This window comes from Tripterygium wilfordii, chromosome 10, assembly GCF_013401445.1.
Source record: "Tripterygium wilfordii isolate XIE 37 chromosome 10, ASM1340144v1, whole genome shotgun sequence".
Taxonomy (NCBI): domain Eukaryota; kingdom Viridiplantae; phylum Streptophyta; class Magnoliopsida; order Celastrales; family Celastraceae; genus Tripterygium; species Tripterygium wilfordii.
This window is the reverse complement of record NC_052241.1, coordinates 10,006,630-10,246,806: the sequence shown is the minus strand read 5'-3', so window position 1 is coordinate 10,246,806 and position 240,177 is coordinate 10,006,630. Positions and strand designations below refer to the sequence as shown.

Here is a 240,177-nt window from a genome sequence, read left to right as displayed (position 1 = left end):
CCAGTTCAAGTTATACTAAACTTTTACGTAAACCTAAGCAGTCAAACTTAGCATTTGCTTTCCCACATATACGTATACACACACAAACACAGAGATATATATATATATATATGCAGTATTTATGGAGAGATTAAATGGTCCTGAGAACAAGATTAAGGTTCGATATGAGTATAGATTTGTCCTAATTAAGAATATGTAAACACATATTAGTGTAACGCACGCCATCGCTAAACTTACCCACAACGAGGTCATCATGAGAGAGAGATGGAGGGAGACAGCTAGTATGTATATACATGTCCACCACTGATGAAATTAAATTCAATTAATTAAGAGTTAACGTGCGCATTATATATATATACAAAATAATAGAATGATTAAGGATGTGATATGAGACTAATTAAGAAAACATTAATAATCAAACATATGACACATCCTTGGCATATCACACACACAAGGGTAGATGTATAGGTAGATGAAATCACGAGAGTATTTGATGCGGATTAGGTGGCTGCATGTTTCATGAAAAATATATGATCGCAATCATGAACTCGGATTTACTTGAAAATCGATTGGTTGACTCGTTTCGACGTAGGTTTCAAGACCAATATAAGTCTCGTGATTTTAATCTAATTTTGACGTTTAGGGCCTCAAATTGAACTTTTAACCTTTATTTCGTTATTAGGCTTTCTTTATGTTTGGGCCTATTTCGTGTTAAGCTTTCTTTGTGTTGGGGCTATATCATGTTGGGTTTGTTTCTTTGTGAAAACCTTAGGTCCTTTAACCCTCTTAATCCTTGATATTCCGTGAGAATCAACAAGATTTGAAGCTATCCGCCGCATCAATATCCAATTGGATTCATATCATAATTTTGGAATTAAATAGGAATGAAATTACAACGAAATATTACTCGAGCATGCACCAGTGGCTACGGGGAAGGACACAAAACCTGTTTAATTTATCTTAATTTCTTATTGATGATGCAATTAATTGATGTAAACTTTTTCAATGCGTGGATCGAAGAACATCTGTATGCAGTTTGCACCAACGAGAGGTGGCTTGGTTGACAATCGATTAAATTAGGTATATGTGTGCTCAAAATTAGATTTTAACGAGAAACATATTTTTAAACAGTATTTAAAAAAAAACATTTGTTTACCAATTTTGGAAGGTAATGTAATGATATTATGATATATTCAATTCCTTTTAATTAAATTTAAAAACAATAGAAAAATGACGCCAAAATCGTCATCCAGGTTGAGAATGAGAGAGGCATATTCTACTGAGGCTTAGTTAAATATCCTCTGGCAGAGATCCCTTTGCCCCACTTGATTGAGGCATTACATTAGTTTTCACTTTTAATTTGTATGTCATTTTCCCTTCTTTTCTTTTCTTTTATTTTCCTTCTCAATCTTCCCTTCATCAAGAAAATGATTCCATGAGCTCAGCCCGGTTTGAAAATCATTCCGACATGGAAGTTTTGTTCCATGAATAAGATTTATAACTCCAAAATAAAACTAGGGTTCACTCTTATCTATGATTATCTACGTTACATTATACCATAATGTGAGAATTCTTCATATATATATATATATATAGAAGTATGTATATGTTTGTTTACAAGAAACCATTTTACAATTGAGAAATATATCTGCATTTCTAGACCACTTGAGAGTTGAGAGATGCAACAATATCAAATTATATGCTATAGTTTTTCTTTGTACTGTGAATCCTTGTATAGGCCAAAATCCGTATGAAGCCCTTAAGAGATGAAACAAGAGCTAGAAGACGCCTAACAGGGCCACGGCCTGGGCTAAAAGATTTACAGGCCCACTGTTTAAAAATGCTCAACAAGCGTATGGATTGCGCCATAAGACTTACAAGCCCACAGCCTAAAGCAGACCTCCATTCTCTCAAGTTCCTCCAAAAGGCTCAAGGCCTCCTCAACTCCTCCAAACGGGACCATAACCCCGATGGACAGACATGGGCCTAAAGCTCCATCAAGCTCAGTACCCACGTGTCATTGATGGGTAATGTTAGTCAAACGCCTATAAATCTACAGTCCCGCCACCTCGCACGACATCAATTCTCTAGGAGGCATTAATTTCTCTCTCTAGAATCACAGTTTCTCTCACTAAAAGCTCTCAGCCATTTTGCTAACTTGATCGTCGGAGTTCCCCCGACCGACATCACACCGATGACAAGCTTTCACTACAATTCTTTTCATGATCTCTACAAATTGTTGGTGGCCTCGATCGTCATTGTATTGATTATAGATTCCACGTCTACAGCCCTAATGGCCTTACAAATGATAGAGCAAGTGAAAGAAAATTGATGGTTGTTTTTGTTCAACTTTACTTTCATAAACATGTTCATAGCAAAGTAAAAACACCCAAAACAACATATAACATATATCTTGGTGAACTCCAAGGAATTGATTAGGTGGTAAGTTGTGAGGATTAATTATTATCAAAGGCAAAGGTCCTAAGATAGGATTAACTCTACATCCAACAAATTTACTATTGCTCGTTTTGGTGAAACGGATTCGCTTTTACTGACCGACTCACCAAACACTATGTGGGTGTTTGGCAGTGCGTTTGCACTGCGTTCAGTTGCAACACACCTCACAGCACCACAGTTTTTTGTGACATGCCAAACAGTTTTTGCGTTTCAACTCACTTCACAGCACCACGGCTTTTTACCTCACAGCACCTCATCACACCTCACAGCACTCCCAAACGCTTACAATGTATGTTGAATTGTCCTACGTAATCAAATTAGGCAAATTATTTTATTTTTGATTAATGTACAATATAAACATTAAGTTATTTTATATTAATATTATTAGTCATCTAATATAACCGTAATTTAGATACGCCAAATGCACCTCACAGCACCACAGTTTTATAATTCACAGCACCACATCACAGCTCACAACATTCCCAAACAAGCCCTATGATACTGTTGGGCAGTACCAACCGCAAAACGCAAAACGGAGTGGTACCGCCCTCCCAAAAATAAGCTTTTGGGAGCTTATTATGGGGTTTGAAAAAATGGCGTGGGTCCCATGCCTTTTTTGCATGTGCATGGGTCCCACGCCAAGAGATACTTTTTATATTTTTGTTAAAATTTTTTTAGGTTGTGGGTCCCATGCCTTTTTGCATGGGTCCCACGCCAAATATGACGTTTCTATTTTTTTAAAAATATATTTTTATGTGGGTCATAATAAATTATTAGATATATTTATATATTTAAATATTGTATATTTATATTATACGTATTAAATATATTAATTTATTAAAATGAAATAAATTATTTAAAATATATTTATATTGAAATAAAATAAATAAAATTAAAAATATACAAACATATATTTTACACAACTTATCCGCTAACAACGGTTAACAGCTCTACCAAACATCTCACAGTTTATTTCAAAGCTTTAAACTCAGTTTTTTTTTTTTTTTTTACAACTTAACAATTAGTGTTGAAAATCAACACATGTCCCAGGTTGGATCAGCCCTTAATTAAGGATAAGGTGTGGCCCATCAATTGGCCCATGATGTGACTGTTCATCTTCGGTTAAGGCCCATCAAGTGGTTTATTATGGATTTTTGGGGCTAGATCGTAATTGGGCCTCCATGGTCCTGTAATATTCGTTGAGGCCTAGATGGATCTGAATGTAAATTGGGCCAAGACCCATTAAAATGCTAGAATTTTGGGCTCAGGTTAAGACCCATCAAGTGTGTATTATCAGTTTATCACTATTATGTACGTAGATCGTAATTGGGCCCCCACGGTCCCTCAACATTCTTATGACCTTGATGGATGTGAATATAAATTAGGCCACATTAATTGGGCTCGGCCCAACCCTTCTTTTTTCACCCCACTTCATTTCTCCCAACATCCTCCGAGCCTTTCATTTGACCAATTTTGCGCGGAAAACCCAAGTTTTTTTCTTTTTTTTTTCAAAGAAAAATCACGAAACAATAACATTGATACAAATTACAAGCAAAGCAAACAAATTTTAAGAAAAATAAGACCAAAATTTAGAGAGCAGGGTAGAAGTAGAACCGATTCATACAGTATATTTCAGCCTGCAACTAGCACACTACAAAATAGAGGCCGCATAGATAAATATACCCAAATTCGGTCACATGATGGAAATACTTTAGAACACTCCTTGGCATGCAATGGGAAGCTCCATATTCATAAAAGCTCCTAAACAATGCCGGCCACGATTTTGAAGCATAGTCATTAGTTCAATACTTGGGTGGCGGCTGCTGGGTTGGCAACAACCCAAATCTTTTCTTCAGGAGAACTCTTTGCCTAGAGTACTTGTCATCTGGAGAAAAGCGAGCTGTACGTAGAAATAAAGGAAACATGCAAAGCACAATAGGAATTAGGATGTGCCTATAGAAAAAAATATAATGTAATTAAAGAGAAGCTAAAAGGAGAGGCCAAGGATTTTCCCCTTCATTATCACTCTCTAAAAACACAATCCATTCTAGAGAATCTTTCGTTTAAAAGCTAAACGAAAAAAGGAACCCTTTCATCAAGCCTAATAACCAATTATCCATATCTTGACCACTAGGAAACTTGAAAAAAAAAAAAAAAAAGCCAGTAAGACAAAGAAGTGGTGGAGGGGAGACTTCTATGGTGACATTAAACAAAATTGACCATGAGAAAATTGTAGAACGCTTATATAACTACAACAGCTGATGAATAAGAAAAAAAAATCAGAAACCAATTACCTGGATGTGCAGATTCGGTTGCCAATCCCAGTGGTGATTCTTTCTGCACATAAAGATCCAATCAAACATGGAAAAAAAAAAAAAAAAAAAGAACCACAAAATGAAAACAATATGCTACATGGTGATGAAGAGAAAACAATAGGGTAAATAGTGAAAATTAGAAATGCAAATACTATATGTGGGATAAACACAGTATGATTTTATATATATATATATAAAACACAACTGAGGATTACCTTTGCATATGGCTTAAAAACTACTCCAAGCCAACATTGCATGACTGGACTGTTCAACAAGTTCTATCTTACAGGGGGGACTAAAACTAGATTTTAAACAACTAAGGAAAACGTGTGATAACCAGCTCAGTATATTTTTCTCATAGGGTAATATGATTCTGTCTGAATAAGCTACTAGGCGCATGTTCGCTTTGGAATTTGGATTTGTGACAAGAAATGTACATATTGCGGTGTTGCATGAATGCTCACCAAAGTATATGCAGTTGTTGAAAACGCATCAGCGGGTGTTACTGGAAACGGCATATAAGCTTCTGATTTCGGACCGGTTTATTCTTAAGGGACACACAATTGTCCTTTGAATAAGATCTAGATGCAGCTAAGCACACATTTCTAATGGATTAACAGAGCATCGAGAGATAAGTATCATGACAAAAATTAGTCTTGCCATCAATATCAGATAATCCTAGATATGTCATCAAAATTGACCTACAAAAGGCACGGGACAGAATATACAGCCAAAGTTGCAATTTAACAAATATTCATCAAATTTAATAGACTTAGAAAGGATTGTAAGAAGCAAACTCTTCAATATGTACACCTTTTATTTTCTAAATATTTCAATACTTATACTTAGTATCTGACTTCTGAGAATATTACTTCTAAACAAATTATCAATATTTAGCCTTTATAAGTTCAGGTCTGAAAAGAAAACCAAATCCATTCCATGACAAAATCCCGACACGTTGATCATGCTTTCAAACCTTTCACTCTTAAGATTATAAAGAAGGAACCGTTCACACAGACACAATCCCACTCATAACAAGTTTAAGTGGCGGTGTTGGTGGGATGTATGGATGATTTTTAAAGGGGAGTAAGTGAGTAACTTAGTAAGGCAAGGGGTAAGAAAACATCTTGTTTGGCAAGTAGGCCAAAGGGTAGAATAAGTTTCCAAACCTTCTCCATCAAAGGTTATATTCCAAACCCCAAAACGGAGATTCGGACGCCATACAAATTACTCAAAACCCCTTAAACCCCCCTTCTTCCTTAACAAGGTTACTCTCTTTTTTATTCCCTTCCTCTATCTCAAAACAGTGTTAATAGCCCTCCTCTTCCCTCACTCTAAAGACAACCAAATCCCTTCCCAATTCCTCAAAAAACACAGCTGAAAGGATCAATTACAACACAATACATCAAATAACAATTCGAAATTCGAAACTACAACTAGTAGTAGTAGTAGCAGCAGGTGCCAACAACATACCTTGGTAGTGTAGACTTTGTCGCCGTTCTCGTTTATATAAAACTGAAGATACATTGTAACTAGTTTTCCAACCCTGCGTCAGATCAGAGAAACTTCAATCATCCTCCAGCAAAAAATAAGCGAAGGCTCCACAAGAAAACCTTCAAACGACTGGGAAAACACTATAAACACAAAACGAAAACGACACTGAAGCATGAAGAAAATTTTCTCACCTGTTTCGATTGGTAGTCTGAATCTGGTTCGGTTTGAGATCGAAGACGAGCCAGTCAACGTGATCTGCTAGGGTTTAACGAACGACAATTATAAGCAGAAAAGCAAAGTTGATCACCTATGGGCTTTCCATTTCATGGCCCAGTCTCAAACCCAAAAGTTACATGGGCTTTGTTTTAGCCCAGCTAGGATTTCCTTGGGCTTTTTTATGGCCCAAGCCCAAACCCTAAAGGAGCAAGGGCAATAACGCAAATACATCAATTGCCACCTTTCTCTGCATCTCTTCGAACTCACGTTTCTGCAACTTCCATTGACACCTTCACCATACCTTACTCGAAAACGCTAAGTTATACCTAACAAAGATCACAGTTTTATCATATCTGAACGTGAATTTCCTTTGACTTCACTTCCAAATGATGTCGTTCGAGGAGGACGAGGAATCTCTGGAGCAAACCCTCCTTGTGGTTCGTGAGGTCGCCGTCTACAAAATCCCTCCCCGATCCACCTCCGGCGGATATAAATGCGGCGATTGGCTGCAATCCGACAAGATCTGGTCGGGTCGGCTCCGGGTTGTCTCGTGCAAGGACCGGTGCGAGATCCGGCTGGAGGACCCAAACTCCGCGGAGCTATTCGCTGCGTGCTTCGTGAAGCCCGGGCAGCGAGAGAACTCCGTGGAGACGGTCCTTGACTCGTCGAGATACTTCGTGCTAAAGGTGGAGGACGGCCAGGGGAAGCACGCGTTTCTTGGGCTCGGATTCGCGGAGAGGAACGAGGCCTTCGATTTCAATGTCGCGTTGTCGGATCATGAGAAATACGTACGGCGAGAGAACGAAAATGAGACCGGAGAGACTAGTGACGCTGACAACCTCATTGATATTCATCCGGCGGTCAATCAACGGTTGAAGGTACTTCGTCAAACGTAAATCTTGTTCCATTTTCAATTTCTGTTGGAGAATTTACATCATTTACTGGTTTGGGTAATATCAAATGTGTGAAGAATGCAAATAGTCAAATCATATATGGTGGATGATGTTTGAAATCGGGGATTGGATCTCATATGTGTAACTACACTGCTGTTAATATCAATCCCATTGGTAGAGCTTATATTTGGAAAAAAGAAAGAAAAGAAAGCTAGCTGTCAGATCATATGTGGTGGATGATGTTGGAAACCCGGGATTGGAGTTCATATATGTAACTACACTGCTGTTAATATCAATCCCATTGGTAGAGCTTATATTTGGAAAAAATAAGCTAGCTGTCAAACAAGTTGTCGGGTGTATTATGGGGTGACACTGGCTTATATTGATAATTTTACCATAAGCTAGCGAATTTATGGTGCGTTTGGTAAAGTTGTCTATGCTAGTGTCTACATATAAGCAGTGAAGCTGGTTTTTTTTTTCCTTATTGTTGAATTCTTTTTTTTAGTGGGTTCTTTTTGGTGTCGCTAGTTGGTAGAAGAAGGTTTTGTTTTTGGTTGCATACTTGCATCACTGCTTGGTTGGGGTTCTTGCTTTTTGTTGGCTGGCTTCTGTCGCTTCCTCTCATTATTGCTGATTTGTTGTTATATTTGTTGCTATTATCTCCCTTCATCAAAGGGGGTAATGATAGTGTTCATTTTGTTTCTGTCAAAAGGAAGGAGAAACCATTCGGATAAATGTAAAGCCCAAACCCTCTAGTGGAACTGGCATGCTTTCGGCTGCCGGCCTATCTGGAGGAGCTTCAGGAAGTGGAAATCCAAAGGCTTTGGCCCTTGCTCCACCGCTGGGTGGGGCTGGAAAGATTAGGACTCCTCTTCCGCCCCCTCCTAATGATCCTGCTGCTGTTAGGAAGACTTCTGCTAGTCGTGGTGCTGCTCCCAGTGCACCAAGTGAAAACACGAGAAGAGCTGATCCTTTGTCAGATTTTTCTAAACTTGAGGTTCGCCTCCTTGATCATCTTGCATCCTCCTTTTAAACTTGAAGACTCAGCTTGTTATTCTATAATCTTTTCAATCTCTAAATGGCTGGTGGTTATCTGTTATACCTTTTTTTTTTTCTTCCAAGAAACAATGTGCTTTTGAGAATAATTGGCATGAACTTGATTTTGGCGAGTCCAAATGGGTTACCTGAAGAGTGTTGCTAAGGTTTTTACTTTTACTTCGGGGATCATTCGCTTTTCAGTTGAAAGATATTGATGTCTTATCCAAAGGAACTTAAAGCTGTTTCCTTAGTGTTTCCATCCTGATTGTGCTACGCAGAACAAGATACTATTTCTACCCAAAAAAAATCTTCTTGGAAGTTGCAATCATTGATGTTTATTCACCAGAGAGCTTGGATCTGTTTCCTGCATATTTTCCATCCTGATTAAGCTGGGTTAAAAAAAGTTAATTTACTTCTGTTTCATATATAAATCATGAGATTTTTGATTGTTGCAGTCAATCTGGAACCCCTTTCCTTCTTCCTGTCTTGTCCCGGACTTTTCAGTTTCCACCAAAATGTTATGCTTCCCTGCTTGTGTGCTTGCAGCAATATTTGTGCTTGTATGCAGATAAGGCTTATGCTTAGTGGGAGATCACTTGAATAGACGTTTGTAAGCAACATCTTTATACCATTTACTTGTTTTATTTTGTAGAGGAATCTCCCTTCGGGATCAACGTCAGGATCGGCCAAAATAGCGGCATCTGGATGGGCAGCTTTCTAATTGTGTGTGCACTCATCTAACTGAGGTCTTTGTTTTCTTATTTATTCAATAGCGGGAAAAAAAAAAGAGTATTGAGAAAGCATAGGTTCCAAAGTGCTTCACTATTTGGTTAAAATTGTCATGGAGTATATTGATATGCTTCTATTGTCATACTTGAACTCATAAGCATTTTGGCATCTATATTAGGGAAATCAATTATGTGGCTGAGTTGGCTTTTTATAGATTGGCATCTGAATATCTGATACAGTGATATATCATATCATCTTCAATCCATTAAAATACTTATTATCTTCAGTCCATCTTTAGCATGATCAAAAACTCTGCTTTACTTGCTTATCATATGAATTGTGTAATGTGACAATAAGATTGATGGAAAGTTTTCGGGCGTATTGATTTTCGGTATATTTTTAATTTATATTGAGGACTTGAGGTCATGGAAGGGCACCCCTATGGGGGGATTATACTACTGGGTTCATTCCCAAATTCTGGATGTGGCATAATATTTGAAGTGGTGGTGGTGGTTGCAAGTTTGAGTTTGTATGAACATGTGCTGTGTCGCATTTGAACTAATCCTTTTATCAATTGTGGTTTTTTCTTATAAATTACCTCCAATGTTCAAGATCAGTAATTAATCTTTGATTTTCTTTAATGGTGGTGGGAGCTGCACTATTGCCCTTTATGGTTTCCTTGTGTGTATATATTCTGCGAACATCGAATGCTGGATGTATCTCCTTTTTTTTTTTTTGGTTAAGTAACCGGGATGGGGGGGACTCGAATTTGGGTAAAATCGAGTTGAATATATGTTTTAACCACCTCAGCTGAGAGGTTGTTGGCTAGATATATCTCGTGTTGCTGCTAAAATCATATTGAGAATGGATGGAAAGATATGTGCTCTCTGTGCTGATGAGGTGTGATTAATGGAAGAATTAAGTACTCTCATTTCAGATAGTTCGGGCATTGGAATTCACTTGTACCACACTCACAATTACATCAAAATCAAATACTGGGTTTAATCTCTATTACATAAAAATCAAACCAACAAATTTAAACTTTGTATCAATATATTTTGTTGATTCAGTTATATCCACAAACACATTTTTCAATACGGTTTGTTCGCCTCGGTAAAAATTTACTATTAGAGCATTCGCTCAAGGCCCAAACTCTATCTGTGGAGCCCACGTAGTACCCTTTTCTACATCAACAATGGGCCATTCTGGAGTTGGTCCAAGGTTTAAATATTCTTCCACAAAAGTTTCGAACAGGCTGTCAAAGGCTTGGAAATGGTCACAAAGAGGAAAGGGCAGCCTGCCACCTACTTTGGATAGCATTTCAAACCCGTCATATGTATGGGAGTACGTGTGAAATGCTCGGTTTGAGTAATAACTATTGTCTAAAGGATAAATTGATAATAATCAATAGGGATCTCAATCGTTGATATGTCAATTATGTAGTATAAGATTTTATATGCATCACGTAAGACAAATGAATTGTGGAGTCCATGAATTCATTCAAATCCTATGCATTCAATTCGGCTGATTGAGATAACTGAGATATCAATGGTTGAGATAATAATATTTTCGGGCAATAACTCTTCCAACTCTCACCTACATTTGACATTCCATTTTCTACCACATCCCATTCTCTCTTTTCAAGTGTCCATGTGCCTATGCCTATGCCTATGCCTATGCCATCCATAAATTGCTTTCTTTGACCAACTCTTCCAATAACTTGTTCATACCTCATACACACGACACGGCTATTTCCTTTATTTTAAATAACCAAAGTCGACTCCTTTACTCACGTCTATGTATTACTTGGTCCACATCTAAAGATTTGGATAGCTTTGACGGGTGATCTTGATCTGTAAACACAGTTGAATTCCACAGCAATGGATGAGCAACAATCTAACCCATCTCAAGAAAGAAGAGACGAAAGAGGATCTCCTTCTCTCCCTAAACCAGGGACTCCTCCTAGTTTCCTTGGAAAGCATCGGATGGCAGCTGCCATTTCTTACCTCAATAGCCAGATTAACATAATTCAAGTAAGCCATCAGCTCTCTTTGTTCCTCAACTTCCTCCACCCAAGAGAAATCTTTTCAACTCTTTCGTTTTTTTTCCTGGTACAGGGAGAGGTGGACCAGCTGGAGACAATGGCTGAATCGTCTCTTGTTTGCAAAGAGTAAGCCAAAAAAAGTTCTTTCTCAAACTCAAAAAACTATGCACGAGGGTTCATTCATTCCATTTTCAATGCTAAAGATTATTAATTTATCCTACAGACTCGCACAAACTGTTGAATCCGTCCCCGACCCGCTGCTTCCGGTGTAAGAAATATACTCCCATCACCAGGCTTGTAAATCTTGAACTGATTCATGATTATGTATTTTGGCTAATAATGGCTGATATAACACAGGACTAAAGGACCAACAGACGTTACCTGGGACAAGTGGTTCAAAGGAGCCTCTGGTGGACGGAATCACAAGCGCTGGATCTGAAAGTTTCAGACAACATTTTCAAAGCATTGGCAGCACCAGGATGAGGGGGGAGGGGGAGTAAGCTACATTACACTCAATGTATCATATATCTGAACTAGGTATGCAATGGCATTCCAACACTTGAGAGAAAAACCTAGTCACAACCCACATGGGACATGGTTAGATGCTTGTAGTTCCTGTTGAAATAAAAGCCATAGCTACGATTGAACATATAGATGATCTCCCCATGTTTTCATCAAACAATTGCACATATAGATGATCTAGAGAAGAAACAGCACAAATGAAGGCCATATGGGTCAATCCAATCTCACCCTTCACTCACCATTGTGCCGCATTGGTCATATCCAGCCAGCATTTAGCTGCTAGTCAGATGCTTATATTCGTTTCCCAACATTTGGTTTAATAAATTTTACCTCTAATGCTAATATGCAAGAGTTAAGAGGAAACCTCGAGTCTTGATAAACTCTTATGCATCATATACACGTAATGTGTAGCCGATGGAGCAATCATAATTCACCTAATGCCTTGACAGCCCAGAACAAACCAACCAGAGAAAAAAAGCTCAACTTCGACTTCAAGGAAGCACAACCTGGACCTGAGCATAACAAATGCAACCCAAGTTACACGTTCCATATTGACATCACCCAGTGGCTTCAAAAGAATAAGCCACTGAAAACTAATCAAAAAATAAGTCTGATTGTTTTTACAGTATTAGATTAGCCAAAAGGAAATCCGATCTGACTTGATAAATTAAACAACAAATTTCACAACACAAGCATTGTGAAATCACCTGTCAGCTGCTGTTAAAGTAGCTGTAGCACCATAAGGAAACAGCGTATCCACTTCAATAAATTCAGCCTTCCCTCCGTGAAGCTCTGGTGAACATCTCTTTGATGTTCTGTGACTCTGTCTCTACCTTTCCCTTTTTACCTCGCTTTCCACTACTCTTCACTTTACTATCATCCCCCCTCTTCTTCTAATAGAAGTAACAACATCAAGAAATCAGTTACTAGAAAATTGCATAATTATAAAATTTACAACTAAAAAATGTATTTGGATTCCATGCATAATTTTTCTTATTCACTAAAAATGTGTCGATATTAGCATCAGCATGCCTCACTTGGCACGCAAGCCCTCATTAAATATTTCATCTAGTAATCCTTGATTCTTGCAGTGGTAAAGTTGCTCCATTGCAAATTACACATCATAGGTTCAAATCACAGAAACAGCCTCCCCGAATTGTGGGGGCAAGGCTGCATATATATGCCCTCCCCAAACCTCAGAGACAGTGAGAACCTTATAAACAAGGTTTCACATTTTTTTTCCAAACATTTGTTTTTGCAAGGTTTGGGACTCAGGCATTGCATTCCCAGAAAGGGGATGAGAAATAAAATGGTAATGGTTTCTAAGAAAAGTCACAAACACTAATGGCATAAAATTTATGTAAACACGCAAACACTCTCTCATAGAAAGTATCGTTAAGAAAAAATAATTATAGGCCATTATATGACATGGGAGAAGAGTAAAAAGTAATGGGTTTATGAGCAGCCAATAATATGTTTCCAGGGAGGGGTTATTAGACATAACTACTCATACCTGTGAGAGACTCGAAGACCCCCCACTATCTACCATAGCAGTTAAAGCGCTTTCAAAATCCGGTGCTTTTCCTGTTACCTCTGGTATTTTTAATCTACAATCATATGCAGTAACTTAGACATTGTCAGGCATCCGAAAGGAAACCATTATAAGCATAAGTAGTTGAAGTCATACTACTTCATAAAGAGAATTTGGAGGTTCTTAAGGTTTCAGAACATACTTCATATGGCTGCATAAAAGCTTTAGCCAAGGCTCATCTTTCATGTACTCTCCTAATATTGTAACTGCATCAGCCACTGCACCAAATAAAGATGTGATTTAGTGAAGAGAACATCAATTTGACATAGGTAAATGAAATTACTGTGAAAAATATAACAAGAAACAAAAAAAAATGACTTTGACTAACTTGACAAGGAAACTAACATTAACATCAAGTTCTTAGAGGGTAACTACTATGATGCAAGACAAACAAACAACACAACCGACATGCTTATTAATGTTGCCACAGATCTTACAAGATTACTTGCTCCTCTCACATATGGCCAGCAAACATGTGCACATACAGGCAAGTACACCTGCCCACAAAAATTCCACCCCCACAATCCCTAATCAGACTCCTTCCACATCCACAATCCATCAACCTTATCCTCTCAAACTCAAAATTGTTTATTAAGCTAAATCATATCTTATGTCTGTACCAGTGACCCTTATCTTTTTAGCGAAAAAAAGTTCACCACTTAGCTATTTTATGCGTATACATACAGACAAGTGCACACACATAAAAAATTGTTTCTCATTGAAAGTTTACGTGTGTCTCTCTCGTCTTGAGCAGCACAGTTCTTGTCCAATGTTGCTAAAGTCCGTTTTATTTGGATTACCTGCAATTGAATAAACGTGAAGTTATGCCGCAAGTAGGTGTTCTCATTAAAAAAGAGAGGAAAAAACACAGCAGTTACATTCTCGTTCATAAGATGGCTATAACAATTTGCAGAAGGGAAAGATTGAATAGTTAAATGTGATGATATGTAGCATCAAGAGATGAAAAATTAGAGAGCCACTTTGCTTCAGGACAATAATATACCATGGTAAAGTTATAAGTTAAGCATAACCAGAAACTTATTCAATGTAAGATTAATTCTTTTCCACAAACTGAAAAATATATCCTAATGGATCAACATCAGTTTTTCAATGGGTTAAGTGAGACCTTAGAGTACAACCAAGTTAAAACCTTGGAATCATCAAGCCTGTAGAACTTTGACATTCCAATTTCTGCACAGAAAGGTAGGGGGAAGAAGTTTAAAAAAAACATTAGTCAAAGGGAGGGAAAAAAATAACAGACGTTGTCAACAAGAATAGAAGCTGTCAACTAATATTTGCCAAACACGTATCCAAAAGACCCAGTTGTCATAATTGGCAAATTAGAAAACTAACACCAAAATTAATATCATGGTTCAGCCTTTCAGAGAAAAACTTCACAAGGTAAGAATCTCCATTAAACTTTCTAGACAGCCAAACAGCTAAATTGCAAGAGTAACTATAAATGTAGGTTCCCAAGTGACCTTTAAAGTTCTTAACCAGAAATGATACTGATCTTAATATTTTTTTTTAAAGTTCGCTGACTAAAAGAAGAAGTCAAAACCATTTAAATAGGTGCAGACCATTTGTCCTAATTACATGCCGTGTATATAAATAGGAATTTGACAGACTGATTGTAGCAACTAAGTTCTGAAACACAAAAAACAACACAGATGGCAGGAAACCTTTGATCTCGCAAACCACTTGCATACATTTCTCCGCAATTGAGAACATGTGTTGATATCCAGGATAGCCATTGACAAAGACAATCTCGTCTAGCTGTCTGAACTTCCCTTGGTCATCCCCTTTCTGCATTCATATAACAGGTATGTCACTACCAGTAAAAGAATTAAGTTCACATACTGCAAGGATAATAAGCACTCTGCTAAAAGGCAGCATTTATTAAGTTTTCTGTCATAGATGTAGATTCCAAAATGACCAAGAAGAGAAGCCCTGCAAATCCATTACCAGAGACATTCATTTCCTAATCTTCTGTCAACATTCCAAAAAAATCTTAGCTCATGTATCTCAAACTAATGGTCAGATATGGCAATCACCTTAGTCTTCCATGTTTCAATGCAAATGATAGCACATGATTGAAAGGGGACAAAAAAATTGGGAAAGTGAAAGTGAAATAGTTGTTTAAGTAATTGAAACCAAATAAGAATTCGGGTTCCTGGTCCCCCAATGGGGCTAATGACTCAAAAAACATGACTGTACCTTCATTCTAGCTTCTTCAAAAATGGGCAACAAAATGAAGACAGGATCAACTGGAGTGGCAGTATATAGGCTCCCATCTGAACAGAAAAGAAACTATTATGCAGATGGAATGAAATAAAAATGAACAAGACAAAGCCAAATCAACCCAGTAACATATTTTTGAGGATACATATGTCGGATAAGATATGAAAAAATATGTTTGTTTGAACAAATACAAAAAATATTGATTGAAAACTTAGAAAGACAAATAACCAAGGCATGGAAGATAGCTCCATTCAGGTCAAACATATATCAAGCAGCTTCCAAGTTCCAAGTGGAGAAAGCAATTCTACGCAAAGTTTCAGGTTTCCAAATGCTCACCTCACAAATTCTTACAGGAGTGTCTCGAAGTAAGTATCAATTTACTTGCAGAAGAGTATTAGGGACTATAAATTGATATTTTTTGTGTCCAGAAAACTCCTGTCTGTTTTGAGGAGGTGGGAACTTGGAAGCCATAAGTCTAAACCCAAACAGAAATTAAAACAAAAAAAGAGGAAGATTGACTTTGACTTTGTAGAAATATGCACCTCGGCACCCACGGCCTCAAAGTTGAAAGATAGTTCCAGTTTATTTCTTCATTGACTACTATAAAATTTTCATATGCCAAAGCTTCTTTGTTCCTAGCAATCAAATAAGAAACCAGGAGTTGAATCATCCAAGGCTCATATCCAACCAAGAGTCACGCAGAACAACCCACAGCAAGAAACAAAATGATACCAGTCTTCCGGCTCTTGCCAAAATTCTAATAGTTTCCCAAATGCCAGGCTCATGTGGTGCTCTACTCAACTTTGAGGTCCATCTACAATATTCCAAATGATATTTTGCCAAAACTATTCTTCTTTGTAGTAAGTTGATTCAATTAGGAGTCTCCAAAAACCATTTCGTAGGTATTGCCTCCTCTTTCCAGCAGTTGTTACGATCCCCTGATGTACCAATGGTATTCCCATGATCATGACGTATCAACTCCAACATGGTGGACAGGGGAAAAATGAAGTAGACCAGAAGGCTTAATAGAGTGCTTTGATGTATAAGTCTTCCAATTTAAGAAATGTAATATTATGTTTCGTCCACCTTTTCTTGAATTTTCTGATGATAGGATTCCACATTTCTCTCTTATGAGAAAGTTCCATCTTCGACCTCAGTAATAATTAGCACAAGATTATGCTGTCACATCAAGGTTGATGGCAGTACAACTGTACAAGGTATATGCATGAATGATGTCACACAAGAAGGCAACAGAGAGAGATTTAAATAATATCAAGATTGCTGGGCCGCTGGCAGTGTATGGCACATTCTTGAAACTAACAATGGTAAATGCATCACATTTCAAATATTGACAGTTCTAATAAGTAAATAGTCAACAAACAAAGACCATGTAAAAAGATCTACCTTCACAAACATAGTTTCCAAGAAACCAAGACCCATAAGATTGTTTGAACCAGTTGAGTTCATGAAGCACCTCATTAATAGAGAGATAGCGCATTGTGTTTCCTGTACATAAAAGAATGCTACTCAAGTTTTGACTAAATCACAATTGTAGGAAAAGAAAAGGAAATAAGACGTAGAATACATGTTACAGGAACAATTAATTGGTAGGCAACCAAGATAAAACCTAAGATTCCTTATCTTCATGTTTTTCCTTTCTTATGAAGAATAGCATACTCTTAAAACAGGCAGTGGTAGCGTTGTTGATTGTAACCTATAAGAAACTTGAAGTATCTAGTCTTCACATATATTGAAATCAACTTAATTTAGTTTTAACAATACCTATCAAACAAAGACTCTAACCAGGAAACTGACAGAAATAACCAAAATTAACTCAATTCCATGAGATTTCAAGTATTAAAAGGTAAAATATTTCAACTTGGTTCAAATTCACTAAATCCAAGACAAATAATACTAATAAATACTCCAAGGCTTGACTACATATTGATTGCTCAACTAACAAGGCAACTAAAGAATGAAAAAAAAATGACGAGCAATCAATTGGTGGTCAATCATTCAAGCTTAGGGGTGTGAGCTATAGTCTATCATGGAAGTGTACGACTCGTTTCGAAAAATTAAGAAACATCAACATAATTAAAAAAAATTACCCGATTTTGGATGACGAAGAGATAAAAAATTTCCCAAGCCATTTCCAGTCACATCAACATCTGCATTCATGAGCCAATGACTTCAGGCAGTCAAAAAAGCTTCAGAAATAGCAACCTAAAAATCATATTGCTTGATTACAAATAAGCAATTTCTAAGCATACACACAAAGCCAGAGCCACATAAAAGGTTAGAGAGCCATCAAAATTAACATCAAATTGTAAAGAACTCCATATTAGTGCGTTAGTATTACCCTTGTAGGTCTAAATCAGCACTTGTATACATATAAATTTGTTCAAATTGCGCAATATCCTAAACATTCTACGCCTGAAACCATTTTCGAGCGTGAATTTGCCAACACTCCATACATTGCACTACGAAGAAAAAAGAAGCTACAAAAATGCTAGGATGTTGGATTTAAATCAATGAGGAGCTACCAGGTGCAATGAGAACATGAGTTCTGTTAACGTCCGGCGATTCCATGACACCTTTCTGCACTAAGAAAAATAAAATTGAGTATGGTATTAATTTCAACAATTTTGCTTCGTTATTCGCGTCTTGATAGGTACAACAAGCACTTTGATTCTGAGGCAAACAACCCAAATCAATGACAAGTACTATAAATCACTGAACAAGTGATAGCAAGTTCTTTCCTACAGATATACTGACGAATCAATACATTGTCTAAATTCGTTGAATCAAATTGCACACTAATCGGAATATCTGGTCACTTTCGAGAAGGATATGGATGTATGGATTTAGAGAGAGAGAGAGAGAGAGAGTGAGAGGGAGATATGGAGTGAGAGCACCGCTGCTAGTCAGAGAAAAATAGTAGAGATCGGTTGCTCACCTCCTAGGAGTCAACGGCAGATACGCAGAGAGAGAACGGAGGAGTCGCAGACGCAGAGGACGCGCGAAAGAAATCCAAGGACGGGCGGGAGAAGATGCAAGACTGTCTACGAATACTGCTCTTGGGTGAATTTCCCGAAATATAAAAGCCTGTTTTTAACGTTTTACTGTGCAGTTACTCTGCTAGGGTTTCGGAGAAACTTTAGTCATGCTTCGGTTTTTATTAAATACACCCCCTGTTAATAATAATAATCCATAAAAACTCTAAACTTTTATAAATACACCTAAATTATATAAATCTGACATATTTTATAAACACATCCCATAATCAGAGCTACCATTGCCGGTCATATTGTTGTCTATTGGGGGTCATTCTCGAGTTGAAGTTTGTCGAAAACGTGAAATTTCGGCTTATACTTATCCTAGAGTCGGTATTCAGTACCAAAATCATCCAAAACACATCTTGTTTGGGATCAAACTTAGGTCGTCAATTTCGGGCAACGTCTTGACAAGAAAATGGGTGGAATTGAAGCATCTTGCCACGAGGAGTCCAAAGGTGGTGTCGGTTTCCTCCAATAGTAGCCAAATTGTCTGGATCGAACGACTTTTCTCATGGTGGCCATAGACTTTCGAACGTGATTTCGGCAATTATGATGAATGAAACTCATCGGGGTTGATCGGGTTTAGTTCGTGGTGACTTGTACTTCAATTTGGTGGTATTGGTTACCGAATTGGTGCTCGGACAATGACAACACCATGGTTGGCCGTGGGTGCTCATGAGGAAGAAAAAAGAGATGGTGAAAAGGTGGGGTACAAAGAGCATAGGTATTAAAAAATACAAAGTTAAAGTAAAGTCAACAAAGTCAGGTACACTCACTAAAAATCAGGGTGTGATTAAAACTCCCCTTGAAATAGAGGCAGGCCTTGGGCCCAAGTTGATTATCAAGGATAGGCCCAAATCAGTAGAAGAATTATAAACCGAAGTTAATGGTTGATTGGTTGGTTGTTACTTGTTAGATAACCCTCTCTTCCGAGCCCTGACGCCTCCTCCCCTGTAGCCGGCGATCACTCTTTGTCGAGATGGAAGGAGACGACATGGAAAAACCCATTTTCAGAGACATCAGACGATATTACTGTGATTATTGTGGCATTTGCAGATCTAAGAAGTCTCTTATCACCTCTCACGTGATCGCTCACCACAAGGTTGTTTCTTTGATCCATTCCGGCGTTTGTGATCTATATACATCTACGTAGACGTGGTTACTGTTTCCGATATAGTGGTTCGTTCTTTCGGTTTCTATAGATAACAATTAGGGTTTCACAGTTTTTGCGAAAACTGTACTTTTCTTTAATCATGGTTGGCCTAATTTCCAGTAGATGTCGAAGTAATTGATTTCGCGTTTTCCATCTTTGTTAGGAAGAGATGGATGATGAAAGTGTAAATGGAGATGGGAAATCAGAGGGTGTGAAGTCCAATACTTGTGACGAATGCGGTGCTAGTTTTAAGAAGCCTGCTTACCTTAAACAACATATGCAAAGCCATTCGCTCGAGGTATATATACGTTCTTTATTGTGTAATTTAACTGTCTCGGAGTATTGGTAATCTTAAATTAAACTTATGAGAATTGACTGCGTAGGAGCCAACAACCAACAACTGTTAAGCTGCATTCATTTCTAATTTGGCGTCATGGTGTTGTAATATACCCTTGAATACTTGGCTATTGATTTGTTCAATGAAAACTGATTGTGTCTGCAACTCCGAGTATCTTTACATTAACATGTTATTTATTTGCATTTGCATATTCTGGGGATTGATGATTCTGCAGGAATTAATGGTCTTTGTCAATAAACAGTATATGTAATAGCGTGAAGCATTGGATCCCACCGAAAGAACTCCAAAATGCGGAGGCTGTAAATTCTTACTTGAATGGACCAGTATCAGGTGGGAGACCTCCTGAAAAGCTCCTTCAAGTGTGCCTCGATCACGCCTGGTTCAATTTGAGGTTTGGATTATTTCTTGATGCGTTTACCGAAAGTTTGCATTAATGTATGAGATTATAGTTTCATACCCTTGTTTTACAATTGGAATTAGTGCTCTTTGTCAGTAAACAGTAGATGTTATAGCGTGAAGCATTGGATCCCACAGAAAGAACTCCAAAATGCGGAGGCTGTAAATTCTTACTTGAATGGACTAGTATCAGGTGGGAGACCTCCTGAAAAGCTCCTTCAAGGGTGCCTCAATCACGCCTGGTTCAATTTGAGGTTTGGATTAATGCATTTACCGAAATTGTTTGCATTAATGTATGAGATTATAGTTTCAAGCTCTTGTGTTACGATTGTATTTGTCGCAGAGGCCATACACATGTTTGGTTGCAGATTGCCATGCTAGCTACAGAAGAAAAGATCACTTGACGCGCCACCTTCTTGTGCACCAAGGGAAGCTCTTTGATTGCCCAATTGAGAACTGTAACAATAAATTTTCTTTACAAGGGAACATGACAAGGCACGTCAGAGAATTTCATAGCGAGAATTCTCCCTTAGTTGATGTTGGGTGTCAAAAGCAGTATGTCTGTCAGGAGCCTGGGTGTGGAAAGGTGTTCCAATTTGCATCAAAGTTGCGTAAGCATGAGGATTCCCATGGTAACTTCCGCTTTCCAATTGTATTGTTATAGTTATTTTAGAAGTTATGCTTTATACTATATTACTATACATTGGTTTTAACTCATCCAGTTGTCCCCAAGTTAGGAGAACAGTTCTTTTGGTTTAGAGTATTGGTAAGTTATCACTTAACACTTTTCTTAATCTTCAATGATGTTTTGCTACTGCAGTTAAGTTGGAGTCAGTGGAGGCATTATGTTTGGAACCAGGTTGTATGAAATATTTCTCAAACAGTCGATGCCTTAAAGCCCATGTCCAGTCCTGCCACCAGTATATTATTTGTGACATATGTGGTACAAAGCAGCTAAAAAAGAACATCAAGAGACATCTCCGCACGCACGAGGGTGGTGTATCACCAGTGAGAATAAAATGCGATTTCAATGGTTGTCTCCATACATTTTCTACGGTAAGATGCACTATATCTTATTGCTTCAAGACATGGAGTGTCTTTATCGACACAAATCAACTAGAGAACATTGTTTTTGATTACTGTGTCAGTTGTTTACTGTGCCCTCTTCTTATTTTCAGAAAACCAACCTTGCCCAGCATGTGAAGGCTGTCCACCATAAAATCAAACCTTTTGCCTGTAGCTTTCCAGATTGCGGCATGAGATTTTCGTACAAGCATGTCAGAGACAACCATGAGAAAACTTCGCTCCATGTTTATACTCCTGTAAGTTTATTAGGCACGTTACATCTTAGTGTCTCATTACTGTTAGTATCTATTTTCAGAGTAGCTATTATATGAATTCATCCTCAGACCAGTAATTCCTCTTGGTTCAGGGTGATTTTGAAGAGACTGATGTGCAATTTTGGTCAAGACCAAGGGGAGGGCGTAAGAGAAAGTTCCCAACTGTGGAATCACTGATTCGGAAAAGGGTTGCTCCTCCAAGTCATCTCGATCCTATATTGAATCATTTTGCTCTTTAGAGACCGGACAGACACGAATATAGCTCTGATGGCGCATTAGAATAGATAGGTTGATGCCTTGTATATTATGTGTGAATTGAGTTATCTATTATCTTTCTGAGACTCGCTATTTCTCAAGAATGCAGATTTCGGTTTGTATGTGGATTTTGGGGATAATGTAAACCTCAGAATTAGAGGAGTTAGCTTACTGTTTATACCCTATTTATCTTTCTCCCCCTCCAAAATATTGTATATTTGAGATGATATAAAGAGACTCTGTTTACCCTTGGATAGCAAGAGGAAGTCCAAATTCTTAAAATTGACCGTTAGATGTCTGACAATAAAATTTTGAATTTAGCTCCAAAGTCAGGTACTGAGGTCCCTCATGAATCAAGAGATCGTATATTTAAATTAGTATCATTGACACCAAACACTTGTTAGTGTTAGAAAATTTAATCCAAACACATGAAATTGATTTTATCTGTTGTTGACCAAAGGTCTGCATGGATTGTTCTCCTGTGCCATCTTCGAAGTACTTAGATTTAGAAATTTCGTCACTTGTGTGATATGTCTTGAACGTTTGCTTAGATTACAAGTCTTGACATTCCCTTGTATTTATGGATCCGGTTATGCAAGGTTTAACAAGTGGACACGGGTAGAGGTCACATCTAAATGGATCGACTCTTTAGTTCCGATACCATGTTATAAAATTCAATCCAAACACATCAAAGTGATATTGTCCGTTCTGGACTAAATATCCATACGAATTTGTTGTCTTAAACCGTCTACAAAGTACTTAAATTAAGAAAACACGTAATTTGTGTGAGAAGAGCTGAACATTTGGTTATATACTCTCTCTTGACAATTAGATAGGATCAACAAATCTTTATCAACGAACCAAAATGCCAAAAATGGTGATGACTTGACAGGCACTCAACGTGCAAGGTGCAACATTTGTTATATTACATGATTTTGGATTAATATGTATTTGCTATTAAACCCGTTATTTTTCTATTTTGGTGTTAATTTATACGATAAATAAAAGATCGAATCTCTAGAAATCGAAGTCCAGATACGACAACGTTTCGAAGATCAACGTAAGTACTTAAAACATGCCGCAATATGCAACGAAATGACAATTATATCCTCACTCGGTTAGCTTTGTTGACTGACACGTGGCTTCTGTTATTTTGATTTAAGCGCGGGCATAAACGGCGCATCTCGGTCGTAACGGCGAGCCCTAGCAGAGGTTTTTTGGCCTTTTTCCATTAAATTCAGTCTAGGCAGCGTTACTTGATCACAGCTAAAATTATTCTCTATAAATTCTAAAATTCGCAAGAGAGCAGAAACAATGGCGATGGCGGGTTTGTTCAGACGACTCCTGCCTTCCCCTCCTGCTATCGATTTTGCCTCTTCTGAGGGAAAGGTAATCATTGCTATTTTTTATCATCACGATTTTGTTATTTTTTTTAAGGCTTCTAGTGTTAGTTCTGAGTATTTTAAGATCAGGTGATTTTTTCAATGTCTTGTTGATTGTAGTTAAGATTAACTGGAAAATTGTACAATGACTGTTCTTAAGTCTTATTGAAGTGATGTGATTCTAGAGTTATAACAACTGTTGAATTTTTTGGATTGCAGCAACTCTTTATTGAAGCCATTCAGGGAGGGACAATGGAAGGATTCTACAGGTTGATTTCTTACTTTCAGACACAATCAGAACCGGCTTATTGTGGATTGGCCAGCCTTTCCATGGTACTAAATGCTCTAGCAATTGACCCCGGAAGAAAATGGAAGGGTAACTTCTGAAACTTTTTCATTCGTTTCAGCTTGTAAAGCAAGAAATTGAGAATCCTTACATGTTTCCTTTGTTGTGTGAATGTTATTGGAGGTATTGTGTTAAGATTCTGTTCGCTTTACTTTTCTGTTTTCTTTATGCTAACATTACGTACCCTTATTCTTTTACTTTGATTTAAAAACTTACCCTTATGATATAAGATTTAGGTACTGGGAAATTCTGAAGTTTTTTGAGATGAAAGTTTATTTTAACTTTGTTAAGTTTATTGTGTCTTTCTGTCTTCTGGCACTGAGATTCTCAGTTTACTTTCCATGTTTCTAGTTTGAGAAATTGAATAATTAAGTTGTTGATGCGTGATGTGTCACATAGCAGCTCCATCCCAATGGGAATTTTAATTTATTCAAATGTGCTAAGGAGTGTATGATTCTCCGAAACCCCTTGATTTAGAACTGTATAGCCAGATAAAAGGTTACATATTGCTCTATAGTCTCTTCTCATAATTATTGTCATTCTGTTTCTCTTGTCAGATCACAAGAGGCTCAAATCATGCAATTATTCTAAATATTTACAATTTTCTTCCAGTTTAATGCAAATAGCTATGTAACAATGTATGCCTTTTATAGGACTTGATGATGTTAGAAACTAGTTGAACTTTTTAGAAGTACGTGCTAAACCATTGTCCAATTTTCTTGTAGGGCCTTGGAGGTGGTTTGATGAATCGATTCTCGACTGCTGTGAGCCTCTAGAAAAGATTAAAGCCAAGGGCATCTCATTTGGGAAGCTTGTATGCTTGGCTCACTGTGCTGGAGCAAAAGTCGAATCTTTCCGTACAAGTCAAAGCACCATAGATGATTTTCGTAAGCATGTCATGAGGTGTTCGGCTTCTGATGATTGTCATGTGATCTCATCGTATAACAGAGCGACATTTAGACAGGTATTTTTTTTTATGTTTATTGAATCTTCTTCTAGTCCTTTGTGTTGTCATGGTAGTTGTAGTTAGTCGAGTTGGTGTTACATTCCTAGCCTATTCCCAGTGTGATTAATAGCTGGAGACTGGAGAGGCTTACTTACTATGAAAGAAAACTTTATGCTTCACTAACATGGACATGGAAGTACTGAACAAAGAAGTATCAGAGTACATCTAAGAGTGTTGCTTGAACTACTTTAGCAGGCAACTTAGTATGCAGCATTCAGTTCATACAAAGGAGTTTGATGGTAGCATTAATTGATTGCAGACAGGAAGTGGTCATTTTTCACCTATTGGGGGTTATCATGCTGGAAGGGATATGGCATTGATCTTGGACGTTGCACGTTTCAAGTATCCTCCTCATTGGGTACCACTAAAGCTTCTTTGGGAAGCCATGAATAATTATGATGAAACAACTGGACAGCGCAGAGGGTAAGTATTATTTGCTTATTCATTCTTCTCTGAAGTAATTCTGATGTTGCGATATGATGCTCTTTATCAGCTATATGTTTCTTTTTGCTGAGAAACTGCATTAGTTTGCTTACTGGGTGAAGGTTGCCAATTCAGCTTTTGAAGCAGTTGACTGTAGAAAGAATTGGATGTATACTTTTGATGCCAATAGATTTTTTGCCACTGAGTTGGAAGCCTTTTTAGTTTAATTGATTTGATAACCCATGGAACAGTCAATTCCCTGTAATTGGGAAAAAAATTATGAGTATTTTAGACTTTTCATTGGTGCAGTTAGCCTGTCACCATTGCATTAGGAGGTATCATTATGTCAAAGCTGTAAAGTATTATGGATGGAACATAATGAAATAGGGTAACTTCGAGGTTCTCCATGAATTAAGGAGCACAAATGCTTCATTCTTAGTTTTCTAACGAATCAGTGCCTTTAAGCAGTATTCATACTCTCAGATTTTAGGAGCTTCAAGTATCTTTTTAAGCATCTAAGATATTTTTAGACATATCATACACCCTTTTCCAATCATTTTCAGTTGATCACTTTCACTTCTTGAATCTTGACTGTGGTACTCCATTAATACACAAGAAAAAAATAAAATCTTGCTCAGGAAACATAAAAGAGTTAGAATACATGAGTTTCTCTGGGTATATATATTGCAAACAAACAAAAGATTTGACAGAAAAGTGAAAACCTTGCTCAGGAAACTTATAAGAGTGAGAATACATAAGTTTCTCTGGGTATGTATGATTGTACTCCCAAACAAGCAAAAGATGTGATGGATAATCCTGGTGAAGTCATTTGGTGCGACTCTTCTAGAAAGTCTGCTATTGATTTTTAATAATTTAGGTTAGGTTCATTAGAATTAAATACTTGATTGTGTACATAAGCTTGTTGCTTTTACATTCCTGTAGCTGAATGCCCAAAAGCTGGATTGCCATTCAGCTACATTTGAGCAAAATATCTTATGGTGTGTTTATATTCTAAAATGATGAATATGATGACTTAAAAATTACTTTGTTCCCTCAACATGCATTTGAATGGTGATTTTCCTTTTGTGCTTCTAAATTTATTCACTCATTTCTACAGGTTCATGCTTATATCAAGGCCTCACCGAGAGCCAGGATGTCTTTATACTCTGGTATGGTTCTAGTTCCACGTGATTCATTTGGATTCACTTCTCTATTGATGCTTTAAGGTCTTAATCTTTGCTTTTATGTTATGTGACCTTGCCTACTACAACCCATTTTATTTGGGGCAGTTTCTAGTTTTGATTGATGATACATCTATACAGAAAATTTGGATTATTAAAAATCTTTTCATGATGTTGACCTTTTCTGTTATATTGCTGCTTTGATGAGATTCTGAAACTGTTAAAAGTTGGTGTTTGACATAGCGCCTTAGAGCATCCACAATGGGATGATTTTGAAGTGCTTGAGATGATACTTTCTTGATAAATTAAGCGCTAGATGTTCACAATGGGTACTTGAGATGATACTTTCTTGATAAGTTAAGCACTACATGCACACTTGTGATAAAAAATGACACTTGAAAAATTAGTTCATACTTGATCTTTGAAGTGTATGATAATTGATGAATAGTGAAGAGAGAGGTGATGAAAAAGGAAGAGAGATGTGATGAAAAGTAAGAGAGAGATGATGGAAAGAGAGAGAGAGAAGATAAAAAGGAAGAGAGAGGTGATGAAAAATAAGAGAGAGATGATGAAAAAGAAGAGAGAGAAAATAAAGAAAATGAATATAGAGTGTTGGAATGTATGGAGTGTTGATGAATAGTATAGATTGTGGGACCCAATCACCCAATTAAATTGTGCCACCTAAGAGAAATGAGAAGAGAGAGAATATAATTTAGTGAAATTTGGAGTGTGTGCACAAGTAGCACCATTGTGGATGCTCTTACCTTTTTTCAGCTCTAGCTGCATTTAGTTAGTGTTGAATTTCTTTTATTACGATTTACCACTAAATGTATGCGCCTTCTTTATTCTACGAAGCAAACTCGGCTATATTTTTCCATGTCATAGAATTTCTCTCTTTGATGAACATTTGTATACTAATGATCAAGGCATGTGAGTCTGTCATGGAGTTTTGGGAATTTCTCTATGGTAATAGAACAATATGCCATTTCTGCTCTTTCTCGAGCTTGAACTACTAGAGTTATTAAGGATGAACAATCTCCATTGACTACTCGTGAGAATAGGATGAAGGTATTGAGTTTTCCTTTTAGAATCCACAAGCTCAAAGCACAATAAAATTTCATTTCCTCTGGAAGCAAGTCTGTGGTGGTAGCTAGATATAGTATATGTTTGGTAGTGTGTTTCAAGTGTGTTCAGGTGCACCACACCTCACAACACCACAGTTTTTTGTGACACGCCAAACAGCTTTTGCGTTCCAACTCACCTCACAGCACCACAGTTTTTTACCTCACATCACCTCACCACATCTAACAACACTGCCAAACGTTTACAATATATGTTGAATTGTCCTACGTAATCAAATTAAGTCAATTATTTTATTTTAGATTAATGTACAACATAAACGTTAAGTGATTTTATATTAATATTATTAGTCATCTAATATATAACCGTAATTTAGATACGCCAAACGCACCTCACAGCACAACACCACAGTTTTAAAAGTGATGCTCCAAACAGCTTTTTTCGTTCCAACTCACCTCACAGCACTACAGTTTTATAACTCACAGCACCGCACAACACCTCACAGCAGTTGATAGCACTCCCAAACAGAACCGTAGTGTTTGAGAAAAATTCTCTCTCCTTGAACTTTTTCAAAAAAATTTCATCTGCAATTTTGAATTGATCAAGTAGTTAAAATTCTTATGCTGATGAAGGATATTTCCTGCACCTCTTGCAGAGTTGTCGGCATGAGAGTTGGGCCAGAATTGCTAAATATCTAATAGATGATGTTCCCCTCCTCTTAAGATCAGAGTTGGTGAAAGATATTGAGAAAGTTCTCTCTGTTATTTTTGTTTCACTCCCATCAAATTTTGAGGAGTTTATCAAGTGGGTTGCAGAAATTCGGAGGCAAGAGGATAGTGGTCATAATCTAAGTCAGGAGGAGAAACAAAGGCTATCTATCAAGGTGTTGTAGGCCATTGTCTCACATTTTTGTTGCTTCTTTTCCTCTATGGTACCATGCTAATTTTGACCAGTTAATAATACTTTCCCGTAGAGTATCAAAGGTTAGCTTTTGATTTGCAGGAAGAGATATTGAAACAAGTGCAGGAAACGGGTCTTTTTAAGCATGTTACTGCTTTCTGTTCATCAGCAAATTCATGCCGCAGAAACGTGTTGAGATTTGGTCTTGAACGCAGTCTTCCTGACATTGCTGCTAGTGTCTGTTGTCAAGGGGCAGAAATTTTGGGTGGTAAGGCTGGCTCGTCAGATGGGTACTGCTGTCGGGAAACATGTGTGAGATGCTTAAAGGCTAATGGTGACAAGCCCGTTACATTGGTGTCTGGGACAGTCGCAGATGGTGGCAGTGAACAAGGACTGGATGTGCTAATTCCTTCGTCCCAGATGAAACTTGCGCGCTGTCGCTGTGGCCCTAGTGATTCCGTAGGGATGTACCCGGCAAGTGCTGATGTTCTTACAGTATTGTTGCTGGCCCTTCCTCCAGATACATGGTCTGGAATTAGGGAGGAGAAGCTCTTGCAGGAAATAGATAGACTTGTGTCGGCAGAGAATCTTCCGTCTTTGCTTCAGGAAGAGGTAACAATTATTTTTGTTTGATCATAATGCAACTTATCAGGTTTATAGATGTAATAAGAGCTACAGAAAACATAAATTCTTCTTTTAGGTGCCTACATGTTACATGACGTTCATATGTTACTGCTGCTAGCGCTAAGTAAACCCTATTTTCATAATTGAATACTCATCTGCAGGTTTTGCACTTAAGACGTCAGCTCCATATTTTGAAGAGATGTCAGGAGAACAAGTTGGATGACCTTGGTCCATCTCTTCTCTAGCCTCTCTACCTTCCCTATTCTGTCCTCTCTCGTCTCATTTTCTAGCTGTAGGTATTATTGTGGGTCAATCTATTGGAGAGCTGGGTACACAACTAACATTAGGAACTTTTCATACCGGCGGAGTATTCACAGGGGAATATATTTAGCGTCTGCTACGACTCAAGTGAGGGGCAACTTATTACTGTATTTTTCCACACCAGCAGCTGGTTTTCAAAGCATGTGTATTCCCTCACTTGTTTCTTTGTGAATACATGTTTACATGGTTATATCTCCTTGTCGTCTATTAGGGCACTGGCTTATGCACAAATGATCTCCCACAAGGAGTCTGTCTTCTCTGCTCTGGAGGAGGTGGGTTAGATTTCTTTCCGAATCTTGTACATGAAATTTGTATGCATTATCTTGGCACGAGTGGTTTGCGGATTATTATGTGAATCCATTGGACACTCAAAAAATAGTAGTTACCAAAATGAGAGGTGGCTCGGTTGAGTAAACATATTTTTGTACATTATTTTTTAAAAAAAATTAGTTGAACAATCCAATAACAGTGGAATAATTTGAGTGAGGAGGCTTTGAAGTTTGAACTCATGACCTTCTAGGATAATTGTGGTCAATTAACTACTTGAAATTTGTACAATAATCAAGAAGTAATGTTGTGGCATGTGAAATAGCTATTGATTATAAACACACATGAGGCCACTTAACATCTAACACTTCTCGCGGTTGGTAACACTTAACGGGATTGGTTAAATTGGAAAAAGGGTTGTAATTAGTTTAGCTGTAACTAGCCCCCCAAATCTCCTCGAATAATATTTTTTAAAATTTTTTTTTGTTATTAGGACTTAGTAGATAGAGTTTAGAGTTTCAAACTTATGATTTAGGGTTTAGAATTTGACGTTTAGGGTTTTAACTTTTAGGATTTTTTTTTTCAAAATCATCTATATTCTAACATTATGAAAACCAAAATACTTAATAACAAAAAAAACTAAAATATATATACTTTTGGTGGCGAGGGATTTGGGATAGTTACAGTTAATTATAGCTAAAGTAATTAAAGCCCCATATCCTAGTGAGATGAGAGTTATATTTTGAGAATCTCAAGCATTATTCAATCAAAGAATAGAACATCAATTTACATATTATGAGATTTTCTCTCACAAAGAACCATATTTTCTCGTTTGCCGTTTAGGTTTCTTTTGAGGACTGTAAATCATAAAGATCACATTAGTAATAAGGACTGATTATAGCTGGTCTAGTATTTGGATCTACTAAAGCTATGGCCAATTTAATAAGGCCTATCTAGTTGGGCCTAGGCCCATTGTATCTTACCCAAAACAAAAGTGAGTTGTGGGCCCTACATATCTTGTCTGTTTTGGAAAGCCCGTACGGATTTGTCCCTGATAGCTGATACAATCTTCCAATAATTAAATAATAATTTAGGAAGATAAAAAAAGTCATCAAAGACTTGGACAAAGAAAATAAAACAACGGTCAACAAGGATGCGGGGTCCATTAATGTGGACAGTTTTTTTTTTTTCCCCCTTTCATTTATGAATTTTGAATAATAGACTAATAAGTGGAAATTCAATTGGTGGAATTAGTAATCTTTATATAGACCCAAATCCAACTTCCAAATGATTGTAATTTGAAAACGTAAACTGCAATGCAGGCCATTGGATTTTTTGCAAATAAATAAATATATTTGGAAGTTTCGTAATACTTTATTTTATACACGTAATTACGTGTTTTTAGTGTAAATTCAAAACCCATAAATTCCTACCAACTTATAATAGGATCCACAAATCCCAACAAGTTTTGAGTATTGGAAATTGAAACAGCTTTGTAATCTATAATTAATGGTATTTCTATAATTTTGAAAATACTCTCCCCAACAAGAGTATAGTGTTTTAAGTCAAGTAAATCCTATTTTTATAAGCAATACTTGAAACTTCCAATTTTATTTTACCATCAATTTTATGCGGTAGATGTGATAGTCATTAATTAAAAAGATATGTGTAGAACCTACTTAACATTAGGAGTGTAAACGATTGTTTTTTTTTTTACATGAATTTAACTGATTATTGCGGTTATTGATCGGTCGACTCTAATAAAAACATGTAATTTTTTTTGAAAATAACTAACCTTTCAATTTGGTTACAGTGGGTTCGGTTATTCAATAATTCTTTTATTGTCCTACTTAACATCCCACAATTCATATGGATGGGAGGGGTAAAATGAGAATAATAAATTGGGGGTCTAAAGTATTTTTTTTCTATTTTTATTTATCTGATTTAATTTCATAATAAATATTATGTAATGCGACAACCGACTCATCTAGGAATTAGGACTCTATAGTAGAGTCCGAGTTATTCAATTCAACTCAGCTTTATATAAAAGCAGGAGACAAGCTGAGTCAATAACGAAAGTAAAGTAAGCAACACAAACACACAACAATGGAGGAGAAACGAGAGAATTGTCACCCTCTACTGAGAGGAGGAAGGAGAGACTACATATACAGCCATGGCTTCTCTTCATTGCAAATCCAAACACTCTCTGCCATCTGCGAGACTCTGATTCCTCCCTTGCCACATCACACAATTGACCAACCAAGACTTCATTCCTTCTACAGCTCTTCTGGGTCTCAACCTCCAATCCCTGATGAGGTCAAATTCCTATCAATTCTTTGTCTTCCTTCATGGGTTTCTTGTTTTCTACTTTTTGATGGTAGTTTTTGTTATTGGGTTGTTAACAATTTTTTGAAAACAGGTTGCAGAAGTCATGGTGAGGAGGGCTAAACCAGATGCTGTGTTCATTGTGGGTTTAGTTTTAAGGGTTTTGTCTTTCAGATTGGGAACTTTATTGCTATGTGGGTTTCGTTGTCTTGATTGGAAATGGCCATTTATTCACAAGTTCTCTGAGATTCCATTGGAGAGAAGAGAAGAAATTCTCAAGCAATGGTCAAAGGAGAAATATCTGAAGCCTCTGAGGCTTCTATTTGCAGTTACCAAAATGTTTTGCTTGTACACCTTCTTCTCCAGGGTAATGATTATGGTTTTTGTATTTTTATCTGTGACTGATGTTGTTCTTCATGTGATTCCTGCTATTTTGATTGAATGATTAATTCGCTTTGATGCTCCATAACCTAACTTTGAAAGTTTGATTGATTGTCTTCTGCATGATAAGCCTTTATCATATAGAACAGGACGAAAAGATGGATTTGAGACAGAAATTAGCAAAGATCGAGATTGAATCTTTTTACAGTTTCTACTTCTGATTTGTTGAATTTCTCCATTTGATGCAGACTGATGAAAATTCGAGGAACCCAGCATGGGAAGCAATTGGATACCAGGCAGACACAAGGAAGAAGTTGCAAAAAAACCAGGAGAGGCCGCTTGATAAGGGGATCATTGAAACAATGAGTGAAAATGATTCCACCCTTGTTCAATCTCTTGCTGAAAAAGGCTTACAAGTCTCAGAAGATCCGGAAAAGGGAATTTGCAGGATCAAGTGTGATGTTGTAATTGTTGGTTCTGGTTCCGGAGGAGGGGTTGCAGCTGCAGTTCTTGCAGGAACTGGCCAGAAAGTACTTGTCCTTGAGAAGGGAAACTATTTTACACCTGCAGATTATTCGTCACTGGAAGGGCCTTCCTTGTCTGAGCTATATGAGTCTGGTGCATTGCTCTCCTCCACCAACGGTAAATTCATGATTTTGGCTGGATCAACTGTTGGTGGAGGTTCTGCTGTAAACTGGTCTGCATCCATCAAAACTCCAAAGCATGTTCTCAGGGAATGGTCTGTGGATCACAAGATTCGGCTCTTCGGTAGCTGTGACTATGAATATGCCATGGATGCAGTATGTAAGAGGATTGGTGTCACAGAAAATTGTACCAAGGAAGGGTTCCAGAACCAAGTTCTTCGAAAAGGATGCGAGAAACTTGGTTTGAAAGTAGAGACTGTACCAAGGAATTCTTCAGAGGATCATTACTGCGGTTCTTGTGGATATGGTTGCAGAACTGGAGACAAGGGAGGGACTGATTCTACATGGTTAGTGGATGCTGTAAACAATGGTACAGTAATTCTAACAGGATGCAAAGCTGAGAGATTCATATTGGAGGATGCGATGAACACGAGAAAGAGAAAGAAATGTGTGGGAGTCACTGCTAAGATCTTAAACAGCAATGTCACATATAAACTGCAAATTGAAGCTAGAGTGACAATATCTGCATGTGGAGCTCTTTTGACACCCCCTCTAATGGTTTCCAGTGGCTTGCAGAATCCAAATATCGGCACAAACCTTCACCTTCATCCTGTTCTAATGACTTGGGGATACTTCCCAGAAGATAAATCCGAATTTGAAGGTAAAATGTTTGAAGGAGGAATCATCACTTCACTCCACAAGGTGGTTTCAGAGGATTCCAATGAAGTCCATGCCATTGTAGAAACTCCATTGATAGGGCCAGCCTCGTTCGCAACGGTTTTTCCTTGGGTTTCAGGGCTTGATATGAAGAACACAATGGTGAGATATCCAAGAACTGCTAATGCTTTTGCACTGATCAGAGATCAAGGATCAGGGGAAGTAAAGGCAGAAGGTAGGATCAAGTACAGATTACACAAGTCAGATAAAGAAAATCTGAAAATCGGGTTGAGACGGGTTTTGAGAATACTGATCGAGGCAGGAGCTGCTGAAGTTGGTACTTACAGGAGTGATGGCCAGAGAATCAAATGTGACGGTGCCAAGGGACAGGATTTGGAGGAGTTCTTGGACACCATTGATGTACCAGAAGGATTAATGTCAAAGGAAGAGAATTGGGGAGCCATGACTACTGCTCATCAGATGGGAAGTTGCAGGATGGGAAAAACAGAAGAGGAAGGTGGAGTTGATGAAAATGGTGAGAGTTGGGAGGCAAAGGACTTGTATGTATGCGATGGGAGTCTACTACCGACTGCCATTGGAATCAATCCCATGATCACCATCCAATCTACAGCTTACTGCATTTCAAAGAAGATTTCTGAGTCCTTGAAAAAGGAAAAGAGTGTTTAGAATGTTATGATTGACTTTTATTTATGAATATAATATTTGCAAAAATGATATTTTTCATATAATGAGATATTTATTTGATCAATTGATCATTCCCTCTTTAAACAGAAGGTCTAAACATATCCAAAACCTGTAAGAGGATTCCACCTAATTACATATATGAATAATGATAAAACCTGTGAAGGTCCATTCCAGACCTAAAACCATTGAGAGAATATCCAGAGATCCTAAAAACTGAACCCATTTCCCTGCTTCAATGTTACCAGGGTCCAATACATTCAATTTATCAAAACTTGTCGAGGGTTCAATAAAAAAAAAAGGAAGAACGCGAACAGGCTCAGGTCTTGATTTCGATTTCTCAATTTGATGCAGCTTTAACTGCTTTCTCTGCAGCATCGTCAAGATCTTCTGCAGTGATTAGAGTCATGCCACTTTCCTGCACATTTGTTAGCGGGCAACATAAATAACTGTTGGCGGCTCCATTCCAAAACGAACAAATCAAAAAAGTACTATGTTGGGTTTTTTTCTGTTATTGAATTTTACATTTACCTTCAAAATTCTCTTTCCTTGATCAACATTTGTGCCCTCAAGACGAACCACCACCGGTACTTTAAGTGCAACCTAGTACAAAAGGGATGGGAAAGTTCATGCTTACAAACAAAATAATCTTTTTACATACATTTACGTGTATGGGTAGAATAAACAATACTACTAAAATTTAATCATAAAAAAAAACAAAAGAACAAGGTTTTTTCTGTTAACTTGAACCAGAAACAATTCAATGCAAGCCTTACATGTTTGGCAGCATTGACAATTCCGCTGGCTATCACATCACATTTCATTATTCCTCCAAATATGTTCACCAAAATTGCTTTCACTTTCTCATCAGAGGTCAAAATCTTAAAAGCCTCCACCACCTGCTCACATAAATCATGAATGGAAAGAGAAAATAATCAAATTTAGCCTTTAATGGCATAATGTCATCTCCTACATGATATAGGCATGTCAGAAACTAGATTTTCCATCGGAAACAGAGAAGGTCTACAACTATGACCATCACCTCTTTCACTACCACCAAAACAAGAACCAACTAATAAAATATCAACATTGAAGCAAGCATGAAACAAGTATCGGGGTGTGGATGTCGGTGTACAATAAATGAAATCTAAATAGTCTATAGCAATATCAAGTCAACCACATCTACCAGATCCTTACCTGATTTTCAGAAGCATTCCCACCCACATCTAGGAAATTAGCAGGTGTTCCACCATGCAACTTAATTATATCCATTGTAGCCATGGCTAGACCCGCACCATTCACCATACAGCCAATTTCTCCATCTAAGCCAATATAGTTCAAATCTGCCTTAGCAGCAGCAACCTGCCAATATTTAAGACAGACAAAAGAAAACGTGAAATGATGTATCTCATCATTTTCAATTAGTCTGAATTCAAGCGCAGCTTAAAATCTGAAATTCACACCCCTCTGCCAAATATTTACATAGGTTGCTTTTCCATGTTATGACTACAATATATGAACAGAAAGTAGAGGGAGGAGAAGAGGAGAGAGAACAACACATCCTAGTCATGCCTAAGCAGAGCCATGCAAGGGATGATCTTTTAATAACGACCTAATCTACTTAAGTTTGCATGAAGAGTGGCCTCAAACCCATGCACTTGCAGTTGGCAACCTAGAGCATTCTATCGTACCAAAGGATGATCAACACAAACAATGACTTTAAGTAACATCAAACCTCCCGAGGATCCTCTTGCGTTGGATCACGAAGAGCAAATACTTCTTTCTGACGATAAGCAGCATTATCATCAAAGTTCAACTTAGCATCGGCTGCTACCAACTTTTTATCAGAAGTCTCCGCAATGGGATTGATCTGTCCAAAGAGAAAAAAGTCTCACACCAAAGTGTCCGTTTAATTAAAACAAAATACAAATATAATAATCACCAGGCAAGTTTCTTTTCTCCAGAACCCCAAGGTAAAACCAGGAACAACATTATTAACTGCATTTTGACCTACTCTGAGAGCTTAAGCAGTAGCGGCTATGCTATATTGAAAATTACGCTCACCTCCAACAGCGTGCAGTCACGCTCGCAAAAAAGCTTATATAATTTCTTCACTTGTTCAATTGCATCATTTCTGTCAGCCACCTTAGGAGACAAACCATCGACAACTTTTGCAGCATCTTCATCAGTAATTCCTTCGAAAACATCAATAGGTACCTACAGAAACAAAGTGAAAGGGGTACATAAAGAAAACTGGTAATATACAAATATACATTTCAATAGTCATGCTAAAAGGCAACTATGAAAAACAACAACCACCTTAACAATCAAGTCAGGGTGTTTTTCTGCAAGATCTTCAATGCTGGTTCCTCCCTTTCCACAGGAAATTATAAGCTGAAAAACAGAATGTGCATATCTTTCATTTGAAACTATCATTTCCAAAAGGATGATGACTCGTAAAAAAATCTCAGATACTTAAATAGAAAATATAAAGCAATGAACTCAGTTTGGAAACATACTGGACCAGCACTTTTACGATCCAGCATTATAGCAAAGTACATCTCATTAACAAGTGACAACTTTTGACACAAGTAAACCTGTCAAAAGAAAAGCAACAAAATGAATCATCAATCAACAACTTCTCATAGCTCTTTCAAATAGAAATTTCAAGATTAGAATCGCAGGAAAGTATAGTTGAAAATAATATAAACACTGTCAATCAAAATCTCTTCTGACCAATCAAAAATTATACTTATAGATAAAGGCTGAACACTTGCAAAATCTTATGTGACAATCTTATTCATTTAATATTTAACAACCTCCCTCAATCTACTATCCCTAACAGGGAACTAATCAACAGAATCTTGCCTAGGCCATATCCATCATCAAAGCCTTAGTTCCAAACAAATTTGGCGTTAGCTACACGAATACATAAGAAACCTAAAATGATCCACCAGCAGAGAAAGAACCCATGTTACTAATCGGCTAATCCTACATAAGATAGATACTTCCAAAATGATCACTGCTAAAACTATGCCTCTATAACTCCAACAACAAGGCATGAGACCAATTAATAATTGAAAAGGGGTCTTAATTTTTCAGCGAGCAATGCTACGGACCCCCAAAAATTGTCCCCCGTTTTAACCCCCAATCCATGTGGCACATGGAATTTCCATTGATTATGAACATAGATGTAGGGCCCCCCTAAACATTCAACACTTCAGATGGAAGGGGCTAAAATGGGGTGAGAAATTGGGGTACAAAGCATTTTCCTTTGTCTGCAATGGGGAGAAAAAATCAATTCAAACATATGAACTCCAGTCTGCAACAATAACCACGACTAAAAATACAGACATTGAGTTGAGGCATGGGCATGATCATAAAATAAGACTATTCAACATAAGTTCCAAATAAAATAAATAACCACTTCCAAACCTTGCTGACAACTTTGCCTTGAGAACCAGTTTGCTTGGTGACAAGTATCTGACCGAGCATCTTCCCTGTAAGCAATGGAAAATAAGAAAAGAGGAGTTAACTACTGAAAAAAAAAGGATCATAAAACCGAGAGAAGCCACAGCAGCCACTTCTCCATATCTAGACATACTTTTAACCATGCTGAACAAGTATTATAAGCTCAAAAAAGATTACTAATTAGTAGGGACACGGCAGTAATGGGAAGCTACAGCAAATAGCGATTGTGAACAGCATGAATATTCGTAAAGATACTAATGAGCAAACAAGAAACATTTAACCAAGGTCCTCCAGACAAGCATTGACCATACTCATTTTAAGTGTGCGCGTGTGTGTAACTACAAAAAGAGCCGCTAAATTTCAACCATTTTCTCAAGGAAATCAATCTTCAGTACCCGCAATTTCTTCGACCTGGTCAGTCTTAACAATGTGAACTCCACCCTGAAAGCCATTTTTAAATGTTCCTAAACCTCGTCCACCAGCCAAAACTTGACTTTTAACCACCACCTGCAACAAAATCAGACTTTGAGTTGCAAAATTGATCCTCCAGATAGTTAGTTCCCGAAAGACCCTAGTAAAAAAATCTTATAGAAGTGGCCAAATATGTTCATTCCAGCTCAATTAAATAAAAACAATCAGCATCTGTTCCAGAGAGAGCTAAACTTGTTCTTCTCTCCGTTTTTGTTAAATTCAATAACAAATTAAAAGATTATAAAATAAACAACATAAATTTCTTTTCCAGCTTCTGCAACAATCAGTGTAATAATCATTCTAATTGTCCACAAGGATGTTTGTACATTGTTTTAAATGCACACAACGATATTTGCACATTACCTCATTTTCATTAGGAAATACATCCTGAATTGCCTTCTTAACTTCATCAAGGGACGAAACTGCAACTCCTTTAGGAACATTGATTCCGTATTTGCTCATCAACTCAGCCCCCTGACTCAAAATAGCACGAAGTCATCAAAATATATCTAATAAGGAATCTGCATCTCATGTACTCAGAGCCACAAAGAAATAAAGAAAAACTATATCACACAAAATCTCCAAAAAACATAATTAAGTATTAGATCACCAAGTCCCTTGTGTATCATCAGTTCGCCTACCAAAATAACGGAGAAGATCCCAATTACAAAGAAAGATACAAGATCATTTTCCTCCATTTTTGTTGACAACTTAACATATGCATACAAAACATACAAGACTACAGTGTGAGGCAGAGATTTGCAGCAGTCGAATCAGACTCAAATTACGGGAGAAAAATCTGTATGTACGAAACAACAAGACAAAGAGGGGAGAACCTGATATTCATGGATGTTGAGGCGACGGAGTTGTTGCTGCTGCCATTTACCGGCAACCGATAGAGAGCGAGAGACCAGCTTGTTCAACAATCCTCTCATTATGCGTTTTGTCTCTCGCTGATTCCGCAAGACAAAAAAACCCTAAAAAATCAGAGAGAGTTGCGTTTGCCGGTAGCAGAGGTGATCCGGATCGGTGAGAAAAGTAAGACCTCCTTTTATTTTGATTTATTTCAATTTTTGACCCATTCATTTTTATGTATTTATTTTCCTCGGCCGAACATTTTGTTTTTTTATTTTCTAAATATAAAACCACCTTTTTTACAATTTTAAAGTCAAATTTTACGAAATGCTCTTTTTTTTTTTTTGCATGAAAAAAGAAAATTGAAAGTTTTTTAAAATCCATATATATGTATAGGCCAAAATCCATCATCACACCAATTCTCTTTTTAACAAGGCTCACGTGAGTTTCAATCGAGCTCACATGCTCCCTCCTCAATAAGGCCACGCGAGTCCCAACAAGGCCCAAGCAAGCCTCAATTGAGCCCACATGTCCATGACCTAGGCTCCCTCCTCAACAAAGCCCAAACGAGCCTCAATTGAGTCCACAAAGATTTTTCACTTGATGAAGAGATAAATTAGGCCAAAACTCAACGTATGACAAAGGTATTGCTCTCAAAAATTGAAAGTATTCCTTTAACGAATAAAAACATACAAGGTATTTTTACTTTTTAGACAAGTAGGCATTGTTGTTCCCGTTCATCTGTTCTAGATTCCAAGTTGTTTGGTTATTTTTAAGATTAGTATGCACTCAGGACAACATATTAGACTGTAATGTAAACCTTAACAAATGTGGTGAATTTTATAGCACCTTCATATCTCCTATGCAGACAAAATTCGTTTGTCCAAGCAAATTCATCAAATACAACTGGAATGGAAAGAGAACCAGATATGCATTCCACCATGAAAGCAAAGCCAGGGCTTGGCGTTTAGGGTTTAGGGCGCGACATCTACTACTGTGTCAAAAACAGACATAGAAGATGACAAGAATTAGTAACGAGCTATAGCAGCAGCGTCGACCCACGATGGCCTCTTGGCGTTATAATAGAAATGTGCGATCATCTGGACCAACTCATCTGAGGTTCGAAACTCTGCAAAGTCCAATGTTAAGCTTTAACATGGGAAAAAAAATATAAACTGGACATTCAGATTCTTATTTAGATAGCAACCGAAACACTTACCTTTCTCTCTGTACATGATCCTGTCTCCTCGTAAAAATAATATTTGCGGACATTGTTTAACTTTAAGAGCGTACGCCAAATCTCTCTCGATATTGATGTCTATCTTCACCGTCTGTTTCCAGAAAATTCAAAGATTATTCAGTTAATGCATACATGCGGTCACCAAAATATGAGAACTACGTTTACAATGTGTGGTACATATGGCCCAGAATTAGCGTAGATTCTTGAGTCCGATTAAACGGAAAAGGAACCAAATGTTTTCAAATTAAGCCTCCACTTGCTAGCTCTGTGCTATGCAAAGTTGCAATCAAACAGAGAAACTGAAAACTAAATCCCAAGACTTTCCTTACAAAACAAAAAACCTTTATTGTCAGCTATTTAGGGCAAATGCAATGGTGAATTGGTATTGGGCCAACAAAAATGTTGTCTTTTTGCTGATGTGGCTGTATTGTAAAATGTGTTTTGCTTATTTGATTGTATTGGGATAAGTGTTTTGTTGATGTGGATGTATTGATATTTGATGTTTTGGTGTAGTTTTGTTGTGGATAATATGGAGGAATGGAATGTTGTTGGGTTGGGTGGAAAGAGAAAGTGTGTGGGAAGAAAAAGTGTATAGAAATTTATGTTTTGCTGATGTGGCTGTATTAGAATACATGTTTGACTTGACTTTTTGTGTAATAGAGGTGGGATCGGGGCAACAAAAATGTTGGCCCAGTAAGTTGTTTCTCATTGCATTTGCCCTTAATGTACTGGAGTTGATATTTCACCTTTAAGACAGAAAGGTCGGCGTGAATTATGTTTTATCAGCAGCTCAATATGACAGCCAGTGAATAATATTTCAAATGTTCCATATAGAGTCACAATAAAAGTTTTTTTTTTTTTTCTATTTTGTCTTTTCAAATGATGAGTCACAATAGACATTAAGAGAGTCTATGGGATGGGGGAGATTAAATGAAAATTTAGAATTATAAATTACCCGAGGAGGCAATCGATCCTTGGCACTCCAATACACCTTGGCTGCTTTCTCTAGCTCTTTCAAGGTCTTCCAGTTATCAGTTGCCCTGTAAAATAATAATGATGTATGAATGGTTTTTCTTTCTTATACCAAATACTATACGTATCAAGTCCATATATCCATTACATCACATGTGATAAACCTAGGCATTCAAATAAAAACTCAAAGGGATCAAATTTTTATGGGAAAAAAAGATCAATAACTAACAAAAGAGGTTCATAACCCAGCTCATATTACAGTCAACCAAAATCAAACCACCAGTGCTCAAAAGACTAGAACTAGTGCTACACAACAGTACACAATGCACAAATTTCCAGCGATCCACTACACTAGAAATCAACACAACGCTGCAAAACATTAAACATGGCAACCATCTTCACAGGAAAACCAAATTACTCTAAACTCTAAAGACTTTCATCAACCACCATTTGAAATTCCATCTAGCAGGCAAACTCTAAACTCTGCAACAGACAGGCCTATCAAATTTGTGAGAGCATTCCCCGGTTTGCCTCATACACACCCCTAGACAAAATGACGTAGTTTTAAAACTACTGATGTAAATTTGTTTAGGATTGAGAGAACCACTAATCCCCCAAATTAATCCCAAAATAAATAACCCTCTATCAGAAATTTCCCAATTCCAAGGTTTTTAAAGCTGAAACAGAACAACCAGCAAACAGGAACCGTGGGTTCCTTTAATTTAGAACAATATTGCCCTGAATCTTTCCGATAGGGTCGAATAGACTCGCATTGTCCTCTCAGCCAAATCCCACAAAGACTCTTCCCCATTCAACTTTAAATGCCCCTTAAGGAGGAGAACAAGGGCTCTCCAAAACAGCTTTCTTTTTTATCTCACCAAAGGAAAACCCTTCAATATTCAAAATCGCGACGTTTATACTCCATTTAGCCTTCTACCTCCATGCAAGTCCGTTTATAACCATCCATTTAGTCGTGAAACGCATTTGTCCATTAGAAGCTAAATGGACCAAATTATCACAGAAAGAACTGCACATTAATTCACACCTTTTTCAATCAACTAATACATAGCAGTATTGCATTCTTTAGAATTTCTTTCTTCCCAATAAAAATATCATCTACCTTGCAAGGAATTTCAAGATGTCTAACACCAAAAATAATTACAGAAGATTTTATCTGATATCTCATACAGCAATTGCAAGTCTATAAACCATCGACACAAGCATGCAGTAGAGCATCGTTAGTAACAACATCTTTCGACACTTTAATCTCTCAAAAATTGTCCATAAAATATAATGCAATTGGCTAACAAACACTTTTTTGCTAAAAGACCAAAGTATAAGAAATACCTGTTGTATCTCTCAAAAACAAGAACAATCAATGGGCTTGGATGGAATGCCATGCTCTCCCACTCCAGACAGTTTATCTCACTCACCCAATTATCATCAATCTCACCTTCCCAATCAATTTCAAACCCATCTTCTCCCACAACATTCTTGATTGGATGCTTCTCAAAATACTCGGATGCCCTGATCCCCCACCCCACGTCAGCATCCAATGGCCAATCTTTACTTTCCTCCTCAACCACCATCTTCTTCTTCTTTCTTTTTCCATCACCAACACTCTCATCTTCTTCCTCCTCCTCCTCATCGTCACCATCTTCAGTATCCATCTCCTCAACAACCTCTTCCTTCATTAAACTTTCCTTATCATCCAAAACTTCAGGATTCTTCTGTCGTATCGATTCAAATGTCCGTGTGAGCGAGCCTCGTACAAAATCCTCAACTGCAACCGCTTCACTCCTACGACCACGCCTTGGCTTCCTGGGGATTATTAGCAGCGAATCTGTGCCAGAATCTTCGATTTCGTTCTGGGAAGCTTCAGTTTTTCTTCTGGCTTTGGATTGGCGCTTGGAGGTGGGTTTTGGGTGAGGTTTTGAATCAGAGCCTCCTGAAACAGCAAAACACGGAAATAGCTTTGAAGGACAACCACCATGACTGCGAAGATTGGAATTGAACAGAAATGGTCGATGATTGGAATCAGCGTCTGCTGCACAGAGCAGTGACAAGGGTTTTGAGAGGTTTAACGTTTGAAAGAGAATCATTTTTTCGCTCCAAGCAGTATTTTTTCGATCGGAAATAGTAAAAACTGAAGCAATGGAGCGAACTGAATTATCCGGTTTGGGCAACAATGGATCAGAGAGGAAGAAATGGGCCTTAAAAGGGGCCAAAGCCCAAAATATGATCCAGACAGATATGCCGTTGATCCAATGGGAATGTGGCTTGTTAGGTTACAATAAGCTACCCATTTGGCCAAGCATCGGCCCAGTATTGCGCACAGGATTTAAAAAAAAAAAGTATCATGACAATGATATATAGTGGTGTGAACGGTCGGTTTCGGTTAGTTTTTTGACAAAAATTTAACTGATTGATTGATTGGTCGGTTATCGACCATTACTTCTATCATTTTGGTTATTCGATCGGTTTTCACTATTTTTTATTTTGAAAATAATCGACTATTCAGTTGGTTAATTGTTCTGTTTGTTAACACATATATATATATATAAATTCAATTTCTAACCATCAATAATGCTTTTTTTTGGAGGTAAATATATTGTAATAACTCCACAATTAAGCGTGCTTTTGCGAGAATAATATTGGAATGGGTGACCTCCTAGGAAGGCAAAGTCATGCGGGCTTGATGTATCAATGGGAACCAAACAACTCAAAGCGGACAATATTATTGATGTGTATTGGGATGAAAATTCTAATATTGTTCTGTTTGATTTTTCGGATAATTTTCTTACATCCCTTAATGATACATTCATATTGCATTTGTAAAATTAGTATTTTATACATTCATATTGTCCTAGTATTCCAAGAATATTATAAAAATATTCCACAATATTAAATATTTCGCAAAGCATGAATCTTGTCTAAATAATAATCAAGACAAAAAAAAGTCATCAATTTGATCATGCAATTACTACCTACCAAAATATGCCAACTACCTTATTTTGTTTGTGTCATATCTTACATTCTCCATGCTTTCCTCCCATTTTTCGTGCTTCTATTTTTTTTTTATTATATTTTGTGAATGCTAATCTATTGCATATGCATGCAAGAAACACCTAGCCATAATCGAGTTCACAATAACAATAAACTCCTCATACATCTCAACCATTCTAAGTTGCCAATATTTTGCAATTTACACGTAAGGTCTTACTATGCCATAAATAGAATAGGGTTTCTCATCTGATATAAAGAACTAGGGCGGAGCCAGGAAGAAATGTTGGGATGGGCTAACATTTTGCTCTGTTTCGGTCTAGTCTGGTTGAAATGAACATACAAATATCCAATTGACTATGAAATTTTACGCGGAAAATTCAATACCTCATTAGAAAAAAAAAGAAATGTTGTATATAAACATAGTATCTATTTAGATAAGCTCAAATGATCATGCCTCATAATGAGAATGCATCTAACTCTATTCCGATCTTAGAGAAGCTTGGTTCTCATAAACAGGCACAACGCGTTCATTTATCCCCTTGTCCGAGATGAGGATTGGAGAAGAGGTAGGAGGATCCTTGAGAGGAGGATGAGTTTACACTGCGGCAAAAAGATGGTCAATTTCATCGTCTTCCTCAGCCTCCTCCTCAGAACTCTCCGCTAGAGGGGCCTTCATCCCCTCCTCCGCAATCCGGTGCTCTTCAAAGATTTCCTCTTTGGTCTCCTCTTTATCATCCTTCCCTTCCAAGGCAGGGCACAGGTCAGTGAGTATATCAACCTTCATCCCAGCCTGGATCAAACGTTTCCTCGACACTTTGATTCCTGCTCGGAAGGCAAAAAAGCCCTCCTGTCGAAAAGCATAGACGAACTCCTCGGATTGCCTAAACTCCTCGACACCAAGCTTTCGGCCCTCATCAACTTTTTGAGCAGCCACCACCTCAGCCTGGCTCTTGACCTTCTTTAGCTCAACCTTCATTCTTTTTTCCTTTGCCTTAAAATTGGAGGAAGCAATGTCAAGCTCGACTTTCATCTTCTCTTTCTCGGCCTCGGCAGCTGAGGCCTTTTGTAGAGTGACTATCTAGCTCCCTTGCAGCAACACTAGCTATACTCCGAGTAAGAACATCTACATGAGGGGAAAGAATCGTCCCGTTAAGGATCACCTCGGGGACCCCATAGCTTACCTTCTTTCTTGTGCAAGGCGACGAAGATCAACCGAACAATCAACTTGTTGACCACTAAATTGACGCATGTCAGCTAAACATCCCATAAAGAGTAAAAAACAGAGTGTGTGTACTGTGTAGTCTCTCGATAGGAATGAACAGAGAAAGAGATTGAATTCATTGGGCGATTCATTGATTTTCAATTTAGATGATCTAGAGTTACGTCAAAACTTGATATAACTTGATGGGTTCAGGACATCATAGATTAACTGGAACAAAAACTATAAGCTGCATGAATTTCAGATTGAATCCATGAAACAAACATCATCATCAATGCTCAAATACTCTTCTGAACAAGATTTTCTTAATGGAAGTAAAATTATTCATAGCCTATAAAAGATTGGATCTACTTGCATGCATGTATAATGCACACAAAATCTACAATTACAAAAAAAGGAAGAACAACAACAGAGTGATGTTTCTCTTTGTTCACCATGTACAGTTACGAGTCACATTCGGAGCTCCGATTTGATTGTTTGTGGAGTCCGATGAGTATTCGGAGCTCCACGTGTTGGGAGAAGAAGCTGCTGCCTTTCATGATTCATCCACAATCACATATGTAAGAAGCGAGCGAGCTGGGTTGGATTGACTATACCTTGTATGTGGGCCCCTTTTCCTCTCCTCAACAAATCAGATATCTCAACGTACCTCTCACACTTGTCCTTACTCGGCTCCACTCTTCCTCCTTCACTTCCTCCTCGGCTCGGCTCCGCTTTCCGGGAACTCATCACCTTCTCCTTCTTAGCCACAATCTCGGCTCGAGTCTCCGCCGGATCGAAAGGTTGACCGAAGAGCGTGCCTTTGGAGAGGAACTCGTGGGCCAGGTATCCGGCGAGTAACTGATTGGATTTAATCGGCTCTGGAGTCGTCGGCGTCGGCTTATCGAAGGAGACGTCTGTGGTTGGCTTGGGTAATTTGGAAGGAATTGTCGTTTGTGGTGGCGGTGAAGTTGTCGGAGTAAAAACTGACGGTTTAACGGAGTTAAAAAAACCGTCTCGCTCTTTGCGCTTACAGGGCGTCAAAAAACGACGGGGAGGCAGGCGCATGGTCTTGGTATTCATTGTCGTTTTGGTGCATGCCACGTCACCACTCGAAAAAAATTAAAAATAAATCTGAATCAAATCGGGTTTAACGGTTTTACCCCGATAAAAGAAATACTAAAAGAAGGTGAAAACCGAAAAAGGTCAAAAAAAGAAAAAATGGCTCCGAGAGAGGCAAAACGAACGATCGGAGAACAGTGGCCGGAATCTGGAATTTTTTTAATGGACGGCCAGAATTTTACGTTACCGGAGAGAGGGCGAGGGAGCGGGTGTAGAGGGAGAGAGAGTGAGAAAAAGCTAAAGAGAGAAATAAATACGGGGTGTGGAATTGTTAGGGGAGGAGTCGAATTTTATAGAGGCAGTGCTAAATAATTGCCCCTGTTTTTCCATAAAATTACACGATATCCCATTTTTATGAATTGACAAAAATACCCTTGTATTGGATTATTATATGACTTGGTTAACCCTTATTGCCTTATTTAATGGAGGGTGAGCAGCCAAGAGGATTTCCATGTCAAGAACGAAGAATGTGTGCCAGTGAGGCCAAATGAACTAATTACCAAGTATAGTTTGAATAAAAACAGAAAACATTCTTTTTCTTTTTGAAACGGGAACGGAGATTCGAATCTTGATCTTCAGGGTGATACACACCGTTTTTACCACTCCAATTAGTGGTTTCGGTGTAAAACATATATGATTCTGGTTTTGCCATAATGAATAAAGCTAATAAATTTTACCTAACTTTGTATTTTGATTGTTTTATTAATGCTACAATGAAAAATATTAAACCTAGACACAAACAACATTAGTACTAACTCTTCTAGGCCAATTTTAATCAGGGATTGGGCTCGAAATTCAATTGACTTGACCAAAATATTATTCGACTGTGTAAAATAATTACTTGAAATTTAAGGTTCAAACCTTAGGGTCTATTCGAAACCTTTTTAACTCTATTGGCTTACATAACCAATCATGAGCTCCGGCGGCTATGGGAAATATTATGATAGGTAAATTAATCGTTAGCGTAAAATTTTGTTAATATTCATGGGCATGAATCCAATGTAAAGAAAATTCCTAATTAATATCTCTTATTTATTTATAAATAATCGAGGTTAAACGAATTTTGTGATAGTGATAATAGTTATTTAAATTTGTTTAGATTGAAAATGTGCATCTCTTGAATGTATAAATCTTTTGCTTGAAAGTAATTTGATTAAAAATATATACATCTGTTCTTTATAATAGACAAGAACGTAATCTTTAAGCAGATTGACAAAAACATACCTCTATACCATACTTATTGATGCATACAAATATATGTAAATATGTAAATTTTCTATTGAAATTCTTGTGAACGTTCACCTAGTCAACCACCTCGAATTCTCATCTCAAACTTAAATTGTAATGTTTTAACGTGTCATGTTCATTTAAATAGGTTTTAAGGCTCCGTTTGAATGAGAGGATAAGACTCCGTATTATATAAAATTATCCTTTAATGATGTTAATTGGGGGGTAATCCAGACATATGACCACAAATCTTATACAATACAATTCTAATATCATATTCTTTCCAAACACCGGATATGATAAAATTATACATTGGATAAGAATATTATATTATCCTATACGGACTCCAAATATTCATACACAAATGACACATGATATGAATGTTTAATTTTGCTTTATGCTCATTGGATTTGACAACATATTTCATGAAAACAACAAATGCAATCAGATTGGGCGACTGGGCATATATAGATGCTAGTTTTTTTTTGCTAAAGTTAATTAAGCCAATCAGAATGACCCTTCAAATTTCTGCAGATCGATCGTGGATCAAGTGATTCTGGACAATTTCACAGTTGACTCAGATTCCCTCAACGTTGTTACTTGGCTTTCTAAATACTTTTTCATCCACTTCCTTCTGTGTTCTTCAAACATGTATGGAGGGAGGCGAATGTCGTTGCTGATTCCTTGGCTAAAAAGTTGCTGATTCCTTGACTAAAAAGGGGGGTGGAAAAGCAGGAAATGATGGTGGCTTGGTTGTTTGAGATGTAATTCTTCCGTATTTAATTTGTTTTCTCCTCCTCCTCTTGTTAAAAATATCCCATATCGGTTGGTAATCCTAAGAGCAACCACAATGATGGTTTTTTGTTGGGGCATGGATAATATGTGGAAATTTGTGTTTTGTTGATGTGGTTGTATTGGAAGACGTGTTTTATTGATGTGACTAAGAATGGAAATAAGATGGCTTTTGTATTGATACAATAATGTAAATTTGTTGGCTTAATTTTTGTGTAATAGAGGTGTGACCCAGTATTGATTTAAAGGTTAAAATGTGTGTAGAAGTGGGTCCCATTTTAAAGTGAGCCAACATATGGGCAAGACAAACAACATGTCCCCTCTTGGCCCCAACAAAAATGGGTCAACAAAATCAAACTATTGTATCATGAACAGTGTTTGCTGGCTCAATAAAGACAACTTTTTGTCATCAATGGGCAAGCAAAAATACCCCATTGTGGGCGCTCTAACCATGGGTGATTTATAAACTCAAGCTCACTCTTTAACAAACATTTAGGCATTTTCCTAGGCTTAAGTGAGTTGGGCTTGACCCACTTGCTGGGCCTACGAGGAACAAAGCAGTGCGAGCCCAATGAATTCCCGATAAATCTAAAACGGATAATATAATTGATTGTTTGGGTTGTGGATTTACAACACCTCTGGTTCTTGTGTTTACTGTTTAGTCTCTGTTGACCTCATTTGGAGAGTTAGGTGGCCACTTCTGTTTTTGTGCTTGTTGGAGTTTCTTGTTGCTGGTCTTTTAACTCCCTCTCTATAAATAATGTCTTGCTTTATGAAAAATAGAATAAATTGTAAATTTTTTTTTAATAACTTACAAATGCTTGAATGATTACGTTTTTCATTTGCTTGAAAAACATAATACATGATTTTTCATTAATTACAAATTTACAACTGACAATAGAAACTTAATATACATTCAAGCATATACATTTTAGTCATAATAACTTTGTCATGAGTTATATATATAACGAATACAATATTCAACAAGGAGGTCCAACATATACATTTTAATTTCAGATACAAAAATGAGATTACACTTATATAAATGTAGTTTCAAGGCACTTAGAGCATCTCCAACCATGCATTCCAAAATGGGGTACATGGTTTCTCCTATTTTAATCGAAAAGCTATTTTAGGGTATCTCTATTCTAATACCACTCCAACAACATTTATCATTTCAATATCATATTTTAAATATTTTTTAACATAATTACTTTTAATTATTTTCAACTTTAATTTTATTATTCAAATACAAATAATCTTGTTTTAATAATATATCATTTAACATTAATTTCAAAATGATATTAATATATATTTCAAAATGAATGTTTTTTAACATTATTTTGAATTTGTAAAAACTGTTATATATAGCTCCACAAGGAAATTTAAAGGTAATTCTTTACAAAAGCTTAAGAATCGGCTTGCTGGAAGAGATAATCAAGAGGAGAGAAAACATAAAATAATGATTTCCATCATTTTTGGAGACAGTGGATATACCCGAAATTTGGGGTATATAAGGTACAAAAACATATTTTAGGGTATCATTTTGGGGATGCGTTGAAAGAAATAAATACAAAAGTAATCCCAGAATAACATTTCCCCATTTTGGGAAATCTTTGGAGTTAAACCCTAAATTCGAAATCCTCTGATAACGTGAGTCTTATGGATTGAAATGGCATGATCTACATTATTGTAACCTAAGAATTAATTAATTAGTCAATTACTTGTGGTCCTATAGTTTTATTATCTATCGTTGAAATAAAAAATTGATGTAAAAAAGAATAATTGCATACGAATTAAGTCAAACAATAAGTCATGTCATAATCAATCTTAAAATCTTAATGTTTGAGTGAAAAAAAAGGCCCAAACGGTGCGCACTGATTTATAGTTAATAATTGAGAGTTGAACCAAACCCCATTAAGAATGATAAATATTATGAATTCCTTTATTAGAGATATGATAAGGATGGTTTTGTTGTTTTAAGTACATACATTTATCGGATAAGATAATACAAAAGGCTGTGCCATTATTTGCTTTGTGAGGTCCAAATTTCATTAGTGAATCAAATTATCAACGCATCTACAGTTCATTTAATATATATATATATATATATATAAAATACGAATTATTTTATGCGGATTTAAAGTGCGGATCATTTTTTGATGCGTATGGATGAATGAAATGACAAGTGAGACCCGCTATTTTGGGTGCCACATGTTTCAAATCGATGGTGAAAACATAGGTACGCATTTTAAATCTGCATGGGAGAATTCCTGATATATATATTAATCATGTATGAAAATTAACAAAATGACGCAAGATGGAGGGGAGGTATTTTAAATAGTATCAAAAATTAAAGGTTTTATGTATCCACATATATATTTAGTTTGATTCCTGACAAATCTAGCTCTTAGGGTATGTTTGGATAGGGGTTGGGAGGAGTTTAGTAGGGGTATAGTTGGGAGGGGTTGGATCGATCCTAACCTTTGTTCGACAACTACATGCGGGTGTTCGGTGGGGTTAGCGAATCCTTCCGAACCTCTCTCAACCACTCAAAACTGAACCCTTCACAATTTGTAGTAACTTTGTACCTTTTAAAAAATTCAAACCTCTCCCAAACGCCTCCTCCCAAACAAGTATTCAAATCCATTAACTCCAACACTACCCCTAAACACTTCCAACTACCATCCAAGCATAGCCTTAATGAGTGTTTGGACCTAACAAGAACTTCACACTAATAACTCCATGTGTGATAAAAAAAAAAAAATCGATCCAATAACCGAGTTATTATTTAAAAGTCGAAAAAATTGATCGTTTACACCTCCCAAAAAAAAGATCAACACTAGTGTGTTTTAAAAGGGTTAATGAGGTGTATTTGGTAAAAAATGGAGTGCAAATAATGTTCATTAAAAAAAATGGTGACTTTAACATTGACCGTGAGATATATATTCTATGGCCCCGTTTGGATCAGTATTTTTAGTAGCATTTATACTACTTGCTAATATAAATGTTATTTTCAATCCAAATGGGTTTTTTTACATGTAATCCGAGACATTTTTACCCAGTATTTTAGCTACTTTTGACATGCTACTTGTATGAAGCATTTTAGTAGCATTTCACTGTCAAAAGGCAATATTGTCCCCATTAATTTATTTTTTCCATTTATACCCTCATTTCATGTGTTATTATACATTAATTAATAAATAAATAAATTTATTGATATTATAAAATATTTATCATTTAATATATGCTACTCAGCAAAAATGTTACCAGCAAAAGTTCAACCAAACACTACACAGCATTCGAGCAGCTTTTCCGTTATTAAAATTCTCCAACATTTCTACTATCAACATATCTGTTATTTTCAAAATGTCTTACTAAACTAGGCCTATGACTCCAACTTGAAGTCTGAAATTTGCTTTGAATATCAGGGCCCCGGACCCCCTCTGCATGCCCGCTGGGCTTAATTCTCTTTATCAAACTTCGCTCTTGTGGGTCCAATAGTAAAAAAGCCCAGTCGTGTCTGAAATGCAGTTTTATTAGGATGCAAAACAGAATCGCAAGTGTCAAACCCACTCCCAAGTTGACAGTTGACACGTGTCCGTTCTTGGGCTTTTCTCGATCTGTTAAATGTCCCTTTCAATGCTTTCATGGGACAGGCAGTGTGTCAGTCAGCGGCTGCGGCTGCGGCGCATGGCTGTCGGCTTCTCAGGCTTAATGTCTGCTGACGCCGGCTTCAGCTCTTCTCTTATTTCACTGTCACCGAGCCACAAACAGACTTGTCGGCTTCTGGCCCATAAAGTTGGTTTGGTTTGGTTAAATCTCACTCGTTGGTAGTTTCGGCTATGAATGTGAACCGTACGATGTCAATGCGCATGAGCTTTATTGGGTTCTAAGCGACGGTGCTGGTAGGCTGGTAATTTGGTTCTGATTCTGACAGTTCTGTTTTTACATGCGAATTGTGAATCCGTACGGTCTATTTACAAAAGGCCGATATTGTCCCCCTAATTGATTAATAAATCTTTGGTCACATGAAAGACGTTGTGGCCAATGCAAAAGATAAAGCAGAGTGACATTAATACATGTGTACTGATTAGTAAACCCTCGATTACATGGAAGATGCTGAGTGACATTAGTATAGTCATTAGATTTGAACCCATGACCTCACTTTTGGACTAGGAGTTAACGGTTTAATGTGATCAAGTTCATCATCTTAGCTAACGACACGTTGTTTGTGGGGTCTAGCATGGTTCAACGGTAGAGTCCAACGCAAGGCTAATTTAGTAATTCAACAAAGTCTGCAACAAACCAGCCTCTCTTGGTCTTCGTAGAGTCAAAATTCTTTCGCCATTATAGACCAACAGCGCCCATTCGTCTCCCTCTTAACTCCCCGTTCGTTCCCATTCCACTGCACTTCCTCCATTAATACACTTTTCTATCTTTGTCTCGCTCTCTCTGTTACAATCTATTAACACCCATTTGTAAAAATTCTCTATTAGAGCTCCCTAGCAATGGCTCCAAAGTTTCCGATCATTTACCGGTTCTTCCTCTTTCTCGTGATGATTCAGTCATTTCTTCTCATTTCGCAGGGGCAACCGGTTCTAAACTCCGCCGAGCAAGAATCGGTCTACCAGGTCCTCGAGTCCATCAACCCAACAATACCCTGGCGTTCACTCTTCCCCGACGACCTCTGCTACTCCCCTCCGCACGGCGTCGTTTGCGACTTCTTTTCCGAGCCCAACGGATCTATTTCTGTGGTCCACATCACGGAGCTCAGTTTGGGGTATGTCTCGGACTTTAACCCGAATCCCCCTTGTTACGCGAACTCTACCTTTGACCCTATCCTCTTCACCTCCTTCAACTACCTTCGGAAGCTTTTCTTCTACAAATGCTTCACCGACTCGCCCGTTTCTGTTCCCACTGTTTCGCCGAGTTTTGCTTCGAGGCTCGAGCAGTTGGTGTTCATCGACAACCCGGCTCTCGTCGGATCTCTCAGTGGCTTTAATGGTAACTTCACGAACTTGAAGAGGATAGTCATCACCGGGAATGGGTTATCGGGCAACATTCCGGGTTGGGTCGGGGATTCGGCTAATCTCGTGGAGCTCACACTTTCTAGAAACCAGTTAACCAGTGCCGTATTGATGAGTTTTTCAAAACTGAAGAAGGTACGGATTCTTGATTTGAGTCAAAACCAGTTCAATGGAAATGTCCCTGATTCAATAGGCAATCTAACACAACTGTTGAAGCTGGATTTGAATTCAAATGCATTTTCTGGTGAAATCCCAAATGGATTGGTAAATCTGCAGAACATGGAGTTTCTAGACTTAAGTTACAACCATTTTGGTAATTCTGGAGTTCCTCTGTTCTTATCCCAGATGCCCAGATTGAGAGAGCTGCATCTAAGTGGAAACTCACTAGGAGGGAAAATCCCAGAAATATGGAAGAATCTTGGGGGAATAAAGGGAATAGGGTTTTCAAACATGGGACTAGTTGGGACTATTCCTGCTTCAATGGGGTTATATTTGAGAAATCTGAGTTATCTGGGTCTTGACAATAACCAGCTTGAAGGGACAGTACCAATGGAGTTAGGGTTCTTGGAATTTTCCAGTGAAATCAATTTGGAGAACAACAATCTGAGTGGAAGGGTCCCATTCACTGCCAGAGTTGGTGAGAAGTTGAAGTTGCAGGGAAACCCAGGACTGTGTGTTGATGGTGAGGATTTGGGGAAAGTTAAAAATGGCAGCTTGAAACTCTGTAACAATGCAAAACTTGCCAATCTTGTCAATCCTGTCCTAATCAGTGAGTCCTCATGTTCCTCATTAGGGTTCTTATTACCATCTGTGGTCCTGAAGTTTATTGGGTTTTTGGTTGTCTTTGTCTGAACAGAAGACATGGATCATGAACCAGGTATTGGAAATTAAGAGGAATATGTCTGACAGATAGAACAGTATAATAGGATTTACTTTTGATAGGAATTTTTGTTGTTTGTCTTTGTTTCTGGTGTGGTGGGGGCAGATCTGTAATTATGTTATTTGTCAAAGAGATTTGCACATAAAGTTGTTTCTTTTCTTCTTGTTGTCATGATAAGAACATATACATTTATGAACATACACACTAGAAACATTAAATCAATTTGATTAAAACAACATTGCCATGTAATGTACAATTTTTACTACAAATATTCCATCTAAGATAACTATAAATTAATAAATATTTTTTTGGTAATCGAGAATGAGACAATTCAAATTTATCCTTTTGGATATTAAATGTGTATCTAAAGTCTAAACTCGAGACATCACGCTTGTGCGTATTAGAAGTTTTTCACCTGACAATTGAGTAAATTGAAACAAAACTCGACACGTGACTATAAGGATATTGTTCCTAATAAGAATTGTACTTATGAACTTTAGAATTCTTATAATTTGACCTCAGAGAAATTAATCATGCTATGTCTGGTTTCATCTCCACACGACAGCGTTTTATTCCATTGGCTGTTGTTGAATACTGTCAATCTCAACGACGTCGTTTCTTTGTTTTGAAAGAGATGATGAAACGGTGACGTTTTCTAACATGCTCCAACACTCTTACATGCTTAGAGCTTTGAACAGCTTGGCGAACCACCGCCAAATCTTTGGTACCCAAAATCTTCACTCTCTGTATCCCCAAGTAATAAGAGTATAATACATTAATCAGTAAAAAAACACCATTGTTTCTACAAATTGAGACTCCTTTGCTGGTTTTAGGGAACCATTTCCAGTTCATGTTTAACAGCTCTGCACAATGAAGAACAAGTAGAAATAAGGAGGTTGGAGAATGATCAACAGTACTCTTCCCATGTAATCTGTCTTTTGGGACTAAAAAGAGTTCATAACAACACTACAATAAAGACATCAAGGAAAAACTATAGAGGGCACTGCAGTTCAAAGTATTATTCGCCGGGCCGCCTCCCTAATAAATAACGCTTAAAATCTTCCATAATGATCTTTAGTTTCAAAGCGCAATGAGTCGGGCACCTAAAGGGTCCTAGAAAGACAAAATCTTCAGTTTCCATGCATGTCAATTTATTGTCGAAAGCTTATTCATCAGTCTGCTCAGTCATCGGTTCTTGGACGCTTTGAGGGCTGGGAACTTGACTCAGAAACATCTGGGTCATGATCCTCAGGAGTTTCATTTTGTGGTGCCTTCTGCTTACCCCCTAAATCCTGCAAACTTATTTCTGGTGTAGAGGTGGCCTTGACACCATCAGTTCCAGTTTCCACATGGGCGGCATCCAGTCCATCTTTTGCAGAGGAATCTTGGATTGCATCTGAAGATGGAGCTGACGGATTCTCCAAAGCAGAGGACGATGCCCTCAGCTTATCAACGCCAGGCTTGCATTGCTTCTCAAACATCATTTGGAGGTACCTGCCTTGCTCTTCTATCCGTAACTGTAAATTTCGTTGGATCTGTTGAATAGAGAAATTCATCTATATTACACACCACAAATTTCACACCACATCTAATGTGCATGGCTGCATGCAAGTGTAGATCCCAGGTTCAAAGAGTGGAGATGAATAAAGGAAGATTCTATGATCAAATCTTACGACACCAAGAAGGGGTACCATTAAGCCTAGCTCCCCCTCCTCCCTTAGACTAGGTAGTTAGTACTCGAAAGGTGAAATCCAACATGATTATCTTACAAATAGTAAAGTATTAGCTCATAGAATTCTTAAATTGCTATGTTGCATGATGATAGTGTATCTGTTCATCCACTGTACCGATTTTCCCAATCTAAACAACTACTATTTCCCTTCAGCCATTGGTTAACAGTAAAAACGAAAAATCCACAAGACCAATAAAACGTGCATTAGACTTTGAAGGACCCAAAGGCTAATCTCCAGTGTCATGTAATGAGAGAACTATGAGTATCCTAGACGCTAACTTTATTCTCACCGTAAATTCTGATCACATCACACATCACATCAATGGGGAAAAGGTGTCGCCCCATTGATAGACATCTCTCCGTTCAATTTCTTCCCCTTTTTAACAGCGTGTTCATAAGGAGGTGTTTTGATAGCAGGAAAGGGAAGGGATTACTTCAAAAAGATTGTTTAGTGATTCATACCCACAGTTTTAGATGGTTAGATTCCAGCCCCCTAAAAAAAGGTTAGTAACTTGCTACATTCCCCTAAACTTTAAACTCCAAACATCTCCTCATGAACATACCCTAGAAGTTAATCCAATGCAATTCTCAAAAGAATTTCAGGGATTATCATTGTTAGCCACATAAAATATGGAACAAAGTATCTTTTACAACAACGACAGGCACAAACTGGATAGAAAAAAGGCTACAAAAGGGCTTTTCATGGGTGAAATAAAACTGCAACCAGCTCCAAGCAGGAAGATATCTAGGTAGAATTTTATACCTCAAGTTGTTCATGCAGTCTCTTTTGAACTTCCATCTGCAATCTCAAAGCTTCAGTTATCTCAATACCTCTGCTATCCACACAAAGATACAGTAAGTACAATAATTAAAATTGTAACTTCATGTAAAGTCATCTCAAATATAGCGCCTCCATGACCCAATCTAGAACCCTTGCTCGTTTTATATGCTTGCCCCATTTTATAATCTAAGGTATAACCATTGTCAAGTAAAAAAAAATTTCCAGTGCACAAGGTTTCCGCATTGATCGGGGACAAGTAGGATGTACACAGACCTTACCCTACATATTATGTGGAAAGGCAGTTTCAGGGAATTGAAGTTGTGACCTCTAGGTTACACGCGGAAACTCTACCATTGGGTCACATGTTTGCTTGTTATAACAGTTTTTAAGTATAAGAAAATTTTCAAACACTCATTTGGAACTATTTTACGTTTTCTCAAAGTCTGATGGAGTTCCTCATTCCCATTTGTATTGTTAGGTAAGAAGTCCAGAAAAAAGACAGATATTATCACGTCCTTTTTGTAGAAACGATAGGGGGGAGGAGAAATTTGAAATAATGACCGCATATATTAAAAAATAAAACAAAGTTTATGACATAAGCACTTTCTAACTTGTTTTTGAGAAGAACCATTAATATGCCATAATCTAATCAATAACAACTGACAATACTAGCCAAATAAACAAAGACACATCAATAGAACTAAAAACTTGCAGATGTCCACCAATAATAACCAATATGTGTAGAACAGTAAGATGTGAAAACTCCACCAGTATTCACAACGCTACAAAAATTTAGCTATTTGAAAATTCAAAGAATGAAGAAAACTTTAGTTTTCTATTCAACTTTTTTTCAGGAAGTAAATAATTACTTTTCTCATTCAAGGATAAATACTCTCATCTAAGGAAGAAATAATTCTCAAATCCACCAATCGATATAGTTTTTTAAAAATATCTAAGAACGGAAATTTTTTATCAATTACTGACTCAATAACTAGTAAATAGAGAGCCTTAATAACCCTACGACCCTAAAAAAAGAAATAATAAACTGTAACCCAGGGAAGACATTCCTGACTAGCAACTATCTATATGAAGCCCTGTCCAATCCTAATTGAAAAGTGTAAGCAGAAAGAACCTAATTTCGACTACAGTTACTAAAATAGACAATCAAGTAAAGTCTTAAAAATAGTGACCAAGAACCGCCATAAAGGATATATTACTATTGGACACCACTATCTCCTGTGTTATCACTCTTAAAAGTCTATGTGCTTTTCTGAATTTATCAAACATAAAAAGGAAACAAAATAATCAATATATCTTAGATTATTTTCTTCAGTTAAAACATATTCCAAATGCATAGCATTCCCAACATGACAAACATAAATGGAGGCCACAACCAAAAACAAATAAGCATCTCACCATATAAATAAGTCATACTCAAACCATTAATGAACTATTTTCTTACGTTTTCAAGTCAAGAGAAGATATATCGTCAATGGTTGTTGATTTCCTCTCTGAGGATCCTGCAATCAAGTGAGAAAAGTTGTTAATTTTTTTCAACAAGCAAAAGAGAATAGCTCATTATTCTAAATAAATGTACCTCATACAAATTCCTTAGGTATGCATACACAAAGTCCATGTAAAGCATAAAATCAGAAAGATGCTTAAAGCAACACTATCGGAGTTGATCTCTTCAGCAAAAATTCAAGCACAACGAGATGCGAACGAAAGGGTTATAAGAAACATCAATAATTTACATCCAGCTCTATTAGATGCCCATACGGACACATGAAAGTAGAGTATTGAATGAGGATTGAGCGGGAAAACATTCAAACAAAGATGTGCTAATAAGCAGTTGGAAGATTAATTATGGAGAAAAAAAGGAACCATATATGGAACTTGTAGTTTCTTTGGCATACCTTCTAATGAGTCTGGTCTATATCTGGCAGTCCTATATTTCTGCAATTCAAGGATCAAGATCCTCCATTAAAAAAGAAAAAAAAAATCCACCAGCGTGCATAAGTTTATTTGAGCAGATATCATGGTATATGGAATATAGTTGAACAAACCTGCAAGTGGCTTTTGACATGATAGATGGTCAAGCCTTCGACTTTCATGAGCTTTAGCACCCCCTTCGGAGTGGCTCCTGTTTTGGTTAAGAATGTAAAATTAATTGAAGCAGTAGCCTCATAAGCTAAGGATGGTAATTTGGTGAGGACAGGAGAATTTACATACTTTCACTACCACCGAGTTGACTGACAGCCCCCACAAAGGCCTCATGTAGTTCAGGTGTCCACCGCATACGTGGCTTTGCCAGGGAACTATTTGCAGATTGTGAGGGGTTGGCAACAGTATGGATTTCTGCAGATGGGGTAGGAAGCTGCTGATGAATGGGATGGGGAGCTAGAATAGTTGAAGATGATTTAGGCCCCTGGCACGTCCCCTGTAACAAAAAAAATGAGAAATGTAATCCATACAAACAATAACATAAATATTTAATTTCCTGGGAATGGTATCTTAGAGGATCCCACCTTTTGCTCCAGGTCTGCGACACTGTTGTCAACAAGAAGCTCATTCCAATTAGCATTCAAATCATCATCATCGTTGATTAGTTGGTCTGCCCATTCCTGCCAATCGTTTGGTTTATTATATTCCTCGGATGCCACAACCACAGTGTTGCTTTCAATTTGCCTATCCTGGACTGCGACGTTTATGGGAAAATCAGAAAAATCAGGAAGTGACTCCGTACACCAGGAATCACTGTTTTCTTTGGTGTAGGAACTTGATGTGGCAGACTGAGGCAACCCTCTAGGCAAAGCTGCTTGATTAGTTGATGAATGAGAAAAGAAGGGAGTGTTCCTTAAATGTTTTTCACCAGGGGAAACCGAAGAGTAATGAAGATCTGTTGAGAAGCCTGCAGATGACGAAAATATATGACCAACTACTCCACTGTTAGAAGTTGAGCGGACCAGAGGCCTTGCCATTATTTCCTTTTCCATGGAAATTTGTTGAGAGTCAGGCAACTTGGGATATGACTGTTCTCGAGGAGTTGGAAGTACTGGAAAAGATGAAGACAGTGGTCCGGACACTCCAAGGTCAGTTAACTGCTTTGCTCCTGATCTCTGAATGGATAAAGCAGGGTGTGCCTCCATAACCATTCTGAAATCAAAAAGGAGAGAAATATAAGTTGTGCTGTATTTAAGTTCTGACGGTAGTAAGATTACATGTAGCAAAAAAGTCAAATAATCTGCTGTTTGATAAGCATATTACTTCAGTGAAGGGTGAAAAGTTATAGGTCTACAGGCTTCTATAGGATAGCTTGTCCATCTGGAGCAAAATCCTAATAGTAAATTATGTTTTATTTTGTTTATTGAGGGGGAAAGAGTAAAGTACGTTACTTGGATTAAGAATGATCATGTACATGCAGAAAATAATCATAAAATTCACATTAAAGGAAAAAATAAAACAAAGAACCAAAGTTACGACAGGGCATTGAAGTTTAAGATAAACACCTCTCAGTTCCCTTTCACAGTTAAAAGGAAAGCGAAAAACATACATGCCTCAAAACACTGGGACAAGGAACTGCATCAACTCAATTATAGAGTCACAAGACATGAACTATATAAATGAGCTACACACATCACTTTGCACGGCCTTTCTCAATTGAATTTTTCTCATCACCATTAACTTCAGATATTAAGAAACCAACTTACTTTCCCTACACCTCAGGACTGTAAATGTCAACCCATTAATACACCAGCAAATACTACTAACTACCAAAAACAACAATAATCTAGCAAGCTACGCTTGGGATTAACTCCCAGTCATAAATGAAAAAAAGTTTACATTCTGGAATGGATCACTATCAATGCCCGGCAGTTGGACATCTAAAACTACCAAAGCTGCACATTCTATATCAATAAGAAAAAAAAATCTCAAACATTTAGAATTGGCCAAAAAAACTCTCATCACTGTACCTTGTCTTGCGCCACATCTTTAGCACAATCATATGCAACACTAAAGCCCCACGTTCTGAGAGAGGAATTCCCCCTCCTGATTCCAATCTATTTAGGATCGTATTTCGGTTATATCACAAGAGGCAAAATCTAATTCTAAGAACCGAAATTCTGAAAGTAATAGACGATAGGGTAAAATCACAGACCCTCAATGGAAACTAATCAGGAGAATATGAACAAGAATTCCGCCGTATCTTCCACCATTCGAGACAGTCACGTACAGATACCAAACCACGCAACAGAAGCATCAAAGGATTGATCCAAACCATATATTACTTATGTCCTAAACCAGAGCAAAAGCAACAGACTTCAACGATAAAGACAATCCAATTCGAAATTCTACCCAAAACAGATTAGAAAATCCAAAATTTGAAGTAAATCACAACTGGGTATTCGAAATCACAGCTGTACAGCCAAACGAATCTATCCAAAGCGTTATTTTACGAAAATCGCAAAAACAAAAGCAAAATTAGGAGCGGCCATGTCGAAGGTCTTACCTAAAACTTCATGACAATCTCCGTAACGCCGATACCCCAATAGAGAATTGAACCCACAAAGAGAACTAACGAACCGAATTCTGACACACAAAAGGTGGTGGGTTTGTTCTAAATTCCGTCACCGGCGTGCGATAGAAGTGAGCGGTGACGGGTACGCGTTGTCCCTCGTCATGGGGGAGGTTTTTATCTTTATTTTATTTTTCTAATAGGACAAATTCCTTGTAATCTGAGTCCTCATACGTAAAGAGAACTCCAGACGTATCCAGCGTATCATTGTCATCTAAGCTACTCGTACTTCTTAATTTATAATCCCAATTTTATCTCGAATTTATATATGACACACGAGATAATTATTAATTATAAATATACATATAAAGTCGATTTAACATTCAACACTTCTACATTAATTGAAATCATAAATTAAGAGTCTTAAACATTTTTTTTATCGAACCAGCTTATCATCTAATATTTTCACATACATCGGGATCATAAATTGAGAGTCTCAAATATTTTTTTTTATCGTAACAGCTAACTACAGGCCTTTTGGCTCATGATACGGCTTTAAATAAATTGTTTAACATAAGAGTTAAAATCATTTAACAAAGGTTAAGGGTCACTCGTGACAACTTTTGTCACCCAACCAAATTTCTTGTACTTGACCTTTTGGGAGTCGGCTGCGTGTCCATAAGGAACAGCGAAACTGTCCCACGCGCCCTTCAAAGTGTGTGGAGCACAAGAAGCATAGATGGTAGTGCGTCGCTTGTAGGGATGACAAAAAATGGGTTAAGAGTCATACAGCAATATCTGAATCCTAATCTGAATTGAATTTTGGACATCCTTAACTGACCAAATCCGAATTAATTTAAAATTGAACAACAACCTAATTCGGATTAGGGTCCGAACAAGTAGATTGGATAAGATTTATGTGTTTGAACTCGAACCCGATTTAAAATCAGACAAAAATTTTATGTTTGAATTCGGATTTCCAACATATAATTTATAGTCAAACTTAATTTATTTCAGATCAGACAAATTCGATTATTCGGATCGGAAAGAGTTTTGCCAGTACTAATCACGTGTGTGGGGCCAGGCCCTGATTGGCGAGTGGTGAAATATCTGATGGATCACACTTGAGAGGGTTCAAATTTCCGATTTTGCCATTTCTTAACAGATTTGTTCCTTCAGTTGCTTAAAAGGCCATAATATTTTTTTAATCCCATTGTTTTTTATTGAGTTAATTATTTTTAGACTTGTGTTTTTACTTTGTTGTCCTTTTCCCACCCACACAAATGGGCCCGTAAGGGAATCTGGTTGGACACGTGTCATGTCCAGTATTGAGAATAGCATGATATTATTTTTAAAATGGGGGTTCATTTTATCCAAGTGAGAGTTGACGGAATAAACGAGTGAAAGTAGAAAGATGAGACAAAATGGAATCTGCCTTCTTGAATTCTACCAACCAAGAATATTCCATCCCATTATTTAATTGTTTGGAAATAAAATAAAATGTATAAATAATCATCTACAAAAAGTGGCATAATTTTTACTTTCCTAGTTTCCTAATTTCACTTCTTATCAAGAAAAAAAATATCAACGAATAATATTGTGCATATCGTTGCAAGAAAATATTAAGTTCTAGATAACAAATTAGATCAAACTTCATTAATTTAGTTGCAAGTGAGCCGTTGGCGGTAATCACATTGCATGTAAATGATCACCTACCCATTAGGTTGTGGGTTCAAATCTTATCCCCTCCCAAAACCCCTGTTTAAAAAAAAAAAAACTTTATTAATTTGATGTGTGAGGACAAACAAAAATCATAAATATCCTAACAAAAAAGTGTCCCAAAGGATAACATATCATTATTGGGATGACTGAAATCCCATTTATTGAGACCCCTATCAATTCTGGAGGGCAAAGGTCTAATTTCATAACTTGTTATAATTTTTTAAAGTGGTCTACATTGGTCCAAGTCTAGCAGTATGTGTGTAATACTACTTTTACTTGGAACTTATCCAATATTCACATTTTAACACATGATATTGGATCATTAATTTCTCCAAACATTAATTAGTTATCAAAACAAAATTCATAACTACCCATGGGTAGTCGAGTTGGCTATGGATGAATTATTCTAGTTGGGGGACCCAAGTTTAACTGCACACTTCAATGCCCTACCACTTAGGGCAAATGCAATAAGAAACAATTTACTGGGCCAACATTTTTGTTGGCCCGATCCCACCTCTATTACACAAAAAGTCAAGTCAAACACGTATTCTAATACAGGCACATCAGCAAAACACAAATTTCTATACACTTTTTCTTCCCACACACTTTCTCTTTCCACCCAACCCAACAACATTCCATTCCTCCATATTATCCACAACAAAACTACACCAAAACATTAAATATCAATACATCCACATCAGCAAAACACTTATCCCAATACAGCCACATAAGCAAAACACATTTTACAATACAGCCACATCAGCAAAAGACAACATCTTTGTTGGCCCAATACCACTTCACCTTTGCATTTGCCCTTATCAAGTACTTTGGGAGAGTGGGACAATCCAATTGTCCGAGGTTTGCATGAGCCAAAAGGCCTATGGTTACTCATCATAACAAAAATTAAAAACAAAAATCATAAATAAAAAGGGTATTTAGGTAAATACATGCACAAATACATTGTGGGCCAAGAAATCATAAATTCGGATTCTCCAACTTGGTACAAATAAATAACAGCCAGCCCAGTAACGTTTAATGGAAAACGGAACCAGCTTGGGCTTAGATGTTTATAATTAGCTTTACATAGGCCCATGAACTGCAAGCATTTGAACCCAAAGAGCCCAACAGCAAATACATAATGCACCACTAGTTTGTCTATAACTTTATATGTAGACTAGATCCAACACTAGTTTTTTTTTTTTTGAAATGGGTGTGGAAGATTCGAATCCTGATCATTAGAGTTATATGCAATATCTTTATCACTCCAACTAGTGACTCGGGTGTGATCCAACACTAGTTGTTGAATACTTGAATCCAATACTAATGAATTCTTGGACCCAACACACATCAGATCAAGTTTTCTGGGTTTAGCATGCAAATGTGGGACACTTGCACGCATTCTCTCAAGACATGAAAACTATGACTTCAAAAAGAACTGAAATCTGAAAATGTTTTTCTTGAGATATTGATGACCATAATCAAAGAATTTAACATATAAATCTTAGTGAAATGGCCATAGTATGACTGCCAATAGAAGTACAGAACTATTCATGCACATAATGTTTCTAGCATGAAGATAGAGTGCAAAAAAGTGTAATGGGCCACATAGTAATGTGCGTAAAAACAGTGCTTACCAAAGACCATCAACATGCGACTCAACTGTCAAGCAACAGTGCCACCAGACTTTTGATGAGAGCTACAAACATTGAACACATAAAGGCACCAAATTCTCTCCGCCAGCTCACCTGGACATATGTGAGGCATTAAACAGTCATCATTATCCGAGCTTTTATCTCTAAAGTTCGAGAAAATCAACGGAAATCCACTACGTGTATTTTATTTCCATTCATTACTATCTAGGATCATACTATATCATCAACTCCTATTGAATTCAAATCCTTTTTTACTCATTCAAGCCATGTGTTTTTAAGTCTTCCTCTCCACTTCTTACTCTCTCCCATACAAGTTCTCTCAATTCTCCTCACCGTTGCACCGTTATCTCTACGTTGTACATGCAAATACCATCTTAAATGTTTTCTTGCAATTTATTTTCAATTAGTGCTACTCCTACCTTAGATCTAATAATCTCATTTCTTATCCTATCTTCCTTCATGTGGCCACACATCCAATGAAGCATTCACGTTGAAAGCCGGTGTTGCGATAGTAGAGTGTCATGGTTTAGGCACACTTTTTATCCAATAACGTTATAGTAGATTACATCCAGATCACACCAGAGCAGATAAAAACAGAACTATTTAAAAGTTTTGCACATGCAAGTGTATAGAGATATAATAAAGGCTGAGCACACTTACAGTCTTTGTGGTCCTCATCTTGAATGCAACTACAACATCTGCACAAGTATAAAACTGCTAGTTATGTGGAATCATTGTCCAAACAATTCTAATTTGTACCATGAAAACAAAGCATAAAGAATTACAGCTTCAAGACCTCAATTTTGAAAATTCCCCTTTTAGTAGAGTCTCAATCTCACTTATATATGATCCAAAGAGAGGCGACCTGCAACACCAATTATAGCAATCTTCAATTCTGAAACAAGGAAAATAGAAGCAGCAAATGTTTCCATTGAAGTTTAAAGTGCTGTTTAGCTGCATGATAAAATGAAAACAGACAGATGACAATGGATCACACGAAGATGTTTTAATCAGGCAAATGCAAAGTATCAATTACAGATTTCTTTTTTCATTTGTAAAGAGCTTATGTGTCAAAATTTATAAATGGAACATATCTTAACAAGTGCAAAAGAAAAGGGAAACAAGCAAAGAAGCTGATGATGATGGAATTCATCATAATTACTAGTGACTAAATGAACTTAATAATATTCTACAGCATGTCTGGAGAAAACACAGAAGAATTATAGGACTACCAGATTGGAATCGCAGCTGCAACGAGGGCAGGGGATAGTTTCAGCAACTGATGAAGATGACCACCCAGAAGTTCAGCCAAATACACAAGAATGCTGCTTTCCTAACCATTAACAAGTCTAAAAGTAACTTATCAAAAAAGACAAAATCATCCTAAAATTATTGAAATGTACGACATAAAGATAAGTGAAAAAGGAAAATAAATTTTTTGAACATAACAAATTGGTGTGTGATTTGAACATAACGATTTTCATTTCACCTCATACCGGAAGCTTAGAATGTATGTATAACTAGCCAAACAAAAAAAGCTTCAGTTAAGTTCATCAACAAGGCTATTTTCAAAGAGTGGCCCGAAATTCAGAAAGATGACAGTGATGTCTCAGCATGGCACCAAAGTAAGGCGAGTTGAAGTCGGTCATAAAGCCATGGAATTTGTCTTCTGATCCAGAAGGTGGTTAAGACGGAGAATTTTACAACCATCATGAACCTTTTATAGACCTCGTGATGACCCACCCAATTTTGTGATCATCCTTTATGTGATAACACACTTTGTAAAGTCCAAAAATATGACATACCTTTGAATTTGTTGTTTCCTTTAGAGAATGAAAACTTTGAGATCTTCCCAGCCGTAAATTGCACACTCCACGATACATTTCGGAGACAGTAATGGAATTATAAGAAACTGACATGAAATATTCAATTAGATGATTCCATCTGTCAAAGATGCATCCAAGTAATAAGAGCTCCTGCCAATTGGGAAAAGGATTTGTAAATATGGAACGTAAAGAAATCACAGTCTAATTTCGTAATGTGACAAGTACCATCAATTCAACTATAGCATCTGTGATATCAGGTTGTTTCAGAAAGTATGATGAAGAATAGGGCTTCAGACACAAGGCTAACAGCGTCATAAGCCTCCAGACACCTTAAAGAACATTAAATCCAAACACTTATCGACAACTTGCAAATAAACTTCAATTAAATTGAGAATTCTGGCAATATATGACATTTTTCTGCACTCATAATTTCATACCCATACAGTACCAACAAGAACAGCTTGCGATGTAAACACTGTTTTGATCAAATAAAGAGTGCAAGAAAAAGGTTGGCAATCTACACAGTGGATCTGCACATGCATAAAACACTTAACAGGTTCTCTAGACAAAGAGGGGTCTAACCCTTTAGCCCAAAAAACACTTAGCTTAAGAACCAATTGAAGCACTAAAAGAAATAAAAATTACTTGCAATATAATACATGACAATTGACAAGGTACTGTAAAGAACAACAGCACAGTCATTTATACCAAAAACTGTGTGGGGTAAATGTGTGTCATTTCTAAGTAGACATATATTGTAAAGGTCTGCAAAGAATTAGAAAGTAGGCAAGTATCAGAGCCTATAGTGCAATAACTACATCACTTATGTAGTTTGCATCCAGAAACCTGTATATACGAATGAAAATGACAAAACAGAATTCTAAAATAAAAGAAAATAAGTGATTGATGGAAATAATGTGCCTTTCAATGAATTTGTGTAACTATGACCACTATATCACTAAATTTCAAGAAATGAAAGTGACTTACAATTGTTTCAAGCAAAATAACGTCCTCAGTTTCTGGTGAGCTATTCACCCGTTCCAATACCTGGGCCCACTGAACATTAGGGGCAGAAAACATTAGGCTTGCACCTGAGACTAGTTTAACAGTTCTCTTGTCAAGGAAGTATGAGAGGTTTTTTGATTTCCAACGGTCCCATATGACAAAATCAACCAATTGATCCAAGCTGCAGAGTACAAAACCAAAGTTCAGTTTATGCCTTTGAACAGAATTGTGCAGACTAGTAGTAAAAAATATGGTAACTTAACCTGTCAACTGGACTCAGCGAGTCAGCGGTCAAAAGAAGATTCAACAAAGCGCATGGTCAGTTTTCTCAATAATTGGCGCTTACTCAAAAACTGATATTAAGAAATTGTGAATGAAAGGTTGCCATAAAAGGGTCACGTACCTCAAGTGAAATAAGGGTTTTGAAAAAGCAACAAACCGAAATATAAATGGCAGATGACAAGTTTAACAATCAGGTCACAAATAGTCGAATGCTTTAATTGTGCATAAGGTTTCCGCTTCTCCTTTCGTAAAATTGTGTTAAAAAACTACAATATTTTTTATTCAAACTACATTTTGCTACACAATTGCAGCAACATACAAAAAGTTAGCCTCCAATCAATTGCTTTCAGCATTTCAAAAGAAAAAAAAAGTGAATGTATGAGCAGCAAAATGTTTTTCATGCTTCAGTTGTTCTTCATATAATCCATTATCAAACTCAGGGCAACTGTTGTGTCTCATGGTTTTTGCAACTACATCCAAGCCTCTCTCGGTCATTGATAAACATGATACTGCGGACTGCCTCTTAAGTAGCTCGTGAATAGTAACTGTTGTTGAATCATTGTCCGACTCCATAATGAGACTTGGAGCAATTTTCTCTGCTAAACCTCTCATAGATGGAGCTGAGTCTACTGATGAGTTTTGCAGCCTTAACTTGTTTAGGTACACATCGAGGCAATCATGATCAGTTTTTGAAAGCTGATTAAGATCTGTCTCAATTGTGGCCAACAGAAAATCTCTCAGATGCATATCTCTCAAAGGTAGAGTATGGAACAAATGTTTTAATACAAACTTTCTGGCCCTACAAAGGGTAGCAGATGATAGATGAGCAAGACCCTGATTTCATCAAAAACAATCAATTCATGATGAATAATAGAATCCACTCAATTACTCAAAGCCTGTCTACCAAAAACAACAAAATGACCCACAACCTGAGGGAAATATGGATCGGATGTCATTTCAGAGATAGCCGCATCAAGTTCCTTCACTGAACTCTTGTAAACATCTGAGCTGCTCAAGTGCCCCAAGAACTAGACATTATTACCAAAGAAATATTATGTTTGCTACCCCACAAGGGAACAAAGGAATCAATGCATACTCTTCTTAATAAAATCAAACTGACTATAAAATCCACTTGAAACAGATAGCACTTGTGTGTAAAAATACAAAGGTATATCCACATATCAAATAAAAAGGACTACAAATATAAATTATACAATTTCTCACCATATTTACACGTTCAAGACAATCCATTACGAAAGTTTATATTAGAATTCTGCCTATTCGAAGAAAACATATGACCGTAATCCATAATCTGTATATCATCTTACAGCTTATATCCACACAATATGCTACTAAACATCATACACCATAGACTCCCGTAATCCACAAATTAAAGCCTATAAAAACAAATTGAAAACAGAACGATGGAGGAAATAACTCACATTCTCGAAGAAGGAACCCCACTGCAAGGCTTTCTTGATATTGTGAATATCCCAGTGGGCCTGAAGACCAGATGATTGATACCCAGATCCCAGAATCAGTATATCCACAAACCCTTTTATCAACTTAATCGTATCCTCCAAGGATATCTCTGGGTAGTTCCAGCCCATCTCTTCTTTCTCCCGCCAAGTAAATCAGAGAGAGAGAAAGCGGTCTGGATAGGAAACTCACAATAAAGATGATCGGAGCAAAATTTGATTTGTTCAGGAAGGAAGATCGATCATCGAAGCTGGTACGCGGGCAAGGAAAGAAATAAAATATTTGTAGTTGAATTGGGCCTTTGAAGTTTTCCCGCCGCAACTCGCACTTAGGGTTTTACTTTCAGACCAAAAGAAATTTGTTATTAGGCAAAAAGGGTTTCGAATACATATATAAATATTAATATAAAATATCATCATACAAAAAAAAATTTATTATCAGAATTTCAATGCTTGAGAAAACTGCTAGTGTTTGCGTCAGTTGGATCAAATCCAAACCTCGAGTCATCAATCCACTTTGACAATGGACCTAACTGGATTTGCCCATCATTTTCGTGATAGCCCTATGCCCCTATGAGAATATAGGGCTGAATGGCTGAAGGAGCCCGTAATGGAAGTAGAACTTGTGATCTTAGTAGAGTTGCGCACCTTGCCGCTCAATCAACTCAACTACCCATCTTTGGTAAAACTGCTAGCGTCATTAGACTTGACCTTGGGCCTTTGGGCTTCCCCACTAGTGGCTAGATAGGCTTCAGTTTGGTTGACAATCTTTAGCCCAATTTGGGTTGATCATCGTCGAATTCAAGATTGGAATAGAAACTAGTTCACATCATGGATCTAAATATTGATATACTGCAAGTCCACAACGCCAACAAAATTTTAAAAAAAATTATGAACACTGCATGCAATCCTGTATTGCTGCATGCAGATATGAGAAACTCAAGCTATAGATACATCATCCCTTGTATTCAAATACCACAAGGACTTACTCGGAATACAAAAATCAGAAGCATGAACCATAATTATAAAGAGAGATTGACGACAACGAAAATATTAGTTGTCTTCAAAGATATGAAGATATACTATCTGACAATCTAATCGTCTCCAAACATAAAATCCATCAGCAGCGTATATAAGACGGTGGACATTCCACTGTCCCTAACAAAACTACCATCAACCATTGCCTATAAAACTAAGTGCATAAAGCACTCACAATTGATCCTTACACAATAGCATTGGCAGCACTTGCAATTCTAGGCCAAAGATCAGCGCACTCCTTTCCAATGGGACCAGTAATAGCAGAACCTGCAGTTAAGAAATTGTCAACAGATTGAAACCATAACCAGAAGAGTAGATACTACATCAGAATCACTTCTCAAGTAAGTAGTCTGAAAGCACAGAACTTCATTATATTGTGTAACGTGTACAAACTCGGAACAATCAACCTGGCCACCATATTCTAGACAGGAGATAAGCTTTTTCTATAGTACCATGTATTGTGAATCCTAGGATCGAAAAGATTTTACCATTCCCTAATCGATGGATACAGATACTGCCTACCAATGCACAAAAAAAGAAAAAGAGAACAGAGAAAGTGAAGCATGGTACTTTCATCTGAGGGATTCATCTTTTTGGATAGGCGATAACTTCATTTAGAAATTTTCATATAGAGATAAGTAACACACTTCAGTCACAAGGTATATAAGAGTGTATGCCAGAACCAAAGAAAAAATTACTATAACACTATGCAAAAAGCAAGATAAAATCATTTTTTAATACGAGAATTTGGCCATCAGCTATTGCTTAAACCTGCCATGTATAGCTACTTATGGAATCTACATTCTCCATGCATTCTCATAGTGAATCATTAGGAAAGGAAATAATCCAGTAAATTCTAGCTTTCACTAATAAAGGATAAGAATAATAAAATTTCACAATGAATTTTGTATTATCCATATGCAAACATACAAGTTTTGACCATGAAGCATTCTTAAGAGCTCACATTAAGGACCCATTTCTTTATACACCCATACCAACACAACTCAATCCAAAGGACAGTGATAAACAGTTATCCAGGAAGCAAAATTTCTAGATGCATAATTTCATTGCAACATTACAATTCACTGAAAATAATACAAAAGAATTCACGTCTACATGGTGCCAAACAACTAGAATATAGCTTCAGTAACAGGTCGGGAGTACCTTTCATTTCTCCTTTAGGATTAACAATGACACCCGCATTATCTGCAAACACAACAAACAAGAACTTTGAGAAACTGAATTTGCACAATAAAACTTACAACCAATAAGGGAGTGATGCATGTACCAGCAGACAGGTAACAAGACGTCAATAAAGAAGAAAAAACATCATGCTGTTTAAAACTGGCATTTCACTTTCACTATATGCTTCTCCATTACGAGTAACCGCTGTCAAAAGCGAGGCGGCCACCCCATTATATCAAAGAAGCAACAACGAGAGCCAATGAACAAACAAAAGACGAAAGAAAGCATTATTAACCTTCAAAGTACATGAAGACACCATCCTTTCGGCGCCACGGCTTGCGTTGACGGACAATGACGGCGGGCATAACCTTCTTACGAAGATCAGGCTTGCCCTTCTTGACAGTAGCCATCACCATGTCGCCAACACAGGCTGAAGGGAGACGGTTTAAGCGGCCCTTTATTCCCTTCACGGATATTATGTAGAGATTCTTCGCTCCGGTGTTGTCGGCGCAATTCACAGTCGCCGCCACCGGCAGACCCAAGGACATCCTGAACTTGTTCCCCGCCGATCCACCCCTTCCTATCAAAAACTCATCATATCAAACTCATAACATTCAATTGTTGATCCAAAAAACGGTAATCAAAATACAGAACCATTAATCATACCTCGCTTCGACATGGTGAATCGGTAATCACCTCTCGCTGGTGTAAGCAGGACAAGAAGCGGCGCTCCATTACGTATATATACACTAGGTTTTGGGATTTTCACTTTTATAGTGTTTGGTTATAAGGATAAATTAAACCTGCCTTCGGTTTATGCGATTCCAGAATAAACACTGATTTTAAATTGAATCGAAATATTGTTTTTATTTCAATTAGGTCCCGGATACAGAACTGAACAACCGCTTCCTTTCTCTGTTTTTCTTTAATAACCGGGAAGCCACTAGCTCAACGACTCCTTCTCTTATGGTCTCACTAAAGGAGCAACCAGAGCTCCAGGACCAATATCACCTTGACCAAAAATCCAACACCTTCAACCTTTGAGACTTCTAACTCTTTCTTGGAAGTGGGCCGAAAACCCACAACCCTGAAAAATTCCAAAAACTCCTAACCTGAACAGCAGGCCGAAGCAACCATCCACCATAAACCTGGAGATATACAACGGATTGATTGATATACCCTCCCCAAGTGTCATAATCGGTCTCTCCTACAGATTCTTCGATTATAGTCAGTTGATTTACTATATATTGCCTTCTTGCAAACTAAACAGTAGGTAGAGAGATTCAAGGTTTCAAATTGTTTTTGTGAAACAAATAACAGATGTCAGGCCCTGGCCACACATATTCTGCACATTTGCCTTCTCAGGAACCAATGGGTATTCACAACTTCATATAATTATAACATTCCATCAGTAATAATTAAAAAAAAAAAAAACCAAGATCATCCACTAAAAAGGGTCACAAGCTAAACAAATTACTTACAATAGTGACCAAAAGCAAATCAATCACTGGTCTTGCCCAAAATTCACTACCAAATACTAATAACCAGCACAACTAATTCATTGGCTAAATGCTAATCCAAAACAATTGGAGTATCTGAAAAGAACGCAAATACCCCAATTTTCGGCTCCCTACCATATATGCAGCAAAAATTAGCGCGGAGATGAGTAGAACTACCCCAAAAGAAGGAAGATATCAAGCCTAGAGAATGTACAAGAATCTTTGTCTAGGTATGATTTATCATTCATCATCTGGAAATATACAGTCCTTCAGGAATATGGACCACATAAGGCTACGCATCCAGCATCATTCAAAAATATTAAGAAAGCTTACTAAGCTAAGAGGAACTGCACATTGGCCTAAGTAACGGAATAACAAAGCAGGGAAAGACCGGAGTACATTACTCTTTTCTTTCCCTGGACGAGGCGAATCCTAGCTACTTTCCTTGGGCAAAACAAGATACCCCGATACTCTTCGATCAAAGCAGATTAGTCCAACGTCAGTAAAATCCTCTTCACGGTGAAATTCTACAATCAAAATAGCAGTCATCCGACCTTGCATGTATGATCATCTTGCATTTGATAAAGACTTGGATCCTGCACCACAGAACACGATTATTAGAGCAGCATAAGTATTACATGGACTGACCCAAAATCACCCATTCAGATCAAACCTCACCATAATTAGTATTTGGATGAGTCACTCCAATCACACTGATAACAGTACACAAACAAAATGGTAGCAAGAAGAGAGATAAAAACACAAGAAAAAACTCAAAAAGGGAAACCAAATCGTAAAAATAAATAATGCAAGCTCATCTCAAAAGTGCAGAGGAGCACTAAATGCTACAATTGTTTTCACTAGATATTTGTTCAGAAAGAGAGATTCCTATAGCCAAGTTTGGGGACATTTGGTAGTTTTGTCCCAAATCCTCTAATGGCATGAGAATCCAGGCCCTCCTAAGCCAGGATTCATGTTTTAGTTGGGCAGTCAAAAACTAAGGGTCTGTTTGGTATCACTTTTGTTTCTTGTTTTTCGTTTTAGTTTTCAAAAAATAGAAAATAAAAACAAAAAAATATTGTTTGTTTGTATTTTCTGTTTTGGTTTTTACGAAAACGAAAAACAGGTTTTCAAACAAGAAAAAAAAGGTTTTTAAAAGTTTTTGAAACAGAACTAGTTACACTTATTATAGATTGCACTTTCTTTAAGATTTCAAATTGCAAATTGCATAGAGATATGAAGACAATGATCAAATATACTTTGGGTTATTGTTTTATTTTTATTTTTTTCCTTTCAGTTGATGTTTTCAATGGTGAAACACGACAAAGGCTGTAGTTATAAAAAATATAGTGATGTGGATATAATCCATTATTATAAAAATAAAAGCATAAACATATTATTTTTTTCAGTTTTATGCTTTCAGTTTTTGTTTTCAATTTTAAGTGTTCAACCAAACAGGTTTCAATTTTATGTTTTATGTTTTTGTTTTTTATTTTTGTTTTCAAAATTTTTGGAAGTGATACCAAACACAACCTAATAAAGTCCCAACTTAACTCCTGAGATTATTTCTACCTATAAACCAAGCACACAAAATAGTCATTCTCTAAGGAATACACTCAGAATTGAATCACCACTCTGCATCAAAAGGCATCTAGTTTCTTTTTTATTGACACATATTTGGTTTTTAACGCAATGAAAGAATTATTTTATATAAAAGCAAACGAGTATAAAAGCTGAGAAAAAACATAAATTAAATTGACTAAGAAAGCCGACCAACTTGTTCAGCAACATATATGCTGAGAATTGAGATGGATGCCACAAGTGTCTTTCAAAAATCAGATTCAGGAAAACCATACACTACTGTACCAACCATTGGCCTTTACCTCAAGAAAACTTTTCTAAACGATTAGCGTAAGTTGACACAAGTCTACTTTAACAGACACGATGGTTTCTGCATCACAATGATTTCTGCCTATTATTTCCAAGACACAAATACCAAACTCTGGCCATAAACTTAGTGAATTTACACTATAAACAGCAGATCCATGGAAAATGTCTTAGTACCAAAAGATGATAATAATGATAATAACATTATCAATAATAGCAATAAAGCAACATAGAAACATACGCAAACAAATTAAAATAATCTCTGAGGCAAGTTAAAAGAGTTTTTAAAAAAATCTTAAAGTACGAGTTCTAAAACATTTATCACACCTATATAATTCTTAGGGAGAAATAAAGAAAAGTTGTCTCAAAAAAATTGGAATCAGCTTACTGCTTGAACGCTTTATGTTCCTACAGAACGTGCTGCCACATTGGCATCGGAACGACTTTCCAGGCAGGCCATGGTCATCGAAGTCAACACCATAATCCTACACATACATAAAACACATATTAAGTGAGAAAAGATTAATCTATATAAATACAGCAGAAATGCATTAATATCAGGTTGGTTAAAAATGACTTTAATTGACCACAACCGTTACAATATGATCAAGTAAAGTTTCACATTCAAATACCCTTACACATCTAATGAGAATGTCAGTGCATGTGCATATATCACTCAAAACTCAAGACAAGTATTCAATCAAATGTCATGCAAGTTAAACCACTTTGACATCAAGGCCACCGGTAAAGCCAACAATGAAAAAATGGCAGTCACAGTTTAAAAGCTTGGGGAATCTTCCCTTGAAAACTAAAGAAGTTAAAACTCCCTGGCCTACATTACTAGGTCATAAATATCTGAACACTTTACAACCGCATCCTACTTATGATACTTGAAATATTGTCACCAAGTAATTGCACACAGCAAGGAAATAAGGTACTCAAATGCATTTCCATGTGTTAAAGTAAACAGTTGCTTTAGGCATCTCAAGGTCATCATATCTAATATCTAATATGACATTATATGGTACATTAAATTTTTCAGACGAATGTAAGAAGACATTATAAGGACAAACCACAGGCTTACGAAAAAATCTCAGGCGTACAATTGTAATACTGGAATGAACGAAATGGTGTGGCATATAATTAACCCCTATATTACTATGACATGGCAATGCACAAGCTTCCATAACAATCTCATGGATGATATTGCAACAAGTACAAAAACTGAAGATGTATCATCGGAACTAGAGATTCTCCCATATCGCATTTATGTACAAGTATACTATTATCTCTTCAATAAACATGAAAGTACTCATCTGAGTATACAGTATTACAATCAAAACTTTGGGTTTTCGATTGTTTACAAATGAAAAACATGAAGAATCGTAAAAATGCATGAATTACTATATACTACAGCACAAATGAACGTCTGATGGAAACAGAACTACTGACGCAAGTTGTATCTATTTCTATTGTCGTAAAAAAGCATGAATAACTAAATATACTACAGAACAAATGAACATCAGATGGAAACAGAACTACTGACCCAGGTTAGCTCTTCCAAGGCATCAACTTCTCTTGTTGTGAATAAAGCAAGCTACAAAAGAGTTAAAGTGCATGTCAGACTTGATTGTGTATAGAAATCACGTTCATAATTCACAAAAGAGCATGGGAATACAAACACATATTAGGATGCATACATGATAATAGTGATGCTCTGGCGTTTCCATCTCCACCGGAATTTCAATCAAGTTTGCATCCAAACATCTAGCAATGTAGGACATAAATTCATCAAATATTGTGCAAGTGTATTCAATAAAATGTGCCCAGATAAATGTCAAGCTCGCTGTTTGATTCAGTATCATCATCCATTGCGTGTAGAGATCATGAAGTTTCACTTTTACCCATCCGCTGTTTGGTTAGTTAATTATGCAACCGAAAACTGGGGATCCAACAATTTTGTGCACATTTACCATGCTTTTTGCATTTGTTTTTCAATCCATCCAACATGTAAATACTCAAGTGAAATGCATCTCAAGAAATAAATTCTTGCATCCAAACAAATTATTCAACTTTGTTTTTCAAATGCCTTGAAGATCAAGAAATTTAAAGCGACACCTGTGGTTGATGAATCTGGCAACATTCCCATAAAAGGATGCATCCAAACAGAGTGTTTCTTCTTCCTTTAAATCATCTATCAAATGCCAATATGCATCCAGTGGAACAGGATGCGTGAGCTTTTCTGCATGTCGACCCTGGATGTACCGCTCGAAGAACTCTCTGTTGGTGAGTATTTCTCCAACATACTCGCAGATAAAGGCACCCTTTGGCAGTTTCTGTAGAGTTCTAAGGCCCCACCCTTTCCCTTCAGGTGTAAAGAATACCTGACATGCAGTGCAAGTAAGAGAAAAGGAACACAATTTAGCAGATGATGGTGCATTACAAAAGCAAAAACTAAAAAAAATCTTCATTTGAGTGTCATGTTTTAAAGATAACTCAATGTTAAGAATTAATAAAACGTTTCGTGCCATAACAATTTTGATATTACCAATGGAACTAAAAAAATCCGAAATACAGAGGTTCCCTTTTCGATAAAGAACACATACCTGCAACTTGCAACTTATCCCTCGTTGCACCACTCGATTGCCACAAAGCTTATGACAACCACATTTGCTCCAACATTCTTTAATATATCGTCTTTTCAAATGACCTTTGCACCGTTCCAAGATGTCATCAATCTTCGGTCTTTCGGCCGGGCAATCTTGACAAAAGGAGAGGTTTTGTTGTTGAGGATCACGGGAAATAGAGATGCACTCTTCTAAGAACTCCTCCTTGATAAGGCCATCTGAATTGTAAGCAAAATTAAGACCAGTGTCATGCGCACAAGCACAAGAAATCGACGATGACAAACAATCACCGAAACAAGTTGGGCAACAGTCTTTCTCCCCAATTTTAGAAAGAGAGATAATGACGTGGGCATTTTGAAAAATTTGGTTCTGGGATATGTAGTGAAAGGATGGGGGACAGTTATTGCTGATTTCATTTATCCAAGGGATTTCAACTCTTTCTTCTCCCTTGGATATATCATTAACGTCATGCAGCAATCTCAATTCATCAGGAGTTAATTGATTTTGCTGAACAACCACCAAACTAAAAGCATCCGCCACCTCTGACTCTCTCAATTCCTTTACCTCCCCTCTAGCAGCACAACAATTGGCAGCCTCTGCAAAACACCGTTCATCAGTCATTCCATTTGAAGTATTGGCCACAGTGATGCAATTATTATATTCCTTGGACCCAATATCCAGTGCATCTCGTGCAGCAGATTTCTTCAAAATATCAATTGCAGGCCTTATATTCATTATCCTCTCCTGTGGCTGTGATTCATTAGATCTGTCAGTAGCCAATTCCAGGAAGGTCTCACACACATCTTTCATCAAATTCTTGACAGAAAAATTCGGGTCAATGATTTTATACGACCGAAGACATTTCTCCTCCAACGATTGTAGAAGTTCATCTATACTAGGCATATGAAAATCAGGCCTTCCAAGAACAGAGTCACAGCTCAGAGAAACCTTCACCTTTCCCATTGATGAAGAGGCAATCTCCAACTTAGATGGTGATTCCTTCAACACTGTTGCAGGCTCACAGGGAGTCATGGTCTCAGTTGATGGAGCTGGACCATCATTGCTTCCATTTTCTCTTGCTACTGACTCAGATGCTGGAGGTCCCTGCTTTGAAACAACCTGACCTGATGAATCTTCTTTACCTGACGAATCTAAAAAGTAAACAAAGCAAAAAAATTCAGCACAAAGGAAAAGCATTAATTCCAATTTAATATATCGCAATGGTTATTTAATTTAAATAGAAAGGAATAATTTTTTAGTGTATCATTATGGAGAAATAAAAGGTGGAAAATTGATCACACAAAAATACTGAAAAATATTGAGTATCATGTGCTACAATATTAACTAAATGGGTAAACTCCCCGCATGCATCACAGGGGCAAGAATACGGTGCTTACTGACTTGAAAACAGAAGGAAAAAAAGTGTCAACCAAGGGCCCATACTGATTGGCTCAAATCATGGAATTTCCAACAATGGAGTTTGATGTCCCCTGAAAAGTGTACAAAACTGTGCCAGCATGAAAAATGTTTTAGCCTACCATTTGACACAAGTTTAAATCCAATTCCCAATATTCATGCATTTATGAACACTACAGCAATGTCTAGGTTGCTTCCATCAGAATCTTAAAATGGATAAAACATCAAACATAATTACAATAATAGCAATTTAAAAGACAAATCATGTTATATTATACGGAGGTTCAAGGAATAACCTGGATGAATCACCGCAATTGGAACTTCATACTGTGGCATAACATCTGTAAATGGCTCATCTTTGGGCTTAAGTAGAGCATGGATACTCAGAACCTTCTGTTTGGGCAAAAGAAGAATTCCAGGTTCAGCCATACGCTCTTTCCTCTTTTTAGATAAATAAACTGATGCATTAGATGCTCTCCTGTCCGTAGGACCAACTTGAGATGAGAGCGGCTCCTTTCCTTTAACTCCAAGAGGTTGACGCATATCAGGTTCAAGCCAATTAGATGGAGAGAACAATCTAGGCATACTAGCACGAGGAGAAGACAAATCTACTCTACGGTCTACCACCAAAGCAGCAGGAGAAGTGGCATCTTGTACCACTTTAGGGGGAGAGGAGGAAGTCTGCCCTTCACGGCCTCTTAAGCGTGACCTTTTTAAAGGCCGGGGCTCATCATGCATCTCAGATTCTTCATCGAAATTCTCAACATCCTAGTTCAAATAGGCAAATGGCACATTAGTAGAGACAGGCAGTAGAGAACAAGAGCCAGAATACAGAATACCAACACAAAGCAAGATACGGCACATACATTGCCACCATTTGGGTTCTTCTCGCATTCCTGATCAATGAAATTAATGTCACAGAGAATGTTATTGGTGGAGTAGAAAAAAAGGAAAGCAACAAAAATAAAACACGAGTTTTGGGGTTTGGGAGGAGAAGAGAGCACTAAGCACCTTAGTATCATCCTCATCGAATATTGCATCTGCTAGAACTCTATAGTTCTCCTCTTCAATGAGCTCCCAATTTTTTTCGTACAATTTTAGAAGCTTTTTTAACACCGGCTTCACTTTCTCTTCAGCAATTCCAATAGCTTTCATAGCACGAAAGGCCTTTGTAACTCTAGGATTTGGCGCCATTAGCAGTCACTCACCAGATATCCTTAAAAAGGAAAGCCAAAGAATCAACTTTACCTACATGCACCCAAATTAAAGGAAACAAGCAAGATGAGTCTTGCATGCACATAAGGTCCCACCACCTATTTTTCGAGTAACCACCTATTTTTCGAGTAGAATTATATAGAAAGGGGCAGAACACAACGAAAAAAAATCCTGGTTTGCAACATTGAAGAACAGCCTCAGTCTAACAATAAAAATCTTTCAGTATAATACAAATAGCAGTGAAAATGAAAATTCAACGTTAAAAATGCTGGAAAATACAAAAGAATCTATTTCAACTGTGCAATAAGATCAGCTCTTAAACTGTGAATCCTCTGGCATAACAACACGTTGAAAATTCACATTGCTCCAACACATGTCAGCTTGAAAAAGAACGAAAGCAAAAACAAAATAAAACAAAATCTAAAGCCAAAAAAAGGAAGCCAAAGGTTGGATGGCTTCCTTTTTTCAAGGAGCCGCCTTCAAACCTGTCTGCTCATTCAAGCTCAAAAACATAAAAGTGCATGAAATAAGGGTCTAACAGCTATTTTACAGTACAGTTGGGTTCAGGCGATTTTGGACTTCAAAGTACGAAACCCAACCAACAAATTACATCTATTGGCGGCAACATACACATATGATGAGAGTTCTGCAGTTTCCTTTCTAAAATGTCGGTAAAAACAACCAAAAATAGTAAAATACACATAACAAAAGACGATAAATCAGTTTCAAATGATAGATTCCACTTCAAAAGTCTCGCCGTCTTCAAGTCAAAAACAAAAACCCACAAACCATAAAGCTTGCCAATAGCACTCCCATTAGCGAGCCCATAGTTATCAAAAATAAAATTAATGGCGCAGAAAACACAATCCAAACATCAGCAGTGACAGTGAGCACAGACTGTGTTCAGAATGACCTTACACATACCCAAAATTAGAAATGAACGGTCAATGAGAAATCAATATCGACTGCAAACAAATTTCGTAGTCACACCATGCATGCGTTCAAAAACGACTGTTTGAGAAACCCAAAGCGCAAGACGGTGGCATTTTACCAACAATGGCGAATCCCGAACCGAAAGACTCTCCACAGTGAGCTGAGCGATGAAGAGAGAGAGGCTCGTTCCACGGCGACGGACGAGATCTACGTAGACGACGATCGGACCGATCAGCTGGTAGAAGAGAGAAAAAGAAGGAGGTGAAGTGAGAGAGACAGAGAAGGAAGGTAGAGGGGGAAGAGAGACGTCTGTTTTTTTTTTAGTAAAATACACTAGAAAGACAGACAGAGAGAGGGAGAGTGAGCGCCAGTTCTGCCAGTGCCCTACGTGTCTGACAAGCGTGTCAAATCACTCAATGGGCTCTTTCTCCAAAGCCCAACTCCCAGTCCAGTCCACTTAATTTTGATGACCCAACAGAGTTTCCAAAGCCTAAATGCATATTTATTTATTTTTAAAATATGGAGAGAAAATATGCATATTCAGCAATTTATTATTATTTTTTTTAATTTGTAACAGAAGAAGAACTCAGCTGTCACTTAGTAGTGGTGTAAACGGTCTGTTTTTTGATAAAAATTTAACTGATCAATCGATCGATTATCGATGGTTATTTCGATTATTCAATGAGTTAGCCGTTTCATTAGTTAACCAATTGTTCGATTTTTTGAAAATAACCAATTGTTTGGTCGGTTAGTTTTTCAAATAATTTCTTATAGCCCTACCACTAATATGTTTACATGTCATTCGAATAGTTGAGTGAGCATAAATCTCGGCTCGTCAGAACATCTCGCACCACGCTAACAACATATAAGATTGAACCAAAATTCATGTGATCAGTAAAGGTCCGAAAGTGAGACAAGTCCACGGAACTAACATTTCACAAGTAAATATGGAGCAACAAAGTGTGCATATTGAGCATATTGTAATTGAAGATATGCTTGCTGATCCTTTTCACATAGAGACTATCAATCAAGGTGTTACAGAATCATGTAGCACTTATAGGGTTGACTACTTCCCTTGTTACTACTCTTGATTGAAGTCATATAATATCTAACTTGTGAATACACATCAGTCTAGTGGTTTAATGTATTGAAGTCTAGTTTTTATCTCTGTGTTTATGCCGATTAACCACTATGGTGCGTGATAGTTGAGTTCGGGTCAAACCGCATGGACTCATGAGATCTTGAGTTCGATTCTCACTTGGAGCAATACCGTTTGTAACCACGCGTTGAGTTTTGACCTAATTCACTATGTTGTAAGGTGAGAAATTTTTGTGCGTCACAAACCTAACGACTCGAATTTAGACTCATATTGGATATCTAAACACCAATTATGGTTAGTAATGATAAACATTGAAGAATGCTATTCATTGCGGCCACATTTCAGTTAGATCCAATATAAATATAGTTCAGTGGATCTTGTCCAATCCCCATGCACTCCAAGTGGGACACTGTTGTGTTTCTAACACCTAAACTGGGCTAGCATAGTTGATAAATAAGATTAAACTCTGGATTAGTGAATAATTAAGCATTATAAAGGCCGTGTTTATAAAGGAAAGTACATTAAGAGTGGTAATGACTAAATAGTAACAATATAGGCTTAATTTCTAAGCCATGCAGCTTCGTCAATAAGCGAGCATGGACTCTTTTTTTTTCCTAATTTGGCCTGGATTGGGTTTTTGGCTCAAATAAGGATAAGTATAGATATAGACACACACACACACACACACACACACCCCCCTAATGAAAGCACTCACTATCCTACTTCAGCAATTTGTGTGCGTGTGATTGAATCCTAATTCTTGCCTTTTGTTTATCAATCAAGGAATTGCAGGTTGGTTTTTTTCCCCTATGCATGAAATTCTTCTTCTTTTAAGTTCAAATATGATGATTATGTGCCTTGATTTGTAAACTTTTGCACTAAATTCTTAGGGTTTAAAGAGTTTTTGGATATTCTAGGTAAAGATTATCTGTTGTGGTCTATCAGATTGTGATCAGGTTCTTCTTTTGAGGAATCTAACCCTAATTATCAGTGATTATTAGTGTAACTTATCATCTCTTATAATATTCAAAGGGAAATAGATTTTAAAACAATCTCTGAAAATTTGTACGTAAAAGTAAATGACTTTAAACCCTAAATATGAGGAGAGACATCATCAGACTATTACTAGTGTGACTTCTCATCTCTAATTGATTCTTTCATGTGTTCTTAGCATAAAATAATGAACCTTTGTTTATGACATGTTATGCTTAATCTTGATTTTCTAATTATCTCAGCAATATGACAAGAAGGAATACTTGCTTTCTACCTTGTCTATCTGATTGAGGAGAAGCATATATGGATTCTAAGGTTGGACTTCAATGGAGCTACGACAACTTTTTTGATGGGATCGACAGCGGAATCGAAGGACAAAATCACCATGCGGACGACTTTGAAGGAATTGGATGGGACTGTCCTCCGATGGACGAAGCTTACTTCAAGTCCAAATCTAACTTCAGCTGGATTCTGGATGGCAAATTGTTTGAGGAGATCAATAATTGTGCAACTGAGGATTCAAAAGCAACCAAAGTAGACAACCAAAATAAGGGAATTCAGTGTAGGAAAGGGAAACCAAAAAGCCTCATTGTGCCTAGGTGTGCACCTGTGGATTCAAAAGGAATTCCTAGGTGTGCACCTGTGGAATCAAAAGCAACCAAATCAAACAACAAAGGTAAGGGAAGTCAGTGCAGGAAAGGGAAACCACAAAGCCTCATTGAGTTGAAAATGGAGTACACCAAAAGGAAACTCCAACAAGATTATGAACAATCTAAAAAGGTGAGAAAAGTTCAAGTGATTGGTGTAGCTGATTTGCCAAAGCCAGAAGAGCCAAAACCTCGCGACAAGTCAGTTCGGTGTTCTCCCAAAAGGATATGCAAGTCTTCAACCGTGAAACAACGGTTATCCCAAAAGCTTAAGAGAATGGGAAAGAAAGTATGCTAGCAGTGAAGATAGTATTGAAGATTGTAGTGTAGATAATAGTGAAGATAGTAGTGTAATCTATGATGTATTGGATGTTGGTCAGCACAAAGAACTGAAGAAGTAAGTAGTATTGAAATCAACAGAATTGTATCCATGTACATTGATTGATTCAACTTAAGATATATATAAAAGTCAGAGTTGCTGGACTTACAGATGAATGTCAAGATGATGCAGATAAGGGGGGAATTTGTTGAGGAAAGTGAATGCTTGGCTGCAATTGGGTTTGGGTTCGTTTAAATTGATTTATCAGTTGATCATGTAATTTATGTTATGTTGAGTTAAAGGTTACATGGGTAGTTTACTGGGAGCATTATTTGCATTGAAATTTTAGTTAGTACAGTTAGGCTCCTGTCATTTTTTCTGGAGCAGCAACTACTAATTAACTTTCTCCTGGCCATCCACAATATAACTAGAGAGCCAGTCAGCAGAAACTACATTAATAGTGAAAGGGTTGCGATGTTAAGATCTACTGATTCCCATTCAGAACTATAAGCTTTCCAAGAATCTCATATGCAAAATAATCATCAAACAAACACAAGTTTGCCATCCCATTCTAATAGTGCACCAAAAGAATTTGTAAAGATCTTCCAACAAATAATAAGTCTTACTGAAGAAGCATGTGCTTTCAATACAGCACGTCCATACAGTAAAAAGCGGAACCATGAAGCAATGGAAGCAAACATGATGACAAATTAGATATAAATAAATACCTCATTCTACAGTTCAATAACTTCCCGGGTGTAATTGTTTTCTTGGACTGCCTTCAGAAAACATGCTTGCAAGTTAAGGAGATCACAGTCTTCACGGAGTTCACATATGTATGTGAGCTAATAACATTGTATCTCAGATTTAGCCTTAAGGAATAACTAAAACACACAATAAAAGAAGAGGATATCATGTCAATATGAGCTGAAAACATGTCAGTCTCACAGAAGTCCTTGATGAAGTCACTGGACATGACCTCTGGGTACAGAAGAAGAACCGGCCAGTGAAGAATTTTATCTTTGTCCAGTAATGGCTTCCTTAGTCCAGTAAGTTCTCAGAACATTGCCATCCCCATTTTCAAGCCCCTGTCTTCAATTGCAGAGTGAAGGTTCTGTAAAGTTTCAACACCCAAATGTTCATCAATCTTCTGGGTCATGGTAAATAAAAAAAAATCATATTTTTAATGGCTTCCGATTATCAAACCTTAGCTTCTGCAACGGCCCTGTTAACTTCAGCCTCGCGTTGTTCCTCTTCAAGCTTTCTCAAATCAATTTGCTTTAATAGCTTCTTCAGCTCAAAATTATTTGGGTCATGCTCAAGCTCCTTCTCGCAATATGATTTTGCTTCCGTTAACAAATTCAAGGCCAAAACTGCTTTAGTAGCTCTGTACAGTGCCTAAATAATCCACAAAGGGACAACACTTTCAAATATTGAACAAACAAACAAGAAATTAAGAATGAAAATGCATCACAACCTTGACGTTAGTCGGGCAAAGCTTAATAGCCTCATCGGCATCGGTGAGAGCACGCCTGTAATTCCCCAGCAGCAGATTCACATGAGCTCTGTTCGCATAAAGTAGCGAATTTTCGGCTTCAGAGAGAACTTTCTGATTAATTGCTATGGTGTAACAATAGATAGCATCCGAATAATGCTTCTTACCCATCTTGACATACTCGTTTCCCTTCTCCTGCAAAGCAAAAAACCGTAAAGAACGCTAAGACCCAGAACATAAACTTCTGCACAGCACATGTTCGAAGAAATTCCTCCGAAAAGAAGAGGCCTTGAGTTCGAGAGCTATAGACTCTTTAATCGCGGCAATAGCTTCAAGGTCCGCAATCTCGCTTTCGGTTTTGGGTTCCGACCCCGGTTCCATCAATAGCGCCATTAGTGGCGGAGAGAGCGGGAGGGAGACGACTGAGAGGACGTTAATTTAGAAATCCTGTAGAAGAAACTAGACATCCAAATAACACAATTGGGTCGGATATATCCATAAACACACAAATCACCAATTGGGTCGGATATATCCATAGACATCCAACTCACCATAATGGTAGGGGCCTCCAATTTTAACTCTAATTTCTCTCCCAAAACCTATGTTAAATCATGTTTTAATATGTGTTATTGAGTATTTTGATGTTTTAAATATTATAATATATTTTAAAAGAATTCTAAATTATAAATCTCAAACCCTAAACATTAAAATCTAACCCATAAATTCTAAACCTTAAATAATAATTTCTAACTCCTAAACTCTAATATCTCATTTAAAAAAGAATAATCATAATTTAATATTTTTAGGATATTCGTAGCTAAAAATTATAGTAAGAATCGGAGCCCCTCATCACACAATTGGGTCGGATATATCCATAGACACCCAAATCTTAATTTTATCCGAAAGCTCAAAAATGGTGGAAAATAATATATTCAATTAATGCAACTATGAAAGAAAGCCAATCACATTGGACACTACAGCATATCTCTATCTCCACGTCTCTACATCTATCTATACATATATATAAAGCTGAAAAAAACTGAATCCTACTTACATATCATCCATGAATTTGGCAGCAACCATGACACATGTGATGAGCAAGCGATGGACATTGAAAGAGTTGATGGGGAGGGAGGGTTGACTCTGAGCAAACCTATCAAGGTAAACATAGGCAACAATGAAGCAAGAAGGGCTGCAATTTGCATACTTGAAGATCCTGTCAAGGTAGCTCTGGATTGATATAGAAGAGGCCTAGTTAGGCCATGGAAGACAGAGATTTTCTGGGTCTGGAATTGAGGGTTGAGATCGTTCGATTTGGCAAGTCTTTGGAGCAGAGATGAGAGGAATGTGATCAATTTGGACATCACATTTGGGCTCTCTAGCCTTGGATTGGACGTGGGCTCTACAACAATTGCTTAATAATTCTGGAGTCTATATTTTTACATCGAACGGTCAAACTAGTTGTATTACATGTCTCGCCTTTATCCAACAGTGAAAAAAAATAATGTCACGTCGTTTTCTTTCTTCACGGGGTTTTTTTTTTTACTTTAAAAGAGATGACTTGACATCATATGAGCCATCATATATTTTAAAATTTAAGGAGAATTGTACAGCCTCTAAATCCCTTTAGGTTAAGTGGGGGAGGAGGGACCTTTTGTCATATTAAATTTGTACAAAGCAAGTCTAAAACACAAAATATCTTATGTGCATATATACAAATACGACACCCATGTATTCACCGCTTAGGTTTAAATTTTGTTTGCGAATTCCCAATCAGCTTCTTCGCAAAATGATTCCAAGTTAATGAACAAGTTGTCAAGTTTGTATATTGTAGTGGCAAAAAATCATATGGGCTACTAATCTTGAAATATGGGTCCAAAAATAATTTTTGTATGTCTCACAGGCCCACGACCCATATGGCGTCAAGCCCACGATCTAACTGGAAATAGCAAACATCATCCTGTATGTCATTTCTGATTCCCGCAATGGGACATCACATTAGACATCACACCTTTTACAAACTAACAGCAAGGTATCTCCGTCTGATACAATCCAACTGCCACCTGACAACTACCAGTGTTGCGCTAATTAGCAACCCACTTGCCGCCAAGCGCTAGGCACCAACTTGACTTATGCTATGTCATCACTTACAAACCGGATTGTAATATGAATGGTACGTCATTAGCCCTGCTTGGGAGGTAAAACATTGTCAGGTAGATTACTTTCGCATATGATGTCAGATAAAGCTTGCTTGTACGTTTCACATGACAACTCTACATTCCACTCTCTACATGACACATGGCCTATCTACATGCCTTTTAAGTATCTAATCAGACAACACCCATCCTTTTGTCCTGACATACCATTTTGTATGTAACTTTTGTTAGATACTTTATCCAAATATTCGTTCAAAAGGACACAAGTTACTAGGCACCATTTCCAAGATAGATATACCATCTGTAAATAATCCTCCCCCATCTTTGTGCTCATTACAAACCTACATACTAAGCCTACCTCCGACCATTTTGACTACTAGACACTCAACCCAAACACCATCTCCTGTCGGTTTCCTTCCACAGTCTACTTCTTCATTTTGGTCACTAACTTAACCGTCAGAATCTCTACGACCAGCACCCCCTAATCCGATCCTGGAGTTTCTCACAGCTCTGTTCTTTGTGAAGTGTTACAGGGAATCAAGGTTGCAGACGACTCCCATGTCATCAGTATTTGACTATTCAACCATTGTGGATTTTAACTCTACGTGTGTATATATATATATATATATATATATATATATATATATATATTAACTTGTGGAGTGTAAATAGTCCCACTCGTCGATAATACCGATTCATGCCCTGCTGGCTCGGTTCCGAAGCGCCGACAAATAATAAATATATAGAGGCAGTCGCCTAATTAAACGGTTGGGATCAAATCTGTCACAGACATTTAAACCGCTCTGATTCAACAAAACTAAACCCCAAACGAAAAGAGCCGCCAACACCCGAACTTCCGTTTTTAAGATTCGTAAGCCCGAACATGGCTCGACATAATTCATAACCTCTATCTTCCAGGCTCTCACAAACCTCGGCGCGACTGCCTTTCGATTTTACTCCAAAAGCGACTCCATAGAAGAAGAAAAGAAGCGGAATCTTGAAGTTTCATACTCAGACTGTGACGACGCCTTCAAAATACTGGATTAGGTAAGCTCACTGCCATTGCTCTCACACAACAATTAGTTTTGCGTTCAATTAGGGGTAGGTAATGAAACCCTAGAGTTATGGTTCGAGTTATACTGTTTGCGACGAAAGCCTATAATTATGTTTTGTTGTTGGTGCTTTGAGCGGATTGTACGAGGTTGCGAAGTTCATCGTATGACATCTCGATCTGATGCTAATTTAGTGTCGGTTGTTGCGATGAGAGTATTTTAGAGCTTAGTTAATGTAGATTTTTGTTTATTTTCAGTATCCTCTTCGTGTTGTTACGATGCTTTGATTAGTTAACGCAGTGCGTCAAAGAATGATCAGGATCATTGTGATTTTGAAGAACTGACTGTTCAGCAGAGACTGTTTTGATTTGCTCTGAAATTATATAATTTTGTTGTTTCTATCATTACAGTGTATATTTTCGAGGTAATAGGTTTTGCTAAGTATGGGAGACAGTGAAACTGTAGTTGCTGAGGCATCTACTGTGACTGGGTATTCATCTTCGGCATTCACTTCCACTGGCTATACTGATGCCAATTCAAATGCTACTCCTGAAGCTCCAGCTTATGCAGGCTATGCAGTGCCTGCTGGAAATTCGTATAATATAGATGCTAATTCTGTTGGGCAAGAGGCTCATGCACCTATGGGATATGAGTCTAAGCAAGGTGTCGGAACAGATGGTGCTGCTGATTATGAACATGGGCCCACTGAGGCAACTCAACCTGCTGTCTACAATTATTCTGTAAATGGAACTATTGATACTGAAGCGGGAAAAGGCACGTCAGCTGAGAATGGAAATCCGGTTGATGCTGAGCAACAGTTTGTGGATGGTTCTGGTATGTTTCTATGGATGAAATTGGAGATGTGCATATTTCCTGTGAATTGGAAATGCTTTCCTCTTTGAGTACCATTTGCATAATTTTCATTTTTTTTCCTAATTTTCATCTGCTTCTTCTTTGGGTGTCGAGTATGGCTACATAAATTTGTATTGTTGATGCTATTTAATTGATTTGATGAATTTATGAATACAAAAAGTTCTGATGTTCAATTGATATTTGATAATTCTAAAATTTAAGAAGTTTTTGAGATTTTGCAATAGAATTTTTTTTTACCTTTAATTGGAGTTTAGGAATGTAATTGGACTGTTTTCTAGATGTGGCTGTGGAAGCAGTGTTGTACATCTTTGCTCCCTTGCCGTCGAACTGCTATAAAATTATATGCTGTATTCGCATTTAAGCAAAACTGATATATAATTTGGTGGTGAAATGTGATGCTTCATGTATATTGGAAATCCTTTCTCTAGTAAATGAGTTATTGTACGGTGGCTAGCAGTTCTGATGACTTCTATGATACTTGGGTGCAGTATTGATGAGGTTTTGGATAAATCTATAATTGCTGCAATATCGAGTGCCTTAATCCTCACTCAATGTGTTCAGAGCGCAATTCATTCATTAACTGAATGTGAAACACCATTCTTTTTTTTAAATGTATCATGTATGCCATCAACACTAGATTGTTGGCACTTTCAGAGCCTGTCTACAGGCCACGACCATCAATGTAGTCTTTGCTTTGCTTTAGTTTTTGCTCTAGAGAAAAAAATTTACACGCCAATTGCTAGGTTTAGATATTGATTGGGTATATGTAATGAGTTCATTTGTCATTTTGCTGTTACTTGTGTTTATTTATTTTCCTTCATGTTTTCTGTCCTACCCTTGGGTTTTGTTGAGCGGCTTTCAGGTGCTCTGTGTTCATGCTTTGCTTTTTTCTTTTTAGTTCCAGCTATGTCCACAGAAGAAGAACAATTATGGAGCATTGTGAGGGCTAATTCCTTGGATTTTAATGCTTGGACATCCTTGATTGAGGAGACAGAGAAAGTGGAGGTATATATTTTTAGATTGTGAGGAACTGATAGTGACTAGTTTATGTTTAATGTAGGAAGCTGTTATATTTGTATTGAAAAACACTTGTAAAGAGCAATATTATGCCCTTTTGGTGGAAACAGGTTTACCTTCTGCACTATGTTGTAATGTTATGAGAGATGTTTTGGATTGTTAACTTTGTGCCTGTATATGATTTGTCTAGTTTGGCCATGGCCAAGCATCTTAGGGTCTTACTAGGAATCTTTGCTGTTGTTTTTGAAAATTTTAGCTTGTAGCATTTCCGACTGTCAAAGAACCCAAGTTAGTGAAATAAGGCAAAGGATATTACCCTATATACAGATAACATTATTAGATGAGGAGTCCTGTGTGTGTATATTTATATATCCAGGGTGAGTTTGAAAAGGGAACTTAAATCTGTCGTGATTTAAAACCGTCAATGAAGCAGGTAGGACAGTTGTTTAACCAAGTTTTTTGGTGCCATATTTGTGTGAGTAGAGAAAAAGGATCTTGTATCTAAGAGAGCATCTTTTCCCAACAGACAAAAACCAATATATTAATCTAAAGAGGGGCGGAGCCTCTGTCCCTCGAATGGAGTATACATAAATAAAGAACGGATCAAAAAACAACTGTGGACCATGGAGGTCAGGAGGTGAAACTTACATCCCCAGAGAATTTGTCAACATTTCCCCTGTGTTTTTTTATGATACCCTCATTTTGTAGAGTTTTGAACAACATCTTTTTAAGCTTAGGCCCACCATTCTATATTAGCTGGCACATCTTTAATTCCTTTCACACTAAAGAGTCTGGACAAGCTGTTTTCCAGCCTTTCTTCCGGACTTCTCCTTCCACAGCTTGCATTTCAACACCCTAGAGAGCTCTAAAGACAACAGCTAGGAATGGTATGCAGATTGAGAGCTTTCTTGCTACTGGGCAGTGTCCTTACAAATGATTTATATTGTTCTCGACATAATTGATATGTAGCACAGACTGTGACACTTGACACTAGCAACACCTCTTTCGTATATTATGTTAAAAACTTAAAATGACCTCTCACAGAACAGTCAGGTAAAGAAAGCACGTTTAAAGGCGTAGTATATATCCACTCTACTACCATAGGGAACTCTTCCTCAGTTTTTAGACTCATTGCATCACACGTGCCTCTTGTTCTCCACTCTTCAAACCTGCCCAGACCATGGACTACGAACTTTGTATACTGGCGTTGTGTTATCTATTGTATAACACTTTGGATCACTCCTGAAAATAAGATTCTGATATTTGGATCAAGGAAACGAAAGTAGGATTTAAAAACATAGCACCACTGTCCTTAATCATACATGGTCTGCTGAAGCTAGCATTAGGAGTGTGGCCACTCCAGATTAGAGCCTCTTCACTACACCAGTGATCTAACAAGTATTGGACTCTACTTCCACCACCTGTCTATATGATGTGCTTCAGAAAAAAACATTCCAGTTCCTGGGAATTCCCTTTCATTACCCAACCATTTGTTGGCTATTATAGTTGACAGCTTACCAATTGCTCTAGCTGTAACCATATGTTGGCTGCTATAGTTTAATGTTATAGTGTTTTTTTTATGATTGCACTTATTGTAGTTCTGCTAATTGTAATTGTTTCCTGCATTTTCAGTTCTGAAGTTTGTGTGCTTGCTTGATTTCAAAGTTTCTTGACCATTTCCATGTCATTGCATTGAATCTCGGGGATTTTTATTTTGTGATAATTTTTTCATCCTCACAATATGTGCAGGACAACATAGTGAAAATTCGGAAGGTTTATGATGAATTTTTGGCCGAATTTCCTCTATGTTATGGTTACTGGAAGAAGTATGCTGATCATGAGGCACGGATTGGATCTATGGACAAAGTTGTTGAGGTTTATGAGCGAGCAGTTCTTGGAGTGACTTATTCAGTCGACATTTGGTTGCATTACTGCATATTTGCCATAAATACATATGGAGATCCAGACACAATCAGAAGGTAAGGGAAGTTCAATTGTCTCCGGTTGTTGTTAGCTTGCATGGGGAATCATAGTCGGATGACTTTCCCAGTCACAAGGATCTTGTAATTTTCTTGCTTTATTCTCGTGTCATAACAATGTTGTTTTTTTTTCCCCTGGTTTTGTCTGTATTCAGGCTTTTTGAACGAGGATTAGCTTATGTGGGAACAGATTACCTCTCATACCCCCTGTGGGATAAATACATTGAGTATGAATATGTGCGAGAGGAGTGGAGCCGCATTGCAGCAATTTACACGCGGATACTAGAGAATCCTAATCAACAGCTTGATCGGTATTTCACCAGGTGAATTTTTATTTTATTTTATTTATTGATATCATATGTCTAGATGTGCACTCAGCTTCTTATACCGTGTTTTGCTAAATAATATCATGAAGATGGAAGGATGTTTTTTCAACAGTTTGGGGATTCTTTCTTGTAACTTGTTACTGCTTCATTGGCTTGCATATGCATGTGAGAGAAAGATGCCACTTCATTTCATTCAGTTATGAAAAATGAATGATTGATAGAGAGCAATCAGCTCGAGTTAAAAGGTCTTTATGTAAATATGTACTAAGTTAAGATTTTTAAGAAATAGTTTTTATTGTCACTTAGTTTTTGTGCTTCGAAGAATCCATTCATGCCATTGTGTTAGAATTATGATTATGGCTTCTACATTTATCACAACATTTAGGAATAGATTCATGTATGTTCTTTGGAATTATGATTGAGATTGCTATAATTGATTGTTAGGCAATCACTGATATGGCAGACTTAAAAACTTATGCTGAAAGTTTATCTTGAATTAGACTCATGTATTTTGTTCTACAACATCAGTCTTGCTCTTGCATTTGAATTAAACTCACTTGTTAAGGACCAGCTTTGCAACAGTCATCTTGATTTTGCGAACTTTGGTACTGAACTGCATTCAAGAAACTTTTGTTGTAAACTTATGCTGTGTGACTGTTTGCTCTCAGCTCTCTGAGGCAGCATGTCTTGGTTAATCGCCTTTCTAATTGGTGTGATTTTATTTCACTTTTGTATTACTTGGAAGTGTCTCATAGTCCTTACCTACGAGTCACTGCATGCCTATACTGCCACCACGTTTATTCTTGGTGTTATTTCTGTCTCACTGTCTTTGTTTTATTCATGTGTATTGGTTTTGTATAATTATAATATTGTGGTAATACATTGTCAGGTATCGATTCTCTGTATATGTTACCTCTTGTTATTTTTGTGCAGTTTTATGCTTTTATGATGTGTCACTTTTTTCCTGCAGTTTCAAGGAGTTTGCTGCTAGTTATCCATTGTCAGAATTAAGGACCTATGAGGAAGCTGCTGCTGTAGCAGATGCACCTTCAGAGACTGGTGGCCATTTAAATGAAGGAGATATGCACCCTGATACTGCAGAGCCGACTTCTAAACCTGTAAGTGCTGGGTTAACAGAAGCAGAAGAGTTGGATAAGTATATTGCCATTAGAGAAGAGATGTATGAGAAAGCTAAAGAGTTCGACTCTAAGATCATTGGTTTTGAAGCAGCTATTAGAAGGCCTTACTTCCATGTGCGGCCCCTCAACGTTGCAGAGCTTGAAAATTGGCATAACTATTTGGATTTTATAGAAAGAGAAGGTGACCTCAACAAGGTACTTGAGTTTGCTCTTGATATTTGACAAATTTTACGGTTCCCATTCTTCTTGTACATTGACTCACTGCATCATATGCTTTATTGGCTAATCCGTTGGATGAAGCACCTATATTAACGGGATATTGAACTGAGACTAAAGGATGGGCCTTCGATTTGGTTAAGGCTAAGTATTTCAACCCTTGTTTGTCAGTGGACGTTCTAGGTTCGTCATGTGTTTTATAGTGATTTTTGTATTTTCTTTTTAAAAAACTTCAAATGTTATGCATGCAGGTGTCTTCTTCTGTTCCTAACCATCTGTCTGTCAGGCAAGGAGGTCCCTCTTTTCATATTTGAGGGGCCTCTGTGTTCCACTACCGGAGTATTTCTTGTGCATTTCTCCTTTGTGCTTTGTTTTAATCCTTTATTAAGCATATTGGCGTATCAAGACGTTCTTTGTAATCTGTGATGTTATGTTTTCTCAAAGCAGGTGGTCAAGTTATATGAACGATGCCTGATTACATGTGCCAACTATCCAGAGTACTGGATACGGCATGTCTTGTGCATGGAAGCCAGTGGAAGTATGGATCTCGCAAATAATGCACTGGCTCGTGCTTCCCAAGTCTTTGTCAAGGTATGGGATTATGCATTGTACTTGTTTTGGATTATTTTAAGGACCCTTGCAGTTTATTGTGCATCAAAGTGGACCATTGTACTTTATGCTCCGTCAAACCGTGAGTGGGTCATTTAGAAATGCAGAGTTACTATTTTTTCGCTGTGCATAGAAAGTGTTAAAGTTGGATACGAATTTAGAACTGAAACCATGAGGAATTATCTTTGCATGATATTTAACTCAGTTGTTTGAGTAAGGTGATATTACACTGAAGCATCATTTGGCTGGGACTTAAGGTTCTGTAAGTTAAAATATGGATTACCAACACAAGTTGTCCTCCCTGGCCTTCCTTCACCTCTGCCTCATTTTCTTCTGGCGGCGTAGCTTCGTTGTGAGAAATTGGTTATTCTTTGTGATTGTTTTTGGAATGTCTTGGTTAGCCTCTTGCTGTTTTGAAACTTGGGCAAACACTTCTCATTCTTTCATTAAATGCCAGACATGCTTGTTTGATGTTTGCAGCCTTAGTTATTGAAACATTAGACAATTACCTATTATATTTAAAGTTATGGAGAACACTCCAATAGGTAGGTTTTACGGGTGCCACACAGTGAAGAGGTGCAACAGTTGCCTACTTGCTTATCTTTTTCTGCAATTTTGTTATGGGGGAATATATGCACCTAGATCCCTAAGTTTGGTCTGATCGCATAAACACCCCTTTGTATTACCCTTTCCTTATGCATCACTTATTTTTATGTCTCTCTAAAATTCAACAGAGACAGCCTGAGATCCACATTTTTGCTGCTCGATTTAACGAGCAACATGGAGATATACCTGGTGCCCGAGCTGCATATCAACTTGTCCATACTGAAATCTCACCTGGACTTCTCGAAGCAACTATTAGGCATGCTAACATGGAGCACCGACTGGTGAGATAGTGTATCAGTGTTGCTGTCTATTCGTAATTGCAATTAACAAATTGCATTTTTTGTCATATCCAATTCTCTTCATGTTGCAGGGGAACCTTGAAGATGCCTTCTCTTTATATGAACAGGCCATTTCCATCGAAAAGGGAAAAGAACATTCACAGACATTACCTTTGTTATACGCTCAGTATTCGCGATTTGTTTACCTGGTACGTTGGGTAAATTGTATGTGTCTTGATGCCATTCATGGTTAAATTGTTATTTATTACATGCTTTTTTCCGATTCGTTTTTTTTTTCTCCATGTCTTATGGAAATGGAAAAGTTATGCAATGCGTGCACACAGACACGCATTCAGCAGGAGTAGTTGATAACAGTGTTTAGTTATTCTTCCTCTTTCACGGTTTCACCTTCGAGGAATGTGCCTATTTTGAACAAAAGGCTTTAGGGTAAATGATTCATAGGTAAATAGAAGGTTTTATCATCACCATGATCATCTAAGCCTTTATTTTGAACAATTTGGAATGGGTAGGCTACATGAATCCATCACGCGGATTTTTGTTTACCATTTATTATTTTATTCTGCTCTAAAGCTCCACTCTCAACTAATTTTATACACTCTAGAGCCTGATCACTTCCATCCATATCTTTTTCCTTTCTCTTCTCTTTTTTGCATTGTGCACTGCCGAACTAATGTGCCCCTATGTTGTACCTGTGCAGTGCATCTTAAATGGCTCTTTTGCATCTAAATGACTTGAGCAAGTTCATTTCTCGCATCTTTTATTGTTGTTATTTATGTTGTTTAATGGCAGGCCTTGGCACAATGGTAAAAAGTCACATTTATACTATAAAAAAACTCTTTGCAATTTGTTTTGTCTGTTATGTTTTATTTTTATAGATCATGTCCTTAATGACATGTTATACAAACTGGCTTTGTTATATCATGCAGTACAATGGCTAAATATCTGTGGACTAACTTCCGTTAGTTGTTGAACCTTAGAAGTATTTTGTATATTCTTGAAAATTGGGCAATTACATATGGACTAGCGCCACTAGGCTTTGAATTGACCCTTCTCATCGTAAGAGATCTAGTATTGCATTTGTTAGGAAGCTAGCACCTATGAAAAGCTTACCAAAGTATACCTCAGTTTTTAGCATTTTGAATTAAAGGGCTACTGACTACACATTCTATTAACGGTCATATTTTCTCTTGTTTTCCTTTTGAATACTGATTGTTCCATACTCATTGGTTTTCAGTACTCATGCATAAGGGGAAGTGTCATGTTTAATTAACGAAATACAACATTCTCATTCGATGTTGGATTTTAAAGCAATTAATTGGTTATTCATTCATGAATTTTAAGTTGTCGACTTTCTTTTTTCCCTTAAAAAATGTAGATTTGCCATGAAGTAGTTGTCATTTTATAACTGATTAAACTTGTCTTGTTTTTATTGGTTGGTAGGTTTCAGGTAATGCTGAGAAGGCTAGGGATATTCTTGTTAAGGCGACTGAGGATCTACAACTTTCAAAAGCCCTTTTAGAGGTCTTCTCTCTCTCTCTCTCTCTCTCACACACACACACACACACAGAGACGCACAGGCACGTGCGCACACCTGTATGCAAGATATTGGCCTCACTCCCACACCACATTTGACACTCCTACACCCATATTTTTAAGTTTTTTACAGGCTTTTTGGTTATTCATGCAGGCCTTGATACATTTTGAGTCGATCCAGCCATCATCAAAGCACATTGATTATTTAGATTCAATGGTTGATAAGTTCATATTGCCCAGCACAGATAGCTCCAATCTTGCAAGCGCTGTTGAGAAAGAAGAAATATCTAGCATCTTCATCGAGGTAATCACTTGGATAGAGAATATATTATTATTATTAAAGTACACATACATAGCTTATAACAGTTCTTAAATTTGATGGGTTGACTTAATATTTTTCTTCAGCATGTGGATTCCAAGACATCGGCATAATTTTTATTGGCTGGTTTTGATTATGCAAGTAGTGATATTGGTGCTCTTGTGCAAGAAAAAATGGAACGTTGTGGGTACTTTGGGAAGATCTGAGTGGGGGCTGATATCATCTTCATAGGATGAAATTGCACCAAGTCTAGATGGTCTTGTTGATTTTTCCCCCTTATAGGATTGTTTGCTCTTTATGATTACTTAATTGTGGAGTTTAGGGAGTTGTCTGGAACCAGTCAGAAATCCGTATACTGATGGCAATTAATCCTTTTGCAGTTTCCAATTTTCCAATGGACCCATTTTTTGCACGTTTAATAGAGCCTCATCTGCCACAATGTAGATTTTGATTACTATCATGTAATAGATTTCTTTAATTGAAGTTTGATTACGGGTCTGCCAGTATATGTAGCTGTGACAGTATGTACTGGTCGTTGTGCTTAAAATCGATTAAATGGATCTACTTTGGGCTTAAGGCTAAAGTCTTTTAACTGTAATGGAACTTATGTTTTACTCTGAGGAACTTATGTTCTGCCATATGGCATTTTATAGTTCTGCTGCTAACAAAAATATACAGCATTTGTCATTGTATTTCAAGTGTCCTATTCATGGTGGCTACTCTTGAATTGACTTTGGCACTTAAGTTGTCAATATATCATCGTCGAACTTATGCAATGCTTTCTGTTTTCAATTAAAATTGTATACCTGAAAGTCTCATGCTGCAATTATATCTGCAGTTCTTGGGTCTATATGGAGATGCACAGTCTATTAAGAGGGCTGAAGATCGGCATGCCAAGTTCTTCTTACCCCACAGAAGCACTTCAGAGTTTAGGAAACGCCACGCGGAGGATTATATGGCTTCAGAGAAAGCAAAGATGGCCAAACCTTACTCTGGTGCTCCTTCACCTGCCCAGTCTATGATGGGTGCATATCCTAGTGCACAAAATCAGTGGGCAGCTGATTATAATTTACAGACTCAAGCTTGGCCGCCAGCAACACAAGCTCAGGGACAACAATGGGCTCCTGGCTACAACCAACCGGTTAGTTGAACTCATGTGATAATAAACTTAAAGCTACACAATTGACTATGCATTTCCCCCTCCATGTTGGTAGAGATTCATTATAAGTGCTACAAGTTTTCCATCTGTTAGGGTACAATTTGCACATTAGCTTATATTTGTCTTCTAACTGAACTACCTCTTATCTTAGTTTGTGCTCGTCTTCTAACTGGATTACCTATATTTTTTTATTTTTGGTTTAAAGTGACATTTCACATTTTCTGCTGATAGGCTGCATACAGTGGATATAGTGGTTATGCAAGCAGCTACACTACCCCACAAGCACCAACATCACAGCCACAAACCGCTGCTTATGGTGCTTACCCTCCTACATATCCTGTGCAGGTACAATTTCTTTTTTCCTTTTTAAAGTTATTACCGTATTTTTGTGCATGCTCGTTTACATCGAAATACAATGGATCCTCGTTTACATCGAAATACAATGGATCGTGGAAGCAATATTATTCCATTTTGCTTTAACTCATGCTTTAATGTTTGAAGCTGATGCTTTTGTCATGGTTTCAGCCAGCCTTCCCTCAACAAAGTTATGCACAACCAACTGCTGCTGCGGCTGCTAGTGTCACTGCAGCTCAGCAACCTGCTTCAGTTCCTCAAGCGTATTACGGAAGTTACTACTGATGAGTTATTTTGTTTTAAAGTGAGTTTTAACACCCATGTAGTCTAGTTTCTCTGTTCTGTTCTTGACTGAAGTTGAGTTGTAACGCCTGGTTTTCTTCGTGCATTTAATAGCCTTTAGAATTTGATTATCTTAATAACAATGATCCGTATGATCATACCTGTCTGATATCAGCTCACCAGAAAACCTTCCGGAAACCCTAATCAGAGTGATAGAGGACACATACCACAAGGAAAGATGCAGAGAGATCCCTAATCTTATAGTAATTGCTTATATATGGATTTATTTATTTTTTTAGTTTGTTTTATGATAAACTGGCACCCCAGTGATAAACTGTTTGATGTCTAGTAGTTGTTAATTCCAACATTGAGTCTTGGCCTAAACCCTAAACGAGCTTGGAAATTGGACTTTAACTTTTAACTTCTCAAAAAGAAAAAATCCACATTTTCTGTTAGTAAATTTTTTTCCCATTTTCTAGCTTCTGTCGTGATGTGTTTGTGATTGCCATTATGTCCTAATTTGGGTTGGTCTGAAATTCCTTATTAGTCAATTTATTTCTGTTAAATCAATGTAGTAATGGTACTTTTGTGACACCTAATTTAGTATGATTGCCAGTACGCAGTCAGCCGCCCAGCAAGATTTATTCCTTCCCCTGTGCCAATTTTTGATCTCTATGATCCACTGATGGCGTGATTTTCCTCTGTCCAACTTTTCTAAAACTGTGTCGTCTCGTACATTTTTATGTACTTTTGTGTTTATTGCAAAAACAGCTGATTAGGTCAATGTGACATTTTATTTTCTTTCTCGAATATTTAGAATTTTAAAATAACAATAATAATATGTTTCTCTTATTTTCTTTCTCGAATATTTAAAATTTTAAATAATAATAATATGTTGCAAAAAATAGTGTGAACTTGTTGAGCTACTCGTGGACAACCTGTTAATGGCTCGGCTTATGTTCGACTTTTTTAATAAACGAGCCAAGTTTGAGCGTCTTTTTAAGCTCGTTTATTAACTTGAGCTTAAGCCCTACAAAGTTCTATAATTAAATAATTTTTTCAATTAATAATCAGAGCTCAGTTTTTTTTAAAGCCCTACAAATTTCATTTGAGCTTTGTTTGAACTCAACAAAACTATGACAAATCGAGCCTGAGTATCCCAAAACACGCATTGATTGGACTCATTTACACCCCTAGCTGAAAAGAATACGGTTGAAACATATTTTATGACTGATTTTTTTAAAAAAATTTTGAATTTTGGTTTCCTTATAAAGGTAAGAACTTTTTTTCTAAAAAAATTGAGAAATTTGCTTGGATGTTTTAGATAATCTCATTTGTCTTTACTTTTAGGGATTTTAGTCAAAATCTTTTGCCAAATGGAGAAAATATTAATAATGCATGATTGTAATTTATTAGTCAAATCCACAAAAAGGGTTCATTTACGTTTGTTTCATGATCCATTTTCGATTATGGTATGTGATTTTAAAAAATCATGCAATGATAAATAAGAGTAAAGAAAAAAATATTTTACAACATATATATTTATTTTTTACGAGATTTGCATATATTTATCTCATAATTGGGGATTGGTATTAATCATTTTTGAAAAAAAAATAGGGTAACCTCTTAAATTAAATTTTTTTTTTTTGCAAAGGCCGTAAAATGCAATAAATATATTCTATTAACAAAAAAAATGCAATTTAATTGATGTTTTATTATATATATATAGTATATTATTATTATTATTATTATTATTATATACAAAATGACGCAAGCCTATGATTGGGCCGTAAGTTAAAGAGGCCCACCACAGAGATCTAAACGGCTACGATTCCCTACAGTAATATCCACGTTATTACCAAATACCTAACTCGAAAGACTCAATACGATTTATACGCGAACATGTGGAGTAGACAGAGCGCTCTGTTTCCCTCTCTTTCATTTGCTCCCTTCACTTCCCTTCATAGATCTATCTAAAAGCTTCTCCTTCAATTCTCCTTTCTGATTCATTCCCCTCACTTTCTCTCTCTAGATTCTCTCTCTACAAACTCATCCACATTCCTCTGAAGAATCTGCAATCGCTTCAGTTACTGCTTTGACTTGGAGCTCCGTCTGATCCGTAAACCTCAACATCATAAACCCCTACTTTTTTTTTTTTTTGAGTTTTAGGGTTGCGGATACCTATTCTTGGTCTGCGGATCTGTGATCGTAGAATCGAGGAGGAGGAGGCGGAGGTGTGAGCTCGATCTTATTCTTTTGTCGCGATTATGGCATCCGCATATCCGGCTCCTTCAGTTAGTGCTGTTCAGGTGATACGCGTGAAAAAGGAGATTTGTGGTGTTGTTTTTTTGTGTCTTTAGGGATTTTCTGGTGGTAACGGTATTTGTTTGTTTCAGGTTGGCTCATACTTCGTTGGACAGTACTATCAAGTTTTGAAAAAACAGCCCGATCTTGTTCACCATTTCTATGGGGATCAGAGCAACATGACTCGTATCGATGGTGATTACATCGAGTCGGCTTCTTCTTTGCTGGTAATGTTTTTAATAGGGTTGGGTTTCTGGTTTTTGTCTTTTATAAACTGAAGTAGTTGCTTCTATGAAATACGTATTGATTGCCTCATGCCTTTTGTTTTCTTTGTTAGTTTGTTAGAAGAAAGCTGTATATTAGCTTCGTTGTAGTAATGATTGGCTGGTTGGTTCTTTATCCCTTTTGGCTGCTTGGTTGTTATGTTTTTGGTTTTATGTTCAAATTCGGACACTGAGGATTTGTAGCTAAAAAAATGGTAATTCACTGTAGGATTATGAAGCTTTCTTCTTGAAATTATTTTTTTTTTAAAAAAATAGCCTACACTTTGCATATCCAACTATTTCTTATGATCTCAATCTGAATAGGCAGCGAGTCTCCTTTTATATTTTTCTGTTTGGTTTTCATTCATTACCTGTTTGTTTGAATAGAGTGCATACATACCATGACAAGGTAATAGACTCACATGACTTTGTTAATTACGTAGCCACAATGAAAGGTTAGATTTCTTATTATGATGTCATCATTCTAGATTGCGCATCGGCTTGTTGACATTACTAAGATATGAGTGTGTCTCAGACTCTCAGTTGTATATCCTTATTTGTTCTTTAGTAACATGTAGTATGTTAATATAAGTTAATGAACTTAATCTTTTTTTTTTACTGACAGCAAATTCATAGGATTATCACGTCACTAAATTTTACTGCAATTGAGATCAAGACAATCAATTCTCTTGATTCTTGGAATGGAGGTGTACTGGTGATGCTTTCGGGTGTCGTCAAAACGGAGGATTTCCTGAGGATGTTTGTGCAGACCTTTTTCCTTGCTCCTCAGGAGAAGGGTTACTTTGTTCTTAATGACATCTTTCAATTTATGGATGAGCAAACAATCTACCAACAATATCCAGATCCCATATCATCTGAAAACATGCTTGAAAAGCATCTAAATGCTTCTAGCCCTCATCTAGATCCTCCAGGTAACATAATGACTGTAAAAAGAGAGTTCTTCTTTGATATTTGCTTATTTTAATCTCTCATGGATTGAGAACACATGACATAAAATTGGTCATTCTGTCATCAAGTATTAGTGTAGATGTCTATTAGTATTGCCATTGACAGTTTGCATGCCTAGGCCTTGCCTTTCTCCTAGACTTCGGTAGATTTTCCCTTTGTACTAACTCTCTCAAACATTGTCTTTTAGTCCATAATCCATTTGACAAGTAGTTCCATAGGATTATTTAATAGTAGACTTGTATTTCGTTTATTTATGCGGTCCTATGCGGTGTATTTTCAATTTTGTAGTGTCGGACTACGTTTTGGAGGAAGAGGCAAGGGAGTTTGTGAGCTCAATGCGTATTGAAGATGACCCAATTGACAAATATAGTCTGCCAGAGCAACAGCAGCCAGACTTTGATGCTGAAATTGTGGTGGAGGAAGCTCCCGTAGAAGAGATGCATGCTTCACTGCGAAGTGTTGTTAATGCTGTACAAGAACCAATGGCTCCTGCTGCAGAAGAACCTGTTGGGGAGCAGCCAAAGAGAACATACGCTTCTATTGTATGTTTCTAACCTTTCCATTGTGCATTTTGTGTGCATCCATATTTGCTTCTCTGCCAGTGTTTTAGGGATGATTTATTTTCAATTTTCCACTGACTTATTGGTACCTGATTTTGTTTGGAAGTCTGATTTATGGTTCATCCATTGCTTTTAAAAAAAGAGACCCAGCACCCAGCGAACCAAATTAAATATTTCTGGCCGGGCATATTTTTGAATGCAATTCAAAAATTGTGTAACTATTAATGATATGATGAGTAATGGGAATTGATCTAGTTGTGCAGCGATAGATTGAATCTAAGATACTGCATGTCTTGCTAAACTAATGAGCTTAACATGACACTGTATGTATAAGAAAGGCGGGGGGTTGGGGGGTAGGGTGGGCTATAACCTTTCCTAGATTCGTAATATTTTTGCATGTTGAATTTTATTTCGTTTTGTGAGTGGGGGAGGCAACGGTGGGGAATAGGGCATCTCCTTTTGAACTCGGTTCAAGTTGCTTTTGCTGTTGACCTGAGTGTTATTCAATCTGGACTAGTAAACTAATATTTTTTTTACATGATGACACAATCGTGGAAACAGTTGAGAGTGCCCAGGGAACATGCCGTATCGTCAGTTGCTAGTCAGGCAAATATCAACATGAATACCCCAAGTGCTTTTGATTGGAATGACGTACCGCCCCCTACTACTCAGCAGCTGGACTCTACCTCATCCTGGGTGCCTGAGTCTGGAGTTGAAACGGCTGATGAAGGTTTCTCACTAGACGAAGGTCAAGTTCTTTAATTTTTGTTTACTTTGTAGACGTGTCAACAGTAGCATGATTTTCAATATTGGTATAATAAATACAATTTTATTTGTTGGCGGCATATTCTGAGAGTCCTTCCTCAAGGAATGAACTATATTGACTATTATCAAACATTTTGATCTTTGAGCTCATATTTGGTTAAAACCTGGCTGGTATATTGGAAGCATTGTGTGCATGTACAAGATCATAAGTGATGATATTCTTGCTCCTTTCTGTGCTGCAAACAATCCATATATGACCTAGACTTGTTGAAGAATGTATTTTCAAATTGAAATATTTTAGTAAGCAAGCTAGTAATGAAAAAACCTTTTTCAATAAATCCATTTGTTGTAATTTTCTCTCAAATTTCAGCCTACTTTTGTTGCTCCCTATTTTAAATTTGACTTCCCTACAGATCCCTCATGCAACTGTAGCCCTGTGCACTAGATGTGAACTTTATGCGTTTGAAATTCTTGAACATTATTTTGATTCTTGTTCATAGTCCCTTTCAGGTGAACCAAAATCTGTCTATGTGAGAAATTTGCCCTCTGATGTTACTGCTGATGAGATTGAACAGGAGTTCAGGAATTTTGGAAATATCAAGCCTGATGGTGTGTTTGTCAGGAATCGCAAGGTGAGTTTCTTGTGTTCTCAGATTTTTTTTGAAAAATCATACTTGATGGTGGGTTCATGGGTTTCTTTATTTTTCATGTTCATAAAACATGAATTAGAACGTGTTGTATGCAGGATGCAATTGGCGTTTGCTATGCTTTTGTAGAGTTTGAAGATCTTGCAAGTGTTCAAAATGCAATCCAGGTAGGTTTGAGTTTTATCATCACTTATATTTTGTATTTTCAATAGAATTTACTCATGTTGGAGGAGTGCCATGATAGCTCTGCTGTTTGCTCCCCTAGTATTTTGATCTAATAACATTTTATTTTTTAAGATGTTTCTCATGCTACGAGATTTGCATTTGGATTTTCCTTAATTTAGGCCTGCTTAACTAATTTTTCTTTTTTTGTTATTGAAATTTCTTGTGCCTGTAAGAGTCCCAGAGTTGTATTTCTTATAATATTTTTGTACTTTCAAGTTTATATCTGTTGTAGCTTGATTTTATTAGTAATTGTGTTTGTGATGGTTTGCTATGAGGGCCATAGTTTACTACTTTACTTCAACAATACTGCGATTTGGAGATAATGCGGCGTTGCTCTCTAATAAGATCTATAGTAATGCTTGTGATGGTTGTACATAGTGTCATTGAGCAACTTACAATTTTGCAGGACTATCAAAGTATCCATTTTGCAAGTTAGATAACCTAATTACGAACAAAAAAACATTTGACACGCGATGAGTGGACATGGATAGCCAACAGATCAATGGAAATTGGTAGTCTCACAAACGGAAAGCAACAATGAAGCTTCTTTTAATTGTTTGTGTTTAATATAATTACTTATCTTTCACATTATTGGCTGGTGGTTTTAGAAGCATTTACATTTTAATTGTGATTGACGTATAGATTGTTCTTTATTTCTTCACAATGTATAAATTGTTGGTTTTGCCTAATTCATTGTCTCTACGCTCTAGGCTTCTCCTATACATTTGGCTGGAAGGCAAGTCTACATCGAGGAGCGGAGAGCAAATAGCAGCGGTGCTCGAGGAGGAAGTATGTACCCTATGCAGCTCCTTATTTAGCTTTGTTTGTGGTTTATTCAGCATTTTCCATTTTCTTTGTTTATTGAAGTGCAAATGTTCTTTTATGTGTTATTTTAATTTATGAGTTTAAACTATAATTTTGTCTTTTTAAGCAACATATATTACAATGAAGAAAGAACTGTAGTTGAACTTGATTGATTGGTTAAATGGTGAAATTGGCCCTCAGTATTATTCTTGACCAAAATAGACATGTAGCCACTGGTTTCAAAGCTGCTTGATAATCCTGGGGTGACCAAACTTTTTCCTGTTTACTGCAAATGGAGATATAGACTTTTATTTTTAGTAATTTATTCATGACCATGTTAATTTTGATGACCAGGGAGAGGAAGAGGCAGAGGCAGTTACCAAACGGAGGCCTCTAGGGGGCGATTTGGTGGACGAAGTTTGGGCAGGGGAAGCAACCAAGATATTGGAGACTATAGTAGACTAAGAGGCAATGGCTTTACCCAGCGTGGCTCGCGATAAACAAGGGATCTCGCTTTTACAGGCATTTAATCTGAGTTCTTCATCCAAGTGTGAGGTGGCTTTTTGGTTTGCTAATTCCATATTGTTCACCTACCTTTCACTGGTTGCAGAGAACACATATTTGGTACTGCTGTAGTTGTGACATTGTAAAAGGAATGTTGAGAGACATTTTTGTAGTCCCCTTGAATGGATTTTACTGCAATTCAAGAGGGATTTTTTTTTTTTTTTTTTAACCTTGTATTGTGAGTGTATGAGATGATGGAATGGTTCTTTGGTTAAGATTTTGAGGGTGTCTTGCATCCCTCTACATCTTATGCAAACTTAGGTAGGTTTGCTAGTAAAGTGTGGATATATGCTTCAACTTTGGATTGTGGATCTGCGGACTTATTGTTACTTTGATGATGTGGGCTTCTTTTATAAGTGCTCATGGGCTTTAATCAAACTATCTATATATAAGAGTGGTAAAATTTTGTTCAATCCGGATGATCGAATTTTCTAGATCCGGATTTAATCAAGTTTGGACATAAGTTCTATGTATGTAATCTGTGTCTAAAGACATAAATCTTGTCAGATTATTTGTTTAGATCTTAATCCAAATTAAATTATTTTTTGATTTATTTATTCAAATTTAAATTTATTCAAATTTAAATTAATTCAAATTTGATCAATTAAATATGTTTGAAATTCAATCCTCAATATGGTTTTGACATGTAAATATTTGATAAACACAAAGTTTTGTCCGCTTGTAATCGACCCGTAATCATTTTTTCCCACCGCGATATCTATCTATATAGGAGGTCTCTGTCTAGGCTTCTCACAATCAGTTGAGCGCAGGCGGTAGTTCACGGCACCTCCATGGGAATAGAGTCACGGCACCTCCATGTGGTTGTAGGCTTGCCACATTTACGTTTGGGCCTTTCGTGTTTATTATGCTTCTGGCCCACTACACCTGTATCAGCAAGGGTTTTTTGGAAAAGTAGCCCTTTTTAAAACTCAATTTTGAAAACTAACCCAATTTTTTAAAAACATGAAATCTAACACTTTTTTGAAAGGAAGTGTCCCAAATACCCTTATCCCACATGGTTTCATTCAAAACCCATTTTCCCTTCCCAGAACATCACTTTTCACCTTCGTTCTTCTTCTTCTTCGTCTTCGTTCTTCTTCACCTTCGCTCTTCTTCACCTTCGTTCTTTCATAGTATTCGATGCTGTTAATCTACGATTTTTGCCTCATTCGATCACCCCTCTGCACCTGGTTATTCATGGGTATGTTTTATTTAATTTTGTATTTGTGCTTCGAGTCTACAATGGTTAGGGTATGAATTTTTCAATCTAGTAATGCTTAGGGTTTCGAGTATTCATTCGAGCAGTTTAGGGTACTTTGTATGCTATGTTCCAGTATTTCATAATTGTTGTTTCGAGTATTTTGTTGTATCTGTTCAAATATTTCAGATTTGTTGTTCGAGTATTTCGCTTTATTGTTCGAGTATTTTGTTTTATATGTTCGAGTATTTTAGTTTTTCAACTTTGACCGCCCGTAACTTTTGATCCGCTCATGTGTTTCCTTATTATAATATGTTTTCGAGGACTGATTTTGAAGACCTGAAAGTCAATTTGGGGTTTACCCCAGCTGAGATTCGGGAAGAGATCGAAAAGGCGTTGTTTTGAATTACATGTTAGAGTAATTGTAATTATTTGTTCGAGTAATTGTAATTATCTGCTCGAGTATTTTAGATTTGTTGTTCGAGTATTTCATTTTATTGTTCGAGTATTTCAGATTTGTTGTTCGAGTATTTTGTTTTATATGTTCGAGTATTTTAGTTTTCCAACTTTGACCGTCCATAACTTTTGATCCGCTCGTGTATTTCGTTATTATAATATGTTTCCGAGGACTGATTTTGAAGACCTAAAAGTCTATTTGGGGTTTACCCCAGTTGAGATTCGAAAAGAGATCGAAAAGGCGTCATTTTGAATTACATGTTAGAGTAATTGTAATTATTTGTTCGAGGAGTATTTCATTTTATTGTTCGAGTATTTCAGATTTGTTGTTCGAGTATTTCATTTTATTGTTCGAGTATTTCAGATTTGTTGTTCGAGTATTTTGTTTTATATGTTCGAGTATTTCAGTTTTCCAACTTTGACCGTCCATAACTTTTGATCCGCTCATGTGTTTCCTTAATATAATATGTTTCCGAGGACTGATTTTGAAGACCTAAAAGTCAATTTGGGGTTTACCCTAGTTGAGATTCGAAAAGAGATCGAAAATGCGTCATTTTGAATTACATGTTAGAGTAATTGTAATTATTTGTTCGAGTAATTGTAATTATCTGGTTGAGTATTTCAGATTTGTTGTTCGAGTATTTCATTTTATTGTTCGAGTATTTCAGATTTGTTGTTCGAGTATTTCAGTTTTCCAACTTTAATCGTCAGTAACTTTTGATCTGCTCGTGTGTTTCCTTATTATAATATGTTTCCAATGACTGATTTTGAAGACCTAGAAGTCAATTTTGGGTTTACCCCAATTGAGACTCGGAAAGAGATCAAAAAAGCGTTGCTTTGAATTACAAGTTAGAGTAATTGTAATTATCTGTTCGAGTAATTATAATTATATGTTCGCGTATTTCAGATTTGTTGTTCGAGTATTTCATTTTATTGTTCGAGTATTTCAGATTTGTTGTTCGAGTGTTTTGTTTTATATGTTTAAGTATTTCAGTTTTCCAACTTTGACCGTCCGTAACTTTTGATCAACTCGTGTGTTTTCTTATTATAATATGTTTTCGAGGATTGATTTTGAAGACCTAAAATTCTATTTGGAGTTCACCCCAGTTGAGATTCTGAAGAAGATCGAAAAGGCATCATTTTGAAGTCTAACGGAGTTAATTAGAGATGTGAAGAACATTTTTTTGTTATACATTTTCTTGTTCGAGTAAATGATGTATATGTTGGAGTATTACAAATATTTGTTCGAGTAAATAGTTTATATGTTCGAGTAAAACATTTTTTTTTCTAAATGGAAATGGTGTATATGTTCGAGTAATACTATATTTGGTTCGAGTAATACAATCAACCGTTTCATATGGAAATGTGTGTTATAGAAAAATTTCATGACCACCTCATTCGAAGTTCGATCAATTCCTGTAATATTGTATATCTTCTCCAAAAAATCATCATAGAAAATTGACTCATTCACTACTAAACATTTCCTAGTAACACCAATGAATTTATAAATTCCTCCTGAAAATTCTCAGTATTCGCCGTATATAACAACAAGGTCAACAACACTCATTTCTGTAAAAGAAAATGTAAAATTCATTCAGAAACACTTTATAAATCAAAATACTCGAACAGATAATTACAATTACTCTAACAGATAATTCAAGACGCCGCCTTTTCGATCCGAATCTCAATTGGGGTGAATCCTAAATTGACTTTTAGGTCTTCAAAATCAGTCCTCGGAAACATATTATAATAAGGAAACACACGAGCGGATCAAAAGTTACGGACGATCAAAGTTGGAAAACTGAAATACTCGAACATATAAAACAAAATACTCGAACAACAAATCTGAAATACTCGAACAGATAATTACAATTACTTTAACATGTAATTCAAAATGACGCATTTTCGATCTCTTTTCGAATCTCAACTGGGGTAAACCCCAAATGACTTTTAGGTCTTCAAAATCAGTCCTCGGAAACATATTATAATAAGGAAACACACGAGCGGATCAAAAGTTATGAACGGTCAAAGTTGAAAAACTGAAATATTCGAACATATAAAACAAAATACTCGAACAACAAATCTGAAATACTCAAACAATAAAATGAAATACTCGAACAACAAATCTGAAATACTCGAACAGATAATTACAATTACTCGATAGATAATTACAATTACTCTAACATGTAATTCCAAACGATGCCTTTTCGATCTCTTTCCGAATCTCAATTGGCGTAAACCCTACATTAAATTTTAGGCCTTCAAAATCAGTCCTCGGAAACATATTATAATAAGAAAACACATGAGCGGATCAAAAGTTACGGACGGTCAAAGTTGGAAAACTTAAATACTCAAACATATAAAACAAAATACTCGAACAATAAAACGAAATACTCGAACAGATACAACAAAATACTCGAACAACAAGTATGAAATACTCGAACAGATAAAACAAAATACTCGAAACAACAAATATGAAATACTGGAACATAGCACACAAAGTATAGCACACAAAGTATCCTAAACTGCTTGAATGAAAACTCGAAACCTAAATCACAAATACAAAATTAAATAAAACATACCCATGAATAATTAGGTGCATAGGGGTGGTCGAATGAGACAAAAATCGTAGATTAACAGGGTTGAAGTGAAAGAAGAACGAAGAGAAAGAAGAACGAATTGAAAAGTGATGTTACAGGAAGAGGGGAAAAGGTTTTTGAATGAAAACATGTGGAATAAGGGTATTTGGGACAATTCCTTTCAAAAAAATGTTAGATTTCATGTTTTAAAAAAAGTGAGTTAGTTTTCAAAAATGAGTTTTGGAATGTGTTACTTTTCCAAAAAACCCTATCAGCAAATATGAAACCGACCGGAAAGCTGTTTTTTTCTGAGCCACAAAAATGAAAGAAACACCGGAGAAGTCGTCGGAGGTGGAATCCAGTTGGAATACGAGTAAGGTATACGATTCCTACGAGGACCCCACATGTCGACCACCGTCCAAGCTTTCACACTGGTGATTACACTTCTTATTTACAAGTCTCCAACATTCGATTTAATCATTGATTCTTGATCGTCTCCTTGTGGATTGGTAGAGAGGGAGAGGTAGAGATGTTTGGGTGCAAGTGCTTTTACTGGAACAGTATCGCCGATCAGTCCCCGTCGGAGCCCGAAACCTTCTCTCTTCCTGCTCCACTTCCCGATTGGCCTCCTGGTATGTCCATTTTTTCCTTCCTTATTTTGCTTTTCAAAATGTGGGGTTCCCTTAATTTCGTCGTTTGGTATCTTCGTTAGAGATGAATCATGGTTTTGTTCTATTTTGTTTTTGTTTTCTGATCGTAATTGGATCAGTTTCAATTTTGTTTTGATAAATTAAATTGCCAATTAAAGAAGAGGTAGGACAAAAGGAAAACCTAGATTGATTGGCAGACCAAGATTCATACTCTGCTAATGATAGTATGGAAAACAGTGTGGCTTGATAGCAATGATTACTGCCAATCAGCTAATATGCATGGAAGCGTGTGGGAGAGCATATAAGAAATTGTAGTAGCACATGGAGATGCATTTTTTTTTTGGGGTGACGGAGAACCTATTCAAGAGTTGACCCATCCCGGGATCCACTCTGCATGGGAAACTCCAGAGACAGCAGTACGTTCCAATACATGTCCCAGTTCAGTCGCATATACACGTGGAGATGCATGTTGAAACCTCAAATGTGAATCTCACAAACTCATGCTTGCATCTTCAGTAGATAATATAAATACCAGGATTGAACGTAAGTCGTTCTAGTCTTGTAGCTAGTTTGGCTCATTTATGGTAATGTGTGTTTCCTTCTCAGGTCAAGGATTTTCTTCTGGAAGAATAAATCTTGGAGAAATAGAAGTTCTTAGAATCTCTAGGTTCGAGTTCATTTGGAGTTTCAATCCTTCACAGGACAAGAAAAAAGGTGTTACATTTTATAAACCGGCAGGAATACCTGATGGATATTGTAGCCTAGGCCACTATTGCCAACCTAATGACAAGCCTTTGCGAGGTTTTGTTCTCGTAGCTAGGGAGTTGTCTTTGTTTGCAAAGGAAGCTACTCATATTTGCAGCACTGTGAACTCACCAGCTCTCCGGAAGCCCATTGATTATACATTAGTTTGGAGTTCAAATGATGGAAATGAAGAGACTTATGAAGGATATGGTTTCTTCTGGCTACCTCAGCCGCCTGATGGCTATAAGGCAATGGGTTATTTAGTTACTAAAACAGCAGAAAAACCTGAGTTGGATGAAGTACGATGTGTGCGGGCTGACCTGACAGATAATTGTGAAGCTTATCGCCTATTGCTCAATGTTGACTCTAAATTTTCAGAATTTCCATTTCGAGTTAGGAGCATGAGACCCTCCCATCGTGGCATGTGGGGAAGAGGTGTTTCCGTGGGTACTTTTTGCTGTAGTAGCCACTGGACCTCTGAAGAAATACATGTTACATGCTTGAAGAATTTAGATCCTGGGCTGCATGCAATGCCAAACACTGACCAGATTCATGCGCTCATTAAGCACTATGGACCCACGGTTTTCTTCCATCCTGATGAGGTATACCTGCCATCTTCTGTTTCATGGTTCTTCAAAAATGGAGCATTGTTGTACAAAAAAGGAGACTTGATTGGTGAGGCTATTGATGCTAGAGGTTCAAATTTGCCAGGCGGTGGGACAAATGATGGGGCATTCTGGATAGATTTGCCAGGTGGTGATCGAAGAGATGCTGTAATTCATGGAAATTTGGAAAGTACTAAACTTTATGTTCATGTGAAGCCTGCTCTAGGGGGGACTTTTACTGATATCGCAATGTGGGTCTTTTGTCCTTTTAATGGGCCAGGAACTCTTAAAATTGGAATTATGAATATTGCTATGAGCAAGATTGGTCAGCATGTCTGTGACTGGGAGCATTTCACCCTCCGTATATGCAATTTTACCGGAGAGCTGTGGAGTATATACTTCTCTCAGCACAGCGGTGGTGAATGGGTGGATGCATATGACTTGGAGTACATGGACGGAAACAAGGCTATCGTTTACTCATCAAAAAGTGGGCATGCAAGCTTTCCTCATCCTGGAACCTACATTCAGGGTTCCTCAAAACTGGGGATTGGAGTAAGGAATGATGCTGCCCGCAGTAACCTATTTGTGGATTCAAGCATTCATTATGAACTTGTCGCAGCAGAGTATCTAGGAGCGGAGGCTGTCGCTGAACCTTGCTGGTTGCAGTTTATGAGAGAGTGGGGTCCCACGATTATCTACGACTCAAAAACAGAACTAGATAAGATAATTAATCGTCTGCCTGTGATGCTTCGATACTCAGCGGAGAACATATTTGGCAAGTTTCCGGTGGAGCTGTATGGGGAGGAAGGACCAACTGGGCCAAAGGAGAAGAACAACTGGATTGGTGATGAAAGAGGCTAGGTTGTTTGTAGAATCCACTGTGATGGATCATTGTCCATCTTCTGCTGCTGCTGTTTATATATTACACGGCTTACTAATCAATTGATTTCGAAACTGGTCATGTAAAAATGTATGTAATATATATATATATGCTATTGTTGTCGAAGGTTGAGACAGTTTGGTAATGTTTTTCATACCCAGGGATCATGGGTTGAACTTATGTCTTGGGATGGGACCTGCGATGATGATGGGGATGGCTGCTCTGCATGACTCGGTTCAACCAGTAGACAAAGGGGAGGAAGCGCAGAAGAGATTGTACTTGTAGTTGTATAGAATTAGAGATATATACATACGAATTCTGATATTCGGACTTAAAATATGGCTAATTTTATGTGAGGGTTGGAAAAGTGAAATGATAAGCGAGTCCATATAGTTATGGATCGTACTCATTTATCGAAACAACTCACTTACCAAAACAACGTAGACTCTCTAGTCAGCATTTTAAGTCTGCACTCTAAGTCCGCATATATGTGTAATTAATTATGTATATTGATATTTTGGAATATTATAATATATGCTCTAGTTTTTTTAAAATAAATCAATTAATTGACGATTTCTCAGTCCCTATAATTACTTCCAAGTCGAAATCCGGAGAGTCAATCGTCTTGCAAATGTGTTCGAAATAAAAATTGAATTCATTATTATTGAAATATCGAATATTTTGAAGTTATATTTGACAGTATTAAATTTTCATACCCGATCGTGATAAATTTGATTTTTTATTTCAAACAAAAATGCATATATACCATTTGTAATTTTTATAAAATTTTTGAAAATATTTTTTAGGTAATGCAGTCGAAAGGCCCAATTACTTCACCCAGTCTGCTGATCTGAGTCGACCATTTTCGCATTTTGGTATAAAAGAAAAGAGAGGAAAAAACTTCTAAAACCCTTGAAAAAGGACAAGAAAGGATTTTGTGCGGGGAGAGATGTTGGCGAGGAGGTTTGTTTCCATCTTCAAGACTTCTCCGGCATCAAAGGCCTCCGGGTACAATCTCTTACGTTTCTCTGATTTCAATTTAATCTCCATCATATGAACCTTCACCCTCATTGTTTTTGAAATCAGTGTCATCATCATTCGGCTTCTACCTCTTTGTCTGAGTTTATTTTTACTCTTTAGCGCGTTGATTTACACTTTTACTCCATGCGGTTGCCGGAAATCTGAGGACGGTAACCACCGTTCAAATTGTAAGGTTTTGTGTTGTGTGTTGCTATTGCTTTTGGAAGAATAAGAAAACTTGGTAGAGTTTTTGTAATTAGGGCTTCCCATGTATCTGGAAATGTTGATTTTCTTCTAATCTAATAGTTCAAATCCTATTTTGTCAGTCCTTATTGTTGTCTTATCATTTTTCCTGCGTCAATTGCAGTCTGTGAAAATTAAAAGAGAAGATAGAATTGTTTTGATAGTCTCATTTTAACTAGTACAATGAGAATTGTATTAATGTCTCAAGTTAAGTAGTAGAACCAATTAGAATTGAAGCGATATCTTTCAATGGAAATAGAAGAGGGTAACAAATGTATTGATTTCTTATGTTCAATAGTACAAATATTTGAATAAGCTTCCCTTATGCTTAAGCCAACAGATAAATAAAACGAAACTTAAGACAGAAACATAATCACTTGGAAAACCTGAAAAAAAATTAGGAAATCAGACTAGAATAGTGTCTGTTTCCTGATAGAGCTATTTTGCCAAAAGTTCATTTGAAGGAAGGTGGAACTTTTTTCAATATCAAGACTGTGTGTGACTCTGTCGATCTTTTTTTCCAGTTCTGCGAAGCATGTAGATGACGGATTGAAGAAATCCATGGGTCGTAAGGCAGTTTCTTTTGTCTTAATTACCGTCACAGGCGGTGTTGCTTTGAGTGCTCTTGATGATCTTGCTATCTATCATGGATGCAGCAGGTTTTGTTCTTTCTATGTTAATACATTTACTGGATCTACTAAACTGTTATGTCCATTTTGTAATTTGTAGAACTTGCAAAGGTTGCATTTCTTAGATTGAGGAACCTTGTGTACATTTTTATAACTTAGGCTACAATGAATGCCTTGGCTGTTAAGATGTTCTCCTATTTTTACTATCAGAAGAGGGGGAAAGAAGAAAAGAAGATGATGATGATCTCTAATTATTAATGGTTTAGACGTTACAATTCTGCATGTTTGGACCATTATTTAGTGATGGCTTAATTAGGAATATCACATATCTTTTCTAGCAAGTAGAAGTCACGTCATCTGATACTTGAATCACAGCTTATTTTGATATGGAATCTAAATTAGGCTTTGTGCCTGACATGTGATAAATATATTCAAACATGAATAATGGACACAGATATATCCATATTTCTGATCACAGATATATTTATTACTTTGATACTTGTATGCATCGTACGTTTTACATGCACAACACACGCATGGACATGAGAAATTATATCCTCGAACCATCATGATAAGAAATTCGTTGGGATTCTATGGTTACTCCATGCTCCACAGTATTCTGTCTTCTAACTTATCAAAAAATTATAGACATGTTAAAGAAATATTCTCAATCAATTAATGATGGTGAGTTGGTGATTCTCTCACTCCTTTGGTGAGACGGATTTAACAATCCAATGCATGGAAGGTACCAAGTACGGCCCCTATCCCATGAGAAGTTCTTGGTGGTGTTAATTATTTTGATCATACCCAAACCTTGCAAGATGTTATTGTACTTGGTCTATTAGGCCTCATGGTGTTATCCCTTAAGGCACCAAGTAAGTTTAACTTCAAGTCTTCCATAGATATTAGAGAGCCAATTACCATATCTCCATTGTGATATTGGACTATAATAATGAAAACCAGAAAATGTTTTTTTGGTATACAAATTGTCCTTAGCCTGAGTAAATAGAGTATCTTGGGACTTGGGAGATGGTTACATATACACTTACCTATTCCAATTACTTCTCTTAAAGGGAATTTTGAATGCTGCTCCGTCACATTGATGTTCCTAAACTATAATTTCTTTATGGGGTCTCCGTTTGTGTGTACTTGTCGACATCTTCACTGTTTGCTCTAAAATCTTTCAGGAAGGCCATGGAGAAAGCCAGCACAAACCAGGCGATCAAAGATGCTATTGGGGATCCAATTGTTAAGGGTCCATGGTACAATGCGTCTCTTGCAGTTTCTCATAGAAGGAATTCTGTATCTTGTACATTTCCTGTGTCTGGACCACAAGGAAATGGGGTCGTACAATTGAAGGCAGTCCGCAATGGAGGTTTGTGTTGTATATCGTTACCTGAGCCACTTTACTTTTTCTGTCTGTCACCAATCTCATTAAGTTTGATTCGTGATTATGTGCCTGAAAATCATAATTCTAAAATGATCTCTGAAAAAGTGTATTTTAATAGAGAAATTACATAATGAACTTCAGATTTTCTTACGCAGAATAACCAGACTTACATGGACGATTCTATAAAGATATAATAATTTTAAATAGCACCTTTTTTGGAATTTGAAATGTTTTCTTTTAAGTAGCGTCGCATTCTTTTTACAGATGACAGCTGGTCTTCATACTTTCGGTCGCGGGATTGGGACATCCTTATCATGGATGCTCTCCTCCATGCTCCTGGAAACGAGGAAAAACAGCAAACATTGCGGATTAGTCTCTCTGACAACTTCCTACCAGAACCTTGTAAGTCCTGTACTGATTGCAATGCTCCAGCTCCTGAGAATCCAGAGAAGAAATGATGAGAAGCATTTACATTTTTTTTAAAATTTTTTCTCCCCAACTGAAAGTCCCTTTTATTCTTCTGTATCTGATTTGCACATCAGAATAAATTTTGCCAAAGCTAAACATGGTAATAGACTTGTTAGCTTTTTGTCATAGGCTGATAGATTATGCACATTTTGTCTCTTTGCTTGGATTTTCAATCCCAGGTTGTAGTCTATGATGGCTTTGTTAGTTTTTCTGGTCCATAGAATTTGTATGTTAAAAGGATTCAAGTTGCCTTTGATTGGTTTTCTCTTCATGGCTTGAAACTAGGGGTGGCCCAAAAAAATTGGTTTCGGGTTGGACAACATCACGTGTTTATGAAATATTTACATGTCCGAATTATAACTCGGATTGGATTTTGAACGTACTTAATTCATCAAACTTGGATTGTTTTAAATTTAGACAAGTAAATTGTACAAGATTTCAGTGTTTGGATTCATACTTGATTTTAAACCGGATAAAAGTTTTGTATTTAGATTTGGATTTTGGATATATAATTTATGTTTAAACTTGATTTAATTTGGGTTGGGTAATCTGGAGAACTCCTACCCAAAATCACGCCTTAAAAGAAAGTAGGTAAAATAACTGATTTGTGTGACGTGTCAGCTTTGCAGTAGGGGTGCGTCGAGCCGTGTGGGGTGGATGGGCCCCACATCTTGTCGGGTCGTCTGTTGGCAGAACATACGTTATGGTCCCGCTTCTAGAACTCTGTTACTTCTTCTTCTCCCGATACGAGAACTTGTAAATGATATATTAAGTGAAGAATCCATATTGGGCTTGCTTGTTCTCGTCTTGGCCCATATTGTCTGCCGGCCTATATACTGTCTTGTTACCTTTTTTTTTTATTATTTATTTATTCGAATTATATTTCTTGTTTCTTTTTTTTTTCCTCTCTTAATTTATATTCTCCTAATGGAGTTTTTTTTTTTTTTTTTACCAAAATATAAAAAATATAATTTATTTAGTTTTCTTATTTAAGTGAGTATTATCTTCTATAGGCTTTCATGATTATCCGTTATCATTGTAATCTCTGTATTTATTGTGATCGGCTTTTAGTGTGAATTTTTTTTATTTATGATATTTTATTGTGTTAATTTGCTTCCTTATTTAAAAAATTAAAATATATTTAGTTTCCTTATTAAGTTGTATGTTTGAAATTGAAATTTGGGTCCAAACACAAAATTTTTATCCAGTTTATAATAGGGTTCAGTTCCAAACACACTAGTTTACTTTTTCGGACCCTAATTCAGATTAGTTTATCATTCGGTTTACTTGTCCGGATTTAAATCAATTTGAGTTTGATCAATTAGGTACGTCCGAAATTCAATCCGGATTATGGTTCCGACATGTAAATATTTCGTAAACACATGATGTTGTTCAACCTAGAATGACTCAGAACTGATTTTTTTTGTCACCCTTAAACACTAATCTCTTATTATAATAAGTCTCCAATACTAAGAGATTAATATTCAAGATTGGTTGTATATAAGAGAAGCCAAAATCATATCCAAACTCAAACTTTATTAATAACTCAATCCAAATACATAACATATATAGGGTCTTCTTTGATTAATTAAATTTGTAATTTTCCCATGATGGTTTCAGCAGAGGAAGGGATCGATATGCTTTCATTGGCACAAACATAAATATTTCATAAACACGTGATGTTATCCGACTTGAAATCGATTTTTTGTCACCCGTAACCATCTCCTACTCGTACCCAGAGCGGACAATACCTTGGACAGTAAATCATCGCTAATAAGAGATAAATTAATATTAAAGCTTGGCACTTCTATATAATATTAGAGAACCAAAATCATCCAAACTCAAACTTTATTAATAACCCAATCCACATACCTAGCAATGCATACACTTGCTTTTTGTAATATTGGATCTTAATCTTTGACTGATTAATTAATTTATTGTAATTTTCCCATGATGGTTTCAGCAGAGGGAGGGACTGTCTCTCCCGGGCATAAACATAAGCCTCCATCACATCTGCATCCTGCTTCTGGGCAACCACACTTGAACTCGCAGTCTGCGTCTTTTTTGCAAGAAATAGTTACCACCCTTCTTCCTTCAACTCCCATCATCCACGAATCATCTGCAAACCCAATTCATCATAAATTAATCAGTTACGATAGGAATCCCAACAGTTATGATTTCATGTGCATCCCACGAATTCACTTGAATCCCGTGCGTCGAACTCAAATAACTGGGATACAAACAGCTGAGAGCTTTATCATTTTCGTAAATCAATGATGGACGCTGGTTGAAATAAACAGATCGAGCGTATATACATTAAAGAGAAAACTAATTACCCAATGATGCAGCGATGACCAAGAGTATGAGCAAGAAAGCTGGCTTGAATGCAGATCTCTCCATTGCAAAGAAGAAGAATTGTAGGGAGTTTTGATTTTTCAAATTGTGTACAGGTTGATTTCTTGATTAGTGTCGTCTGTGTATATATAGAGAGAGATATAGGGAATTGGAAAACTTGTTTTTTTATTACCAATTTTAGGTAGGTAATTGAGTCAAATTTTACATCATCTAAAATATTGTCTTTCTAATTAAGTTTGGATTTTTCTCTTTTTTAAATTTTAGTTAGTTGTAGATTTAATTACGTTCTATAAGAGTGGTTATGCACAATAATGCACCTTCTTTATACATCCAGATATGTTCCTTTTTTTTTTTTTTTTTTCATATACTTTTTGAATTTAGATATGACCTAACATTTGTGGAATTACATATTTGCAAACAATCCGTGTGTATATATGTGTCTATATATATATATATATATATATATACACGTATATTAATATGTACATGAATTATCCTATAAGGACTTAAAATGCAGACCTGTTGAAAAAGTGAAATGACAAGTGAATCCCACGGCTTGTGTCCCACTTGTTTGAAAAACAACATAAATTCTCTAATTCGCATTATAAATCTGCATAGGAAAATTCCTAAAATTTTTGTTTGATTTAAAACAAGGTGCGAGTCTAAACACAAAAATTTTCTTGGACTTTCTCACTCTATGATACTTGAGCGGACGAAAAATTGTCTTAGTATGATAGTGACATAGGCATACGTATATACCTATACATATACATATACGTATGTATATGTACATATGTATGTATATGTATGTATACATATACATATACATATACATATGTACATATATATCACACGGTTTGGTAATAGATGTGGTATTCTTGACACCCAATAAAAACAAACGTGGTTCGCCAACCAATCAGTAGCTATTGACAGCCGACTAGAATGATGTCCCAAAGCTGAGAACACGAGTGGAATTTTATTTTTCCAATGAAAAACTCATGGTAAATATGGTGGCTTTGAAAAATGAATATATAAATATTGAACATGTAAGTCTTTCATCCTATACAACTATGTGTGTGTGTGTATATATATATATATATATTGATGTTATCCCACCTCGAAAGATGTAGAGATTGATTCTTTATTTATATGGACACGTCCACACCTAACATTATAACCATGCCTTTTTCTAGACTCATATGAGTTGGGCTTAGCTCACTTGTTTGGGTTTAAGAAGAAACAAAATCATGCGGATCCATGTATCCATGGGAACCGGACAATACAAAACAAATAATATTGTTGGTGTGTATGGGGAGTGTGGATTTACAACAATTGATACATCGTTTTCCGTTTGTTAACAGATATGTATCTATAAAAAAACACATTTATATATATAAAATAAAAAGACAAACATATGCCATAAAAATGATAAATTGATGCAAATAAATTTTCACAGATATTAATTGCATGAATTTTATGATACAAAAATTAATTAATGGATCTATTGCAACATAATTTTCAAGTTTTGTTCTCGGTGGTAATTATCCCAAAAAAAATTTAAGAATCAAGCTACAAAAACCTTGAATTTGTCGAAGATAATAGACTCATTAGCCTTTTTTTTTATTATTTTATTATATCTTTGTTGTTTTGCCAATTATGAGTTTCAATTAGGATGGTAAAACTCTGTTGGCTTCCGGATGATCGAATTTGTCCTATCTAGATTAAATCAAGTTTGGACATAAGTTATATGTTCGAAATCTGGGTCCAAATATAAATTTTTTTCCCGATTTAAAACTAGGTCCAAACACAGAAATCTTATCTGATTTATTTGTCTGCATCATAACCTGAATTAGATTATTATTCGATTTATTTGTCCATATTTAAACCAATATAGATTTGATCAATTAAGTACGTACAAAATCTAATCCGGATTAGAGGCCGGATATGAAAATATTTCGTAAACATACCAAGTAATTCCATCGGAACCAAATTTTTTTTTTTGAAACACCTAGTTTCAATGTGGGGACTTGTTGACTTTTGAGTCCGCTATTTAACGAGATATATCATATCGTTCATAAAATCGGAGAGAAATACAAAATACGACAACAACAACGAGTATTGGAAACGGTGCGCATAAAGGGCCAGCAGAGCAGACAGGTGGGCCCCACGAAGTCACTATCATTCTTTCTCTTCCTCTTTCTTTCATTCATCCACCCCACCCACACACACCAAACAGCCAAACAAACATTTTCATCGCTAAAACCCTCCTCCCTCGCCCTTCTCTCTCTGCAATCTCTCAGTATTATTATTGTTCTGATTCTGATTTCAAGCTTTGAAAGAGAAAGATTTTCGTTATTTCATTCAATGCAAGGCGGTTTTGGTGGTGGTGGTGGAGCGGGGAGTGGGTCGATGTTGACGGTATCGAGGGAGGACAACGTTTTTTTGTCTTCGGAGGATTCTTCTAGTCCGGATGATGGTGAGATCGAGCTGGGCCTTGGATTGAGTCTTGGTGGTTTCAAGGCTCAACAGTTGATTCCTAGTAGAGGTCAATATGCTAGGATTCTGACTGCTAAGGATTTGCCTTCTGGAGTTTCGGGCTCTTCTTTGACTTCTACGTCGTCGTCGTCATCATCGTTGTCGTCTTCTTCTTCTTCTTCTTCTTTGAGCAGGGCAAGTGGCACGGCTGGGACCAAGAGGACTGCCGATTCTGTGGCTTCTCCTAATGGTTCTAGGTAATTTTTTATTTTCTCTGAATTCTGTTTACTTCTATTATTGAATGTTTGACTATTTTGCTTTTGATTCTACTTCTTGATCCAAGCGTATGTTTATGTGGTATTGAATTGAATAATCTCACTATCTCCATTAGGATTCTTACTCGCCCTTATTTTCTTTCCTTAATTAGACTCATTTGGACTGTTATCTTCTTTGTTGTTTGAAATTAAACATCTGATACCTTAGATTGAATAATTTTCTTAAAGAAGATAAGTCTGTTATGATTTATTTTTCTGTAAACTATTAGCTAATTGAGATTGTTTAGGTAAGTTTCTATCATGAGAAGTGATAAAATTGGGTCTCTTTTATTGCTATTTTTAGGGGGTCATTTTGGTTACTTCTTCTAGTACTTTGTTCATTCCCCCACATGGTACTTTTTGCACATTTCTTTTATATCTAAGACATGCTAATTGGATATGGGGTACTTAAATACTGGCTGTGACCTTTTTTCTCATTACTGATGAATTTACATTTAATTGTTTTTCTTAAATCTTGAAGCAATCAAGTTGTTGGTTGGCCTCCTATTAGAGCTTCTAGAATGAACAGCATGGCTAATCAAGTAAAGTCAGTGGCCACTGAAGAATTTGACTCTATGGTTGACAAAAGTAAAAGCAAGAACAGTGTTATGGAGAAGACTACCAACAGCGGCAACAGGAATAATAATAGCGTTTATGGCAGGACTTCTCGGTTTGTGAAGGTGAATATGGATGGATTCCCAATTGGAAGGAAGGTTGATTTGAGTGCTCATAGCTGCTATGAAACCTTGGCACAAACTCTGGAGGAGATGTTCCTCAAAGCTAACAATGCAGCTCGTGAGTATTTTGTCTCTTCCCACCCAATCATTAAAAAAAGGAGTGATTTAGTCACCTTAGAGCCCAAAAGCCCTGCCCCTTAAAATTGAATAGAATTCTTGTTCTTGCATGAATTCATTGTCAATTTGCTTGCCTGATTGGATTGCTGGCTTTGCTACTCAAAAATGGCATTTCTTGTTGTTTTATTGTGTTATCTTTGCTGATTCCAAGATTTGTATGGTTTAATTCTTTATGATTGATCCCATAAGAACATTAATTATGATTTTTGCATGATAATTTGATTGGCTTGTATATATGGGAACAAATATTAAGCTTCTGCTATGATTTTATGCGCTTAATGTTTATGTTGATTTCTCATTTTGAGTGTTTTATTAAGGGTATGATCATTAAATTGAAATTCTTGAATCGAGAGTATGATTTCTGTATTCCATTCAGGGTTAAGATTTTCAAGTTTTTTTTTTCCAATGTTAAAGAAATACTTTGAATCTTTATGAAAAAGGCGCCAAGGAGGTGCAGCCCACAGGGCATTAGGATTTTTAATTATCTGCATAATTTGAAACATAGATCTACTTGTGCTATGTAAATTTTGATTTATTGATGTCTTCTTGAGTGATGGTTGTTATATGTTTTTTCAGGACCAAGCATACAGGAGTATGACACAGAGGCAGAAGCGACAAGATCCTTAAAACTGCTGGACGAATCATCGGAGTTTGTCCTCACATACGAGGACAAAGAGGGAGATTGGATGCTTGTTGGAGATGTTCCTTGGGGGTATGCATCATTTACCTGAAATATGCATGAATGCAACTCACCATTTCTGCTAAATGTTCATTTAATGTGAAATCTATTTTATGTTTGTAAACATTCTCACAATAAGGTGGACATTTGCATCTGACATTGGGGCTCCAAACATGGGAACTGGGCACTATAATTTGTTCCGTGAACTTTCATAGCAATGTGGGGTCTAGCAAGACACCTGATTGATCACATGGTTTCTCTTGTCTACAATTTTTTTTTTCTAAATTTCTGTGTAAGTTTGGTTTAGCCTATTGATGCAAACTAAATGCGAAATACAAAAGTTCAGGATGAAGTAGAAGCTGGTCGAGAGACCTTTGTCAAAATGAACATTCAGTACAAATGTCATGTACATAAGTAAAATATAACTTTTACTACTTAAATTTATGTAAGGCCATATAACAGGCCGTTTGTAGTGCAAAATAGGAAACAACTCATCATGCCCTTGCTGAAGGAACAGAATGTGCTCTATATTTCAAATTCACTTACAAACTTTGACTTTTGAATGGAAAATATCATTGTTCATTATCGTCATTAGATGTTGTAACTTTAACAGAATCGGTTTCAACAATCTGGGCCTAACTTGTGATTGAGGCCCTCATGGTAGTCACGCTATCTCTGGAAGACAATGTATGTACTGATATATTTGACAAGCCAAATTCTCAAATTTTCTGATCCTATTTTTGACCCACATGGTCTCTTCAATGCATTAGGTTTTTTTCGTGACTCGTGAGGCTTATAGAAGTAATTTCTAGTCTGTTGGTGGTCTAATGCTGTCATGATGTGGTGTGTAATCTGTGTTGGTGTGCCTGATAAAAAAAAAAAAAGTTGTATTGGATGGTCCCGTGAACTTCCTTTTCAATTTTCATGCAGGATGTTCCTGTGCTCCGTAAGGAGGTTAAGAATCATGAAGACATCTGAGGCTACTGGACTTGGTATATAAATAATTAAAGAATAGTGTGATCCTGATTTTGAGTTTGCATTTGTTTTTAAACTAATTATCTTTCATTCGTTATGACTTTGCAGATCCACGATCACAAGAAAGTAATGGTATTCAGGGAAAGAAATCTATCTAAACCCATTTTTCTTTGAATTTCATCATGGTGAAGACTAGGCATGGCTTGAAAACGTAACACACACAAGAAAAGTGAGAGAGTAAATACAAGAATTGTTTGATATGTAACGAGTAATTGTCTGCGGCTTGTCTGTATGTTTTCAGTTGCTCTTGTTCCTTTTTTTTTTCCCTCTTTTATTACACTTGTTTATTCTTGTCACGCATACAACGATATATTTCCCATACCTAAAACTAAAAGTCTCATGCATCTGAGTTTTCCGTGTAATATGGTGCTGTTTTTCATCTGTAAATACTCACATATCTTATATTGCTATGGTTTTGAATTTTGCCCTTCCACCTTTCATCCCTCATTTTAAGCATTTCTCTGCACTATCTGGTCATGCTGTCTCTTATTTGAATGTTGGGATTTCCCAATTACAGGCTTATCATGAACTGGGAATTTTATTTGCAAAAATATTCTTTTTTTATATTGCATCAGTCTGCTGGACATAAAATCAACTGTGGATTACAAGCATCAACAAATGCACCTCTACATACATATTAAATGAAGAATCAAATACAGGTACAGGCTTTAGCCGGTGGAGAACTCTTTTACAGAAGGCCATTTACAGGTGATGTGCTAAAAACTGGCTTCTCTATGTTACTGTCATTTATGCTGCTAGTGTTGCTGCTTTTTCTCCTGGGTTTTGCCTCTCCAAGCATTGTAATGACATCTCTCATGGAAGGTCTGTCCCTGGGTAACTTGGCAGTGCAAAGAAGGGCAATTCTAAGGACTACTAGCATCTCTTCTTGAACATACTTGCAGTTTCCTATGTTAGGGTCTAGTGCTTCTTCCAAAGCTCTGTTGTCTCTAATCTTCATTCGAATCCATTCAACGATGTCAACAGATTCTCCGAATTCTGGCTCTAATGGCCGCTTTCCGGTTATAAGTTCTAGTAGAACTACTCCATAGCTGTAAATGTCAATCTTCTCATTCACCTTCAAGGTGTATCCATATTCTGCAAAACAACTATAGATAGTCAAGATGTTTGTCACAAACAATTAACTTCACATTCTTTCTTTTTTAAAGTAATTGAGAATTCCTTAGCCCAATATGTCCATTGGATAGGTGGACGAGTTCTAAACTCATACCCCCAACCTTCACGTTGAAGAAGCAGTATATAAAAGTGTAACTCACCAGGGGCTATGTATCCGTAGGATCCAGCGACCATTGAAACTGTCTCATTCTTCTGAACCATCATCCTTGCCAACCCAAAATCAGCAATCCTTGCCTCCAGATTTGCATCAAGAAGAATGTTATTCGACTTGATGTCGCGATGGATTACAGGTGGGTGACAATCATGGTGGAGATAAGCAAGTCCATGAGCAACTCCTAGGGCTATGTTGTATCTTGAAACCCAATCTACTAACAGCCTCCCTGCTTGCTTGCCATGCAAGGCTTCTCCAAGGTTACCATTCTGCATATACTCGTATACTATCATCATGTTGGAGTCATTGTGCAGAAATCCAAGCAGACGTACGACGTTTCGATGCCTTAACTTCCCCAGGAGATTCACTTCTCCGACGAATTCATCGCTGCTTCCACTTTCAATGTCTCTTCCTGGTCTCCATAGCTTCTTGACTGCCACAACTGTGTTTAGTCTCTGCATCTCAGCCTTGTAAACGACCCCGGTAGCTCCCATTCCTATCACATTTGATTCTTTGATGGAAGCTAGGATGTCGGAACTCGAAAAACCAAGCCTCTGGAATGCCATTAACCTCCAAGGCCACTCTCCATTCCCCATCCCATGTCTTTCTTCAAAGCAGCTTCCATTTGAGTACCATCTTTTGTACAGAGATCTAGCAGCTATTAGTGCAATTCCAAGTGCCAAAACTGATGAAACTCCAATGAACCATCCTGCAACAACGCGTTTCGCATGAGAGCTCCTCTGTTTTTTTGATTCAGTTGATGAATTTCTGGCACAAGGAGGGAGGACACCGCCACAGAGACCGGCATTGCCTACAAGATCATCTGTGTTTATTGTCCTTAGCACACCATTTGCTGGCACTGGACCTTCTAGCTTGTTGTATGAGACATTGAGCATCTCCAATGCTGGAGAGGTGCCAAAATCGTCTGGCACTCCACCGGTCAGAGAATTGTTGGATAGATCAAGAACGGCCAATGCAGGCATCATTGCAGTTTGTTTTGGGATTTCTCCAGTCAATTGATTGTTCCTAAGATTCAAGCTCACCAACCTCTCGCACGAAGCAATGCTTGCTGGAATGCTTCCAGTGAAACGGTTTGAGGAGAGATCAAGTACTGACATTGAAGGACAGTCTTGGAATTGATCTGGGATTTCGCCTTCTAAGTTATTGTTGGAGGCCATGAAGGTTTGCAGACTGGGAATGGAAAGAATGGTAGGTGGAAGAGAGGATCGGAGCTTGTTCCTAGATAGATCAATGAAAGAAAGCGATGCAGTAGAAGAAAGATCAAATGGAATTTGGCCTGTGAGACTATTGTTTGCCAGTTCTAATCTTTGAAGTTTTTCAAGTTTGCCAAACCCAACTGGAATTGTACCAGAAAGAAAATTATTCTGCATTCGAACCCGAACAAGTGACAGACAAGTTGATAGACTAGCTGGAATAGGACCTGAAAAGGCATTGTTGAAGAGGATGAGCTTTGTTAGATTGCCTCCATTGCACAGGCTTGTTGGAATCTCGCCAGAGATCGAGTTAGACGATATGTCTAACCTCTGCAATGACGAATTCTTGCCAAGATCAGGAGGTAATGGTCCGGACAAGGAGTTGTTCCAAAGCTCAAGATCCTCCAATTGTGTCAACTGTCCAAGTCCAGAAGGAACTGAACCAGACAATTGGTTGTTCATTAGATTCAAGAGCTGTAAATTCTTCAAGTTGGCAACTTCAGCAGGAATTTCTCCTGATAACATATTATCAGAGAGATCCAGAAATTTTAATGAAGTAATGGAGCCGATTTCTGGTGGAATCTTTCCTTCAAATTTGTTCTTATACAAGAAAGCTGTCTCGAGTACCTTAAGCCGCCCCAGTTGAGCCGGAATCTCGCCATGGAGATTGCCAACTGCCAAATCAAGATACTTCAGGTTGGTGAGATTTCCAAACTCAGCAGGAATTCCTCCTTCAAACTCATTGTATCCAAGAATCGCCGTCTCGAGCAATGAAAGCTGGCCAAGCTCTCGTGGTATCTGGCCAGTGAGATTGTTCCCAGATAATCCAAGAAACTTCAGCTTGTGAAGATTCTTGAGAGATCTTGGGATCGAGCTTTCGAAGAAATTTCCTCGGAGATCTAGAATCTCTAAAGAAGTAGCATTGCCAATATCTTCAGGAATAAAACCTACAAAACTGTTGCCTGATGCATTCAGTAGAGTAAGTCCAGCTGCACTTCCCAGACCAACTGGAAAGCTACCATCAAACAAGTTTTGGCTCACATCAAGACTCTTCAACGAGCCGATACTCACCACGAATTCTGGCAATGATGAAGAGAACCCATTGCAGCACAAGTTGAGAGAATCAAGACCCGGCAGCCGCTGGATTTCATCTGATATTATCCCACTGAGATTCATGTGGGAGAGATCAAGCTTCTCAATAGCTCCATTGGAGTTGCAGGACACTCCTGTCCAGTTACAATGTGCAGCAGCATTGTTGGACATCCTCCAATCATGAAGACTATTTAATGGATCTACAATTCCGGATTTTATCGACAGCAAAACCGAAACTTCATCATTCCAGGCAGAACCAGAAGAAAAGAAGAAACAAATGGAACAGTAAAAGAAGAACAAAAACAGTGTTTTGAGCTTCATATTCTTCTTCTTCACTGTCCTCAATCAATCTCTCAATTTTCCATGATTTTTCACTCTTTGAGGGAAGTAGAAAGAAACTGTGCAAGTGGGTTTACAGAGCTAAGAATGGAAAGAAGATTGATTAATGCATAAGAGTTGGGTATATAAATATGAAGGAAATGGAGATTAGTTTATAGTTATGGAGAGCTCATGACAGGTAATCTTTTGGAGTTATTGGAAGGTTCGCCGACATTAAGCATGGTGTGAGAATGTGTTGCTATAATATTGCAGAATAGTTGCTTCTTCTGTCATATGATCATAGTCAACTTATTTCAGTCATAATAAACCAGGAATTCTTCTCCTCCTTTTTTACTCCAATTATGTTAATCTTATACAAGTCTCTGATTAAGTAGATTGTCAATGTAAACACACCCGAGCCACTAATTAGAGTGATAGAGGATGGTGTGTATTACCCTGGTCACCAAGTTTCGAATCCCCACTCCCCATTTCAAAAAAAAAAATGTCAACGTAAGATTAGATGAGCTTAAATAGGCCTGGTTATCAATATTTTGTGTTAATATGGATCTCAGATTGGCTAACAACTTGGGTGATAGCGATAGCCTAGTTGGTCACTATATGGAGCCAAATCGTATGTACTTGCGAGATCCTGAGTTCAATTCCCACTGAGAATAATATCATTGTGACTACGCTCAGGATTTTAGCCTAACTTTTCCTGTCGTCAGTGGGAAACTTTTGTGCAAGCCGGTTTAACGGCCCGAGTTTAGGCACGTGTCAAAAAAATGAATCTCAGGTTAGTACACTCGAGTTTAAACCCATATTAGCTACCCAAAGAGTATATCGTTTTCGATTACCAAAAATTAAAAGGAATCCCAGATTGGTACATTTGGAAACTCTCTAAAGTACGTATTTTTTACCTGTAAAACCTGTGTAGTGTCTTGTGAAAAAGCTATTTTAGAAGGCTTACTTTGTTGAGGAACCCAATGGTGCATGCTTGAAAATGATTAAGGTTTGATCCTACATTGAAGGGTAACTTCTAAGTATGACAAGGATTTAGGAATCATTGTCCATGTGATACAAAAGCATAAAAAAAAAAAACATGTATTTATTTAATGAATTAAATTAGTAACCAAATTAAAACATACTTAGCTTACCCATTACGGGTTCCATAATATAGGAATTTCAACTTTTAAAAAAAAAATAAATGGTAATTAAACCTCATGAATGAAGATTTTTTTTCCCCTTTTGGTAACCGAGAACGACACAATATAAATTTGTCATTTGAACATATGATATGGGTTCTTGACACAATATAAGTCCGCCCTTTGGGCATTCGATATGACTCTAAAGAGAAGTTTTTCACCTGATGACAAGATAAGTTGGGCCAAAGCCCGAGGCGGGGCTAAGGATATTGCTCTCGCAATGAGAATCGAACTCAAGACCTCCCAAATCCATACAGTTTAGGGTTTTAGGGTTTAGGGTTTTAGGGTTTTAGAGATATTCACCTAATGACAGGGTAAATTGGGCAAAAACCCAACGTGTGATCACAAGGGTATTGCTCTCGTAGTGGGAATCAAACTCAAGACCTCCCGAATCATTACGATTTGACCTAAGAGAGATTCATCAACTGTACCATCACCCACATTGATTATACTTCATGAATGAAGAAGAATCCACATAGTCTAGAGATTATTTTAAAGCCATCAGATCAAGGACATAATCATGGTCTAATTAAATAATGAAATTTGGTTTAATCAACATTGTGAGTAGAGTAGGTTTGTTAATGATTGAGAGACAGAATCTTTCCATGTTATGGACCTAAAAACATACATGGAAACAAAGACAAATAAACCAAGTTTTTAAAGATTTAATGTAAGTGAAAGGAAGGAGGAGAGAATTAGACAAGAGAAGATGGAAGAGAAGTGATAGTACTATCAATCACGGACTACAACCGCCATTATCTTGTTAAAAATTATTAATTGAGCAAGCATATACAGTTTACTTTCACATGCTCACATGTGGGCCAGTTCAATTTTCTTCTTTAATTTGTTATAGTATGAAATTATGGCAATATTTTGATATAGACTTGTAGCTAGAGGGTCTCTTGTACAGTTGGGGTTCATGTGAAGCAAAATTGTATCTACTCTTGGTTCCTTCCATCCTATTATTGGAGTGAGAACATAATTGTGTATATATATAGAACTATTTGGGTGATAGTCAGTAAATCTCTCTGGGGTCAAAACATACGGACTCGGGAGGTGTTGAGTTCAAATCCCAATATGAGTAATACTCTTATTATCACGTGTTGGTTTTGACCCAACTTATCATGTCATAAAGTGAGAAACTTCTGTATACATGGGTCTAGCAATCCGAGTTTAAGCTCGAGATGGGTATGGTGAAGAAGATAATGGGAAGGAAAAATGTTCATGATAGACAATAATAATAATAAAACAATGTTAGAATATGTGGGGGCAAAAGTTCTGATAATGTTCCTTTTGTATAAAAATGTCATTAATCAATGAGAGCTTACGTGCCCTCACATGGCTTTATATATGCCAATAAACACCCAGACCAGCCTTTCAAGATCTAAAAAATAAAATAAAAATAAATAAATTTGACACAGATGTGATCACAGAAAGGGTGAATGCACATGTGGCACATGCACAACCTACATGGGAATCCATCCATCCATCCGTAAAAAGAAAAAAAAATTCAAACAACATCAACATTTTTTTGTTACGAGGAATCACCCAATCCAGCATACTCTTCAAATACTTGAATGAACATAAAGTTCGAACCGCCAAAATAGAATTCACCACACTAACGACATGAAAGACTGGGTTGAAACTCATGCGGGAGAAATGAGACTCTTAACCCCTCCCCAAAAGTGAGCAAACCCATGGAAATAGGAAAACCCTAGAGAAATACTTAGTTGATTCGAACTCCAGACTTTAACGTCATTCACCTTACATCCAAAGATAAAACCAACCGAGCTATTGCTCGTGAACAACAACAGCATTTGTATAGCTTGGATGCATGGAAAGATAAGCACACCATAAAAATTGCAGAAGAGATACTACTGTTGAACTACATAAACTTTATTCTCATCAATGAAGAATCCACAAATCATAAATGTTTTTTGTCTACAATGTCCATGCTGAAGTTCCAAGTTCTCATCTGATACACACTACTTGTTTGTATATAAGTACCTGATACACACATGTCCAGTTGGTTCAAATTGATGGAGACAGCAACCAAAGATCTATCAATGGAATGGGAAAAGTCTGCTAAAAAACATGATAAGATCAGACCATGTATGTCATTCCAACTTGCAAGATATTCATGTGAGGAACACTCATGTTTGCAGCACCAGCTCTGCAATTCCTCCTCAAGAATGCATAGAAGTAGTTTATAACCAATTTCTTGAGGAAGAAGGAATTTTTCTTTGCCCTAACGTCCCCGTGAGCAAGCAAATATGTAAATCCCGAATCCATTGCTTCTCGGAGTGCTGAAAGCTCGTACTCCAGGCTCGGGTCTTCATCTGATGACATCACACTGGATGGCAATTCTAGAGAAGCTTCATTGGATGTTGAAGTCCCTGCTTCTCCCAGTCTTTGATCAAGAATCAATGGAACCCTAAGCTCCTCGACCCCATTTCTGCCCCTCGCAGCAGAATCCCTAGACCTCACTGATACGCTATCGAAATCCACCTCGCTTGCATCAATCTCTAACGCGAGATCTTGAGCCTCCCTTCTCAAGAACTTCTCAAGGCTTTCAATTAGAAGCTGCTCAAATGCACGGTGATCTTCCTTCCGGACATCTTTGTAACCGTAGCGGGCAATGCAGCGGAACATATGGTAGTCTTTGGGGCAAACTCTTCGAAACAGAAATCTTTCCTCTTGCGGCACCACAGGGACAGGGACATACTTAATGCAAACAAACACTACAACAGAGTGGACTGCCGGAAGGCTCAGTAGAAACTGCCCAAAAATTGAGGGAATGCCTTGGACAAGCTCGTTGTATAGCAATCCAATACCCGGAACTCTTACAGTTCCCAAAGTGGAGCCAAGTTCATGTATGTAGTCCATCGAAATCTTCTCCCTGACCTCGCTCTGGTACTTCAACACGCTTCCATAGTTCCAAGTGTACATCACACAAAGAAAGAATGTAGCAAAAACAAGCGGAAGCCAACCACCCTCCAAGAGTTTAGATAGAACCGCAGACAAGTAGATGAGCTCAATTGATCCAAATACAAACGGAAAGCACAAAGCCAGAAATAAGTTGGTCTGCCATATTAGAAGCATGACAAGCGTCACCAATGTGGTGCTAACAATCATCACTCCAACCTCAGCTATACCTACAAGAAAAATTGGAATTGCACTTGATAAGTTGCAAAGTATAGGCCACTAGTCCCATTGAAGTCTCAATGGCAACAAAACTTGGATGTGTTTTCACAGCAATGACACAAAAGCAGTTGGCAATACAAAAAGAAGAGTGGATCAGAAAAATACCCAGAAATTATAGGCTAAACATTATTTTCATCAAAAGAACAATAATTATGGAGGCATTTCAGTTTGTACTAGTCCCATAGATGTCTCAATGGCAACAAAACATGGATGTGTTTTTTACACAGCAATAACACAAAAGCCAGTTCGCGATACAAAAAGAACAACAGATCAGAATAATACCCTGCATCCTGTATTTAGAGTACTGGAAAAGGAAAAGAAAAGGAAATGTTCAACATCAAGTGGTTAACGGATATCACATTCGTAGAATATTTTTTATATGATACTATCAGGAATTTAAACATAATCTACTCTACTTTTCATTTTAAGAAAAAAATTTAATAACGGCACCAAGGGGATAATAACTTACTCTACTTAAAAAGTGGCAAGCCATTATAACATACATCAAGGTAGTATATTGGAATTTATGACTCAATAGGGTGTTGGGTAGAAAGGAGGACGAGAAGGTGGAGAAGAAGATACTCACCATATGCATTGGCAATATCTGTGGTGCTTTGAAAGATGGAAACCACAATAATGCACATGATCATCAAAAACCAATTAATTACAGGGATATATATTTGGCCCATCCGCCTCTTTGAGGTGTGAACTATCTTCAGCCGTGGAAAGCATCCGAGAGCCATAGACTGCTTCACACATGAAAACGTAGCAGATATCATTGCTTGGCTGGCAATCATGGCTGCAATTGTGGCTACAACAAAGACTGGCCAGAAAAGACTCTCTGTTGTATGCAAGATTGAAAATTGAAAATGTGAAGATAAGAACTCCATAAAATCCAATGTTCTGGGTTATGATATGATGTGTTTTAAATAAAAAGTTGGACAGATGAACATAGTTTTATCCTGGAAAATGTTACCTGGAACAGAATCATAAAATATTCTTTCTGCAGAATCAGGGTGTTTCGTTAAATATGCAGCTTGGCCCAAGTAAGCCAACAGAAGGCAAGGGAACACCACGCAAGTAAAGGCCATCTGTGGAGGCAGTGCAGATCAATCACAAGAGGTTTTGCTAAAGCAAATCCATAATACAAACTTATATAATTGAGGTAATGCTGTAAGAACCTGAATCGCTTCTACGGAGAAATGCCCTAGATCGGCAAACATTGCTTCAGCTCCTGCAATGGTACTCAGTATTAGTTATGTGAATAGGTACGGGAATTAAAGGAAAATATAGATAAAAAGACTAGACATTACAATAAAAGATATGAACCACTTTTGGCATGCAACATCTTACTCAGAATGCTATTTTACAAGGCTCCTAATAGGATGTCCTCAAAACTGAAATAAAGAAAAATATGAACTAGTATTAGACTAAATCCTTTTTCCAATCTTTGTCAGTTGGAACTCCTAGCATTGTAAGTAATTGCTTATCCATGCAAATTATAGCAATTTTCAGGATTCTAATTCACACCCTAAATTTGATTCCTGAATCATAATAGGCAGAATTGCCTTCAAGCCATTGTCACAAAGACCGTACTAAATGCATCAGTCTTCCATTTACTTGTCAATAAGTAAAATATATGTGGCCCCTTTCAATTATTGAATCACAAACCAGTAATTCATTTAGAAACTTAAACAATGGAGGACGCAGACACCACACCACACTCGATGTCCAGGATTTAAAGAAGTTTCAGGGAGAAGTCCTTCTATGTTGCTTTTGTAGTTGCAGGTTCAACAACTATTGATATGTCATCAGACACTCACCAACCTTTTCTTTTCCCCCTTTTTTTGAGGATGGAAAAGACTTGGTTGATTTACCACAGGAAGTTCGGCTGTTCTTTACAGCTGACTCAGTCAGGAGACTCGAGCAACAATAATGCAGCAGGGGAAGTTTCTTAGCTCATTCATTAACAGCAGGCAGGAGCAATTGCAAAAGTAAGGTTATACAAGTATAAACTGAGAGAGAGAAGATAAGAACATAAGGGTTGTCTATCATAGATACATAGCAAGTTTATTATGGTTCAAGATTTGAGGCAAGAATTACCTGTAATGCATAGAACACAACCACCAAGAGCTGACCATGCATCACTGCTGTTCTTCTTGAAGAATAAATAGATATAAGCGGGATTAAATGCCCTCAAGACAGTGATGTCATACTTCACAAGATTATAAAGTCCGATAGAACCCAGAGAGAAGAACCACAAAGCTAATGCCGGGGCAAACAAGAAACCCACTTTACCAGTCCCAAATCTCTGTATGCTGAACAAACCCACAAGAATTACAATTGAAACAATGACGAGAGCGGCTGCAGAAAAATTGATAGACAAGTCATATGAATTGTTAATAGTAGAAAAAAAACATAATTATACAGAGCACATTTAGCATAAGCCAAAAAACGACCATAATTTTTATAAGGACTTCAGAATGTAAGACAAAAAGTGGATCTGATCAAGCTACATGAATGGTGTTACATCAATATGCATTAGGTACGACAGGCCGTAAATTTTAAAGATTCTGCCCAAAGAAATCTAATCCACCAAATGAATTCCAGCACAGATTTCACATTGAGGACTTTCTGGTTGGAAGAGTTGCCAGAAGGACAGACATGCAACACTGAAATAATTCAACAGCTTTCCCATCCACCATTCACAAACACTTTGATCCTTAAATCGTTCCAACGAGATCATGGCAATCAATTAATTTTCAAAAACTTGTAAAGGAGTACAAAGAAGAGAAACTCACTTGTCCCAAATCCCTTTATTTCTCCCTGCAGACCACTCACAGCAGACATCACTGAAACAAAAAAAGATATTTTTTTTAAGAAAACCACATATTAATTTATTACTGGCATTCTGTACTAAAGTGATTTATAATAGTCATCAGTATCAGATTGGTAATTGCACAATGCCACACTAGCAGGAAGGTGACACGACGGATGCCACCACAAAGTCAATAAAGTAGCAAGGACAAGGTGCCGAATTCACTTTAATCACGAACAGAAATTGGCAAGGCCTTCATCTTGACACCCCACTATAATGAAGTAGCTAGGAATATTTATCTATGGCTGTCACTTATTTGCTGCAACATATAAATGCCATCCACATACCTGAGATTGCTGGGGTCAGAATACCATCTCCAATAATCATGGAAGTTCCCATCAGGACCAGCAACAAGAGAAGGGTTTTCAAGGATGATCTCCTCTCCAAATTATCTTTTATGTTTAAAGCTCTTTCCAATTCTGGAGTGGGCAGTTGGAGCTTGAAACTTGAAATCAATTCATCAGCTGTCTGACGATTTGGCAACATATTAACCTTAGCATATCTACTAATCAGCGAGTACAATGCAAATGTCCCCCCTACAAGTGTATAAATGTGTTAGCAGTTCCTTTCTTAGATCAGTGATATGTTAACAATTACAAGGTCACGTGACTGTACAAACCAAAGAGATAAACTACAATGGGAATTCTTACCTTCCCCATTATCATTGGCTTTGAGAACGACAAAGACGTATTTCGCTAAAGGTATAAGAGCAATTGTGTACATGACTACTGATAAAGCACCCAAGACATCTACCTCTGACTCGATGGGTACTTTGCTGAACACATCGGCAAAGACATAAAGAGGGCTAGTACCCATGTCACCATATACCACACCAAGAGTTTGAAAGGCCAATGCAATGGTTGGCCAGAGGGACAGATCCTGATTAGATAAAGTAATATAGCTTAGCAGGGGAAGAAAATCACATTTTATTTATGTGTAATTACTTTCATTGCAGGGTCAAACAAAACACTTTTTTCAAGGATGCCTCAATGTTGTTAAGAGCACAAGCCAGCCACTAGCAGGAATAAAGTAAGGTGACAAAAAAATTAAAAATTATAAGAGAACAAAAGAAAATGAATGCTCCAATCATTCAATAACTCAACAACACAAAAAAATTTACATTACTCAAACAACTGAGGTATCAAGCATTGGAATTTTGAAAATCCTAAGGTGGTGTAGTTGTCATCGCTATCTACCTCATCATCATCTGCACCTTCATCAAACACATCAAAATAGCTATATAAGTAAAGGGAAGGATTGGAAATCAAATCAATTCCAGCCTTCAACAAGGATCCTATGTTTTACTTAAATTAATTTCTCTTCCTTCTCCTCATCCAGCTTTGGTGTCAATGTCTTGATGAACCTCTTAATGTATGTGACAAACTGCTTCTTCTCCAAAGCAGGTTGCTCCTGGAGCCTAAATGTGTCAACAATGTCGGCAATCTTGATAGCTTGGTCATCAACACCCTCATCATCTTCACCACCTTGAGCAGAAGGATTTGCACCAATGTCTACATCAATTGCTCCTTGAACAATCCACCTTCCCTCAACCTCCCAGAGCATCCCATTCTCAATCTCCTTAAATTAAAAAGAGTTAGGTAGGAGCTCATCACCGATGATCAGTAAACCTTAATTTCACTCGAGAGTAGTCAATCCAAGCCTAAATTTGTTGTTCTTGGAATTTATTCAGTGATGAAAATCACAAGCCAACATATAGCTTAGCCAGACTGCATCCTCTTGGCAACTATGCATAAATCTCTCACATCCCACGTATCCACTACATGACTACATGAGGATTCCACCACTACGGAATATGTTAGAAAAAATGGACACAATGGATCATGGAGTCTTTTTTAGATATTTCCACACAATCATCAATGAATCGACTTACCAGTATACCAGATTTTCTTCTGGCTCTTTTACAAACCCAAGGAACTAATTAGCGACGGAAAAAGAAAAAGGGCACATATCTTAAAACACAACAATCTCTAACAGGAAATTGGAGATTAGCAATGCTTGTGTCAGTTGTGTGCTACACTACAAGACACTCTAAGCTACTACCTGATATTCTTAGACTCTTAGTCACAAAATAACAAACGTGTTGAGAATCTTCTTCTGTTAATTTCACAGATCTAAAACTACATTGCTAACGGCTATAATACAGTCAAATCACAATACTAAAAAAGATATTATCAAATAAATAACCAAGGGTAAAATGAAGGCAACGTTATATTACAAAAATTCAACGAAAGTGATGAAATAATATTACCTTCTGGTGGTGTCCATGAGCACCAGCAATCTGCATAGCTTCAACATCAAAAGAATCAACTCTTTTGGGCTTCTTGACAAGTCTTCTCCTCATAGATCCATACCCTTCTCTGATATCATTCTCATCAAATAGAGAAAATGGAGGAGATTCGGAATCCACCTCACTTCCATCCACCCACCTTTGGTCACCACCACCACTGCTGCTGCTACCCAACAACCTCACACTGCTCTCTTCAATCCCATCTTTTTCCTCCATCCAAAACCCAGTAGCAGAAACTTCACTATTGTTACTTACTCAAACACTTCGCTCGATCCAATTATTCTATGCTTGCATACCCGGAATCAAAACTGTCAAAGCTTGAAACTTTGTACTGCAACAGATCTTGATTCAAAGTATGCGCTATGTTCTTGTTGTTTCAATCATTGCTGGGTTTGTCCAATGGATTTCACGTTTCAAATGCTCAGTCTGCGACCAAGGACCACGGCAATCAATACTTGAAAACAAATGAAATCGCAGAGGGGGATAATATTAAAAATTAAGGGCTTGCCCGTTTAGGGTGTGGGAGGTGTTAGGGAGGGTTGGGTTTGTACCGAACACCTTCCAACCTTTGACTGTTTGAGGCCTTCGGGATCGTTGGTACAAACACTTCTCAACACCTCTCAACCCAACACCCCCAACACCTCTAACCCAACACCTCCCAACACCCTAAACGGACAAGCCCTAAAAATATATATAAATGAATACCTACGTCTCGATAACGACAAAAATCAATATTGGGTGAGCTTGGGCTCCTTTTTTAAGGGCCGTCATTGGGCTTGATCTTGGGTTTAAATTGGGCCTGGGCTTGTAATTGGTCTTGGGCTTTCTGGTGCATGAGCGGAATCCATTAACGTACTGCAGCCTGCAGGTTCCTCGACGAGAAATCTGGATGAAAAGCTGTTCCTTCGAATCAAGAACCCAAAACCCTGCCTTTTTCTCTCCCCTGCAGTTGTGGTTGTGGAGATAGAAATGGCGTCGATCGCAATCCCAACCAGAAGCGAAACCCTAGGTCTTTATCGTGCTCTGCTACGCACAGCGCGACAGTTCCGCGACTATAACATCAGAGAGTACACCAAGCGGCGTACCATCGACGCCTTCCGCAACAACCAGAATCTGACGGACAGTTCTTCTGTCTCCGCTGCATACTCCGACGGAAAGGCCCAGCTCGAGGTAGCTAAACGACAGGCGATCGTTTACTCCATGTACGCCCCCAAAGTGAAAAGCGTCATGGAGATTAAACAGGCTTGATTGACCCTGCCTCTGTCAATTGCCATGGTATTTGCTCCATTTTTTGTAGCTCTTGATGAATTTTTGTTTTTCACGTTATAAGGTTGCGTTTGTTTGATTCTGTATTTTGATTGTTGGCTAAGAAACCCTTATTGAGCATGTTAAAATTCAAGAGCTTAACTTTAATAATATTTACGAATTTGGAGTTCCAAGTGGTTCTTTACTGAATTTGGATTCTTAACATTTACTAAAAGATGAACAGCACATTGGCTGCAGATTCAGTTCTGAATTTTTATGATTGCTGGTTTTTGAAGATGGAGATCGGCCTTGATGTTACCTTGGACTTGAACATGCTAAAACCGAAATTCAATTTGACAAGGAATTCAAACTTCTCTTTTTGCTTCATCTGCCATGAACTGATATAGTGATATCTAGTTATAAATTTTGTTCTTCCTAACTTAATGTAACTCCATAGATTATGCATGCTTAATTCCTACCATGTGAGATGGAAAGTGTCATGGAATGAATAGCAGTTGGTTTTAGTTGTTTATGTGGTAGAAAAATATTTTGAAGCATCCTTGTAACGAAGAAGAAAGCTAGTGAGATCGGATATGTGAACATTGTAACTTCATAGTTTCTATGAGTGTGAATGGTGTGTGCGTGTGTGTGTGTGAGAGAGAGAGAGAGAGAGAGCCCCCTGATAAAATAATTAATGAGAATGCAATGGAATGCCCTTGAAACACTTCCTAATGCAAAGACTGACTGAAGAAAAAGTAACTTCTATAAAAGATTTCAAAAATGCTATTTTAGTATCCTTTGGAAAGCTTTACCATCTTATTTTAGCTCTTCGATGTCTGAATTTTGAACATCATTGAAGATATATTCATTCTGTAGTTGGAACCATGAAAGCATCGGTGGATTGCCCTAGCTTTTGCGGACTTCTTTGTGGAGGTGGCATTGGAGTAGAATCATGTACCAATATTTCATTTTTGGGGCTGAGATTATACTTGTGCCGTATGGTAAAAATCAAATAATATGGTACCGCCTACTATTTGTGGAGATTATTCTACTCCGACGCTAAAAAATATGTCCTATTGTTGATTCTGTTTCCCGTGGATCATAATTTTCTTCGGTTTATGTAATACTTAGCTTGTTCTAGCATTACAGTGGAAGTTGGTTCTCAGTCATAAATCTTTTGATAAGCAGTTATCTTCACAACTTCGACTCTGATCATGCTGCGATATCCGCTGTCATTTTTTTGCTGTTGCCTTGAGAATTAGTATTTGATGTCATTATTGTGTTGCAATGAAGAGGCATAATGCAGTACGGGCGATGGAGAGATTACTAGGTACAGAAATTCCCCATGGAACAGCATTTCTTGAAAGGTTGTCAACCTATTTCACTATCTTGATGTTTCGTTACATGCACTTGTAATAATACAAACAGGAGTTTACATGCGTGTATATATATATATACACACACTCATGCATACAAAAGACACCTGTTTGTACGATTACAATTGTAATAATGGTTTGTAAATAGCTTCCAAGTGCTCTTTTAGCTAAATCGAATTCGTTTGTTAAGCCTTGGCTCTGAATCGAAATGTACAAGCAATGTTATTGAGGTGTTGACATATATATATATATGGGGTAGTCCGGTGCACCCCTCCTATATGGAACGTGGGTTTCGGTTTGGGTGTTAGGTGTGGATTGCGGCTTAAATAGCATCCCACATGGAATTCAGAATGTTGGAATTGAAACGTGTGCCGAGCGTCCACATGTGAGGATCGAAATTTCACTGAATATAAAAATCTCGCATCGGATAAAGTCGTGTGATCATTTACTAAAAGCCGGTGGTCAATGGAAGACGATCAAGAACTTAGGAGTCGGAGTCGAGTCATGAGTCATGACCCAGTCACTCTGTTACCGGGTGAAGATGGAGAAGCTGGCTGGCCTTGTCAAAGACAAGAGCCCATGTCGGAGAAAGAAGTGCCGACCTTATTGGACCAATTGTTTGGGCTAGATCAATAACAGGCCCATATACTAATGGCCACTGATGGCCCAATTCAGCTCATATTGATGCCCAGGGTGCCCATCTCTTCTCCACCAATCCACTTCAGAGACCAGAATGTTTTTGAGAAGTGAATGGCTATCATTGTTACACACCATCAATCCTAGCACCACACCCAGCTCTCTTTTATACATTCACATCGAAAGAGAAAAGACTGATACTTTCTCTCTTCCTTTCTCCACCCAATATGGCAACTCTGCAATCCATTGCATTGGCCTCTCCGGCCTCTCACAATTCTCTGCAACCACGCTCTTTCTCAGGTACTCTTCTTCTGCCTTTTATTCTCTTGAAGAGTCTTATCAGTAATACCCAATTTGTGTTTGTCTGCTTCATTGGAAGTTTAACTGCAGAGATGAAGTACATTTGGTGTTTTTATTGCTTCTGTGCATTTGGGTTCTCTTGTGACTTTAAATGTACATGTTCGACATTTAAGGATTGTTGTCCTGTTCGTGAAGTTGTCTGTGTTGGGACTTCGAGAATTTGAAGTGAAATTTCATGTTTGTGTTGCTTGAATATTTTTGAAATTCTAATAAGTAACTCCATTTAGGAAAGTAATTGGCTCTATCTTGATACTTCCCGGTACAAAAATGATAAGGATTCGCTACTTCTCTGGGGTTTGTTGTGTTGATTTTAACCTTTTAGCATAAACTATGTTTTCATAGTTGACAAACACAGGTAGATGCCCCATTTTCAAGGAAAATTGCTGGCCTTTTGCTTACTGGTGCTTAGAGTTCTAGATTGAGAGTTTTGTTGAGAGGTTGGAAATTGAATGTTTCTGAACAATTGGGCTTGTATTTGTTGGTCATTCTGTCTACCACATTTCCCAGTTGAAAGGACCGTTATTTTGGCATTGACCACATAATACTTCTTGCCACTAATGCGGAATTCAATTGATGGAGCTAGGAACTATGATTTAGCTTGTGTTTTGCAGGCCTTACATCTTCGGCTGCTTATCGAAGTGTCTTATCCCCATTCCATGGCCGATCGTTGCACCTGACTCGTCCACAATTGGCCTTAAGAGGACGGACTTTGCAGAAATTCAGTCCCATTTCAATGATGGTCAAGCCAACTATTCAATTTGTCCAAGGAACTGATGAACAGACGGTACCAGATGTGAGGCTTACCAAATCTAAAGATGGTACAAATGGTGTGGCTATTTTTTTGTTTGAGCAGCCATCCGTTTTTGATGCTTCTGGTAATGTTGGTGATATCACGGGCTTTTTCATGATTGATGAGGAAGGAGTTCTTCAATCTACTAATGTTAATGCCAAATTTATCAATGGGAAACCTTCAGGGATTGAAGCAAAGTACATAATGCGAACCCCCCGAGAGTGGGACAGATTCATGAGATTCATGGAGAGGTATGCGAATGCAAAGGGCTTATCATTTATCAAAAGTTGAGGCAATTTATATCCTTTCTTTGTTTGTTTTTAGTCATCTTCTTTTAACTGTCATTGCGGTGGTTTTTGTATAATTTAGTCAAGGAAAACTTGAAAAAATATTGTTCGACTCCTATCTAGGTTTCTTGCCAATGGCAATCTCTTCTACATATTTTGAGTTGTTCCTGATATTCAATTCATTTCCATCATGAATGATTGTGGTCATATGGTTCTTTTTTTTAACCTTGAGGTAACCCCTTTATCTAAAATTCACTTTTGAAAAGAAGTGTCAGAATTAGCTCATGACTAAATATTGTAGGGTCCTTCTCATTTTAAACGGATGTATTAAGTAGCTAAGCTCGGGTGCAAGATTTGACTAGAACTAGAACATAATATTATGAAATCAAACGGCATTAATCATATTTCTTCTACATAAATCATCTCTTTGTTGCTAACAATTTGGGACCAGACATGAGCTTTGCTGCATGAGCAATGCTAGTGCTCTCACTCTTCTATTACTTGTACTTCCAGGTAACTGAGATAGGGCTTCTAACCCTGTACTGACCATTGGGAGAGTGCACCCATGTTAAATGTCCTTGTGTGAAGCTAACCCTCATATTCTCTGATCTCTTACTTGATACAAACCATATTCTGTAACTCAGACTTTCATTTATGTGTTTGAATACCAGTCGTCGGGGTTTGACTCTAACTCTGACTCCCTCGGGAGCCTTTACTTCCACTGAGTAGATGGAATCAGGCCTACCGACATTTGTCAGTCGTCTCTTGATCATTTTTCGCATCATTCCATGCCTGAGAGTTACAGAAATGGACGGATAGTTGAGGCTGAAATCCCTGCTCATCTGTAATAGCTCACGGCAGCTGACATTCCGATGAGTGATGGTGAAAATCTCTGATCTTGTGTATCCGAGGGTGCACAGATGGGTGACGTAGTCCTCTGGCCGGATATCGTAGATCAATCCAGGATTGATTGCCCTTTCTGGGTTTACATGTCCTGCTCCAATTGCAAAAAGTCCTGCTGGTTTGTTACCGTCCATTATGGGATGGCCAGAACGATCAGTTGCATCTGCAGTTGTCACTATTGCAGATTTTACTGCCGCTGGGGACCATTTAGGATAAGCAGAACGGATCAGAGCAGTAATTCCACTGACATGGGGACAAGCCATGGATGTTCCTGACATGACAGTGAAATTCACTCTTCTAGAATCTTCTGGAAGTCCAGATGGGCCTAAATTCTGCGGCCAGGCAGCTATTATATTGACCCCGGGTGCAATCACATCAGGTTTGAGGATCGAAGGGTTGGATAAACTTGGTCCTCTTGCGGAAAACTGAGCTACTGCTGGTGCTCTGGATCTACCGATAACTGTTCCTCCAAATAATATTCGAGCTGTCGGATTCCTTGTTGAGTTTAGATAAGCCTTCAAGCGAACAGATTCTGAGAAACCGATTAATGTTGCAGGCAAGACATGGACATCAACAGAGTCTTCCTCAAGGTTGATCTCTGTATTGGTTAAGATCATTGCAGCCCCGCCGGACTCTTTTACGACTTGACCTTTCTCTGCCCTTCCGTTGACACCTCTGTCACAAACAACCATTTTGCCTTCTACTATTGCTCTGGGGAGAGATTCTTCGAAACAAAATTCACTTCCTTTATCTTTATCTCCTTCTGTCACGTAAACAAGTTCGAGCTTTTTTCCAGCACTTGGGAAATGGTTTCCGGGGTACAAGGATTCTCCGTAAAGGAGTTCTCCATTTCCCATTTTGACTACAGCTGGAAATCTGCGGTTAAGTGTGCTTGCTCCAATGGTGGCAATCCAAGGAGCTTCATTAGCAACTGAGCTTTGGATTGGACCATTGTTTCCTGCTGCACATACAACCAAGATTCCGTGCTCTGTAGCTCGAAAGCTTCCAATTGCGATGGTATCAGCAAAAAGTGGTAATGGGAAGCCGCCCAGCGAAAGAGAGAGGATGTCAACTCCATCTCTAATAGCAACATCCATTGCAGCAAGAATATCAGAGCTGTAACAGCCATATATCCAGCAAACTTTGTAGATAGCAATATGAGCACCGGGGGCCATCCCTCGAGCAACACCAGCTCCATTACCTAAAACACTTGCCAATGGAACTGAAGCTCCACCAGCAGTTGAAGATGTGTGAGTACCATGACCGTGAGAATCACGCGGTGACACATACTCCTGAAAGATGTTTGCTGAAGACGGCGTTGAGGCCACACGATGGCCTTTTGTGAAGAATCTGGCACCAATGAGCTTCCTGTTACAGTTTGAAGAATTGAATTCTTGCCCTTCTTGGCAAATCCCTCTCCATTTCTTAGGAACAGCAGGCATTCCACTGTCATCGAAGCTTGGACTCTCTGGCCAAACTCCAGTGTCAAGTACTCCAATTATAGTTCCACGACCAAAACCAGACTTATACCAAGCCCCTGAGCTTGTAGGGCTTAGTCCTAGGAATTTGTAGGAATAAGTTGTGTGAAGTTGGAACAGCTGATCGGGTCTAATTGCAATAACATCAGGCAACTTTTGCAAGAACTGGAGCTCAGTTTCAGACAACTGAGCTGCAAAACCTTCCATGGCGGAATGATAGGAGTATAGAAGACGAGAGGAAGGGTCGTCATCTAGGGGAACGGCTTGTTCAATAAATGAGAGATGCCACTGAGCCTTAGAAGTGAAGGAAGAACTGGTTACACCATGTGGGTGCAGCTGAACAATGTAAGTCTGAAGAGCACTTGCAGTGACATGGATGGTAACCAAGTACAAAAAACTGTAAAAGAACAGGTTTTTCATGATTGTCATGGCACTGTGAAGAGTCTATGAAACTGGGTTTTAGATTCTGAAGCATGAATTGGTGAAAGGAATGTCAGGATATTTGAAGGGTTGAAGGAGAATTCAAAACTGGGTTGAGGAGCCATTCCAGGCTCTCTGAGAAGAATATGAAGCTCGTGAAACTGCAGAGCTCTGCATCACGAGTATCCTTTGCTCACATACAGAGGAGCTTCTATATATATATTATACCCTCTGATTCACGAGAATTTCTGATCAAACTTTATTACCTATATGGACGTTAAGATTCAAAGCCTGCAAATGCAAAATCTTTGTTTCTCAATTGGCAATTAGGAGTCAAGAATATAATGAGATTTCTGCAATAAATGAGGGTTGTAGTGCATTTATGAGCACGCTCTATGTTTGTATTTTGTGGCTCCCTATCTCCCGTGCAGCTTGGGTATCTCTGCAGGTCTTAGTTTCTCATCATCACATGTGTAATAGAGTCATGAATATGGGGAGAAAGTCAGAAATGCGTCTTTCAGTAATTTAATATGCGTCAAACCGAGGGTGTATTTTGAGTAATTGAGTTTAGCAGACTCACTGTCCATTTATGGGGCTCAAAGGCTTTGAAACGTTTGGTGGTCTTGACCCCATGGGCCCAAGTCTCATGGGTTGTCTGGCATTTTGCTCTATTTTTTTTCAGGCACCAAATATGGAAGAAGTACATCATTTTGAAGTCATGTTCAGGCTCTATGATACCTAAACTCGGGTGCATGTGGCGAGTATGGATACATATCTGAGTGTCGGACTTTAATTTTAAAAGTGCTTGGACATACTCCAAAAACTATATGATAAAGGTACATAAACACCTTACAAAACTAGGCTACGGATATGTGGGTACGTCATCTTATATGTGTTAGGAATACTATATAAAAAATATTAATGTTATGTTCAATGTAATTTTGAAATGATTTTCTAATTTTTAATATATATTTTTATCGAATGAAGTTTAATAATCTTATCAACCAATAACTTAAATAATTTTCTTATATAATTAATGAATATATAATAACGGTTGGAAGAATTGGGACAAAGGCTTAAATTGTCTCTCTAATTGAGTTTTCACATTTAATGAGTAGAATCACAAGGAAAAAAAAAACAAAAAATGAAGTGTCCAAAAAAAAAAGTTTGAAGGAACTGACACGTATCCCATACCCACATCGAGCCGTGTCAACACCGGTATGGCGGAGTATATTGAAGAGTCCAAGTATATTAGTTGAGGCAGACAACAGAAAAAATTATGTTTTGCTTCAAAGTATCATATCAACAAAGAAGTTCACTATCACATATAAGTTGAAGCCAGTAAAACTAAAAGAAAAGGTAGACCTGATTAGTTTCTCCCCCGCTGGCCATGAAAACTCCAGTACATGTGGTCTTTATGTGTATACACACTTCAACGTATTTCTGGACCAAGTTCAGCAAATAAAACATGTATACATAAAGGAAATGATAGCAAGGATTCAAACAGTTCAAACATAACAGTTGTTGATGAATACAATGCCGGTATTCAAGTGAAGGAATCCGACTTCAATAGAATGTAGTCTTCAACCTGCTTCAAAATGTCAGTCAGCTGCCGATACACTTGACAGTGGACCTTGTTGTTAATTAAGGCTATACCATAGATTGCAGTTAGTGTCAATTGCCAGCAGAAGCTAGAAGTCTAGAACAGGATCCTGATTAAGGCAAAGCACGTATAGATGGTAAACTAAGCTTCTTGTTACAACTGTCATTGTTACCGATAAATGAACAGAGATGGCAAAAACATGAGGAAATCAAAGCAAAAACATGAGGGAATCAAACCACAGGTCCACACATTATTTTTCTCCAGAGTTAGTAGCTTGCTAAACCAAATTCACACGAGTAAAATCACCCTTATGTATTGGAAGCAGTACAAGAATTATCATAACTTGAGCCACATTACATGCCAAGGAATTTTTCTTTTTTGGAGGTAAAGTGACATGGATGATTCGTCCTTTCTTATATGTCAGACTCTTCAACAAGTTAAATGCATGCTAGCTAACGCCAAAGATGGCTTTTTTCTGAGAAGGATGGTGACTATGGCTTAGTTCCCCAATTTTTAACTTGAATAGAAGAAAAAAACTATGGTGCGTAGAAGAATTAACAGACTCGAAAGTCGAGAAACGGCTATTAATGCTCTATATTATTTCCCGTATCCATTTATTGAACAATAACATTAAGCAGAGGAAATGATGAATCTCAGCTAATATACACTACAAAGAATCGGTGACAAATAATCCATAATGCAAAAACTTCCAGAAAATTTCTATATAACTATATCAGAAACAGGATGATATGCATCTGTGTTATGTTTTAAACATGGATCTGGGCGCCTGTCAAACTTGATGAAAGATCATACCTTCAATTGATCCTTCAACACAAGCAGTCTTTGTTTTGAACCACTATCTTCAACATCTATACTGCTATATTTCTTTTTCATTCATGACTTCTCTGCTCATTCTTCCAAGAATTTTTAGCAGCTTCCGCAGATGACTCACCAGAATCACCACTGCCATCTTTTGGTTTTGAGAAGAAAGGATCCCACTCATGACCTCCCACCTCTCGCTGTCCTTCATCTAGTAAGGCATACTTCCAACTGTTCTCCTCTACAAAATTGTCATATTCTGTGCGGCCTTCCATAATGTTCTTACGCAACCTTGTAACTTTGTCAATGACAGACTGTACAGCGACATCAAAAGCATCTTTAAGAGTCTCCAATTTCGAGCGAGGATCTGCATATATCAATCGCGGAATGAGATTAATAACCTGCTCCCTCATGATCTTCACCTGCTCTGGAGCAATTTGACTAAGCCTCTCCTCTATGCTTACATTCCTTTTACGGATGTCATCCTCTGGAATAAACACTGAATATATACTGTAATTCTTTGGAAGATGCCACGTGTACTGCGTATATGCTGACCCTGGATGGAAGAAGACAGGTATACAGCCTGCTAACATTGAGTCAAAGGCAGATCTCCGTGTGTACGAATCACCTTGTGGCTGTAGACAGAAAAGGGAGCTTTGAAACATCTGCATTATACTGCTTGGAGAATGACACTTACTCTCCCCAAAATCACATTCCAACAGCTTTCCCACTTTCGAACTCTTGCACTGATCAATGATCGTCCCTCTAATAGATTTGGGGTTGTCAGGGCGTGGAGCACCAGCAAAAGAGAACAGCCATTTCCGCTCTAATTTCCGCATCCTGTCCTGCCAGATGAAGACATCAGAATCCCTTGCAGGATGGAAGTAAGTAGGATATGGAATGCCAAAATCATTGCCATTCCAGGGGCTGGACTCAACCACAAGCATTGACATATTCCTCCCAGCAGGTAGAAACAAAAGCTTGTTACCCCAGTCAGTCTCTTCATCTGAAAGTCTCCTAAAATCCCATGTTATCCGCCCTGCCACCAGAAAATGATCCCTGCCTCCCATGATATGCCACTCAGGCCTCTTCATGAGCCAATCAACCAAATCAAGTGAAGCTGCATCTCTGGTTCATATATTTTGCCCCCAAAGATACCTAGCTATATCAAAACCCGCATAAAATGGCAGAAATATAGCCACAGCAATTGAGGAATCATTTGTCAGGCACTCATACTGCTTCATTCGATTGCTGAATATCACATCTACAGCAAACTGACTCGTGGCATACCATCCTGTATTGGAAAACACCCCTTCAACATTCTCCAGTGGAGGCCCCAACCCAGCATTGGTGGTAAAGTTACACATATTGGTCCAAAGACTCAAACTCTTGCACTTCTTGAGCATGTCTGCATTGAACCTCGGAGGCAGATCGTGCACATAAATGTACCTTCCTCCACAATGATCACTCCTATTCTCTCCAGTTTTCAAGGCTCTCATAAAAGGGTATTCCTCAGTTCTTTGCTTAACATTCTGGGAAGTCTTGGGAGGGTTCTTGCTCAATGGGGCAGGGATGGATTGAGTGAAAACATGACCAGGCTCCACTCCAGCAGGAGTAGTGGATTGGGTGTTAATGGACCTGGGACCTAATTTAAGAGATTCATCAAGGGCACTACCTCCTAGAACAACAAAATGGAAGTAGAACAACAAAATCCAGAAAAATGCAGACAATGCAACCAAGAAGCAGAGGCGAGTGTGCTGATTTTTGGCACTTCCCTTCTCCATCATCTCTGAAGGGATGCTCGCCGTAGGACGACGTCTCATCAGATCGTTAATTTCAATCAATCATACAACCATCTCGTCGATTATAAAAACTAACGCACACCCAATTCAGTAAATCAAGTAAACAACAACACCAACAGCCAGACACCACCAATTGAACTGATTTAGCTTAAACCAAAGATGGAAACAGCTCACACAGTTAAAGCAGGATATCGCAACTTTATAATTCAATCTACAACTTGAACACTATTGCTATTTTAGGAGCTCGAATCACAAGGAACCGCTGAATTCGCTCGATCTGTAACTGATTTTTGTTGAGCACAATATGATTAGCTCAACAAAGCCAGATTTCAATCAACGAAGACCATATACAGAAAGAGAGAATGAGAGGACTTACAAGCCAATAGATTCAATCTGCAGAGAAAAATGGAGGAGATGAAACGAGTGAGAAATTCTGAGCTGGAAGACAGAAGATGCGCTGGGGGAGTTGTCCCATTGTCGGTAGCCGTTGAGATTGCGCCACGTATGAAGGAAGGTTTAGAAGCGTCTGCCCAAGAGTAAAGACGGTGATGGGCCGATGGCCTCCTTAAATTACGTTAACAGCATAAGCGGTGATGGAAAAGGATGTGCTGTTACTTCTCTCGATCATCTGTATGTGCAATTGTAGCTGTGGCTTTTATTTCAAGAGGAACTACAAACATCTAGCCATGTCCCATGTGACTTATGACTATGCTTTTCTCTCAAGTGTTGGGATGCCATTGCATACCTAGTTCAGATATATGATAAATCGTCCGTAATGTAATCAATGCTTTGAAAATGTGATCTGAAACTTTCAGATCCAGCGCTTGTGATTCCCTGCACCGGAGGCTCGTCTGAACCACTTGTTCGAGGTAATGTCTGTTGGTTCTTCAATCATGGGTTATATCAACCATTATTTCAACATTTACAAGCCTGGTGATGGGAAATTCTTTTCTTACACTAGAAGCAGCGGGGATGAATTCAACAATCTGTACGAGATTAATAATCTGAATTCAACAATCTGTACGAGTCTGTAGGATGAATTAATAATCTTTATTCTTTAGCATTGGAAACGGAATGAATGAACCCTCATGCATAGTGTTTTTGAGCTTGTGAGAAGCTTTTTGCAAACAAGAGACGATTCACCCAATATCTCCAGTTGGTCCAACTCTCCCTGCACCAAGAAAAAGTAGTTAAAAGAGTTCTCTCCTCTCCTGGTGACATGACTGAAATAAATAAAAACAAGATTAAATTCAAAGATGCACTCGAGGTGCACCGTTTCAACAAGCTATGTTATGTATATCACATGTGCCATTACAAAAGGCCGAGCCCGTAGAAAAAGCCCAATAATAATCTTCAATCTTTGACCTTGAGCCCATAACAAGATATAAGCCCTTTACTAACCTCCGTAAAGTCCATATGCATCACCATCTAGGACCAGGCAACACATCTCGAACCAAATAGAAACTCGGTGCAGAGACGACTTGGAGAAGCGGAACACGGTGCAGACTTGGAGAATCTGCAACAAGGTTTGTCAATAATGATCCCTGTTATCCTCATTGGTTTTGGGATGATATGTACAAAAATTTTCTCCCCATCATTTTCTATTAAGATAGTATTCTGTATTTGGTTGGTTGATCTGTTTTAGATTCTTTCCTAAGGTTTAGGGTTTATGTTAAGACACTATGTTTTCCATATATTGTCTGTCTTTCATATATCGTGTGTTCAATTAATGTGCATTTACCTGTTATCCTCATGGTTTATATGATTTATTGGTTTTGGGATGATTCTATATTTGGTTGGTTGGTCTATTTTAGATTCTTTCTTAAGGTTTAGAATTTATGTTAAGACACTGTGTTTTCCTCTATCTTTCATGTATTGTGTGTTCAATTAATATGCAATTAGTGTTAAGGGTTTAAGGTTTGGATTTAGAGGTTTAAGGTTTAGGGGACACTTACGGTTTTTCAATTTAAACCAAGTGTCTTATGCAGTTTAAGCTCACAGACCTGATCATGGCTACTGAAGGTAACAGGTAAACTGCCTCCCTCTCATTCTCATTAAAAAAATTACGATTTTAATGTTGTCTTCAATTAATTAGGGTTACTGTGTGCAGGTTACCCCTTCATGCTTTCAGCCACAATCAGCTGGCTATGTTTTCGAATAACTTCGCTAATGAAAACATAATCGGTCAAGGTGGCTCCGCAACTGTATATCGAGGGCGCATGCCCGAATGGTCACAGATTTTAGGACTTCCAATTGCAATCAAACACATCAGGCCATACAGGGCACGACAAAACGACACAGCAACCAAAATTGCCAGGGGAAATGAAATCACAAGACAACTCTACCAAGTGAGCACCACCTAAATCCTTTTTTTTTCTCCTAAAGTTTATCCTTCTTTCTCTTCCTAAAATTGTAGTCTGACTGATGTGTTACTCTATTTAACTCCTCACACTCCAACTACCTAGTGCATATGTTGAAATTATGACAAATTTTTTGGTTATACCTTACAACAGGCTGAGATTGATAGCCTTAGCCTCCCACAGTTGCAATCTCCCCACATATTGCGCCTCCTAGGACACGGAGTATCTGAGAACACCACAGAAGGCCACTACCTCGTTTATGAGATGCTTGATGGACAAACTTTGAATCAGAAGCTTGAAAACGGTAAACAATCATTTTAGTCATTAAAAAAATCATCATTGAATCTATCTAACAAATATATTTGGAAAACCTTGTTTTCCTTGCAGATGTTGATACCATGACATGGGAGAATGTTCTCACGATAATTAAAGGAGTGGCAAAGGGAATTTCTGTGATACACAGATCTAATTTCATACACGGGGATTTGAAGCCACACAACATCATAGTCAGAGAGGTTAAAAAAGCAACATATTAATACACCAATTTTCACACATATTGTTGATTTATTAGTATTACTAATTGATTTTAAATCAATTTTACAGGACTGTCATCCCGTCATAATTGACTTCGGGTCAATAACGGTCCAAGGAACCAAGAGACAGTATGGGTGGACAGGAGGCTACGTACCATTGGAAGCACACAACATGATGTATGAACCAGGTAAATCAAAGCCCTTCCACTAACAATGCATGATCCTATTTACTTGTTGACTGTTTTAACACTTTTTTTTGGTTGAAACAGTGCCTTCTTCGAAGGTGTATGACATATACTCTTTTGGGTTAGTGATGATGCATGCCATCATGCTAAGTAGAAGTTTGTCGATAAGTGACGGGCATGGCAGCTTATTGCATATCAAAGAGATAGCAAGACAGAGGGCACATACAGGCAACATCGTTGATATCAAATTGATGGAAAGGGGTTGCACTCTAAGGGAGGCAACGAAGATAACCAAGCTGGCTTTGAAGTGCACCGAAGATGACGAAGAAGAAAGACCGACAATTGCAAAAATTATTTCAAAACTCGATGGACTGAATTTAACTAAAGCCGAGAAATGGAAGAAACGCGGTAAAAGGATCTTACATCTGTGAGAGAGTTTAATTTTAAAACTATGAGTAGAGAACTCTGTGAGAATGTTAATTCTAGAACTAATTTTAGAACTGTGAGTTAATTTTAAAACTGTGAGTAGAGAACTCTGAGAATGTTAATTCTAGAACTAATTTTAGAACTGTGTTGAGAACACAGATCCCATAATTGTTGGTGAGTTATTTTGTTGAATACTCAGGTCTGTTACCTATCCTTTCAAAAGGGAAATTAGATTTGGCTATGGGGAGGTCCCATAAATGTTGATGAGTTAGTTTGTTGAATACTCAGGTCTGTTACCTATCCTTTCAAAAGGGAATTTTAGAACTTTGTTAAAAACACAGGTCCCATAATTGTTGGTGAGTTATTTTGTTGAATACTCAGGTCTGTTACCTATCCTTTCAAAAGGGAATTTAGATTTGGCTATTTGGGTGAGGGCCGGCCTGCTTCAGTTTTCGTTCAGAAAACTGAGTTTGGCATGGTCTTTGCCCTGAAAAAGCCAAAGCCTACTATATAACGGCAGATGACTCTATAGATGAAATAGCAGGAGCAGGAGCAGATTCAATAGCAAAGGATATTCACCCAGCAGCGGCAACTCAAGCAGCAGCGGCTAGGCTTACAGCGCTTACGAGAACAGCCTATGATGATTCCCTTTCTCTCAGGGCATTGATTCAAGCCAATTTCCCGCACTGCATCAAATCAGGAAATAGATAAAAGATTAGGAAGATACTGCATCAAATCAGTTAAGAGACAAAAAGATTAGGAAGATGCCATTGAAGGCAGAAGTTGAAAAGCTCATTCCTGGTCAAGAAAGGGCTACTCGCCTAACTCTTTAGAAGTGGTAGCTAAACATTTTTTTTTGTTTGCTTCCAAGGGAAGGGGCCTAAGGACTCTCTGGATGTCAAATCTGAACCAAATCAACAAATGAAAGTATTAAACAACGGACAGATCTGAACCAAATCAACAAGCAGATCTGAACATAAGCACCAAGATTATTATACCTTTTACACAGAGCAGATCAATCATCACCACCATCAAAATTGTATCACCGTCCTACGAAAAATCAACGAGAGCAGATCAATATAAATTGTATTACCATCCTATGAAATTCAACAGACAAATAATAATGCAAGCATTAATAATAATACAAGCATGATCAATAAGGTAATATTAACATGACCTCTCTTTATCCGCAGATGGATTGATTGACCAGCAAAGCAGATCAAACGTTGAAGAGACTTGCTTTTTGTTTCCCCTCCGAGCCCCGCCGGCCGCCGGAGTAGTCAAATGCTTATAAAACAAAAGAAACATTTAAATGATTGAAAATTGAAAATAAAGAGAAAGTCTTTGCTGATCCATGGCCAGCGAGGGCGGATGGAGGTAGTCACCTTTTTTTTTCAATACTGGATGGCTGTGGCTTTCGATCCACCGGAATAGAAAGGGGGACAGCTATTAGAGATTATCATCCTACCATCAACTGTATTACCATCACCATGACCATCAATTGTGTTTCCAGCCTACAAAAATCAACGAGATATTAAAGATTTATAAAACCAAATAAACAGAGATAATTCAAAATACAGATCGAGGAAGAGAAACGCCAACCTTTTCTTCTTATTAACCCTAATTGATGTAGATACATAGCTTGGGGCCGGGGAGCTGGTGGGTGGCCGGTGGCAATTTGCTATTACATTTAGAATAGATTTTCTTTTTTTTAACCTAATTGAGGTGGATAGGTCATGGTGATGTTTCCAATGCAGTTTCCTATATTACAATTTTATGAATGATGCATGGGGCCACGTGGGATCCACGTTATTGTTTTTTCCTCAAAATTACACCTTTTTTTAAAAAAAAATTAAAAATAAATAAGAAGATAAGAATTGGGTAATGGGTGGCGTCCGCCTGTCCCGTGCAGTTTCCTATTACATCTATGAATAATGCACGGGGGCCAAGTGGATCCACATAATTATTTTTCTGAAAATTACTCTCCTTTTTTTTTATTTAAAAACAAGATAAGAATTGGGTGAGTTTTTTTACAGATTCAAATAATCAACTTATTCCAGGAATTTCAAGAATAAATTTAGTAGAAACAAATATAAATGGCATCTTCGTCAATCAAATCAAATCAAATTTTTGAAAATTTAAATCCCACGCACCCTAATCCCTAAATTTCAATAATTTCAACATCTACAAATTATTTTTTTTCAACTTGAAAAGATTGAAGAATCTGAAATTACATCAAACCAAATTGTTTCTGTGTAAACGACATCACATCACATCACGACGTGTTCATAAAATATTTGTATGTTCATACTCTAATCCAAATTAAATTTCGAATGTACTTAAATGATCAATATCCAAATCGATTTAAATTCTGATAATAATCTAATATGGGTTAGGGTTCAAACAAAATTTATGTGTTTGGACTCGGATATTGTTTTAAACCAAATAAGAATTTTGTGTTTGAACCCAAATTAAGACATGTAACTTGATTTTATCCGGATTGTACAAATTTCCTCATTGATACAAAACAAAATTTTGTCATCCATAGTTTCACTTCCCCTTCATGCCAAAGAAACCTCTTTAATCTTCACTTGTTGGATCTGGACTGAGATCGGCGTAGGTTCCTATTACATATTTTAATATTATAGAAATTTTAAATTATTTTAGACTTTTAAAATGTGTTTGGATGGAGGGATTTGGAGGGAAGGGAAAGGAAGAGAAATAGAGTTTACTTCCAATTACTTTTGTTTGGATAGTTTATTAAAAATTAAGGGGAGATATTTGAGGGGAAAATTTATTAAAATTTTTGTTAAAATTGTTTCTCTCCAAAATGAAGTCATTTGGAGGGAATGAATTACTAATTAAGTCATTTATAAGTTAAATATCTATTTTACCTTTGTACATAATATTTTAACATAAAAATAAGGATAAATTAATAAATTAAACCAATTTTTTTTCCTTCTTTTTTTTATCTACTCAAACATAAAAAAGGAAAAAATAGTTTCTCTTCCCCTCCCTTCACTTCTCTCCCCCTCCCCTCCCTTCCCCTCTCTTCTCTTCCCTTCCCTTCCCTTTCCCCAAATATCTCAATCCAAACACACTATTATGAATAAATAATGCTATATTTTAGTGCTCTTTTTTTATGAATAAATAATGCAAGGGCGCACGTGGGTCCACAAGCTACTTTTGTTTGACCCTAACAGATTCCAAGTGTTGAAATTACTTTTCGAATTAGTGGAGGTGGGATCCACATGCTACTTTTTCCTGACAGATTCCAACTCGAGAAGACTCCAGAACCACTTACTCTATGTCTCATAATTGGAAGTTTGGAACAATCTAGCTAGCGAATACAATATCTCATTGTTTATCTTACTTTTGAAACATTTAACAAAAACACATCCATCCATCCATCTCACAAGCTAGCTTTCCAGGCTTTAAACGTAAAAGTATGTATATGTACACACACATATCTATCTATCTATCTATCTATCTATCTATTATAATAAAGTTCATAGAAAATGCGTCATTATGTGACGAGTTCAATGGCTTTTTTCTACTCTCGGGAATGATTTTCGTTTTTATTATCTTTCTCGCGTATGTATAAGACAAATACATTTTATTTAAAAAAAAATTCCTTAACTTTTTTCTGGAATCCTTCATCAGTGATTGTTATTTATTTTTTTGTTATCCAGTTAAACAATCATACTTTTATCTCTTTATCACTTGAAGCAACAACTCATGACATGTGGAGAACTAAGTGCATTCTTCCATATCTTTATTTGTCTAACTTGACATTAGAGCTAAAAGTAAGCCAAAACTTGTCATTTTTGTTTCTAATGGCCAATTCTAATTCATCAGATTCCAAAACCACTGCAATCTCAATTGCTTTCAATTCGCTACCACTCTTTCTTTACCGAACACTGTCAATTGGTATCAACCAAACTCGTTAGTATCGATTATTTGTCGTGAATGGCTCACTTTACGCCATTTTACGCGCTTATAATCTCATGAGCATTATTGAGATGTTTGTCCTCACAAGTTCATTGATGACACTGCTCGTACCTCGATCGGGTGATGTTAATCCTACTTTTTCATATCTGCAACAAAATCAATTGCTAATGGTTGCCTGAATAACAATTACAGCTAAGAGAAACACAATACTGCTTATCATTGGCTTCACAGAAGCTCAACGAGAGGAAATGGAACGATTACAATAATAATTATAGTATTAAAGAAGAAGGGAGAGCAATTGAGAAAATGCGAAATTATCTTGAAGTGCATCAAGACAATGCACCGAGACATTGAGTTATAGAAATACGTATAGATTTAAATATTTAATAAATACAATAAATGCTTAATAAGGTACAGTAGATAGTTGCCCACAGACCTCACACACGCTAAGCCATGCCCATGCCCGAGAGGTATGAAGGTCACCACAGCGGATGGAAAACTACCAAAATCCCAAACTCCCTGGTGAGAATAGAACTATGGACCTCAAGGTCCTGGACAGACAACCTGACCAACCAGGCTATCTCCCACATTACACCTAAAGATTTAAGTTTTAACACAACACACCATTACATGTGACAAATAGTGAGAGATCATAGAGATGGGTTAACAAAACTTTTAGAGTGTGTTTGGATTGAGGGATTTGGAGGAAAGGGAAAGGAATGGAAATAGAGTTTCCTTCCAATACCCTTGTTTGGATAATTCATTAAAAATTAAGGAGAGGGATTTGAGGGGATTTGGGAGGAAGATTTCATTAAATTTTTGTCAAAATTCTTTCTCTCCAAAATGAAGTCATTTGAAGGGAAGAGATTACCAATTAAGTCATATGTAAGTTAAATATCTATTTTACCCTTGTACATAATATTTTAAATTAAACAAATTTTCTTTCCTTTTTTTTTATCTACCCAAACATGTAAAAGAGAAAAATAGTCCCCCTTCCCTTCTCTCCCCCTCCCCTCCCTTCTCTTCCCTTTCCCCCAAATCCCTCAATCCAAACACACTCTTAGTCACTAAATGATACTCAATATTTCATCTTAATCACCCAAAGATCAAACACTCTAAGAGTGTGTTTGGATTGAGGGATTTAGGGGGAAGGAAAGAGAAGCGAGTGGAGGGGGAGAGAAGGGAGGGGAAGGGGAGAGAAGGGAATGGAGGGGAAGGGAGACTATTTTTCCCTCTTCCATGTTTGAGTAGATAAATTTTTTTTTTGTTTAATTTACTAATTTATCCTTATTTTTATGTTAAAATATTATGTACAAGGGTAAAATAAATATTTAACTTATAAATGACTTAATTAGTAATCTCTTCCCTCCAAATGACTTCATTTTGGAGAGAAAGAATTTTAATAAAAATTTAAAGAAATTTTCCTCTCAAATCCCTCCCTTTAATTTTTAATAAACTATCAAAACAAATGAATTTGAAGGAAACTCTATCTCCCTTCCTTTCCCTCCAAATCCCTCAATTCAAACACACTCTAACTCAGTCACTCAAAAAAATTTTGATAGACTTTGACCACTCGGACAGATAATGAGGGTTCTGAATTTGGGTCTTTGTCTTTGATCCATTGCAAGCTTGGACATTGCAGTTAATGCGAAATAGGGATTCTACGACTAGTTTGGTAAAACATTTGTAAAGTAACAGATATGCCAATAAAAATGATGGTAGTAAAAATGCTTGACAATTTTAATAGCAGATATGCTGCTTGAATATTGTGTGGTGTTTGGTTGAATTTTTATTGATAACATTTTTGCTGTGTAGCATATTATGATAAATTACGTGCAGAGATATTATTCATATTAGTTGTAATTGACAAATATACATGTATCTAATAGTAAAAATTAATATATATTAATTTTAATAAATTAAATATACGTACTCAATTATCAATTAATAAATGATAATTAAAGTTTTAATTAATAACATAGGCAACACAATAATAAGTTATGATAATACAAAGTTTAATTGAATGCACAAATCCATAAATCAGATCATCTAATACTTTTTTTTAACATGGCAGTTTAGTGACACGTGCTACCATCAATAAGAGTCAGAAAAGTAAATCAACAGGACAGCAGTTTCACCCATTTAACACATATAAGGGTAAAATTGGAATAAGCATAGTATGATGGGGAAAAATGGAGAAAAACTGGTCAAATACTCAAATGTAGTAAAATTGTATGTAGTAATACTTTGAGAATTACTATAAATGCTCTCTAAAAATATCTGGGAATATGTTTGGATGACCACCAACATTTTATTAGGGCAAATGCAATGGGAATGAATTTACTGGGCCAACATTTTTGTTGGCCCGGTCCCACCTGTATTACACAAAAAGTCAAGTCAAACACGTATTCTAATACAGCCACATCAGCAAAACACAAATTTCTATACACTTTTTCTTCCCACACATTTTCTCTTTCCACCCAACCCAACAACATTTCATTCCTCCATATTATCCACAACAAAACTACACCAAAACATCAAATATCAATACATCCACATCAGCAAAACACTTATCCCAATACAGCCACATAAGCAAAACACATTTTTCAATACAGCCACATCAGCAAAAGACAACATCTTTGTTGGCCCAATACCACTTCACCATTGCATTTGCCCTTAGCAAATAATAAAAATACTAATAGAAAATGTTATCCAAACGGGGCCTAGTTTTGTAGCTTTCTTATTTGGAGCAGGTAACGGCAGAGATAGGAGTGATGAGAGGGAATGCTCATCTTTGAAAAGCAAGCTTCCTGAACATTTTGTGACGCCATCGGTGGTCTCTCATAGCAACCTCGCGTCGTTGCAGAGTTGGAGCTTCATTGGAGATCTTGGTGGTGTCTTTGGAGATTTGGGGGGCGTTTGGCTGCAAGATCTGACATGACGCCGCGGTGGTGGTTGTGAAGAGGGGTGTTTCTTCTAATACAGGTTTGGGGTTTGGGACTTAGGGCTCTTCTCTCGGGTGTGGAAAGGGGCAAAAGGGGGCTGTCAGTGGAGTTGTGCTCGTTAGTCATGATTCTAGCCTTATATTGTGGGTTTGCGAAGATGAAGAGAGGAGACAAATCTAATTGTAGAAAATGGGGGATGGAGGCAAAGGAATTAGGTCTAAAGGTAGAAAGATAAATTTGGAGAAGAATATGACGTGGAGTTTTCAATTTTTTACGGAAATTTTGATTTCTATTACAAAATTACACATTATCACTTTTTTTTTAAAATGATTTGTTTGATTTTTAAATTCAACCTCAGCTTGTTAACTGTCCAAAATCCCATAAATTGTCTGAGTGGTCAAAGTGTAACAAATTTTTTTTTTTGGGTGATTGATTTGGAACGTTTGATATTTGGGTGATCAAAATGAAATCTTAGGTATCTTTATCAAAAGTTTACTTAACCCTCACAAAAATAAAAGGTAAATATAATTATTGTACAAACCTAACGCATAGATTCTTTCCAAACGTGGTTTGTTGGATTGTTATCGAGATTTGAGCTGGGTTACATCAAAGAAGGTCCTGGAGAAACGAAATTCTGTTACCTGAACAACTCAGTTTTCTCTCAAACATGTTTCTAGCTAAAACAAGACTCGACCCATGTTCATTTTTCACAACTCAGAAGTTTATATTTTTACACAATCTTTCGTACAGAAGCAACAACGAAATGATCGTCACAAGTTATGTTCCCATGTTTTCGACCATGAAGCTTGAATACTCGCGAAGCAAAAGCTATCACGACTTCTAGGAGAGCCATTTCCTCCATAAAGAAGAAGCACGACCAGAGAGATGCTGCCATCATTCCCATATTCATGAGAATGTTGCGGTTACAAAGCCCACTAACCCAGTCACTCCAACAAGCAACAAGAGAGTGGTCATACCACGATTCCTATGACATCCCACAACAACACTTGAAGAAGAACAGAAGAAGTGCTCATCTCTTAGCACTATAAAAGAAGAAGAGGAAAAAACAGCAAACTACCTCGCGTCAAACACAGACCCGGTGTCTTCAATCATTTATTTGCTTTCTTAGGTATGGCTCCTGTCGCTTATCTTTTTATTTAGCATGGCTCCGCATCAACTAGTACTTAGATTTACATTTCCAAAAGCCCCAACAACTATGTTTTAGTTTAAGTTTGTAAAACACGCCTACATCCCAGGATGTATCTTGTCAATGAAGATCTTGATGCATTCCAACAATACGTTGTTTTTCATTTCACTTCAATAGGAGCTCTTTTCATTTCGGTGATTAGTCTTCTATTTTCCAGATTGACACTCCAGACATTTTAAGTCATTTTCTCGGAAGGCAAGCCTCGAGCCAGCGACTTGTGTTCTCTAATTGTACACAGTCCGTTTGGTGTAGAGGTCAGATTTGGTGTAGAATCATATAAACCATCCTATCAAATCCTTTGGGCTGACAGCAAGCCCTAGCACACCTGCAAATCCAACATTCATATCCACAAAACTCTTGTTCCCAACAACCATAATTGTGGGGCCTCCTATCTAGAGCAGAAGATGACAAACAATTACCCATATAATATGTGAAAATATTATTTCCAATAATGACACCTGTGACATCTAGGTTCCCTTTTAAGTATTGTATCGTATATAAATTAAAAAAATATTTTTCTATAGATTTTATATTTAAACATTACAATAAAAAATATAGATAATAATTAGATTATGAGTTGTAGGCATCGGGCTTAGAGGTGAAAGAATCCTCAGGTTGGATGTTTAAACCGATGAGACGTATTTCTTTGGAGTTTCCTGAATTCATGGGCTGAGACCAATGGCACGGGCCTGCTGGTTAAGAGCATGAATAGTTATTTCTCGGCTTTTGACTCTGTTAATTCTTCTATGCACCTTAATTTTTTCCTTCAATTCAAGAGTAAAAAATGCATCATTCTCACAAATTCTTCTATGCACCTAATGATACTCTTTTATTAAGTTTCTTTGGTAATAGTAGAGTGTTAGACGATAATGTAACTCATTATGGTGCCTTATTACACTGTGAAAATGAAATAAAATAACCCAATGGGAGAATATACACCAACAACAATCAAACCACCAACAATCGCTGAAAATCACAACTACTTTTTCTTGTTGATTGTTGCAACATTGAGATGAAATATTCGAGGAGAGAGAAACAGAAAGAATGAGAGAGAATGATGCTAAGAAAAGAAAAAGAGACGAAAGAGAGATAAGAGAAGAAAAAGTTGCAAAAAAAGTGAAAAGTAGCTTCATAAGAGAGGGAAACGGGGAAATGAATGTGAAACATAAGGTTTTTGTAAAGTAATCTATGTGGCATGCTTAGTTGGTATGCCACATAGATTATGAATATCATGGAGTCCAAAAATTATGAACCCATATAGGGGTCGGCATTGGGCCAGGCTTTGGATGAAAATGGAAGCCCAAGCTAGGGCCGAACCCAAACGAATCGGGTTTCGGGCCAATGGGTCAGGCTTAGTTATGTAGCGAGCTATGCATGCATGAGCATCTGACAGGAAAGATATTGGACGTGGTTCCGACAATAATGAAGAATCATCTCACAAAAGTTGTAGACATATGTGTATATATTATATATAAATAAAATGAATGATGTCATTGGCCGGGCTTCGAGCTTGAGACAGTCCAAAGTTGACCTGATGTGTCGGATTTGGGGCTGGGCCTGGCCCTAGAAATGGAGCCCAAGCCCACCCGAGACATAGGGTCGGGCTGCCCAACCCCAATGCAATTTCGGATTCAAGTAAGACATGTTTTAGGTCCGCGGGTCAAATGATGACCCCTATACCTATATCTTTTTATGGAAAATGACATATTAATACCACTTTCAAAACTGTTGGACATCTAGGTCCACTCCAAAAAACTTTATCTCTCATAAGTCCACTTTTATTTTTTATAATATTTAAATAATTTAAATTTTATCTTATTCCTTTTTTGCCCTTTTTCAAAAAGATTAGATCTAATATGGTTTTCTCTCTTATTATATGCTACAGCTTTCTTACCTCACTACATCTTCTCTCTACTGCATCTCTCTCTCATCACAATAACTTTCTCTCTCCTACTGCATCTCTCTCTCATCACAACAACTTTCTCTCTGCTACTGAATCTCTCTCTCTCTCTCTCTCTCTCATCTCTACTGCATCTCTTTACTACGTCTCTCTCTCTCTCTCTCTCATCTCTTTTTATGGTTGTTGTTTTGGTCCAAATATGTCTGGCTGGGCATTATGCGTCTCTATGAGGGGAGTCTAATGGTGATGGTGGTATTGTAAATTGTCGTCGAAATCTGTCAGATCTGAAGTTTTTTTTCTAAATTATAACATTTGCAGACCAATGTTATATCCGGTGACCGTTTTGGGCCGTACCTGACTAGGCATTGTGCGTCTCAGTGAGGGGATTCTAATGGTAGTGGTGGTATGACGAACCGCCGCTAAAATTGACCGGATCTGAAGTTTTTTTTCCAAATAGTAACACTGGCCGACCAATGTTACTATTTTGAAATAGTAACATTGGTAACATTGCCCGACCAATGTTATTGTTTTGAAGCAGGTTTTAAAACGGTCATATCCGATGATCGTTTTGGGGGTACCTGGATGGGTATTGTGTGCTTCAATGAGGGGAGTCCAACTGTGATGGTGGTATGGCGAACCGCCATCGAAATCGATCGGATCTGAAGTTTTTTCGAAATAATAACAATGGCCGACTAATGTTACTGTTTTGAAACAGTAACATTGGCCGAGATGGATTTGAGGAAGAGAGATGAGGTACAAACACATAAAACGACATGCCAATGACATAATAGATTAGCAATCAATTAATGACATCTATGTTAAACAGCAATGGAAGTCACAATCTTTTTATGCTAACAGCAAGTGTTCAAATAAGCATTAGAAACCTTCCTTTGTAAGAACAAACATTTGAGACTGAACATGAACAAAATCTTAATAAAAAATCGTCTCAGTTTGTATATATTTGTTGCATTCTAAATCGATGTGTATTTACTTGTGATTGGCCTTCTAAGTTTGAGAGGCAGCAGAGAGCAGTACTTACACTCTGGTAAGCCCCATTCATACTTTAAGAATAGAGGAGAGAAAGAGAGAGAATAGAAGAGAAGTGTAGGTGTTGTGGGAGGATGATGAGTATCCCACATCGAAAAAATAGGGCTACCAACTCTAGTTTATAAGAATCCAAGGCACCCTCACCTAGTAAGCCGGTTTTCTGGGTTGTAGTTCTACCTTGGGCCTTATGGGCCGGTGTGGGTATTCATCATTGGTGCTTTCATTGAGAGAGTCGCGTTTGCGGAGAGGGCTACCGTCCGGGAAAGGGCTGCCGTCTGAAGGGCGAGCGGAGCCGCCAGGCGAGCGTAGCCGCCGTGGACGTCGGCTGTCCAAGGGGGGTGGTTTGATGAGTATCCCACGTCGAAAAAATAGGGCTACCAACTCTAGTTTATAAGAATCCAAGACACCTTCACCTAGTAAGCCGGTTTTCTGGGTTGTAGTTCTACCTTGGGCCTTATGGGCCGGTGTGGGTTCTCATCAGAGGAATAAGACAAAGGTAAGAAAGTAATTAGCATATTAGTGATACCTTAGAAGGATAAAGTTTTTTGGACTGGACTTAAGTGTCTAAAAGTTTCACAAATGGTATCCGCCTGTAATTTTCCCATCCTTTTATTCTCTGGCTGGGCCTAAGCCCCGCAGACCAAATGTTATTGATTGACAAAGATCTGTTGTTTGTATAATGTGCAATGTGTATTGAGGTTCTATCTCCAGATAGGCCTTCGTTGCCGTCGCACAGCACCTATATGGTGAAATGCCCTTCTTTGATCTCTATACTCGCTTAACTACATTTCGACTCTCTCAATCGTACATTTTCCTTCACCAGCTCATCGTATCTGATAATGGGCAGCCCAATAAAATCTCTGCTGCATCAACGAGTACAACCAACATTCAATTCGCAGAATCCCTCCTCAAGGTAATTCAAGCCTATCGTCAATTTGCATATATTTGATGTTTTTTCTTGTTTTTCTCTTTCATTTCTGCAAAACGGGTTGTTTGTGTGTGTTTGTAGAGTTAGAACCCTCAAGGACGATCCTGTTGCGAACTTGAGCCCAGTTCGCCGCAGCATTAGTGTTGATGGTGAAATTTTTGAAGTTAAAATCGGAACAGATTTCAAATTGTCTGTCTTTTGTTGTTTCTACGTGTTGTTTGTGCAATTTCTTGGTGTTAGGATTTGATGGAGTTGGTTTGATTAGAGAGACTGTTGATGGGAAAGTTGTGGATTGGTCAGTTATCTGCTTGCCTGCTGCACAGGGTTTAGCTTGGTTTGTGTTGAGCTTTTATGCTCTTTACTGTAAGTTCAAGTTGTCCGAGAAATTCCCATTTTTGTTAAGGGTATGGTGGTTAGGGTCATTTGTGGTTTGGTTGTGTACTTTGTATGTTGACGATGGGAGAGGATTTTTCATAGAAGGCTCAAAACATTTGTGTTCTCATGCCGTGGTCAACTTCGCCGCAACCCCAGCTCTGGCTTTCCTCTGTTTAATTGCAGTTAGAAGTACCAATGGCATACAAGTTTGTAGGAACTCTGACCTTCAAGAGCCATTGCTCCTCGAAGAAGAGACAGGGTGTCAGCTTCCTGGTCTACTTCATTTCCCCTTTCCACCACGGGGGAGTTGATACATCATGATCATGGGAACACCATTGGTATATCAGGGAATCGTAACAACTGCTGCAAAGACGAGGCGATACCTATGAAATGATTTTTGGAGACTCCTAACTGAAACGACTCACTATGAAGGCTAATAGTGGTGGCGAAATATCATTTCGAATATTGTGGATGAACCCCAAAGTTGAGTACTGCACCACATGAGCCTGGCATTTGGGAAACTACTAGAATTTTTGCCTGAGCTGGAATAGTGGTATCCTTTTGTTTCTTGTTGTGGGTTGTTCTTCGTGACTCTTGGTTAGATGTGGTCCTCTGGATGATTCAACTCCCGGTTTCTTATCAGATTGCTACGGAAAGAAGCTTTGGCATATGATAATTTTGTAGCAGTCAATGGAGAAATAAACTGGAACTATCGTTCTACTTTGAGGCCGTGGGTGCCGAGGTGCATATTTCTACGAAGTCAAAGTTAATCTTCCTCCTTTTTTTGTTGTAATTTCTTTTTTGGATTTAGACTTGTGGCTTCCAAGTCCCCACCTCCTCAAAACAGACAGGAATGTTTTCAAGACAAATAAATGTCTATTATAAGCTATACTCTTCTGTGAGTAAAACAATACTTACTTCGAGGCACTCCTGTAAGAATTTGTGAGGTGAGCTAGAGAAACTTCCATAAACTGATAAAAGGGAATTTGGAAACCTGAAACTTAAGCATAGAATAGCTTTCTTCACTTGGAACTTGGAAGGTGGTTGATATATGTTTGACCTGAATGGAGCTATCTTCCATGCCTTGGTTAGGTGTCTTCTTTAAGTTTTCAATCAATATTTTTTGTGTTAATATCTTTGTTAAAAAAAACATATTTTTCCATATCTTACCGACATATATATCCCAAAAATATGATACTGGGTTGATTGGCTTTGTCTTGTTTCATTTTTCTTTTCTGTTCAGATGGGAGCCTATATACTGCCACTCCAGTTGATCCTGTCTTCATTTTGTTGCCCATTTTTGAAGAAGCTGGAATGATAGTACAATCATCTTTCTTGTGTGATTATCCCCAATTCCCAATCAGGGGGGATCTGGAACCTGAATTCTTATTTTGTTTTCAATTTCTTAAACAATTATTTCAGTTTCACTGTCAAGAATTTTTTCCCTTTCAATCATGCGCCGTTGTTTGAATTGAAACATGGAAGACTAATGTGACTGGCTGACTGCCATATCTGACCATTAGTTTGAGATACATGAGCTAATATTTCATTGGAGTGTTGACAGAAAATTAGGAAATGAATGTCTGATAATGGATTTTCAGGTCTTCTCTTGTTGGTCATTTTGGGATGTACATCTATGACAGAAAACTTAATAAATGCTGCCATTTAGCAGAGTGCTATCCTTGCAGTATATGAACTTCATTCTTTTACTGGTAGTGACATACCTGTTATATGAATGCAAAAGGGGGACGACCATGCATGGAAAGTTCAGACAACTAGACGAGATTGTCTCCGTCAATGCCTATCCTGGATATTAGCAGATGTTCTCAATTGCGGAGAACTGTATGCAAGTGGTTTGCGAAATCAAAGGTTTCCTGCCATCTGTGTTGTTTTTGTTTCAAACTTTAGTTGCAACAATCAGTCTGTCAAATGCCTATTTATACACACGGCTCATAATTAGGACAAATGGTCTGCACCTATTTAAGTGGCTTGACTTCTTATTTTGGTCAGCAAACTTAAAAAAAAATCTTAATATCAGCATCATTTCTGGTTAAGAACTTTAAAGGGGGAACCTACATTTATAGTTACTCTTGGCAATTTAGCCGTTTGGCTGTTCAGACAGTTTAATGGAGATTCTTATCAGGTGAAGTTTGTCTGTGAAAGACTGAACCATGATATTAATATTGTTGTTAATTTTCTACTTTGCAAATGATGAGTTATGACAACTGGGTCATTGGATAATCTCTTACGTTTTCGGCAATATTATTTGACAGCTTCTGTTGTTTTTTTCCCTCCCTCTGACTAATGTTTTTTAAACCTTCTTCCCCCTACCTTTGTGTGCAGAAATTGGAATGTCAGAGTTCTACGAGCTTGATGATTCCAAGTTTTTTAAATTGGTTGTATTCCAAGGTCTCACTTAACCCATTGAAAACTGATGTTGATCTTTAGGATATACTTTTCAGTTTGTGGAAAAGAATAATCTTAGATTGAAGAAGTTGCTGGTTATGCTTAACTTATAACTTTACCCTGGCATGTTATTGTCCTGGAGCTAAGCGGCTCTCCAACATCGTGTTTACCCTAATAACTACTCAATCTTTCCTTTATGCAAATTGTTACAGCCATCTTTTGAACGAGAATGTAACTGCTGTTATTTTTCCTCTTTCTTTTTAGTGAGAACGCCTACTTGCGACATAACTTCAGATTTATTCAATTGCAGGTAATGCAAATAAAACAGACCCTAGCAACATTGGACAAGAACTGTGCTGCTTGAGACGAGAGAGACACACTCAAACTTTCAATGAGAAGCAATTTTTTATGTGTGCACTTGTTTGTGTATAGGCATAAAATAGCCAAGTGGTGAACCTTTTTGAGCTAAAAAGACAAGGGTCACTGCTACAGACCATACGATATGGTTTAACTTAATAATGGAACAGTTTTGAGTTGGAGAGGATAATGGTGATGAATTGTGGGTGTGGAAGGAGTCTGATTATGGATTGTGGGTGTGGCATTTTTGTGGGCAGGTGTAGTTGCCTCTATGTGCGCATGGCTGTACGTGAGAGGAGCAAGTAATCTTGTGAGGATCTGTGGCAACATCGATAAGCATGTCGGTTGCGTTGTTTGTTTGTCTTTCATCCCTCTAAGAACTTGATGTTAATGTTAGTTTCCATGTCAAGTTTGTCAAAAGTCACTTTTTGATTATTTTTTACAGTAATTTCATTTACCTATGTCAAATTGATGTGCTCTTAGCTAAATCACATCTTTATTTGGTGCAGTGGCTGACGCAGTTACAATATTGGGTGAGTACATGAAAGATGAGCCTTGGCTGAAGCTTTTATGCGGCCGTGTGAAGTATGTTCTCAAACTTTAAGAACCTCCAATTTCAAAGCAAAATTCTCTTTATGAAGGAATGTGACTTCAACTATTTATGCTTGTAATGGTCTCCTTTCGGATGGGATGCCCGACATGTCTAAGTTACTACATATGATTCTAGATTAAAAATACACGAGGTAACCGGAAAAGCACCAGATTTTGAAAGCTCTTTAACTGCTATGGAAGATAGGGGAGGGTCTTTGAGTCTCACAGGTACAAGTAGTTGTGCATGATAAACCCTTCCTAGAAACATATTGTTGGTTAATACTGGCACATTTTCTGCGAATAGGAAAAAAATAATGCATGGAATCAAAATACATTCTTCAGTTTTAAATTTTATAGTTATGCAATTTTCTAGTAACTGATTTCTTGATGTTGTTACGTCTATTTGAAGGAGGGGAGGGGTGGGGGTAAAGTGAAGAGTAGTGGAAAGCGAGGTAAAAAGGAAAAGGTAGAGACCGAGTCACAGAAAATCAAAGAAATGTTCAACAGGGCTTCACGTAGGAGAGGCTGAACATATATTGAAGTGGATATGTTGTTTCCTTATTGTGCTACTTTAACGGCAGCTGACAGGTGTGATTTCACAATGCTTGTGTTGTGAAATTTGTTGTTTAATTAATCAAGTCAGATCGGATTTCCTTTTGGCTTTATCTAATAGTGTAAAAACAATCTACTTATTTTCTGGTAAGTTTTCAGTGGCGTATTCTTTTGAAGCCGTTGGGTCATGATATCCTTGGCAGCTCTTTTCCTGTTTGGAGTTTGGACTATGGAATAGAGATGGGGTTATCAATAAATGGAACGTGTAACTTGGGTTGCATTTTGGTTGTGCTTTTTCTCAAGTTGAAATTCAGTTTTTTTCTTTTTCTTTTTCTTTTTCTCTGGTTGATTTGTTACTTTAAGTCCCAGACAAGTGTCATAGAGTTCTGGGCTGTCAAGGCATTAGGTAAGTCTTATGCGAAAGAAGTTTATTGCTTACTCTTTGCAAACAAGAGACGATTCACCCAATATCTCCAGTTGGTCCAAGTCCAACTCTCCTGTGCCAAGAAAAAGTAGTTAAAAGAGTTCTCTCCTCCCCTGGTGACATGACTGATAAATAAAAACAAGATTAAATTCAAAGATGCACTCGAAGTGCACCGTTTCAACAAGCTATGTTAATGTATATCACATGTGCCATTACAAAAGGCCGAGCCCGTAGAAAAAGCCCAATAACAATCTTCAATCTTTGACCTTGAGCCCATGACAAGATATAAACCCTTTACCAACCTCCATAAAATCCATATGCATCACGATCTAGGGCAACACATCTCGAACCAAATAGAAACTCGGTGCAGAGACGACTTGGAGAAGCGGAACTCGGTGCAGACTTGGAGAATCTACGACAAGGTTTGTCAATAATGACCTTATGGTTTGTATGATTTATTGGTTTTGCCCCGTTATTTTCTATTAAGATAGTATTCAGGCTTCTGATGGATTTTCTTTTTGTTACATCTATCCTTACCTAATTAGTAGCGATGGAATCGGTTAATGAAGGATCGATGGAATCGGTTAATGAAGCATCTCCGGAGGAACTCGATGGGAAGGAATTGGAGTTGTTCACCACTAACTTGCGTAAGGATAACTTTATTGACGTTGCCCAATTTTGCCAAGCGTACCAGTGTAGTCGATTGATGTATAATGATGGTTTTTTCTTTTGATTACATCTGTTAGGGTTTGATGCACTTTTCACATCACCTCCAGAGGTACCCGACTGGGAGCGATTCGTGAAGTTCGCCATTAACTTGGGTAAGGAGAATTTTGTCTACCTTACTCTTGCAAAGTGTACCGGTGGAATTGGGTAATGGATAATTAGGGTTTTCTTTTTGTTACATCTGTCATTCCCGAATTGGGGATGGAATCAGATAATGGATGCAGAGTTCCAGAAAAATTCAAATGGAATGACTTGAAGATGTTCACCAATAACTTCAGCGAGAAGAATTTTATTGACTGGACCCAATTTTGCAAAGTTTACCGTGGAAGAACTCTGCAGGGTCAAGAGGTGACGGTGAAAATTTGGGTTCCTCAAGATGTCTACACTACTGTCGGGCGTGAAAATGTTGTGAGATTGCAGGTATGCTTCTTAACATAACTTCCCGTCCCGTCGTTTGTGTATATATATATATATCCTATCTAGTTTATTTGTCTAATTTGCCGTCATTCCAGCAAGAAGTTATTTTCTTGAGCCGCATAAGGGATCATCCTTATTTGGTGAAGCTGATTGGGTATTGCTGTGATGATGATGATGATGATCATATTGGTGTTGTCTATGATCTTAATTCTGTGGACACATTGCACAAGCTCATCAAACAGGGTGATGCTACTTACTTTGATTTCCATTGCTTTAAAAAAAATTGGATTGTTACACAATCTCCCTCTTATTTTACTTACAATTCCTGCTTTATCTGCAGATTCTTTTACTTGGCAAACGAGGTTGAATGTCGCTCTTAAATTTGCATCTGTGATTGAGTTTTTACATTCCTATGAACCCAAGTACTTTGTTTGCAATATAGATGCTGCTCATGTAATGCTTGATCAGGTTGGATTTAGTTGTACATCTTTTATATGCTTTATTATTCTCGTCTTAATCAGTGGTGAATGGCTAATTATTCTTCTCTTTCTTTTTAGGATTCCAATCCTGTTCTATTTGACTTTGCTATGCTGGTGGGAGGGATTTTTGGTTATACCCCCCCTGACATCTCATGTAAGAGAAGGCCTTTATGTGGTTCTTTCGGCTATATTGATCCTCAATATTTTGATACAGGTGCATCACAATACTTATTAAATTATTTTTACAACCATTGCCATTATGTGGTTCTTACATGCCAAGAGCTTGGATCGGGTTCTGGAGGTTTCCTTCGGCTAATTTTCTGGGCGCTTAATTAATGCCTTTTGTTTTTTAATTCTATTTGATAGGTATCTACACAGAGTGGACAGATGTATTTGCATTTGGTGTGGTACTCCTTATGCTCATAAGCAAGAGGGTCTGGGACAGGGACAGCTCGATCGCCGCTTGGCAAGCCACAATGCAAGGGAAGGATAGAGGTCGTACAGTTCAGCAATGGGCACTAGAGAAGTACAGCCAACTAAGCAAGAGGTTTTGGTGTAAAAATTCGCTCGTGCATAAGAGCCTGAAGAGAGACCCGGGTTTTGATGCTAGTCGTGGAGTGAACGTCACTGAGCTTGCAATACGCTGTGTACAGAAGAAAAGGTATGGGCAGTGGCCGCCGCCTCCTAAAATAGCAGAAGTAGTTAGTATTTTGCGGTTATGGGCAGTGGCCGACGCCTCCTAAAATAGCAGTAGTTAGTATTTTGCAGTTAATGAGCAAGTGATGGTTTTGTTAGTGCAACAAATCCTAAAGAATTGCTGGTTTTTCAATGGAAATGATTTGTAATGAGGGATCTAGAGACTGGAGACCTTCCCTCTGTTATTCTGCTTTATCCTTTATATTCTCTGACCTGAATTAGGTTAAAAGCCTCTGATACTTAATTTCTCTTCCCTGGTAGTACTTGTTTCTTGATTTCTTAATCTGAATTTTTATTACATTTCATGCCTTTTTTTTAATTTCATTTAAGCCGCTCGATTTTTCATTTCATGTGATTATTGCCAAACTCTACCCTCCCACCTTATTTTCTGTCACATAGCATACCAACCATGCATAAATTCCCATAAACAGTTTTAAGGGGATGAATTGAATTCTTGCCCTTCTTGGCAAATCCCTCTCCATTTCTTGGGAACCGCAGGCGTTCCACTGTCATCGAAGCTTGGACTCTCTGGCCAAACTCCAGTGTCAAGTACTCCAATTATCGTTCCACGACCAAAACCAGACTTATACCAAGCCCCTGAACTTGTAGGGCTTAGTCCTAGGAATTTGTAGGAATAAGTTGTGTGAATTTGGAACAGCTGGTCAGGTCTAATTGCAATAACATCAGGCAACTTTTGCAAGAACTGGAGCTCAGTTTCAGACAACTGAGCTGCAAAACCTTCCATGGCAGAATGATAGGAGTATAAAAGACGAGAGGAAGGGTCATCATCTAAGGGAACGGCTTGTTCAAGAAATGAGAGATGCCACTGAGCCTTAGAAGTGAAGGAAGAACTGGTTACACCATGTGGGTGCAGCTGAACAATGTAAGTCTGAAGAGCACTTGCAGTGACATGGATGGTAACCAAGTACAAAAAACTGTAAAAGAACAGGTTTTTCATGATTGTCATGGCACTGTGAAGAGTCTATGAAACTGGGTTTTAGATTCTGAAGCATGAATTGGTGAAAGGAATGTGAGGGTATTTGAAGGGTTGAAGGAGAATTCAAAACTGGGTTGAGGAGCCATTTCAGGCTCTCTGAGAAGAATATGAAGCTCGTGAAACTGCAGAGCTCTGCATCACGAGTATCCTTTGCTCACATACAGAGGAGCTTCTATATATATATAATATATATTATACCCTCTGATTCACGAGAATTTCTGATCAAACTTTATTACCTATATGGACGTTAAGATTCAAAGCCTGCAAATGCAAAATCTTTGTTTCTCATTTGGGAATTAGGAGTCAAGAATATAATGAGATTTCTGCAATAAATGAGGTTTGTAGTGCATTTATGAGCACGCTCTATGTTTGTATTTTGTGGCTCCCTATCTCCCGTGCAGCTTGTGTATCTCTGCAGGTCTTAGTTTCTCATCATCACATGTGTAATAGAGTCATGAACAAGGGGAGAAAGTCAGAAATGCGTCTTTCAGTAATTTAATCTGTGTCAAACTGAGGGTGTATTTTCAGTAATTGAGTTTAGCAGACTCACCATTCATTTATGGGGCTCAAAGGCTTTGAAACGTTTGGCGGTCTTGACCCCATGGGCCCAAGTCTCATGGGTTGTCTGGCATTTTGCTCTATTTTTTTTCAGGCACCAAATATGGAAGAAGTACACCATTTTGAAGTCATGTTGAGGCTCCATGATACCTAGACTCGGGTATATGTGTCGAGTATGGGTACATATCTAAGTGTTGGATTTTAATTTGAAAATTGCTTGAACGCATTCCAAAAACTACGATACGGGTACACAATCACCGTCCAAAATTATGATACAGATATGTGGGTAGGCCATCTTATATGTGTTAGGAATACCATATAAAAATATCAATGTAATTTTGAAATGATTTTCTAATTTTTATCGAATGAAGTTTAATAATCTTATCAACCAATAACTTAAATAATTTTCTTATAAATTAATGAATATATAATAACGGTTGGAAGAATTGGGACAAAGGCTTAAATTGTCTCTCTAATTGAGTTTTCACATTTAATGAGTAGAATCACAAGGAAAAAAAAAAAAAAATGAAGTGTCCAAAAAAAAAAGTTTGAAGGAACTGACACGTATCCAATACCCACATCGAGCCGTGTCAACACCGGTATGGCGGAGTATATTGAAGAGTCCAAGTATATTAGTTGAGGCAGACAACAGAAAAAATTATGTTTTGCTTCAAAGTATCATATCAACAAAGAAGTTCACTATCACATATAAGTTGAAGCCAGTAAAACTAAAAGAAAAGGTACACCTGATTAGTTTCTCCCCCGCTGGCCATGAAAACTCCAGTACATCTGGTCTTTATGTGTATACACACTTCAGCGTATTTCTGGACCAAGTTCAGCAAATAAAACATGTATACATAAAGGAAATGATAGCAAGGATTCAAACAGTTCAAACATAACAGTTGTTGATGAATACAATGCCGGTATTCAAGTGAAGGAATCCGACTTCAATAGAATGTAGTCTTCAACCTGCTTCAAAATGTCAGTCAGCTGCCAATACACTTGACAGTGGACCTTGTTGTTAATTAAGGCTATACCATAGATTGCAGTTAGTGTCAATTGCCAGCAGAAGCTAGAAGTCTAGAACAGGATCCTGATTAAGGCAAAGCACGTATAGATGGTAAACTAAGCTTCTTGTTACAACTGTCATTGTTACCGATAAATGAACAGAGATGGCAAAAACATGAGGAAATCAACGCAAAAACATGAGGGAATCAAACCACAGGTCCACACATTATTTTTCTCCAGAGTTAGTAGCTTGCTAAACCAAATTCACACGAGTAAAATCACCCTTATGTATTGGAAGCAGTACAAGAATTATCATAACTTGAGCCACATTACATGCCAAGGAATTTTTCTTTTTTGGAGGTAAAGTGACATGGATGATTCGTCCTTTCTTATATGTCAGATTCTTCAACAAGTTAAATGCATGCTAGCTAACGCTAAAGATGGCTTTTTTCTGAGAAGGATGGTGACTAAGGCTTAGTTCCCCAATTTTTAACTTGAATAGAAGAAAAAAACTATGGTGCGTAGAAGAATTAACAGACTCGAAAGTCGAGAAACGGCTATTAATGCTCTATATTATTTCCCGTATCCATTTATTGAACAATAACATTAAGCAGAGGAAATGATGAATCTCAGCTAATATACACTACAAAGAATGGGTGACAAATAATCCATAATGCAAAAACTTCCAGAAAATTTCTATGAAACCATATCAGAAACAGGATGATATGCATCTGTGTTATGTTTTAAACATGGATCTGGGCGCCTGTCAAACTTGATGAAAGATCATACCTTCAATTGATCCTTCAACACAAGCAGTCTTTGTTTTGAACCACTATCTTCAACATCTATACTGCTATATTTCTTTTTCATTCATGACTTCTCTGCTCATTCTTCCAAGAATTTTTAGCAGCTTCCGCAGATGACTCACCAGAATCACCACTGCCATCTTTTGGTTTTGAGAAGAAAGGATCCCACTCATGACCTCCCACCTCTCGCTGTCCTTCATCTAGTAAGGCATACTTCCAACTGTTCTCCTCTACAAAATTGTCATATTCTGTGCGGCCTTCCATAATGTTCTTACGCAACCTTGTAACTTTGTCAATGACTGACTGTACAGCAACATCAAAAGCATCTTTAAGAGTCTCCAATTTTGAGCGAGGATCTGCATATATCAATCGCGGAATGAGATTAATAACCTGCTCCCTCATGATCTTCACCTGCTCTAGAGAAATTTGACTAAGCCTCTCCTCTATGCTGACATTTCTTTTAAGGATGTCATCCTCTGGAATAAACACTGAATATATACTGTAATTCTTTGGAAGATGCCAAGTGTACTGTGTATATGCTGACCCTGGATGGAAGAAGACAGGTATACAGCCTGCTAACATTGAGTCAAAAGCAGATCTCCGTGTGTACGAATCACCTTGTGGCTGTAAACAGAAAAGGGAGCTTTGAAACATCTGCATTATACTGCTTGGAGAATGACACTTACTCTCCCCAAAATCACATTCCAAGAGCTTTCCCACTTTTGAACTCTTGCACTGATCAATGATCTTCCCTCTAATAGATTTGGGGTTGTCAGGGCGTGGGGCACCAGCAAAAGAGAACAGCCATTTCCGCTCTAATTTCCGCATCCTGTCCTGCCAGATGAAGACATCAGAATCCCTTGCAGGATGGAAGTAAGTAGGATATGGAATGCCAAAATCATTGCCATTCCAGGGGCTGGACTCAACCACAAGCATTGACATATTCCTCCCAGCAGGTAGAAACAAAAGCTTGTTACCCCAGTCAGTCTCTTCATCTGAAAGTCTCCTAAAATCCCATGTTATCCGCCCTGCCACCAGAAAATGATCCCTGCCTCCCATGATATGCCACTCAGGCCTCTTCATGAGCCAATCAACCAAATCAAGTGAAGCAGCATCTCTGGTTGATATATTATGCCCCCAAAGATACCTAGCTATATCAAAACCCGCATAAAATGGCACAAATATAGCCGCAGCAATTGAGGAATCATTTGTCAGGCACTCATACTGCTTCATTCGATTGCTGAATATCACATCTACAGCAAACTGACTCGTGGCATACCATCCTGTATTGGAAAACACCCCTTCAACATTCTCCAGTGGAGGCCCCAACCCAGCATTGGTGGTAAAGTTACACATATTGGTCCAAAGACTCAAACTCTTGCACTTCTTGAGCATGTCTGCATTGAACCTCGGAGGCAGATCGTGCACATAAATGTACCTTCCTCCACAATGATCACTCTTATTCTCTCCAGTTTTCAAGGCTCTCATAAAAGGGTATTCCTCGGTTCTTTGCTTAACATTCTGGGAAGTCTTGGGAGGGTTCTTGCTCAATGGGGCAGGGATGGATTGAGTGAAAACATGACCAGGCTCCACTCCAGCAGGAGTAGTGGATTGGGTGTTAATGGACCTGGGACCTAATTTAAGAGATTCATCAAGGGCACTACCTCCTAGAACAACAAAATGGAAGTAGAACAACAAAATCCAGAAAAATGCAGACAACGCAGCCAAGAAGCAGAGGCGAGTATGCTGATTTTTGGCACTTCCCTTCTCCATCATCTCTGAAGGGATGCTCGCCGTCGGACGGCGTCTCATCAGATCGTTAATTTCAACAAATCATACAACCATGTCGTCGATTATAGAAACTAACGCACACCCAATTCAGTAAATCAAGTAAACAACAACACCAACAGCCAAACACCACCAATTGAACTGATTTAGCTTAAACCAAAGATGGAAAAAGGCCACACAGTTAAACCAGAATATCGAAACTATATGATTCAATCTACAACTTGAACAGTGTTTCTATTTATGATATAAATTCAAAGTGTAAATGCTTTAATAAGAAGAGATGAGTTGAGGAAGAAGGAGGTGAGGAAGAAGTAGACTGTAGGAGAGATAGACGAAAGTCTTTGCAATTCATATATTCAAAAGTGATGTACAAAGTCTCAATAAAAGGGAGCTGAGCCCAACGGATACAAGATGAGACAGCTAGAATAAACTAATACATTTGAAAATAATAACTATTAAAATACATGGGTTCAAAGGCTATGGGTCATATAATTAAAACAACTGATAAGTAAAGAGAAATAAGTCCAATTGTAAAGCCTGAGAAAGAAATGATCTTAAGCCCATATAACCAATCCAGTTGACACTTCTTCAAGACGAAGATGCTAACCTAGAATGACAGAAAGCATATGGCGAAGGAGATATCCTTTCACCGCCCCGCAAGCTGAAGTGGTTGATGAAACAGATTCAGCTTGGAGAGAAGATGTTGAAGGCGCTGAGTAGATAAGGGCTTTGTCAGAAGGTCTCCTAGCTGATCATCAGTCTTCAGGTGAGTCAGTTTTATTTTCCCTTGTTCCACTTTTTCTCTGATGAAATACAAGTCAAGTTCTATGTGTTTCGTGCATTCATGAAACACCGGATTTGTAGCGATGTGAATCGCTGCTTGATTGTCACAATGCAATCGCATGGGATAGTTGATGGGAATCTGAATTTCTTTGAGTAGATTAGCTATCCAGGTTAATTCACTGGTGACAGAGGCCATGGCCCTGTATTCAGCTTCGGCTGATGATCTTGAGACAGTTATTGGCTTCTTGGACTTCCAGGAAACCAAAGATTGGCCTAGCTTTATGCAAAAACCTGTAACAGACCTTCTTGTATCTGTACAAGCAGCCCAATCCGCATCACAGAAAGCTTCTATGTGCATAGGGTTAGTGCTAGGATAGAAAAGCCCTTTATTATCTGAACCTTTAAGATATTTGATGACTTCTATGCTGCATGTAAATGAGTGTCTGTTGGGGCTTGCATAAATTGACTGAGTGAATTAACAGTGTAGCTAATGTCAGCTCTGGTCAATGTGAGGTACATGAGCCTGCCTATTAACCTTCTATACTGAAGAGGATCCTCTAGACGGATACCTTTATCCTTGGCCAATTTGTTGTTAGTATCCATAGGAGTGTTGCTGATTTTAGCATGTGAATGACCTGTATCTTGAATTAAATCTGCAGTGTATTTCTTTTGACTTAAAACAAGACCAGATTTAGTATTTTGTATTTCTAAACCTAGAAAGTATTTAAGAGGTCCTAGGTCTTTTATTTTGAAACAATTCCCTAAGTAAATTTTAATTTTCTGTATGAGATCAATATCATTGCTTCCTAGAGCCATGTCATCTACGTAGAGTAATAACAAAACTACACTTGATCCACTGTAATAGTAAAACAAGGAGTAGTCTGCCTTACTTTGTTTGAAACCAAATTGTAAAAGTGCTTGCTGACATTTTGTATTCCATTGTCTAGAAGCCTGTTTTAGACCATATATAGACTTGTTTAGTTTACAAACTAACTTAGATTTATGTTTTTCATAACCTTGAGGGATTTTCATATAAACCTCTTCTTCCAAATCTCCATTAAGAAAAGCATTATGGACATCTAGATGTTGTGTAAACCAGTTATGCATGCTAACTAAAGCTAAGAAAAGCCTAACAGTGGTAATCTTGACTACTGGAGCAAAAGTCTCCTTGTAGTCAAAACCCTCACTTTGGCTAAAACCTTGAGCTACTAACCTAGCTTTATATCTTTCTAAGCTACCATATGCATTGTATTTAATTTTAAATATCCATTTTGAACCTATGGCTTTTCTCCCTAAGGGAAGGGGAACCAATTCCCAAGTATTGTTTGCTTTTAAGGCTTTTATTTCTAGGTTCATGGCATCACACCAATGCTTATGTTTGATGGCTTCAGTATAGCTTTTAGGCTCTCTGTGCATAGAAATAGATGCAATGAAATGATCATGAGATGTATGAGAATGTAATGCAATAGTGTTACATTCATAATATGTCAAATACGATGGCATTATTGTTATCCTACTAGGTCTAACACTTTTTGTGTCTTGATTTTTATGTGCTGTTGAATCTCCTTTAACTTGAGTTGAAGAGATTGGTGTTTCTGTTGGTGTGTGATAAGGAAATTCATCTTCATAAAATTTAACATCCCTTGAAATAAAAATGTCTTGACTATCCAGGTCTAACATTTTATATCCTTTCATCACCATAGGATATCCTAAGAAAACACAAGCTTTTGCTTTAGGGTGAAATTTTGAACTTAGAGGTCTATTATCCTTAGCTAAGCAATAACGACCAAAAGTTCTAAGTTGTGTGTAATCAACTGGTTTGTTGTATAGAATTTCATAAGGACATTTATTGTCTAGAATTCTACTAGGAAGTCTATTTATAAGAAAAACTGTTGTATGAATGCAGAATGACCAAAAAATGTCAAGAATGTTACCATGAAGTTTTAAAGTCCTAGCTGTATTAAGAATGTGTTGATGTTTTCTCTCCACTACCCCATTTTGCTGTGGAGTGTAGGGGCAACTTCTTTGATGTTGAATGCCTTGGCTAAGATAGAAATCTGACATATTAAATTCCAGTCCATTGTCTGATCTAATAGTCTTAATGATTGTGTTAAAATGTACCTTTATAAATGTTATAAATCCTTTAAGATACTCTCTGGTTTGGCCTTTATTGTTCAGAAGATATACCCAAGTCATCCTTGAATAATCATCCACTATAGTCAAGAAGTATTTGAAACCATCTACTGAAATTGTAGAATGTGGACCCCATATATCAACATGTATTAAATCAAAAGGTTTATCAGAAACTGTGTCACTAGTAGCAAAAGTCTTTCTCTTCATTTTCCCCAAAATACAATGTTTACAATCATCATTAGTGGTGTTTGGCACATTACATATCAAATTATGGATATTCTTAGATAGATGTCCTAATCTTTTGTGCCAAACACCTGATTTTACAACAGAACTAATGGAAGAATTCTGTCCTAGTTGCCCAAAAACATCCTTGCTGAGTAGATACAAGTCTCTATGCCTCATTCCCAAGCCAATCTTCTCCAAAGTGGCTATGTCCTGCATTTCACATTTTCCTTTTGTGAAAATCACAGAATATTGATCATCTTCAGTTAGCCTACTAACTGAAATTAGATTAAAACTAAATGAGGGAACACATAGGACTTGTTTAAGAATTATTCTATCTGATAATTTTACTAATCCTATGTGAGAAATAACATGTTTTTGTCCATTTGGCAAGTGCACAAATTGATGTTTAACAGGATGACATGATATGAACAATGATGCATGGCAAACAATGTGATCTGATACTCCACTGTCAATGAGCCATTTGTTAAGAAACTTATGTGCATAATATGTAAAGTTACCTGAGACAGAAGCTGCCTGAGATTGTTTGACAGTAGACTCATCTGAATATGTACCTTTGTTTTATAATAGGTTGATAATTTGGTGGTACTGATCTTCTGTGAATTCCATTGCCATTTTCTGTCCATTATCTTTTCCAACCTGATTGACTGATGACTTTGTAAAGTTGTGATTTTGGTTATTGTACCTTGGCTTCTTTGTGGGCTGATTGGGGAAGCCGTTCAGTTTGAAACACTTGTCTATTGTGTGGTTGGTGAGTTTGCAGTAGTTGCAAAACTGTGAATCTTTGTTGCCATGCTGAAACTTGCTAGTCCCTTATGCTTCTCTTTTGTTCTGATTGTTCTTGTAAAAAGGCTTTGAACCTCCATTATTTGAGCTTCCATTGTTGTTTGAGCCATTGAACTTGTTTACTACCATAATGAGTGCTTCTTGAGTAACAACAGGAGCCTTCTCAATCATCTTTTGTTTAGTTTCTTCTTGAGAAGCCATGTTATATGCTTGTGTAATGTCTGGGAAGGGCTCTTTGAGGATGATCTGACTGATAATTCCACTGTAGCTCTCATTCAAACCCATTAAAAACTGCATGACCTTTTCTTGATTCTTCTTGATGAGAACTGGTTTAAGAACTTCACACTTGCAGTTGCCACATTTGCAATGTGTCAAGCCTTCATATTCTTGCATTTCATCCCATAAACTCTTCAATTTGCTATAATAGTCATTGACTGACATAGAGAGTTGCTTCATATTTGAGATTTCTTTAGATATTTCAAAAACTCTCATGAGATTTGTCACAGAATACCTGTTCTTCAAATCTGTCCAGACCTCTGCTGCCGTTGTTTTCCAACCTAAAATATTTTGTTGAATATTAGGTACAACAGAGTTTGTGATCCATGTCTTGATGAGCCCATTGCATTGCTTCCATAGTGGAAAATTAGGATCATATTCAGCTGGTATAGGAAGAGTACCATCCACCATCCCAACCTTACTCCTAGCCTCCAAAGCATTTAAAAAATTTGAGCTCCATAGGTGGTAATTGCTTCCAGTCAGCTCCAGTGAGATGAGTTTATGAACAGAAAAATAATTAGGCAAACAAGCATAAGGATTTTGAAACAGGTTATGACTGTAATGGTGCACTGGTGCTGATGAAAGTAAATTATGTAAATTTGGATGTGATGAAATGTTTGGGTAAGTTGGAGGTGTAGGTAAAATAGGTTGTGACATGGTGAAAGGTGGATGTTGTGTAATTGTATCCTGAAACCAAGTTGCCTTGAGTTCCAGTGTTAATAGTTGAAGCATTAGTTGCTCTTAACAAGTCTGTTTGACTTATTGCAGGGATATAGGACGAAAGTGATGGACTTGCCATGGAGAAATTGTTGATCCCTGTAGTTGAAGAAATAATACCAGTTGACAATGTTGGTATTTCTGAAACCTCAGTGCGGATTCCTGAAGTTGTTTGAGCAACGCCTGAAGCTGTTGCCCCTGTGCTTGACGGATCAAGCTCCGATACCATGATATAAATTCAAAGTATAAATGCTTTAATCAGAAGAGATGAGTTGAGGAAGAAGAAGGTGAGGAAGAAGAAGACTGTAGGAGAGATAGACGAAAGTCTTTGTAATTCATATATTCAAAAGTGATGTACAACATACTACAAGTCTCAATAAAAGGAGCTGAGCCCAACGAATACAAGATGGGACAGCTAGAATAAACTAATACATTTGAAAATAATAACTATTAAAATACATGGGTCCAAAGGTTATGGGCCATATAATTAAAACAACTGATAAGTAAAGAGAAATAAGCCCAATTGTAAAGCCTGAGAAAGAAATGATCTCAAGCCCATATAACCAATCCAGTTGACACTTCTTCAAGACAAAGATGCAGACCTAGAATGACAGAAAGCATATGGCGAAGGAGATATCCTTTCAATTTAGGAGCTCGAATCAGCACGAATCACAAGGAACCGCTGAGTTCGCTCGATCTGTAACTGAATTTGTTGAGCACAATAGGATTACTCAAGAAAACCAGATTTCAATCAACAACAAAGACCATATATAGAAAGAGTGAATGAAAGGACTGACGGGGAAAGCAAGCCAATAGATTCAATCTGCAGAGAAAAATGGAGGAGATGAAACGAGTGAGAAATTTTGAGCTAGAAGACAGAGAGCAGTATAGAGTTATATTATATGGGGATTGGAGAGGGACGAAATGAGGCGCACGTTAGCAGGGGATGCGCTGGGTTGTTTCATTGTCGGTAGCCTTTGAGATTGCACCACGTACGAAGGATGGCTTAGACGCATTTGCTCAAGACGGTGATGGCCTCCTTAAATTATTATATGTTAACAGCATAAACATAAACGACGTCACTTTGATGTTAATATTTCTAGATGTGGACGTAGAGAACATACATATGCGCCTGGTATAAATCCATGTTTAGCCGCCTTAAAGTGGACTTTAGTCAGGGTCTTGATGATCGGGTTGTATAGAAAATTAATGCATGCAACCACGTTAGAGGAGTCAGTTACATGAGGCCACATGTATTTTTTTGTGGAGTAAAGCGAAACAGAGAAATACATATGCATGCATCGTATTAGTATATGTATTTCTGCAATTGACTCTTTTTTTAAGGTTATCTCTTATTATATATTCCAATATTAATTAGGTGACAGATATATAGCATATAATATATGTTTGGTTATTTAATATTTATTTTACCTAATTTTCAATGACTAAATAATGGTATCCTTGTAGCGATCACATACCATTAATGATTTATTTTACATAAATTAAAATTTTATTCTTTTAAAATTAATATTTGCACACACATTATGTATTCCGCTTTTATTATCTATGGTAAAATCTTCAATCAACCTAAAAAGGGAAAACTGTGATGTACCGATCAAAAACTAATTAAAGGAATGACATCTATACATTTGCATTAACGTTAGAATCACAACGTGGATATATCACTGAGCTTGTTGTTTTACTTATAAAGATTAAGAATTTTGTCATGGAGCGGGTGTGACAATTGTCGAGCCATCTTTCCCAATAACATTACCATTATAAAAATGTACTTATATCCTTGTGAAAATCAAATTTTGGTCGTGGATGGATGTGCCCTGATACACAATTGTCAAACCACCCTCCCAAATATTATTCACACTTGCAAAACATACTTGATATTGCTACATCTGCTCCATGGTATATAATTATAGTGACAACCTACATATTATATAGCAACATATCCAAAGTATTTATTTAATGAGATCATGCACTGTTAGTGGCTAGTTCGGAATAAGAACTTTGATTTACATGATTGATATGTTATATTGCTTGTTTCGGATGGTATGCACCCTTTTCCAATTTTGTTCTCCCTCATCCACACACGTTCTTTCACTTCCGTGGACGGTTATCGATCCGAAGTCAATTATGATTGGATGGTAGGCCTATAAAATTAATTTAAAACCAATTACTAATACTAACAAATCAACATCATAAGTGAAAATTTGTGTGTATTAATGTGTGTTATTTTTACTTGTGTGATCATAATGTTTTTTTGCTTTAAATCTTCATTGATGAAGTCAAATCGATGTATTACTGAAAGTTTCTCTACGTTCCTTTTATGACTTTGAGAACATTTTATCATTTCATAGTATCAACATCTGTAAGGTTTCTCAAATATAGTTGTAAGAGTTAATAATGATTTATTTTTCATAGTTAAAAGAATTGCTTACCATTTGTAAGTTTTTGATAGAAATAGTGTAGATCAAGTAGGTCATATACTAGGTAGAGGTTTCTTGTATTGTTTTCAGACTATCATATCCTAGAAGGCATATTATAATCATATCCTATGAGGCATATTATATGAGGAGACTGCATCTATGGTAGATCAAGGCTATCAATCTCAACCTGTAACATATTCACTATGTACCAGTTGGATTATTAATATATATTCAACAATCTTCCCATATCTTGGGATTATAGAAACATATGTAATATTTGTACAAACATATATTAAGGTAAAACTAAGCCAAAAAACACATAGATTGCCTTTGGATAAGAAACAATGTGCAAGAGACATTTGATAACATATTTGAAAAGGGATGTGAGAGGTTAAACAAAGCTCATTTGTTGGAAACGCTCATGTTGTCTTATGATTTCATTTGCACTGTGTTGCGTTGTCGTATCATAGATGGTCTGATGTGCTTTATAGCAATTTCTAGTCTCAAGACTCTGACTATATATGTGGGTATGCGTCCTTGATATATCGTAGTTGAGCCACCTTATCCAATGATAGTGTCTTGTCTTGTGTGTTCAATTAGTGTTAGACACTATGGTTTTTCATATATTGTCTTGTCTTGTGTGTTCAATTCGTGTTAAGACACTTACGGTTTTTCATTTATTGTTTTTTCTTGTGTGTTCAATTGATGTTCAATTAGTCTGGATGTTAAATTAGTCTGGTGAAATTGTATTAAGCTGAAGGACTTTGTTTGGCATACCCATTTGCCATTTTCTTCTCTTTCACTGAAGAGAGATAATTTTTAATTAGGGGAAGTAACGTAGTTCATTTACGATGGGGTCTACTGAAACCTCCATTTTTTTATCTATTTGTTTTAGTACTGAAACATATGTGTCTATTGTAGTTTTTGTTATCTTCAAGTTAATTGTTGTTATCTATTTGTTTTGGTACTAAAACCTAATTGTCTTATGTAGTTTTTGTTATCTTCAAGCTAATTGCATCCAGACTTGACCATGGCAGAACCTACTGATATTAATAGGTAAGCTCCCTTCCTCTCATTAGAATTATGATTTAAATGTTGCTTTCAATTAGGGTTATTAAGGAATGACATTGTACAGGTTGCCACTTCATACCTTCACCCACAATCAACTGAGCATGTATTCCAATAATTTTGCCAATGAGAATATCATTGGGCAAGGCTGCTCCGCAACATTTCATGCCCTTTTTTGAATTTAATTTTTTGCCCTGTTCGAGCTTTAACTATGGTAGTTGTTCCTTTTGTACTTGAAATCCAAACCAAAAACTGACCTAACGATTGGTCATACCTTAGTCGACCCTAATTATGAGTGAAGTTATGGAGTGGCAACCTACATAGTGTCATAGCTTAATTGACCCTAATTGAAAGCAAAATTTAAACCTTAATGCTAATGAGAGGGATATTACCTATTACCATATGCGGCTCTCACCATGGTTGAGTCTTGATTCGCTTTAACTTGAAAAATAAACTAGCAAATTAATACTATAAAAATAGTTATAAAATGTGATTACTAATTTTTTTTTGCTATGGAACGGGTGCGACAATTACCAAGTCACCTTTCCAACATTAGCAATAGCAAAAACATATTTGACATCCTTGTGACAACACCCGTGGTTTTTTTTTTCTGCGGTTTAGAATTTTTCACATAAATATTGTGTCTGTTGATTGTGTTATCTCAAGTTTAATTTATCTTTAGTTTTTTTTAATACTTCTGAAGAAATGATCCTAAGGGTAATTACCCAACAATTGTTTTCTTTTCCCTCTTTTATTTTATTTGTTAATTGTCTTCACGCATATTTTTTTATGGTTTTTTTATCTAATGAAAACAAGATGTAAGATTATTTGGTTATTTTATTTTCCTTTTTTCTCATAAATCCTTTTGTTCTGTTTCGATAAGGACTATGACATTTCACTTGTAGTTCAAAGAAGCAGTCCTAGAAAATGATATTACTAAGCAACAAAAGGTGTTTGTAATCAACCATATCTTATATGTCAAAAGAGGATATAAAAGAAAGAAAAAAATGAAATGGGCTTTTAGATTTGCTTGCTATATCATTTATAATTTTAATATGAGTTGATGAAAATATGATCTTAGATAGAAATGAATAGTGGAATGAATACATATTGAATTCTTGTTGATTTACCATAAACTCATTTAGTGACCTCAAACTTTTGGGATAAAGACTCAGATGATGATGATAGTATGTAGGTAGTGACAATGAAATAAGATTATTTCATGTTTATGACTTCCTTATAAAACCATTCATGTACGTTGCATGAAAGTCATAACAATGCTTGATTTGCTTGGTTTAGGCTTCTTCGAGAATGTTGCTATAAGAATCCCAACTACTGGCTTACGTTGGAGGAGATAATTTTATAATTAGAGATTATCTAAGAAAATCTACAAAATATGAAAGAAGTGAGCTGTTGTGGCTGGCAGTAACTTTTTCAACTAGGCAAGTCAAAAAGGCTGCATCCAAGAGAGATTGCAAGAGAGAAGAGAAAAATCTTACTAGTTCATCAGAAGCAAAGTCCCCACCCAACGGTAACTGAACAAGTTCAAATACAAAGATGACCAACGGTCATCTTGATCTTAAAGGAAATAATAAAATAAACTAAGTTGACAAGACAATGACCAGAAGGGCAAAAGGCTAAACGATACCGTTTTATAAGTTCAAAATACACCAATGAAACGATGTCGTAAAAAGAAATGATCCCAAGGGTAATTACCCAACAATTGTTTTCTTTTCCCTCTTTTATTTTATTTGTTAATTGTCTTCACGCATATTTTTTTATGGTTTTTTTATCTAATAAAAACAAGATGTAAGATTATTTGGTTATTTTATTTTCCTTTTTTTTCATAAATCCTTTTGTTCTGTTTCGATAAGTACTATGACATTTCACTTGTAGTTCAAAGAAGCAGTCCTAGAATGGTATCACTAAGCAACAAAAGGTGTGTAATCAATCATATCTTATATGGTAAAAGAGGATATAAAAGAACGAAAAAAATGAAATGGGCTTTTAGATTTGCTTGCTATGTGATTTATAATTTTAATATGAGTTGATGTGTAATATCCCATATTTGTGGGTCTATTAAGAATGGACAAGTGTTGTTAGTAGTATCCTCTATTGAGCCACAGAGTATAATAGATGTTACAGTAATTTTGAAATTTTAGGTTCAAGAAGGACAAAACTCGGATTGAAATCGTAAAAGGAATATTCAATTAAATATGATAATAAAGTGGTAAATTTTGCTGATGGCATAACTGTAAATTCTGGGAACTTGAGGACGGAGTATTCCTTTGACAAAGCAGATTTTTGGGGAATAAAATCTGAAAAAAAAAATAAAATCAAAACCTATGTCACTACAGGTCTCTCTTCCTCTCATTCCCTTTATTCTTTTGTCTTCCTTCTTTTCTTATATACCAACACTAGCCACCACCTAAACCTAACTACTTCAGCGACCAACAGCCGCGGCCAACACGGACAACCGGCCGGCCACCACCCGCCGCCAAGTTCACCTAAACCTGATTTTGTTTCTCTTACTTCCTAAATCAGGATATTTAAACCTCTTTCTTGATCATTCTTGGGTTGTAACAAAGGGGATTTGGCACTAAAAATCTCCTTATTTCCATCCACTTGAAACTTGGGTAAGAACTTTATCACCTTGTAATTTAGTTTTGATTAGGATGAGTGAAGAGTTAATTCTAGGGTTCTTAAACCAATTTGAGGATTTCGTTAATTAGGTTGGCTCATTGGACAATACTTGACGCTAGGGATGGCAATTTGTGCCCGACCCGCTCCGACCCACCCCGATCCGCATGGATTTTCTCCGATCCGAGACTTGTGCGGGGCGGGGATGGGGGCAAAAATTTTCAACCCGCGCGGGCGGGGCGGGGGCGGATATGCCTCCCGCTCCGACCTGACCCGCCCCGCAATCCGCCCCGCACCCCGCCCCGCAATAAATTAATATGTACATAATATATATATATATATATGTTTTCTTTTATAATATAGATAAATATTTGTTTATCTAAACATTTATTAATTTGATATTATTATTAAAATCAAAGTAACCCCTAAACTTCTTTAATAAGATTTAAGTACTTAAACATTAAAACCCTATACATAATATTTACAATACTCCTATACTCTTAATTAGATTGATTATTGAATAAATATTGATAAAAACATAAAACCCTAAATTTTAAATTAAATATGGTCTACTCCTAATTCAATTGAAGTGATGTTGATAAAAAATAATTTAAGATTCCTAAACCCTAACTTAAATTGACTTGATTTGAACACATTGATTCTAATATAGTAATAAACTAATAATGTCAAAATAGAGATTTGAATGCTTAGTTTTAATCCAATATAAATAATCCTTAAACCCTAAGCACTAAATAATCCATGAACCCTAAACCATTAAACCTAAGTACTAAATAATTCATAAACCCTAACCCCTAAAGCTGAGCGCTAAACCCTAAACCATATAATTAATCCAATATAAATAATCCCTAAACCCTAAGTCAATTGAATTGATATTGATAAAAATATAGGACCCCAAATCCTAAGTTAAATATGACCCTATACTCCCAAATCCTAATCTCCAAAACCCTAAAGGTTCTAAACCCTAAACCCCAAATCCTTAAATACCCTAAATCTCTAAACCCTAAAGGCTTTAAACCCTAAACCCCAAAACCCTAAAGACTCTAAACCCTAAAGGCTTTGAACCCTAAACCTAAGCACTAAACCCTAAAGCCATAATATGACCCTCTACTTATTAATGTTGATAAAATCTTTAAGACCCTAAGATTTTATAAAATAAAGTATAAAATTAAACAATTTAAAACTATAGATGTGTATAATATAAACTTTAAAATCAATACCATTAAGTAAAACTAAAATTATTTAATGGTGTTAAAAATATAATAGGTGGTATGTAAAGATAATAATTTAATTAGTTGGCAAGTGTAACATGAAAATAGCTTGGGCTTGTTGGTTAGTTCATTACTTCCCCACCTAGAAGTCCCAGGTTCGAATCCTAGAATGTGCAATTTAATTCCAGGTTCGAATCCTAGAATGTGCAATTTAATTTTACAATTTTCAAAGATGTTGAATAGGGGCGGGGCGGGGCGCGGGGATCCGCGGGGTAGGGCGGGGCGGGGACGGGGCATAAAAGTCACCCCGAGGTGCGGGGCGGGGCGCGGGGCGCCACCTGGAGGTGCGGGGCGGGGGCGGGGCGACCATGATCTGCCCCCGCCCCGCTCCGTTGCCATCCCTACTTGACGCTTATTGCTTAAGCTTGTGAGGTTGTGTCTACAAGAGGTAGGAGAAACTTCTACCCTCCTTGATAATTCCTTCTATGCCTTGTGTTAATTCATTGTAGGGTAACGACCACCCTCTCTAATAATTCTTTGTATATCTTGTATTTAATCCTTTTAGGAAAATTTCTATTCTCTTTGATAATTCGTTTATGCCTTGTATTGAATCATTGTAGGAACTTCCTAAATTCTTAAATTCCTTGTTCTTACAATTGTTTGATTGTCGTCCATGGATAATTGTTGGCCTCTATTATTCTTTGTCTTCCTCCATGGACATGTTGTTGTGGCTTAAGCCGTTGTTGTGGGTTTAGATCGTCTTGCATCCATCATGTTTTACTATGAATTTTCGTAAGAAAAATATTGTATAAATACTTTTCTTTGCATCCAATTCTTTTAATGCATTAAAGAGGAAAATTATAAATTTATTCAAAACCCATAATTTGCATATTTTACACTCTTATGGAGTTCAATGGATGAGGGGTCGGGAGTGACGCCGGGGCTTCGGCCTGGACATTGTGCGACTCCTAGGAGGATCCCGAGTTTATTAGACCGCAAGATGAGATTTTAGAACACTGTATTGTAAACTGTTTTGGGTACAACCTAGTTGTACTGTTGTTGCTAAAGTAAATTCTTGTAATGATATAAAAAATTATATCATTGGTAAATGTTTTGAAATGTATTGTAATGTGGCATATATTGAGCCAAGTTTTGTGGACAATTGTTGGTTGTGTTGTTCTTGCATCACATTGTTCGGTGTGGGGTGTACAACCCACTACCGGTTTAGGTGTCAGGATATCCTTATTGTTTGGGGAGTACACTTTCCTTAAATGGATCCTCCCTTGTGTGTGATTATGACCTTACGTGTACTTGTATACACTTGGTCAACGAGTGCTTCAGCGTTCGGTGTGCCTCAATTGTTCCACCTGTTGTTTTAAATATATACAATATTTTAAATGTATATATATGTTGTAAATTGCATTCATTGTTGCATATGGGATATTGTACCTTGTAACCATTTATCCATATTCTTGTTGTTATGTGCCATGTTTATTTTCTATGGCACTTTGAGCGTTGTGAATCTTTATAGGGGCCCGAATCTAGTACGGTTCCTTCTGGTATTGTATTTCTATACCTCGTTGTTTATCGTTCTATTTTTATTTCCCTACTGGGCCTTTCGCTCATGCCTTCTTTTCTTTATTTTCCTTCCCCCCCTCAGGTCGGGAAAATGTTCAGGATTTACTGTCGGAGACGTGACAGTGTGGTGTTGCCCGTGTTTACTAGATGTCTGTTTCCTTACCTTTAGTTAGGATGGTTAAACGTTTTAAATTGTTGAACTTTATGTATGACTCAGTCACCTTTGACTTGAGCTATTGTTTGTTTCCGCTACGATATGGACCATTGGGGTCTTAATTACTATGATAGTATTGAGTTATGTTATGGAGGCTTAATGCCATTGGAGTCCTCTTTAGGACCATTGTTTATTGTTGTGCAGGCTGACGCTCATTGCTCTATAAAATTGAGCCACGTCTGTCTAATTTGTATATGTGTTTTTCCTATCTCACGACCCCACCCAAAACGGGGCGTGACATGATGAAAGTATGATCTTAGATAGAAATGAATGGTGGAATGAATACATAGTTAATTCTCGTTGATTTACCGTAAATTCATTTAGTCGACCTCAAACTTTTGAGATAAAGACTCAAGATGATGATGATTGTATGTAGGTAGTGGCAATGAAATAAGATTATTTCGTGTTTATGACTTCCTTATAAAACCATTCATGTACGTTGCATGAAAGTCATAACAATGCTTGATTTGCTTGGTTTAGGCTTCTTCGAGAATGTTGCTACAAGAATCCCGAGTACCGGTCTATGTTGGCAGAGATAATTTCATAACTAGAGATTATCCAAGAAAATCTACAAAATATGAAAGAAGTGAGTTGTTGTGGCTGGCTGCAACCTTTTCAACTAGGCAAGTCAACAAGGCTACATCCAAGAGAGATTGCAAGAGAGAAGAGAAAATTCTTACTAGGTCTAGTTCATCAGAAGCAAGTCCCCAAGCAACGGTAACTGAACAAGTTCAAATACAAAGATGACCAACGGTCATCTTGATCTTAAAGGAAATAATAAAATAAACAAAGTTGACAAGACCATGACCAGAAGGGCAAAAGGCTAAATGATGCCATTTTATAAGTTCAAAATACACCAATGAAACGATGTCGTACAAAGAAAGGGCGCGAAGAGATTGATTACAACCAGGAAAACACACTTTCTTTTCGATTAAGAGAGAATTAGGGCTGCTGATTGATTTTCCTTTTGTTACATCTATCCTTACCTAATTAGTAGCGATGGAATCGGTTAATGAAGGATTGATCGAATCGGTTGATGAAGGATCGATGGAGTCGGTTAATGAAGGATCTCCGGAGGAACTCGATTCGAAGGAATTGGAGATGTTCACCACTAACTTGTGTAAGGAAAACTCTATTGACGTTGCCCAATTTTTCCAATCGTACCAGTGTAGTCGATTGATGTATAATGAGGGTTTTTTCTTTTTGATTACATCTGTTAGGGTTTGATGCACTTTTCACATTGCCTCTAGAGGTACCCGATTGGGAGCGCTTCGTGAAGTTCACCAATAACTTGGGTAAGGAAAATTTTGTATACCTTACACACTCTTGCAAAGTGTACCGGTGGAATTGGGTAATGGATAATTAGGGTTTTCTTTTTGTTACATCTATCATTCCCGAATTGGGGATGGAATAATCAGATAATGGACGCAGAACTCCAAAAAAATTCAAGTGGAATGACTTGAAGATGTTCACCAATAACTTCAGCGAGAAGGATTTTATTGACTGGACCCAATTTTGCAAAGTTTATCGTGGAAGAACTCTGGAGGGTCAAGAGGTGACGGTGAAAATTTGGGTTCCTCAAGATGTCTACGCTACTGTCAGGCGTGAAAATGTTGTGAGATTGCATGTATGCTTCTTAACATAACTTCCCGTCCCGTTGTTTGTATTGATATATATATATATATATGCTATCTAGTTTATTTGTCTAATTTGCCGTCATTCCAGCAATAAGTTATTTTCTTGAGCAGCATAAGGGATCATCCTTATTTGGTGAAGCTGATTGGGTATTGCTGTGATGATGATGATCATATCGGTGTTGTCTATGATCTTAATTCTGTGGACACAGTGCACAAGCTCATGAAACGGGGTGATGCAATGCTACTTACTTTGATTTCCATTGAATTGGATTGTTACACAATCTCCCTCTTACTTTACTTACAAGTCCTGCTTTATCTGCAGATTCTTTTACTTGGCAAACGAGGTTGAATGTCGCTCTTAAATTTGCATCTGTGATTGAGTTTTTACATTCCCATGAACCCATAGTCTCTCCAGAATACCACATATATACACCTATCGAAAACATCGGAGTATCTATACAACAGCGGAAATAAGGAGACATATCTACTCGAGATCAAACTGAGTAAATAAGTAACACATATACAAATACAATACCCAAAATCCTTAAAACTCGCTAAAGAAATAGCTCGAGGCTACACACCAGCTCATGCGTCCCGCCGCTGACCACTGTCACCTAAATCCAACTCACCTGAAAGGGAAAGAAGAAGAGGGGTGAGCCAAGAAGCTCAGTAGGGCATAGAAAGGGAACACCGATATCCAGAAATAAGAAATCCAGGAATATGATGCATAATATGAGATACAGTAAATATATAACCAACAGTAATCCAACCAAGTAACATGACAGCCGATAAGGCCATACAACACCGTAACCACAAACACCAGTCTCCGATAATCCATAATCCACCCCTGGACCCACCCTAATCCCCGCAGGGTGTCTCCCAGTCTAGGTCCACACCGAAACTGGATGAGGATCGAATATCTCGATAGCATAGCCTACACCAGAGAGCGTCCCCTGTGATGCACCTAACCTCAGACGGTCTACAGGTACGTACCCAGTTTATTGTATAATCTATAATAATTCAATATATTGGGCTCCTATATGGGCCACACAGTGTACATCAACCACCGCCAATCACCCCACTCCCAAAAACATATCAACAATGATAATCAACAGAGAATACGTATAAAATATACAAACAGGTCGAATTTCCACCCCCAAAAACCGACAGAACCACAATATAATAAGAGTCCGTGAAACCGGAACTCTAGAATCACATGCGAGATACTCAGAAACCCCGACCTGGAAATCAGAATGCAAATACCACGCACACGTCCCTGTCAAACCCCTGACTCTGAAAGTCAACCCGCTCCGAATCTCAACCGGGATCACCGCCTACACCGAAAAACATGATATACAAAAATACAGTTAAAATACGGTCGGTCAACTACGGTCAACGGTCAAACCGGGTCAAATGATCAAAATCGGGTCAAACCAGATCAAATGGGTCAAAACCGGGTTAGACCGGGCTAAACCGGTCAACACACAGTCAATCGAGTCAACTCGGCCTGACTCGGTCAACTCGACTGAAACCCACTCAACATCACCGCTGGCGATCCGGCCACCCAAACCTACCAAATCTTATATCAAATTGAAGAGCTCGATGAGATGAACTCATAGGTACCTGAAACAAGTCAAACCGTCGCCGGAATCGGCCGGATCGACCAAAGGAAGTTTACGGTGGCCGGAACTTCAATCTCAGATTTCTCCCAAACCGGAGCTCCGTTCGACGTGATTCAAGTTGGGTTACACTCGTCTCGTCAATACGCTTCTTTTGGTACCAACCACGACCACCACCGTAGCCGAAATCGCCAAAACAGCCGTTGAACTGGTTTAGGAGAGAGAAAGAGAAATAGGAGAGAGAAACACGTGTGAGAGAGAGGGCATATTTGCAAATTATTTTTTTAATTATTTTAATTTTTCTCACTTTTATATATTCTTTCAAAAACACCCACCTTTCAAAAACACCCCTAACTAAGTTGTTCCAATTAACTTCAAAAATTCATAATAAATCTAATTTAAATCCGATTTAAGTAATTCTTGTACCAAAAATTTTCTTTTAAAATCCTCTATGTATGAAAAATATTTTCATACTTTTCCGTAATTTAATTTTTATTCTCCCCAAATCCCGATTTGCAATCACCGAGATTCACTCCACCTCGATGAACGTGCCAAAATTTCATAAACAGTGCATAATCGAGTCAGGATATTACATCCTCCCCCCTTAAGAAAATTTCGTCCCCGAAATTAAAATCGTACCTAGGTAGTGAATAACTCCGGAAATCTAGCTCGCATGTCAGACTCCAACTCCCAGGTCGCCTCCTCAGCTCCATAGTGCTGCCATATCACCTTGACTAAGGGTTGGTCTTCGATCGTAACTGCCTCTCCTGTCTATCCTCAATCCTGATAGGATGTGTCTCAAAAGTAGCGTCCTCACCAATCTCCAAAGTAGACCAATCTAATATATGAGAAGGGTCCCTATGGTATCTCCGTAACATAGACACATGAAACACACCATGTACCCCTGACAACTGTGGGGGTAAAGCTAATCGATAAGCTACTATCCCCACTTTCTCCAAAATCTCAAATGGTCCTATAAACCTCGGAGCTAACTTCCCCGCTCTCCCAAATCTCTGTACCCCTCGCTTCGGACTAACCCTTAGAAACACGTGATCCCCCACCTGAAACTCTAAAGGTCTACGTCTCCTATCCCCGTAACTCTTTTGACGTGACTGAGCTGTCAGAAGTCGTCGCCGAATCACTGTCACCACCTCATTAGTCTACTACACCATCTCTGGACCCAATAATGGTCTGTCACCGACCTCTGACCAACACAATGGTGATCTACAAGGTCTCCCATATAATGCCTCATATGGTGCCTCATATGGTGCCATCTGTATACTGCTTTGGTAGCTATTATTGTACACAAACTCCACCAAAGGAATATGAGTCTCCCAATCACCTCGGAAATCTACCACACAAGTCCGAAGCATATCCTCCAGAATCTGAATGGTACGCTCACTCTGCCCATCAGTCTGAGGATGAAAGGCTGTACCAAAGTTCAGTTTCTTCCCCAGAACATCCTGAAAATTGCCCCAAAACCGTGAAGTAAATCTGGGATCCCGATCAGACACAATACTCAATGGTACGCCATGCAGTCGGACTATCTCTCGTACATACAACCTGGTCAATGACTCTATTGAATCTGTCTGTCGAATAGGCATAAAATGAGCTGTCTTTGTCAACCGATCAACAACAACCCAAACCGCATCATGCCTCCGTGGAGTCATAGGTAAACCTATCACAAAATCCATAGTAAGATGCTCCCACTTCCACTCAGGTAATGGAAGCGGCTGTAACAATCCTGCGGGTCGTAGATGCTCTGCCTTTACCTACTGACAGGTAAGACATCGAGTCACGGTCTGTGCAACATCTTTCTTCATGCCACACCACCAATACTGTCTCCGTAAATCTCGATACATCTGGGTAGCACCAGGATGCATCGCAAACTGTGAATGGTGTGCCTCCCGTAGTATCTCCTCCCGTAACTTGATATCCTCTGGGACCACTAACCGGCCCCTGAATCTAACTCCACCATCGGTGCCTCTGATCCATCCCTCCATATCCTCTATATCATCAAATAGTGCATCCCCCAACTATGCATCCAACACCTACCGTACAAGTGCCGAGCGAGCAATCAAACTCCTTAAACTCAATAAGTCTCCACGCCCCTCCACGTCCAGTCGGTACTGACTAAGCGTATCCACTAACTCAAATTCACGGATAGCCAACCGAGCTACAATCAATCTCCTACTCAAGGCGTCAGCCACCACATTGGCCTTGCCTGGATGATACTGTAAAGTAAAATCAAAGTCCTCCAAGTACTCCATCCATCTGCACTGTCTCTGGTTTAGATCACTCTAAGTAAACAAATACCGGAGACTCCTATGATTTGAGAATACCTCGAATCTCTCTCAATAAAGATAATTCCTCTCATGCGGCTTCAGTAGACGTGAAGCATACTCAACCACCCCGTCTTGCTCACACTCGTCTGACCATACGAACGGAACATCCTTTTGGGTCAACCGTGTCATCAGCGCTGCAATCTGTGAGAATCCCTCAACAAAACGCCTGTAGTACCTTGCTAATCCCAAGAAACTGTGAATCTCTCCTACATTCTTCGATCTCCTCCATGCTATCACTGCCTCCACCTTAGCTGGATCCACTGCTATCCCCTCCTGGGATATCACATGCCCTAAAAATTTCACCTGAGTCACCCAAAACTCACACTTACTCAGCTTGGCATACAATCTATGCTCCCTGAGCGTCTGCAGCACAATCTCCAAATGTCTAGCGTGCTCCTCCTCAGTGGCTGAATAAATCAATATGTCATCAATGAACACAATCACAAACTGATCCAGATACGACCTAAACACCCTGTGCATCAAATCCATAAACGCTGCAGGTGCATTGGTTAGCCCAAATGGCATAACCAAGTACTCATAATGGCCAAACCGTGTGCGGAAAGCTGTCTTCGGAATATCCTCCTCCCGGATCCCCAACTGATGGTATCCCGATCTGAGATCAATCTTGGAGTAATAAGGACTACCCCTCAACTGATCAAACAGATCATTAATCCTCGGCAATGGATATTTATTTTTCACCATCACTCAATTCAGTTGTCGATTGTCCACACACATCTACATCGTACCATCCTTCTTTTTCACAAACAGAACAGGTGCTCTCCAAGGTGAAGTGCTCGGTCTAATAAAACCCAACTTCTGTAAACCTGTCAACTGAGCGTCGAACTCCTTCAGCTCTGCTGGTGCCATCCTGTACGGTGGTGTAGAAATAGGATCTGTACCCGGATACAACTCAATCACAAAATCAATCTCTCTCTGCGGTGGCAACCCCTGTAAATCATCAGGAAAAACATCCATAAAATACTCCACCACAGGTATAGGAGTCAAAGACTCCTCCCTAGACTCTGAGGTAATCAAACCCGCTACAATACAATCGGTGTACTGAGGATTATCTAGAAAATGTGGACACGGAAGAAGTCTCGTCCCACGAAATCTAACCCTCCCAGTAGGTGTGGTTAGTGTAATCCTCCTCTCAGCACACTCTATAATCGCCTCATACTCAGTTAACCAATCCAATCCGAGAATAACATCAAAATCAGTAAATGGCATCACAAGCAAATCCGCTCTAAACTCATGGTTTGCAAAACTAAATACACAGTCCCTACAGATACCACTAATCACGGTACCTTATCCTAGGGGTGAATCAACTATAAATCTCCTCGCCACTCCCGTAATCCCTAAACCCAATGCCTCAGCAAATGATGCAGAAATAAATGAATGCGTAGCACCAGTATCAAACAAAACACGTACCCAAGAACTGAATAAGAGAAACCTACCTCCCAAATGATCTCGCTCTGCTGGTACTACATCAGGGCCGAGTGCATACACTCCACCTCTCTGAACCTATTGCTGCTGCTGAGCTAGTGGTCTACCCCGACCTGCAAGACCTCTTGGTGCTGGAATCGGTGCTGGTGCTAGTGCTGTAACTGAAGCTAGAATTGGAGCTGGAGGTCTCTGACCTCGAGGTGCTGCCAGAGTAGGTTCTCCACCCTGTGGGCAATCCCTCCGAGTATGTCCTGGCAAACCGCACTGGAAACATAAACGGGTTGTTTGCCATAGGACAATCCCAACGCATATGGCCCACATGACCACATGCATAGCAATGCTGGGGCTGCTGATCCGGTCTCGGAGCCTGACCCTGCTGGTCCAATCTCTGCCTCTGCTGACCCTATATCTACCCCTGCTGACCCTGTCTAGGACCCTGCTGTCCCTGTCTAGGTCCCCGATAACTCTGCCCCTGACTCTGTTGCTGCGCACGGGTATCAGTCCTCTATTTGCGCTGACTACTCTCACCAGTAGTAGATGTAGAACTCTCAAGCTTCCTCTTATGAATCTCCCACTAATCCTTAATCTCCACTAAAGTCCTCTCAACTCCGAGTGCCTTGTCAATACACTCGTGATAGGTGGTGATAGTCTGAGCTGCCAAGTGAGGTGAAATCTTTGGAGACAATCCTCTCCGAAATCTTAGTATCTTATTTTCCTCTGTGGAAATATACTCCTCCCCGTATCGCCCTAACTCCTCAAAGCGAGCCTGATACTGAGTCACTGTCATGTCCGGGGACTGAATCAACTCAAGGAACTCCTTAGCTTTAGCTACGCGCACTGTCTGTGGTACATACTGCGCCAGAAAAACTGTCTCAAACTCTGCCCATGGCATACCCTCCCTGCCTCGACTAACTGTCATCACCTCCCACCATGTAAAAGCATCCCCCTCTAAGAACTCTACAGCTAATAAAGCCTTCCTCTCCTCAGGAATCCGCAAGGAAGTCATCTTCCTGCGTAGCTGGTGAAGCCACTCCTTTGCTGCCACTGGATCTATGACTCCTTTGTAAACCGGAGGATTCGTCTTTCGTAACTCGGCTAACTCCTTGATTGAAGTATCAATCGCCAAAGGAGCTACCTGTGCCTTCACAATCTATCCTACACCCTCCTGTAACCCACCCAAAACCGAAACCTGTGCTGGAACCTCAGCAAGAGCCTGTGGTGCAGCTGGGGCTGGAGCGGTAATCTGTGTCACAGGTCCTGTAACAGTCTGCCCAAGTGCTCTCACCAACTCAGTAATATCACGGACCTCCTGTCGTAAAGTAGTCACTACCGCCTCTACCCCCTGTGGTGCTGGCTGTGCCAATGGTACCTCCTGGTCCTCCCCAATATCATCTACTGGAGCTACATAAGCTCCTCGCCTGCCCCCGCCCCTCCCACGTCTCACACCTCTACCACGTCTCGCACCCCTACCACGTCTCGCACCCCTACCTCTCCGTCCCCGCCCACGCTCCAATGGAACCACCTCGGGCATACCCGCCTCATGTCGTCCCCTACCCAGTCCATGTCCTCGCACCCGAGTATTACGTGTGTCAACCATATCTACAAAATGTAACACACGTATACATAAATCTAAAAGCAAGAAACACAGAAATAAAAACTCACCCGGTCAGCCGAGAAGCGCATGATGTGTAGCCAACGACATAACTTAGATAACCTAATCACTGTAAGTATCTAAACCTACTGCTCTGATACCAAACTGTCACGCCCCTCTCTCCTAAGGTATGCCAAACTGCCAGCTCCCTCGCTGGGACACGTTCCATTTTCCATGATCAAAATATAGCTTAAAGAAAAAATGAGAACAAATCTAAGCAAAGGGTGTCTTCTAAAAAGCTAGATGTCTGTACTTGTTTTATATAGGGTTGCTGCAATACAAATCTCCCTCATTATGTTAGCAGCAGATCCAATAAAAGTTTTTGAAAACAAACATTTTATATATGAACTCCCAAAAATGTAAATTTCTTTATGAAAATTCCAACGATAACCAGAGGAAAACTTGACCCAATAGCAATATTACACTCTGCAAACTGATAATGTAGGAGAGTTTTCAAGACAATGGACGTAGCAATGACAACTTCCAAGGCAAGGATAGTTTTTTTGGATGTCCCAAGCTCAGTACTCATCTACCAAAATACTCCAGGTTTTATAAGAAAAATAAAACTCATAGTAGAAAGTTCTCCATCACCTATTCATAATATAAAATGTTTTTATATGTAGACGCGCTGGGTTGTTCCGTTGTTGGTAGCCTTTAAGATTGCGCCACGTACGAAGGATGGTTTAGACACGTCTGCTCAAGACGATGATGGCCTCCTTAAATTATGTTAACAGCATAAACATAAACGACGTCACTTTGACGTTTATATTTTTATATGTAGACGCAGAGAACATAGCATATGCGCCTGGGCATAAATCCATGTTTAGCCGCCTTAAAGTGGATTTTAATCGGGGTCTTGATGATCTGGTTGTATAGAAAATTAGTGCAACCACGTTAGAGGAGTCAAGTTACATGAGGCCACGTGTATTTTTGTGTGGAGTAAAGCGAAACAGAGAAATACATATGCATGCATCGTATTAGTATATGTATTTCTGTAATTGACTCTTTTTTTTAAGGTTATCTCTTATTATATATTCCAATATTAATTAGGTGACAGATATATAGCATATAATATATGTTTGGTTATTTAATATTTATTTTTACCCAATTTTCAATGACTAAATAATGGTATCATTGGAGCGATCACATACCATTAATGATTTGTTGTACATAAATTAAAATTGTATTCCTTTAAAATTAATATTTGCACACACATTATATATTCCGTTTTTATTATCTATGGTAAAATCTTCAATCAAACTAAAAAGTGGAAACTGTGATGTACCGATCAAAAACTAATTACAGGAATGACATATATACACTTGCATTAACATTAGAACCACAACGTGGATATATCATTGAGCTTGTTGTTTTACTTACAAAGATTAAGAATTTTATCATGGAGCGGGTGCGACAATTGTCTAGCCATCTTTCTCAATAACATTAACATTAAAAAAACGTACTAATATCCTTGTGAAAATCAAATTTTGGTCGTGGATGGATGTGCCCCGATACACAATTGTCAAACCACCCTCCCAAATATTATTCACACTAGCAAAACATACTTGATATTGTTATTTCTACTCCATGGTATATAATTATAGTGACAACCTACATATTATATAGCAACATATCCTAAGTATTTATTTAATGAGATCATGCACTGTTAGTGGCTAGTGAAGAGTTTTATGTTTTGGCTTGCTCGAATGAGTGTCTGTCATTGTATATATATGAGTGTGTATACCATATAAGATTACATAAAGACCCTTTGTACACATTGACTCTAATACGCCCCCTCAAGCTGGATGTAAGGACACTACGGACAAATTGTCTCGAAGCATAGTAAACTGTGGAGCAGAAAGACCTTTAGTGAAGACATCTGCCAGTTGCTCCCGAGAAGGAACAAAGCGAACAACAATATCTTTAAGTAAGACACGTTCCCGAACAAAGTGATAATCAACCCCAATATGTTTAGTACGCTCATGAAAGACAGGATTGGCAGTCAAGTAAGTAGCACTGACATTATCACGAAGTACCTTGACAGGATGAGACAAGAAAATTTTGAGATCTCGAAGCAATTGGCGTATCCAAACTGTTTCAGCAACAGCCCGATACTCACTCTCAGTAGAGGAGCGAGACACAGTGGGTTGCTTCTTAGCACGCCAAGATATGAGATTAGGACCCAGAAAAATAGCATAACCCGAGGTAGATCGACGACTATCAAGACAACCAGCCCAGTCAGTATCAGTATATGTTGTAAGTGTGAAGAATTTGGAAGGACGAATCAAGAGACCATGTCGGGGAGTACCCTTGAGACACCGATAAATTCGCTTGACAGCCTGTAGGTGAGATGTACGAGGAGCATGCATGAACTGAGAAACAACATTGACGACATAGGCGATGTCAGGACGAGTGATTGTGAGATATCGTAAGGCACCGACCATACTTCGATAAAGAGTAGGTTCTGATAGAAGGTCACCATCAAGCAGAGATAACATGGTCTTGCTAATCATTGGTGTCTTAATGGAATTAACCGTGGCCAAAGAAAACCGATGCAATAAATCCGTCAGATATTTCTCCTGACTGAGATGCAGGCCCTGTGCGGACCTGTTGGCCTGAATGCCAAGAAAGTAATGTAAATCACCAAGGTCCTTCATAGCAAATTGTTTCGACAATATGCCAATAAAAGCATGTAGAGCGGAAGAATGAGTGCCAGTGAGGATAATATCCACATATAATAAGAGGACCAAAGTACCCGAGGAAGAGTGATTCACAAACATGGAAGTATCGGATTGGCTGGAGTGAAAACCATTAGCAAGTAGAAAATTACTGAAGCGCTGAAACCATGCTCGAGGTGCCTGTTTGAGGCCATAAATAGCTTTCCGAAGCTTGCATACATAATCAGGAAATTTTGGGTCCACAAAGCCTGGAGGCTGTCTCATAAAGACATCCTCAAGTAAATGACCATGTAGAAAGGTATTTTTGACATCAAGTTGCTGAATTGGCCAGTTAGCCCCAATAGCAATAGATAAAACTGTGCAGATAGTTGTGGGTTTAACAACAAGACTGAACGTCTCATGATAATCAATACCGGGTCTTTGATGAAAACCCTAAGCCACCAATCTGGCTTTGTACCGCTCAATCGAACCATTAGAATTGTATTTGATCCTGTAGATCCATGTACAACCAACAATGTTAGTACCAATAGTAAATGGAACCAAATCCCAAGTGGCATTGGATATGAGTGCATTGTATTCATCAGCCATGGCTGATTGCCACTTTGGATTTTTAACTGCTTGAGAATAACAAGTAGGTTCTACTGGATCACCTGTGGCAACAAGAGAAAAAAAATTTCGAGGTTTTGTGATGCTAGATTTTGCTCTTGTTTGCATGCTATGGACATTGGAAATTGTGATAGGAAGGGAAGAAGGTGGCGCTGCTGTCGAGGTAGTGGTGGCAGGTGTGAGTGGAGATGAGGTGGCGGGAGCAGGTAGTGTGGGGTGAGTTAAAGTTACGGGAGTGGATGGGTGAGGTGTAGTGGGGGAGAAAGTACTAGGCATATTTGGGGATAAGTGTATAGTGGGTGATATAGTGGAGGGTGGGGAGGTGGAATGTAGGGTCAGTGGGAAGGTGGTAGTGGGGATAGGAGTTGAATATTCAACATTGGTAGAAGACCATGTTGAAGGAGGAGAGATATGGGCCGAAGGTAGAGAAAGATAAATAGGGGATGTGTGTGATGAAGGAGGTGTCAAAGAAGTCGTAAGTTCATGATATGGAAATTTATGTTCATGAAAAATAACATGACGACTTATGTAAACACGATTTGTGACTGGATCGAGACAACGATACCCTTTGTAATGGGAGGCATATCCAATAAAGATACAACGAATTGACCGAGGAGAAAATTTGTGTGGGACCGTGACACTTAAATTAGGAAAACATTCACATCCAAAAGCCTTGAAGAGATGGTAAGGTGGGCAACTTTGAAGTTGGAAAAGAATAAAGAGAAGAAGTGACATACGGGTATGAATAAAGAGGTGATGTAGGCAAGAAAGGAGGTACATAACCAAGAGTGCTAATCATGGAGGTAGAGGTGATGTAGGCAAGAAATGAGGTACAGAACCAAGAGTGCTAATCATGGAGGTTGCTGGGTGTTCATGACCAAGAGAGGTCGAAGGCATGTTAAGTGAGGAGATGGGTATAGAAGCAGGTGAGAAAGGAGGAGGGGCGAAAGCAAGTGGTGGTGGATTGAGGTCAGCCGTGGGAACTGACATAGGGAAAGATTCGGCAGCGATCGACTGAGATGATTCCATGAAAAATAGGATTAGGGTCTGATAGAGAAAAGAAACCCGAGCTCCGATACCACCCTTTGTACACATTGACTCTAATAGCTAGTTTGGAATAAGAACTTTGATTTACATGATTGATATGTTATATTGCTTGTTTCGGATGGTACGTACTCTTTTCCAATTTTGTTCTCCCTCATCCACCCATGTTCTTTCACTTCCTTGGGCGGTTATGGATCCGAAGTCAATTATGATTGGATGGTAGCCTCATAAAATTAATTTAAAACCAATTACTAATACTAACAAATCAACATCATAAGTGAAAATTTACGTGTATTAATGTGTGTTATTTTTACTTGTGTGATCATGAGATTTTTTTGCTTTAAATCTTTACTTATGAAGTCAAATCGACGTATTATCGAAAGTTTCTATGCATTCCTTTTATGACTTTGAGAACATTTTATCATTTCATAGTATCAACATCTGCAAGGTTTTTCAAATATAGTTGTAAGAGTTAATAATGATTTATTTTTCATAGTTAAAAGAATTGCTTACCATTTGTAAGCTTTTGATAGAAATAGTGTCTATCAAGTAGCTCATACACTAGGTAGAGGTTTCTTGTGTTGTTTTCAGACTCATCATATCCTAGGAGGCATATTATAATCATATCCTATGAGGCATATTATATGAGGAGACGGCATGGTAGATCAAGGCTATCATTCTCAACCCGTAACATATTTACTATGTACAAGTTGAATTATTAATATATATTCAACAATCTTCCCATATGTTGGGATTATAGAAACATATGTAATATTTGTACAAACATATATTAAGACAAAACTAAGCCAAAAAACACATAGATGACCTTTGTATAAGAAACAATGTGCAAGAGACATTTGATAAGATATTTGAAAAGGGATGTGAGATGTTAAACAAAGCACATTTGCTGGAAACGCTAATGTTGTCTTATGATTTCATTTGCACTATGTTGCGTTGTCGTATCATATATGGTCTGATGTGCTTTACAGCAATTTCTAGTCTCAAGACTTTGACTATATATATGGGCATGCGTCCCTGATATATCGTAGTCGAGCCACCTTACCCAATGATAGTGTCTTGTCTTGTGTGTTCAATTAGTATTGGACACTATGGTTTTTCATATATTGTCTTGTCTTGTGTGTTCAATTCGTGTTAAGACACTTACAGTTTTTCATTTATTGCCTTTTCTTGTGTGTTCAATTGGTGTTTAATTAGTCTGGGTGTTAAATTAGTCTGGTGAAATTGTATTGAGCTGAAGGACCTTGTTTGACATACCCATTTGCCATTTTCTTCTCTCCCAATGAAGAGATATGATTTTTAATTAAGGGAAGTAACGTAGTTCATTTACAATGGGGGTTTACTGAAACCTCCATTTTGTTATCTATTTGTTTTAGTACTGAAACATATGTGTCTATTGTAGTTTTTGTTATCTTCAAGTTAATTGTTGTTATCTATTTGTTTTGGTACTGAAACCTAATTGTCTTATGTAGTTTTTGTTATCTTCAAGCTAATTGCATCCAGACTTGACCATGGCAGGACCTATTGATGTTAATAGGTAAGCTCACTTCCTCTCATTAGAATTATGATTTAAATGTTGCTTCAATTAGGGTTACTAAGGAATGACATTGTGCAGATTGCCACTTCATACCTTCACCCACAATCAACTGAGTATGTATTCCAAAAATTTTGTCAATGAGAATATCATTGGGCAAGGCGGCTCCGCAACATTTCATGCCCTTTTTTGAATTTTATTTCTTGCTCTGTTCGAGCTTTAATTATGGTGGTTGTTCCTTTTGTACTTGAAACCGAAACCAAAAACCGACCTAACGATTGGTCATACCTTAGTCGACCCTAATTGTGTGTGAAGTTATGGAGTGGCAACCTACATAGTGTCATACCTTAGCTGACCCTAATTGAAAGCAAAATTTAAACCATAATGCTAATGAGAGGAATATTACCTATTACCATATGTGGCTCTCACAATGGTTGAGTCATCATTCGCTTCCAACTTGAAAAATAAACTAGCAAATTAATGCTATAAAAATAGTTATAAAATGTCATTACTAATTTTTTTTTGCCATGGAGCGGGTGCGACAATTACCGAGTCACCTTTCCAACATTAGCAATAGCAAAACATACTTGATATCCTTGTGACAACACCCATGGTTTTTTTTTTTTCTGCGGTTTGGAGTTTTTCACATAAATCTTGTGTCTGTTGATTGTGTTATCTCAAGTTCAATGTTTTTTTAGTTTTTTGATATTTTTGAAGAAATGATCCTAAGGATAATTACCCAACAATCATTTTCTTTTCTCTCTTTTATTTTATTTGTTAATTGTCTTCACGCAGATTCTTTTGTGGTTTTTTTATCTAGTGAAAACAAGATGTCAGATTATTTGGTTATTTTCTTTTCCTCCTTTTTTCTCATAAATCCTTTTGTTCTGTTTCGATAAGGACTATGACATTTCACTTGTAGTTCAAAGAAGCAGTGCTAGAAAATGGTATCACTAAGCAACAAAAGGTGTGTGTAATCAATCATTTCTTATATGCTAAAAGAGGATATAAAAGAACAAAAAAATGAAATGGGCTTTTAGATTTGCTTGCTATGTCATTTATAATTTTAATATGAGTTGATGAAAGTATCATCTTTAGCTAGAAATGAACGGTGGAATGAATACAGAGCGAATTCTTGTTGATTTACCATAAACTCATTTAGTCGACCTCAAACTTTTGAGATATGATGATGATTGTATGTAGGTAGTGACAATGAAATAAGATCATGTTGTGTTTATTACTTCCTTATAAAACCATTCATGTACGTTGCATGAAAGTCATAACAATGCTTGATTTGCTTGGTTTAGGCTTCTTCGAGAATGTTGCTACAAGAATCCCGACTATCGGCCTACGTTGGAAGAGATCATTTCATAACTAGAGATTATCCAAGAAATCTACAAAATATGAAAGAAGTGAACTGTTGTGGCTGGCTGCAACTTTTTCAATTATGCAAATCAAAAATGCTGCATCCAAGAGAGATCGCAAGAGGAGAAGAGAAAAATCTTACTAGTTCATCAGAAGCAAAGTCCCCAAGACTGAACAAGTTCAAATATAAAGATGACCAACGATCATCTTGATCTGAAAAGAAATAATAAAATAAAATAAGGACCAGAAGGGCAAAAGGCTAAACGATGCCGTTTTATAAGTTCAAAATACACCAATGAAACGATGTCGTAAAAAGAAATGGCGCGAAGAGATTGATTGCAACTAGGAAAACACACTTTCTTTTCGATTAAGAGAGAATTAGGGCTGCTGATTGATTTTCCTTTTGTTACATCTATCCTTACCTAATTAGTAGCGATGGAATCGGTTAATGAAGGATTGATCGAATCGGTTGATGAAGGATCGATGGAGTCGGTTAATGAAGGATCTCCAGAGGAACTCGATTCGAAGGAATTGGAGATGTTCACCACTAACTTACATAAGGAAAACTCTATAGACGTTGCCCAATTTTTCCAATCGTACCAGTGTAGTCGATTGATGTATAATGAGGTTTTTTTTATTTTTTATTACATCTGTTAGGGTGTGATGCACTTTTCACATCACCTCCAGAGGTACCCGACTGGGAGCGCTTCGTGAAGTTCACCAATAACTTGGGTAAGGAAAATTTCGTATACCTCACACACTCTTGCAAAGTGTACCGGTGGAATTGGGTAATGGATAATTAGGGTTTTCTTTTTGTTGCATCTGTCATTCTCGAATTGGGGATGGAATAATCAGATAATGGAGGCAGAACTCCAGAAAAATTCAAGTGTAATGACTTGAAGATGTTCACCAATAACTTCAGCGAGAGGAGTTTTATTGACTAGACCCAATTTTGCAAAGTTTATCGTGGAAGAACTCTACAGGGTCAAGAGGTGACGGTGAAAATTTGGGTTCCTCAAGATGTCTACACTACTGTCGGACGTGAAAATGTTGTGAGATTGTAGGTATGCTTCTTAACATAACTTCCCGTCCCGTTGTTTGTAGTTCAAAGAAGCAGTCCTAGAATGGTATCACTAAGCAGCAAAAGGTGTGTAATCAATCATATCTTATATGGTAAAAGAGGATATAAAAGAACGAAAAAAATGAAATGGGCTTTTAGATTTGCTTGCTATGTGATTTATAATTTCAATATGAGTTGATGAAAGTATGATCTTAGATAGAAATGAATGGTGGAATGAATCCGTAGTTAATTCTCGTTGATTTACCATAAACTCATTTAGTTGACCTCAAACTTTTCAGATAAAGACTCAAGATGATGATGATTGTATGTAGGTAGTGGCAATGAAATAAGATTATTTCGTGTTTATGACTTCCTTATAAAACCATTCATGTACGTTGCATGAAAGTCATAACAATGCTTGATTTGCTTGGTTTAGGCTTCTTCGAGAATGTTGCTACAAGAATCCCGACTACCGGTCTATGTTGGAAGAGATAATTTCATAACTAGAGATTATCCAAGAAAATCTACAAAATATGAAAGAAGTGAGCTGTTATGGCTGGCTGCAACCTTTTCAACTAGGCAAGTTAAAAAGGCTACATCCAAGAGAGATTGCAAGAGAGAAGAGAAAAATCTTACTAGTTCTAGTTCATCAGAAGCAAGTCCCCCCAAGCAACGGTAACTCAACAAGTTCAAATAGAAATATGACCAACGGTCATCTTGATCTTAAAGGAAATAATAAAATAAACTAAGTTGACAAGACAATGACCAGAAGGGCAAAAGGCTAAACGATGCCGTTTTATAAGTTCAAAATACACCAATGAAACGATGTCGTAAAAAGAAAGGGTGCGAAGAGATTGATTACAACCAGGAAAACACACTTTCTTTTCGATTAAGAGAGAATTAGGGCTGCTGATTGATTTTCCTTTTGTTACATCTATCCTTACCTAATTAGTAGCGATGGAATCGATTAATGAAGGATTGATCGAATCGGTTGATGAAGGATCGATGGAGTCGGTTAATGAAGGATCTCCGGAGGAACTCGATTCGACGGGAATTGGAGATGTTCACCACTAACTTGCGTAAGGAAAACTCTATTGACGTTGCCCAATTTTTCCAATCATACCAGTGTAGTCGATTGATATATAATGAGGTTTTTTTCTTTTTATTACATCTATTAGGGTTTGATGCACTTTTCACATCAGCTCCAGAAGTACCCGACTGGGAGCGCTTCGTGAAGTTCACCAATAACTTGGGTAAGGAAAATTTCGTATACCTCACACACTCTTGCAAAGTGTACCGGTGGAATTGGGTAATGGATAATTAGGGTTTTCTTTTTGTTGCATCTGTCATTCCCGAATTGGGGATGGAATAATCAGATAATGGAGGCAGAACTCCAGAAAAATTCAAGTGGAATGACTTGAAGATGTTCACCAATAACTTCAGCGAGAGGAGTTTTATTGACTAGACCCAATTTTGTAAAGTTTATCGTGGAAGAACTCTACAGGGTCAAGAGGTGATGGTGCAAATTTGGGTTCCTCAAGATGTCTACACTACTGTCGGACGTGAAAATGTTGTGAGATTGTAGGTATGCTTCTTAACATAACTTCCCGTCCCGTTGTTTGTAGTTCAAAGAAGCAGTCCTAGAATGGTATCACTAAGCAGCAAAAGGTGTGTAATCAATCATATCTTATATGGTAAAAGAGGATATAAAAGAACGAAAAAAATGAAATGGGCTTTTAGATTTGCTTGCTATGTGATTTATAATTTTAATATGAGTTGATGAAAGTATGATCTTAGATAGAAATGAATGGTGGAATGAATCCATAGTTAATTCTCGTTGATTTACCATAAACTCATTTAGTTGACCTCAAACTTTTGAGATAAAGACTCAAGATGATGATGATTGTATGTAGGTAGTGGCAATGAAATAAGATTATTTCGTGTTTATGACTTCCTTATAAAACCATTCATGTACGTTGCATGAAAGTCATAACAATGCTTGATTTGCTTGGTTTATGCTTCTTCGAGAATGTTGCTACAAGAATCCCGACTACCGGTCTATGTTGGAAGAGATAATTTCATAACTAGAGATTATCCAAGAAAATCTACAAAATATGAAAGAAGTGAGTTGTTGTGGCTGGCTGCAACCTTTTCAACTAGGCAAGTTAAAAAGGCTACATCCAAGAGAGATCGCAAGAGAGAAGAGAAAAATCTTACTAGTTCTAGTTCATCAGAAGCAAGTCCCCCCAAGCAACGGTAACTGAACAAGTTCAAATAGAAATATGACCAACGGTCATCTTGATCTTAAAGGAAATAATAAAATAAACTAAGTTGACAAGACAATGACCAGAAGGGTAAAAGGCTAAACGATGCCGTTTTATAAGTTCAAAATACACCAATGAAACGATGTCGTAAAAAGAAAGGGCGTGAAGAGATTGATTACAACCAGGAAAACACACTTTCTTTTTGATTAAGAGAGAATTAGGGCTGCTGATTGATTTTCCTTTTGTTACATCTATCCTTACCTAATTAGTAGCGATGGAATCGGTTAATGAAGGATTGATCGAATCGGTTGATGAAGGATCGATGGAGTCGGTTAATGAAGGATCTCCGGAGGAACTCGATTCGAAGGAATTGGAGATGTTCACCACTAACTTACGTAAGGAAAACTCTATTGACGTTGCCCAATTTTTCCAATCATACCAGTGTAGTTGATTGATGTATAATGAGGTTTTTTTTCTCTTTTATTACATCTGTTAGGGTTTGATGCACTTTTCACATCACCTCCAGAGGTACCCGACTGGGAACGCTTCGTGAAGTTCACCAATAACTTGTGTAAGGAAAATTTCGTATACCTCACACACTCTTGCAAAGTGTACCAGTGGAATTGGGTAATGGATAATTAGGGTTTTCTTTTTGTTGCATCTGTCATTCCCGAATTGGGGATGGAATAATCAGATAATGGAGGCAGAACTCCAGAAAAATTCAAGTGGAATGACTTGAAGATGTTCACCAATAACTTCAGCGAGAGGAGTTTTATTGACTAGACCCAATTTTGTAAAGTTTATCGTGGAAGAACTCTACAGGGTCAAGAGGTGACGGTGAAAATTTGGGTTCCTCAAGATGTCTACACTACTGTCGGACGTGAAAATGTTGTGAGATTGTAGGTATGCTTCTTAACATAACTTCCCGTCCCGTTGTTTGTAGTTCAAAGAAGCAGTCCTAGAATGGTATCACTAAGCAGCAAAAGGTGTGTAATCAATCATATCTTATATGGTAAAAGAGGATATAAAAGAACGAAAAAAATGAAATGGGCTTTTAGATTTGCTTGCTATGTGATTTATAATTTTAATATGAGTTGATGAAAGTATGATCTTAGATAGAAATGAATGGTGGAATGAATCCATAGTTAATTCTCATTGATTTACCATAAACTCATTTAGTTGACCTCAAACTTTTGAGATGAAGACTCAAGATGATGATGATTGTATGTAGGTAGTGGCAATGAAATAAGATTATTTCGTGTTTATGACTTCCTTATAAAACCATTCATGTACGTTGCATGAAAGTCATAACAATGCTTGATTTGCTTGGTTTAGGCTTCTTCGAGAATGTTGCCACAAGAATCCCGACTACCGGTCTATGTTGGAAGAGATAATTTTATAACTAGAGATTATCCAAGAAAATCTACAAAATATGAAAGAAGTGAGCTGTTGTGGCTGGCTGCAACCTTTTCAACTAGGCAAGTTAAAAAGGCTACATCCAAGAGAGATCGCAAGAGAGAAGAGAAAAATCTTACTAGTTCTAGTTCATCAGAAGCAAGTCCCCCCAAGCAACGGTAACTGAACAAGTTCAAATAGAAATATGACCAACGGTCATCTTGATCTTAAAGGAAATAATAAAATAAACTAAGTTGACAAGACAATGACCAGAAGGGCAAAAGGCTAAACGATGCCGTTTTATAAGTTCAAAATACACCAATGAAACGATGTCGTAAAAAGAAAGGGCGCGAAGAGATTGATTACAACCAGGAAAACACACTTTCTTTTCGATTAAGAGAGAATTAGGGCTGCTGATTGATTTTCCTTTTGTTACATCTATCCTTACCTAATTAGTAGCGATGGAATCGGTTAATGAAGGATTGATCGAATCGGTTGATGAAGGATCGATGGAGTCGGTTAATGAAGGATCTCCGGAGGAACTCGATTCGAAGGAATTGGAGATGTTCACCACTAACTTACATAAGGAAAACTCTATTGACGTTGCCCAATTTTTCCAATCATACCAGTGTAGTCGATTGATGTATAATGAGGTTTTTTTTCTCTTTTATTACATCTGTTAGGGTTTGATGCACTTTTCACATCACCTCCAGAGGTACCCGACTGGGAGCGCTTCGTGAAGTTCACCAATAACTTGTGTAAGGAAAATTTCGTATACCTCACACACTCTTGCAAAGTGTACCGGTGGAATTGGGTAATGGATAATTAGGGTTTTCTTTTTGTTGCATCTGTCATTCCCGAATTGGGGATGGAATAATCAGATAATGGAGGCAGAACTCCAGAAAAATTCAAGTGGAATGACTTGAAGATGTTCACCAATAACTTCAGCGAGAGGAGTTTTATTGACTAGACCCAATTTTGTAAAGTTTATCGTGGAAGAACTCTACAGGGTCAAGAGGTGACGGTGAAAATTTGGGTTCCTCAAGATGTCTACACTACTGTCGGACGTGAAAATGTTGTGAGATTGTAGGTATGCTTCTTAACATAACTTCCCGTCCCGTTGTTTGTAGTTCAAAGAAGCAGTCCTAGAATGGTATCACTAAGCAGCAAAAGGTGTGTAATCAATCATATCTTATATGGTAAAAGAGGATATAAAAGAACGAAAAAAATGAAATGGGCTTTTAGATTTGCTTGCTATGTGATTTATAATTTTAATATGAGTTGATGAAAGTATGATCTTAGATAAAAATGAATGGTGGAATGAATCCATAGTTAATTCTCGTTGATTTACCATAAACTCATTTAGTTGACCTCAAACTTTTAGATAAAGACTCAAGATGATGATGATTGTATGTAGGTAGTGGCAATGAAATAAGATTATTTCGTGTTTATGACTTCCTTATAAAACCATTCATGTACGTTGCATGAAAGTCATAACAATGCTTGATTTGCTTGGTTTAGGCTTCTTCGAGAATGTTGCTACAAGAATCCCGACTACCGGTCTATGTTGGAAGAGATAATTTTATAACTAGAGATTATCCAAGAAAATCTACAAAATATGAAAGAAGTGAGCTGTTGTGGCTGGCTGCAACCTTTTCAACTAGGCAAGTTAAAAAGGCTACATCCAAGAGAGATCGCAAGAGAGAAGAGAAAAATCTTACTAGTTCTAGTTCATCAGAAGAGTCCCCCCAAGCAATGGTAACTGAACAAGTTCAAATAGAAAGATGACCAACGGTCATCTTGATCTTAAAGGAAATAATAAAATAAACTAAGTTGACAAGACAATGACCAGAAGGGCAAAAGGCTAAACGATGCCGTTTTATAAGTTCAAAATACACCAATGAAACGATGTCGTAAAAAGAAAGGGCGCGAAGAGATTGATTACAACCAGGAAAACACACTTTCTTTTCGATTAAGAGAGAATTAGGGCTGCTGATTGATTTTACTTTTGTTACATCTATCCTTACCTAATTAGTAGCGATGGAATCGGTTAATGAAGGATTGATCGAATCGGTTGATGAAGGATCGATGGAGTCGGTTAATGAAGGATCTCCGGAGGAACTCGATTCGAAGGAATTGGAGATGTTCACCACTAACTTGCGTAAGGAAAACTCTATTGACGTTGCCCAATTTTTCCAATCGTACCAGTGTAGTCAATTGATGTATAATGAGGGTTTTTTCTTTTTGATTACATCTGTTAGGGTTTGATGCACTTTTCACATCGCCTCCAGAGGTACCCGACTGGGAGCGCTTCATGAAGTTCACCAATAACTTGGGTAAGGAAAATTTCGTATACCTTACACACTCTTGCAAAGTGTACCGGTGGAATTGGGTAATGGATAATTAGGGTTTTCTTTTTGTTACATCTATTATTCCCGAATTGGGGATGGAATAATCAGATAATGGACGCAGAACTCCAGAAAAATTCAAGTGGAATGACTTGAAGATGTTCACCAATAACTTCAGCGAGAAGGATTTTATTGACTGGACCCAATTTTGCAAAGTTTACCGTGGAAGAACTCTGCAGGGTCAAGAGGTGACGGTGAAAATTTGGGTTCCTCAAGATGTCTACACTACTATCGGGCGTGAAAATGTTGTGAGATTGCAGGTATGCTTCTTAACATAACTTCCCGTCCCGTTGTTTGTATTGATATATATATATATATATATATATATATATATATATATATATATATATATATATATATATCCTATCTAGTTTATTTGTCTAATTTGCCGTCATTCCAGCAAGAAGTTATTTTCTTGAGCCGCATAGGGATCATCCTTATTTGGTGAAGCTGATTGGGTATTGCTGTGATGATGATGATCATATCGGTGTTGTCTATGATCTTAATTCTGTGGACACAGTGCACAAGCTCATGAAACGGGGTGATGCAATGCTACTTACTTTGATTTCCATTGAATTGGATTGTTACACAATCTCCCTCTTATTTTACTTACAAGTCCTGCTTTATCTGCAGATTCTTTTACTTGGCAAACGAGGTTGAATGTCGCTCTTAAATTTGCATCTGTGATTGAGTTTTTACATTCCCATGAACCCAAGTACTTTGTTTGCAATATAGATGCTGCTCATGTAATGCTTGATCAGGTTGGATTTAGTTGTACAACATCGATCTTTTATATGCTTTATTATTCTCGTCTTAATCAGTGGTGAATGGCTAATTATTCTTCTCTTTCTTTTTAGGATTCCAATCCTGTTCTATTTGACTTTGCTATGCTGGTGGGAGGGATTTGTGGTTATACCCCCCTGACATCTCATGTAAGAGAAGGCCTTTATGTGGCTCTTACATGCCAAGAGCTTGGATCGGGTTCTGGAGGTTTCCTTCGGCTAATTTTCTGGGTGCTTAATTAATGCCTTTTGTTCTCTTGGGACTCTATTTCATAGGTATCTACACAGAGTGGACAGATGTATTTGCGTTTGGTGTGGTACTCCTTATGCTCATAAGCAAGAGGGTCTGGGACAGGGACAGCTCGATCGCCGCTTGGCAAGCCACAATGCAAGGGAAGGATAGAGGTCGTACAGTTCAGCAATGGGCACTAGAGAAGTACAGCCAACTAAGGAAGAGGTTTTGGTGTAAAACTTCGCTCGTGCATAAGAGCCTGAAGAGAGACCCGGGTTTTGATGCTAGTCGTGGAGTGAACGTCACTGAGCTTGCAATACGCTGTGTACAGAAGAAAAGGTATGGGCCGTGGCCGCCGCCTCCTAAAATAGCAGAAGTAGTTAGTATTTTGCGGTTATGGGCAGTGGCCGACGCCTCCTAAAATAGCAGTAGTTAGTATTTTGCAGTTAATGAGCAAGTGATGGTTTTGTTAGTGCAACAAATCCTAAAGAATTGCTGGTTTTTCAATGGAATTGATCTGTAATGAGGGATCTGGAGAGTGGAGACCTTCCCTCTGTTATTCTGCTTTGTCCTTTATGTTTTTAATATATATATATATATACTCTGACCTGAATTCCTTCCCTTTGTTATTCTGCTTTGTCCTTTATGTTTTTAATATATATGTATATACTCTGACCTGAATTAGGTTAAAAGCCTCTTATACTTGATTTCTCTTCCCTAGTAGTAGTACTTGTTTCTTGATTTCTTAATCTGAATTTTTATTGCATTTGATGTCTTTTTTGAATTTCATTTTTTGTCCTGTTCGAGCTTTTCAATAAAAACCGACCATGTCTGTTTCGCACTCAATGTCAAAAAGCAATTGAAACCGACCGCGAACACTCTTACCAAGTATCTTCCCTACATTACATTACATGGCAGATGCTACATCCATAATCTATATAATGTAGATAATATTTTGAGTAGGAACCTTCTTTAGTAATGAATTACAAGTTTGCAAAACAAAAGGAAGGATCCTTCATGGTTCACAGTACTCAAACCAATTCAAACAATGATAAAATTTACTTTCATAAAGTAAATCCCAACACTGCTGAGACTTGCATGGAATGAAACCAGTTACTGACTTACTGGTGTTCCAAGGGTGCCACCACCATTGCATCCTAAATTCACAATCAAGACAAAGAAAAACAACCCAGTAAGGTTTCAGATCTCTTTGTCGCAACGACAACTTGTGGCATAAGTTTAAGCTGTATTCTCACAACTAAAAGAAGTGGAAGGAATTCACAATGAGTAGTCCAGCTCTACAAATTTCCTAACTAAATTAACAACAGCCTGTTAAGATCTAAACCCATTTTGTTTCACATCATTGAACAAGTATAAGCCGCTCGATTTTTTCCTTTCATGTGATTATTCCCAAACTCTAACCTCCCGCCTCATTTTCTGTCACAGAGCATACCAACCATGCATAAATTCCCATAAACAGTTTAAGGGGATGAATTCAATTGACTGGTAATTTCCCTGAAATAGAAATTAGTTCCCTCCTCTGGGAATTTCTTTTAACTACCACCTTCCTCCCTTACCCTTCCATTTGCCGAATGCAACAGCAGCCTGTGGAGCAGCATTAGCCACTTCACTTTTCAAATACCCATCTGCCCTTCATGTGCCTTGGACTTCAAGGTTTTTGGGCATGCCAGTACCTTTTCAAAATTCTGGGATGCCACTTGACCTTGACGAATACTCTGTCACCAACTTTAGAAAGAGGGATGATTTATCATCTAACAATCGCGCTGGAGTATCAAATTCTGCAACGCGGCCTGGAAATAGAGAAAAAGGAGAAGAGAGGACTCAATAAGTATGCCAAGGCCAAGTAATTGCAAGAACCTTGTAAGAATGCGGAATGTACCAAAATCATACCAGTTCTGAACAGTTATGAAGAGAGAAAATTTTACCAGGTGCTCGTGCTACACTAAAAACTTACACCTGTGGCTGTAGAAGACTAAAAATCGGTTTATGATTCCTTAACTTGACTTGCTCCAAGTTATTATTGTTTATTTTTACACTAATTTTCAACAAAATAGGCAGGATCCAGGAAAAAAAAACAAACCAACCCAACCCAACCCAACCCAATATCATGGATTATCCTTCTCAATGGAGAAAGCTCGAAAAAGAATAATAACCCGAAATGCACTTAATATATTCTCTCTAGTCATATTTCTTAATTATCTGCTGACAATTGTTCTTCATAAAAAGAAAAAGAGAAAAAAAAACTGTACGTACCATCACTGAGAACCAGAACCAGATCACTGTCTATGACAGTAGGGATACGATGTGCAATGGTGCACACTGTGCAATTCTTAAATTCTGTTCGAATTATCTTCTGAATGAGATTATCTGTGGCTGTATCAACTGATGCCGTTGCCTCATCAAGCATAAGTATTCTAGCCTGTTTAAGCAAAGCACGGCCAAGAGCAACAAGCTGTCGTTGCCCCACACTCCAATTCTCTCCATTTTCTAGCACTGCAAATGACACGTGGAAAATACAACTGAAATCATTCATACACAACAGAATTTTGTAAATTTCCTTCTTCCAGGTCGGCGGAAAGGAATATTATCAACATTAATTTTCTACATACCCGGTGTATCAAGCTTTTGCTCTTTCTCACAGACTATATCTCCAAGTTGTGACTTGTCCAGTGCCTACAACAAATCAAAATCCAGTAGTTATGTTGAATGCACTGCATTGCATTGCCAGGATCATTTAACCAAGAAAAGTTTCAGGGAGCGTTTTAGTTCAATAAGAATTTTCATTCCATCTGGAGGAAATCCACCCTAATCAACTAGAAAACATCTATTTTGGTGTTGCTTTGGCAAATTTAAGAAGGGCAGCCATGCGTTGGATTTAATTCGAGTCACATTACGAATAACAGTTCTCAAGAGTGTTCTTATATTATCATTTTTTTTGGTTCATGAGTGGGGATCAATATTCTTCACAATAAAACACATTTTAATACTTTCTTGATATATTCAAAAAAATTAAGGTTTTTTTACCTACCAAGTTAATTACCAAAAAGAAGACGATAATGGAGTATGAAACAAACCTGCCATATTTCCTGATCTGAATGTTCTTCAAGGGGATCAAGATTGCCCCTAATGGTCCCCTCAAATAAGGTAGGATCCTGAGGTATGATACCCAGACGGCTACGAAGGTCATGAAGGCCAATTGCTGAAATATCTATGCTGTCTATGATGATCCTCCCACTAGATGGTTCAATCAATCGGAACAATGCCTGGATCAATGTAGATTTACCACTTCCAGTTCGCCCAACAATTCCAATCTTCTTTCCACCAGGAAATGAACAGGAGACACCATGAAGAACCAGAGGTAGATTTTCATTGTAACGAACCTTCATTAAAGCCGGGAAAAAATAAGCATAACAATTTCTGAAACAACCGCTTTTTTTTTATGCACTAAAGATTTATTAGAGTAGGAGATCAATGGGGTGCCACCCAAATTAAATGGAACCATATATCCATTAGCCAGCATGTTACAAGAGGAATGAGATTTATTGTAAAACAATTGCTGTGATCAGGACCATCCCAAAAAAAAACAGCAAGCAAAAAAAGAAAAAAAAAACACGGACAGCAAATTCTTTTATCAATTGCCAGCTCCCTCGCTGGGACAAGTTCCATTTTCCAGGATCAAACAAATCTAAGCAAAGGGTGTCTTCTAAAAGGCTAGATATCTGTACTTGTTTTATATAGGGTTGCTGCAATACAAATCTCCCTCGTTAAATTAGCAGCAGATCCAATAAAAGTTTTTGAAAACAAACATTTTATATATGAACTCCCAAAAATGTAAATTAATTTCTTTATGAAAATTCCAACGATAACCAGAGGAAAACTTTACCCAATAGTAATATTAGACTCTGCAACCTGAATGTGTAGAAGAGTTTTCAAGACAATGGACTTAGCAATCACAACTTCCAAGGCAAGGATAGTTTTTTGTTGTCCCAAGCTCAGTACTCATCTACCAAAATACTCCAGGTTTTATAAGAAAAATAAAACTCATAGTAGAAAGTTAATCTCCATCACCTATTCACCGAACACTATCAAGATAAAGAAGTAGAAAAATAAATTGAAGTGTAGGATTGGAAGAAGAAGGTGGAAAAATCAAAGAGTTAAAAATAATTTAAACGAAATCAGAAATACGTTTGAACTAATTAAGGTCATGAAATGTATGAAAATTTGAAAACTAGGTTTTTTTTTTAAGGCATTCGAAATTAGGTACTATCTTCTAATGCATATGATATGAGGTTTTATCAAAGAAAAACAAGAGCATCTCCAAGCGCCTGAAGAAGTTAAGCACAAGGTTTTTCCACATTAATAGTCAAAGCAAAACCACATACCTTCAAATCAATTATATCAATTGTTCCATTCTCTGGCCATGAGGATGGAGGGCGAGAATCATCAATAGTTGGAGGGGCTTCACTGGGAATTTGGCTGTACTGGTAAATCCTTTCAATGGAAATAATCTTATTTTCAAGCTTACAAAAGCTTAGTATCCACCGTGACAGACGAGCATTTAAATTAAGTCCATATGTTACAGCAAGGCCTGCCATGCCTGCCCAGAACATGCAAATTGTTACGAACAACAACAAAAAATTACCAATAGAAAATGATATTTAATTATCTTCTCAGAACCACATCTCAACTTTCATCGATGAAGCATTGTGTAAAATCAAACTTCAAAAAGTCATCAGCTTGCAAATACAAACAAACTCCTTGTAAAAGTGCGCAGAAATACTTAGTATGCTTACTTGGATCGATACTTCCATGTGGAAAGCTCACCAGAAGAATCATGCAAAAAGCAAATACAAAAGTCGAAAGCAATTCCATGCGTAGGCAAAGCCATTCAATAGCTGCAAGACTGCAGAAGAAAGGGCGAGCAAAACAATCAAGAAGATACAGGTTCTGCTTCATGAACCTTTTTTCTTGGCCAAAGCCTCTTATTGTGGCTGCTCCAGCAATGGACTCACCAAAGAGATTAATAACTGGAGATTTCTGGATGCTCACAATGCGAACCAGTTCCCTTGATGAAGCCATATAGTATTTCTGCATTGAAACACTGACATTTAGGTGATATGCCCTTCGACACTATTTAGCCAAAAGGCGCAAAACAAAAAGGACACTGATGCTGATGCTAAAGTTTAAATTAAGTTCAAGTATTGTTTTGAGTCATCTTTGTGAAAAGCAACAGAGTTTGAAATCTGAGACTCGAGGATAAAAAAAAATCACCTGCATCCACAAGCAAGCCACAGTCATTGGAAGAACAAGAAGTAACACTTGCCATGTTACTTGTGTCATTACACCAACAATTCCAAGAAGCTGTATGGTTGTTGAAGCAAAGCCACCAAGTCTAAAAGGAATATCAAGATCCACCATCGTTTGATCAATAGACACCTGAAAGGCCACAAATGATCCAAAACATCACATTAAATAATCCAAAATCGTATAATACGAAAGGGAAGAGCATTTGAAAAAGAGAGAAAATAAATATGGTCAAGTATACGGAAATAATATTTCGACAGCATAAAATATTAGGGTAAAATGAAAAACTTACACGATTCAAGATCCGTCCAGCAGGTGTAGTGTCAAAGAAAGACATTGGTGCTCGAAACACACTTCTAAGCATCTTCAGGAACAATTTCTGGGCAGCTGCTAGACCAAATGTGGCCACCAGTAAGGCTCTCACAAATATAAACCAGGAGCTTCCAAATGCGAGGGCCATATAAACAACAAGAAGGACCATAGGACTGACTTTAGGTTGGTCTCCTGCTGTCTGGGGATTAGCCCAAGCCATCCACCAACTACTCGCTATTTGAAGAAGCTGAAATAATCCTTGTGCAAGGATTATAAGGGGAATCAACAACCCTTTATATGCTGCAGCCATGTATGACAAATAAACCTTCATGCTGACTCTTCCTCTCACTCTTTCCTCTTCCTGAACAAATTGTTTTTTCTTTGAGCGCTTTGCTTTCTTTTTCTCCTTAATGGCTTTCTGATCTGAAACTGATGCACTCACTCGCACTTCCTTAGCCAAGCTGTCAATATTATTTCCAGCTGCATCACATTTTATAACAGAGCCATCTAGTGACGTACTTTCATCTGAACCAGGTGACTGATTTGGAATATCCATAGCTTCAACTGCTTCATGGTGAGCAGCAACCAAAGTGTTAAAATCAGTTCCTGCTTGAAGTAGTTCATCATACTTCCCAGCCTGTATGATGCGACCTTCTTTAAGAACCTGCACAGTCAGAAGATGAGTGTCAGAAGAATTTCATTTAATAAAACTTTCCAGCATCAGATGCATGCATAATACTACTATACGCTAAACTGACTGCAAATTCAGGTTTATCAAATTGATCAAAAGGACATACAAAATAAGTATTGTTCCACAAATACTCAAGTTGGCACAAAAGTCCATATGCTACAGTCCTGTGGAACAGTTATGTTTCGATATTATATTTTAAACCAAACTACAAAGTTTACACAAGGTGCAGCTCTGCAGTACAAGCTCTTTTTTTTTTAAAGAAAAGAAGGTGAAACTAAAAATGATCCTGGTACAGTTAGGGACAAAAAGCAATACAATACAGTCATATGTTCCATCAACTAAACAAACAGAAACCCCAATGCAACATAAGGGGCAAATACCAATATTACTACATGTCTGCATTCATCAAATAAGAACTCATACCAGTATAAGATCGGCCACAGGTAGAAATTCAACTTGATGCGTGACAAAAATTACAGTCTTACTCGCTAGTGCTGTCAATATGTATTCCTGTAATTCCATGTTACTTGTTCAGTAAAATTCCATTCACTTGAACAGAAAATTTGTCAAACACCGTGAAACTGTACCTTGAACAACTCTGAGCCTGTGTGAGCATCAACAGCACTGAATGGATCATCCAGCAAATAAATGTCTGCATCTTGATAAAGTGCCCTTGCAAGTTGCACCCGTTGCTTCTGGCCACCACTCAAATTTATACCCCTATCACCAATAATGGTCTGATCGCCATGTGCAAAAAGTCCCAAATCCTTTTTCAGGGAGCATGCATGGATAACATTTTTGTACTTTGCTTTATCCATTGGACTGCCAAAAAGAATATTTTCTTGAATATTTCCTGACTGTATCCATGCTGATTGGGAGACATATGCAGCAGTGCTGCAAACCCTAACCTAAGAAGATATTCAACATGAAACATTTAGTAATTTTCAAACCTTCTCAAAGTGCATCAAAAGGGGAAAAAAAAAAGAAAAAGAAGATATTAAATGAAATTTAAAAAAAGAGAGAGAAAAGAACAAGCTTAAGAAAGTTAAGAGTGACTTACTTCACCACAAATTTTAGGGATCTCTCCAAGAATGCAAGACAGAAAACTTGATTTTCCAGAGCCAACCACGCCACAAACAGCTACACGCATCCCCTGCTCCACTCTCATTTGTATTCCTGACAATGTGGGCCTCGGGGAAGAAAGGTCCCAGCAAAATTCACCATCTTTGATTTCTATGGCTAAGTTTGTCATACCCCGTGGCAGAACAATTGTCGCATCTTCCTGTAATTCTTCCTCCCGCAGGAATCCAGAAATTCGATCAAGAGAAACTTTTGTCTGAGCCATCATTGACACCAGGTCAGGGAAATTCCTGAGTGGTTCTTGGAGAATCCTAAAAGTGGCCAAAGCAGAAAGAACACCTCCTGCTGTTAGCTGACCACCCAATAATATAGACGTGGCAAAAGTGGCAGCTGAAACAAATATGGGGGAGCTCCAGAAAATAAATGTAATAAATGCTTGTGAATAAAGGGCTTTCCTAAGCCACTTAAACTCCACATCCCGTATCTCCTCCAATTTCAGTCTATATCTATCTTCCCAAGCTTGCAACTTGAGAATTCTCATGTTCCTCAAGCATTCAGACGTTTTCCTCATCCTTTCATCCTTCGCAGCCATCAGCTTGTCTTGATAATTTTCTTGTATTTTTGCCACAGGGACAGTGACAAAAATGGAGATGATAGTGGCGATCAATGTAGCAACAGAAGCAATTCCGACATTCATATACAAAATAGCAAGGGCAAGAACAATTTGAAGAGGCAGTACCCAAATGTCATGGAGATACCAAGAATAGTCCCCTACTCTCTGCACATCTACTGCCATATAGTTAACAATCTCTCCACTGGTGTGACTCTGTCTGGCCTGGCTTGAGAGCCTAAGTCCCTTCCTGTAGACCATTGCTGTAAGTGCAGACCTCACATGCATACCCAAAATGTCAACCCCTAGATACCATTGCCTGGTTGTTAAGGTCTCCACAAGCTTAGCTGAGAAGAATATTCCAGCAAGAATGTATCCCTCGTGAGGGAAGGTCTCCTTCCCTCCAAGATAATCAACAAAGTAACTGATCATGTATGGTCCCACATATGAAACAAGGGTATTCAACCCGGCAAAAATGGCATTACAAGCTGCCTCTTTCCAGAATGATTTCAGAATGGCCGAAGCTAAAGAAGGCTGCTTTGAAGCATTCTCTGCTTTCAATCTCTCCCAATTTGACTTCAAAATCTTGTAATTGGTCTTGGATCGATCTTTTGGTGCAAGAAGAGGAATGTCCTTGAGCTCGAGAGGTTTCTTTGCACCAATTGAGAGCAATGGATTCAACCATGAAAGTGTGGCCAAGCTAAAGAGCCCAGCACCACTATAGGGAGAGACCCTAAGACACCCTGCCTCTTCTTCAAGGAGCAATGGCTCTTGAAGGTCAGAGTTCCTGCAAACTTGTATGCCAGTGGTACGCCTAACAGCAATGAAACAGAGGAAAGCGAGAGCTGGGGTTGTGGCGAAATTGGCCACAGCGTGAGAACACAAATGTTTTGAGCCTTCTATGAAAAGTCCTCTCCCATCAACATACAAAGTAGACAAACAAATCACAAATGACACAAACCACCATACCCTTAACAAAAATGGGAATTTCTCGGACAACTTGAACTTACAGTGAAGAGCAGAAAAGCTCAACACAAACCAAGCTAAACCCTGTGCAGCAGGCAAGCAGATAACTGACCAGTCCACAACTTTCCCATCATCAGCCTCTCTAATCAAACCAACTCCATCAAATCCTAACACCAAGAATTGCACAAACAACACGTAGAAACAACAAAAGACCAACAATTTGAAATCTGTTCCAATTTTAACTTCACGAATTTCACCATCAACACTAATGCTGCGGCGTACTGGGCTCAAGTTCACAACAGGATCTTCCTTGAGGGTTCTAATTCGACCAACACACAAAAACAACCGTCTTGCAGAAATGACAAAGAGAGAAACAAGAAAAAGCGTCAAATTTATGCAAATTGATGATAATTCCAATACAGGCAGGCCCTGAATTGCCTTGAGGAGGGATTGTGCCGATTGAATGTTGGTTGTGCTCGTTGAAGCAACAGAGATTTTATTGAACAAAAGAGAAATACCCATGATCAGATACAATGAGCTCGTGAAGGAAAATACACGATTGAGAGAGTCGGAATGGAGTTAAGCAAGTATAGAGATTAAGCTTTGCAAAGAAGGGCATTTCACCATCTAGGTGGTGTGCGACAGCAACGAAGGCCTATCTGGAGATAGAACCTGCAGACACATTGCACATGAATACAAACAGATTTTTATCAATTCACGGAACTCCAAGAGAGAAAGAGAAAGACAATCGTCCGCTTGTCTCCGCACGACAGAAGGAGACAGAGTGAACGCAAAATATGAAAATCAAAAACGGAAAACCCATAAGAGAAAACACCAAGAAAAAACACAACACTGACCTGAGCCTTCTTCCTTGAAAATCATTCGACGTACACTGTAGAATTGCCGAGCTGAATAGCAAGCTCTCTCCTTTATTGAATCAACAACAAACCCACAAGCGGAGCTGCGGAGAGAACAAGCATTAGGAGAATGCCTATCAAAATCAGAAGCACCCAGGAAGAGAGAACGAACACTCTGATTTTCAAAAAGCTGTCTTGTACACACATTCACTAACCCAAAACAAAACAAAACCTTCTTTTTCTTGTTTATTGAGTACTATAATTACAGTATCAGTATTATATATATAGACAGGTATTAAGATGAATAGATGATGCACAAGAGAGAGAACCTTTTTCAGCAGAGATAATAAAAAGAATAAAAAGGAGAATATTATATGGTGATCATTAGAATATTATTCACATGTATGTGAGAGCTGTGAGCTTATTAGAATATTACTCACATGTGCTTTACATAAGCAAATGTTAGATTATGCTAGCACATAATCTCAACATGGGTTTCTTTAGAATTACTGGGAATGTACATACGATTTGATTCGAGAAACATTCTGAGTAATCCCCTCCCCCGTTTCAAGAATTACTAAGAATGTCTCTCAGATCAAATCGTATGTACTCAGAAGATTTTGAGTTCGATTCTCATTAGATGCAATATATTTTTATAGTCATGCATTAGGCTTTGGCTCAATTTACCCTATTTTCAAGTGGGAAATTGTCGCGTCTTCTATACGCATGGACTGTAAATTTGTATGATATCGCTTTCTCGATTATTAAAAAGGTAATAGTTGAAGATAACACTTAATTATGTTGCTAAAGTTGGCCTAACTTAATTAGTATGTTGTTAAACTTCAAGTTGGCATTTGGTGGAGGAATTCAAAGCAAATATGATGACTTTAATGCCATTATCCATCAAATAACAATGATTTTTCACCAAATGTTAGTAAATTTTTGTTTCTTCCTTGTTAGTGCTCATCTCATACACGTCTCTTCTTTGTGGGACAAAGCATGAACTCTCTCAGACAACCTCAACCGTGAAGTGCTCTCTGCTTCATGGGCCACACCGACCTTCACTTTTCTCTTTTGTCCTTTTTTTTTAAAAAAAAATCTTTTAGTCGGCACAAAGTAACTTCACGAGGTTTTTTTTTAACGTGAAATCCATCCGGATGTGAATCGGATAATTGATTGATAAATTTCGAATCACATGAAAGACCCAACGACCCTATGAAAGACCTAACACATGGTGACATTTACACACGTTGAGTCGAGTGAATGGTTCATCTCGCAAATTATGATAATCAAAACACTCACGAGATTTAAACTCACAACCTTCCGCTTGCATTAAAAATTACCGCGATCAAGTTCACCATTTCAACTAACGACTCATTGTTAACTTCACAAGGATGGTTATAAAAAAGTTGGGTTTGAGCCGAATACGGGTTCAAATTCATATATGTCAAGATATTAAAGCTTGAATCGAGTCTAGATCACTAAATATTCAAATAATTCTCTTAAATAGTTATACATTAATTATAAAATATATGATCCAATAGTTTGTATATGGAACCATATCCAAATTTCGGATATATATAATTTATATCTAAATTTTATTTAATACAGGTTAGTTAAATTCGATCTTTCGTATCGAACATAGTTTTAGGGTTCCTAATTATGGGGTCAGGGGTCCAGGAAGAGAATGTACGGTTGTGTTCTCACCGTCAAAACATGGGCGCACCCAAGTGTGTTGCGTTTGTTTTTTTAAAATGTTGGATTGGATCAGCTACCCCACTTATCACGTTTTGTGAGGCACACAGAGAGAAAAGATGACCAAACTCTCTGTTTGTTTCTCGGGAAAAGGTGGCACATTTGTGGTTGCTGATGAGGATATGACGTGCTTATGTTTGTTCATCATTTATTTAATTTTTTTGTTGTTTGGTTCATTTATATAAAAAAAAATTGTTTGTAATGAGTGAGAGTTAAGAAATTCAAATGCTATAACTAAGAGGAAGAAAATGGCATAAGATTTTTTTATTTTTTTTTACAAATTTAGCAATTAAAGTACAATTATAAGGACCTCCATGAAGACTAAAAAAGACATAATTATTTTATATTTTACAAAAAAATCTCCATCGTTTGAGGTTTTCTATCATTTTTCTTTTAACTCAAAAGACACATTATACAAGTTTGCCCTTTAAACATTCGATATGAGTTTAAATTTGGTTTTTACGCTTGCACATATAGAAATTCTCCACCTGACAACAGAATAAATTAGGTCAAAACTCAACACGTGACGAGAGAATATTTGTCTTAATTCTATCAATTTATGGAGCTAAACTATCCCATGATTAAACAAACATTTACCTACCATTATGGAATTGATTGTGTTAATTCAATGCATAATTAATTGACGCATGACTTTGAATTCTAATTTCAATTATAGCTTTGTTGATGTTGGGTTGGAATACAACACCAGTCCCATTCAGGGACTACACAAATACAAGGCTGACACAACAATTAATGGGGTCCCCTACAAATTATTTGGGTTTTACTATAAAGTTCTTGACATATACATTCTCTTGCTTTATTTTTTTTTTCTTCATAATTTTGGACTTTTGGGGGTTCTAAACTTTCCATGATTGTCAAAATAGGTGGGTGGTCAAGTCAAGGGAATGTTATATAGCTGTAGATAAATTTTGACATGCTTTACCAACTATCCCCAAAAATTTTACGCATTTATTTTTTCAATTATAAATATGACGGGTCTCACAACATATGTGACCCCATTTTTGTAGTAGTTTATTATAGCCATTGAATTTCAAATACGTAAAATGGGTGCGCATATGAAAATTCATATATAAATATATATATGTGTACATACACACAATAGATGGGAGAAGATTGTAGCATTTGACCTTAAGAGCAAGATTGGTGGGCGCATGCTTTTGGTGAATTTTTCTTCCCTATGAGAAATTGGTTTTCAAAACCAATATGATGTGAATTGTCATATACAGTATTACTTTGCTTCTCAAATAGGATTTGTGCACTAAAGTGTGTATTAAGTTGAGCAACTCTACATCCACTTGCGTTGAGTTTATTATAATATATGGTAGATTATCACTTTTTGTTGGTGTTCATTTTAATTCACTTTTACTATGTTTACATCCAGAGTTAATAGTGCTTGAATAGAGTGACTCTTCTTGCCTATTACGTGTTTGTGTACCATCTATGTAGTACTAAGTTCAAGTGCGTCGGACTACAAATGTCTGCAGTGTCAAGTTTGATGATGCTGTGTGAGTTATCGAGTGACGAACAGACTATATAAGTGTTCTAAATTCTATATTGCATAGGGGAAGAGGTGAAGTGTATAATATAATAGGTCAAATCTCATGACTTAATGAATGTGTTTTTTGGATCAAAAGGCCTAGAAAAACAAATCCATGTACACTAGTATGGATCGGCTCAAAACCGATAATATTTACTAGACCTAGAGAGGGAAGTGTCACAATCTCCGTCTACCTTGTGTTGTCTTCTATACAATCTGCATCACATAATGACATTCATATATATATACATATACATATACACACACAGATTCATCTATATCTTTGTTATTAAAATGCCTTTTCATAGAGAAACAACCAAAGATTTAAACCAAGAATATGCTAATGAGCATGTACTATGAAAGAAGGAATAATAAAAGCATACTATTTTTTTTTTTATACTGATTCCAATGATCAGAATATTCTGCAAGAAACCCTCAATGCTGCTAGAAAGTGATTAATTAATCAATAACCCAAAAACAAGTCTTAGTTGGGCTTCATGCCTTTGTTCTCCTGAGGTCATCTCATAAGATTTCATAGTGACAAGTAGGAATGATAAAAAAAAAAACTGATTCTGGGTTGGACAATAGTATTTGTTTACAAATTAGATTTTGAACGTATTTAATTGGCCAAACTTAAGTTGGTTTAAATCCGGACAAATAAACCGTACGATAACCTAACTTGGGTTAAGTCCGGACAAGTAAACTAGACAAAATTCATATGTTTGGACCCGGACTTTGTTTTAAACCGAATAAAATTTTTGTGTTTGGACCCGGAGTTCCAAGATTTATTTTGATGCTTCATAAAACATTAAGCTTTGGAGATATTACTAAAATGCTTGGAATCAGTTCATAAATCAAACTCAAAGGAGGATCAGATTCTTGTTGAATTATTCACTACTTCAACAAGAAGTTTAAACAAACAAAACAGAACAGGAAAGATAGATATTCTGTAAATTCCATCCTATATGATAACATATTTGGCAAATAAGAAGCAACCACAGCAACAAGGAGATATCTACATAGCATATAAGTAAAGGATAATTCCAGTAGCATTCCTAAAGGCTTAAATTTGGTGCCATGAGAAGCAACATATCCTTCACACTTCCCAAATTCCTAGTCTCCAGGGAAAAAAAAAATTGTAAAAAGCAGAATTTAGGGACAAAGTTGTTGCAACAAGCATCCTTACAAAATCCAAGTGGTGCTGATATTATTATCCAACTCAAAAGCTTAAGTTTATGAGTCTAGATCCAATTAAGCCCAATTACTTTTATTATAAACTACTCATCTCCTTCATTTTTTTTCCAATGTGGGACATTTCGTTTGGGTTCTTCAACACTCCCCCTCGTACCAAAGTGCCCAAATATTGGGCCTCCTCATAAAACTCTTAAATCCAAATATGTGTAGCCTCCTTTGGGCTTACACCAAATCTGTATTCCTTTGGTCCTTTTTTCTTCAAACTGGCCTTTGTCGGACCTCTTTACTTTCATAGCATAGGTATGCTAAGAATTGGGCTTCGATGCCACGTTCAAAATATGAACCGAGGGTAAACCCACAATACATTACATGAGTCTAAAATTGGGTTATTATCAATGGATGGAAGCCTATTACTCAAAAGCTATGACTTAAGAGTTTAGGTCCATTTCAACACTTATAAACCCTTCACAACTTTCTTCATTTTCCAATGTGAGATTTGGGTGAACTTCAACAAAAAGAAAAGGACCAAAATTAAAGCTGAATCTAACAGATCACCACAAACATTCCTCACTTTCTTCATAAAAATATCAGAATCTTATTCTCATCCCTTCCAAGACATGTCAGAAAAAGAAAACATTATCTACTCATAAAGTTGGCACTTAGGAGGACATGCCCAAAGGACATGCTATCTGTATTCAGCAACACAAATCAATTTCAATCAATAAAGATTTTACCAACTTGCAGAAAGTTAAAGTAAAATTGCATGTCTTTTGCAACATGTGCACTTAACAACCTGTATATTCATGACAATAAAAGCACTAGTTTTCGTTCAACATTTGTTCCTCATGAGTATTTGTCATGCTTTACCATCAAGCAATGCCCCAAACAACGAGTCGTTAGCTGAAATGTTGAATTTGATCGCAGTAACTCTTAGCACAAGTAAGAAGTTGTGAATTTAAGTCTCATGATGCTTTCATTATCACAATTTGCGATATGAGTCCTTTGCTCAGCCTAACGTGTGTTAATGTCACCCTGCGTTATCTCCTACACTGGGCCTCAACCTAGGTCTTAACTGGTCCATGAGAGTTGCACGATTTTTCATGTGACCCAAAATTTATCAGTCAATTGTCCAGTGAACAACTGAATGAGTTCCACGTTATCCAAAAAAATCAGGCATGCCCCATCACACCACCATTCCAAACTTATGTCTTTGTGGAGTGATTCGAGATATTCGAATGTGCTTTATTTGTTCATATACATCTTTCCAATTTACAAGGGCAGAAGAATAAGAATCAGCCCTACATTCCACATATGCAGCCATTCCCTCTGCAAAAACTCATGTAACTCATGATGTAAACCAATTTTTCCTAGGAAATTTAAATGAGCTCAATTAGAAGGCATACTTAGAAACAACTATAAGATAATGAACAATATACATACATACACACACACACATTTATATGTAATATTGGGACTTCATTTTAGAAAATGACCTAAAATGAACTACTTCTTGTTATAATAGGTATAATTTAGCTCTAACTGATGCTATTATTATTATGAGATTATGATTTGTATAAGGCTACAAGTTAGGCTTTTTGAAAATACAAATTAATTAGATATTTTTAAAACTCAATGATTGAATATCACAACTTATGTGGTATAGGTGATATGGGGAGTTGAGAAGGGATTCGAACCCTAGTCACCAGGGTGATGCACATCATCCTTATCATTCAAACTAGTGGCTTGGGTGTCAAAATTTTCACTCGTACTTTACCATGAATAAAGAAGTCCCAATAATGGATGATTCTAGAATGTTGTTAAACAAAAAAAAAAAAAATCTATACATTTCAAGAGGATTGCCTTGTTCCCTAACTCCTCTTGAGAATAGGCCGTTCTATTGAACGTGACGGGTTTAACTACTGAGAAAATATTCAGTGGCCGTTCTATATTGTATCTATTTTCGTATTTGTGGATTTTGGAACTTGTTCAAGTGTGTTAAGTGCAGTTGTTGAGTGATATTGTTTATTATTGAGTTACCCTTGCTGGTGTGCTATGTGGCTATAATAGAGGCTGCCTAGTACTAATAGGATCTACGAAAACGACTTATATCCCTAATATTTTCGTCTTATCTAATTACGTTGAATTTCATTACTACGTTGTCTAATTACATTAACTTTTATTATTACGTTGTTTAATTACATATTATGACTGAATTTGTTAAGGATACATAACGCTAGCGTAGGATCTATATCGAATGTCCAACAAGTCAAACTTATATGGCGGGTTGGGTTAAAAAAAAATCAGTAGTAACAAATCCTAATTCGACTTACCTATTTATTTAAGGAAAATAGGAAACACAACAGCCTAGCTCATTTTATAGAAAGCAAGATAATTTTATCATTCTTAAAAACAAAAAAAAATCCAAATAATTTATATTTTCCAAGTATTTTTACCGACAAACATTTTTCCCATAGTTTTATCATTCATAGGTTTTAAACTCGCATCGTACCGGCGGTTTAATCGGTTGAAACACGAACCGTGAGGTTCTATGATATGATACATCAAAAATACCATTTAAACAATCAAATTATCTAAATAGTGAAAATACCATAAAACAGTGAACCGTTTAAACCTTAAAAACCAGCAAGTTTTGTTAAAGCGTGAAAATGTCATTTTTGTCCATAAAATATCGGTGAATTACAATTGTGGACACATCCTTGCTGCTATAGAAAATCTTAAAAATCAAATTGTTTTCAAAAAAGACGTGATCATGACTGCAGATCCCAACCTTATTTGTTTAATTAATTAAGGAGATAATCAACTTTAGATAAAATTTACATAACAGACTCTATCCCACAAAGCTATAACAGACTACATAAAATTCATTATTCCAGTATATCATTTTTGAGTTATGTATAGTTATATATTGGTAGTATATAATATGTATTATATACTAATGAATTATATAGTCATATATCATATATCTAACTATATATTTATTTATTATACATTAAAAACCAACAGTTCAACCTTCATCTTATCGGTTGAACATTAAAAACCTTAAACCTTTAGCTTACACAATACAATTTTAAAAACTACGATACAAAACACGCAAATTCTTTAACACTTATTGTGAAGGCAAAAACACATTGGTTACAAGTCCATATGCAAATACAAAACATTAAACTAGACAATACAACCAACCCAATTCTACTCAACCACAAATATTTAACCTATCAATAATTGAGTAGAATATAGTTGATAGACACATTTAGTAACCACCTGATTTTTTTTCTCTGGTTAATTAGATGCCACAATAAGCTTGAAGATGGCTATAACCATCAAGCCGTCCGAGTATTCCCTGACTGTAAGTCTCAAGGTATTCATGGTGATGAAAAGGTTTAAAGAGCAAAGGGTGTTCTTCGTCAACCAATTCCGCCGGAGCTCTCACCGTGTAACCTGCTTTCGGGACCGAAAACAACCCCGTAGAGTACCTTGTCTCATTTCCTCTCATCATTATCCGATGAAGTGGAATATGTAGATGACCATTTGTCCAGGCCTACAACAATCATTCATTCATATACAAACCTAGTCTCAAGTTAATATAAGTACAGTTAAGATTGAATATGTTATAATTTGAAGAAAATGAGGGAGAATTGTAGAAGAAGGTCAAAGAAAGATTTTTGCTCAAATAACTTGAAGTATTGTCCACACTTTAGGCCCAAGTCTCGTGTGACTTTCTAAGTGGTGCCTCAGGTGTACGTTATTATATTGGGTAATGTTTATAAACCATATTGCTTGGCCTTCACCAAACGATGTGAAAATTTTAACACTTCATGCACTTGTGGGCTCAGTTATCCGAAACCAAACAAGTGGACGATATGGGTTAGAGTCCTTGTAATACCCCTCATGTATCCATAAAGACATCTGAAATGCCCAATAACTAGGTGACCCAAACGGGTGGAGGTCTTTAGGATCGAGTTTGTGCTCCTATCCATGTATAATTTGAAAAAATGAAGGAGAAATAGAAGAAGGAGGTGAATGAAGGTTTTGGCCCAAACCACTAATATTGTATTGTCCAGACTTTGGGTTGCAATACCCGTATGATTTTATCCTTCTAAAAAGCACTTCAATTGTAATTAACTTATTATGTTGGGTCATGTTTATAGACCTCATTACTTGGCTTTCACCAAACGATTTGAGACTTTAACAGAATCAGGATAAGTCTTGAGTCCTCACTAATAATAATAACGTACAATAATAAAAATAAGACGAACCTGATAGTAGGTTTTCCTTGAGGCCATAACATGTTAATTGAGTTTTCGACCTCTTGGAAAACCTCTGGATCATCAAAGCCCAAGCTCTCATATAGTGGCAGCTTGGGTTTGGACCCCATATAACCATGCATGACAGTTTTTGAGACATTCCGCTGCTTAATTTCGTTAGGAAGTTTAAAAAGCTCTTCAAGTGCACCAAAGAAGGAGTTTCGAAGCTCTAGTGGAACTTTATTGTACAAAGCCTTAAAGCAACCAAACTCCTTGAGTGCATCTCTCACTTGAGCCTTCGCCAATTCCCACTCAGGAGAGCCTGGTGTTAGTGTAGCTCCCTTTGACAAGTCTATGACTGGAAGCTCAAGTGGAGGACCAGTAATTTTAGAACCCATTGCTGTTTTCTTCTCTAGCTAGCTACCTTTCTTAGTCTCTTGTGTGTGTGTTGTGGTGTCGTCTTAAGGGTTATGATTGAAACCAATATATATTGGTTCCATTCCTTTTTTTTAATACATTAAATTTTTTGTTGAACTACTAATTTCTTTATATACGTGACAACAACATTGAAACAACTCTAAGATAATAAAATATATGACAGGTTTAACTATCGAGAAAATATTCAGTGTTCCTGATATGTCATGTCACATGTTGATGTAGTGCATCAGAACCAATAACGTTGTGATATTTCATGGGTTGTGATACCAAATCATAGGTGTTTGAGGATGAAGGTAGTTATTAGTTTATAATTCAAATTTCAAGTCATCTTCAACCACTCATGATTTGGCATCAATCTCCTATAAAATTTTACGAACTCTCAATACTATTAAAAATATTTCAAAACTATCTTCTTTTTTTTAGTGAGTGTACTTCAAAACTATTTAATCTAACATTTTTTAAATTATTTTTAACATTCAAAAATAAATCAAGCATTCAATGGGCATAGATGAATAAAAAGAGGTACATGAATTTATAATAATAATAATAAAAAGCACATATAAAATATCTAATTACAAATATAAATTTCTTATAAATAATATCTTGCGTTATCTTCTCGCACTGGGCCTCGACCCAAATCTCAACTGATCCTTGGGTGATGTGGGGTTCTTAATGTGGCCCGAGATTTACCAGTCAGTTGTCCAACGGGCAATTGAGTGAGTTCCACTTTACTAAGAAATTTGGCCTTTTTTAAACCTTTGATTTTTTTTCCCCTTGAACTACTAATTTCTTTATATTTGTGACAACGACAATGTAACAAATCTAAGATAATTAAATATGTAAACGCCTCTAATTCATCATTGGAGTTAGATGACACTAAAACAATATATAATGTTAATATTTTATATATATGTTTTTATGCCTTAATTTACACTTCTGCTTGTTTTGGAGTACTCTTATGGGTTGGGTTTGAACCAATTTATTGGTGTTATCATGAATTTTTTTTTTTTGCCTTTTTATACATTTAATTTGTTTTTTTCTTGAACTGCTAATTTCTTTATATATGTGACAAGGACATTGAAACAAATCTAATATATTTTTGAACTACTAATTAATTATTTCTTTATATATATATGTGACAACAACATTGAAACAAATCTAAGATAATAAAATATGTAATGATTCTAATTCATTATTGTACTTTGATGACGTATAATAATATATGTTAGGACTTCATTTCATAAACTGACCTAACCAAAGTAATTTTTAAATAAATATAATGTACATGAAAATGTTTTATGACCCCAAATTTACCATCAATCTATTAAAATGTTGAATGTTAAGGGGCTTTATATTTGTGTTTATAATCACTATCCCACATGTCACATTGGGGTCCGCAGCATTGCTCTAATGTTTAATTAAGCGGAGAAAAAAAAAATAATTACATCTAATTAAGGCTATTATTATTATGAGATTTGATGTGTATAAGTTAGTTTTTTTTTTTTTCTGAAAATACAAATTAATTAGATGTTTTTAAAGCTCACCAATTGAATATCGCAATTGATGGGTAAGTCATGCCACATGCTGACGTGGTGTACCAAAACCAATAATATTGTGACATTTCATGGGTTGTGATGTCAAATCATTTTCAACCATTCGTGATTTGACATCAAAATCCTATGAATGTCACGACTCACAATGCTATTGGTCATGATACATCACATCTACATATGATGGCATGCCAAGACCACTAAATATTTTTTGTTTAACGAACTAATAACATATAGTTAAAGAAGTAAATTAAAAGTATTTCAAAATTTTCATTTTTTTACAGGTGCACTACAAATTTCAAAACCATCTAATCTAACATTTTTTTAGTTTGGTCTTTAACTTTCAAAAATAAATCAAATTCAATTGGCATAGATAACAAAAAGACGTACATGAACTTATAATAATAATAATAAAAGCACATGTAAAATATATAAACTACAAATATAAACTTATTGTAAATAATTAATTTAATTAAAAAACTATCATCTTTGGTTTCAATTTTCAAAACGCAGCAGCAAGTGACCGTTGCGACGATCCTGAAAGCCCTAATCCTATTCGAGTTGGGTTTACTTGTTTTCCAAGCCTATTTCCGTGACCGTTGTAGCGCTGAACTCCCCTGAAACCCAATTTCTTTCCTTGTTTTGGTTTGGAAAGTTGAATTGATTTCTATCGTTTGTTTTGTTTGGGAAATTGATTGATTGATGTTTAGCTAGTCTGAAACCTAATTGTTGGATTCAATGAAAGCAATTCACGGTGGTGGTTTAGAGTGGGAGAGGGGTTCGCTCATCGGCAGAGGTGGTTGTGGCTCTGTCTTTCTCGCCCGTTCCAACAATTCCTCTTCGTTTCTTCCTCCCCTGTTCGCCGTCAAGTCCGCTGAGGTTTCCAATTCCGATTCGCTGCACAAGGAAACTGAAACCCTAATTAATCTCCAGCGCTCACCGTACATCATTCGTTGTTTTGGGAAGGAAACGACTACCAAGGGCGGTTAAACGGTCTTCAATGTGTTCATGGAGTACGCCTCCGGTGGTTCCCTCGCCAGTCTCATCGAGAAATCAAACGGTTTGCCGGAGCGGGAAGTAAGGCGTTACGCAAAGCACCTTCTTTTAGGGCTTTTGCACATCCATGATTCCGGGTATGTGCATTGTGATATAAAGCCTGATAATGTTCTTCTTGTGCCGTCTAGAAATTCCGGTACTTATGTTGCAAAAATTGCTGATTTTGGGTTGTCAAAGAGAAGGAAATCTGATCCTAACTTGAGAGGCACGCCAATGTACATGTCTCCTGAAGTAATTGTTGACGGTTTTCAAGAAGCTCCTTCTGATATCTGGGCTTTAGGGTGTGTTGTACTGGAGATGCTTACAGGAAATCCTCCATGGGGTTCCGATCCAAATTGGACCAGTGAGGAATTGCTTATTAAGATTGCTGAATATTGGGTTTTGCCAAACATTCCAAGAGGAATATCTAATGATGCAAGGAGTTTCCTGAAAGCATGTTTTGTGAGGAAACCAAGGTTCCGTTTTACGGCAGAGATGCTATTGCAGCATCCCTTTGTGAGTGGTTGTGAAGATGAAGACGATCATGATGATGTGGAGGCTGAGGAAGAAGAAGAGAAGTTATGTTTCTTCTTCTAATTGTTGGCGTTCATCGGGTTCGATTGGAGGCTGTCCTGTTGTCACTAAGAATGAAATCACAAGTTCTGGAGCAAAGGTATTGCCACTTCATTCATATTATTGATGGTTCTGTAAATGTGCTGATGGTATATACTATTGTATATATGAGAAAGTAATCTTGTTGAGGCATAGATGGTAGACTCCCAGCTGCAATTAATTGTTTACATTAGAATGACAAATGCAGAAAGTTCACTATTATGGGAGTTATTCACCAGTGAGTGAAGGATTCTTGTTTGTTTGTCACATGTGGCTTCCAAATGTAATTATTGTTTCTAGTATGAATGATATTAATCAAAGTTTTGTGGATTCAAGTTTGTTTATCTATTTGGTTGTTAATTATAGCTTTTGATGTCGGATGGGTGTCGATAATTGTTTTGCTATATGGGAATAGTTTCTATGAAAACTTGATTTACCCATTGTGAATCACTGCAATGGTAGATGAGTAAGAGCTATTTTCTTCTTCTCCATGACTGTTAGAATATTATTATGTGCAGTGAACTCAATAGCTTTACTGCATATTTCACTCCTTTTTGTTTATGTTCCATTTTATATTATAACTGGTAAGATATGCCATTCTCTGCTATTTAGTTCCAAGCTCATCAAAACTGGTCTATTCCTTTTCCTTAAGAGTTGATCAATAGAGTTATGTGTCTTTGGTGGCTAAGTAATCTAATGACCATTGCATTCTTATTTGTCAACCAAACAGGCTGTTGCTGCCTCTAATTTACCCCTGTAAGGCCAATAGCCATCTCAGTCCACCTAACCTAATTACCTAAGACCTCCAGCTCCACTCCGTCCACCCCATCCAGATTTTCGCCTACCCTGATCTTATCTGATATATTGGTAAGCTGGTTTTCCTCCTTGTCTTCCTGTTAAGAAAGTTTACCCTATCAGAGATGCAGAGAAGATCTGAACTATTGTTTGTATTAATATGATTCTTCTGCTCTGTTTTCTTTCTAAAAAAATTTGTTCAAATAAGGGAAAATTTTGAATGAAGTGAACTTAAGTAAAATGAAACTAAGATCAAAGAAACTTTTTGTGGCCACGTGTTGAGTTTCTATGCGTGATCTAAGTTTAAGTCATATCGGATGTCTAAAGAGCAAACTTATGTCGTGTCCATCTTAATTATAAAAAAACAACGAGGACTGCTTAATTTTTTGTTGGGCTAACAGATAAAATATCATATACATATCATCACTGAATGAGGCAAAATGACCTAGTTGGGCTAACAGGTAATGGATCATCTGCATGGGCCCGATACTGCTAAATATCAGGATGAGCAGGCCGAACAAATA

At 37.5% G+C, this 240,177-nt stretch overlaps 33 protein-coding genes, 2 long non-coding RNA genes, 1 other non-coding gene and 3 pseudogenes across 60 annotated transcripts; 19 read left to right on the top strand and 20 right to left on the bottom strand.

The window, feature by feature from the left end:
- Nucleotides 1-4,000: 4,000 nt before the first annotated feature.
- On the bottom strand, nt 4,001-6,584 carry LOC120007726 (H/ACA ribonucleoprotein complex subunit 3-like protein). The gene is made up of 4 exons (XM_038858126.1): nt 6,458-6,584; nt 6,246-6,318; nt 4,752-4,794; nt 4,001-4,357 (listed from the first exon to the last, which is right to left on the bottom strand). The coding sequence occupies exons 2-4, from the start codon at nt 6,297-6,299 to the stop codon at nt 4,260-4,262; spliced, it is 195 nt and encodes a 64-aa protein (XP_038714054.1). The 5' UTR covers nt 6,300-6,318; nt 6,458-6,584; the 3' UTR covers nt 4,001-4,259.
- Nucleotides 6,585-6,720: 136 nt separating this feature from the next.
- LOC120007725 (uncharacterized protein At1g03900-like) lies at nt 6,721-9,380 on the top strand. Its single transcript, XM_038858125.1, has 3 exons — nt 6,721-7,360; nt 8,088-8,372; nt 9,066-9,380. Exons 1-3 carry the CDS (start codon nt 6,869-6,871, stop codon nt 9,132-9,134), a joined length of 846 nt encoding a protein of 281 aa, XP_038714053.1. The 5' UTR covers nt 6,721-6,868; the 3' UTR covers nt 9,135-9,380.
- A 1,469-nt stretch (nt 9,381-10,849) lies between these two features.
- On the top strand, nt 10,850-11,837 carry LOC120006864 (guanine nucleotide-binding protein subunit gamma 2-like). The gene is made up of 4 exons (XM_038856979.1): nt 10,850-11,175; nt 11,260-11,312; nt 11,410-11,454; nt 11,544-11,837. Exons 1-4 carry the CDS (start codon nt 11,023-11,025, stop codon nt 11,623-11,625), a joined length of 333 nt encoding a protein of 110 aa, XP_038712907.1. The 5' UTR covers nt 10,850-11,022; the 3' UTR covers nt 11,626-11,837.
- Nucleotides 11,838-11,923: 86 nt separating this feature from the next.
- On the bottom strand, nt 11,924-18,615 carry LOC120006863 (ribonuclease H2 subunit B). 6 transcript variants are annotated; one of them, XM_038856972.1, is made up of 12 exons: nt 18,497-18,615; nt 18,084-18,138; nt 17,649-17,708; nt 16,945-17,046; nt 15,517-15,593; nt 14,982-15,105; nt 14,426-14,490; nt 14,000-14,099; nt 13,442-13,517; nt 13,222-13,315; nt 12,416-12,601; nt 11,924-12,220 (listed from the first exon to the last, which is right to left on the bottom strand). In XM_038856972.1, exons 2-11 carry the CDS (start codon nt 18,127-18,129, stop codon nt 12,479-12,481), a joined length of 867 nt encoding a protein of 288 aa, XP_038712900.1. In that variant the 5' UTR covers nt 18,130-18,138; nt 18,497-18,615; the 3' UTR covers nt 11,924-12,220; nt 12,416-12,478. The 6 variants fall into 6 exon arrangements, with proteins under 6 accessions (XP_038712900.1, XP_038712904.1, XP_038712902.1 ...); XM_038856976.1 differs by having other exon boundaries at nt 14,030-14,099; XM_038856974.1 differs by having other exon boundaries at nt 14,450-14,490.
- Nucleotides 18,616-19,499: 884 nt separating this feature from the next.
- Nucleotides 19,500-22,350, top strand: LOC120007025 (transcription factor IIIA-like). Its single transcript, XM_038857177.1, has 6 exons — nt 19,500-19,698; nt 19,913-20,047; nt 20,847-21,135; nt 21,324-21,559; nt 21,682-21,825; nt 21,936-22,350. Exons 1-6 carry the CDS (start codon nt 19,576-19,578, stop codon nt 22,080-22,082), a joined length of 1,074 nt encoding a protein of 357 aa, XP_038713105.1. The 5' UTR covers nt 19,500-19,575; the 3' UTR covers nt 22,083-22,350.
- A 995-nt stretch (nt 22,351-23,345) lies between these two features.
- Nucleotides 23,346-29,759, top strand: LOC120007930 (glutathione gamma-glutamylcysteinyltransferase 1-like). The gene is made up of 8 exons (XM_038858422.1): nt 23,346-23,487; nt 23,700-23,856; nt 24,552-24,790; nt 25,092-25,255; nt 26,373-26,424; nt 28,172-28,399; nt 28,519-29,028; nt 29,202-29,759. The coding sequence occupies exons 1-8, from the start codon at nt 23,413-23,415 to the stop codon at nt 29,283-29,285; spliced, it is 1,509 nt and encodes a 502-aa protein (XP_038714350.1). The 5' UTR covers nt 23,346-23,412; the 3' UTR covers nt 29,286-29,759.
- A 1,930-nt stretch (nt 29,760-31,689) lies between these two features.
- LOC120007605 (long-chain-alcohol oxidase FAO2) lies at nt 31,690-34,419 on the top strand. The gene is made up of 3 exons (XM_038857941.1): nt 31,690-31,944; nt 32,048-32,320; nt 32,583-34,419. Exons 1-3 carry the CDS (start codon nt 31,735-31,737, stop codon nt 34,320-34,322), a joined length of 2,223 nt encoding a protein of 740 aa, XP_038713869.1. The 5' UTR covers nt 31,690-31,734; the 3' UTR covers nt 34,323-34,419.
- On the bottom strand, nt 34,371-39,315 carry LOC120007607 (succinate--CoA ligase [ADP-forming] subunit beta, mitochondrial). The gene is made up of 12 exons (XM_038857942.1): nt 39,116-39,315; nt 38,643-38,753; nt 38,204-38,315; nt 37,773-37,837; nt 36,857-36,934; nt 36,657-36,731; nt 36,402-36,554; nt 36,073-36,207; nt 35,535-35,699; nt 35,114-35,236; nt 34,869-34,940; nt 34,371-34,755 (listed from the first exon to the last, which is right to left on the bottom strand). Exons 1-12 carry the CDS (start codon nt 39,212-39,214, stop codon nt 34,678-34,680), a joined length of 1,266 nt encoding a protein of 421 aa, XP_038713870.1. The 5' UTR covers nt 39,215-39,315; the 3' UTR covers nt 34,371-34,677.
- Nucleotides 39,316-39,944: 629 nt separating this feature from the next.
- LOC120007818 (thioredoxin-like fold domain-containing protein MRL7, chloroplastic) lies at nt 39,945-43,499 on the bottom strand. The gene is made up of 4 exons (XM_038858276.1): nt 42,694-43,499; nt 41,330-41,414; nt 40,354-40,465; nt 39,945-40,263 (listed from the first exon to the last, which is right to left on the bottom strand). The coding sequence occupies exons 1-4, from the start codon at nt 43,446-43,448 to the stop codon at nt 40,163-40,165; spliced, it is 1,053 nt and encodes a 350-aa protein (XP_038714204.1). The 5' UTR covers nt 43,449-43,499; the 3' UTR covers nt 39,945-40,162.
- A 2,343-nt stretch (nt 43,500-45,842) lies between these two features.
- On the bottom strand, nt 45,843-46,930 carry LOC120007093. The gene has a single exon (XM_038857275.1). It carries the CDS (start codon nt 46,631-46,633, stop codon nt 46,124-46,126), a length of 510 nt encoding a protein of 169 aa, XP_038713203.1. The 5' UTR covers nt 46,634-46,930; the 3' UTR covers nt 45,843-46,123.
- A 6,138-nt stretch (nt 46,931-53,068) lies between these two features.
- On the top strand, nt 53,069-54,778 carry LOC120007929 (piriformospora indica-insensitive protein 2). Of its 2 annotated transcripts, XM_038858421.1 has the most exons (2): nt 53,069-53,856; nt 54,067-54,778. In XM_038858421.1, exons 1-2 carry the CDS (start codon nt 53,203-53,205, stop codon nt 54,571-54,573), a joined length of 1,161 nt encoding a protein of 386 aa, XP_038714349.1. In that variant the 5' UTR covers nt 53,069-53,202; the 3' UTR covers nt 54,574-54,778. The 2 variants fall into 2 exon arrangements, with proteins under 2 accessions (XP_038714349.1, XP_038714348.1); XM_038858420.1 differs by having other exon boundaries at nt 53,069-54,778.
- A 580-nt stretch (nt 54,779-55,358) lies between these two features.
- On the bottom strand, nt 55,359-61,827 carry LOC120007677 (protein PHOSPHATE STARVATION RESPONSE 1-like). 4 transcript variants are annotated; one of them, XM_038858066.1, is made up of 10 exons: nt 61,625-61,814; nt 61,274-61,410; nt 61,089-61,175; nt 59,643-60,270; nt 59,347-59,554; nt 59,181-59,257; nt 59,031-59,070; nt 58,577-58,634; nt 57,097-57,169; nt 55,359-56,136 (listed from the first exon to the last, which is right to left on the bottom strand). In XM_038858066.1, the coding sequence occupies exons 3-10, from the start codon at nt 61,118-61,120 to the stop codon at nt 55,783-55,785; spliced, it is 1,470 nt and encodes a 489-aa protein (XP_038713994.1). In that variant the 5' UTR covers nt 61,121-61,175; nt 61,274-61,410; nt 61,625-61,814; the 3' UTR covers nt 55,359-55,782. The 4 variants fall into 4 exon arrangements, with proteins under 4 accessions (XP_038713994.1, XP_038713993.1, XP_038713995.1 ...); XM_038858065.1 differs by having other exon boundaries at nt 61,089-61,410; XM_038858067.1 differs by having other exon boundaries at nt 57,097-57,166; nt 61,089-61,410; nt 61,625-61,811.
- Nucleotides 61,828-64,793: 2,966 nt separating this feature from the next.
- LOC120007390 lies at nt 64,794-70,419 on the bottom strand. Its single transcript, XM_038857584.1, has 9 exons — nt 69,560-70,419; nt 69,047-69,145; nt 68,485-68,951; nt 67,818-68,070; nt 66,810-66,980; nt 66,237-66,337; nt 65,801-65,869; nt 65,665-65,702; nt 64,794-65,097 (listed from the first exon to the last, which is right to left on the bottom strand). Exons 1-9 carry the CDS (start codon nt 69,725-69,727, stop codon nt 65,015-65,017), a joined length of 1,449 nt encoding a protein of 482 aa, XP_038713512.1. The 5' UTR covers nt 69,728-70,419; the 3' UTR covers nt 64,794-65,014.
- Nucleotides 70,420-70,541: 122 nt separating this feature from the next.
- LOC120006831 (60S ribosomal protein L23) lies at nt 70,542-72,634 on the bottom strand. Of its 2 annotated transcripts, XM_038856932.1 has the most exons (4): nt 72,485-72,632; nt 72,114-72,398; nt 71,798-71,839; nt 70,542-70,900 (listed from the first exon to the last, which is right to left on the bottom strand). In XM_038856932.1, the coding sequence occupies exons 1-4, from the start codon at nt 72,495-72,497 to the stop codon at nt 70,818-70,820; spliced, it is 423 nt and encodes a 140-aa protein (XP_038712860.1). In that variant the 5' UTR covers nt 72,498-72,632; the 3' UTR covers nt 70,542-70,817. The 2 variants fall into 2 exon arrangements, with proteins under 2 accessions (XP_038712860.1, XP_038712861.1); XM_038856933.1 differs by lacking the exons at nt 70,542-70,900; nt 71,798-71,839 and adding an exon at nt 71,914-72,022 and having other exon boundaries at nt 72,485-72,634.
- On the bottom strand, nt 71,914-72,066 carry LOC120008347. The gene has a single exon (XR_005470465.1). It is a non-coding gene; the product is annotated as a small nucleolar RNA snoR137 (small nucleolar RNA).
- An 894-nt stretch (nt 72,635-73,528) lies between the features above and the next one.
- On the bottom strand, nt 73,529-81,748 carry LOC120007655 (probable inactive histone-lysine N-methyltransferase SUVR2). Of its 4 annotated transcripts, none has more exons than XM_038858035.1 (10): nt 81,514-81,748; nt 80,259-80,495; nt 80,114-80,143; nt 79,544-80,015; nt 77,811-78,982; nt 77,323-77,588; nt 76,905-76,971; nt 76,751-76,801; nt 75,593-75,689; nt 73,529-73,913 (listed from the first exon to the last, which is right to left on the bottom strand). In XM_038858035.1, the coding sequence occupies exons 2-10, from the start codon at nt 80,439-80,441 to the stop codon at nt 73,885-73,887; spliced, it is 2,367 nt and encodes a 788-aa protein (XP_038713963.1). In that variant the 5' UTR covers nt 80,442-80,495; nt 81,514-81,748; the 3' UTR covers nt 73,529-73,884. The 4 variants fall into 4 exon arrangements, with proteins under 4 accessions (XP_038713963.1, XP_038713964.1, XP_038713966.1 ...); XM_038858036.1 differs by having other exon boundaries at nt 80,259-80,463; XM_038858038.1 differs by lacking the exon at nt 81,514-81,748 and adding an exon at nt 81,387-81,506 and having other exon boundaries at nt 80,259-80,463.
- A 2,396-nt stretch (nt 81,749-84,144) lies between these two features.
- On the bottom strand, nt 84,145-86,409 carry LOC120007172 (annotated as a pseudogene).
- A 2,552-nt stretch (nt 86,410-88,961) lies between these two features.
- LOC120007581 (pre-mRNA-processing factor 39-like) lies at nt 88,962-100,145 on the top strand. 2 transcript variants are annotated; one of them, XM_038857905.1, is made up of 14 exons: nt 88,962-89,151; nt 89,588-89,990; nt 90,928-91,034; nt 92,796-93,025; nt 93,181-93,348; nt 94,322-94,685; nt 95,154-95,297; nt 96,050-96,202; nt 96,292-96,408; nt 97,661-97,741; nt 97,908-98,057; nt 98,911-99,213; nt 99,463-99,576; nt 99,757-100,041. In XM_038857905.1, exons 2-14 carry the CDS (start codon nt 89,600-89,602, stop codon nt 99,868-99,870), a joined length of 2,436 nt encoding a protein of 811 aa, XP_038713833.1. In that variant the 5' UTR covers nt 88,962-89,151; nt 89,588-89,599; the 3' UTR covers nt 99,871-100,041. The 2 variants fall into 2 exon arrangements, with proteins under 2 accessions (XP_038713833.1, XP_038713832.1); XM_038857904.1 differs by having other exon boundaries at nt 88,963-89,151; nt 89,567-89,990; nt 99,757-100,145.
- A 1,622-nt stretch (nt 100,146-101,767) lies between these two features.
- On the top strand, nt 101,768-107,303 carry LOC120008040 (nuclear transport factor 2-like). The gene is made up of 9 exons (XM_038858544.1): nt 101,768-102,176; nt 102,264-102,398; nt 103,060-103,366; nt 103,692-103,945; nt 104,525-104,711; nt 105,239-105,360; nt 105,474-105,542; nt 106,311-106,389; nt 106,759-107,303. The coding sequence occupies exons 1-9, from the start codon at nt 102,135-102,137 to the stop codon at nt 106,902-106,904; spliced, it is 1,341 nt and encodes a 446-aa protein (XP_038714472.1). The 5' UTR covers nt 101,768-102,134; the 3' UTR covers nt 106,905-107,303.
- A 4,173-nt stretch (nt 107,304-111,476) lies between these two features.
- LOC120007516 lies at nt 111,477-114,499 on the top strand. The gene is made up of 3 exons (XM_038857783.1): nt 111,477-111,635; nt 111,715-111,833; nt 112,458-114,499. The coding sequence occupies exons 2-3, from the start codon at nt 111,731-111,733 to the stop codon at nt 114,059-114,061; spliced, it is 1,707 nt and encodes a 568-aa protein (XP_038713711.1). The 5' UTR covers nt 111,477-111,635; nt 111,715-111,730; the 3' UTR covers nt 114,062-114,499.
- Nucleotides 114,500-114,923: 424 nt separating this feature from the next.
- On the top strand, nt 114,924-118,078 carry LOC120007515. The gene is made up of 4 exons (XM_038857782.1): nt 114,924-115,088; nt 115,868-116,002; nt 117,160-117,347; nt 117,627-118,078. Exons 1-4 carry the CDS (start codon nt 115,030-115,032, stop codon nt 117,818-117,820), a joined length of 576 nt encoding a protein of 191 aa, XP_038713710.1. The 5' UTR covers nt 114,924-115,029; the 3' UTR covers nt 117,821-118,078.
- Nucleotides 118,079-119,661: 1,583 nt separating this feature from the next.
- LOC120007021 (defensin-like protein 287) lies at nt 119,662-120,244 on the bottom strand. Its single transcript, XM_038857172.1, has 2 exons — nt 120,167-120,244; nt 119,662-119,949 (listed from the first exon to the last, which is right to left on the bottom strand). The coding sequence occupies exons 1-2, from the start codon at nt 120,228-120,230 to the stop codon at nt 119,765-119,767; spliced, it is 249 nt and encodes an 82-aa protein (XP_038713100.1). The 5' UTR covers nt 120,231-120,244; the 3' UTR covers nt 119,662-119,764.
- A 2,174-nt stretch (nt 120,245-122,418) lies between these two features.
- LOC120007817 (auxin-responsive protein IAA11) lies at nt 122,419-125,969 on the top strand. The gene is made up of 5 exons (XM_038858275.1): nt 122,419-122,917; nt 123,456-123,769; nt 124,405-124,540; nt 125,438-125,499; nt 125,591-125,969. The coding sequence occupies exons 1-5, from the start codon at nt 122,550-122,552 to the stop codon at nt 125,638-125,640; spliced, it is 930 nt and encodes a 309-aa protein (XP_038714203.1). The 5' UTR covers nt 122,419-122,549; the 3' UTR covers nt 125,641-125,969.
- On the bottom strand, nt 125,797-129,885 carry LOC120007816 (MDIS1-interacting receptor like kinase 1). Its single transcript, XM_038858274.1, has 2 exons — nt 126,817-129,885; nt 125,797-126,637 (listed from the first exon to the last, which is right to left on the bottom strand). Exons 1-2 carry the CDS (start codon nt 129,452-129,454, stop codon nt 126,231-126,233), a joined length of 3,045 nt encoding a protein of 1,014 aa, XP_038714202.1. The 5' UTR covers nt 129,455-129,885; the 3' UTR covers nt 125,797-126,230.
- A 2,640-nt stretch (nt 129,886-132,525) lies between these two features.
- LOC120007554 (putative potassium transporter 12) lies at nt 132,526-139,509 on the bottom strand. 2 transcript variants are annotated; one of them, XM_038857859.1, is made up of 9 exons: nt 139,005-139,509; nt 137,386-137,614; nt 137,023-137,271; nt 136,659-136,709; nt 135,961-136,221; nt 135,039-135,091; nt 134,834-134,948; nt 134,444-134,698; nt 132,526-133,808 (listed from the first exon to the last, which is right to left on the bottom strand). In XM_038857859.1, the coding sequence occupies exons 1-9, from the start codon at nt 139,257-139,259 to the stop codon at nt 132,757-132,759; spliced, it is 2,520 nt and encodes an 839-aa protein (XP_038713787.1). In that variant the 5' UTR covers nt 139,260-139,509; the 3' UTR covers nt 132,526-132,756. The 2 variants fall into 2 exon arrangements, with proteins under 2 accessions (XP_038713787.1, XP_038713788.1); XM_038857860.1 differs by lacking the exon at nt 137,386-137,614 and having other exon boundaries at nt 139,005-139,141.
- A 377-nt stretch (nt 139,510-139,886) lies between these two features.
- Nucleotides 139,887-141,905, top strand: LOC120008113 (LYR motif-containing protein 4). 5 transcript variants are annotated; one of them, XM_038858634.1, is made up of 2 exons: nt 139,887-140,318; nt 141,545-141,905. In XM_038858634.1, the coding sequence occupies exon 1, from the start codon at nt 140,013-140,015 to the stop codon at nt 140,289-140,291; it is 279 nt and encodes a 92-aa protein (XP_038714562.1). In that variant the 5' UTR covers nt 139,887-140,012; the 3' UTR covers nt 140,292-140,318; nt 141,545-141,905. The 5 variants fall into 5 exon arrangements, with proteins under 5 accessions (XP_038714562.1, XP_038714564.1, XP_038714563.1 ...); XM_038858636.1 differs by lacking the exon at nt 141,545-141,905 and adding an exon at nt 141,438-141,460; XM_038858635.1 differs by lacking the exon at nt 141,545-141,905 and adding an exon at nt 141,430-141,450.
- A 474-nt stretch (nt 141,906-142,379) lies between these two features.
- LOC120008112 (photosystem II reaction center PSB28 protein, chloroplastic) lies at nt 142,380-143,889 on the top strand. The gene is made up of 2 exons (XM_038858630.1): nt 142,380-142,600; nt 143,272-143,889. The coding sequence occupies exons 1-2, from the start codon at nt 142,528-142,530 to the stop codon at nt 143,739-143,741; spliced, it is 543 nt and encodes a 180-aa protein (XP_038714558.1). The 5' UTR covers nt 142,380-142,527; the 3' UTR covers nt 143,742-143,889.
- Nucleotides 143,890-144,016: 127 nt separating this feature from the next.
- Nucleotides 144,017-147,043, bottom strand: LOC120008111 (subtilisin-like protease SBT1.2). Its single transcript, XM_038858629.1, has one exon. It carries the CDS (start codon nt 146,545-146,547, stop codon nt 144,235-144,237), a length of 2,313 nt encoding a protein of 770 aa, XP_038714557.1. The 5' UTR covers nt 146,548-147,043; the 3' UTR covers nt 144,017-144,234.
- Nucleotides 147,044-148,711: 1,668 nt separating this feature from the next.
- Nucleotides 148,712-153,355, bottom strand: LOC120007688 (annotated as a pseudogene).
- On the top strand, nt 152,772-154,271 carry LOC120007389 (G-type lectin S-receptor-like serine/threonine-protein kinase B120). Its single transcript, XM_038857583.1, has 6 exons — nt 152,772-152,791; nt 152,873-153,110; nt 153,276-153,426; nt 153,510-153,637; nt 153,726-153,843; nt 153,925-154,271. Exons 1-6 carry the CDS (start codon nt 152,772-152,774, stop codon nt 154,269-154,271), a joined length of 1,002 nt encoding a protein of 333 aa, XP_038713511.1.
- Nucleotides 154,272-155,123: 852 nt separating this feature from the next.
- LOC120007689 lies at nt 155,124-156,010 on the bottom strand. The gene is made up of 4 exons (XR_005470227.1): nt 155,869-156,010; nt 155,652-155,780; nt 155,265-155,553; nt 155,124-155,170 (listed from the first exon to the last, which is right to left on the bottom strand). It is a non-coding gene; the product is annotated as an uncharacterized LOC120007689 (long non-coding RNA).
- Nucleotides 156,011-167,045: 11,035 nt separating this feature from the next.
- On the top strand, nt 167,046-170,175 carry LOC120007388 (annotated as a pseudogene).
- Nucleotides 170,176-171,220: 1,045 nt separating this feature from the next.
- On the top strand, nt 171,221-217,146 carry LOC120007708 (probable serine/threonine-protein kinase PBL21). Of its 3 annotated transcripts, none has more exons than XM_038858105.1 (8): nt 171,221-171,371; nt 171,498-171,596; nt 171,696-171,770; nt 171,887-172,095; nt 172,188-172,335; nt 172,433-172,560; nt 172,650-172,785; nt 216,655-217,146. In XM_038858105.1, the coding sequence occupies exons 2-8, from the start codon at nt 171,500-171,502 to the stop codon at nt 217,029-217,031; spliced, it is 1,170 nt and encodes a 389-aa protein (XP_038714033.1). In that variant the 5' UTR covers nt 171,221-171,371; nt 171,498-171,499; the 3' UTR covers nt 217,032-217,146. The 3 variants fall into 3 exon arrangements, with proteins under 3 accessions (XP_038714033.1, XP_038714031.1, XP_038714032.1); XM_038858103.1 differs by lacking the exon at nt 216,655-217,146 and adding an exon at nt 172,938-173,527; XM_038858104.1 differs by lacking the exon at nt 216,655-217,146 and adding an exon at nt 172,938-173,527 and having other exon boundaries at nt 171,223-171,371; nt 171,495-171,596.
- On the bottom strand, nt 176,376-184,163 carry LOC120007707 (xyloglucan galactosyltransferase MUR3-like). The gene is made up of 3 exons (XM_038858102.1): nt 184,009-184,163; nt 176,696-178,662; nt 176,376-176,597 (listed from the first exon to the last, which is right to left on the bottom strand). The coding sequence occupies exon 2, from the start codon at nt 178,446-178,448 to the stop codon at nt 176,697-176,699; it is 1,752 nt and encodes a 583-aa protein (XP_038714030.1). The 5' UTR covers nt 178,449-178,662; nt 184,009-184,163; the 3' UTR covers nt 176,376-176,597; nt 176,696.
- LOC120007710 lies at nt 210,739-212,883 on the top strand. Of its 2 annotated transcripts, XR_005470237.1 has the most exons (3): nt 210,739-211,785; nt 212,087-212,188; nt 212,290-212,883. It is a non-coding gene; the product is annotated as an uncharacterized LOC120007710 (long non-coding RNA). The 2 variants fall into 2 exon arrangements; XR_005470236.1 differs by lacking the exon at nt 210,739-211,785 and having other exon boundaries at nt 211,976-212,188.
- LOC120007709 lies at nt 213,149-216,465 on the top strand. 2 transcript variants are annotated; one of them, XM_038858106.1, is made up of 7 exons: nt 213,149-213,672; nt 215,228-215,349; nt 215,450-215,524; nt 215,648-215,856; nt 215,997-216,137; nt 216,230-216,357; nt 216,454-216,465. In XM_038858106.1, exons 1-5 carry the CDS (start codon nt 213,650-213,652, stop codon nt 216,042-216,044), a joined length of 477 nt encoding a protein of 158 aa, XP_038714034.1. In that variant the 5' UTR covers nt 213,149-213,649; the 3' UTR covers nt 216,045-216,137; nt 216,230-216,357; nt 216,454-216,465. The 2 variants fall into 2 exon arrangements, with proteins under 2 accessions (XP_038714034.1, XP_038714035.1); XM_038858107.1 differs by lacking the exons at nt 215,228-215,349; nt 215,450-215,524 and adding an exon at nt 213,872-213,946 and having other exon boundaries at nt 213,149-213,770.
- Nucleotides 217,147-217,517: 371 nt separating the features above from the next.
- LOC120007107 (ABC transporter C family member 5-like) lies at nt 217,518-226,677 on the bottom strand. 2 transcript variants are annotated; one of them, XR_005470141.1, is made up of 13 exons: nt 226,452-226,677; nt 223,999-226,266; nt 223,526-223,846; nt 223,362-223,448; nt 222,228-222,911; nt 221,903-222,067; nt 221,425-221,719; nt 221,014-221,228; nt 219,706-220,011; nt 219,241-219,304; nt 218,885-219,124; nt 218,188-218,421; nt 217,518-217,767 (listed from the first exon to the last, which is right to left on the bottom strand). XR_005470141.1 is itself a non-coding variant. In XM_038857288.1 (12 exons), exons 2-12 carry the CDS (start codon nt 226,114-226,116, stop codon nt 218,309-218,311), a joined length of 4,608 nt encoding a protein of 1,535 aa, XP_038713216.1. In that variant the 5' UTR covers nt 226,117-226,266; nt 226,452-226,677; the 3' UTR covers nt 217,537-218,308. The 2 variants fall into 2 exon arrangements, 1 of the variants encoding a protein (XP_038713216.1); XM_038857288.1 differs by having other exon boundaries at nt 217,537-218,421.
- Nucleotides 226,678-234,346: 7,669 nt separating this feature from the next.
- LOC120008114 (probable 2-oxoglutarate-dependent dioxygenase AOP1.2) lies at nt 234,347-235,654 on the bottom strand. Its single transcript, XM_038858637.1, has 2 exons — nt 235,236-235,654; nt 234,347-234,517 (listed from the first exon to the last, which is right to left on the bottom strand). The coding sequence occupies exons 1-2, from the start codon at nt 235,619-235,621 to the stop codon at nt 234,475-234,477; spliced, it is 429 nt and encodes a 142-aa protein (XP_038714565.1). The 5' UTR covers nt 235,622-235,654; the 3' UTR covers nt 234,347-234,474.
- A 2,160-nt stretch (nt 235,655-237,814) lies between these two features.
- On the top strand, nt 237,815-239,196 carry LOC120007960 (mitogen-activated protein kinase kinase kinase 3-like). The gene has a single exon (XM_038858453.1). It carries the CDS (start codon nt 238,220-238,222, stop codon nt 238,841-238,843), a length of 624 nt encoding a protein of 207 aa, XP_038714381.1. The 5' UTR covers nt 237,815-238,219; the 3' UTR covers nt 238,844-239,196.
- Nucleotides 239,197-240,177: the final 981 nt, after the last annotated feature.

Coding starts and splice junctions, on each gene's coding strand:
- LOC120007726 (XM_038858126.1), bottom strand. CDS start 6,299: ATGTATCTTCAGTTTTATATAAACGAGAACGGCGACAAAGTCTACACT. Junction 4,795..6,245: donor ACAAAGTCTACACTACCAAG/GTATGTTGTTGG, acceptor CTTTATGTGCAG/AAAGAATCACCACTGGGATT. Junction 4,358..4,751: donor AACCGAATCTGCACATCCAG/GTAATTGGTTTC, acceptor TTCTACGTACAG/CTCGCTTTTCTCCAGATGAC.
- LOC120007725 (XM_038858125.1), top strand. CDS start 6,869: ATGATGTCGTTCGAGGAGGACGAGGAATCTCTGGAGCAAACCCTCCTT. Junction 7,361..8,087: donor CGGTCAATCAACGGTTGAAG/GTACTTCGTCAA, acceptor TTCTGTCAAAAG/GAAGGAGAAACCATTCGGAT. Junction 8,373..9,065: donor CAGATTTTTCTAAACTTGAG/GTTCGCCTCCTT, acceptor TTTATTTTGTAG/AGGAATCTCCCTTCGGGATC.
- LOC120006864 (XM_038856979.1), top strand. CDS start 11,023: ATGGATGAGCAACAATCTAACCCATCTCAAGAAAGAAGAGACGAAAGA. Junction 11,313..11,409: donor TCGTCTCTTGTTTGCAAAGA/GTAAGCCAAAAA, acceptor TTTATCCTACAG/ACTCGCACAAACTGTTGAAT. Junction 11,455..11,543: donor CCCGACCCGCTGCTTCCGGT/GTAAGAAATATA, acceptor GATATAACACAG/GACTAAAGGACCAACAGACG.
- LOC120006863 (XM_038856972.1), bottom strand. CDS start 18,129: ATGGAATCGCCGGACGTTAACAGAACTCATGTTCTCATTGCACCTG. Junction 15,594..16,944: donor TGGAAACTATGTTTGTGAAG/GTAGATCTTTTT, acceptor TTTTCTGTTCAG/ATGGGAGCCTATATACTGCC. Junction 14,100..14,425: donor TAACTTGGTTGTACTCTAAG/GTCTCACTTAAC, acceptor ATTCAATTGCAG/GTAATCCAAATAAAACGGAC.
- LOC120007025 (XM_038857177.1), top strand. CDS start 19,576: ATGGAAGGAGACGACATGGAAAAACCCATTTTCAGAGACATCAGACGA. Junction 19,699..19,912: donor ACGTGATCGCTCACCACAAG/GTTGTTTCTTTG, acceptor CATCTTTGTTAG/GAAGAGATGGATGATGAAAG. Junction 21,826..21,935: donor CGCTCCATGTTTATACTCCT/GTAAGTTTATTA, acceptor CTCTTGGTTCAG/GGTGATTTTGAAGAGACTGA.
- LOC120007930 (XM_038858422.1), top strand. CDS start 23,413: ATGGCGATGGCGGGTTTGTTCAGACGACTCCTGCCTTCCCCTCCTGCT. Junction 23,857..24,551: donor CCCCGGAAGAAAATGGAAGG/GTAACTTCTGAA, acceptor ATTTTCTTGTAG/GGCCTTGGAGGTGGTTTGAT. Junction 25,256..26,372: donor ACAACTGGACAGCGCAGAGG/GTAAGTATTATT, acceptor TCATTTCTACAG/GTTCATGCTTATATCAAGGC.
- LOC120007605 (XM_038857941.1), top strand. CDS start 31,735: ATGGAGGAGAAACGAGAGAATTGTCACCCTCTACTGAGAGGAGGAAGG. Junction 31,945..32,047: donor AACCTCCAATCCCTGATGAG/GTCAAATTCCTA, acceptor TTTTGAAAACAG/GTTGCAGAAGTCATGGTGAG. Junction 32,321..32,582: donor TGTACACCTTCTTCTCCAGG/GTAATGATTATG, acceptor CATTTGATGCAG/ACTGATGAAAATTCGAGGAA.
- LOC120007607 (XM_038857942.1), bottom strand. CDS start 39,214: ATGAGAGGATTGTTGAACAAGCTGGTCTCTCGCTCTCTATCGGTTGCC. Junction 36,732..36,856: donor ATCGTAAAAGTGCTGGTCCA/GTATGTTTCCAA, acceptor TCTGTTTTTCAG/CTTATAATTTCCTGTGGAAA. Junction 34,756..34,868: donor AAGGAAAGAGAATTTTGAAG/GTAAATGTAAAA, acceptor ACAAATGTGCAG/GAAAGTGGCATGACTCTAAT.
- LOC120007818 (XM_038858276.1), bottom strand. CDS start 43,448: ATGATTCTCTTTCAAACGTTAAACCTCTCAAAACCCTTGTCACTGCTC. Junction 40,466..41,329: donor AGGATCGATTGCCTCCTCGG/GTAATTTATAAT, acceptor TTCTGGAAACAG/ACGGTGAAGATAGACATCAA. Junction 40,264..40,353: donor GATCATGTACAGAGAGAAAG/GTAAGTGTTTCG, acceptor TGGACTTTGCAG/AGTTTCGAACCTCAGATGAG.
- LOC120007093 (XM_038857275.1), bottom strand. CDS start 46,633: ATGAATACCAAGACCATGCGCCTGCCTCCCCGTCGTTTTTTGACGCCC.
- LOC120007929 (XM_038858420.1), top strand. CDS start 53,203: ATGGCTCCAAAGTTTCCGATCATTTACCGGTTCTTCCTCTTTCTCGTG.
- LOC120007677 (XM_038858065.1), bottom strand. CDS start 61,120: ATGATTGTGCTAAAGATGTGGCGCAAGACAAG. Junction 59,555..59,642: donor TCGCAGACCTGGAGCAAAAG/GTGGGATCCTCT, acceptor TTTTTGTTACAG/GGGACGTGCCAGGGGCCTAA. Junction 56,137..57,096: donor GACTGCATGAACAACTTGAG/GTATAAAATTCT, acceptor TCTATTCAACAG/ATCCAACGAAATTTACAGTT.
- LOC120007390 (XM_038857584.1), bottom strand. CDS start 69,727: ATGGGCTGGAACTACCCAGAGATATCCTTGGAGGATACGATTAAGTTG. Junction 68,952..69,046: donor CCGATCCATATTTCCCTCAG/GTTGTGGGTCAT, acceptor TGATGAAATCAG/GGTCTTGCTCATCTATCATC. Junction 65,703..65,800: donor GGGGAATTTTCAAAATTGAG/GTCTTGAAGCTG, acceptor ATACTTGTGCAG/ATGTTGTAGTTGCATTCAAG.
- LOC120006831 (XM_038856932.1), bottom strand. Junction 71,840..72,113: donor TGTCTTCATGTACTTTGAAG/GTTAATAATGCT, acceptor TTGTGTTTGCAG/ATAATGCGGGTGTCATTGTT. Junction 70,901..71,797: donor TCCTAAAGGAGAAATGAAAG/GTACTCCCGACC, acceptor TCTTAACTGCAG/GTTCTGCTATTACTGGTCCC.
- LOC120007655 (XM_038858035.1), bottom strand. CDS start 80,441: ATGGCGCCAAATCCTAGAGTTACAAAGGCCTTTCGTGCTATGAAAGCT. Junction 80,144..80,258: donor TCGATGAGGATGATACTAAG/GTGCTTAGTGCT, acceptor TTCATTGATCAG/GAATGCGAGAAGAACCCAAA. Junction 77,589..77,810: donor GGATAAGTTGCAAGTTGCAG/GTATGTGTTCTT, acceptor ACTGCATGTCAG/GTATTCTTTACACCTGAAGG.
- LOC120007581 (XM_038857904.1), top strand. CDS start 89,600: ATGGGAGACAGTGAAACTGTAGTTGCTGAGGCATCTACTGTGACTGGG. Junction 93,026..93,180: donor GATCCAGACACAATCAGAAG/GTAAGGGAAGTT, acceptor GTCTGTATTCAG/GCTTTTTGAACGAGGATTAG. Junction 95,298..96,049: donor CTTCCCAAGTCTTTGTCAAG/GTATGGGATTAT, acceptor AAAATTCAACAG/AGACAGCCTGAGATCCACAT.
- LOC120008040 (XM_038858544.1), top strand. CDS start 102,135: ATGGCATCCGCATATCCGGCTCCTTCAGTTAGTGCTGTTCAG. Junction 102,399..103,059: donor AGTCGGCTTCTTCTTTGCTG/GTAATGTTTTTA, acceptor TTTTACTGACAG/CAAATTCATAGGATTATCAC. Junction 103,946..104,524: donor AGAGAACATACGCTTCTATT/GTATGTTTCTAA, acceptor TCGTGGAAACAG/TTGAGAGTGCCCAGGGAACA.
- LOC120007516 (XM_038857783.1), top strand. CDS start 111,731: ATGTTTGGGTGCAAGTGCTTTTACTGGAACAGTATCGCCGATCAGTCC. Junction 111,834..112,457: donor ACTTCCCGATTGGCCTCCTG/GTATGTCCATTT, acceptor TTTCCTTCTCAG/GTCAAGGATTTTCTTCTGGA.
- LOC120007515 (XM_038857782.1), top strand. CDS start 115,030: ATGTTGGCGAGGAGGTTTGTTTCCATCTTCAAGACTTCTCCGGCATCA. Junction 115,089..115,867: donor CCGGCATCAAAGGCCTCCGG/GTACAATCTCTT, acceptor CTTTTTTTCCAG/TTCTGCGAAGCATGTAGATG. Junction 117,348..117,626: donor GAAGGCAGTCCGCAATGGAG/GTTTGTGTTGTA, acceptor TTCTTTTTACAG/ATGACAGCTGGTCTTCATAC.
- LOC120007021 (XM_038857172.1), bottom strand. CDS start 120,230: ATGGAGAGATCTGCATTCAAGCCAGCTTTCTTGCTCATACTCTTGGTC. Junction 119,950..120,166: donor GGTCATCGCTGCATCATTGG/GTAATTAGTTTT, acceptor TTGGGTTTGCAG/ATGATTCGTGGATGATGGGA.
- LOC120007817 (XM_038858275.1), top strand. CDS start 122,550: ATGCAAGGCGGTTTTGGTGGTGGTGGTGGAGCGGGGAGTGGGTCGATG. Junction 122,918..123,455: donor GCTTCTCCTAATGGTTCTAG/GTAATTTTTTAT, acceptor TAAATCTTGAAG/CAATCAAGTTGTTGGTTGGC. Junction 124,541..125,437: donor GTTGGAGATGTTCCTTGGGG/GTATGCATCATT, acceptor ATTTTCATGCAG/GATGTTCCTGTGCTCCGTAA.
- LOC120007816 (XM_038858274.1), bottom strand. CDS start 129,454: ATGAAGCTCAAAACACTGTTTTTGTTCTTCTTTTACTGTTCCATTTGT. Junction 126,638..126,816: donor CTACGGATACATAGCCCCTG/GTGAGTTACACT, acceptor GTTGTTTTGCAG/AATATGGATACACCTTGAAG.
- LOC120007554 (XM_038857859.1), bottom strand. CDS start 139,259: ATGGAGGAAAAAGATGGGATTGAAGAGAGCAGTGTGAGGTTGTTGGGT. Junction 135,092..135,960: donor TTGTGTTCTATGCATTACAG/GTAATTCTTGCC, acceptor GTACCATTGCAG/GAGCTGAAGCAATGTTTGCC. Junction 134,699..134,833: donor ATTTTATGATTCTGTTCCAG/GTAACATTTTCC, acceptor TGCATACAACAG/AGAGTCTTTTCTGGCCAGTC.
- LOC120008113 (XM_038858634.1), top strand. CDS start 140,013: ATGGCGTCGATCGCAATCCCAACCAGAAGCGAAACCCTAGGTCTTTAT.
- LOC120008112 (XM_038858630.1), top strand. CDS start 142,528: ATGGCAACTCTGCAATCCATTGCATTGGCCTCTCCGGCCTCTCACAAT. Junction 142,601..143,271: donor GCAACCACGCTCTTTCTCAG/GTACTCTTCTTC, acceptor TGTGTTTTGCAG/GCCTTACATCTTCGGCTGCT.
- LOC120008111 (XM_038858629.1), bottom strand. CDS start 146,547: ATGACAATCATGAAAAACCTGTTCTTTTACAGTTTTTTGTACTTGGTT.
- LOC120007389 (XM_038857583.1), top strand. CDS start 152,772: ATGGCTACTGAAGGTAACAG. Junction 153,111..153,275: donor TCACAAGACAACTCTACCAA/GTGAGCACCACC, acceptor ACCTTACAACAG/GCTGAGATTGATAGCCTTAG. Junction 153,427..153,509: donor GAATCAGAAGCTTGAAAACG/GTAAACAATCAT, acceptor TTTTCCTTGCAG/ATGTTGATACCATGACATGG.
- LOC120007708 (XM_038858105.1), top strand. CDS start 171,500: ATGGAATCGGTTAATGAAGGATCGATGGAATCGGTTAATGAAGCATCT. Junction 171,771..171,886: donor GAAGTTCGCCATTAACTTGG/GTAAGGAGAATT, acceptor GGATGGAATCAG/ATAATGGATGCAGAGTTCCA. Junction 172,336..172,432: donor GCACAAGCTCATCAAACAGG/GTGATGCTACTT, acceptor CTTTATCTGCAG/ATTCTTTTACTTGGCAAACG.
- LOC120007707 (XM_038858102.1), bottom strand. CDS start 178,448: ATGAGACGCCGTCCGACGGCGAGCATCCCTTCAGAGATGATGGAGAAG.
- LOC120007709 (XM_038858106.1), top strand. CDS start 213,650: ATGGAATCGGTTAATGAAGGATT. Junction 213,673..215,227: donor GAATCGGTTAATGAAGGATT/GATCGAATCGGT, acceptor CTAATTAGTAGC/GATGGAATCGGTTAATGAAG. Junction 215,350..215,449: donor GATGTTCACCACTAACTTGC/GTAAGGAAAACT, acceptor TACATCTGTTAG/GGTTTGATGCACTTTTCACA.
- LOC120007107 (XM_038857288.1), bottom strand. CDS start 226,116: ATGGGTATTTCTCTTTTGTTCAATAAAATCTCTGTTGCTTCAACGAGC. Junction 219,305..219,705: donor CAGATCAGGAAATATGGCAG/GTTTGTTTCATA, acceptor GATTTGTTGTAG/GCACTGGACAAGTCACAACT. Junction 219,125..219,240: donor GCAAAAGCTTGATACACCGG/GTATGTAGAAAA, acceptor TGTCATTTGCAG/TGCTAGAAAATGGAGAGAAT.
- LOC120008114 (XM_038858637.1), bottom strand. CDS start 235,621: ATGGGTTCTAAAATTACTGGTCCTCCACTTGAGCTTCCAGTCATAGAC. Junction 234,518..235,235: donor CAAGGAAAACCTACTATCAG/GTTCGTCTTATT, acceptor TGATTGTTGTAG/GCCTGGACAAATGGTCATCT.
- LOC120007960 (XM_038858453.1), top strand. CDS start 238,220: ATGGAGTACGCCTCCGGTGGTTCCCTCGCCAGTCTCATCGAGAAATCA.